Here is a 239,742-nt window from a genome sequence, read left to right on the forward strand (position 1 = left end):
CTCTCTCTCTCTCTCTCTCTCTCTCTCTCTCTCTCTCTCTCTCCATTTTAGTCATTTGCACTAGCCATCATTTTGGGATTCTTCCATCTCACATTCACTGGTCAGTTTTACTAATCCAACACTTCTCATTTTCATGTCGGTGCCACTTAACTGCTCTCAGAACTTCTCTTCAGTCACCATGAATGGGATTTCTAAATTACTAACTTTATGAAGAATAAGTAAAGTTAGTTAAATATACACACAAAAAAACCCAAAACAGACAGTAACAGACCAGGCTGATAAGTACGGATCAGCTCAGCAATTACCCAGCTGCACTGCATATTGCCCCCCCCATATTTGGTCTTGCTGCCTCAGTTTTTTCACTGCCTTACTAGATGTGCCTACTAGATGCCTATACCAGCTAAGTATGTATTTGCATGCACACAAAAAGGATCTTATTTTCTCAGTCCTAAGTTCTCTCTCACTGGTCTGAAGAAAACGGGGAAGCAATGCTGAATAGTCCTACTAAGTCATTACCTGTGCTAATGTGAAGGTCTTCGAATTCTCTATTTTACAGGCAGTGGATAACTTTGATTAAGTCTTATACTGATTTTTAAAAGGCAAATAAGTATGTTGATTATATACTTATTTGAAGCTATGGCATTTCACTTGAGTTTTGACCTGATGTTGGAGAAAACTTAACTGTCAACACAAAACTCAACAATCCCTTACAGAAATCACATTCAAAGCACTGCAGAGTATAAAATCAGCTAACCAGTCAGTACACTAAACACCGAAACATGGAAAGCCACACCAAAATTCAGGGTATTTAGGTGTCTTTCCTGGTGTTTATGTCTTCTTTTCATACACTTACCCCAGGAAAAGCCCTGAATTCACACTATGTCTAAGAAAAGAGAGTGGAAAAAGTTAAAGGGAGGGTTGTTTCAAAATAAAAATAGAGTTTACTAAGTGTGGTGATTTGTGTAACATGCTTTCTGTTGCACTGACATGCAAGCGAGGCACATCTGATATTCAGCTGGCCTTCTTTTCACACAAGATAGTGGGATTATATCAAACACTGTGTGGCTCACCACAGCAGAAAGGGAGGTGTGCCACATGACTTTCATTTGACCAACATGAATAAACATGTCACTAAAAGCTTTCTTAGGAAACATTGTCTTCTTGAAATAAAAAACATATTTTGAAAGAGAGCCCACAACAGAAGTCATGGAATCTTTGGTCTTTGCGTAACATGGAACATTTTCTGGGATAACCATCATGGTGCAACCCAGGACTGCCCGGGTGTTGGCCTTCAAGTAACAATGCACAAGGGTTTCAGATACTCCATATTTGGCAACTGAAATAAGGTACCTTGAAATATCAAGGAAACTAAAGTCTAAATACAGTGACTGGCTATTAGGTTTTGTGCTGGCAGTGGCCCAAATTGTGTTCATTTTACTCACAGGAGCCATCCAGCTGAGATCAATGTGGTGACTCACATGACCGGAGTGCACAGGACTTGGCACAATGTGTCGCACAAGTGCAGATGTGGAAACTGCTCAACAGCCAGAGACAAATGAGATTTGCAAGGCAAGAAAGGATTTGAAGTTGTTTCTGCTGACCTGTTCATGCACTGAGACCCAACAAGACAACCACAACTCCCTGGCGGTAGAGTTTATTGCTAGTGTCTTATTTATGGTTTCAATAACCTCTATCTCAAGAACTCACCAGTTCAACAGGACTCACTGACATTTTTCTGAGCACCTACTGCAAGCTAGATCCAACTATTGGGCTTTGAATAGAGATGAAATTAAAGATTCACAGTTCCCAAGAGCACCTTAACATATTAGCATTTCCCTACACCCACAGTACAGGAAAAGTATTTTTCCCAAGACATAATAGGGAATCTCAGACGGTTTTGTTACTCAACACTAACCTTCCAATGCTATTCCAGATATATTACCCCCATACTAGAACATAGATCTTAGAGAGTTTTTTATATTTTACTTATTTATTTTAACAAGCCAAATTGTGGAAATATTGAGCAGCTGTACTAGTTTCCAGTACATTTTTTTTTTCAAATTCATGAATCTATTCACTTTGAGTAGATACTCTCAGATGGCTCGGCTTCATCTGTAGTATGAAGGACTTGGATAACTGTGTGAAAAATATCTGAACAATTGCAATCTTATGAATTTTCATTCCATTTTGAATACCTCACAGTCAACAAGTTGGAAACTCCACCAGTTTTGACTTGTGGAGTGTTTCTGTGATTTTTCTCTCTCCAAGGGCATATTTGACTCTCCCCAAAGAGACCAGGAGTTTCAACCTACAACTTCAAATGGATCACTAGATGCAAAGATCACCTGCACTGTAGCTTACTACATCTGCTACTCCCACGAGCATACACTCTGCTTAATACTCTTTCCAGGTTCTTCCTTGACTGTGTTTTTTTTTTCAGAACATCCCTTCAACGGAAACTTCCAAACCACAGAAAGGGAAAACATTACAATCTGCTGCTGACTCTGAATTGCACTATCAGCCTGGAAGAGAGAAGGAAAAAAGAGACAAAGAGGAGAAAAAGAGAATGGGAGGAAAAGAATTTGGCAGAGGCCTGTTACCAGTTTCTACACCATCCAAACTCTGGATATAAAATATAGAAGAACAGCCTGGGAGTAGACATGGGGAGATTGAATAGGGCATTTTTGGTATGAGGGGAAAGACTATTAACTGAAGAAGACCGGATTGTAAATTAGATCAACCACATCTCATTAACATATTCTGACTTAGCACAGAAGTGCTAAGTCCATTTGGATTGCCATTAAACTTTATCCATATAGACATAATAGTGTCCTTGCTTTAGCAAAGGTGTGATTGTCAGCATCAAGATAAACAAAAGAAAATATTTTGGTACATGTTTTAGAATTTCCTTACAACTAAATCAAGTCAGTGAAAGTTACAGGCTTTTCCACAGTATTTGAGTTCTAGACCATTTTGGGAAAGAGATTGGTTGCATTGCTGACTTTGCACATACATCCTTGAGTTTATTAGTTTGGCCATTAGTTCTTTGCAGCCATAGTGGCAGTATCAGCTGGCTTATACCATTGTCACTGATACTTGAATGTTTCCCTGTAAACCAGCAAACACTGGTTCATCTAAGTGGAAACATATTTTTTTCAGCAATCCAAGATATATCCAAAAGCATGTATTCACACCGTATGTATATCTCCATTCTCATTTCCTCTTGCTCCCTGATTCCCCTTTCAACTCTCTCTCAATGGCTGCTTTCTCCCAGCTTCAGCAGGAGCAAAACTAGATTCCCAGCATTCCTGCCTGGCTCTTCAAACAAGCCAGTTCTTAGTATGTTCCTATACATGGAGCAGCCACAATCGCCTTATACACAACTCTCTCATACATACACACACACACACACATTCATCTCACTGTCTTGTTCTTTTGCCTTGGAATTTAGAGGTGATACAGGAGGAGACAGTCCTCTTTGGAGACTGCTACTGGTATGCCAAATCCACCTCATCCTGCCCATGTTCTCAGTGGACTGCCTTTATACAGAAAAAAGCTGTTTGTCAGCTCAAGTGAAATGCCCCAGAGTTTCCCAGAACCAGTAATTCTTTTACATCCCATCCCATGATGGCGCTGCCTTGCTGTCTCTTGCCAACAGGGACTGCATTTGTAGATGGCATAGGCCACTTGATTGATTCAACATGAAGGGGCTACTTTGTATGTTAAACGAAGCTAAAAAGAGTCATTAAACATGACTGGAAGAATTTCTAATTCACCAGTTTAAATGTGGATCACAGGTTTCCCACCTTATCTTAGTTTGACAACAGGTTCAGGAACACAAAATCAGAGGTGGAAGATGCTTGCAGCATGTTCCTGAGAAGAGGACAATGAATAAAATATTCCCTGTCCACTGAAGTAGTATCTATACATGTACTCATATTTGAAATAGATATTAACCTAAATTAATTTTAAATTCCAGAGTACAGACTACGCCTGCCCTCTCACAGAGAAATTAGGCAACTCAACCAAGACATATCAGAAATAGCAGGAATTGCTGGAATTTGGCCACATTAGAAGTATCTGAGAAAATGCTTTGTGACTGTGCAGCGTTACCAAGACTGAGCTATCAATATTGTCCCATTAATTTACATTACTTGCTATGGAAGTTGACTACTGCAAGCTATTTGCAGAGTGCATTTGCACTACCTGGGTAACTCTGGGCAAACCTAATAAACCCACTTGCTCTTGAATTTAAGAGGACTTCTTAGATGCATGTTGAATGAGTTCTGTACATGCAGAGTTATTTAGAGCTTTACATCAGTGGGTGTAGCCTGATTACAGGGTAATAGACAATAACAATAACACTAGCATCAGGCATCTTGCTTGTTTGATGGTTCAGCTCTTTTTCTGCAGCTGTTAAACAACTAAAGCGCAACTCACTAGATTTGTTACAGGCCTCCCGCTTGCCATGTGAAGTCTGAGGAAGAGCCTTGAGCTAATCCCAAAGAACACTCTCATAACCTAGCCCTAAGCAAAATTTACACTGATCCTTCACACTGCAATCAATCCTTGTTTAGTTTTGTAGTCTAACAGCATCTGCCTTCTGTCAGCTACAGAAAGCCACATGTGACATTGGGCACTGCACTGGAAAGCAGACAAGTTTTCATAAGAAGTTACACCATGTACTTCAGGACATCACAACTAAAAAGACAGGTTTGCTTAATGTTAATCAGGGGCAGGATTGCATTCAGTTACATTAGAAGTTTAAATACTTGATTTAAGCCAGTCACTACAAGACCGTCTCCTGACAACTGACTCAACTGCTACAGGAACAGGACTTCTATTCAAGTGCTAATGACAAGAAAGCAATTTTGAAGTATACAAGAATCCACCAAGAGTGACTCATGCTTTTACTATTCCGTTTCAGGCTTTTCTGTCAACCTGAGCTTTCCTAAATCTTTGCCTCTGTGCAACTATGAAAGAAGGAGACAGCAAACACTTCTGTTACAATGGCAAAATTATCAGCCATTCAATCATATCTAAAGAGCTGGGAAATAGCTCACAAAGAAATAAAGAATTTTGGAAGGTCTGCAGGACCACAGTGCTACCAGTGACCATTTAACATTTAACAGCATGAGTGCTCTTGTGTTAGCACTTGAGTCATCCTGCTTGGCACTGTTGTTGCCTCCATTTCTTCAGGGAAGTGTGGTTGTGCTAAGACACCTGTCAGCTTTTGCAAGTTAGTTCAAAAGAAGTTTAGGGAGAGCATTTCCAGCCAAGTTGAGAAGTATGATCAGATCAACTCTGTTCCTTGACATCACCTCAGATAATTCACCTCACACAGGCAATTCTCCCACTACCATACAGCTTTAGCTCCAACATCTGGGCAACAATATATGGGCACAATACCTCTTTCATGACGCAGTCCTTCCTAGTGCAGCCATAGTTTTAATACTTTTTTTTTCTGATCCAAAATGTTACTAGGCTTGCTATTTTTTATTTGTATGTAAAAAGACATCATCATTTCTTCCAATAACTGCTCTAGCAGCTTGGGAAGGGTGGGTTTTTTTGTTTGTTTGATTGGTTTTTGTTGTTTTGGTTTCTTTTTTTTCCAAAGCATCTCCATTCTCTAGGACAATTTACAAGAATGAACCCTTCTAAATGTTACCTTTCATATTTATTGTGCTGTCCTAATTATCGCGTTCTTTGCAGTATTTCAGACACCCTGTATACCTTGCCTAGCAGCTACGTGCTGTTGCTGACATCAGCATAACTATCTTGGTGGGAAACGATGCTATTTAGAAATATAAAGCAACAATAATAAATTAAAGAAAAAAATGCAAAAATTCTCCATGACCTCCCTGACAAACTGCTGTAATGGTCTGAAAACTGCAGATGTTTTTCCACTAAGTTTTTACAATGTTTGTTTTGAAATGATTCTCTTTTAAATCATGTTGTTTTCCTGTTGTAATTTCTGCAAAGCAGATGTGACATCTTGGGCTTAAGGGCTTTAAGCTGATTTTGATGGCTCAGTCTTGCTGCTATTCATGCAGCACAGAAAGTTCTCTTGCAGTGGAACGGGATCTGCTGTGTAAAGAACAAAGAATCACCTGGGAGGAAAGGGGTTGTCCTCACTGTCAGTGATGGGACTTGGCTGTTGGATTTAGGAAACGGGTCCATCTACTGCCTAGTCCCATATGGCTAATTCTCAGAAACTGGAAGAACGCAATGGGCTGTATCAACTGGCCTCACAAATATCTATTTCGAGCAGCCTAAGATCACTAGCACGCACACACACACACATACACACAAACACACACACTAGTGTTACAGCAAAATTGGATCTGAGATTGGCAGGAACGAGGATTCCGTCCTTGAAAGCATTTACCAGATAATTCTTTCTTTTAAAAATAAAAAAATCTGCAGAACAGTTATGAACTGGACCAAAGAGATTAGCCTCTTATATAACCAAATTACAGTCAAAGCAGAGCTAAAGCTTTTCCCCATGATATGTCCTCAGAACAACAGTACAAGAAAAGCTATTTTCTGCATGTCCAGCTGGTGAGAGTGATCAACAACCATAAATGCCTTGTCTGCCTGCCAGTTAAGCTGCAAATGGTTTCAGTGAGGTGCAGAACAAACTTGTGTTGTTTTTTCCAGTCTGCAGACTCAGGTTTTACCAATGACTACAAAACAGGCAGGATTATCTCCACAAAACCAGGTGGATCTTACAAAGTACTAAAGGAATAATAAAGTAGATGATTTTTCTCCCTTCCTCATGATCTTGATACACTCTTGTTCCTCAAGGCCCTCCTACAGACTACTACCTTTCAGAATAGTTCTCCCTGGCCAGAGAATTCTACTTGTGGCTGCCATTCAAAGACTTTTGTGATGATGTGTGTCATTCCAGAGTTAGCCAGAGAGGTTGTGGCTGGTATATAAAAAGAAAATTAACAACATTTACCCACATCTTCCTGCCATCTCACTCTACTCATCCACGGCCTTTCAGATTGCACAACAGCACCATGCACACCCAACCACAATGTAACCCTTACACACATGCACAGCACTCAATAGCTTGGGTGCTGGGAAATTCCTCATTTACCTGCAATCAAGTGAAGATATCTCTGTTTTCTCAGGAACTTGGATCCCTAGACAAATTACGATCAAATATTTTTCTCCTGATTCTCAATCATGTCAGATCTTTTTGGAAAGTCACCTTCCATACTTAATGATTCCCTGCGCTCCTACACATCCACAGAAAGTTTATGTATTCAAATTACTGTGCTAGAAGATGGACAGAAAGAACAAGGTAAATACTTCACTGCTCAGGAATATGCTGTAAGATCTTTTAAGTGAAAGGCAACAGCCATTAAGTGCCAGTTAGATACTCATAAAGTGAAATACACATAAAACCACTCATTAATCATTCCCAGCATGCTGTGAATCTTGAAACAGATGTTCATTGCAGGACAGATCATGTGGTTTAGATGTCCCTCAAACAGTCAACTGCCTTGGCCTCTTAAGGGGCAACGTGTTGTTTTATAGCATTACCTCAGAGAACTTGGGAAATTGGAGTGAACATTAACACATATTAAACACAGTTCCAAAGACAGAGCAATATACCTTATATAGGCAAAACAAAAGACAAATAATGATGGATATCTTGGGCCCTCAAGCACTCATCACTATAGCATCTCATCACAACTAAGGTAACGAATAGTGCAGAAACATTAAAAATGGGGATTTCAGAGCTGCCTGGATGATTTAGATATCTATTGATTTTCAAGTACGTTTGACAGGTCAAACGCTGGCCATAAATTTCCAGTGATGGATCAAGCTGTATATAGCTAAGACTGACAACAAACTATTGTCATAAGCAGACAACAGGAACTGAAATAGTAAGTAAACTTAAGGTGGCAGGCAATAAACCCAGAATGAAAGCTTATTTGAATTTTTAGTATAAAACTAGCACAATCTTGCACTCCTTTTACACATGCTTGAAAGGAAGCTGTACAATCTGGAACAGTGAGACCATGCCTTCATCAAATCCACATTCAACAAAATACTCTCACTAGTGTTACTCTAACTCAAATCTTTGTGTCAGTATTTTATTTCTTTTGCACCTTGAATCAGAGACAAGACAGCAAGCAATGTAGTCCCATAAGGAATAAATAAGGCAGCTCTATAATCAAACTGAGTCCTTCACCTCCCCAAAGATTGTTCTTTCCAAGCTGTTCAAATATTGAATAACTCCAGAATATAATTACCCCTTGTATTCGATCATGTGCCAAAGTTAAACTAACCAAGCATTGTAACATAATACAGTTCCGTGAACCAGCTAAACTTTCACATTGTTTATCTCTCTGCCATATGTAAGAGGACCACCCAAACAGAATATCAGGTAAAGCCTGAGGTCCATGCTCGATGAAAAGGATGGTGCTAGAGAAGAGGCCATAGATGACACAGTAAGAAGGTGGTTTAGTGACACACAAAAGAGTTGGGAGATTTGTGCTTTCTTCCTGATTTTAGCCACTGACAGCTGTAGGAAAAGCAGTCACATAACTAGTTTGGCCATGACTCAGTACTTTCTTTCTAAATTGGAGGCAACCCCATTGAAATGTATCTGTAGCCTAAAGATTTTGAGCCAGAAAAGAAATGTAACACTTTATTAAAATAAAACCAGATTTTACTTTTAGAAAATGGTGAGGGGTTTTTCCTTAGTGTTGCAGATGACAAAAGTAGAACACAGTACTTTCAAACAATCACAGAAACTTAATTTGTCCACAACATAGTATCATAGTTTGGTTTAAGGTCAAAAAAGGAAAACATTCCATCCACCAAATCTGATGCTAGTAAACACCCTTCTGTTTTACATGATAAAGTTTCAAATGAAAAGATGTTATCTGAACCTGGGAATATCACCAGCTACTAAAGATTTTTTCCTTTCCAGATAACATCCAACTTTGAGACATGTAAAAGTAAGAAAACACTAAATAATCTGTTGAGACAAAAAAAAGTTACATTCATAGATACCTTTTTGGAAAGTGTTTTAAAGACCATGTGGGGAACAGCTGATGAATTTAACAGGATATTTTTTTAATGTGGGTCATATTAAGGACTAAGGATCTTAAAAAAAAATAAAATTGTCAGCGCCCACTAAGCTTAGAATATGGTATTTCCTGACTGTTTCAGTTCAGATCAGTATCAGAGCCCAATTTTCCTTCATTTTCTGCTCTGAAGTCCTTCCCCAGCCATTGTCTGGAATACAAGGTAAGACAAAGCGTGAAAAGGGGTTTCCATATGGAGTGAAAAATTCACCACCACCATTCAGCTTAAGCAAGGAGAGAGACATTATCATTTATTTTATTGTCGATAGACAAGGGTGAATCAGAATGTCCCAACTTTTGATCCTGGTGCTATATAGCAACATCTTCACAAAGTCACTCACATCGTGATGCTCAAAAGATGGCTAAGTACCAAACTTATAGTGGAGTTAAGAGTTCACATCCCAATCCAGAGAAGCACTGTATAAGTATCATGTGGTTTTCTGGACCAAGATTTTAACTTAGTGCTTTTCCTTTCTGTAAAACTTGGACAGAAAGCTGTAAGAAAAGGGCAAAAGAAATTCCTACAAGATTAGGAATAGGATTTCCTAAAATTTTCTTTAGGTGTCTAAAGTGAGGTGCCCAAATACTTTCTGTGCAACTCTAGCCTTCATTTCTTTTTAAATTCATGGAGATAGGACTTCAAATGTGGCTCTGAGGCACCATTGTCTTCTTTCCTGGCCATTTACACTATGGCACTGAAAAATACAATTATGAGGCTTTCTAGAGATACTTGAACTACTAAGAGAACAGAGAAACAAATGGTAAAACAAAATGATATGCAAACCAGCATCAAAAATCACCTCTAGAAGGGTGTGATGGAGTCTCAATTCTTGGTTCAAGAACCATAGTATACTTGGTACTTCTATGCTGTACATGTCAGCTGATCATGCATTTGGAAAGCCTGTAAACTGGTATGACAAAACTGAGGGAGAACTGAAGAGAATTCATGTAGAAGTGTGTACACTCAAATGGTTTTAACACATTGGTGCTACCAGGTAAGCCTCAGAAAGATCCTACAAATTCTTATGATTTCACCTTTCTAGAGACAAGAGTAACATGAAAAATAAGATAGGTTGGTCAGAACAAGCCTCAACCTATCTACAAGCCTGAACACATCCACAGTGGAGAAGACATATTACCACAATAAAGAGCCATACACTAGGACAGCTGATGAAGGGATATTGGACTGTGTTAAAGATGAGGAGGAATTATCCTACACTTTGCAGGCTTTTAAGTTGCTAAAAGCACTTTATAAATTCCTCTGGCACCAGGAGCTACATAAGGAAAACATAAGTTGCTCTATAGGAACATAAGGGTTTTTAAAGCTTTCACAGAAAGCTCAAACTCAGTGCTTACAATAAGCTTTCAATAAAAGGAGAGACAAAAAGAGGAAGGGAGATTTTTGTATGCAACAACCCATACAACAATCCTCGTTTCAAGCCAGCTGTGCCCTCTGAAAGGATTTGCTATACTTACACACACTGTTTTTTACATGCCATGTAACCAAGTTTCAGCTGACTGGATTGTCACTACAATTTTTTATCAATGTACTAAAGAAAATGCCCACAAACAAAAAAACTATCAGCTAAAAAAGAAAAAGGCTCACACTTATCTTTGCCCACTTAGATTGTGGTCGTCAGCTCAAGCACATGTAACAAAGAACCTCAATTTTTGAATCTACTTTCTATACAGCCCCCCCTCAGTTAACTGCACAACCTTGGATATGCCATCTGAGCTGGCATACACATTTCTGAAGAGAATGAGTTTGTCAAAAAAATATCAACTAAAAATGAACTAGGTTCATTTTTCTGCAAAACAATTCTAATCTGACATTTAGTTTGCCTGCATTTTGTCATACAAAAAGGCCTCAGCTGCTGCCACTGGCTGCACGTAACAAAGAGAGGCTGCATTTTGCTCTGTATTAAACACAGTTACACCAAACTGCTTTAAGCCACTGTAGAATGTAATGTCAATGTGCCTCTTGGAAACACATTAACACCATAATTAGGGCTGGCAAATCACTTGATACTCATTAACTAAGAGAAACAGAAGCATATTTGAATTGTATTTAAATTGACTGCTTGTTGTGTATTGAAGGTAAGCCAGCTATTCTCACCAGTGGGAGACAATCAAAGTCTACAGACATAAATAAATATGCAAAAATATGTTTATTTATGAACAATGCATGGACTTAGAAATAAACATACCTCAGACAACATTGCTGACAGGCACTACATGTCCTTCCAAGCCTGAAAGAACCAAATGCAAAATGCTGTGGCCACATGTTATTTTTAATTCTTAAAATATAACATTGGCCACAATTAATATGTGTATGTATACAAGTGATTAAGTTTAAAATTTAAGAAGAAAAGCAGAAAAAAAAATTATGAAGATAGAAGATGGGTATCCACCAGAGCAAGATCTCAAAATATTCTTAAGCAAGAACTGAAGGTGACCTGAGACAATATGGCACTTCAAAACAATGGAAAGTGTGTATAAACAGCAGTAACTAAGTAGCAGTGTTACTAACTAGCACATCAGTCACAATTGTTTTAATATAAACATATTCTTCTTGAATAGTTTTTTGATTTCTACTTGGAAAAGAGCTATTTGTGGTACACAAAGAGCTTTTAGACAATGTGTGATTAAATTAAAATCAACTTTTAAACTGGAAAATCTTCATTAAACTGGAAAAAAATTAAGATGCAAGTAGGTCACCCTTCACTCTCACAAATTTCTCAAGCTGTCATCCAAACAGCACAAAATCAGGAGTACTGCGTTTCAGAAAACTAGACTCCAAGAGGGAGGACATTCACGCATTCAGGAAACTGGCCAACACTTGCAAATATGGGATTGATTTCTTGCTCTCACAAGGATTTCCAGTGTATCTTGGCTTACACTACCAAAGGGATTCCAAAAATCTAAAGATCAAACTTGGTAACAAATTTAGCATCAAATATCCATCAAAGCGTAGTTGCTTCACTTGGAAGCATCCAAGACCATCAGCTTGCATTCTTTCTTCCCTCCAGCTAATAAAATAAGAAACTTTCTGTTTTGGAGTACAATAATAGCATCTTAGCCTTACCATAGATGAACAACTATCTTCTAGTGGCATCCGTAGGGGACACCCTCAGGGAACCTGGGCAGATTTCCATTAGCCACTCTAAATGGTGCTCTAGTTCCTGCTCTGCTTCTATACATTGGTGTTGAGACGCACACAGAAGGCACTTCCTGTAGACATCCAGTAAAAGTAAACTGATGTTTAAATCACAGTTTTCATAACAGCTTTACTGTGTCTGTCTCGAACTTTCACACTATTGTCTTTGAGGAAGCGAAGGCCCAGGTGAGATGCTTAGGCACTGCAGTAATAGGGCCTCACTAAGCAGATGGAAAATATCCCCATTTTGGACTGTATATAGTCATGAAAAGGAAAGGAGTGGTGAGTTTTGTGCAGCAAATGTTCAAAAACGTTTCTAGGTCATGGTCCAAGGGGAGAACAAGCCCTAGGGAGTGCAGCAGTTTCTAGCAGAGGAAAAATCGATCAGTTGTATAAAAATGTCCTCACAATTTGGCACACCTGTATTTAAAGACTTTAGTGAATACCACCACCACACAGTAAAATGTGTTTTCTATTGTGTTACATGAAGCCAATATTTGGATTAATTTTACTTGACATTTTCCACTTCATATCATTACTTTTTTCATCAAAATGGAAAAAAAGTAATAAGAAGGATTCCCCTGAGTAACATTTTTCCAGTGTGAAGAATTTGTATAGGGGATTCTGGCCAACATACAAATTCAATATAAAACAATCAAATAGAATTTTACCTGTAGCTTTGTATCCTCTCCACCCTCATCCTTGTGAAGGTAGTCCTGGTTTTCCATTTCCGCCTCCCCTGTCCTATTTGGGGTACTACTCTGACGCACCTCTGTGTCATGAAAACAAATGAGCTCCTTGTTTCTTGATTTTCCTTTATCTGTCCTTCAGCTCTTGTGAGGTTTTAACTGCAGCTCACATTAACAGAGAACATAAATCCCTATCGCTACCATATTCCAATTTTACAATTGAAGCACAAAATTAATAAACAAGAAAATAAAATACTGTAATAGAAAAAGATTCTTATCTTCTACTTTCATCTCTTAATTTAGGACTCCCTAATTTCATTGTAGTCTCTCCCTGCTTTATTGCCAGATGGACTGTTGGAGCCTCTGTAGGACAATCAGTAGTCAAAAGATTTTTCCTTTAATAAAATGGTCCTTTCTAATCTTCCTTTGCCTTCTGATAACCATGAAAGGAAGAATCAATTTTGCTAGGCTATTTTGAAGGTCCTAAGATACGTGTGCAATAGCAGTCAGGGACTCTAGCAGCACTTCAGTTGAAAAGTCAAAGAACTGAGCTGATACTTTTATCAGCTTTTACCTATGTTTTTTCAACTCTCTGGATGAAGAGCTGAGAAGGAACTGTAGCATCCATAGCCACTCCCAAATGTCTGGCTATGACTGCACAGTTTCTTCCTTGGTGAAATTATACTTTATAGTGCTAAAGGTACATCTAAGCTGCATGTCTTTGGAATGCCTTGAAATGCATCAGAAGGGAACAACAGAAATGCTTATTAGAAACTCATATTTATTTTCAGAATCACTAAAAGTTCAAAACAATTGGCTTTTTAGAAAATTATTATTTAGTTATTGATTACACAAATATCACGTGATGAAAAAGATACTGATTTTTTTTTCTTTTTTTCTGACTTAGGCAAAATCTTGACATACTTTGTATGTCTAGCCCACATACCTGGACTCCTTTTAATGCAAAGGAGGAAGGAAGAATGCTACCATGACCCATTTTACCCCAAATGGACTTGAAATCAGCCAACTACATACTGTGGCATGGTAGTTTGAAGGCATTCCAAAGACATGCAGCTTAGACGTACCTTTAACACTATGATTTCACCAAGGAAGAAACTGTGCAGCCATAGCCAGACATTTGGGAGTAGCTATCGATGCTACAGGTACAGGTACAGCTACAGCTACAGCTCTTCATCCAGAGTTGGAAAAACATAGGTAAAAGCTAATAAAAGTATCAGCTCAGTTCTTTGACATTTCAACTGAAGTGCTGCTAAAAATTCCACACTTACACAATCAATTCCCACTGTTTTTAACCAATGATGTTCTGTTCTTTAAGACAAGTTGGTTTAATTTTTCCTTATAAAATGGTGACACAACCTTGTGCATAATACCAGTATTACATCTTGAAATAATATGTTATATTTAGAACAGTTTTTATAAAAGGACTTACAGTTATTACAGGAAATTTAAACTATCCTACTTTAACATACACTAAAATTTCATGCATCTCCCTCTCAGTCCAGTAATAGCCACAAATGAAGACAGAATATCAGAGTAAAGAGATCAAAGGTCAATTTCTAACTCAGGTGGCCATTTCTAAGTGCTTCTGTGTGACAACTTTCAACAGTAGAAAAACACATTTGGTCATAGTTTTGTACATACACAAATCATTAAGATTTTTACTTGCACTTTATACATACTAATCAGTTACAAACGGTCCCAACAAAACCCATGATCAGGACCAGAATTCTCACACTTAAAAAAGAAGCTTCTCCTTTGAGCTATCAGCAACTCAAGGACATACCAGGAAGTGGTTATTTAAAGGGTTTTCTGATCTTCACCAAGAACTTTGCTGCTAAATGAAAAAGAATGTACAAGCACAAAAGCAGCAGTGCTTTGTGTTACTTTTACTGAGGAAGAACAGACCTTCCTATTCCTTTCTCTTCAGCGAAGCATCGTGTAGTCCAGGAACATCTCTGGCATTGACATTCTAATGGTCCTATCCCATAAATTATTCCCTTAACCAATTAACCTTATTATTGTAACAGTATTTAGGCTAGTCTAATTTCACTTCTAATTTGGGGGAAATTATCTGCCTGCCAAGACCACTCCTTACTTTGAAACACTATTTGAAACTCAGCCCCAACAATACAAAGAGAGTTCTTGAAAAAGCCCATGAGCTGTGTGAGTTAATGCCAGAATGAAATCAGATATTTGCCTGTGCTCTTCCAGCTACTCTATTTGATCTCTCCTGAGAAGAACACAAAATCTGTATTTTTGTTTACTATACTTCATATAGAGACATGGGCTTGATGTATGTACCTGTACTAATCTTGTCTCTCAGTTCATAGAGGACAAGGTTATGAGCATTCAATCATTTGAATGCTACTTTTATGAATTTCTAACCAATAAGTCAGTTCTCAGGACAGAATGCTACATAACAGGAGAAAGCAAATACACATAGCAAAAAATATGAATGAAATAAAATCCAGTGATTCAAAGCACAGTATCCACAGTTGCACAGAGAACATCTAGATAGACCAGCTCTTTTTGGCAAAGAGAAGCTGGATCAGTCTATTGTTATGGCTGTAGGTGTGTCAGCTGTTATGCCAGCAGGTAGCTAGCACAAGAGAATCCTTACAGCTGTGTGCTCCCATAGGGAACAAAACCAGGTTATTCCCTTTCAGCTGAATGATATCAGAAGGGTTTTTCTGTTTGGCTGGGTTTTTAACTATGAAGATGTTTTGAAGCAAAGGATTTGGTAAGCAATCAGAATTTATTATATATTAATTCATATTTTACTCAAGTAATCTAAAGTCTATGTTTCAAAGAAGTTTTCATGAACAAAGCTTTCGTAGGGTACATTTTCAAAGTGTTACGAGAACTTGGCAATACAGAATTATGAATAAATAAAATGTAAGCAGAGATGAAGAAAGTGTGATGTATGATCAGTAAGTATGACACTAATCACGATGTTTTAAAGAACTCATGCAACCACAAAAGCGATGCAGAAAATGTGAAATTTTTGAAAGATGCAACATCTGGTATAATTTTTTGAAGAATTTGTCAAGGCCCTCCAAACTCTAGAATAATCTGCAGAACAAATAAAGCCAAAAATATAAGAGCTGGGGCAAAGATTTGTTTAAAAGAAAAAAGTAATGCTATATGAAGACATGAGTTCGGTTATCCAAAATCTTTATTATTAGATGTTAAATTGGAACAACCTTTATTTCTTGAAGTCAAAACTTCTGGAATTCTTGCTAAATATACATTTTTTGTAGATGGCAATACTCTATCACCACATCATTACATTGCTAAATTAAAATAAGCTGTATAATGTCAAGTTTCAGTTAACTGCTTTACAAAAAGTTTACAAAGCTACATTTTTATAGTAATGAAGAATTATTTTTAGGGTTCTTCACTTGAACCCTTGCTGTCTTTTTGATTCTCTAAAAGGTTTAAGAAAGGGGGACTGGGGGTGGAAGTTGGAGGTAAAACTAATAGTGATGCAGTATTACATTTTGTCCCAGCTAGGAATGCTGCCCAGTGAATTTTTCAGCAATATAGGAATATTGGCAAAAGTCTTTACTATCCCCTGAGACAGTCATTTGGATTACATCTTCTCTTGCAGTGGGATTAAACCACTTGTAAAGAAATATATCACTTTGCATTAGTTTTTATTTATTTATTTAAAGAAAACAACTATGAAACTAACCCCATAAAAAAAAAAGAGGAATATTTGTGTGGATTTCTCAAGACCCAGTCTGAACTTTACAAGCTCTTCAGAAAGAGCTTGTTTGGTTTATATTTTCAATGTGTTGCAAGTCTCACTTATCCATGGGTCTGCTCTTGACATTCCTGTGGGTCAAAACTACTATATGGTGACAACTCTGATAATTTTGCAAGTATGGGGCTGGGAATAGGGGGTTCAACACCAACAGACAGAGATCTATAGTCTCCCCAAAAGTTCTTCAGTTGAACATGCTGAAAAAGGGTCTTAGCTGTAATCAATATTTGCCCAGTACAAGAATTTTGAAGACAGATGCTAAACAAAGTAAGTCAATCACTGCACTCCAGATTTCTTCAACACTGACCCTTTAACAGTATCAGGGGAAAGCTTTTTTCCACCTCTGCAACTCCAACTGAAAAGCAGTGACTTTGGCTACAGTTTAAGCACACCTTTGAGGAGGATTTGGGATGTCTATAACCATGGAAGACAGAAGTTTATTGCTCCTGCTCTGATCTTAATGTTGGCTTTCACAAGGGCCTGTGGGAGATCCCTGACAGTGAGCAGGTTTGAAAGCAGCTGTGATTACAGTCACTCTGAGGCTGCCAAATACTGCATGTGGGGTGAGACAATGCACCATTCAAATTTTCAGCATGTTTTCTGCCAGCAGAGATCTTACGTTTTGATAAAGAGCGAGCACAGGATTAAGACATCACACAGAAGGAGCATGGGGGGAGGGGAGAAGTCAAGAAAAAAAACAACCCAAGGTTGTTTCAGCAGCTGCAGGGTATGAACCAAACACATATATACTAAACAGCCATATGAAATGATACAAGACATTTCAAGTACACAAAATGGACCAGTTATGGTGATGGCTGGGAAGATAATAGTAATATGAGTATCCAAATTTGCAGAGTATTTTAATTCTGAGTTTTACAGCAAACTTTTCAGAGAGGTTCAAATGCCCACTCTTTCTAAACTGACTTTTCACATCACTGCTTTCTTTTGTGGATAGGTCACAACACACCCTCTCTACCAGCATGCCCTTCCCACCTACTAGCGCTTTGAAAGAAATATACATCTCACAGTAAGGTCATCTGCTCAACAATCTCTCCAGATCTCATGCACATCACTTAAAATGGAGCCCTTGGGCCACTCGGAAAGGCTGAGCCCTTTGCTCTACACAGAGACATTTGTAAACTGTATTTGGCACAGTTCTCTGAATACATAAAAGCCATCTTCCCCACTGCTCTAGACTGTATCCTGACATTTGATTAATTGATAACACAAATGCCTGTTCATTAATCTCTTCTGTTATTATTTTACAGTCATCACATATCTGCGTGTCAGATAATGCAACACTTTCCTAAGAGTTTCTCATGAACTTAATCCAAAACAATAATAATCATAAAATATTTGAAAATTATTTCCTCTCATTTGAGCACATTCTGTTTACTCATACTGAGTGGGTCAGTGAAACATTTTACATCAGTGTCAATGAGTTAACAACGGAAGGGTAGTTCAAACAGAAGGGTAGTCAGGTTTTGATTTGCTGCTCATTTATCAAGATTGCATTTTGTTTGTTAAAGGATGTTGATTTAGTTTGGAAATCCTAAAGTAGTATTGCATATGCAAAACGTTATGAGAACTACAAATTGGCCCCTATTGTTTAGTATTTTTTTAATTTACCTTAAAGTTTTAGGAAGGAATTTATGGCAATTCATGACAAAATAGTTGCAAGGATGAATACTATCAAGACAAGGAATGAATCCAGAGATTTTGTACTGAAAATTAGGTTGCTGTACCCTAAGTCCACGTCAGAGCCCTTAAATCCATTACTTTGTTCTCAGATGTTAGCTAATCATCAGTTTCTATTATCAAAGCAATTGTATTTAAGTCCTATACAGGTATGGTAAAAGCAGAAAGGAGGAAGACATGCTTCACTCAGTTCCAGCAAAGGCTGATTTGGATGACAAGCCCTCATTACATGTAACCACAAACTTTTATCATTGTAATTTTTTCATTGAACTTTTGAAATGCACAGGAAACAAATTCTGTATTCCCCATAGATGTCAAACTTTCCTGCTTGACAAAGGGAAAAGAGGAGTAGCAGCTTATAATGCCACAGAATTGCCTCATCTCATTCCTGAAAAAAATCCTCAGCACAGTTTCCTGATCATACACAACTCAACCTAATAGAGCTTGAGGACATTGTGCAGGTGAAGAATTAGCCATCTATTATGTGGTTTGAGAGCAAGTAAAATGGACCTGTGTTCTGATTTTTTGTTGGAATAGTACAGCTACTATTCACCACCAAAACAGATCTCACTTCTTGTATTTGCCACAGGGCCCAAAGCTGCATTTTCAACTGGCAAGTCAGTACTCTTAAAGTAGGGAGTTAATGCATTCATAGTGATTTTTAAATAATTAGAACACGTATGTTTCAGGGAACAAGTTGAAATTCCTCTTTGGCCAACACCTGGCCTCTACTCTGTCTGCTCATGCTCACACATATTAGGCTTCAGCCTTTGTGCAGCTGACTACGTTTTTACCTTAACACTATTTACCCTACCTTTGCCATAAATTTAGAATTACACATAAAATAGAGAAGACCATTTAACTCAGAGAGAAAGCTCTTTGCTCATTATTACATCTCTCAGTATCTCCCCCACTGTCAGTATAATACTCCAATTCATTATGATCCCATAGGGGAACTGAAGGCTAATAATATATCAAAATGTGATATATTGCCAGATGCTGTTTCTCAAACAGTGACTATAGTGTGTGACCAGCAAATTAAAAAAGCTGTATTATACATGCAAACTACTCTAAATAAAAATAAAATACCAAAGCTAAGTTTAACCATGCTAACTATGCATGTCTTTAATACAATATTCATCTGGAACAACAATGAACATGGATAGTCTTTCATTTTCTACTATTTGTTTGGCAAAATCCTTCATTCTCTTATCTTAGTCATGAATGCTTTTGACAACAGATACTTGGATGAGAAGCTGGAAATCAAACTGTAAGTACTGCTGTAAGAGGTAACAGACAGCATCTTAATCTTTTAAGAAAAGAAGATTCCAGCTTTACAGTGCAATAGCAGACCTGCCTATCAGATCTCATCTCATCCTTTGTGCTGGTCACTGTATCGTACTGTTTCAGGACCACTCATTCCTTCCTGAAGCAAAATTAGAATCTTGGAATTATTTAGATTGAAAAAAACCTCCAAGATCATCAAGTCCAACTATTAACTTAGCACTGCCAAGTCCACCAAACCATGTGCCCAAGTGCGAGATCTACACAACTTTTAAATACCTCCAGGGTTGGTGACTCCACCACTTCCCTGAGCAGTCTGTTCCACTGTCTGACCATCCTTTCAGGAAAGACATTTTTCCTAATATCCAGTCTAAACCTTCCCTGGTGCAACCTGAGGACATTTCCTCTCATTCTGTCACTTTTTACTTCCAAAAAGAGACCGATCTTCACCTGGCTACAACCTCCTTTCACATAGTTGTAGGGAGCGATAAGGTCACCCCTGAGTCTCCTTTTTCTCTGGGCCAAATAGCCCTGGCTCCCTCAGGTGCTTCTTATATGACTTACTCTCCAGACCCTTCACCAGCTCCATTGCTGCCTTCTGGACAAAGTCCAGCACCTCAATGCCTTTCTTATAGTGAGGGGCCCAAAACTGGACACAGGGTTCGAGGTGCAGAGTCAGCAGTGCCAAGCACAGGAGGATAATCACTGCCCTGGTCCTGCTGGCTACACTATTTCTGATACAGGCCAGGATGCCATTGGCCTTCTTGGCCACCTCGGCACACTGCTACAATTCTCTACAAATGAAACAGAACTATTGTCTGTGAAGTAAAATCAGCAGAGATATTGGTCCTTTGTCTTTCAGTATACTAGAAGCATCCATTTAAGTCACTGGGACACACCTTATTTTTCCTCTACCACTAAAAGGTAGCACTCTACTTGGTGGTTAGATTGCAAACACCCATTTTAGCACACACACATAAGAAGCTAGAGGAATTGCAGATCAGATTTCTGATGTTGCCAAATAAAGTTGTGTTTTCTACTTGATGTGAAAGCAAAAAGAACAAAACAGTCATCCATCTGGTATGCCAAATAATAATTCTGCTAGTCAAATTACTGTCTTTCTTCTCATTCCACTTCCAAAGTTGTTCTGTGAATGCATCTTGTTGCAGAAAAAGCAAGCGAGTAGATTTTGTAACAATTGCCACTGATAGTGAAGAAGCTGCTTCTTGCCATTTTAAGAATGTCAGTTCTCTAGTGTTTGCAAGCATTTTTTAAAATGTGGTTAAAACACCAACATTTTTGTCACTGAATCAATCAGATCTAAGTGAACACGAAAAACAAAACCTCCATGATGTGCCAGAAGAGAATTTCAGAAGCCCTAAACACTTGAAAGGTCTGTTGAATTCTGGGACAAAGTAACGCCTTTGTCTGTGCTTCCCCCTTCAGGAAAGTTGTGAATAAATCTTTCTAAGCATCTTTCGTGACTACCCCAGGTTTACCAGTGACAGAAAACAGTCTCCAATGCACAAGTGTCATCCCAAGACTAGGTGGCAATGTAATAAATTCGAAGTTCATTACTATTGCCCACTGATGGATAACTTCATTAGCAAAACACCTGTTAAGGCACCCATCACAGCAACAAGTACCTGAAAGAAGCTCTTGAAGTGGTAGTAAAGCACTTAACATTCACTTCATGTCAATCTTCACTTTGCAAGATGCATTAAAGCTGACTGCTCTTCCTCCTGTAATATCTAAGGTGCTTAACAACCTCAGCAAGTTTAACAATGCACAGCAAGTTTGTCTAGTGAGGTATCCACTTACTCTTAGATGTAATTAGAAGTTGTATATAGAGGTTCTTAAATGAAAGTAATAAATATCCAGAGTCTGACAAGAAGGTAAAATATGTTATTTCCGGATGTGCAAGAACCCCCAGGCCAGTATGCACACTATACAAAAAGCAACATAACTTTTATTTATTCTTTGCTATAATCTGAGAGTGAAAGTGCTCTAATTCTTTCTAGATCACAGGGACTTAATACCTTCTTCAGAAATTAAAAAAAAACAGGTCAATTCAAAACTATAGAGCTACAATGCCCACTTTCATAACAACTCTGCTTGAACTTTGCAGTTATACCTGACATATTTAGTTCACTTTTCACTTGATATATAATACACATTTCTGTTTCAGGCTGTCATGCTGTGTTGGCTCTCTGAGTCTCGTATATACTGTATACTACCAGCTAAGAAGTCATGCTAAGATTGCGAAATACATCAAAACAAGGACATCCAAATTTTCTTCAGGCATTCTCATCTCATTTCCTCCTTCTCTGCTTTAGCTGCAGTTTATGTTGCACTATATTTAGGCGTGAGCCTGAGATTCTGGTAATCCATCAAAAGAATAAGATGCAGACTTTAAAGACATTTTTCAGAAATACTGTTAGTGGGTGAACCTCAAAGGCATTGCTGGAAACATCCAGTATATTCACTAAACCTCAAGTCTTTGTGACAGTCTTTTTGGAATCAGCTGGCATCTCACTTTTTCTTCTCCCAAGTAATATGAAATATTTCATGCTTTTGGAAATTAAAACGCAGCTTTAGTGGTCATTTTGTGTGTTTAGTTTGGTTTTTTTAAAACTCTGATGAAACTCCAAGTGGCTGCATCTGCCTTGATGAACATTATTTGTGACATATGTTTCTTGGGAAAGTTGGATATGAGTAGATATGCCAATATAGTTTAGAGTAATTTTCAGAATTGGCAATATCTCAGCATTTAGTTTTACTACTTCAACTTTTTTCACTTATAGTTAATATGCTGCTAAAGCAGATCATTTGGTCATACCACTGAAAAGCCCAAGCAAGAGCTGTGGTTGATGCTGTCTACCCACCACGGTTAAGTTCTGTATTAATTTTAAACCTGTCTCATTATCAACATAAAGAAAAAATATTATTCCCAACAATTATGTACATTTTTTATAGTAAACATTTTACTGACGCCAAGTTACTTCAATTGTATTATAAGTCACATTGATTTTCCTTGTCTTAGTATCAAAAGAAGGTGAGAGGTCACAGACCTGATTTTTAGGATGGAATTCATCTATGTGTTCCCACTTGAGCAGTTTGCTGAAACAACACTGATCAATGTCTCTATTTTTACAGTAACTCCGACTATCTCCTTCACAGGCTATCATCCTTTTTTTCTAGAAGCTACTCAGTAGCAGCCTGGATACCTCAAAATCTGTTGCATTTTTCTTCCTGATAATGGAGTGGATCCATTCATAAACAGAAATCTGCCAAGAAAGCTCACCTGTGGCTAGGACACAGCCTATGCAAATGAACAGGGTTGATCAGCACTGAAGCTTTGACTATTCAGATTTTGATCTCACTATTGTCACAATCAAGGCTTTGTCCAACACACATGCATTAACATGAAGAGTTTGCTAGTGGCAATGACCAAGAATTTGGTGGAAGTTCAGGAATTACTCCGGTCATATAGTAACACAACTCTCTTCTGGTTTTTAGACAGATCAAGCCGTAACTCACTATTCCACTCCAGCTCATAACACTGCCATAAAAGGCAATGGAGCTGGGAGACCTCATCCATTTGTTCTTTTGAGGTTTTCAGATGAAAGAGACAATAAAATACTAAGCCATATCTGTACTTATGCTGTGTGCCGGCAAATTGATTCCTATTTCAACCTAGCTAAATGACCACAAGCTATATGGGATGCTGCTTTCTACTGCCTGTAGATTTCCTGTTCCGTTTTCTTCCCTAAATGCTGGCTCATTAGCTGATAGTGTTTTGCCAAGTCAACAAACATGAGTTAAAGCCATCTCGCTTACTTAATAGAACAAATAAAATTAAACTGAAGAGCGCTTTTGATTCTGGTAAAAATCCAATTAATCTACTCATTTTGAAGCCATCATTGTACACCAGTTACCAGAAAAAGTTTTCAGGTAAGACACTGGCAGACAGCCCATCATATCCATGCTAAGAACACACTCTTACAACACTCTTCCATCACTTAAAAATATATGTAAACTTCCTTAAGACATTTCAGGTTATCAGCTGTACTGGTAAGACAACTTTATACTGTAGCTAGCATAGTTGAGAGACTATTTTTTATTTACTGACTTAAAAGAAAGAGCACAACAATGGACAGACTTTAATTGACCAGTTGGTCCTCAAATGTAAGAATGACCAACCTTTTTTCTTGCAATTACATTAAATTTCTCAGAAACTCAGCTTTCAGGAACTGGATGCAGGTAAGTTATGGGGGTAAGATTTGGCTACTTCAATAATTCCACAAATAAAATACAAAAGGAAGAACACTGTACAGGCTTGGAGATGTTTTCTCCCTTTTAAATTATTATTAAACAAATGTAATTTGCAGTCTTTATAAAGAGATGGAGTGGATGGAACCATTACCCACACTCCCATTTGGACAGGCTAACACTTCTGCTGATGCATTTTTGTCTGCCAGGACTTTCAGTCTACCACATATTAAAAACCAAAGCGCTCTGGAGCTAGTCTAATAATAACAATGGCCCATCTTCGCGAACGAAGATTTGGGGAAAGGTCTTTTTACCTTTCCAGCCTGCGCAATGGATTTTTTAGGTGAGACACAGCCTGCGCTGAACTGAGCCCACCCTTTAATCCTAAGGTTCATCTGCCGGGGCCAAGCAAGCTTGGACAATGGCAGTGAGGTCCTCAGGACGTAGGTTTGTTTAGAGTGTCCTTCTCATAGATGGATGGCCACACAGGGCTAACGACCTCCATCAGGCCAGGAGACCGGGGAATCGAACCCGTGGTCGCAGCAGTGAAAGTCCTGCACGCTAACCACTAGGCCACCAGGGGTCTTGGAGCTAGTCTAGTCAGCAGGCAAATCACAGTCCCCTTTCTACGCCTCTTGTTCATGGCAGCATCAGCTCTATAACTCTCAGTCTGACATTGGATTCAGGAGGCCGTCACAGTCCTATTCTACTTCCCAGCTATACAGACCCCTGCTCTTCAGTGAATCCAGAATTTACAAAATTCCTCACTCTCCCTTGTTCAGCAGCTGACTGCATTGGTGCTCTGTAGCAAGATCTTTTTCTTTGCTTTCCAAGAGTAACATTGTACTTCACCCATGTTTAGGGCATTTCTCAATGTGTCCTAAAGCAATTTATCATGTTATTCACTGATTGCTTTCCTAATTGCATATAAAAAGCCAACATTCCGTTTTAATTATGCAATAAAAACAAAGGCATTGGCATTTCAGAAGGAGAAGAGCATGGGTGTGGTGATGGTTTTGTTTTTTTTACTCTCCTCTTCTCCCCTCCCACCAACTTTTTTTTAATAAGATAACTAGACAAATATCTTAAGAATTCTCCTGTGTATATTTAGAAATTTTAAAAAATCTAAGATGTAATATAATTGGTTACTCTAAAAGACAGAGGAACACAAGGAAAATAGTATTTTACAGTCTGCTGTAGTGCAGAATAGTCTTTGCAGAGCCGGGACAAATGTTTAAACTCCAGCTTTTCTGAATACTAAAGTCATGTTAACCGTTGCTATTATTTTTCCCCTCTGTAAAAACCAACCTATCTATTTGGATTGCTATACAGCAACTTGGAAACAATGTAAAATAACGTCAAATGGAGAACAAAGACAATCCAGTGAACATCAGATTTTGGCACTTTTTTCTCCCCCCCCAGCATTCTTTAAGCCAACTTAGAAAGCCACTGAAGTTCTTTGAACTATTCATGGAGTAGGGAACTGCATGAACCAAGGAAGTATTAATTAGCACTTGCACAAACCAAGCATTAACAGATAGCTCACATGAAATTCTTCCTTATTTGAACTATTCTACTATTGTATACCTAATGTAGAGACAGCAGCAATTTCCAACAACTAACCTGCCATACAAAGCACTTGGCCCCAAAAAGGTGCAAGAAGAAATACATTCCCTACCACTTTTAAAAAGCTGTAAATCACTTTAAACAGCAATTTATGAAAAATGTCAATAAACAATAACTGTCACAGTTCAGTGTGTTGTAACATGCAAATATTTACTTTGTAAGGAATAAAGACAGCCAAAGCTACACCTTCTTTGTGGAGATTCAGAAGGAATATGTTCTCTACTTATATCCTTCTGCTTGTATCCTAACCAAGAAGTATCTATATAGCTGTCTTGTTCATAAAGAATCAGGATATATTTTACTATGAAGAAGCCTTCAATACAAGCAAAATACAACCCTCTATTGACATAATAACTGTTGAGCTAAACAGTCCCTTCTTCCTGTTTGATGTGTCTCACTAAATCAAAAGCATCTAAAGCAAAATTTGGGGTTAGAGGGGAAAAGAAAAGAGGAAGAAAAGGTTTTGGAAATTAGTTCTAAATCCATATGCAAACAGGACCAGAAGGCAATTGCCTTTGGTAAATACACTTGAATGAATACTTGAGAATGAGAAAATTGCAGGGCCTATGATTTTATCATACATATGCCATCTCTGAAGCCTTGAAAGAAGGCAGTTTTGTGATTCTTTTTACTTTTTAATTGAAAAAGTCGTTGTGGGTGTCAGTTTTGCATATACATCCTGTCCATTGCCAGAGATTTTTTCAGTGGCACAAACTGAGGACTAAAGCTCATAAGCTGTCCTCAACACTACAAGAAAGGGGAAATACCACAGAAAAAAAAACGCATTTTTGAAACTCTTATTCTTGTTTCAAAGAAAATGAATGTGATCAAGCATCAGTTCACAGACAGAAGGTTCCTGTAAATGACTATGAACCCTTACCACCTCAATCTTTCTCTGCAGTCATGCACAAAAAGTCAGGAGGCCTCCTGGCTCATGAGGTTGAATTTCCTGCAACATGTACATGAATACTCAAAGAGAATTCGTGGATCAATAAGGCTAGGCTAGGAATAGAAATATATATATTTAAAAAGTTTGTTTTGATTCTGATCAATGGAATTAAAATATTTAATCACTTCATTGGTGAGGGCTGCAGGGTTTCATTTTTCACATTCTCCTAGATCAGTATTAGCTTTTTTATTACCACTGCTCATTGCTGGCTTTGAAAAACAGAGGAAAATGAAATTAACTTCTGGAAATTTGTCAGAGAAAGGTATTAAAGCCCCATATTTCATTAAATTAATAGTACTGGAGAATTAGCTTATACCTGTCCCTCAATATTAAAGGGATAATCAAGAAAAACAAACAATTTGCAGTAAAGAGATCCCTAAAAGAGACAGGAAGAGAAAACAGTGTAAATTTTGTATTAATTAAAAATAAAGTGGAAGAAAGAAAAAAACAAAACTATTTCCACAATTACAACATCACTGGATGCATGTAGCAAACAAAGAAATGAATTGGCACTTCCAATTCACTTGGTGAGGATCATGTGCTGTATCCTGTAACAACACAAAGTGTAAAGTTCATAGTATATAGTATAGTAGTCTATATGCACAGAACAGGTCATAGGATATAGCATTATATACATAAGCATATAGAATAACTAGTATTTCACTATTAAACTATGTTCTGAGCCCAGGCTTGTATTCAGATTAAGTTCTTATTTATTACTCAGTACAAGCATATCTCCTTTCATGATCAATTTTGGTGAGTCATACTGTATTCAAATGAAAACTTTACCTGTATTAATTAAGATACAGAGGATCCCGTAATGATGAGCCTAAGGAAAATTAGGGTATAATAGAAATTTAAAAAAAATGGTAGGGGGAAAAAAAGCTTCTAAATAAGTTCAAACACCTCACTGTGTGATTATTTTTGCAGGTTTACTCCTAATCAAGAGCTGTACATGGAAAATTTCCAAGAAGAAGAGTTACTACTGTTTACTAGTAACTGTTTGGTAGTAACTTTCAGTTATTACTGAAAGTACCACTGGAGACACCAATCAACTGGATCTTGCATCTACACACCATACTACAGTGTCCTTCATTTAGAAACCTTCAGCGCATACCCCAAGATTATCTGGATTTTCTTCATGTTTTCTCAGGTGTAGCCTATACAGAAATTGCTTCTGACCTAAAAAGCAAGACTTTTGGTGGTCGAACACAGCAACTTTTTAACCAGTATGCGGCAAACAGCCAATTATAATAGGAAGAACGTAGTAGATTAAGAATGCAAATCAGAGTTCAGTTGGGGGAATAAGGAACTTTGTCTTTCAAGCAACCTGGTTCTCTTCTTACAAGGAAAAAGCCATACAGGCCCTGGAGTGGGAACTGACTGTGTAGCTAGCAGCTCCACTGCAAAGACTCTGGAGTCCTGGTGGACAGGAGTTTAAACATTAGTGACTCATGACCTGGCAACAGTGGAGACTAACATCACATGCAGCTGTACCAATGAGAGCATCACCAGTTTTCCAAGGAAATTATTAAGTTTTCTTAATTAAAGAACTTGAGACTGTCTCTGAATTCATTGTTGGGCAACCTCCTAAGGCCGCTTCCAACCTGAATGATTCTTATAAGTGTCATCATATTGTCAGGATCACATTGGTAATTACAGAGATCATTTCTAGCAGTGTAGCATCTCCCAAATTAAAAAGCATCTGCTTCTGCAAACTATTGTGTCCCAGAAGGTTTCATGTCCAAGATTTAGCCTCACTTGGCCCTACCTTGCTTTGAGATCAGACAAGATCTCTATTATTATCATTAGGTATGTTTCTAAAGAATAGCACCCATCACACTAGCCAAGTCAGTCAGTCTTAACAAAATCCATGCCAGCATATTTGAAAGATTACATGTATGATTCACTCCTATAAAAGCAATTACTGTGATGTTTTTATTGGAAAACTCTTGCATTCCTCAGATTCTCAGTGCTATTCCTTGCAATGAAACCTACAAGCACGGAACGTTGTTTCTTTTGTTTCACATCACCAAAATGAGTACAATCAACTGAGTGAGTTTTCAAGACAGTTATCAAGAGTCAAGCCAGAGCTATACAATTTTCTCATAAAAGGAAACAATCACTATGTTTATCATACTTTTGATGGAAGGCAAAAAAAAAAAAAGGAAGTTACCACCCCTGTAGTAATGCTTTTTCTAAAAACTACCAGCTGAACTGAGGGGAAATTTACTCACTAAAATAGACTATTAATTTACATGATCTAAACATACACATTCAGCTAAAACATTCTGTTCAGCCACCATTCATCACCAACTCAACCATACATGATACAGCTGTATCTATGCCAGAGTTGCTGCAGAAACAGTAATATCTCTGCCCCTGATGGGGAGGAAGCAGAATGAGGAGGAAAAATGACATTCAAATATTTAATAGCAGTTAAAAAATTTGTTGAGTGTGATTAGTACATTCCAGGTAATAGATTGAAATGACTTCATACTGCAGGCATCTCAGAATGTTTAAAGGATTACAATAGGTAAGTATTACTCTAAGGAAGCACCACATGGGATCACTTATTATGAAGTCAGACTTCAAATTATTCACACGGAAAAAGAAACGTTTTGGTAATTTACTCTACGCCTACCTCTAAAACCCCGTTTCATCTTCTGCGCTGCCTGCTCGGTTCTGTGTCAAATTGTCTCCCAGTGTACTCATAAGTCCTGTCTGTCTCTTGTTACCTCACAGGCGTGTGCCAGGCAGCAAGCCAGGCAGAGGCATATGTCTCGATGGCTAACTGATACCAGCTGATCCTCTGCCTCCTATAGTTAGTGTGATCCACTGAGGCAGCTGAACCACACTTCAGGTCCATACGTTAATCATGAGCACACCTGCCTTACACCAGTTGCAGGCACTGGCCTTCAAGCTGGTGGAACTTCATCCAGAATAAAGATAATTTCAAAACTTGGACTAATTGACTCCAGCTTCAATTTTTCCATACAAACTTCTTTTTTTACTTTAAACTTTGTGAAATTTTTTCTTTGTGAGAAGGAGCAAAAGAATAAAACTACTTATGCGGTTGGCCTATTTACATAAATTCAAAATTAAGTGATGTAGGATTTAAAAAATACAGTACTTTAACCATTTCCCATTCATATGTTGCATTTTAAGATCAGCATGAACAGACAATGAGTAACTCTTTGAAAAGCACTAGCTTCCATGAACAACTGTACAAGTTCCTTTTGGTTTTGAGCTCTATCACCTCCATCACTCAAGATGTCCATGATGGAATGGGACCAATAAGGACTGCAGTGGCAGACAATAAAGACTTTCCTCTAACAACTCAACCAAAACACTGCCTTTCCCTTCGCTACACATGAGTAGATACAAAACATGCTGCAGAGCTGCATATACCTGTAAACACAAAGCCCTCTCAACTCAATAGCTCCAGGACTTCGTTCATGTCCGAGTTACTAAGACTCGAGGGGAGGCATTTAACTTTATTGGAAAGGTTACCTGACAGTCCACATACCAAAATGCAAGTATGACTTAAAGCCATGAAGCACATACAACTTACCTCAGAGTGGTGTAGAGCCTGAAAAATAAGTCACTATTCCGCATCCAAACTTAAACCTGTCTCTCTGCCAGGTTTCAGTTCAATATTATGGCACCCAGGCCTCAAATAGACTAGCCTTTCAAGAAAGCATTAAACTCACTGCTTCTTGTGCCTTTCCTCTCCTCCAGCTTTCCCTCAGAACACTGGCCACATATACACTGGGTACGTATCCAAATGACATGCATCTATCTGTAACAATTGAAAAGTGAATCATCAACTTCTTCAGCTCACAAGTTAGGACAAATCTCTAGAGACTGAGGCTGTTCGGTACCGATCAGAGAGTGGATGAATTTTTAGACATGCACAGAAACAGCTTCATTGAAATGTTCCCAAGCTAGACCAGAACAAGATTTGCTAATCAGATTTAGAGCCTCAGACTCTCCTGAAAAAGGCAGCAAGCCCTCTAAATTTCAGCTCATCCAACAGAGAAGTGAAAGAACACTGACATTAAGATACACAGGGACAAATATCTCCTCTACAGGCAACAAGTACTGTAAAATACCAAGATAGCTATGGGGATGCAGATCCTTTTATGCATTTATAAGCAGGGAAGAGGATTTTATCCACGTATCGTTCACTTAAACTATCAATCACCACCACTTGTACACTATCCCAATCTTCTCTTTTTCCCCAGCCTACATCTAGAAAACTCCTTCATTCTGCACCTGAATAATTAATTGCCACACCTCAACACCAACTTTGCTTCAGCAGCCAGCCACTCACCTCCATTATTCAATGGAGAAAACCAGAGGCTGCTGCTCATCAGAAGTCAGCTTATTCTTTAGTTTTACAGTGTAAAAGAATTAAAATAACTACCTGTAAATCAAACACTACTGTAGTTCTTTAGAGAAAAACAAACCCACTCAGAGCAGACCTATGCTCACCCGCACATATTCTTAAAGAGGGGAGCAGAGCATGCCAGCAGCAAATCCCTGTTTGGATTCCATCACCTGTGTAGCACAGGTGGTAGGGATCAAAGCCTACATCACCACTCAGCCACTTTTTTGTTGGCTCAAAAAGATAACAGCATCATATCAACAATGCTTTACAGCTGCCATAAATGCCTCTGTGCATGTCTCAAAACAAACCACATATTTTCTTTTTACTGTTTTATTTGCAAGAGTATTAACAAAACCTTTTATTTCAAAAGTGAAGAGAGGGGAACTTCCCTCACAGATCTCTAAAACTCTTCAACCTTTCCTTGAAACCACTTGGTGCGTAATCTAGAGAGAAGCGTTGCAAGAAGGCTATAGATTTCCTTTTGAGCATCAGACTCCTTTCTCTGTCAAATCTCTGCTATTATCTCTCCACTGTTCAGTCTTAAGGATTAGTGCAAGAGAGCAAAACTATTCAGCTCTCTTCTTCTTGCACTCTAATTCCTATTCAGATTAACTCAGTCTGAGATACTTTTCTTATACTCTTCCATACTTTCTGATGTGGAAAACTATGGTCAAGTAATAATCTGGCATTTCCCTAAAGTACATATTTTGTTGGCATTGATATTCTTAACAACAAGATGAAGATATCATGTTAGTTATAATATTCTTTGCTGCTCTATGATGAGTATGAAAACACTGCCAAAGCAGCAGCTTTAGTGAAGGACGTGAAGTGCTGTGGAGCAGCATGTGCCCATTTCTCTGCAGTTCCCATTAGAGAGGCTGGACACTTCTCCTTGCTTGTCTGCAGGTGTGTACACTGTGTTAAGCTTGATGGATTTTTGGCTGGAAATTTTCTTCCGAAGTGACAGAAGGGGTATCTTTAAAATGGTTGGGAACAGTCGGTGTTTTACAACTCCAAAAGAAATGAGTAGTCCATCAGGAGTCAGCAAAGATATTTCCATTGGCAATCAGGAATGCCATTAATAACATTTTTAAAAATACAAGTAGAATCCCATCTTCATTACCTCAGTAATCCTGGAAGGAAGAGAAGTCAAGAAACTTGTATGTTACGTGATTTCCTTCATGTTTCACAAGAGACAAATCTGCTTGCCTTTTTCTGCATAGTATGAGAGCCACAGTTTTCCCAAGCATTTCATTCCAACTTTGTTCTCTATTTTATACCTTCATTAGTACATATATAACCTTTGTGGTTATATATGGTTGCACACTACAGTTCATCCACTGAACTATACTTTCTCACTTTTAAGAATATCATACGAAAAAAAGGTCATGGATCAGTTTTAAAATAAATTTTACAGTCAGCTGTTCATATAGACACATGATATGCAGCTTGAATAGCAGGCATCCTATGTTTGCTTTGTCAGCAAAACTTATCTTTGGTAGCAGTTCTGCTCCTTAGAACATAAAATCTGAGTTTCTAGAGTTACCTCTTAGCATCTGCTTCTCTTTTTTTGCTATCTATACATTTATCACATTAATATATATATTATATGTGGTCGTATATATATATATATATGGATGTACAGTAAATCTGCTGTTTCTACTTTTTAAAAAAAAAAAAGTTTTTGATATGTAATATAGTAGGAAACATGGTGGAAAGTACCTGTGGTTAGACTGAAAAACAGCAGTGTTTGGACTGCTTTTATGCAGAGCATCACGGAAAGGCACTCAGGAAACTGCTTCAGGAGCTGAAGCCTCTCAAGGCCTCTGCTTTACAGACTGAGATCCTGTTACAGTGTTACTCCTTATACAAAAGAAACAGGCCTGTATCCGAAGTATAGCTATCTAGAGAGGGAACAAGGGTATTAAATAGAATACAGCAATTCCTGCTAGTTAAAAATTGTTGCAATTAACCCTTCTCTATTAGTGGTTTGTACATGTTGACGTTCAGCAAAACAATAGATTTCATGCAAACAACTTTCAGTTCTACTTGATAAATTGTTACATAGACCTTGACACTAGTATTCACAATTATTTTGTCCTTCATTTCTTTGATATTGACTCACACCTTTCTTCTTTACCTTATTTCGTTTACTCTTTTATATTATCACTCAGTCTTGCTTAACCAATGCCTAATTTGCCAACAGAGGTCAGGGTTTGTTTGCATCTCCCATGCATCCATTTGTTTCACATGTCAAGGATCCCCATAAACTACATCAGTGCCCTTTAACAAGTAACCTGTTGCTCACTATCTCACGCTTTGAAATACTGAAATTTCACCTTTTATTTCAGCTGAATTGAAATGTGAGAAATTACTCTTGTCATACCTGACCTCTTCTTTTTCACATTTGCTTCACTCTTGAGAAATCCCTTTATTCTGTGAGCAGAAACAGGAACTTGCTCAATTACAAGATATTTCTCTACAATCAAATGTGAGTTTTCTAGTACCACTGATATAAGTATTTACATTCCTTTAAAAACCACTTCATAATGAGCTATTTCCATCCATTAGTGGCTTCCAGTTGTCCCTGAATTATGGTTCAACCTAATGTATTGACTTTTTCTTTTGTTTAAAGCACTGCACAAAAACAGGATGTCTTACAAGAACTGGCAGTGAAACCTGGGATCATTAAAAATCCAGTACTACATTTTGTAACATTTTTGATGAATCACTGGATAAATATTTGGCATGAGCATGAATTCTGCAAGCTTCAATTGATTTTTCTCACTCTATTTTCTTGTCCCTTGATGCTTTGATCTTGTGTAAAAGAAGAATGGACAATAAAAACACTTACACAGATATTTTGGTTTCACAGAACATCCTTTTTTAATTTTGACAGTTTTTAATAAGGTTTCTGATTTCTTGAAGAACTGTAAAAAGAGGAACTGTGATTTTCCAGAAAAGAAAATAAAGAAGAAAAACAGAAGAAAGATATCCAAAAGAGTTATAAAAGAGATTTGAGGATATTACAGTTAAAGTACACCAAAACAAGTATCTCAAGATGTATGTTATGAAATGGATATAGGCTCTATTAAGAATAGCTATAATTCTACACTAAAACCAAAGTTTCTTTATACTGTCATGAAACTACACTCAGATAAACATATCTACAATGACGGGAGAAAGATTTGCTGAGGTTGGGGAGCAAAAATATGAAATATATTAAACAGATGTTAAAGAAGATAAACCCAGAAATTGATTTTGAAATTAGGGAAATGAAAAGACAGCTGAAACTGAGAGGGAAAGCACTGTACTTCTTAAAAATTGTAGAACTGTTGTTCTGTTTTCTCCTAATACAATTTTTATTCTTATTTTTCTCTATTGTTCATAGATTTTATTGCTGACTAAGCTATCAAAGACTATATAGCTGTACCAACAACTAAATTATCTGTTGCACACCAGGAAGAAAACAACCAAGATGAGGAAAAACATTCATGATACATATGAGAAACGTACATATACTTTTTTTTTTAAAAAAACAAACTTCTCTATAGATTTTCAAAACTTTCTGATTTCCAAGGTAATAGCTTTGGTGAGGACCAGAAAGGCAGTGAAGAAAATGTAGTTTAAAATTTCTTCAGTTAATTCTTTTCTCACTGAGGTACGTTAAAAGGCACATTTCCACCAACGTCTTATAAACCGCTCACATATTTGTACACTTTTCCATAATGTGATTTGACACAGTCAGGTGGTCATTATAGTCTCGGAAAAAGCTTATACCCAACACTTGCAGGCAGTTTTAGTTTTCAGTTTCATAGGTTACATTTGTCAAGAAGTTTTTAGTTGCTTGATGAAATAGTTTGGCCTCCAAGTTGTGTCTGTGGGTCCTGTTTTTTAATATATGTCCTTGCAAAAGAATCTTTGGAGAGAAGAATCAGACATGAACATTGATTTACGGTTTTTAAAATGGCAGCAACTTTTCCTGACACCTACATATAACTAAAACATTGTGTATCTTAAAAGCTGCATAGATACAATCACAAAATGAACATCATCGGGATAACTGTTCATGTCTAGCAACTGATGGCCGTCTGCCCTGGCAGATAACAATCCATGGATTTCATAATAAGTAAAAGGAAAAATGTTCTTTCTTTCTTTGGCTTGAAAAAGCTGTGAAATTTATCTATCTTGTCTGCTATTCTCAGCTACAGAATACCAATACTCCTCGTTCTTTTGTAGACAGAACATAAGACCTGAGAGAAATGAGTACTGAGGGGGGAAAAAAAGGCGCTTAAAGATAGTGTCTTTTTATCAGGGGCAAAATGTTTGTCTTCCCTTTCTTGAGAAGTTTAGAAGAGTGCTGCTTTTTATCCCTTCAATAAATATTTTTCTCTTTCTCAATTCAGACTATTAAAAATAATAAGAGGAATATAATACAACTTTAAATGAGAGTTTATATATCACATGCTTTATGACAGCTGCTTTTATTTCACTTTAGATTAACAAAGCCTTTATGTTGAGACTTTGGAGCTGACCTTACAAAGAAGCAATACCATTAGCCCTGAAGCACATGTTTTCCATTTAATGTTTCTGAGGTAACATTCTTTGTGAAAGTGAGAGAAATGAGAATGCAAACTTGCAGGAAAAATAAAAGTCTGACTGTCCTCCTTTTGAACAGAAATAAAGTCAGTTTGGACACCTGAAAATATGAAGTGAGAGAGGCCATGGCCTTACAAAGAGTTTCTCAATGTGATCCCAAGAGTTACAATGCTCAGCTTTCCTTTAGTACACCATAGCTCATTGTCATTTCCTCTCAAGAGGATGAAAATATTTTGCCATCTCAATTTGAAGTGAAAGGTCTCGCTTACATCAATGTTATTTCAGTTTTAACCAGCACTACTCAAATGATTTATAAGCACACCCAACCAAGAGAGTACTATAGTAGTTAAAGCAAATGAACCCAACAAAGTTATTCTGAGGTACAGCAGAAAGGAATTTGATCTGTCATATCTGAAAGAGTCATAAGTTACTGTTATGCACAGAAATCAAACTAACCTTAATGACATTTTACCATTATCATGTTCTACTGGCTCAACACATGAGCAATCTACTCGCTTTTTTACCTCAATAAACTTAACAGTGCCAACCCACAAGTCCTTCATCCTTCCTTTGTTCAATACCTTTACGCATTAAAGCCCGTTCAGTGTTCTTCAGCTACCGTCACAGTCACAATTTTATGCTTGAAACCCTTCCTACACTCTTTTCAGTTGGTGAATCTGAAAACCTGCAGGCTGGAGTCTTAAAGGTTCAAGGTGAACTCAAGAGAATCTGGCAAACACAGGAAAGAGCAGGACAAAGGCACTGTTTGGAAGCCAGTGGATGCACAAGACAAGGAGGAAAGTTGTATGATTTGGAGGAGAAGCTGACAAATTCAGCGCTAAAATTCCCATCTATGCCAGTGGAAGTTGGATCAAAGTTCCTGTAAACATATGGCCTTTCACTCAAAGCAAGTCTTGCCTTTGAAATATACTTCTGCAAAGTCTTCCAACAGGAATGCTGCAGGATTTGCTGGAGCTGCATCCAGGTTCCAAGAGACCGCCCCCACACAGTTATCTGGGACCAGTTTAGAAGTGAGACATGGGTGGGACTTTCTTGTCTTTTTCCTTTCCTTTTCTTTTCTTCTTTTTTTTTTTTTTTAAGAAGGAGACAAAAAGTTTGTTAATTCAATGTTTAAGCACTTAAATTCACAATTCTAATTGAAAACCACAACTTTTCTCTCTTCCTACTGACTCAATACCTCAAACAAGTATTCTTGGAGGCTAAGCACTTCTGGAAATTAAACACTATTTAGGGGGGCAAGACAATGAAGATGCAGACTGCTTGGAGCATCCCTCTGTGACACTCTTTTCCCAAGCCTCAGGAGTTCCAGCTGCTTTTTGCCCCAGGACCAATATTAATTTTCAGAGAGACCCACCAGCAGCTGCACAATAACTTTTCCTAATCTTGCAGACAGTCTGAATTTACATTCCTGATATCAGATGCAAACAGACACACAGGTTCTCTAAGGTTTCCAAAAAAAGTCTGGTTATTTTAACTTACACTAAGCAAAGCTGTACAATCTTACTATTTGTTTCACCCACTTCATTTTCTCATTTAGACTCAAGTTAGACTCCTGCAACCAATAAAACAACCAATGTTCATGACTTTCACATCATAGCTTCCGCCCTACTTTGTGGTGCCTTTTCCTCACCAGTGCAACACTTTGTCCTGCGCTGTGCATACATGCCATATTCCTGAACTCTTCCCTTTCGGTTTGGGTACCCTTTTTTTTTTCTTTGTTTTATGCTATGTAAACCCAGTACTGGAGAAGGAGTAACATAGGCATACTCACACGACATTTTTGCCATCAGGTATGTGGTATTCGTTGGCAACATTCCATGTAAGAAATTACCCACTGCCTGTACAATTCCCCAGTTTCCTCTGATACATTTAACTTCTCACTCTAAACTGTTGGTTTGCTGTGTTACACTGTTGACATAGCTGCAGCTAAGTGACTCCAATGTCTAGATTTGTATTTCAATAAGGTTAGATATGTTCAGATCCAAGAAATCTGAAAGGTGAAACACTATAAATAAAAGTCACTTATGTGCAAGGGCAGACTTAAGTACCCAATATGTCTTATTGAAATGAGAGTCTGAATTACCACATCCTCCTTGTATTAAGGTCCAAATAGGCTATTTTCACCACATTACAGTCCAAATTACAATTTACTTTTTGCCCATGATTAAATATAAACTGTGGGCCATCTCCCCTTTCTTTTTCCTCTCTTTGCTTTTCTTTAATAGCTGGTCTTGATATCATTAAATGGCATAAAACAGGCCAATATTTAGATTTTTGCTCAATTTTCTGTGCTTGGTCATTTTGACTTAATTTTCTTTGATGTCTAGAAAATATTTTTTCCCTCATGCTTTTGTATTCAAAGGCAAAAAAATAATCTGCAACTGTTTTGGTGTGCTATGAATAGTCACGTACATGTTGGGACAGGAAATGCATACATGCCACTACAATTAAAAAAGACTAATTTGTTAGCAATTCCATAATATTCCCCAAATACAGAAATTTGTATTCTAAACAGTGTGAAGACATCTGTGTAGCTCCTCTTTTCAGCTGCCAGGGTCCACAAGTCCACTTCCATAACTGTGAATATCATGGGGATGGCCACAGCACGCCAAATTTTGTGGACCAGTATTGAACATTGCAGCACTAGTCAGTATGATATAGTGCATATTTCATACAGTCACTGAATCTCCCATCTACTAAAGCAGACTCGTTTCTGCAAGCTCCTTCTATGTCATGATTTCTCATGCTTTCTCTGCATGCTCTAGCACGTCTGCCTTTCCTGACACATCCATTTGCAAAGCTCCATGGGCTGCCTGTGGAACTACGGTGCTAATGGTAGATAAAGAATTTCAGCTTTAAGAAGCTCTTCATAAAACTTTTGAGAAAGTGTCTACTTTATTTATTTCTACAATGAAGTTAAGTGTTCAATGAATAAATATGGCAAAAAAATCTGTCCTTGGGGGTCTTGCAGAGTGACTGAAGACATTTTTCCAGGCTCCAGTAAACTCTCACATCTTGCCAGAAGACAACCTATTTTATACTCAAAGAGCTTAAGTGATGGCATCAAAGAAGTACTAAATCGCTACACACAGACTTCTAATTAAAAGAAAGATTTCTCCTTTATCATTTGTTTAAGACTGTCCCTCTGTTGCAATCTGTTTAAGATATATTTCATAGGTCTTCACTATAGGCCTTCAGAGCCCCCTCAGGAAGGACCAAAACTCAGCTAACTGTTGAATGTTGTCACTAGTTTATCTTTTCTAAGAAAATGGATAATTTAGCCACCGAATTCTAGCTGTATACAAGTTAAAGAGAGAGTACTTTCTTGACTCAGGCTGGATTTATCCTTTTGCTAGAATAAGAATTCTCTAAACCAGTTAGAAGTCACAAATTATCCAGAAAATAACAGCCAAAAGATGATCACGGAAAGCAATTTAAGATGCAGCTCTCTGACAGATGTTAAAACCAACACATCTTCTGCACAAATGCTGTAAATTTATATATAATCATCCAGTTATTCAAATCTGAAACAAGCAAAACAAAACCATGTTTTCTCTTTACACCAAGATTATAAATTGAGACATGAAAATTAGGTCATGTGAGGTTACGGAAATGCTGACAGCCAAAAGTTTTTGTTCCCGCATTACAGTTTCCATCTTTTTTTTTTTTTCAAATGAATCCTTTCTCTCATCTGAGACAAATGCCATTTCTAAAGAAAGAATTGTGGGTGTAGACTGAAAAAATTACTACTCTTGTTTGCTCTTCATGGCCCATTGATGATTTTATGCTGACTCTAAAGAAAAGTTTTGTAAAATCTTAGCTGTTGACAATGGGCAAGCACTGTTTGAGCTACAGGGAAGATAATGTAGAAACAGAAACTCACTACATAAGTTTCGGGTTTTTTCCAATTCAAAACTAAACTTCATTTGAATCCCTGAATTATTTTTATTGGTTTACTTAACTGGGAAACAGAACTTTCTGGGACTCACAGTTTGGTCTCTGCTATACAGTTGTCCCCTGTACACCTCTGTTCTGAGAAAAGGCCTATTGAACATTGCATGAGAGTAATTTATAGCTGAATTTTCACCAGCAGTGCTGCATTTGCATTGTGCTACAGATGGAATATTCTCATCTCTGCCACAGTAGTTCTTCACAGCATGATGCCACATTTTAAACTCGTCTCATGGTTTAGTGTGCTGTATTGTAAAATACATCAGAGGCTTAACTATTTGGATGAAAACCACAGCTGACTACAGGAAGGGGAGACAATACTTTCACTTACTTTATCAGAGTCTATGAATTTGATAGTTGGTTTGTGAGGCCACGTAATCATCAGTCTTCCCTTCTGACACGTTATCCCACTCTGTACAGGGAGCCCAGATTTGCATCAGGACTGGAAGCACCATCAGGAAAACTTTTTCCAGGATGCCAGATGTCTGATAGTGGGGAAAAAAAGAAACAAAAAAAACACCCCAAAAACTTTCTTCTGAAGTGCAGAGGCTGCTCTCAACTAAGGAATTGAATGGACAGAAGTTGCACCTAACTCTTTCTGGTTGAAAAGACAGCCACATGAAGAAGGAAACAAGCAAAGTCTAGATGGGGAGGGAAGCAGGTAGAAGGAGAAGGTGTCTACATCAAGACTTTGAGGACCTGAAGAGTGCATTCATTGAATTTGTAGTGGCAAACTGGTTTCTAGACCTCAAGGGAAAAAAAATAACAAAAAATCAAAATAAAATAAACAATGTAAATTGACTTCTGAAAACTTTCTTCTAGTCCCTATTTGTTTCTTTGTGTATCATTAATACCCTTAACATTTCCAGCTTTTAAATTTTGGTGACTTAATCAAAGGTATATGACATCAGAAGGATCTGGCTTCACATTTTGTCTGTGCCATGCAGAGTGCTAGACCTCGGGCTATTTTATCTAAAGATATTCAGCAGGCGGCTTCCACTGTGTGCAGATGATGAAGTCTGCCAAGCAGTGATGTAAAACCATGGAGGAATCCAGGGAAAAGTCCAATCAACCTGCAACTTCTCAGCCCTCTGATGTATCTGAAGCTCAAGTGTGTCTTCCATTGCTCATAGTTATGTATGTAACTAGGCTTCAGCTCTGCAGCATTTGCACAGACTTTTCTTTTCTATACCTACAAACCTTTAATTTCAGGAGAGCAAGTGGTGATGCAGCTCTATATTTTGCATCAACGACAGACTTCCAGCCACTGAATAAGGTAATAGTCTATCACACTTGAAAGCCTGAAAGATCCTAGACACATTTCCACAATTTATAGAGGTAACACGTTCCTGAACATAGCGCACTACAGATGCTACAACACACAGCATTGAAGAGAGGAAACATTCTGATTTCTTAAATCCTTTCCACCGTGAAAGGCAGGTGGGGATTTTTTTTCCTTTTGTCCCCTCATACAGAAAAGAGATCAATTTAAAAAGCTCCAGCTTCACAGTATTTTGTGACAGTTAATATTAGAATGTTACAAGTATTGGAGTTAATTACTGATTCTGGGGCTCCCAGTCCCAAACCACATACCAGCTCTGTAACCATATACTTTTCTCCTTTACTTATCAGAATTTTAATAAACAATCTGCAGCAATTTCGCTTTTCTAAACAAGTGTGTTGCCAAAACAAGTCACACTGGCTTGTTAAGACAACTTTTACAGGATAAATTCTTGGCATTACATGTTCAGTGGCTTGACATCATGAAATATATTGGAAGTTGACCTCAGATTCAGCTTGTTTGGAATGTTTTAAAATATAAAAAGCATCTGTGCAGGCTATCACAAGCAATCATGATTAATAAAACCAAGAAGTGTAGTATTTCTAAGCAGTAGTCCACCTCCTTAAACTTGTATTTCTCTAAAAAATGCTCTTCAAAATTGAGCATATTGTCTCTAAAGTGTAGGTATACAAAGAGAAGACAGGAGAGATTCCTAATAGGAATTAAATATAAAAAACATCAAGTTGGTAGTTATTGGGTATTTTAAGAGAAGTCTTCAACATATGTTGTATCCATAGAAATACAAACAGCCTGGAAAACCTGGAAAATAGGAAAATGAAGGAACTGAGTAATAAATCTGTCCTGAATACACACAGATATTCATGTTATTGAGTAGAGATATATCATTTTTACACATCCTTGAGTTTAAACTTTATAAGCTCTGTATTCCTGACTTTCTATGACATCTCTCTTAAGGATTAGAATGCATAAGAGTAGCAGTATGACCAGTTCAACTCTGTGCATCAGAGCAACTTCTGTGCTTAACTAGTGTTACAATGGTTATACCCTTTCCAGGCATCATGGGAATATTTTTGGAAAGTATGTCTTAAGTCATTTGGGTCCCTACAGAGCATTGTACAATATGATAAAAATACATTTTTTTCTTTTAAATGCAAGCAATGCTGTTATTGCTGTAGAGAAATCCATTCCCTTCAGCTAAAGCACTCCCACTACACATCTTCAAAAGAATTGAATACTCCCTGTATTATTCAGATGAGGAAACTGAGAAACTGTGCAGCTTCTCAGAATTAGGGAATGAGTGTTATAGAAATAGCAGCCAAGTCTGGGTTTCCTGAGCTTCCAAATATGTTCACCATTCACAGGACTTTTGTCCCAGGGGCAAAATGTTTTTACACACATGGACAATTTTGAGGCTAAGCATAAGAAAGTGAATGAATATGACTCAGGTTGTCTCAACAGAAGATGTATGAGGCCAGTCACAGAGTTCATCTAACTATGTGTAAGGGAAAAAGGATTCTTCCTTAAGTCTGTATTTTCATCCTTTCTGATTATTGTTTCTTTCCCAAATATATGCCTTTGAAATCAACAGTTTCTGATTTTTTGTTGTTGTTTTAAAAATATTATTTACATACCTGTAATCTTACTTGCAATATCATCTTTATTTCTTTGGATATTTTGCGTATTTCACACGAAGCAGTGAACAGACACAAACATGTCAGCCTCGCGGCACAGCCCTATAGCCAGACCTGTACACTTCTGACTAACATCCAACTTTATACTAGAGAAAACATATCATGACAGCATGGGTGAAAACAAGGTAGTTTAAATATCTCTCAGTAATCTGCTCAAGAGACAACGTAGCACAATATGGTATGTTAAAAACATTCCTTGTATATTAAAAAAAAATTGATACGGTGCCATGGGGAAAATCATCAGTTAAATTGGAGAAGGGGACTAGTAGGAGATTTAAGAAACTGGCAGCCTGCAACAGAAAGTGATATGCCCTACTTTACAATGCATCCTCCAGCATTTTGGAAAGCCATGTCACACCGAACCATACTAACAGGAAACAAGAAGAGATTGTGTTCCTGTGGCTTACTACAATGCTGTTTTAAGTGCACAGAGAAGCAGAGTGCTTAGAAGAATATCACTCCTGCCAACTGAAGACACACACTACTTTCACAGCAGAGACCTACCAGATCAGAATGTCAAAGATACTGCTTTCTAACCTGAGGTTGCCTATTATTTGTAGAGGATGAAGGACAAGGATATCTTGTGGCTCTTGGTGATTCCTTTGGAGAATAGAGAGGAAAAAAAGTCTGACTGATATTGTCACTCTTCAGATTTCAGTTCTCTTTGATTTCTTCTCAAATACAAAGTGGGTCCTTGATCTGCCTTTCTGCAGCAGTATTTGCCCTGAACCCATAATCTGCTGTAAGAAGTACAGTAGGAACCTGAGGGGCTGATTCCACAGTTGTACAAACAGACATTGGCCAAAAGCTGGTGCAATGGCAGCCTTAGTCTGCAGCTACACCCCACTTCCTTTCCCCTTAGCAATGCCAATGTAGTAGCACATAACCTACACAGCCACCTATACTGCAAAAAGAAACATAATCTTGCAGACTGTTGATAATTGATTACTTATGTTCAAAATTACCACAGATACTGAGACTGCATTAAGCAAAGCTAAAAAAAATAATCTGTTTTAAGGAAATTTTAGTATACTTTACATGTGTCATCCTTTAGAATCAGCACAGAAAGCTTTGGTGTGAATGCAGTCCAAAAGGAGTAGAACATCGCTAGATCTGTCTTATTTCTCTCTCAGCAGTGACGTGCCTGCTGTTTCTTAGAAATTACACATCTAACAGAACTGAAGCCACACTGACTACATGGACTGCATACCTTCCTGCATTTCTCATGTTGTTTGGGCAAGCTAAGAGCCTGCCTCTGTGTGTGGCAATCCATAAAATGGTCTCACTGGGTTTTCTCTAAGTAAGAGAAATTCATCAAAGCACATCTTAAATTACTTATTATGGCATCATCTTGGGCTAAAATGAGAGCCCACATCAGGAAAGAAGCTGTAAGGGATGGGAAGGCGTGGGAACCAAAAGATGACACATGGTAAGAGATACCATGTGCCTAAAGAGAAACTCGGCTATTTCAGTTTTACAAGATCTAGCCTGCTTGGTGTACCCTAACAACCATCATGGAGAGCTTGTTTAGGGTGTGTGCAAACCAACTGGGTGATCACAGGGACTACAATAGAACAGCAGCTGACACAATACTGTGACTAAAGTGCATTGCAACTCTAGTTAATTCTGTAGACAGATACAAAACTAATGGTTACTTGCGAATGATTTTAGCCTTGTTTTTTTGAAGACAAATAAAGATGCTGGATACACAAAAGATGCTTATTTTCAATTAGATTAGGGACCTTACTTCCTCAGTTTCTTGACAATTCCTCTGTAGACTTGCTTGGTATTTCCATGGAAAGAGTATAAGGCTTCCTTTATCAGTTACAAGAATCCTTCCTGTCTGCCAATCCACAACAGGCTCAGTCTTGGTTTTCTCTTTGCCATTTCAAAAATAAAGTAATATAAAAACAAAGCAAACAAAAAAAATAGCTTACCCACTGGCAGCAACCAGTTCTAAAAAGCATCCAAGGGAATTTTGTTGTACTCTGTACTTGTTCTTTGCAAATTCATATTCTGACAATAAGTAGATTTTAAGATCTCTTATCTGAAGCCCCATAATAATTGTCACTGGCTCAACTTAAAAGCTAGAGAAATCAAAAGGTCTTGATTTACAAGAATCATGCAAGGAACAGTAAATAACACTTTGTTTCTTAACTGCTACGTTTCCATTACTGCTGTAATGTAATTCATTAATTAAGGTGTCCGCATTTTGTAGGTAAAATAAAAATATTTCTTTTGACAAAAGTGAGACAAATATTTTTAACATTTCTTATGTCAGGAGCTGTTTGAAGAGTCCTGTAATTATTCTGTATTTTTTAATGTCATAGCTCATTTCTGACCTGGTATTTTATTTCGGCATAGGACTGCAGAGCAAAGGGACCCCGGCTGAGTTTTACAGTACCTGTGGAGCAGGCTGATACTGCCACCTTGGGGAGGACTTTTTCCACATTTGAGGAGCCTATGCAAGTGCCATATAAACCAGTGTGATTTTTTTTTCCCCTGTCATATCCTCCCAGGAAGACAACTTTTTAAAATCCTCTGCCTGTGCTCTTGCAAGACCTTCCAGATACATTCCAACTCGGACTGTATTACATACATAATAACACTGGAAAGAAATGCTTTTTTTTTTTTGTGGTGAAGTTTGTTTAACCAAGTTTTAGGTCTCATTTAAGTAGTGCCTCATTTACACTACTCCTAATTTTACAGCCATCTAACCATCATAAAACCCCAGTTCTGCATCCAGCTGGGCAAGCTGTATTTTGCATACAACACTCCTCTGCTTCTGGGGTTCTAGCTTTCTTGGTAGTCTGAATCCTTGTCCACGCCAACTTAAATTATCTCCTTGGCAGTCTGCTAGCTCAGTTGAAATGACTGCTAGGACATACACCACTTCAAATGTCATGAGGGACATTATTGTTGTAAGGTATCCTTCCCAAGAATGCCAAGGCACTGGAAGCATTTTAAAAAGGCTTATTTCAGATGCAAGGACCACTTCTTAATGATGCTGCACACACCAGGCCCCCAGCGGAAAAAGGCAATGTCCCGCCTTCTCCAAGGCTTTTTGTATCTTCTCTCTCTCCTCCCCCATTCTCTCAGGCCTGAGGAAGCCTTGTACATGTCTGCAAACATGTTATCTCTCTGCATACCAGGGAAATAGCTTGCTCACAGCTTCTCCCTGCAACTTTCTCTAAAAGAAGGAAAAAACTCCCATCTAACCCATTTGAGAAGGCATTTTACAGTCTTCCTAAGTGAAACTGAGTTCTAACTTTCTGTTACAAATTCTTCTGAAATTGTACCTATCCCTAAAATTGTGCATAGGAACAATCCAATGAAAAGTACAGAGCTAGACTGACAATTTAACCAACGTCAAGATTTATAGGCAAATTAAAGGAAGCATTTGGATTTTATCTCACAATATTCACAGTTTTATGAGACTGATCTACCCTTTTGCTTCACTATTGAATCTTCCGTCATCCAGTCTTGAGTTTGTATTCACTAGCCATACACTTCATATATAAATGCACCTTAAGACACAAAGGCTGTGCACAGCATAGAGCTGTAAGGTTTTTCACAGTGGAAACTATCAGTAGTTGCCTCAGGTACACATACAATACAAGAAAAGATTTAATGTCTGACCTATCACCAGAACAGGCAGGTGCAAGATCAGAGAGCTGTCTGAAAGCAACTTGTCTATGTGCTCTTAAAAACATACAGCAAAAAAATTTTTACACAGCCATCTGTAGCCAAGTAAACTAATGATGAACTCATTCATGATGAATGATGTGAATTTACATGAGGAGGCTGTGATGGTACCATTAGCTCCTACCTTCTCCCAAAGCATTGCTTGTGCAACAGGCTTCTAGAGGAACTGAAGTCTCACTTCACTGCTGTAGCAGGCAGGAACAGCCCTGGTACTGTGGTAAACCAATACTCACAGGCTCCCACACAGAGCTACACTTTGGATGACAATGCCCCCAGCAGCACTGGGCTCTGGGAAGCATGATCTTCTTTTCCTCCCACCACAGACAACCTACATACCAGATTCATGTTCTCACTGTAATGACACATATCTTAATACCCTTGGAGTAAACACGTGCCTCCACCCCCCAGCACTTACAATCAGAGAGATGGCTTATCCTTGTGAACAGACAGGAAGGGCTCATCCACTCTTCCATTCTCTAACTAGAACCTGGTCATTAAAGCACAAATTTGTATTTATTTTCTAACCAGTTACTTACCCACTTGGGGGATATTGTCTAAAAAGCAAGTGATAGGTCCTTTCTGGACAATCTTTTTATCTCTGGCAAATATAGCATGGCAAATAACAATGCTTGCAAGAGAAATGTATTAGGCCATCCAGCCAACAGCTAATGCACATGACTGGCAGTTGTGCAAGCCTTCAGTTTTCTTCCTGATTCACAAATAATTTCTGTATCTTATTATTTTAATCCATCTTTGTTAGGCAAACATCTTTATGTATGCAAATTATTTACCTTGTGCTATGAAAATATTGCTATTATTAATTCATTGCAATAATAAGAGAGAGTGCATACTCTCTTCACATTCAGAACATGCAATACTAAGTAATTCCACCACCTCCATTATCACTTGCACATTTAAATGCTGGTGGAATTCAAGCAACTTTCAAAAATATCATCATACAATCACTAAAGTAACTGCAAAAATGGTATCTGAAGCTAAGTTGCAAAAATTCAACAGTGCCAATTACTGATCAAATATATCCAATTGAATGAGGATCTATTAGTAATAGATTAACCAGATTCATGTGCCCGTAACAGTCACAGCGTGGTACATTGCTGCTGTTAGTTCCAAAGTTCATATATGGACTTCTTTTTACACTGCACATGTGGTTTATGAATGAAGACTGATTGCAAGAAGAATTTAAGTGAAAATAAGGTAAGTGACATGATATGAAAATTTAAGTATTTAAGGGTAGGCTGCTTACAGGAAAAAAGAATAAATATTTGACTGTGATTTAAAAAAGGAATGCACAAATGCATGTCCACTAAGTCATATTATTATGTTACAGGAAAAGTAGACAATGCACATCTAAACTGATTAATAACTGAAGAAAACCATTTCATAAGGTGTCTTTTTTAAAAGGAAATTGATCATTGAAAAATCCACAAAAATTGCACTGTGAATTCAGTAAGGAAGATTATCATGTACAGTATTCAATGTCGCCTGTAACAAAATTAGCATATTACTAGCTCTTGCATGTTTGGCATTGTACTGAACTTATTTCAAAAGTTTGATTTAGGCATGGCTTTAATTTGAGGGAGAAAGTTTAAATTGCACAGCAAGAATCTAAATGAATTAATCACAGGAAATCCCAGTCTAAAATTATCCATGATTTCTCTATGAACGCCTAAACATAGAATCTTAATTAAAAAATTCTTTCTGAAGTTCAGATGTCACTGAAAACTTAAAATGAACTACCAAGTGCCACTATGGTTTTACCTTCTGAAACATGTCTCAATTTACTTAAATAGTCAGTATTCCTGTTAGTTGATCAATATACACCAAACCCCCTTCAGATACTGGATTACAGAAAAGTACGAAGAGAATGAGCGGCCTTATTTATGAACAATTACAGTAACTGGAAATTATACCCAGCAAACTCTTCACCACCAGTCTATGCTTTTATTTTCCACTAACTGTGTTATTAAGTCTATGTAGGATACATTTTCAAAATCTCATTTTCATATGGGATTAGAAACTGCAGCATTGGCTATTTCAGCTCTTCTCTTTTTTTAGTGACATACTTAAATTTATCTGCGTCAGAAAGCCCTTTCAGATTAGTCTATTTCAACTTCAGTGGTAGCTGATGAAAGACATATTCTGATGAAAGCTGTTCTCCGCTTTGAAGAAGTGCTCCTTTAAAATCTACTTCTCCCTGATTATCCATTTTGTTCCGCAAAACAAGTAAATATTGACATCCTGAAATGTAGTCACTTAATAACAGCAGCACCTATTTGTTACCATTCTCTTCTTCCTCCCCTAGTTTTCCTGCTTTTCCTAACGTATTACTCTCCCTGCATGGCAACACGGTTTTCCACAGTTGTTTCCCAATTCCTCTCTTCTCTGTTGCCTCTCCTTAGCTCTGTCTGCTTCGCTTGTTTCCTAAATCTCTTCTCACATCAGATTCTTTCCTAGCTCTTCACTTTCTCTCAGTGTAGGAGTGAAGTCTGTTAGGTTGCTTTTCTACCTGTGACACCTTTCACAGGGTCTTGTTATTTCTCAGCAGCAGACTGGGAAGGACAGCGAAGATCCATCCCTTGATCAGACAGAGGTGTATGTCCTGTACTAAATGTTATTCTACACCACAATCCTGAAAACATTTCAGGCAGAGAATAACACTCAAAAGGCAATGAATTTTGAAATTTTTGTGGGAGTTTTTTGGTTGGTTGTTGGGGTTAAGTTATCTGAAACACCTTATTTGTACTTCATTTAGTGACAGGTTTGTGGATAAAAGAAAGCATAGACAATGGCAGACACCAATGAGATGACAATCAACCTTGTTGTCCTTGGAAAAACTCAGACTGGCAAGAGTGCTGCTGGGAACAGCCTGCTGGGCAGCTCAGACTTTGAGAGCCGTCGCTCCCCAAGTTCTGTGACTACATGCTGTAGCCTTGGACGCAGCTGCCGCATTTTGGGGATTATGCGAAGAAATGGCTGCGAGCTGGCTCTCCGCGTTCGAGTACTTGACACTCCGAGCTACCCTCACAGTGCTCTGAGCAAGGAGCAGGTGAGAGACATGGTGGGATCAGCCCTGGCTCACCACTTCGGGGAGGAAGGCCTGCACCTGGCTCTCTTGGTCCTGCGGGCTGACTTGCCTCTGTGTCTGGATGAGAGTAATGATGCAGTTCAGTTCATCCAGGTAAAGAAAATAAATAGAAGTCTCTGCCCTAATGGCAACTCTTTTCTCTTCAGGGGACAATAGCTATGGAAGAGTTGACTGCAAAGGTAAAATAAAGAAGTGCAGATGAAAACTGGAACACTTCACAATGCAGCAGTTGAAACACACCATTCCCAACTCCGACACCGTTACCTACACTTACTGCAATAAACCTGAGAAAAGAGAGGCAAGAACTCTCTTTTGTAAGTGGGCTTGGCACAAAGGAATTTAGGAACCAAATTTACCTATCGAAGTAAGCTGTTCTCTCAGAATTACAGTTCATGCTTCATCATAACATATCTAGCTTGCTCAAGAGAAATGTTGTTTAAAGCAAGCAAAAGTCAGTTACTGCACTCTCCAAAGCACCAGAGCTAAGCACAATAGGTCCGAAATCATACAGAAAATCTGACCCGGGACAAGGATGATCATCTCAGTCCTGACTGTTACTACTGCTGTATCTATTTAAGAGAAAATAACTAGGGAGCTACCATAAATTTACTCAGGCTAAAGAAAATTAATAGCATAACTGACTTGAAATAAATTTTTTTTTTTTTTGCAAGTAGTTAAGGTATGTAGGGAGACGCATACATATCTTTGAAGAGAAAAAAAAAGGCCAGCAGATATTAATTTGCCTATCTGATCAAATGAACCAGGTTCATTTAACTTACTAAGAAAAAAAGGGTTTCAGTTATTGTCAAAGTCTGCACAATACACCTTGCATCTGTCTTATACTAATGAATTTTCTAAAAATCTATGACCAGAAGGGGCTTCTCAGTCCATCAAGTCTTTTTCATCTGCTGTAACTGATATTATCTAAATATACAATACATACGTAGATAAAACCACACCGGTAAGTAAATATATAACTGAAAATATAGCTTTCAAAATGTGTTTGATTTGCTCTCCTCTCTATGGTAGGCTACTCACTTTTTCAGTAGTTTGACAGTTGGTTCAAATTTCAACATATGTTTATTCTTCTTTCTTCTAGGCCTTCTTTAGGCACTGGAAGTAAGTGCACATTGCTGGGTCATGTCAAACTTCTCATCCACCAAAACCCTCACATCCTCCTCAGGGCTGTTCTCAATCCATTCTCCACCCAGCCTGTATTGTGCTTGGGTTTGCCCTGCCCCATGTGCAGGACCCTTGTTGAACTTTATGAGCTTTCCTTGTTGGTGAAAACAATGTCCAGCATAACTATGTCCTCATCTCATTGGCTCCTCTATCACTTAGAGAAGGAAGTTACCATTAATGCATTCCAGGAGCCTGGATTGCTTATGCTCTGCTGTGTTGTGATCAAAACAGACTGAGCTTCTACAGTGGTTGGTTGCTGCAAAACCTGCCATGATTTCATCAACCACAAAAACAAAGGGTAGGAAAGGTGGCTGGGTGCTGGGAATATGAACATTAACAATTTTATTTCAGTGTGCCATTTGATGGAGACACAAGCATGAAGACCACCTTTAGCAATCAAGAGCTTTTACCATGATTCTCTGCAACTTAGGGGTGGCATACGAATGAAGGCAGCATATCAGTAAAAGACTACTAGAATTTAAACTTGCCTGGAATTTTTTTCCCAATAACAGTCTAATGAATTGAAAGTGGTAGATACCAATTTCAGAACAAACATTATAATTGACTTTGAGTCCTCAGCAAATCAAAGCACTATCCTCTTTCTGAAACTGATAATCTAAGACTTCCTTAAGCAGCCTATGGGACAATTTTGTAGATGTGTGTAATATTTTTCATCCTCGATGTCTGAAACAGATTAATTTATCAAAACATCAGGCTTTTTTAACACCCTGCCTATCTTGGACGTAGAAAGATATCCTTTAGAGCAGTTTTACATACCTTGGTATTTAGGTTACAGTTAATTAAGATAATTGCAAAATGGACTTTATTACCAAATTAGGCTTCTCATCACACAGGAGATAACATGATCACACTGAAGTTGTAATTCCATTCACATCTGTAAATTAAAGCCCAATCTCTTACTCGTAGTAAAATTTTCTGTACTCATTGAAAGAAAAGCAGCTTGTTCTCTCCATTCGCCTCCATCAGATAAACCACCAAAGCTGAAGACAAACTCTCTTGCCCATTATTTAAGTTGATGCATTTGATTTGTGTTTTTCCTGAATTGCTGGGTCACAGCTAGAACTGCAGTTGGTGTTACACAGAAATTCATCATTTATTTTTTTCAACAAAAGGTGATTTTATAAAACATTTTTCAAAGAGCTGTAAAACTTATAGAAATATGGATATGTGGCAACTACCGATTTAAAACTAATGTGTGACATAGCTAAAAAACCATTTTTCCTTATTTACATGAACATTTTATAACTGAAGAAATTCTATTAACATCTGTACTTAGAGAAGAGAGAGCTGCTAGTACTGCATGACCACATATTTCCACAAAAAGTGAATGCCAAAGTCTTGGAATGGTGAAAAAAACCCAGATATTTCAGCAACTCAGATAGCATGAACTGGATTACTGCCAGGAAAAAAAAAAACCAAAAAACCAAAACCATGTAACAGTCTGTTAATGTACTAAGTATAAGAAATGGGAGTGGGGAAAAGGAACAAGAAGAGATAACTATTTAAGATTTGGTTTTCATTACAGGAACTTCTGGGTCCCACATGGAAGGATTTCACTGCAGTTTTACTTACTCATGCAGACAAGGCAGAAGAAGCTGGATGCAGTGAAGAAACATACTTGCACAGTGCCTCAAGTACCCTGTTGTCACTTTTGAGCTCAGTACAGCATAAATACATTTTCCTAGACAACCAGAAGAGCATAATTAAAGAGGAAAGAACCATTGTCTTAAGAAAGCTCTTAAATTTTATAAGACAAAATAATTATCAAGTGCTTTTACTTAAACACGGCAAGGAATAAAATAAGCTGTCAGGTGCTCATTTGTCTATTTTCTATGGTAGGTAACATTTAATAGAAATAAAAAAGTAGAAGCCATCAGCTGGAAAACTCCACATCCACACCAAATACCTTTGAACACACAATTAGAAATATCTCTTTAAATTACCAAACTACTTGCCTTTCATATAATACCTCACACTACTGCATCCAGAATCCTAGCTTCAACCACAAAATCAGAAAAAGTTAGTGCTCTAAAATCACACCCTTAATATGTATGTGGTCACAAATGAGATTTTGCACTACATGAGACTGTATATTCCAGTTCAAATAGAATATACATCTGGAAGATGAAAAAAACAAAACAAAACAAAACTACAAGATGAACATGAGTTCAGACTGTAAGGGAACCTCTTTTGCTCAATTCTTCAAGCTTTCAAGAGTTCCTCTGAATTCCAGAATTTCCTCTGAACTTCTATCTCTATAAAGAGCTCTCTGGTATGAAAAGCTAAGATTTATCTACCGTAAAAGTATTTCCTTACCATGATTCAAGATTAGTTATAACCGAGTTTTTGAACTTCAAGGATTTTGTTTAATAAGCCATTATTGGATATGTAGTTTACAAGGCAGATAAAATGGCTTCCATGTGCTTAATGCTATTCAGCACATTTAAAAGAACTAATTACTATTGCTTATTCCCAGATGCATGAAAAACGAACAGGCACATACAAAACTCATTTGAAAAGGAAATCTGTTCATCTTCTCTTTTACACATGTTCCTTTTAATTTTATATCACTGTTATTTTGTTTTCTCTCCATTTATTGGATGAAGTTCAAACCCTGAAAAATTTAGAGAGGTTAATATTTTTTTATTTCAGTAGTTAAAATAGCACTTACTACTTCAATGGTTAGACAGTAACTGTTTGATTAAATATTATATGCCAAAATATCTGAAGTATCTCTAAATAGCTACTTAAAAGGGTTATTGTAAATTGACCCAAAATGTTTATTTTCATATTTTTAAAAGTCAGGAATCAAAAGAAGTAATTTGAGGCTATTACCCTAGCAACATGACTATTTGTACAACATTACTACAGAATAATTCTAATTGTAAAAACTGAAGAAGCTCTTTCTGTTAAAACCAAAGCATCTTTTGTATAAAGTATCATTGCATAAAAACCGCACTAAAACAAAACAAAACAAAAAAATCAATTAATTTTATACCTGTTTGGGCACTGGAAATGGATTTTTTTTTTTTTTTAGTATTGGACTAGTTCCAGCAAACTATTTGTGATTCATTATTTCTTAATTCCACCTATCATTTGGGATTAAATACTCAGGTGGACTTGATAAAGAACTATTTTAGCAAAATGGCAGCTTTGATCTTAATGAAATTGTAACAGTTTAGTTGAGGGACATGAAAGTATGTCCACTTGCAAATTTTAGGGCATGAAGCACCATGGTTTAATCTTCCTGTTACAAGCGTCTGCAGACTATGGAGATAACACAGGCAAGAATGAAGGTGCAAAGGCTTATAATGCATATGAAAACTGCTTGGAAGAAAAGGAGAAAAACTATTACAAGGTGACTAGAAAAATAGGGACAATTGTGGTCTTCACTAACTTACTGCTAGTACTGCAATTAGCACACAAGGAACATGGCAGAAATTTTTCCTTAATGAGATGCTCTTGCTCCATAGATCCTCTGCACCCTTAAGCTGTCCAGAAAATATACTTGTCTGTCTGTAGTCCTACCACGAACAAGCCTTGGCAATTAAGTTATGAGCACTGAGTGGTTAATACCTGTTGATAACACATAACCTCAAGGACAGTAAACATGGTAAATAAGTCAATGGTCAAAATGTTGGAGGAATAACACATTCTAGATCTCTGGAAAAGGAGACAAACAAAAAGGGTCTCAGCCATGCACTTCATGTTTTTTTATTGTGCTTGCATCACTTTCCATTTCAACAACTGAAAAAGTTTCTAAAAACCATTTATTTATTTAATTCCACTGTTTGCCATGGTCTCTGCCCTGCAGACTCCTTTCCCTTTCACTTCAAATGGAACTCCTTTGTATGTAGCAACACACTGGTCATTGGTATGAAGATCGGGTTGGATTTGCTCCCAAATCTTCTTCTTGGGATTAAGCTCCTTCTCAGGATCTCCTGTTTAAAAACAAAGAATAACACAACTCAGACTAAGAGTTCTACATATGTACACATCTCTGACAGCCCACATAACATCAATGCACACACTTTTAAGGGGGCGGAATATTACTTTTGGTTCTCAAACTGAAAACTTTAATTGGAATTAGGAATTGTCTAGGAAATGCCACCAGAACTTTCTCAAAATGTTGATCTTTCAGGGGAAAAAAGTTTGTAACAGACCACAAACACTGTCAAAAGGAAGAAATTAAGCCATTGTTAGTTGTTAGTTTACCATATTTACTACAGACCAAAATAATTTCTAAGAATTAAGTAGATGAGGACCACAGAAATACTCACCAAGACACAGGTTTGTCAGCATCTTAAGTTTAGGAAATGATGACTTTTTTATAAGCAATTAGGTGAATTTAGTAGATGCCCTTCCAGTGGAGAAATACTGAACTTTAACAAGAATAGTCCTGGGGTAGAATAGTGACCTATAATTTTAGCCCCAAGTTTCAACACTGTTCTGCTATTTTTCATATTATTTAATGACAAGTTCTGGTTCCTAAAATAACCAAAGCAGTAGAAGCTAGCTAGGGTTTCAGGAATTATGCCCTCAGTTTCCTGTTCTCATGCATACATCAAGATAAGCCACCTATGCCGTAGAGGTATTGATAGTCTAACTATATCAGCAAATCTGACTATTTAAGGATCTATAATGGCCACAAAATGCAGGTTTCTTCTATTAATGTTTGGAAATACTGTCAACAAATTAGATAGCATAGTGAAATATTAAATATTTTTCCTATTTTTAAATATGCATGAAATGCAAAGTGTAGAAATGAAACTACTAAGTTAAATAAGCTTTCTTGCTGCAAAGATATTGAATAAATTGCCATCTGCTGACATAATTTAGATAAAGCAAGACAGCCAATTCGCTGTGTTGTTATATTCTGTTCAAAGGTCAAGTAAATTTAATTCTAATACAACATAGATTCCATCAAAAAAAAAGTATTAAAAAAGTTATTTAATCATTATGCTGCTGGGTGCTTTTGACTTCTTGTGTGTCACACAGGCAAGACAAATAACAAATCCCACAAGAATTGTTTAAATATAATTACAGCAATTTTAAATGCTGAAAGGGATCCCACGCTATTTCATTGTTGTTACACTATATATTTTTACTTGCTTGGATTGGCATATTGGCACCATTCTACCTAAACTATAAAAATCTAAAGTTCTGGAACAAGCAAGAATCAAAAACCAAATCCTAGTCATCATATCCTCTCTGAGATCCTCTCAGAGGAAGAGCTCTCCAAGTGAGCAGAACACCAAGTACTCTCACATTCCACTTCACAGTGTTCCCAAAGGTTCAGGAAGAAAAGTTACAAGGCTACAGGGGTTTTAACACACTTGTTCCTAGAAGTTAGTTCAAATTCATTGTTGCCTGGTGTATTCCTGACTGACTGGCCAACAAGTGGTTAAGTAAACTACTCTCACTCCAGCCTGCCTTATGCCTTATTGGCATTCTCCTTTAAATGTTTTTAATGGCTCAGTCTACTCATGCGCTTGCAAAATGCTTGCAAAACTGTGTCATTTCTTCCTGTAGATCGGTCTAACTTCTGTAGTTTCTGTATCTGTAACTTTGTAAGAGAAGCAGACCAGGCCAGATTTTTCTGTGAAGGAAGCTAGCATTACCAGAGCAGCATTCAATAATGCAGTCAAGTTATTTAATTACCAGAGGGCACTAGGTATTTCATAGAAAAATTAGTAATAACATTAACAATTATCTCTATGTAACATTTATAATTAATATTAAAACTGAAGAAATTGAAATAAATTACTTAATTAAATAATGACACTATTAAATAAAAATTATTAAATAAAAATTATTAAACACTTAGAGCTAATTGTGCATTTTCACAAAAACAAAAATCCTGCTCAATGCTCAAGTTCATGAACAAAGCAAATGCGGGCTTAGACCAAAGTGAATGCATACAAAATCATTAAACAGAATGCTAAGTGAGCCATTGTGCGTTTTCTTTCCCCTCTTCAAATATAAAAAAAAGCACATGGGTTTTTTTCATTAAGAAAAACCCCTGACTTTTATTATAAAAAACACGCTTTGGATGTTAATAAATTTCTTTGGAATCCTGCATCAAGCTCCCTTGGGATCTGTGGTGAACTCATATTAGATTAGCAAAGGCACCAATTTTAAATACTACCAGAGCTTTAGGCTGTGCATTTTCCTATGCCTTCTCCTCACTGCATTCTTTCTTCCCAGAAAATATTCTTTAGAAGGGTTTCTATAAATAAAATAAATTGAAGCTTTTAATAGCTTTATTAGCTTCCCACGTTGTTTACATAAAAAGGCCAAATAAGAGGTCTCAAATTTTATTAAACATGTCATTCAGTCTAGCAGTTTCAATATTACGAATTAAATTCTCATAATAAGCAAGAAACCTCTCCACTTTGTAACAGCCCAAAAACTACTGAAGGAATACATCTCAGCACAGGAAGGGGCAAAAGGACGCAGTGATGTGTGACTTTATGAAAAATTAATGCCACTTACTTCACTGTGGATTATAACTATGAAAGTCACAGAAAACATCCATGCACCCAAGTTTTGATTAAAGAAACCTGCTAACTACAGGCTAACCGTCGCACTCCAGTTATACCACTTTTTTCTTTTGTAAAGAGACAGTTATTAACTAAATTGCCAGTGATTCTTAGACCAGAATGATAATCATGCATCATGCATCAAAGCATCAATTATACTGCTGTCAGAAAAAATATTTCACAGGTAGCTTTGAAATATACAAGTACTATTGCTGTCTTATGGCTATTACTGAATAGGAGGTTATAGTATCTACAGACATACAATGGAATAATTTTTCTATGGTTTAAAAATCAGACCTTTTCTGCTAAAGGTGAATAAAAGTTTGAGAAAGTTCTTAATGCAAAAAAAACAACCAACAGATCTTGAAGACTCATGTACTAGAGCATGAAACAGTGTTAAAGTTCCATTGAGGGCAAAGACATCAAATAAACAACAAAAAAAGAACACTCCCCCAGGCAACAGCATTGCTTATCATATCATTCCTCCATAACATTCAAGACGGTTTTAGGAAAACTCTCCAGTTGCTGCAGAAAAGTTTAATCAGTTTGCAACAAGATACCATTTGTTTACTTTGACTAAAATGGCCAAAGAAAATTAGTCTGTATCTCATGAATATTTTGTATGGTGGAGAGAGAAGGCTTAAAAATAACTTGATTCCAAGCTGCTTGATAGACAGCTGTGTGTGTGTTTTAGAGTTGCTATAATTGTTGCTGCTGGTGCTTCTGTTAATTCATAGGCTTTCATACTTTGAAGTAAAATAAGACCCAGCTGTTCTTTCAAGTTCAAGTACTCAAACTAAATCTTTACGCTTTAAAATTACTCTTCTAAAAAAATCTGGTTGTTATGGTTAGAAAAATGGTTAGAATTAAGCAGTGAATTTAAATGACATCTGACATAGCAAGGAGTCTACCCTCCTCGTAACACTATCAGTGAAGTGCCAGATGGTCTTTAAGGTGAGAGCAGCTAAGAAGAGGGAGATTTTAGCACAGAAAAGGTGAGTAGAAGATACAGACATACAATCCCACTAAAAATGTAGAAACAGTTTTCCAGTCTCTCAATAAGTTTCTTCACCTCAGCAATAAAAAAAACCCCAAAACAAACCCCCAAACAAAACCAAACAATAAACCAAACAAAAAACCCCAAACCAAACAAACCCAACAAAAAACCCAAACAAAATACACAAAACCACACCAAAAAATTACCCACAAAACAACAACAAAAACCCCCATCCAAAACAAAAACCCCAACTCAAACAAACAAACAAACAAACAAAAAACAAACCAGAAAAAACCCCAACCAACCAAAGTGTTGTTAAACACCTGGACAAGAAGGTAAATGGCAACAATCTTAGTTTCTAGACAAAAGAAATTAAAAACTCTAAAGCAAACAAAAACTGTATCAAAGAACGGTGTTAACAACAGTAACATGCAAAAGAGAAGTAAACAACAAATAAAGTTAGAGGCAGATGTCAGTGTGATTTTCTAAGTCTCCATCCACCAGTGCTTTTTTCCCTTGCATTTTTCTACTCACTTCAAGATAATAAAATCACAAGTCTTAAAATTCTTTGAAGTAAGTTTTATGTAAGTAGGAGACAGATCACTCTACTTTGTACTATTAAGCATTAGGTATATTTTCAAAGTCAATTATTAGCTTTAATCTCACACCTATAACTGTTTCTGAGCAGCTCTTTACAAAATATTAGGAAACAGCTGCCATATTTCAGACTACAATCTATAGCCCTGGATATATACACTTCGCAAAGGGGTTGTAAAAGGCTACATTTGGCCCTTATCAGAACTCCATGTCTTTGGCTCTCTGTGAGAAGGGAACTGATATAAAGCATACAAAACCTTGGTATCACTGGCTGCAGGTCATAACTTCAGAATTAGTACAACTTATATACAACCTTTAGCTTATTCTATGCCTTTTAAAGATCAAAATGTCAACACAACGTCTGTATACCTGTATAACACATGGGAATAATTTAGGAGAAATTTTCTCTAACTGATTTGCTCTAGGAAAAGCTTTTTGCCACTGTAAAAAAAAAACAACCAACCAACCAACCAAAAACAAGTGGAGTCAAACAGGTCAACTACTTTGATAAAACTTACCTCATTACTCATGTGCAAGAACAGATATGCTGGTGAACTCGCATACTAGCACACAGTGCAAAATAGCACTACTACCTGCTCTCACATTACTTTCAAATGCCAACTATACAAAGCTACTTGAGATATAAGTTTGGAGTAAGGCAAAAGCAAACAAAAGACCCTCCGCCCCTCAAAAATGCCACATGCCCAGGTTAATTTGTATATCATTTTGCAGGGCTTATGCTCTACAAATGTTTACTCTACAATTTGATGCTGTCTCTTGCACATCCATTTCCACAGCAGCAGAAAGCACCATGAGTGTATCCTTGCATGTAAAAAAGGTCACACATTCAACATTTAATCTATCTTTACTAAAGATATATGATAACTACTAGAAGTTATGAGTATTCCTACAATTTAGTCAATGCAACTGCTGAAGGCTTTAAGATCTCAGTATAGCTTAGCCATTCTGCATCTCAGCTAGCAAGCTTGGTATATTTTTAATACAGGAAACTAAAACTGAAAAAAAAAAAAGCTGCCAGATTGAATTCCTTCTTAAATACAGTATTATTTAAAGTATTTTCAATTGGAGCATAACATCATGAAGCTGAGGTACGCTTCTGTTTCATAGACACCCTAGATAGAGCATTGCTTCCTTTATCATACTCCAACCAAAATAAATTTTTTAGAGTATCACAGTTTCACTCACAAGAAGTTTAAAAATATTTATATACACATATATATTTATGAAAGGTATTTCATGCAAAATTTCACAGATTTCATAGAACATTTGGAGTTGGAAGGGACCCACAAGGATCATCGAGTCCAACTCAAGTGAATGGCCGGTATGGGGATCAAACCCATAACCTTGGCGTTATTAGCACCATGCTCTGAATAACTGAGCTATTCTCAGGGACATAGAGTTTGCCAAGAGGTTCATAAATAAAAACACTGTTGTACAGTTAGAAATTGTCAGAGGTGCAATAGCTTTAAAAGGTTAATATGGTTCTATATAGAAAATAGAAAGCTGCAGCATTTCTCACATGTGAAAGTCAACTTTTGAGCAACAAATTCATTCTGAGGATGAATACTTTGTTGATAAATGCACACAGAGACAACTCTACCCAGCATGGTAAATACTGGGAGTTAGACCAATTTCTTTTTTAAGTTAAAGTTATGCAGTTATCCTGACCAGAAGAGCACTCTTCATCACGACTTCTGTGATCGTAACAGTCGACCTGAGTAGGTCTGGGCTTGGACTGTGCTGCACAAATTCCTAGGGTGCAGGATAAATCTAAGCAGCTGATTGTAACAGAGGGGCCTGCAGGCAGCTCCCACATGGTACTAGCAACTGAGCCACTTGTGTATCCTCACCTTTAGGGAACAGGGAAGCATCAAATTCTCACATGAACTTCCTTTCTGTTTGACAGTTGCAATATGTAAGAAAATACAACAATAGTTCGAAATACCAAAAGGGGAGAAATTCTTCTCATGGACAAAGAGTGCACAGCTTGCTGTATGTGCATTCATAGAATCATAGAATCAACTGGGTTGGAAAAGACATCCGAGATCATCAAGTCCAACCCTTGATCCAATACCGCCGTGGTTCCTAGACCATGGCACTAAGTGCCACATCCAGTCTCATCTTAAAAACCCGCAGGAACGGTGAATCCATCACTTCCCTGGGCAGCCCATTCCAATGTCTGATTACTCCCTCTGTAAAAAATTTCTTCCTAATATCCAACATTAACTTCCCCTGGCACAGCTTAAGATCGTACCCTCTTGTCCTAATAATGAACTGGCATTTATTGTCTAGGTGGAAGCATTCACCAATATGCTACACCTATGATGCCTGAGTTTCCAAAATGCAGTCAGAAACTAATCATTTCCTAGTCAGGAGGGAGGTGGAAGAAGTGGGAAAAAGGATGAAAATCATCTTTTGAGAAAGTTTAAATTTGATTAAGTTCTTATTTATAGTCTGAAAAGAAAATGGATTTATTGATTTAATTAAGTGGGAAGAAGCCCAATGTATGTCTTTTGGGACCTAAAAAGACACTTCCTCCCAGACAAACTAACACACCCCAGTGTTTTGAATCTTACAGGCTCCTCTCATAAACAGATTTCCACTCCCCCACACCTATCCTCTCTTATCCCTTCTTCCTCAAGAAAAAAAAAAGGCTACAGAAAGTTCTGACAATTTCCTTAATAGAGAGAAGCTGGAATGAAGAACTTATGACTTCAACACTTGCCCTGAGACACAGGGAAAGATGCTTTACATTTGCTTATTATGACTTGCAAAGTGCAAATACATTTAGCCACACATTTCAAAAGCTGAAATACTTACTGCGACTTAAGGGAACTGGGTATTTTACATTTAAGTTTTATACAATTTTTCAAGTTACAATTTTTGGACAGATGGCTAAGTATTTTCAATCCTTTATTTACACAATATTATCACACTAAGAATAAAAAGATATTAATATAACTAAGCTGTTTTATGTGCGTCAACAATGAAGTCACCTTGGTATACGCGGTTTCACCATTTTCCTGAATACCTACTTACCAGGAAAACCTTCAAAAGTGATTCTATCCCCAGGTACTGCTCCCAGTGGGGGTGCTAGAATTTCCACCTTTTCTGGGGAGCTGGCACACATCACCATTGCTTGAGATACTACTCCTCTCATTTTTGCAGGCTTCAAGTTACAGAGTAGTATTGCCATCCGATTCTGCATCTTGGGGGAGGAAAACAGAAGGATATGAGTACCTAAGATGCCACACGTTTTTGGGGACTCCCATTATTTTATTTTAACAAAAGAATTACAATGAAGAGATTTTAAAATGACATGAGAAGCATGAGAGAAGCATGTGCAACAGTTTCACAATTTTAATGCCTTGACACCAGTAACAAATAACATTTAAACCACCTAAGAGCTTGCCAATGAATAATGGAGTAAATGCTGAAATGTGACATACTTATCATGTAAATATAAAATATGGAATTCAGAAATTCAAAAACCAGGTGAAGCATTTCACCTGCATTCCATCTTTACTCATTCTAGACCTCCATTTCAGTCCACTTTCAATATAGCAATATTAATCAAACAATTTCTATTTAATAAGAACAAAACCACTCTACGAATTAGGCTAGCTCACAGGTAAAAATTTCAATTTGTTTATTGGCAGCGTATAGCTGTTTTACGTAATGAGCTCACTTACATCTCAAATTTAATTTAAACTCTTATTCAACCCAAAAGCTTTGAATTTTTTTTAACCACTGAAAATGGCTGTATATGCTGTACATTGCAATTTGTTAGAGCAAGCCTGTAAAAATAGGTTTCTCCCTTCGCTGTTTTAATTTATTAAAAATTATAATAGTAAATGAGACAATATACTTTGTTACAGAAAACTGCCACGCTTTAGACTACATAACAAACTACTCTTTCAAACTTATTAAAAATGAAATCCTGAACATTCTTAAGAGATAAAGCAAGGATGTATTAATTCCCATGCTACTAGTGCACATTATTTTTACTATTTCATATTTCTAGATTTTGGTCTTTGTGCATTACAATGCAAAATTCAAACAAAACCTGCAAGATTAATAATTAATAAAACTCATACAATATTTAAAATATTTGATCACATATTCTCCAAGTAGAACACTTTAAAAAGCAAAAATACGGGTAACCAAAACAAAGTAGTTATAAGGAAAAGTTGATCTTACATAAGTTCCAAGGCAGCCCATTGACTGAAAATATTTTAGAGTTATTGCTACAGATATAAATAGCCCAAAACACAAGAAACAGTTGTAACATGTCAGTTACTTAAATGCAAATTGTAGCATTATTTAGCCCTGAATAACAATTAGCGAATGGATATATATAATAAAAAAGGCAAGATTTCTGCATTTGGTATTCAATTTTAGTTTTGATTAACTGGAAAAAATTCTGGACTTCAGAACATTGCTTTTTTATTACAAATTATACAACTGACAAACCAGACTGCATTAATGCAGAAATGGACAACATCATCTTTATCAAATTAACAGAAAACAAAACTAGTATCCCATCATTCCTTTGTCTCCTATCATAATGGTCCAAATGCTTATATATACTGCATGAAATTTCTGTATGAAAAGATTCCTATTCTTAAATAAACAAGTATTTATGAACATTTCAAACACTGAGTATTCCATCACTTTTACCTGGAAGTATCTTCAAATGCTTTCGAAAAACTGCTCTAATACTAAGATATATGCACTGATTTCACAAATAAATGGTAAGAAAATCCACAAGGTAAAATAACTATTTTTATATAAAAAAAAGAAAAATCCACCCCAAGATGTTCATCCAAAACTAGAACACTAATTTTGAGCTTGGTTTTTTTCCCTTTTTACTAAAAATGGCTCAATTTTTAAAATATCTTCAGATATAGGACTATACCCTAAGTAGAGAAGCAAAAAAACAACTAGACATAAATAAATGCTTCCTAACAATGCAAAGTTTTTAGTTTGGGGTTTTGGTTTTTGGTTTTTTTTTTAACTGGTTGTGCTAGTTTTATAGAAGGAACTTACTTGTAATGTTTCTAGAAAATAGGGCATCAGTTACAAAAGGAGACTTTTTGTATTTGTGCATAATAAGCTAAAAAAATTTCCAGCAAGGAAACTAATGTTCAGGCATCATTCTACCTGTGTTGCTCTTATGAGATTTTTTTTTTTAAAGTAAATGGTAAATAAAACCCTGAAATGCGTCAGCTACTAAGAGTCAGATCCAGTTATTCTACTGAATTCTACTGGTCACTCTCTTTAACCCTGTAGAGGAACAAAACAAAATCTAGTTTTTCAAAAGTAACTGCAAAAATAAATTGGGTAGTTTCCTGACAGATAAGACTGAGAAGAAAGAAAAGAAAGTTAAAAGGAAAAAAAAAAGGAAAAAATCTGATTCCCTTTCCCAGTACATGAGAAATTCTATCAGAAATACAGGGTGTTACTGAAAAGCAGTTGATAAACAGTAAGTGTATGTTTTGTTCTGCATATGTTGAATGAAGCAAATTCTGGTTAAGAACACTAGGACAAATCTCTACACTCAAAAAGGTCACAAGCAGAGGCAAGTCTACGTCCACAAGGAACTGGTAAGGCCCTATCATCTCCAGAGATCTTTGGTACATAAATGAGCTGAGTATAGGCAAAAGAAATGCAAATATAATATCTTTGAAACAGTTAAAACCTCTGCTGGCCTTTCCAAGAGTCAATCATTTTGTTTCAGAATTCCAGGAACTTCAAAACTGACAACTCAACTAGTAAGAAACTGATTTAGTTTCAGCAAAAATGTGAGGTGGTGCAGTTGTTGGACACATAGCTACTTCATATTCAGAATGAAACAATGTATTTTCCCAACACGTTGGTAGAATCAAGCAGGATGAAGGAGGAGAATAAGGCAAAGAACCTAAATTGAGGAAAAGTAAACTCCAAAGTTTACCACACAGAAAAGCCAAGGCCTTATAGTTGAAGCACAAGTGTTAAATTGTTCATTTTCTTAGATAATCCTTGAAGTTACCTGTAAAACTGACTATCAGTCAAATATATTTCAATATAAGATCCCATGACAGACTGCAATGGCTAGTGAATACAAGTTAAAACCAACATGTTGATTCTTTTAAAACCAGAGCAAGTTGAAATGCCAACAGCAACAAAAAGCCATCCTCAATTTATTGCATGTTTCTCTGGATCTTAAATTCTCCAGCAAACACAAGTCACAAGTTTGGTAACAGATATTTCCATTTGCTTCATGTCTGAAAAGAAACAGTACAATTTAATATAGCCTTGAAGCATAATGCTACAAAAGCAGAGGAAAAAAGTGGTTTTCTTTAAGAAAGGTGTCTTACATCACGCAGAACGTGTCAATAAGTTCACAGTCATGATTTAGGCATTGTTCTTTAGGATTCTTAGAAACAGGTTTTCTCTGCAGACTAGACCAAGAAAATTAGAAGATCAGGAGTATGTGTAAAGAATACTATCACCTTTCTATCTAAGAAAAAGAAACAGATTCCAGTACTTGCTAATTCCTGCATGGACAACACAAACAATGATCTAGAAAGTAAAAAAATTCAAGCCATCTAAGTGGAAAAAAGGAGTTACCGCTATAAAAATCAGACAATATAGTTCATAACAGATATAATTGTAATGCACCCTCTTGCAATGAATGGCTGTAGAATAGTGTTTCTGGAGGCCAATAGTGGCCTTTCTTCTTCTTGCTAAGTTTAAGATACATGTCCTGCATTTTTGTCCATCACTTCTGATCACTGAGATGAGATTCTCTTAGATTAAAGGGCATTTTAGGAGGTTTCAAAAAGTGACACTTGAGAATTGTCTGCATTTCAAGAATGATTGCCTGATACAGGTATTGACATCAGGAATACACAGAGATCCACTTCAAAAAGCCAAATGCAGTGGCAGAAAAGCTGTCAATTCCTATTGATATTTCAGAATGTTCTCCAATTGTCCCCAGCTGCTGCTCTTTCAAGCTCAGCATTGGCATGGTCCATCTCATGCCAATATCGTTCCATAGCCCTGTTACTGATGACACATCTGTACACGATAGTTAAGGGTGCAACTGCTGACGTGGCTTCAGCACCATGTGAACAAAACTACAGCATATCACATATAAAGTGGGCATGCAAGAAGTTTTAACACCCATAAATAACTTGCACTGCATACTGAAATGTTAGTGAAGATACATACTGCGCTTCCTAACCAAAAGCAACATCAGATGATACAAATACTACAGCCTCAAACACTGCTAAATTACCACATCAAACAATGAAATCATGAACAGATGAATTTTTTGTGAATTATAGCTACAGTGCTTGATCTAATGGATACATTTTTATTTAAATATATGGCAGTAGACACATGCCAGGCCTTCACATTTCTGAACACTTCAAAACAACACAAAAAGATGGAATCTTGCCCCTAAGAATTTACTGTCTTAATAGAGACTTGCCAAAACTAAAAACAGACACACAAATCAAGTGTTCTCAAAGAACATGCGAGGATGATCCCTAATTCTCTGTTATTGAGTACTTCAGATTATTTTTCCAAACTGAAAGAAGGTTAAAGAGAAAAGACACTTAACTGCCATTTCATTGTAGACACTTCATGTTTTTAAGTCTATTTAGAAAAGCTTTTAAGATTTTTTTTTTCTACACACTTTCTGGAAAGCAGACTGCTAAAAATGAGCAATTTCAAATTTTGCCCACTGCGTATCAGTAACTGGATGCTATCAGGTGATCAGCGCAGAGTAGTTACAGTATTATTTTACTGTTATATTTTTTTAGGTTCAATAACTTTCTGTAGCATAAAAACAACCATCACAATTTTAATTGCCTCCTACATTTGCAGTTTTACCATGGGGACAGAGAGTGAATAGGGATTGAAAAGACATTTGAGAAAGTGTAGCTTTTCCACACTAAGATCAATTCCTTCATGATCCATTTTGCAGTTGCTCTACACAACACCGTTTTAAATGCCAAGCTTGCATTTGAATTTAGAAGCAGCCCTCAGTCAATTCCTCCCACCCTCTAAAAGAGGTGTGAAAGGAAGATTTAATCTTGAAGACTTAGGTCGTTCACAAGGCATCTATAAACCATGCCTGTCAAACACAAAAGAGTATCAACTAAAAAGAGCATAGTGGCAGATTCTGTTCTGCACAAGGAAGTAAAAATATGCATTTTGTATTCCACTGTTGTTTAAGCTACTCATTGCCAGCTAAGTTAAATTTACATGCTCTTTGCTTTACTTCATGCCAAATATTTCAACAGGCTGTAAAAGAAAATTGGAAGGCAAAGGTTTCAAAAGTTTGGATCATAGCAAAAAAAGTTATTATGATTTCTCTACTAGATAGTAGGAAACCTAAAGGGAAAGTCACATCTGTTTGGTTTAGGAGCCCACTGTGTACCAATAGTGGAGGAATCAGAATAAGATCCCAGGAAAGAAACACTGCAAGCAGAAAGGAACTAATTTGGGGTAAGGGTACTTCTCTGTTTTCTGGCAAATGTTGTTAAGCATTACTTCCATCTGCATTTTATTTTTGTTTTCATGACCGTATTAATCTTTTAGCAGAATGAAAACCTATCCTAAAAACAGCTGAAGGTCTTAAGATACTTTAGGAAAGGAAAAGCTCTCAGTGAATAATTTTATCAATACCTTTTCCAGAGGAACATGCTTCACTAAACCACTGACAACAGTCCTTGGGCTTCCTTCACCAACATCCACTTGTTCAACATAAAGAGTGTCTGCATCCGGATGCTTTTCAGCAGTGATAATGCAGCCAACACGAAGATCCAGACGAGAAACATCTACAGGTTTCGCATCACTACTTCCAGCAGCTGGCTGCTGTTTCTTCTCCTTCTTTTCACCTATTAAAGAAAGTTTTGTTCATGAAATAAACATTAAAAAAGTACAACTAATGTACATGATTATTGCAAGGGAAAAGTGAGCTACAGTCTCAGAAATAAGCATAAATTCAGTGTAAAACTGAAAAGAAGAGTAAAGAGACAGCACCTCTATTACCAGTTTCCAGTGGTGAATCATCATATACACTTCAATTTAGATTGATACCCCAAGCAATTACCACCTTAGGACAAAGGTATTTTCCTGTTTGTAAAGTGAAGTCATCCTGAACTTAAGTGTAGTTAACTTGTATGTAAGTGACATATACACTCTGCCAAAGGCCATATCAAAAGCCTGATAGTCTTGTTTTAATAATCAGCAATTACCAATAAGCACTTCCATGGTGTTTCACCAGCAAAGGGAAATCAGACAATCACAATTCATCAGGTTACTAATGCTTAACAGCATTTGTTCACACTCAGGAGCTGTGAAGTCACTGCAACTGCATTGTGACAACCGCAATGCAACTCTTCAAGATAACCTTAGCTAACATTCTTCACTTCCCAAATATACTAGTATGTGAAAATTCTCATGGTTTATAAGGTTGCCCTGATGTGGAGTCTTTACCCATGATCATCACCCACACAGGCTGTATAGTATAAAATAACAGTAAAGCAGCACTACCCATACTCAACTGCCTATTTAGATATTCCTTTCAAGGTGAGCAAGTGACATCCGGTTTGTTTGTATGTATGTACATAACGAAGTATGTAAACTTCCTGTTTAGAGGATATTCAAGATTTGTTTAACAACTATAATCTCCGGGAGATTAAGAAATGTCTAAGATGTGCTTTAAAATGTATGTTCTGCTATTCTTTCATCCAAGATACGTTACATATATTAATATATAAACTTCCTACTTTAGGGAGCAAAAAAGGAAAAGTGGAAACAGCACACAATTTGATTCATTCATCATTGTTCTAGTACAGGCTTGAAATTAAATAACGCATTCAATAATAAAAAGGCAGTATTTTTTTAATATAAGCAATAGCTCTTCAAAAATATTTTAGTTCATATATGATGAATGAAAAGCTCTAGTGTTCATAACTGGGTATTTTTAATGTAATTGATTTTATTGATATAGTTGTCAATCATATACACAATAATTAAAGAGAAACTGGGGGGGAAAAATCAAAATAGTTAATATATACTATCTAAGATAATTTGAAAGACCTGCTAACTTTAACATTGGTATCATTCCTCACTGTTCTCTGTGACATTTTTCTACAAGAGAAATGAAGTTTGTCATCAAATAAGGAAAAGAGAACATAGCAAATGTGTACATGGCTGTACGGGTTTCTGTGGCCAGGTTTTGGTAGTGGGGGGGCTACAGGGGTGCCTTCAGTTAGAAGCTGCTAGAAACTTCCCCTGTCTGGTGGAGCCAATGCCGGCTCCAGGACAGGATTCCTGCTGCAGGCCAAGGCCGATCCAATTAGGCATGATAGTAACATCTCTGTGATAACATTGTGCAGAAAGAATTCCGGCCAGGGAACAGCAGAGTGAGAACATGTGAACAACAATGTAGATAGACATCAAAGTCAGTGCAGAAGGAAGGGGAGGAGTGCTCCAGGTGCCAGAGCTGCAGCCCATGGTGCAGACCATGGTGAAGCAGCTGTCCCCCTGCAGCCCATGGAGGACCATCGGGGTGCACAGACCCATCTGCAGCCCACAGAAAAGCCCATGCTGGAGCAGGTGGATATCTGAAGAAGGCTGTGACCCCGTGGGAGGCCCAGGATGGAGCAGGGTCCTGCTGGGGACCTGCAGTCCATGGAGAAAGGAGCCCACGCTGGAGCAGGTTTTTCCCGGGTAGGACTCATGGGGGACTCACGTTGGTACAGCTCATTTGTGAAGGACTGCACCCCATGGAGGAGTGACCCACAGGACAGCAGTCTCGTGAAGAAGCGAGGGATGGACTCATGTTGGAGACGTCCATCAAGGACTGTCTCCTGTGGGAGGGACCCCATGGGAGCAGCAGAAGGACTCTTCTCCCTGAGCAGCGGCAGAAACAACAACTGACCGCAAACCCCATTCCCCTTTCCCCTGCACTGCTGGGGGGGAGGAGGGAGAACATGGAAGGAAGCATGGGTGGGGGGAAGGTGTTTTTAAAATTATTTTACTTCTCACTCTTTTGCTCTGACATAGTTAGTAATAAATTCAATTAATATCCCCACTTTGAGTCTGTTTTGCCCATAATGGTGATCAGCAAGTGACCTCTCTCAGCTCTTATCTCAACTCATTAATCCTTAGCTGGTTTTTCTTCTCTCCTTTGTCAAGTTCCAGAGGGGAGGGAGAGAGAGGCTTTAGTGGGTACCTGGCATCCAGCCACAGTCAACCCACTACAATAGCATATATATACAGATACATAGAAAACATCAATTCCAAAGCCACAGGCTAAGGAGAAAAATGCACTCCTCTGGCCAGTGTTGGAGTCAGTCTAGAATCAATACCCAGAGAAGTTGTACAGATGAGGTTTGCAAGAAGTGGAACAAGGAATATAAGAATAACCAGAGAAGAAACAGATGAGATAGGTGACAGAAAGCAAAGGGATTTGAGATATTATGTCACTTCATCAATTTCAAGACTAAAAAATGAATTTTACATATTGGTTACTTCCATTGTTAAATACTATACCTACAACAGATGCTGAACTCTACAGAAATAGCCTGTTCAGGGGTACTATTTAATGTTCATGCTGTATTTCACCTTTTTCAAAATACAGTCACTGGAAGGAAAATGTCAGATTGCTTTCCATATTTAAGTCACTGGATTTCTCATCATATATAAGGAAGTTTTATTTTTCATTACCAATTGAATACTTGTAGCCACTGAATACTTGAGGAAAACAGTTAATTGTTTGATACGACGTGGCCTCTGCTTTTATATTTACAGCTCTGTGGAATATTGTGTATGTGGAATATTATGTGTCAAAGGCTGCAGTACATCAAAAAATATAAAACAGCTTATAACAGCCTATGAACAGCTCACCAGAAAAACAAGAAGTTCAACTCACTATCAGTGTAATATCCAAATTCTGAAAAGCTGTACAAATCTATTCATAGCAAATCAATAATAACTTGCATAGAGAATGATTGTAAAACATGAGTTTAAGATACAAGATGCACTTGCACAAAAGTACTGTCCCACAGACATGCCTTGTTTTTTGTTGTTGTTGATTTTTTTAAAATAAGGAACTTCAGTCACATTAAACAACATTTGGCATGTATCCCATTTAAGGAAGAATCTGTAGCTTATGTGGCAGCCCTCGTTAGCTTCAAGTACTTCCAAGATTTAAGAGCTAGCACATGACTTTTCTTACTGTAGCTGTATGAAAGGCTTTTTTTCTGTGCCCAAAATGATGCAAAAGCAAATATAAATTAAATACCTTAACTGTCTATCACAGATAAGAAAAGTGAAGTACCTTTTTTTTCTACTTTTTCTTTCTTTTTCTTTTCTTCATCTTCACCTTTAATTTGATCTTTGGAACCAGGAGATGATACAACTGCTGTAGGCTGTGGAACATCATTTGAAAATGAAGCTGTAGAAATGGCTGTACCAGGAGGAACTGCAATCTGCTTTACTAAAATTAAAAAACCACAGAAGTTAGGAGGAGCACCAGAACTTTGAACACCAACATCTTTAAGTTTCCAACATAAATAAAAAAGCAGAGAGAACTGAAAATTTTACTTAAAATATCTAAACCACAACTGCTGAGTAGTGAAGCACATTACAAAACATGTTTCAGAACTCAATCTATATACGATTATTATGATCAGTTAAGAACAAAGCGTTTGACTAGACATTTTTTAAACAGGAAAAAGTGCTAAACATAAGAAAACATGTAAGCAAAGACCACTTCTTTTTGTAGTTTATTTCAACATCTAGTTATCTTTGCTACCAATTCCCTATTTCCCATTTGTGTTTGTCTAGTTTCAGTTTATAGCTACTAGCTCTTGTCATACTGGAGACTATTCCATAAATGAGTTATGCATAAAATCACTTTTATATTGTATTCAGATCATTCCTCAACTCTTTTTTCTGATTAGCTTCAGAAACTGAGCCTGAATAATCACATTCTAAGAAACTATCTGCAGCCCTAACATGATTTGTCGATTTCACTTCCCTTTCCTAAATTCTCCATATGACCTTCATAGTTCTTTTCAAACTGCTGATATAGAATTCTGGACATCACCTCGCTATCAGTCTTACCAGATGAAAGTGTAAGAATCACCTCTCTTCTACAGTCTGGTCTTCAAGAATCTCGCTAAGCCTTTTTACCTAATGATTGTGTTGGTAAGCATCGCTCGTGCACTAGACAGTATCATCAAGGCTCCCTTTCCCAAGAACGCATAGATTACATGATCTTTTGAAGTTCCTTTCAACTCAGGCTGTTTTATGATTAATGACTGTTTGACAAATCCTTCTAGTGTCAATATTATACAGTTCTCCATTCTGCACACGTGATTCTTTTTGCATTTCAGACATTAACTTTCCTGAAGAACTGCACTTTGTTTGTTGATGCTTCCTCTCTTCAACACTAAATTGCACAAATTATATTCTTATAAACAACTTTCTAAAATCATTTGAGTATGAGATTTGTTGTACCAACAACCACTTGCTTGCTAGTTATGGAAAGTCACTGTTTCTCAGATTTTTGGAAAAATATCTCATGATATTTTTGATATACTGTGACCATTTAATTTCTGTGCTCAACTACTTAGTACTTCCAAGGTAACATATCTATTTACCTCAAAAGAAAATATTTGAATTTAGGCCTACTACCACTTAAATAAATTGGCTAAATAAAAGAAGATGAATATCAAGCTAAGTATTAATTTCCTTTCCCATCTTGGATCAATACACCTTAACACCTCTCTGAAGCACAACAGATTCTGTGAAATATCCTATACCTGTCAAGAACTGCTGCAGACTAACAGACAACAGAGAAATATAAACTAATGGTTTGGTTTAGTATATGAAAGGGCTTTATTGGTCCCCAACAGAATTCTCTGTATTTACAACATGTTAATCTTTTTGAAGACTTGAATGTGTTGTTTTTACCAGTAAAACATTCAGTACAGTTGAATGCTAGCATCCAGCTACATTGGATACTATCTCAAACCATTTACAATACTGACAGCCTGGGTAAAAATAGCAATAGCTGTTGAGGGCAAAAGAGACTTTTTTGGAAATAATTTTAAAGACAACACAGTGGATCTGAAACATTTCAGTTTTGGCTATTTTTTTCTCTTTTCTTTTTTAATATGAAGTATATACAATGGTGCAAGCTGAACAGAACTACACAGAGAAGTGTAAAGAAAGAAAAAGCCCACTGGAAGGCTGGTCTTACTAAAGCATGGAATCATAAATTCAAAACACATTGTTTCTAATTTTACATTACCACAGTTTTTCTAGTAAGTCGCTGGCTATCTGCACTTTGCATTGTGGCTTGATTTTCCATAGTGATTTTGCAGTCATGCTAGATTAAATACTCATAGTATCAAGAAGTGTTAGGTATTCAGCAATTTCTAAAGTATCAAAAGGAGTCACTGTCATCAGTCAGATTCAGGGCTTATTATGAAAGGGACTGAACAAAAAAATACAAAAAACTAGTTCCATGTCTGATTCAATTTGGTGTATGTACCTGTTAGACTTGTAGCTTATTGAAATGTTGGAATTAAGTAACTTGTCATAGGCATGGAACATAGGAAAATCCAGAATTTGTGACTAATGCCATAGAGTCACAGAGAAAGGTAAAAATCAAGTAGAATTAAGACAGTTTTGATCACATTTTCTGCTAACTACACCTATGTTGTATGAGAATAGGACATTTTTCCCCACCTCCATTTCGGATTTCTGCCTGAATCAGCTCCTGTTTCAGCCCTTCAATTTCTTTCTTCAGTTTAGCATTTTCTACACGGAGCTTTTTCTCTTCACGGAGAGATGCCTGCAAGACTAGAGTTGGCACATTAAAAATGACCATTTAAAGAAAAGTGAAACATGGTGAGCCAAATAGCAGAAACACTTTGGAATCCTCTTTGTTATTGAAATAGCCACTTTTACAATACTTATGTAATCAAATTGCCTCTCAATAGACTATTTTCTCGGTACCCCAAATAGAATCACAAGAAAAAATTCCAAGAAACCTATTAGAAAAACCTTGAAGATGTTTGTAATACAGCACACCTTAATTCATTGATACAGTTAAATACAAAATATCATAGTTGAAGGTATGATACTCTTGAGAGAATCCTACAGTTGTGAAAAAGCAGTAACACATTCAGGATACTGCATAGTCTCATAGTCTTCCAACTCCCTTTCCCCCCTCAAGTGGAGTCATGTCCTACCAAATTTCCATCATCTGTTTGTGCCATTAATCCTTCCTTATCCATACCTTTTATATTTCAGAATAAGCAGCTTCAAAAAAACCCCCACAAATCACAAGACAGTGAAGTGGAGCTTCTATTACAAGGTTTATTTTGGAGAACTTGAAACACACTTAAAAGGTTGACAGCATCAATGTTCTCATTTTCTCCTATGAACCACCTGGTTAACAGGTTTATCATAAGAAAGGTAATTCCTTACTAGCTTTTTCTTTGAGCAAAGCAACTTGTTGCTTGAGGTACTCAATGACTTGATCAGCCTCTGCACCCTTCTGCTCCAGTCTGTTCAGCACTGCATTGTTGGCTGCCATCTTTACCAAAAAACGGGCTAAAAACCTAGACAAACAAGAGACAGCCTAAAATTAATGACTTCTCAATGCAATAACACTACCATCTCTTACCACGTGAAGCAGTTCTCAAATCAGTGGCTGAACAAGAAAATTCACTAAGTGAACAAGCTGGGCTCCCACTCCTAATGCAAAGCCCAAAGAAAAGCAATGTTAATAGAATCAGATGTTTGACAGTTCCTTTCAAGTATTTTGGAAGAAAAACTATTTTTCTTCCCAGGTGCAGAAAACATGTTCTTCCTTCACGAAACAGAAAAAAAAAAAAAAAATCAACCTTCTCAGAAAAAAGGGTCTGAATATATTTGGGGGGAGGGAAAGAAATAAAAGGGAAGAGATTGGACAGGAGAACACTGTATTCTGGTTTTAGCTGAAAAAAATATAGTAATAACATATTTATTCCACATATACTGAATATTTTATGCATTGTGGTTGTGCATATATTAACAATTTATTGTTGATTTACTTTTAAGCAGAATTCATGAGTGTTTTTACATATCTCAGATTAAGACAACTTTTATTGCAGGTTTACACCTTCAGAGTTATTTTAGCAGCAATTTTGTTTGCCTGATTTTGTATCCACTGAAATGGAAGGACCAGCACACAAGTAAAAAAGAAGCAGGGAAGCACAAATAAATGCTGCCTAACCTTCTTTTAGGATATTCACCTTTTACTGGGTTTCTCTAATGTTTCAGAAACTAGCTATGCCTTGTGTACTGCCTTTATTTCTTGAGAGCTACCAAATCCGGCCTATTTTCCTTCTGGGCAACATTTGCGTTTAAACAAAAACTCAAATAGTAGCAACAGAATGATGAAATACAGTTACAACCACAGTGCTTTTACCCTCCCACTCAGTATCTACATGAAGAAAGAATTTGTACTAACAGCTGCCTCACCTGTAAATCAAGAAAACTGATTACAGGTGGGAAGAAAAGATCTGCATGAGCAATGGTGATTTAATTCTTGTGAGGTAATTTAATTCCTGTGAATTTGCCCACCAACTGCAACAAAGGGAAGAACTGGTAAGAAAATGGCAATCCAGATGCATCCATTGGCTCCTCAACTTTATCAAAGTCCAAAAATGCCTTTTCTTATATCAAATTGGCAGAAAACTTCCCATTTTATTCCAAGATTATTCTAACACTATGATCTAAATCTGGATTTAACGCATAAATATTCTCTGTTGGGATTTGCAAAAAACCTCATGCTGAAGACAAAATAGACTCAGAAACACCAGAGGTGAACAGATACAATCACACTCATGCCAGTGTCAACATATTGCCTTTGGTGCGTTCTAAGTATAAAATGTATGTTGATATCTGATCTTATATCATAAATAACTCAACTCTCCACAGCTACATATCTTAAAAAAAAAAAACAAACAAAAACCAACCCAACCCAACAGAAAACAAACTACAGTTATTCTATTCGGGAAGAGTGTAATTAAAATTTCCCAAAGTAAAACTGACAAAGCCAGAGAGAGGCACAATAATCAGATGATGCATGGGGCATCTCACTCTTGTAAATGTGCCATCTTACTCTTGCAAACATGATGCATGAACCAACATCCTGCCTTCTTTTCAATGTAATACAATCAAAGCCTGTTTTACACACACTGTCTCACTTAAAGATGTAAGAGTATTACTGCCATCACACCTTCCAGTCATCAATAATAGATTTTTCTTTTAAAAGAAAGAAACTCTCATGGAGTAAAGAGCAGGAAAATCATCTCTCCAGGATTTTTATATTCAAATTAATCTCTGCTAACAAGAAAATAATTTTGTTTTCATGGGCAGACTGAAAATAGAGTTTTAAAAAGGAAAACAGTGATTCCAATAAGTTACTAATTTAGATGTCAAATGGAAACAGACACAAAACTATTATGGCACAACACAGCACAGTACAAAGCCTGGGATATTACTGTCTGCATACCAGTAAGATTTCTTGCAAGCTACAAATTCTCTCCCGGGAACACAACACTAACAGTGGAAACTTTGCCAATGACAACAAAAATGCTACTAAAACTTCAAAGTGAATAGAACTGGTACATTTTATAGATTTTAGCCAAGTTGGCTAATGAACTGAAGATCTGGAAATTAAGTTACATGATTACAATGGGTAGACATTTTCCCACTTGTCAAATAAATTTCTGTAAAGCCAGTATTGTAAAAATAACACAAAGAAATAGGTATTTCCGATGATAATATAAAAAGGCAACAGGCTGAAGTGAACTGTTGTACAAGCACAGGAACCCATACAGCAAAGTCATAAAACTGTACTTAGAAAGGACACATTAAAACAAACAAACAAACAAACAAACAAACAAAAAAGAAAAATACTTACCCTTTATTATAGAATACAAAACACATTAAAAATATTAGAACTGCAATAATCAAAGGCTGCAGTTAATTTTTTAATTTTTTTTTTAAATATTTTCCCTATTTCCTTTGCCCTGTATTACCCTGATACCCTCCCACTTCACACACAAAAAAAATCCTCAAACAACCAACTCTTACTGGTTGATACACAAACTGAAAATTGGAAAGAAAATCAGAAATAATATAGCTCAAAAACCAGCCTCATATCTCATTACAGATCATTCTGACCTGTTTTGGTGAAAATGTCCGAAAGGCCAACTAAAAGTAAAGTCACTTCATGCAATTGTGCCTAACTAGCTGCTTTCCCTTCAACAAAAAATAGCCTTGAAAAACAAGTACAGAGTAGCTACATTCGGATCTTCTTCAAAGGATAACCTCCTGAAGTTACCTGGTTGCTTAGCTAAGGGAACCTTTTATCTCAGACCTCTGAGGACCACTGTGTCACTTGCAAGACACTCAGGACTGCTCCAAAAACCACTTGCTCCACTCAATGGAACTCAATCTTCGAATGAAAGACGCAAGTCCTGCAGTTATTCATTAGGTTACATATCAACACATAAAGGCTGTTTATTTTCTCATCATTCTACTTGCTGATTAAGAGAGTTGCCTATCTTTTTTAAACAGAAAGCACTGCCTCCTATGATCTTCTAAGTAGCTGCAGTACCCTCACAGGAGAAAACAGGCATTATTCTACTTTGCTGCTCTAAAACAAGTAGTGTGGAAGTGCCCCCCAAGTGGCAAACTCTCTATAACAAATCAAGACTTCTCATATAGTACAAATTACTCTAAAATTTTAACATGTTTTACAGATATTGGTTCATCAACATTGGCCTCAACCTTAGAATACATCCAGATCAAAAAGTGAACACACAAAGGATGCTAAAAACATAAACCTTGTTGTAGCTTACTCATCGATATTAATATTCTGTTTTTAAAAGCAAGAAAAAGCCTAACCTCCCATAAAACTATGGCAAAATTTAAAACTTAAAACTCTAAAAATTAGTTTGGGAATCTATTCATAGTCTGAATATGGAACTAATTACTTTTCACTATTAGAAAAGTAATCATTAAAAGAAAAAAAAAAAACACAAAAAAACGCCCCAAATCCAGAAACTGGAAGCCAATTGATTCCCAAAATCTAAAATAATTAGCTCTGAGCATTCTTTTTTCCAGCTGGAGGTTTTAAAAAGCTCAGTACTTCCAAGTTCTCAGCTTTTTCTTGCAATGCTTAGCTAATGTCAACACAAAAAGTAAGATCACTAACTGCACTAGATCTAACCTGCAGGCTGGTTAGTACAATCTACTTGTAGAACTTACAGATCAACACGTTCTCCATGTGCGCATCAAGTGCTTCTGTGACAGAGACGCAGCTACATTTCAGCACTGTCAATTTGGTAAGGTTTTATGCTGTTCTCTTAGGTGACAGGAATCTTAAGTTTTTGTTCTTTCTCACAGGCCTTAACGCAACATAACCAAATACCACCCATGTTTCAGTTGGTCACCCGAGCATGTGTTGAGACAAAAAGTTGCCAAGCTTTGTCTCAAATGACGTAAAATGAAAGAAAACCACCATGCCTTCTTCTTCTGTCTTCCTCTCCCACATACACATAAAATCCTCCTCAGTGAGAGGGTAAACTTTGACAGCTCGCCATCCATAGGCAGCATTCTCCATTGCACAGTGCTTTGCTCTGACCCATCATTGCTCTTCCCTCTGTGCTAGCTACGGAGGAATCAAGCATTCCTATGGCAAAGCCAATCCTACTCATCTTTAACAAAGAGCAGATAATAGTCACAAAATGGCCCAGGTGGCATTCTCCTGTGAGGTGTATGTTTCTGCCACGTTTATGAATGGCTGCCAACCAAGACCTAAGATTTATTTTCTCACCACAGGAGAAAACAAAAGTCTGCAAAAAGACATGTTTGCTTTTCAATTGAGATGATCTGTTCAAATTAAGTTTGTCATTATGAAGCAAAACCAGTGGCTTATTCTAAAAGTTATTGATAACACAAAGGTAATTTCTCCGATGCTAACTAAAGTCCAGTAATCTAAGGCAGAGAAAAACATTTAATGGTAATTCCTCTTCCTAAGCTTTTGGTCTTAAGTCTCAAGTGGATCTGAAATTAAACTCTTTTTCTTCCTCCATGTGGCAAACTTGTATAGCAAAGTATTGTACTTTCTGTAAAAGACACAAAGTACCAACAATCACTTTGTTTCTTCAAGAACTGTGTTCAAACACTTCTATCTGAGCATCTTTTTCGAGTATGGTCATTTCTGGCAGACAATCTTACAAAAACTCATAAATATAACAGAATGTGTCAGCTGTTTGCCAGATTCTGCTTTCTCTGCTTTGCACTTCTGTGAACTGTCAGGATACAGTGAATTAGATTTGAGAATCTCGCATCACACCTTTTTATTCTGCAAAGTAAGGAACAGTAGTTAGCAGATCAAAACAGAAGAAAACAGATTGGAACTATGTTTTCTTTGGCTAAGCCAAAGAATTAGTGCAACTAGGCTATTGTTTTAACTTGTCCCATCTTCTCCTGCCTCAGAGAACTGAGATTCATGCTTTAAAAATCAATTCTCTCTTAAAGGTTTCTCCTAACTTCTGATAAAGTATTCTAGACCTGATGCTGTCAATATCTTTGGATAAGATTTAGAATATCCAATTTGATGATTTCACATTTCTGGTAGAAAAACTTAAGGTCTAGTTTTCAAAACTATGAAACTTTAAACTGTATTTGAAAAAAAAAACAACAAACCAAAACAAAATATAAGAGAGTTACAACTGATTAGTTTCGAGATCAACTCTTAGTTTTGACTTGATCATCTCCCTGCTTCACTCTAACTAAAGCAAGGAAGATCAGCAGCAGTTCTCAATTCATCATTAGGGAGGCAGTGGCCTAAAACAGTTACAAATTTGCAATAATACAGTTCTATTGTTAGGACACTCTGGAAATCAGGTATATTCAGTAAGTTTCATGCACTCACACCTATCACTACTACAAAAGGTTGGGTATTTCACTGGTTTTATACCTGTTATACATTGTAAAATGCAATCATGGCTTTTACACCCAAGTGTTCCTTTTCAGGAAACGTGATCCTAAAAGATTAAGTGTTTCCAGGCTTCAACAGACAGAGAAGAATCAGATTTACTTATTAGAAATGCAGATTTACCACAGTTTTATCTGTGGAAAAATATAATTCACAAAATAAATAAAGTAAAACATGAAGGTATTCACAAACAGGTTTAAAAAATTGTGCCTTTTAAACCTGTATATTTAAGGCTAAGATATTAATAACAAGCAATATGATGCTGAGAAAGAAAACAGAGGTATCTTAGGCATTAGATACTTTTGCATTATTTGAGATTACTCAGTCACAATCAAAACCATAGTTTCCTTGTTATAATACAGCAAAAAAAAGACATACTGCACCCCATTACACTTAAATATCATTTCAAGCACATTGAAGAGATATGCACATATCAGTTAAGATTTAACTACCAGTTCATCTGTCTTTCAGAATTAAGTACATTGTTAGCTCTGTAAGGGAAGAATGTAGGTTTCCTGAATCTCCCATTGTCAAAGTTTACACACTTGAAAATATAATTTAAGGCCTTAAGCAAATATGTGTAAGTGTTCAAAATGTAGATGCTCACCTAGGTCCTTCTCCAAGTACAGCAAAGGATTATATCAAAACATTAGCAAAATGTTTTTGGCAGAACAATGGCAAACATTTGAAAAGCAACAGCATGAAAAAAAAGCCAAAACCATACAATAAACAAACAAACAAAAAAATTCCCCCCTCCACCGAAACAAAAACAACCCCTCCAAAAATAAAAAACCCCAAACCAACAAATATAACAAAAACCACAACTGGTTTGTTGTTGTTTTTTTTTCAAAATTTGAGCAATATTGATGGATTGCAGTATAAAAAGTCAAATTCTAGAAATCATTTTCAAATGAATCATCATGGATCCTGATTTTGAACTCTCGATACTAGACCAGTGATCCCCTACCAGGTACTAGAAATTTGGGCACTATAAAAGATCAAACAAAATTTTAACTAATACCGTTGTATTTTTCTAAAGAAAGAATGCCCTTTATAATATGAGCAAAATGAAATTACAGCCTAAAATGTAAGGGGGTGTTGTAAAGTGTGGCAATACAGCTTAGAGACTCACAACTGCAGAGGGACATCAGGACTCTTATCTTCCTTTCTCTCCAAATGTGATTGCAATAACTGGGACTTTAAACAGTTGAACAGCTTGACTCTTTTTTTCTTTTAGCTCTTAAAAATAATTTATCAAGTATTCATAATCTATAAGCTTCTGTATAGAAGGTATTGAAAGTAATTTGCCAAGCAACAAATTAGTAGGCAAACTTGTACATTTCTGCCATATGTTGTTTCAACTCACATCTTTGGCAATGAGAGAGTCAGAATAATCGCTTCGTGGACTTTCAAACAACCAAAGTGTCTAACACAGTTCATCCAAGTAGCAATGTCAGCTCTATGGAATGATTTGCTAGCTCTGGAGACTACAGTCCAAACCTTCTGGCTGCCAGATAAATCAGGCTCAATCCCAGCTGCAGACAGGTCTTTTAGTAGTCCTAAGAGCCTACCCCTCCCTATTTTAAAGGGCTGTAAATAGTAAAAACACACAAAACTGAACTATTTCATATTGAAAAACACTTCAGCATGAAAGAGATTTTTAAACATGTGATGGAACATCATACAACAAAAGGCCCCTCTACTGGTACCAATTTTGAGACCACAGAAGTTACTCAGTAATGACTATTTTTAAACACGAAGACAAGTCTGCCTTGAAAGTGAACGATGTACCAAAGTTACAAGCAAGTCACAGCATCAATGAGACAGACAAAAATCAAATCTATGAGTAGCAATACATGAGGAAGTAAGCCAAGCACACATTCGAGTAAATAAGGTAGAAGCATGAAACTTTTACTTTAAAAATGACTTGCATTAAAAGGAATGTCTTTGATTTGTATGGTAGAGATCGTCAAAAACACAAGTCAGAATTAAAAAATTATTTTAGTATTTTGTTCTGTTTGCATTTTTAAGACGTTAGTAGATGCCACAGCATATTAATTTACTGCATCGTATCTTAACACATTACAACTGCAATATTCAAAAGTACTTGCAGATTCATTCACATCCCTGATGTAAACTTGTGCTAAATGTCTCTTCAGGGAGAAGTTTCTACTAATGCTTTTCTCAGTCCAATTCCGAATCAACTTTGTACTCTTTCCCACCTCTAAGCAGACACTCCAAGGACTAAACAAAGCAGAGACATGACTACCCTTAAGGAGTTCTGTCCAGGTTAAGGTAGCAGTCAAGCATTTGGATGTGGTCTGTAACAAAATTTACGCCTTAATTTATTAATCTGAGAAGTCTGCCCAGTAATTCAATAGACATGGATGGCTTACAACATGGCTCAAGGAAAGCAACTTCTATGTGCTGCTCGACTCAAGTCTCAACAGGTTACACACCGAGTACATCTGCCAGGTCCCCTGGAAGTTCCATAGAGATTCATCTGGTTGTGCTTTGTAGTACAGTCTGCAATTTAAGTAGTAGCTCATACGCCAAAAGAGTTGGACAGCCTGATATATTTTTCAGTAGTGTGTATCTTTTGAATCCCACTCCATTAATATTTTAATAATACTATCAAAATCTTATGGTAGATGATCACCACGTGCACAAGGAATTCTCACATAAATCCCATGATGAAAAAGATGCAACACCCACAATGTGCTGCCTCATTTCTTTGACGTTAATTACTGATTTCCAAACCTAAAATACATCACAGTTCTTTGGAACAGAAAGCTTACACCAAAAACTAACAGGGTTTTTTGTGGTGTTTTTTGTCGTTGTTTTTCTTTTGTTTTGTTGGGGTCTTTTATAAATTTAAAAGTTTAAATTTCCAAACCACAGTGTATCCAGTTGTTACCACTGTACATATATATATGTGTATATACAAATATAAACATATAAATAAATATTAAAAAGTATGTGCTACTCATGTCTCAAAGTATCCTCATAAAACTTCCTTGAAAGGTGATGGACTTTACAATTACAGACACACACATATGCCTATAAATTCAGAAATTTAAGAGGACTCAGCTGCATCTGGACAAGCCTGCAAGGTCAGCACATGCCACAGGAACTCAAAGAATCTGTGCTGTGGTTCATCCTCTAGGGTTTTACTGGGGAGTGGAAGCTTTAGATTACTATTGTAACTACAGAGTAAACTACTCATAAATCAGACAGAAGAATCAGAACTGCACTGAAATCTACCTGCTGCTGCCAAGTAGAACAGTTTCTTAGGCACTTAATTGATTTTTGCAACTTTATCCTAAGTAAAGTGAACATTAACACTACCTCGTTAATTTAGAACAAGTACAGCAGTTATAAAATGTAAAGAAAGTAAGAAATGTTTACACCCTCCCCCTTAAGACAGCTCTCAGTCAGGAACAAAAATATATTTTAAAAGTATCTCTCAAAATCTGGTATTTTTCTTTTCGGTCTGTCAGAGCAGTAAGGATAATAACCCTTGTCAAAAACCTAGTTGCTAAAAAGACACTTTAAAAATATCTTCTCCTCAGAAATTTGAAGAGTTTGGGAATAAGAATACTATTAAGCAATGTATTTATTGTCAGTCATAGTCTGTAAAACAATGGTGTTAGTTAGGTAATTCACAGGAACGTTGATCCCCCCGTTCAATTTCAATTCATAATACTCTTAACGTCTGAAACCTGTCTAGTGGTTATCTAACATAGTCCAACTGTGTTAAAAAAGAATCTTGAAATGTACTACTTTTCCATTAATATCAGTTTTTTTACATATAGAAGTTGTATCTTGTAGAAAAGCTAGAGGAAAACGGGATTTAGACACTCGGCTAAAGCAAGTGCTAAGGTTAAAAATAACCATTATTTATTCACAAAAGCATTCAGCAGACATCATGCAGATGTACTGTGAAACAATCAGTGTTCTCTAACTTCAGACACATTAACAACTGCTGGTATTTACTGCAGCAGAAACTTTAGGTATTCTTTATAAGGGCCAAATAAAATCTGAAGAAAAAACTGAAGACGTGCATGTTTGTGTGCCCATGTGTCTGTGAGTAATCAATGCAAGAACAATGGCAAACACCTCTTAATTGGGAGCAACAAAGTGGTCAAAGCCTTAAGGGGAAAAGCAGTCCTTGCCCAACTTTGGGCCTGCAGTTGCAATCTTCTATAAAGACACTAACCAACCCTGAGCAGAGAAAATTATTTATTCAGCTGTGGAGTGAAAAGTCTAAATGTAGTTTTATATATTCATATATATATAAAAATAGTGGGTAGACAACAACAAACCACATGCCAGCAGTATCTTCCACTGCATATTCCTGACATCAGCCTCAAAACACAGGTCCTTCCTTTCATCACATACAGAGTGAAGAGACTTAAAATTCCTAGCAGGCATCTCATCAACTTAGAAAAAATCTCCAGATATAGCTATAGTTAACTATCTACCTTTTGGACTAATATTTTAATTTCTGTGGTAGAAATATAATAGTATTTCTCCCTTTTGGAGACAAAACAAAGGAACTCTGAAGAAAAGTTTTCAGTAGATTTACATTTCTGCAGAAGAAGACTTCGTTATTCCCAGCAGGAAAACAAGCAACTTCTGAAGCAAAAAATCTACAGCAACTACCTGTCAATCATTTCTATATAAAGAGTACAAAGTAACAATTCGACAGATACTTGAAAGCAAAATGCCCCCTTTCCTTCCCCTCAGTCCAAAGGGTTATACTACAACAGAGTTATTTCAGATCTTCTACTGATTTGAAACACAACAAATTTTGAAAGACATCTTTTGCATGAAAAAAACCACCCCTTTTTCCTGTACAGTAAATGCTGCTTATATTTAACACATATTTTTCTTTTAGAAATGAGAAAGACTTAATTAACAGAGAACGACTGATCAGATTTTATATGCTTATTTTACCCCATGCAAACAAAAGGCTTTTGACTATTGTAGTTATTCCAGCTGACACATGGAAATGACCTTCCCAAACAAAAAAGAGTGATCTTGAAAAGTCTTTTTTCTCAAGTTGTTTTCTATATTCTAAACTAAAAGGGAAAATCAAGAGGATTTTTTGATTACTTTATAGCATCTCTTGCAAAACTGTAGCTGTTACAGGACAGTGCCCTCGCTTTCTTCTTCCCTCTGTTAATTTAACATTACATAGTCATCAATAACTTCTCACAAAAATTTTCACACACTGGTACTGAAAAGAACACCACTGTAACTAAATATCTGCCTTTATGAGCACTTGATAACCCAATTTCAAAGTAAGTATACTCAGTAGCCCATTGGGCAGTCCAGCACAGCACTGTTAGAGTTAATAGTATGTCAGTCTGGGTAAACTTCTGGACCATGTCTGCTATAAATATTTAAGCACTGCTTGAGAGAAAGCACAGCAATATTGTATCTTTTAACAGTACCAAAAAAACCCAAGCAGTTATGTAATTGCATTTCAGAGCCTTCTTTGTAGTTCTATGTAGTGAGAAGTTTTTGAGGTTCACAGCTTTTAAAACTTCTAGGATGAAAATGATTTCCCCACTTTTAATAGATCTGTGTAAAGGGGAAAAAAAATTACAGAAACAAACTCCCTGTGCACTCATCTTGGATGTTGAGAGGGCTGATGTCAGCTATTAAGACTGATAGTCTCTGACAGAAGTATCCTCCAAGCAGCTTTTGGGGAATAGTCATTTTTCATCTATGGATTCAAACTATGGAAACAAAAGAAGCTTTAAGACAAGTTGAGCTAAACTATAATTTTGCTGTGTTACAAATTATTTTATTAAAAATCTAATCATTTTCAAACAATTATGTTCAATTAGAATATCTTGGTTTAACATCTTCAAAAAGTGCTAACTTGAAGGTAAGTTTTCAGTAAAATGCAAAGGGGGGAAAAAAAAAAGATCTGTGCCCAGTTCTTATCATGAGCATTATTTTATAGATGGTCATTTGGATGTGAAATTACTTACCCACTGCAAAGCAGTAGGTAACCTCTAAGAAAATATTAATTTCCCTGGTGTACAATTTAGTCTCACATCCTAGTTGGCAACAGTGACTTCCTTAGTGTGTCACTGTTACCAATTACTAGAGCCCTTCACACAGAAGGTTTCAAACCTTACAGTAGGACCAGGATAGATGTGAACTCAGGCCCTTCACTCCAGAGCAGCTGCGACTAAGCCAAATGCAGCACCTCCCATATGCCATGAGCACTCCTAGTGGAATAGCAGTCCCCAGCTGCCCCAGACAAATGAGCTGCTGAAATGATCTGTTCACTTATCTTCAGAGTCTGAAACAAGATGCCACTACAAAGCTGTATATTAAACTGTAATTGAGAAACACTCTGGGATAGAAACCAGATCCAATGCCCATGGATCGTTTCCGAGAGAGGGTCCTGAAGTCAGAGACTAATCTTTAAACTATTAATTCGTATTCAGAAGTTATGTTGGGAAAGCTCCTGATGAGAAGAAAATGGAAATAAAAGTGTTCCATAATAGGTAGTTTTATGCCAAAAGATTGAGCCAAATGACCTCAAGAAAAGATTTGCTTACTTGAGGCAATTTCTGATGATGTTTCAGGAGTTGAATTTTCTTCTAATCCAGCATAGAATCTGTCAGTTTTTCAGAATTCTGAGGAAAGAATGAATTCTACATGAATTGTGTTTAACAGATGATGATTATATATAGTATATATTGCTTTCTAATATGAATGGTAGTTTAATCTTTCCTCTCTACAGTTTTAGAAGTCAAGGAATAGTTTCTAGGCTGTTAATTAATATAAAGTGGAATAAGACTTTAAGGATTAAGGGTGGTGAGATACCAGAACAGGTTGCCCAGGGAAGCTGTGGATGCCTCATCCCTGGAAGTGTTCAAGGCCAAATCAGATGGGGCTTTGAGCAACCTGGTCAAGTGGAAAGTGTCTCGCCTGCGGGGTGGTTGGAACCAGATGGTCTTTAAGGTCCCTTCCAACCCATTCTGCAATTCCATAATTGTACACAAAATTATGGAGTGTAACAAAAATTGCAAAAGTGAGGTAAGCAGAGGGTCTCTCTTTTCTGGAATTTCTCTCTGCAAACATATACAGCAAATAAGAATTTATCCAATTCTCACTTCAGTAAGGTATCAAAGTAATTTTCTTTAGAAACAGGAAGTGTCAACAAGTGATTACAATTGCTCTTATACATGCTCCTTGATGCATTTAATCATCAAAATGGATCAATTTCAGATTACCAAAACTCCAAGTTACTGTAACCTTAGAGAAATCTTGTCTTTCATCTTGGTTGGTAGAGATGATTTCCTCACTTATGCCTTTAAAAGTAATTCATACCTGTATTAATGTTCAAACTCTGTATGGACAAATGTTCCCTCCTCAGATTCTGTAGACAGAATAGGTGACCTACCCTTACCAGAAGGCCACTAACCAACCAACAATATTCTGACAAAACACATTTAAACAAATCACAAACATGCAAGTGAACAACTGAAAGATGCTTTGCTCCAAGATTTAAAAAAAATTACAATCTCAAAACATTTGGAGCAGTCATGCTACCCAAGCAAACTAGCACATTTTTATTATGCTCAAAAACCACTTTCCCTTGTTCCATTTATCAGATCTATTCAACTGACTGGAATGACAGGGGCTATATTTTCAGGAGGAAAATACCTGCTTGCAAAATATTTCATGCTTGTTATGGACTTCACCATTAGAAAATTTGCCCAAGGGCAACTAATGACTTAATCAATTAACACCACACCAAGAAAACTATAGAAAACAACTTCTGACCTGGGAACTTATTACCCTGCCATGCCTCCCCACTCCAGTTTAAAAAACAAAAGTCAGCTCAAACTTGCAATTTCTCTAGAAAACAAGTGTGAGGGAAACAGGAGTAAATAAAGGAGAAGCAAGTCAGGAAATCTTGACCAGACACATTTTATTATAGGCACACTGTCTCAGCTGCTCAAGCAATACTAACATTGCACTCATACATACTCAAGACCCCCTACAACTGCCACAGAGATCTGCCTTTGTTCAGATTCCCCTTTCCTGTCTCTCAGCTTCTTAAAGACACTTCAAAGAAGATCAAAAAGCTTGAAAGAAGTATAGCTGTTTAGTCTGCAGAAGAGAAGATAGATGGGAGATTTGGTCTCATTCTTCAAACAGAAAGCAAGCTGGTATGAGAATGGGACTAAACTGTTCACCAGGTCTGATGCAGACATCAAAAAGAATGCAAGACTTAAGTTTTGGAAAACTTTCAAGTAACAGTAATAGACTGAACAGGCTGCCTTTGCAGGTTGTGGAATATCCATCACTGGAAGGTTTTAAAAACAGGTTAGGCAAACATCTGTCAGAAGTGATTAAGATATAATAGATGAGAACGAATGAGATCTTTTGCTCCTCTTCTGTCAAGGTCTTTTTGTTACACCTGGTGTTACAAACCAAATAATATTTCCCTTTTTTATACCCATGTGTTTAAAAAACATTTAGTAAAAGCTACCATTCTGTGATATTTCCACATATTCAAGTGTGTTTATTTGGGAAAACAAAATACACATAAAAGATTTGCTAACTCTGAAAGCAGGAGAAAGAAACCACCTGTGAAGTAAAATAATGTATTAAATTTACACTGACTCTGAATAAATTGACCTCTAACATGATAATGCAGACAGCACTCTATTTCCTCATTCTCCAAGAAAAAAATTGTGAAAACTTTAGCTGATGACTTACTGATCTGCAGTCACTAAGATTTTCCTTAAAGGAATTTTTTTTAAAAGAAAGCACTTTTTCCCAGCACCAAAAAAAAAATTATATATTAAAAATAATTTAAAATAATAAAGCAGAAGGCTGCTTTGAGAAATATCCAAACCTTTTTTAAATTATATTAAATTATGAGTAAGGATGGCTTCCATCACAACGGGGGCGGGGGGGAAAGCCAGAGACCTTTTCCCCACCCCTTTACTGTTTAATACTATGGTAACCATGGAAATTAAAAATAAACATTGATTTCCACCTCACGCCCAGTATGACAGGAAAACTATCAGGGGAAATGTTTCCTGGTAAAGGTAAGAACCATACATGTATCTGTTTAGAACAATAAATGGATTTCTGGCGGTCTTGCTCGACTGACATCATGTAACTTATACAAGAAATAAGAGGTGCTGTTTGCTTTGCCCACATCTGATGTTCCTAGTAGCTGCTCTCTATGCTGACTCCTCAGTTTTATCTATGTTGCCTAGCATTTGACCTTCTTTAGGTTTTAGGAAACTCTCCCTTAGAAGAGACAAACATGAATGAATACATTCACACGACAGCAGTGACACACAGCAATCAAACCATAATTAGAAAAGTTAAAAAATACTATGGTTGATAACAGATTTGTCTTCCTGCACATTTGATCAATCCTTCTAATGACAACTGCTTATGTTATTTTTATTATATGGTATTTCCTAAGTATGTTTACAGGGACTTGTAAAGCAGGTGGGGTTTGTAGGCACTCGAGAACTCAATTTTTCTTTTCATTCTTGGTCTGTGCAGGTCCTGGATAACACTTGTGGGGGGAGATGGCAGGCCCATAGAACCCCTGAGACCCCTGGAAGATGAAGAGTTTGAAGTGTTACAGGGTGTGAGACCTTTCCCTTGAGAAAAGTGAGGATAATTGGATGTTCCCATAGATACAGCCCTGAGTTTTAGGCAGTACAAGGTCAAAGCTGTTTGGAGGTGTGCAGGTGCTGCATTCCTGGGTGTTTTTGCAGGAATATGTTTATGTTGTGTGTGTGAGAAAGTTGAAGCTAGCAAGCTCAATAAAGGCTGCTGCTTCTTGGAAGCAGCACACTTTTCCCTTGTCTCTTCACCCTGAGTGTGCTGTGTGTGCGTTCTTTTCATCGCAGACTGAGACCTATCGACAGATACCCCACAACAAACACTTATGTCTTATGTTGGATCTCGATATGTGTTTTCTTGCCAATTCAGGATCCCCCCTTCAGTCTGATGTCAAGCTCTCTTTGCTGCTTCTTAAGGCTTTTTAAGAAATGGACAGAGTAACATGACATCCATAAGATTATTTATTCTACTTCAAGGAGGAAGGCACAGGGAAGCTGAGAAAGTGATAGTTTTCTAATTTGATTCTATTGACAATCAGTGAATTTATATAAAGCAGCAATCTTAGAAGTGGTTTATTGATTCAGAAAGAAAACACAAATTACTACAGCTGATTATTACCTTATGTTATCTCTTACTATCTCATAATTCAAATTAGCATGGTTCTACAGTATAAAACATGCTGTGTAATAAAAGTATAGCAGTATTTTGAGGCATTCATACAATATTTCCAGAAGCTGCTTTTAAAGTTTCATGCCAACTGAAATGAGCATACTGTATCTCAAAATATTACGGACTAATATAAAATGAAAGTTTTAAACTTTCTACTTGAGTCCTAATTTAAGAAACACACAACCCCCCCCAACCCCCAGTTACAAACAACCACATCTCTGTGGAGTTCAAGGAACAAAAACAAATAAAAGATTAAGATTTGGAAATACCAATCAAATAATCAAATTGTTGTGATGACATGTCACTTAAATAAAGGATTCAGTGTGTCAAGCATATAACATGAAATTTCAGTGATAAACACTACAGTTAAGTATATATATTCCAACACTCTCTAAACTGGGACCCTGTCCTTCAAGAATGCAATTTTACCAAGGATATTAAGCACACAACTTTAGAAGGAACTAAGAAGAAGAAAAGGGAGGAATGCCACCAATACACCTTGCATGACAGAACATTACTCACACAATGTTTTATAGTTCTCTTTTCAGGAAAACAATACCGTGAAACTTCCAGGTCAATAGAAAGTCAAAGACTCAAGTAGACTAGAATCTTATAAATTTTGGGTTTTCAAAATTAATTTTAAGAAAATGGTATTATTTGATTTAAAAGACTTTGCAAAGCATAATAAGTCGTAGGGGGCTGTTTGCTCCCCCTCCCCGCCCTCATGGCACACAATTAACTTCATTCCTAGTCTTCTTGGATAACATATCTAACTGAAATGACAATAATGTATTAAACAGACTTCAGTCAAATATTTTAGAAGAAAAGCCATTACAGACAATATCTCCTAAATCAAAAGGATGAAGAAATATCCATGGACTGTTTAGCCCTCCTTCGATAAAGAGGCCCTAGGTTAACTTACCACTGTTAAATTCATGCTTACTGAGAGTTATAATGATGTCAAAGCACACCTCGCTGCATTAAATTTATTTTTCAGACTGTTTTCCCATTCAAATATGCTTCATTCAGAGGCATCAAAGTCCTCCAGGCCCTAGGCAACTCAAAAGCCCAATTATTTCCAATCTGATGGACTGTTTTAAGCAAATACGCTTTTTTATTTGATACCATTTTCTTCACACAGTCCACTGCTTTCAGTCTGGAGAATAAGAATTGTTTCCTTCTCTATTTACATTTAAAGGTGTAAAAGAAATTAATACACCTATAGCAATATAGAGAAAATATGCACAAGCTTCATATTAACAACTGGAAAAAGACATTCCTGAGCAGAAGCTTGCTGAAGACGGTTTTAACAATCATTTTGACTTAAATCACTCTGCCCTCAACATCTTGCACGTTCAGGATCCGGTAGAGCTAAAACATGAAAGCAACTCACAGATATATTGCTTAAAATACTTTTAAGTCAAAATTGCTGTAACAAGAATATATTGTTAACTTGTGACAGAGCGGAGAAAATATAGTGTGACACTGATAAGCAATGACCCTTGAGGCTAGCTAAGAAAACAAAACACAAAACAAACAGCACAACAACAACAAAAACAACAAACAAACCCAAAACCCCAACAAACAAACAAAAACTCCACCACTTTACCAACCCATTTCTAAGGCCTTAAAACTTGTAACAATATCCAGTATTAAAAATTCAGGTTTGGGACTTTGGTTTTGCTTGATTTTACAGATTTTGGACTTATCTTCCAACAGGTTTGCCAAACAGTGTAATAAAATTTAAACGTAACTGGAGAATAATACAGCAAGTGAATCATAAGGACATACAAAACCGGGATGCTGTATTGAATCTCTGCTGCCTCACCTCACTACAGATTTCATGGAAGTATCCTGAATCACAAAACTATTTGTGAAAAGCAATGATATTAAAAAAAAAATAAATTTCTGAGTTAAAGAAACAGACAGAGCAAGAAACGCAAATATTACTTAGTTTGCAGTAGTATTTTGTTCATTTTGCCAGCTGCTAGACCCAGCTCAAAGAAACTTACAGGTCAGCCTAAGGTTATACAGCGCTTCAGCAGTGTTGCCATGTGCTGGTTGGCTGTGCACTCGTAATGTGACCTAACAAGCTCACCCCTGTTATCCACTGCATCCATTCCCAAACACAGTACGTGCTGTATGTTAAAACTTTGAAGTATCTCTACTGAGGACGGTCCAAATACTGAACTTTTCGCTCACTGAAGTTTATTGAAAGGCATGACGAATGTTCTACAATCCAAACTAAGGCAGCATTTACTTTCCCACTAGTAACAGCCGTTCCTGTGCAAAGCTCAGTAGATTCTCCGTGCCCTTACTTCCTAGGCTATTACAGCGTTTCCTCCAACAGCCCACCATCACGCCACTTCCAAGCCCTCATTCCAGGGGAAAGGCTGCATGCAGGAACACAACTGATTTTGGATGGACTCCTTCGGGTGCAGGCGCGTCCTCCGCTCAAAGCGCGGTGTCTGCGTTTGCAAAGCCGCCCTACAGTCACAGAGCACGTCGAGCCCTGCGAGCAAATCCCACGCGCGAACTGAACCGCGAGTTTAGCGCCGCTTCCCGCAGCTCGCGGCTCCCATCCTGCCCCTCCGCAAGGAATCCCTGCTAGAGCCCACCTGCGTTAGCGCTGGTGGCTCGGAGACGATCAGTAGCAGCAAATTAGCGGGGCCCTGCCGGGCTCCCCCCCGCCCGCCCCAGTGGGCTCGGCCCGGTCCCCGGGGGAGCCCCAGGGCGTGAGGCCGCCACGGCCCAGTGGCCTGGCGGCTGGCGAGGGACTGCCGGGGTGAGGCACCCGTGGGGACGCTGGGAGCGGGCGAGGGGAAAGGGCAGAGCCTGGGGCAAGGGCAGAGTCCGGGGCAGAGCCAAGGGCAGAGCCCGGGGCAGGGGCAGAGCCTGGGGCAGAGCCTGGGGCAGGGGCAGAGCCTGGGGCAGAGACAAGGGCAGGGGCAGAGCCTGGGGCAGAGACAAGGGCAGGGGCAGACCAGGGGTAGAGGCAGAGCCGCCGCGGCCCCCGCGGGACACTCACATGAACCGAGAGCCGCCACCGCCGCCCGAGCGGAGAAGAAGGACCCGCTGCCTAGGGCTGCTCTAGCGAGCGCCTGAGGTTTATAAGCGGGCGCCCGCGAAAGGCTTCGCTGCGCTCAGCAAGCTAAAGAGCACCCAATGCCTTGTTTCCAGGGCACTGGCGGAGCACGCGCGTACATGGCGGGGAGGGGGTCGGAAAGGGTGTTAAACTCTTTCTTTGTAGTTGTTGGTTTGTTGGTTTGGGTTTTTTTAAGACACGAACGAAATAGAGCTCAGGCATCGTGCAGGCCGCCCCTGCGGTCCTACAGCGGGCGGCTGGCGCAGCGGAGTGACGACGGGGCGGGGAGGCGGCCCTCGTGCAGGTACCGCCGGGAGCCTTCCCCATCCCAATCCCCATCCAACACCCCTTCCCCTGAGGACTCCTGGCTGGCGAGCTCTTAGCGGTACAGGGCTGATCGGGGCCGCTAGCATTTCTATAGCAGTCGTTTAGCGAGCCGGGTAAAGCTGATTTCTCTCCTACAAGGTTCAGTCCCTGTACAGCCGCTTCTGTCGGAGACATCAAATGGTGACAAACCCCGTCTTTGTATCTTTATAGGGACTCTGGTGTAGCAGAGCGGGCAGGCAAGCTGTAGGCAAAAGGCACTGATAAGCAGGTAAAAGGAAGAACAGGTAAAAGAAATAACAGGTTTATAAAGGAGAGAAATGGGGGTGAAAGTCTATTCTGATCTATCAAAATAAATACCAAAAACTGTCATTTTTTTTTTCTTCGTGCTGTCCAAGTGTTGTTATTTTCTTCCACTGGCTGAATGTTCAGCTGCAGATGTGAAACTCGAGGAATCCGTGTAAATTTCACCAGTTCTTATGCCTGGTTTTCAGAGCAGCAACTTTTTGATCTGTGTGGTGACCTTATAAATGCTCCAAACAGCACCAGTAACTCCTGTGCAAATGCAATGTAGGTATAGAACATAGGATATTTGTGTATATATGGAAAAATTCCAAATATTGCTGAGATACAAGCCATCAGCAAAGGTTAAAAAATGTTCTATTTCACTTGAGTGAAGTGATGCTTTAAAATACCCCCGCAGAGGAATTACTGTTTAGCATTTTCATGAAATAACTCTTTAAATATGTGTTTGTTACCTATGCCAAAAGCACCATGATACCTGTCTGGGTTCCCTCCCTTCCCCCAAAATTCAGTGTTCATTGAAGGCAAAATAATGGCACCAGAGCTTTGTCAAAATCTGGTTTCCGTATTCTGTTTATCTTGAATAACAGTATTATAATTAAAATTTCGGTAGACTTTTATATTCATCTATTGCTGAACTGGTGTAGCTGAAATCCAAAGCAAAGTGTTTTCTTCACTGAATTTGCTAGTTTGGACAGAATAATGACAATGTTGGTTTTTTTCTCTTAAGTGTGCCTTACTGTCTGTAATTATCTGCCCATGACTTCGTAGTTATTTGTAGTCAGAATGCTTCTTACTTTAGTGAATGTTAGAGAAGTTAGAAAATCTTGTAAAAGAAGATATTTTAATGTTACGCCACAGGGGAAAATACTTGATTAAACACAATTCTGCTTACATGTAGATTTTTTTAGCAATCTTATGGCATTTGTGGTAGATGTTTAGTTTATACTGCAAATTTAAAAAAAAAAAAGTGAGGTGAACTAAATTTAATCCACAGTTTCTCCCATCCCCTGCAAAAAACTAAGTTGATAACTTAATAGGTTTTATTATTATTGTGAAATGAATGTGTCCCATCTCATTATTGTGATTGTCCTAACAAACTCTTACTTTTTCTGTGGTCCCTTCCATAGGAATCTGAATTCAACTTTTCTTCAATACCCATTATGCATTTTAAGAAACTTTGTGTATAGCTGATTGACAATGGTGGACAGTGGGAGACAAATCACAGTTTGGGGGGGGTTGCGAAGTAGCAGCACTAGGTAAAATTGCATCTTCTATTTCAGTTATTTTATCAAATTAATAATTAATGTGGTTGCACAAGGAATATTGTAAGACTTAAGAACAAAGAAATTCTGTGAAAGAATTTCTTCTTATGAAAATTTATGTTTAAAATACTGTGATTGAATGAAAAGCAGTGTAAGTACAGGGTGGTCAGGCTACCTGCTCTCCTGGAATTGTTCTCAATTGCTTTAAAAGTAATTCAGTAGCAGTTCTGATTATAATTATGTTTTAATGCGGAAAAGCTGCCTTCATTAGGTGAGGAATTTTTGCTCCTGGATAGTGAAGAGGTGTTTAAATAACCAGCCATTTCAAATTACTAACAGGTATTAGCACATGGCTACTTGTCATTTTTTCTGCACATGGACAGTTTAGGAGAGCCACAGCTGTGTTTCACTGGATGGTTTTATTCAGGTTGGTCTGTTTGTGTGGGCAATATTTGCTTCTGAGACATTTATACATTTTCTTAAGGGGAAAGTTCTAAGTGTCCATTGACTCAATCACCTTAGCACTGCTACAGTGAAGAATCTTTAAATGATGGATAGAAAAGACTAAATTCTGAAGAAAAAAATATTTGTTCTCCGAGAGCAGTAGGTATTCAGAGGAGCAAATAAGTTGCTCAGTAGATGAGGAGCTCCATTCTGTATTTTATTTCTGAATCTTAGTCATGGACAAGCTATCTAGTGCAAGATTTTCAAAATGGTGCTTAATCTGAATATTAAATAGGAATTTGTAAAGGTCTTTTTTTTTGTGGCTGATTTTGCTGAGAATTTTGGTTAGTGTTTTTGTGTACTGTAAAGGTTTCTAAGGGAGATTTGGATGGAGGCAAGGGAGCTTAGGAAGGTCATTCAGAGGTGGGATGCAACAAATCCACTTCTGGATTTCTAATCTTTATGCCAGACCTATTTCACAGATGTAATAGACTGTCTCTCATATATGGAATAAATGGTGCTTTGGAAACAGTGACTCAGTAGTTTTAGATGACACTAATAAGACAAGTCTTCTTTTCCTCTTCCATCTTTGCTGTTTTGGATTATCAGAATTGAATTTCCAGAATTCAATCCCAAAGCTGAATTTGCCTTAACTGTTTGTGGTGTCAGTTTAAAATAACAAACCTTTATTTTTCTCTTCCTATTTTTATTTCAAAGTAATAGGGAGGTTCTGCAGGATATAGTTCATTCCTTCAAGTCATAAAATTAATGCAATATGTGTCTCTTCTACATAGTACAAGTGAGTTTGAGGTGTAAAACTGCATTTGTTGACCCTAAGGACGATGTGTAGCACACTCATGGGTTTACAGTTCTGCCAGACTTCGATGTGGAGTTAAAGAAAAACAGATAAAACCCCACGAAACAAACAAAACTCCACTTAAAATGCTTTCATGGTTTCCCACAGAATTAATTCTATAATGAGAGAACCTGTTTTAATGCATACCTTTTAAAATTCCTTATTGATTCCTTTAGGTGGGTGTCAGGAAAGATTGCTTATATAATGTCTTCCTTTCTCCTGGCTGCTTTCTAACCTAAGGAAGCAAGTGATAAGCTGAACACATTGCAGGTGGTATAAATCATCCTTGTAAGCTAAGTGATCTAGAGTGCAAGGAAAGTTTAATCTCTTAAAATGGTTTATTGAATTCATGAAATTTAACAGTTGTTTTTATGAAAATTCCTTTCTAAATGTCAGCTGAATGCAGGTACAATGTATTAGGGAATTATTATCTAACACTGTTTTTCTACAGTAAAAATGAAAACATCTTATCTGAGTAAATATATTGTATACTACATATGTACATTTTTAGAGACATAATGCACCTTGCTGCTTAGATGTAATTTTACTCTCCTTCCCCTCAACTCTGATCCTTAATAACTTGGTTTTCTTTTATTTTAGAGCAAATATTAGAGGACCATTGTGCCAAGCAAGATTATAATTCAATCTCTAAGTCAAGCTATATTTTCTAGATGTTTAATATATATTTTCTTTCTGAAGCTGAGTAGTTCATTTGGCAGACACGATGTTTTTACAGGAATATGGGTCTTGTTATAAGTACACAGCTAAAGGTTTCCAGTTGGAAATTGCTGCATGCCAATAAATCTTTTTGCTGGCACTCTGTCCAACTGATGTCTTTCCAATGGAAAATTCTAACTGTAATTTGCATTGTTTGCATCCCAAAATAAATAATTTACCCCCAAAAAATGAAATATTCATGAGATATGAAAGTGTTCTGTATTTACAAATAAGACTTTTAATACAAATACTATTATAAAAACTACAATGCTCAATGCTGTTCCAGAATTTTCTTCCTTTTTCAAGTTTGATTCCTTAATTCTATGCATTCACACTTAATATGATGATGTTTATTAGAATGCAAAAGTACATATCTCATGTCCTTATTTCTTCAGAGGGAAAAAAGAATCACAAATGCGAGCAGTCGTTTAAATGTGCTTTGTATCTTAGATTGGACTGTATTAGTTCAAATGCAAGGTATATTCCATAATTTCCATTTGTCTAGACTTGATAAATATGTTTGGTATATAAGGATCTTTGTGCAGCCTGTATGGAGTCACACTCAGTTGGGATTCATGAAATAAATTTAGTAGTTTTTAACTGGGAATGTTATGCTTGAGACAAGATTGTTCCCGTAGAGAAAGAATAATTTTGAGACACTAAATTGTTAAGTGTTCTGTTTCTCCTGTGTGACTTCCTCAGGAGAGAATCCCTTTTCCTGAAAGCAGCAGGTTAATTTTGGCTTAAAGAAGAACAAAAAAGTAGTGAATAGCTTCATTAGTGCTCTGCATAATATTCTTTTTCTTGGGTTTTGTTTCGTGAAGCACCTAAAATGTTAAAAAATTATCACATCTGATTTGAAAGAATTATGTTGCATTTATACTTTAAGATTTTAGTATTATTTCTTTTATGGGATTCAAATCTTGAGTGTTCTTCTTCCTCGTTTCCCAGAGAACTTGCATATTTGCCTCTGCTCTTCAGAGCTTATAATTACTGTTCTGTGGCTGATAAGAGAGTTACTTTCCATGTCAGTGGACTATTTTTGTTGATGGTATACACAGATGCCTCCAGACTCTGTGCTGTGATGTTGAAGTGAGATGGATAGTGCTCTCCTGCGCAGGTTTGTTAATGAAGTGGGAGTTTTTTCATTCTATGGCCTCTTGTACGACAATACATGAAAGTGCCATCTGCTTCACCATCACAGCTTCCACACCAGGGCTCATTTAAGAGGGTATAAGCTTGGTGTTTTTATCTCTGTTTGTATATGTATCCTTGTACACAAGTACAAATGTGCTGTGGGAGTTGATGTGTTTCAATTGTAGTCCTAATGATAGGTTGTACTGTCTCGAGTCACCTGCCGGACAATCCAGAAATGAGCTGAGCAGAGACTTGATGTGGTTTTTGGAACTTGTTGCCTCAGATGAAATTTGTAGTTTGATAGTAAGAAGAGGTCAGGCAGTTTTACCTGAGGCCTGTCTGACTGTGGAAGTGCCTGTTAGTTGTGCATGGGTTAGATTTTCATGTTCTTGAATGGTGTAATGGTTGGTTGTGGAAAAATGCAGAGAAAATGTTCAGCTCACACTGAATAGAAATGCCTAGTTCAGAGGAGAGAGCTTGTTCCTGCTGGAGAGAAAAGTGGTCATGAAATTAAGTGCTCCTGGACCTAATTTCAGAATAATTTATTTTGCTTGACTGTCTCACAGAAACATTTAACATAGATTACTTCCTTAATTTATTATTGACCCAGTGTGTGAGCTAGCAGTTTACCCATGGATAGGGAAAGGAATGGTGGTAGGAAAGAGGACTGTTACATCATACCTTTAAATATTAGGATTCCTGTAGTATATAGATGCTGGATCATCACTAAAGCTGTGATAATCTGGACTTGTGGCCTGCTGATACAAGGTGGTATTCTAGAAGAGTGTTGTCTGTTTGGTGCCTTTACTGTTTTTTGAATAAATAACCTACTGTATTGAAGTAATTATCTGAAGATTGCTTGTATTAAAGCATTTATCTGCTCCTAAAAATAGTTGTATTTGATTCTTAAATCTGTGTTTAAAACTATGGTTATATTTTCATCTTTAAATGTGGTGTTTATGATGCAGCAGCACTGTATTATTATTATTGTGGTTATTGTGCAAAAATGTCCCTTTCTCCTATAACAGAGAAAAAAACATTTTAATTGCATTAATTAGTAAACGACTAGGAACCCGTATACTTTGCAGATAAATTTTTACTTTGTATTCTCTGTTTAGGGAACACAAATTGCTCTGAAGAGTGTAAGATTGTGTGAAAAAGATGTTTCCTTTAAAAGACTCTGTGATGGGTGCCTCCACCTTCTTTGCCTCAGCTCTACCACATGATGTTTGTGGAAGTAATGGTCTTCCTCTAACACCTAACTCCATAAAAATTTTGGGGAGATTTCAAATCCTTAAAACAATCACTCATCCCAGGCTTTGCCAGTACATTGACATTACCAGAGGTAAACATGGTGAGTATCTGTTTAATAAGCAAATTTTATGTACGGTTACCGAGTTATATTTTTGTGACAATACATTTTAAGGTGACTGAGCAGAATACTGCCTTCATAGCACCACAGAGTGGCAGGGTTTCAGTCTTAAAATTACTGTACACCTTTGCTGTGACTGGCAGCATTGGTGCTTCTGTTTCTTCTCTGTAGAGTCAAGGCAGAGGATTGTTGTTTGTCCTGTTTTATTGTGTGTTACACTAACTGATAATAGGTAAGTACTTTCTTCTTTTTATACCTCTCTAAAATTCTTATACTCAATTGCTGTTCCATGTCTTTGTGTGGGACATGGATATACGTGTATTTTTGATGCTGCACTCCTACACCCATGCTGTAATCTTATGAACATTTTCATGGGATGGTTGGGTTTTTTGTACTTGATTTTTGTCTGTTCTTGTTGTCTTGGTCATCTTGTGTTTTGGCTGCAAGCTTCCAGTATTCTTTTTTTTCTGTCTCTTTAAGATTTCTCCCACTAATGGTTACTTTATTTTGGTACAGCTATTTTTTGTCAGTAACTGTTATCACACTTATTGTTAGCTCAAATAAAGCTTCAGTTGTTTCTTTCTGCTCTAGATGATCTTATTCTGTTGCAAGCTCAGCAGGACTACAGCACTTAATTTCCACAAAAAGGCTGCAACACCTGTGAAAATTTAAGTGATTACCACCTTTAACTTTTAAATCAACAATGTTCCCATATAAAAGCACAGTGTATGTATTTGATTAGCTACAGGGTCTCATAAAGTAGAACAAGTAATTTTTGTCCCCTTTAGAATGCAGTATGATAGAATGTTTAACATTTTTAGAAGATTAGGATATTGCCAGCTCCAAACACTGAAATATTCTGTGGGGCAGGGAGTTCTTTATGCATTTTTCTTTGCTCTCAAACACGTGAATTTTTCATTTATGCAGTCAAGAGATCTATAAAGTTTAATCACTTTCATTTGCTTTTGCTAGTACCTCTTGAAAGAGAAATTGGGATTTTCTTACAGTACTGTTTAGGGTGAAAGGTTAGGAAGCATTAACTAACATAACATTTAATAAATCAAAAACAACTAGAAAACCGTGACCTTTTTGACAATGAAGAGTAAAATGAAGATTTTGTGTGTATAAATATGAAGGAAAAAATACTCTCTGATAATTGAAGAAATTTGATGGATAGCAAATAAAATGTCTAATCTTGAAATCAGGAGACTGTTCCTAATGTTTAGAATAGCAGCTAATAGATTTCAAATAATATGGCAAATTTGGTGGCAAATTTTATCAAACTTTCAATTTGGCAGTTCTCTGCATAATGATTTAATGTTTGTGGGAGTTTTTTTTTGCAAATGTCAATTTCTATTCTTACAGGGGAACATGAGAGCAGACTAGGAAAACAGTGCAAAAAAAAAAATTAGATGTATGCATCCCCCTCAGAAGACCCTCAAAGGGGAAATATAAAAAGAAAAAACCACATTCAAATGGATTTTTTTTTGTAAAATTGAACGACTTTTAAATCTTTCCTAGCATTGTAGGAGGTAGTCTCAGAATTTTTTCCTCCAAAGAAAGCATAAATGGTCCTTTGATTTTAAAAAGGAAGAAACAGTTGAGTTACAAGCATTCCCGCTTTAATGTGATGACAGGTGTTCCTCAGTTTTCTATTTTCATCTGACTCTAACAGTCATCTTACAGAAATGTGTCTGAGATAGTTTAGTTGATTTGATTTTGAATCTGTACATTGATTACTGGCTCGTCTGTGAGTAGCGGAAGCAGCAAAGCCTAGCTGCTTTAGGAGTCTTCTCACACCCCCATTTGTCTTTTCCTGCTGTATGATTATTGTCTTCATTGCAACAATAGCTTTGGGTTTTCCTCTGTATTCAGAGCCAGACCATCAGTCTTCAGAACATGTGGGACCCCTGCAAGGGCTATAGATATTTGTTGGGCAAGAGGTGCTGGAGCTTGTTGGTTCATCAGGACTGAAACTCCTGTGCTCAGCCTGAGTCTCTTTTCTCAAAGCTGGTGTTACTTTGAGTCTCTTTTGTCAACCCAGCTACATATTTCTGCAAGTTTATAGATGCTTATTTTGAGACCTGTATTCTTCAGTCAAATCTGACTGACACTGGCTGAGGACTTCAACATTTGTTAGGAGATTGCTGGACGGATGGATTGACAGTGCTTCACATGAGGAAATTAGAAAGATAATCTGCTGTATCTCATAAACAAAAAATGGTGGTGTTATCCAGAAATTGTACTTCTTTAACATTTAATTATGTGTAATTTTCCATAAAGTGTATGTCAAAATTCTTTAACATCTGCCAAATAGGTATAGTGTGAAGTCTATACACCCAGGATCTCGTCTGGATTCCAGTCCTGCTATACATCTTTTTTTTTTCTTTTCTCCTATTAGAGAGACTGGTTGTGGCAGCTGAACACTGTGAAAAGAGTCTGGAAGATTTGCTACGTGAAAGAAAGCCTGTCAGGTAAGGTGTCAAGCTAATTCAAATCCACTCATCATCATTTCACATATCATCTGTGGGAAAGCCCTGGACAAATTTTTTAACTTTTACTGGTTTATATAAATTTTGCTCTGTTAAAGTTTAACCTAAAGACATTGTTTATCAGATAAAATATGTGCCTAAAGAGGGAGTACTCATTTCCATGCAATTCTAAAAGCTGGAAGAGTTACAGGGAACTTGCTTACAAATTAAATACTTTGTAATTCATAAAATCCTGTCTGTCGTGTGATAGTAGCTTTGGGTTTTCTTTTTAAAAATAAAACCGGGCCTATGACAGGATAAGGAACTTTCTAAGAATTAATTTGAAGATTAATTCTGCCAGATCATGAAATACAACTTTCACTAGAATGGATAGAATTTGGTGTGTGTTTTTTATATGCAGAAATCCATTAATTTATCAGCTAGAAAGTGAACAAGATGTCAGATATATATGCCAGGGTGCTAATAAGTGATTTGAATTTGGGTTTATGTAGTCACTTCAGCAACACTTTGGTCAAAACCAAGTCCAAAGGCTGGATGTCAGGACTATTTGCTTAAATACTAGGATATATGGAGTAGTTGAGCTGTATCTTTAACGAAACAAACAAAAATCCCAAAATCCCTGTCAGGCTTGTTGCACAAAGTGTTAACTGTCATTTTGAAATCTATCGCTTCTATCGCTACTACCTTTGAAGTAAAGAAGTGGTATATATGTAACACAGAAAATGTGAAGAGTGGAAGGAGAATAACATTATTTTCTTTCGGGAAAGCTAGACATTGTGTGCTAACTGGTTATTTGAGAACACAGAAAATATATAAATATAAAACACATTTAGAAAAATCCAGAGTCTCCTCATTCTACCTTTTGAAGTTTATAGCTTAAGTTAGATTTCATCTCTCTTCATATTTATGCAAATGTAGAGATGATAATTAATCAGTAAAATAATTGACAATTTTTTCCCGGTTAACATGAGGCATTTCAGGTGGGCTGTGTTTGATGAGGTACTATGCTTCTGTGACTTCCTGTGACTCATCCCAAATTAGGTTTGTATAAAGGGAGTAATACTGGATCTGTAGCTTTTTGAGTCTTGCAGCCCCTAAATAGGGTGCTAACAATGTCTGGCAGAGACCCATCTAAATGAAAAATGCCCTGTGTTTGCGTTAGCAGTTTGTAAGCTTAAGCTTGTATAGCAGTGTGTGTTGCAGAGGACTATAACTTGAGGAATGTTAAGGAACTATGGTTTCCATTTTTTCTTAAGATAGAGAGGTAGTTAGGTGTAAAGGGTTTTTAATGTATGACATGTGTGTATATATATATATCTTATAGTTCTTCACACAGTTTTGCATCAGGTTCCTATTGTGCAAAGTTCCAGAAATAATTAAAGCATCAGAAACTTTTTTCGTTCCTTTTTCATTCAGTTCTCACACTATTGTTTGAACATGCGTGTTGGTGTTAGATGAGGAGCAGCCCAGACTGCCTGCTGTCTCATGACTGTTTTTGAAAAAGCATGCATGTAGCTCTTTCAATTTGGTTCAAATTCCTTGATAGAGTATACTTAAGTAGGTTCTCTGACAAAACTTCCTCAAATAACAGTGGTCTGTATGTACCTCCATTATGCCCCTCTATACTTCCATGTGTTTTGTGGCATCCAGAAAGGTTTTTGAGATTTTTTTTTTGATAGTTTGGTAAGGTATGTGACTTTGGGTTTTGGCATGCTGAAAGTAGTTAGTTTGTGACAGTTAGCTCTTTGAGCTGTGGCTCTGTTGAGAGTAGTTGCACAAAGCTTGGCTTTATTTCTTCCCTTTTGTCATGAGGAAGTTTTTACTTAAGTAAGTTATTCTATTATCTGATCTTTCTTCTAATGAGCCAATTGGGATTTCTTCTGGAAGTTATAACACTTGAGGTATGGGGCTAAAATATAGCCTGTATGTATATCCATAGCTTTAAGAGACATTAGTGACTCATCTGCTGAAAATTGCAGCTTTTGCAGTAGTAGCTAAAAAGATAAATTATGTTCACTTCAAATGAAGTTTCTTGCAAGACTGATGTTTTCCTTTTACTTCTTTTTTTTTTTTAATGAAAACAGAATTTTTTGATTCTTGTATGAGACCCAGAAATTTCCAGAAATAACTTGGATGGACCATTTCCCAGTTATTGGTTATGTGATCTGTCTATATCAATTACCTTTGGAGGGAAGTCTTTAGGGTTTTTTATGTGTTCTGATTGTATTGGTCACTGGTAGCATAGCTGGTTACACATCTGGAGTTGATGCGTATGCTATTGCAATTAATTTTATAAACTGTTTATGGAATGTGAGAAACTGCTTTTCTGGTTTCTAGATTAATTTTCCTTACACTTGCCAGTAACCTAAGTCCTTTGCACCTGTACCACAAGCTGATGTAAAATCAGCAGGAAATCTTCTATTATGTTAGTGCTGAAATTCAAGACATTACATTATGGACTGTCTGTGTTTCTATACATATTGGAAAACAGGCCATTCAGCAGTTAATCTTTGCTGAAGTCATGCATCAAGTAGGCATACATTCCCTAATATATGAATTATACTTTAAAAAAAAAAGTAGGGAAGTTCTTTCTTCAGTTAACCTCAGACTTTCCCCAGGTCTTCTAATTCTAATGAATCAGTTGCACATAGGAGCCAAATACTGGAAATTAGACCTCTAGCTGTTTACTTTACCTGCTCTGTCACAGTGCAGAAAGTCATTTTACTGAGGTTATCACCAAAAATTTTCTAGGAACTAGACTTGTGTTATATTCAGGAATTCATTCATTCATTACTTAACAATAATGTGTCAGCAGTCCCCAGGCATTGCAGAGATGGTTTGTCATTGTCCTCAAAGTTAACATGCTTAACTTCACTTTCAAAGATTAGTGCACGTAAGTGTTTAGTAATTTACAGCCATATTATTTTCTGGTTTGAGTTTTACATATTTGGGATCCTGGATTAAGCCTCTGCTGCTGTTAGAACTCTTATCAGATAAATTTCAAGAACTCTCAAAGGGATGAAATGAATGTCAGCTCTTGCAATTCTTACCATACATAACCAGATACAGGAAAGGAATTTAATACAGCTCTTCTTTCTGTGTTTCAGGGGATAGCCATGTGGACATTGTAACTACAATTAATGCTTCTGAAAGTGACATTAATCCCAATTTGCTTTACTGTGCTTCCATAGGGCATCACAATAACAGCAGGAGAGCTCTTTTGGAGTTGTGTGCCACAGGAAACTCAGGCTGCAAACATGGATAAGTGTTTTAGGGTAGGATAAAAATTTTAGGCATTGATAACCCATTTTTCACCAGACTACTGTCCATTGTTCTCTGTGTGAGAGGTTGTAGTCTGGGTCGTTGTTTCCTGTTTGTTCAATCTCAGTTTAGTGTCCTGTTTGTTGTTGCACTCGGTCAGAGAAAGTATGCACTTAATTTTAGTTTATAACAGTCGTGTTAGTGCAAAATCAGCTCTCTGAAGTATGTTCAGGAGTGAGTTAAATATTTAAAGAGCCACGAATTTATGTATATAGTCACACAAAAATAGTAAATACTTGATTTAAGATAGTAATAGCTTACTGCTGTTCAGAGATTTGAAAATGAGCCTCAGTCTGGCTGGCTTCCTCTGTGTCTTCTTGCACAAGCAAGGATTTTTGTCTTGTGAATTAATTGAAAATAAGTCACAAAAAATTATGGTGGGTAGACATTTTGTACTTTAACAGTCTCTCTAAGGGTAGTGGTAGTCAAAATTTTATTAGCTCTTCAAAGTTGCTAGTTATTGGAGCATTGTTGATACCAAAGACCAGAATGTAGGATGTACATTTATCTTTAAGGTTCTCCATCTTTTAAACATGTTTCTAACTACTCCTTTGAGATACTTTTTCCAGACAGTGTTAAAGGAGTTATTTTCTCTGCTCCTGTGCTGTTATAATAGAAGTTGTGAGCATTTCCTTTTCTGTCATGTTTGAAGTGTATTTCTTCTTTGAAGAAGTTGGTCTGCACTTGTATTCATAATAATAAAAATGCCAGCAAAAACTGACATTCAGCAGACTTTTGGCACCTATAGTAGAGTTTCTGGATTGGTCTTTAATTTGTGGCTTGGACAGTCTAAATCTATTCCTTTCTTCAATAAAATATAGTTGTCATATGTTTTGAAAGTCATGGTATTGAAAAATTACTAGTGAACCATCAGAGATACAAGGTATAGTTTGTTATACATGGAACATTTGATGGGAAGCAGACTGTGTCTGCAGCTGTTTACTGGTTTGGAGAAAACATGATCTGACTGATTCGGATGAGTACATTTTATTTGCTATATTAAACAGTTGTCTGTTCATTGATTGGACTAGATTTCTTTATTCCATCGTTGCTGTTAGTGTCCTTTTGGCAAACTTGAAGTGAAACTGAAGAAATTAGATGAGGGGGGAAAGCAATTTCTGAGTAGCCAGGCGTTCTTCAAAAATATTGTAAAACAGGTGCAAGTCATCAAAAGGCTGAAGGTTTTACGTGATTTGCCTTGAAGAGCTGCATATGAGCAGAGTTTCATAGGCTGAGTATATTCTGCTTTGAATCGTCTGTTGGAATTTCACATGAGAAGTCCATATGTCACAATGAGGCTGCATTTGGCAAGGATAAATTATGTAATAGTAAGATGAAGTAGCATTAATAAACAAACTTAAAATTATTTTTTTTCCTAAGCATGTGTGAGATTCTATAGTTAGGGCATTTAGTGTCTGTAGACTTTTCCTTTAGTTTCTTGATAATGCTTTAGTTCCAAATCTATGATGAGACATTGTACATTAGTCCAGACTTGTTTATATGTTGTCCAGTTATGCTTTTCTTCATATAGAAGTATAGTTTTATTTTTGTAAGTAATTTTTAGTCTGACTGCAAATCTTTCTGTAGCGTCCCTTTTAGCATAGCTTGTCTCCTGGGACTGCCTTTCCTCTCACAACAAGAAAACAATTGGCAGTTTTCTTGAGGTATTCAAGGTGGACATTGTTACTCTTGATGTTTGAGTGACCTTTCTGGGTATGGAATCAGATTCTTTGCTTGTATAGTTGGCTGCAATGTTTGATAGCAGCACAAAGACTTTTCAGTACCTATGTCCATGTCTTCGTTACATGTGAAGTGTAACAGTGAGTGCATCCTTGTTTCTTATCTTTCTCTATTCCAGGAAAAAGCAAAAAGAGAAGAATCCTACTTTTTGAGATTGATAGTCTCTGCTTCTTGCTATTAAAATGTAGATACAATAGCTGTATACAATATAAAGTCTGGAGATGTGGAAGAGGTGTGTGATTAGATTTCAACCTTTTGCTCAACTTTGCTTCCTCTGTAGTTGCTTGTAGATACTTCATACAGATGTCCATGCTAAAAGCAGTATTAAAGATCTTGAGCTGAAGATGAGTTATGCTGAGTTAATTGAATACAAAAGTAGTGGAAAGTTTGGAGTCTACAGTTTTTGGTCAAAGAGGATGTTGGGTTTCTCTCAAACAGACCAAACACCATCCTCAAGAGGAGAGTGGCTTCATCCTGAAGAGATACTTGTGCAAGGAACTGTGTAAGGAACATGTTAAAATTCCATTCTACATGAATGAGCAAATTACTACTAATGAGCTAATGGCTGAAAACCCAAATGTCAAATTTGTGTTGTGCAAATCTTAATGGAGTTAAGGCACATTATTTATCCTAATGTTGATTTATGATAGTTGTGTTTAGAATAAAAATTGCCTGTAGACTGTGAGAACAAGATATGGTTAGTATATGCTTATTCTAACTCAATACAGTATTTGACACTTTATCCTGATTTTAGGAAGCAAAAAAAAGGAAGAGCTAACACTCATTAGACTTGCTATACAGTGCATTGTTCTACAATGGGATTTTTTTTTTAAGTGCAAGTCTTGCCTTTGGAACAACTGAACAATGTCTTCAGGAGAACATTTGTCACTGATTAGGGACAACTGGTTTATTTAGATTGATTGATTACATTGTAAGCATTGATATGCTTACAAACATCTCTGTCGTGGTTTGAGATTTTCTTCTCTGCATGTGGATGTTCTCTCCTTGGGTTTATAACTAGATAGATACCAGGGAATTGGAGATTGCTGTGATAGAAGTGTTTAGAAGGCTGGAAGTTCAGGCTAGTTTTAAGGTTTAAAATGTTGATTTCATTCATTAGGAGCACACATTTTGCTAAAGGTTAGCTCATGCCTGTAATTAATTATCACTGTGTTCACAAAACACAAAGTTTATAACACTTACTGCAAATTAGCTATGAGTATACAATACCGTGGAGCTGATGCTGTACAGTCAACAGTGGCATCTATGGGCCATGGTGGTTCTTAGCCCCTTGAAGCTTCAAGGTGGAAAGGCTTGAGAGCTCTTTGAGTGAAGCGTGGACTGGTCTTTCTTCTACTGTTATCTATGCTTGATGCTTCTATGTGACCACTCACCAGCCCTTGCAAAGTGTGCTCTCTTGTATTCCCAGCATTGCTTGTTTTTTGTTTTGCCAGTCATACTTCCTATGTATTTGGGAGTATGTCCTGCATATTTACAGTGCATTGTGTTTCTCATGCCCTTTCCTCAGGCAACTTTTGTTGTGTGGATTTCTCCTACATGCAACTATAGTCATCTCTATTTCCCCCTTTGGTGGTGACATTTCTCGTATCACATTTAATGTTAATTGTATACTGATGGATAAATTTCTACTTTATAGTCAGGCATCCGCTTTGGCTACACGTAAGTTTATGGTTACCTCTCCAGATAGGTGTTTCCTCCCTGTTGTGATGATGTGTACTAGTTTATAGATCAAAGTGATGCACTCCCTAATGGCTTTTAGAATGTTAGTTGTTAGCTAACACCACCATTGCTTATTGGCCTAGTCGCAAAGTCTCTTTGATCACTTGCATTTGCAGACTGTTCTTCTCTCAGAACTTTCCATTCTGTTTCACTTTTAAGTAGTGTCTGTACCATTGATACAGGAATACAGATTTTTTGAGCTAAACACTAAAATGTATCTAAGTATGCTTTTAACCTTATATAATTAGATTTTTTTTAATTATGTAATAACCAGGTTGTTTGTTAAAATAATACTGTTGCAAAGTCTACTGATCTACAGAAAATTCCTGGCTTTAGATAAGATCTGTGCAGTGTTGCAAGGTTTGTTCATAGCTTAAAAAATTCTGTTGCAAATTTTTGAAATGGGGGGAAGGGGTTTAATTAGGAATGTGGCTTGTTACTAATGCCTTATCTTCCTATAGAAGTGCTTCAAACATATACTGCAAGGTGGCCCACTGTTTTTTCATGTGTATATGGCTGTGCATTGCAAAAATGTTTTCCTTCTGGCCTTGGTGTGTAGAAGAAAGCTGCACTAAGTTAACTGTAGCGTAGTTAGGCAGTTTTGTTAATATTCTCCCAGCCCACTTCCTTTTTTTTCCTGGCAAAGACCATGCTAGAAAACTCTGTGCAACTCTTTCTTAATGGGAAGGGGCAGAAAAGCAGTGATGAAATTAATAAACAGTATCCTGTTAAGAAACCTTTGAAAAACAGTAATTTGGAGTGGCTAATGCAAAGACTACTGACTTGCTGACTTGACAGAATTGCTGCTGAACAAGCATATGGCAATGTCTGTTTTAAGGGTAGTATTTAAAGCTTTGAGTAACTTTTGGATGTTTATTGGGTGCATTAATGACACAGGATGGACAGTTTTGGTTAATTACTGTAATTTTTGATAACTCTGTCGGTTCCATTGGAAATTAATACCTGGACATAGAACACAGTTTCTCAGTGTGAATTCATTAAAGATATCATCTGATTATAAACAAGGAGATTGGAAATCATATTTTTAAATTCTCTCTAGTGAATGATAGTGATGACTATAAAAGATTATTTTATTATGTTCTTCCCTTTGAAAGAGCACTTTTGACGTGCTCAAGGTCAACGTAGTGTTTTATAAGTGACATTAGGTCAACACTTAGACTTAAAAATTGTACTTTAAAAAAAAATCTTACATTACACTAAGCAATTGATAATACATATTATAACATAAGCTTTTTTAAAGTGTAATTTTTTCCTTCATTCATTTATATATTTTTGACGGAAAAATATGGAAGAATGGTGTTCTGTAAGCTTGGTCTAATTGAAGTCGTAATTTTATGTTACTTAAAGACTCAAAAATCTGTAGTGGAAGAGGAGAATAATGGGCCAAATTATGTTCTGTTAGGTAAGTGCTGGGTAGATATCTCCAGCTCAGAATAGAATTTTTATGTAGAGAGTGCATTGACTGATACCTGGATTTGATAGTCTTAACATGCCAACTTCAGCCATTGGAAATGGTGTCTTCAGAGTGTGCAAACATACAGACAAAGCAGAGCTTCCCCTTTTGATAGTTTGTTGAAGCAATGTTGCAAGGATTTTTTCCAGTAAAATAACTGTGCTTGTGCTGGTTTAAAAGTTAACCAGCAAGGCAAAATGAACTCAATTCAAAAGAGAGATTTATAAGTCAGAATAACAATTTATTAAAATAATGCAATAAGTACAATTATACAGACAGACAATTGGTTTTAATCCACAAAACCCAAATGTACAAACCCAGCACCCTGGGGTATGAACAAAAGTGGTGTACCTTGGCCCACCCCCCGAGTCCAAAGCAAAGGGAGAGGGAATAAACCTGCTGGTGGGAGAGCTGCTGCAGTCTGGTCAGAAGTGGTGATTGCAGTCCAGTCGAGGGTGGTGGTCTCAGCCTGGTTGGGAGCAGCGGTGGTCTGCTGTCTTCCTCTGGGTCCCACGAGAGAGAGCCCCAAGGCTCTGAAACTCCCAGTTATATACTCTCCAGTTCAGGTGGGAGTGCTCAGTCCCTCCCTCAGAGTAGGGAATTCCATAAAAGGGCATGTGGATGCTCAGTCCCTCTTATCAGAGCGGGGAATTCCATATAAGGATATCAGAGCGGGGAATTCCATAAAAGGGTACAGGAACATCTTCCCACCTTGCAGGCCTCTACTGACAGCAGTTTTTGGGAAATGGCATGGAGGCTATAGAATACACAGTTTTGGGTTACACCCATCCAGGGATGAATTGGTCCCAGCCGTTCTAACCAGGACAGTGCTCTCAGATAGGAAGGTATTCCAGATCTCCACAGCCTTCCAGCCGTATGGAAGTAGCTAAACGTGTTAACCGAATCTTTACTTTGCTGGTGTAAAAGTAATGCCAAAAGAAGAAGAATAATTCTTGGTCTCCGTCTTTGCTATTTACATTCCTCAGAGGTTTTCTTGAAGGAGAGGGAAATAGATTTCCTCAACTTCAGCTTTCCTACATTACAAAAATCCTGAATCTGTCAGGTTGTGCATCAGCAAAATTTCTCATCCGTGTGGTGCTACAATGAGCTGAGTGAAGAGTAGCTGACTGAGAAATAATGAAAATGTTTTGTGGAGCACCTTGCTTTGTTGCTTGATACACACTTTCACAAGTCTCTATAACCACCTTTTATACTGCCCTATACCCTGAAAGGATGTGCTATCCCTAGTGAATTACAGGGATCACATGGACTTTGAAATGTATGGTATTCTGCCTCTGAACTTTATTTTTCTGCAAAGTCAGTGTTGCCAACTCTTGCCAATGTATTGTAACTATCATTTTCTGTTTTTTAAAATAACAGGTTAGTACAGTTTGTTCACTTAGATGTGATTACTTCAGAATATTTTCTTCATTTCGGAAAGAAAAATCTTATCAATGTAGCTGTAATCATGAGCTTTTGTAATCCTTCGCATGTCTTCCTCGTAGTAGTAGGACTATTCTTTTTGAAGTAAGCCTCATGAATGTGTGGACCTGCTCGCTTCTCTCTATTATTTATTTATTAGTCATTCTGAATCAAGCATCTACCTTTTCTAATGGTTCCCACTGTATGAAGTTGTTTGGTTTATTTTCATAACAAAGGTTATGATGAAAAATCCAAACCTCTGATTTTTTTTTACCCTCAACTCTCCAAACTGAGATGTGATCTTTGCTTAATCTATTACTTTTTTGGTCGTATATTTTCTGTTTAAACATGTAATATTAGATGTTTAAGTCTGACAAGATTGTATGTAAGGATTGTGACAGGGCAGGATTTGGGAAGCAAGCAAGGTTTGCTTGCTACAAAAGTCACTTGCGGAATTGTTATAAACTTAGGTGTCTTTAAAAGCATAGAGTCTGAGCCAGATGCTGATCTATAGTTGCCAGCTGACATTTTGGGATACAAACAGCAATTGTTTTTCAGATACATCTTTAATGTGGAGGAACATAAGGAAATTGGCACTGCTTTGTGTGTGACCATTCATCGCGTCCTTAGGAGTCACTTTTCCTTCAATGATTGAGTGGTTTAAGACTCTAGAAATACTACTACTTGTACCGTTTACTGCATAGTAAATGTTTCATGTCAAGGGCTCTATGCTTTAGAGATACCCTATGCCTAGAAGTTTAGATGCTGGTGCGTTCACATACAAAGGAATGATAGTCCTTGCCTAGAACATGGAATTTGATGTCTGGTTTGGAACTGACTTAACAAAACACCGCCAAGCAGCTGAAGATCTGATTTAGTGCCTTTTATGGTAAAAGAAGAGTATCCTAGCTGCAGTTAATTCCCTTATCTCCTTTTTATATGTTATCTGATTGTTTTCCTGGGTCTGTCAGACTGAGATAGACTTTGTATGCGTTTGTTCAGATTGGGTCCAAAAGAGAACAAAATCAAGATTTTTTGGAGATCTGACTTCAATTGATCTTAATTCTACTCCTACATTTTATAAGTTGACTCCTTTTGGAGAAGGAGAGAAGAATGTGAGATGTGTTATTTGCTTCAATGAAATGTTGGCGATGTGAAGTGTGGAAAAACATGTATATAATGCTATGGAAGTTAGGTTCTTTATTGTATATTTTGAGGTCATTGTCTTGTTTTTTCTTTCATTAGGTCTTGTTCTCCTGTTGTCACGTGTGCCTCTATTTCTATTGTGTTACTTATATAGAATGTATAGTCGGTGAGAAGAATGCAGAGTCTCTGATCTGATTTTAAATGAGGGCTACTTTGCCTAATCTTTAGTGATTGAAATTTTGTTGATTTCATTGCACTTTTTGGTCCAATAAAGTATTCCTATTATCTTTTACATATGAGCCAGCTGAGCCTAAAATGCAAAAAAAGACTTTTTTTTTAGAAGTTAATCAGGGGCAAGATTGAAAAGTGGGAATATGGATGTGTCTTTCCTGTTCTGTGCATGAAACCAGATGGCACTAGAGGTTTCATTAAAATGGTGCTTTATAAGGTGTGCTTGCTTTTCAAAAGGACTTTGTTCATTTGCTCCCCCATCTTTTTGCATGAATGCTGGATGTCCTAAAGGAATTCAAGGTGCAATGTATGAATTCTTTTGTTTTATGAGGAGCAGATACACTTAAATCATTCAGAGTGATAATGATCTGAAAAGTCACCTGTCTTTGTGTTCAATCTGCTCCATATATGAAGTTGTTCTTTATCTGTGCCTTTATGCATTGTTTTATGGACTTTTTTATCGTACATTACAAGTTGAGACCTTCATAAAAACATAACATCATCTGTGTTGCTTTTAAAGTCATGCTTGCAGCTTAGAATTTTAAAAAAGGAATGAAAGGACTTTGAGTTTCCTCAGATGAGCAATATGAACTTGTTGAAGATATCCTGTGTGAAATAACTCTGTGCATGAGTTAGAGACTTCCTGAGGACTCTGTCTATAAAATTCATTTTTTTTTTGATTTGTTCTCTGCTTGTTGCATTCCCTTCCAGTTCCTTTCATCCTGATAATGTGAATGCATTTCCAAATAAATTGGCAGTGTTTACAATCTCAGTCCCTAGTGCCATTTTTTAATCAAACACATAATAAAGCGCTAAATAAACCATTCCCACCTGCATCAAACTCTTTATATTCTATATAGGGTATTTTGTAATTTATTTACCCAGGAAGACCCAATTTATCTGCACATCTGGTTTTCAACCCAGTTCTGCTTTTTATCCAGTTTTCCAGCTGGTTGATTGAGGCATAAGGAGGTCAGATGGCTTTCTTGAGGTCAGGGTAGTGATTGTCTCAGCTGGGATTGTACCCAAACTTTATCCATTGCTGTAACCACTTGGCCACACCACTCCTAACCAGTCTATCCACATTGTTGGCGGTAATGGAACTAACTGCAAATGTCATTTGCTTTGTTTTATAGTTTTGCTTGTATTGAAATATTGTCACTTTTATTAGTTCAGAAACATTACATCTGTTAACAACCTGGTTCCCTTCTACTTTGAACAGACAATTTTTCGTGATGAATCTCCTTCCTGAATTCCAAATGGGTGTTTGTTTCATGAGTTCTGGGGTAGTGATTGATGATGTTGCTGGTTTGTGTAGCTCTGGTGTGCTTCCTCAGGGCAGACCCTGTCTGACACTCCTCTTTGGAAGAGGAACCCATGTTTTTGCTCCTGTGTATCAATGCCATAAGCTTCATAAGACTCCTGGTTGCTGAGATTCAATTCAATTGTTTATAGCAATATTACAATGTTAGAACAAGATGCACAGAGTTGATAAAGGACTTATTTGAGCATGCACTTCTCTGTATGTACCCATGGATTGTGAGTCTGAGGAAAGAGGAACTCAGAAATGTGGTGTCATCAGCATAATCTTATCCCATGTAGTCTTGCTCTGTCTTCCTGAGAGAGGTCAAAATAGTTGTGGTTCCAGTTTTTATTATCAATTTCATCTTTCCTTGAGAGGCCACTGCATTGAAGAAGCATGACTTAGTACTAATCCACATACGCATCTCTAGTACATACAAAAATTACAGGACACTGTACAGTTCAGTAGATAATGAGTCTGGCTTTCTGATACCAGTCCTGTGTTGTTTTTGAATTCCAGTGGGGCCTCTGTTCACTTCACTAGATGAAACACTGTTATTGAAAATAGTCCATTAAGTGCTGATTGCGCTGTCAGTACTTTCCAGGCAGAGCTTTCTTCCTTCTACGAGATGGATTAGGCACTCCATGTTGACTGATACAACATGATAGCATAAAAGGAAATGAAATTTACAACTGCCCCTAACCACTTAAAAATACCACAGATGTATTTGTAACAGCCAGAAATATTTCTCCTTTCCCCATGATTTTGCTTCTGCCTCGACTTTGCTTCCAAGCCCCAGTGATTTTTGCTCCTGTTCTGTTGTCCAGGTACATCAATGTGTTCTGATTTCACTGGTGCTTGTAACACCACGATCGTGGGTTTGATCTCTGTATGGGCCATTCACTTAAGAGTTGGACTTGATGATCCTTGTGGATTCCTTCCAACTCAGAATGTGATTCTGATTTCAAGCTACATCTGCCTTGGTCACAGTCATCAAGAGGATAGATGGCGTAGTCTAGGAGAAGGTAGGACTGGAGACAGTAAGCAAGCAGAAAGATCTTTTGAGATACCCAGTTACTCTCATATTAAACTCTTTTATTGCAGCACTGAGAAAGGATGGAGAAGATGTATTTCCAGTTAATGCTGTGAATGCACTTCTCTTTAGACAATGAATAGAGTGAATTTGTGTGCCAGTTGGCATTGATTTTCTTTTAAACTGGAGGAAAAGAAACTTGTGTGAACTTGTAACTTCCACGATACTGATATGAATGCTGCAAATTTATCTCTTCTTTCCATTGTTTCTTTTCTCACATTGGAATTTTTTTAATCAAACAGTTTAATAGGCCAAGCCTCCTGACCCAACCCATCTCCAATTTCCATCTGTATGATCTACAGTCCTCTTGTTCTTAAGTATTCAAGATGTCATGCATCAAGTAGTTTTCCCTTCAGCATTCTGTGGTGTATGTAGGGACTACTCTGCTGCTGGCTGTCAAATGCATTTTTCCAAAATTGCTTTTCCTGCTCTGGAGTTAAGCAATGATAAAATAGCAAGGAGATTTTACCAACTGAATACTTGATGGCTGTGGATTTCCACTGCAACTAGTAGGTGATATTATCAGACATAATGCTTAGGAGGCAAACTTTTTTCATCCAGAAGCGAGTTTGAATTAAAGAGTTTGGAAGCCAGAAAATATCAAGGAACGTTTCATATATGCTTTCTTCTGTATTCCCTGTCTCCTAGATGTCCACCTACTTTTTTTTTTTTTAAAAAGGATAGTGGTCTCATATAATTTTTTGTCTGAGCTAGTATGACCATTTCTAGAATTTGGAAGTTTTTTTATTTGTGAATGTTTCCAACCTTTTTTGTTTGATGTGGTGTTTATATTGACCTATGGTATGGGCAATTCTCTCTCTTATTTCTGAGGTACTGCTCAGTCACTACTGGGTGAATATGATCACTCTTAGCTCTCCAATCCCCTGATTAATTTCAGGGCTTATTGTCTTCACTTGATTCCTGATAAATCCCTCTTTCCTAATTTCTCTGTTTGTTAGTATCTGATCCTTTTGAGAAAGGTAAGACTCTTGGTATGCCAACTTCTTCTAGTACTTTTCCCTTCTAGTACTCCTCCCTTTCACTCTGGCCCAGAAGCTGTTCTCAGTCAGATGAAAGAATGTACTGGGTGCACTGAGAAGAATCTTTCCTTCCCCCCTCATCCTGCCCTGTCTGAATCCAAGAAGTGACAACAGTGTTGTAAGCAATCAGATTATTTCATATGTGGGTTTGCAGAACCACAAGAGATTGAAACTCTGCTAAAACATCTGTTTCCTGACAGGTTAAGTTTATTATTCCTGAAGTAAACTTCCAGAAAATGACTTTGTGTCCTTAACAGTAAGAATTCAACAGACTGGATATCAGGCTAATTGCTAAGTGGAAAAGTTGATGGTTTTTGTGAAGGCACAGTACAGCCACCTGTGTACTATTACATTGTGGAAATTAGTCATTTGTCTGGTATCACTTTTGGTATGACAAATTCTGGAGGTAATAAAACAATCCTCATTTTTGTGGGTTTTTAAGTTGACTTCCCTTCTCTCTCCACCCACGAATGCCATGCATATGCCACTCTTAACCATGCTGGGTTTTGTACTGTTGGCTGAACTTGCTCATATCAACTTGTAGAGATTTTTTTCCCCCCCCTCATAGTTACAGGACGAATTTCTGAGGGAGGAATTCAGTTATCCTTTGTGCTTCCTTTTCTATGGTTTTATACATTCAAGTTATAGCCCCAAACCTGGTATTGGTTTTAATCCTTATATTGTTTTAAGTCTTGATTTCTAGTACGAAGGATCACAAAATGGCCCCTCTTCATGGCAATGTTTCTTCTTCTCCAAACCAGGAAAAAAGCAGGCAATGATTAAATCCAAGCAGTTTAATTTAATATCAGTGTACAGTCTTTTCATTTGAAGATAACCCCTTTTCAAAAGCCTAGCCGAGTAGGCTACAGCTGAGTAGATTTTTTGGTATCCAGACTGAGGAGTAAGATGAAGCTGGTTCCTTGAACATTTGCTGGTAGTTGTAGCAAGATCATGCCTTGTCTTGTCTGTGAAGTGTTCCTTTTGCAGAGAAGCTGCTGTTTCTTCTCTTGCTCCTCTTGGTGGAGAAGAAAATAACCTTAAACCAAGTTTGTTATGAGAGCTAGGAAACTGCAGTGCATCTCACAGTTACATGCTTTTACTTACTGCCTCCTGCTATATTGCTTTGAGCAGTAGAATGATTTCCTTCACCATAATATAAAGTCACAACCGTGATCATCAGCTGCTGAGATGAAGAGGATATTTCATGTCACACAACTGTTGTCACGGCTCCCATTAGGTCAGTGGTGTCGCATGGTTGGTGTCAAATCTGCCACGCTTGCATGTGGCTGCCTCTTCTCCTGTGTTGTTTCTAGTGCTTTGGCTGTAGGTTTTCCCCCTACCTCCTATTAAAGGAGGGTAGTGAAACCTCTGCAGTTCCAGAGGCCCAAAGAGCTAAACCACTGCCCTAGATCTATCATAGTTCAACGCTAGCTAGTCAATTGAAAAACAGGCTTCCAGATAATCGGGGAAAAAGTTTCTGAATCTGCTCAAATCTCACCACCAGTATTGGATTTTATGCGTCCTCCTCTTTTAGGACTGTGTTTTCTTTTTCTGTTTACATTTTGGGGTTTTTTAAACGTCAATTCAAGCTGAAACCTGAAAGCAGCTTCATGAGTGCACCTTCTCCACTTGCAGAACGCCGTTGCAAGGCTTGTGGTGTTGACAGTGGCTGTACCTGAGACTCACTGAAGAAAGGAGAGAGCCTTGGTACTCACCTGCAGCAAGGCTGGGAACATTTGCTGAACTTGGCCTTGGGGAGTTTAAAGGAGAGAGATCTCTTGTTCTTGTTAACAACAAGTTGTTAGGCCCTTTGCAATTAAGTGAAAATCTCATGTGTAATAACCACGCAGTGTGTTTTCCTCAGTAAATAAGAACTACATATGTGCAGCACTATGAAGAGCTTGTTATACAGAGTTCCTTGTCTCCTGGGGAGGTGGTGTGCGTGCTGGAGGACGAGGGTTAGGTACTTGGCTGAATACTTCTGCCCAGCAGGGTGGCATCAAGAGTTTAAGAGCACTGAGAATTATATGCAGTGAAAAATAATAATAATTTATGTGTTCCTGATCGCTGTAATGGCGTTGAAGGGTTTATCTTAAAGAGCAAAGAATCCCAAAGCAGTATTTTCACGTATTTGTCCGTGTTCTGGTTTTGTATGAATTGCAGAGGATGAAGAATAAATGGGTGGCTGAGGCCCCCTGGCGCCAGCAGAACACACTGCACTCCTCAGGCAAACGGCCCCAAATTGCACTTTGTATTTACTTTTATTTTTTTAATGCGTTATATTTACTTTTATTTTTTAACACAAAGAAACACTTTCTAGGCTAAAATATCTCATGCTGTAATAATTTTTATATGCAATTGTTTCCTTACTGGAAACATGTATACTCTTTTCATTTATTTTTCATGTCTTGTTTTGCAAAGCTGTGCAGAAAATGAGAGAGGGGACTCTATTTGCAACAGTTATCATTAATATTTGCAATACAAGCAAAAAAAATGTACAAGGAAACTGAAAACTTGTAAGGTACTTTTTTTTTTACCACAGTTATATCTCTGCCCAAGAATGACTGGGAGAAAAAACTGCACAGATAATGGTGTCTGATGCTGTGGGATAGTATTTAACTTGAGGGTGGGAGGAATGGGGAAAAAGAAGTGCTAGTGAAGAAGGAGCAAGATGGTTGTGGGGTGTTGTTTTGTTTTTGTGGTTATTAGCCATGAGGTTTTGGTCAAATCACTAAGACCTCGAGAATCATTTTCAAATGCTATGATCTAAGATACAGTAGTGTGGACAGATGTTAGAATAGATTCCCTTTGTGCTTAAAATATAGCTTGAAAGTGTATATTCACAACGAGTGTAAATTAGTACAGAGCTCTTCTAGGAAAAAGATTATCATCTAGAGAATAGCTCCATGTAGGGTAACTTAGTTGTGTCTCTTTTCAATATTTCTGTGTTGCACTAGTCTCAGAATTTCTTGGAAGTGTGGCTTTTGTCAAAATCTATGTATTTTCTCTTGGAACAAAGTTTTGTCATTCCATCAGGTATGAATAGCAGCTAATGAAGGTGTATAAAGAAATTAATTTGGGTGTTTAGTCAGCTAGTTGGTTTGTCACTCTGAGTAGTCTGCAATACTCCTCCTAATCTTGCTGTTGCACAAATTTTTAATAAGCAAGAGAAGGTGATGACATCCTCCAGAATGCTATTATATGTTACTCCTTAACAATGAAATAAAAAAAATGGAATGTAAAGCTAGGACTTTATAAGTGGATATGCTTTGCTTTTTGGACATTTTATAAACCAGTGCCTTCAGAGAAAAAGTTGCCAAACAGACCTGAAATGTCTGAGGGGGAGTGGGCAGAATGAGGAGAATGAAAAATTAAATGGAATCTCTCTGGATGACATGAGATCTGGGGCTTTTGTTCTTATTTTGGGTACATTTGGGAAGCCTGTTACTCATGGTCTCTGTACAAATTTCTAATCACTTGTTCACAGAAACTCCTCTTTAAGGCTGTCAGTTCTTACAGTAGATAATAACTTTTGTTAAAATACACAGTTATGTCAAAATGTTCTGGGTGATAAACCTCATTGTTTCTTTCCAAAGATGATGAGGTTGATAATTCCAATGTTGTAAAACAATATGTGCTGAAAATGAGGTTTTCTTATCTTTCTTTTGTTTCTTATTTCACATTTTGAGATGACTGAAGGCTGTAGGTATGATCTAGGCAGGTCTCTATTTTCTAAATAAGTTCCAGTTAACATCTGAGTTTCAAAACCTCATTAGGTTGAATTATAGTTTCTATCACAGAGTATTTTCTACTTTGGCATCATTTTCTGCTGTTCTTAAGGACCAGTTCAGGATGAATCAAAACCCTAGATTTTGGGGAGTTGTGTATAGCACTGAACATATCCTACTATATTCAATAGTGATTCCTTAAACTGTTCTGGAATTGTAAATGTCTCACTTGTGTTTGGAATAGTTGTGGAAAATATATTTTCACAGATGAAACGTTCACTTTAACATGTTGTTGGTTTTGTGCCTTTTTTCAGTTCTTCAAGGGTCTTATGCATAGCATATGAGGTTTTGCAAGGTTTGCAATATATGAATAAACATGGAATGGTCCACCGTGCACTCTCACCTTGCAACATTCTTTTGGATCGAAAGGTACAGCTACAGGAATAAATCGATGGCTTTGTTTGCTAATAATGAGTACATTCTATGTTGTATATGGAGACTGGGCAGTCACATATCTACTGATGGGGGGAACAAAACCTCGGTATCTGAAAAGGTGTTTGTTTTGTTTATTTGTTTTTAAACTACAATTTTCCTCTATTTCTGAAATTTCAAATGTATTTCAGAACTTACTTTTCTATTTTCACATTTTCCTTTATCCCAAACCACATTTTTTTTCTCCCATTTTGTCTGAAAGTGGTAACTTAAGTCTACTTGTCATCACTGTAATTAGTTACAAGACCTTCCTGGCTGTTTGAGTAGAAAAATACTTCCTATGGCTATTTCGATGTTAATAATGTTTCATGGTGATCTGATACCTGACTTTTAAGATGTTAAAATATTTCTTTGTTCATGTTAAATTATTCAAACTTAAATATCTCTCAATTCTGTTAGACTATTGAGTTGTCAGTGTGGAATACCAGTTCTGCTCGTAAGAGTTCAGAGAAATTAATAGCTACTGTTGTACTCAGAACAGCTGCTTCATTTGAACAGACAGCTAAAGAGCTTAACCTTTCTGCACAACCCCTCTCTCCTTCCCCTTCTTGCTCAGTTTAGATAGAATAACTAGATCCTTCCCTTGAAGGCAGAAAGAGAAGAGAGGACAAAGGAAATAAGAAACGTGTATTTTTTTATATGCTTGTAAACAAATGAAAATCATAATAGTGCTCTAACATGCAAAAGTACTCTAGGATTTTAAGATATTCCTAAAATCAATAAAAGAACAAAAGAGGGCCATGAGACCATAAACTTCTAAGCTCTCCCCTGCCCTTTGAGTAGCCTTCTCTGTTGCACCATCTGGAGGCTGGCTGAGTGTAATTCAAAATCCAGCAATAAATAAGACCTCAGTTTAACTTCTATGCCAATTTTTTGTTGTTTTGATGTTTACTTTCTGCCTCCACGAATAAAAGCAAGCACCTGAAAAAGACTTTTTTTTAAATAGGAGTTGATAGAGGTAGGGAGAGCAAGATAGTAATGAATTGATGGAAGGACTGGACAAGCACAAGCAAGATTGGGTAAATGGAAGAGGTGAGGGAATAGTGGTCATGTTTAGGAAGTTCTAGGAGTCAAACAGGATTTTAAACAGTTTACAAACAGGAAAAGTGTTCAGTAGAATATTTAAGCCCTTTTGATTTACTGAAGATATACTGTAACTTAGAAAGGTCTGATGTTCTTGCGTGTTCCAAACAAAGTGATTACTTAATGCTCTTGGGAAGTAAAAAGCCTTAGAAATAAGGACCTTTGTAACTTGCAGTGAACTTTTGCATAATAGATGATGCAGAAATATAAGACAGTGACTTTTTCTAGAAATCTGTCCTCTGACAGCTAATGCAAATTGAAATAATTTTTGATCTTTTTTTCTTTTAACAAAAATGCAGATTCTTGCAATGTCAGATTCTGCTGCTCTTGATAATTTATTTTTTCCTTTTCAGGGACATGTGAAATTGGCTAAATTTGGACTCTACCATATGACAGCTCAAGGTGTTGATGTTGATTTTCCTATAGGGTAAGGATGTAGCTACACAATGAAAATATACCAGAGTTGTATTTTTTCAGGAAATATATTTATGTTTTGAGCAATCATCTTTAAAAATGTGCTGTATGCGCAGGTTATAGTTTGTTATTTTAATGTATATCTGTTGCATACACCCCTTACACAAAAGCTTCTGATAATGTCATTTAAGAGGTGAAATGGATGAAAGACAGATAATGGGTATTATGCAAGCATCTTGCTGTAACTATTTGTTGTCAGTCCCTGCTGCCTGGATTTTTCTTCAAATGCTAGTAGTTCCCTGTGACCTGGATTCCTAATTTCAAATTTAGGTAAATGCACAATCATTATTGCACACCACTGTAGGTTTTTTTGTCTCATTTATCATTTAGTGATTTATTTTCAAGTGATCCCACCATCTGGCCAAAATGGCATGCTTTATTGCAGTGGGTTTTTTGCCACTTTTTGGTTTTTTGAGGTGTCATGTTGTTTGCAATTGAAATACTGAGCTGATTCTTAAAGACGTGGCCAAAAGAAGCAGTGATGTTTCCTTTCAAAACATGATTTCAAATTTTTTTTAAGTATTGTAATGAATTGTTGACAGAAAAAAAAGTGATAGTATTATTTTAAAATTATCTAGAAGGTATCTAGCAGGTGAAATATGCCCTCAACACCTTTTGTTACTTTTTTTGCAAGTTCAGATGTTATTTAGTGGGAACGCTATTGATGGAGAATACTGCCACCACCCCCAAATACGAGTCTAAGATAGACTAACTTAAAACACTAATGCTGAAACTCAATGTGCATTTTCTCTGAGATATGTAGACATACTATTTTGAAATCTGCCATTTCCTCTCACAAAAAGACTGAGCTGGTGATTGAGATTTGACCTTTTATGTAGTAAACACTATATATTTTGCAATTGGAGTGAGACTTTGCTGTAATGTGTAGATTTTGACTGAATAAAATAGAACGGTCTGCTTTGTATTCTAGTTTCTCAAAATGCAAAATTGTCCTGATTATATAATGGAAAGGCACACTTTTTGGACAGACAGGATGTTACTTAATGTTGCTGCATCTTTCTAGGTACCCGTCATATCTGGCACCTGAAGTAATTGCACAGGGAATAGTCAAACCAAGTGATCATACTCAGTGTGAGAAGCCTCTGCCTTCTGGCCCTAAATCAGATCTGTGGTCTCTTGGTATAATATTATTTGAGCTTTGCATGGTATGTAAGAGGATAATTCTCTTGATTTTAACTCTTTGGGAATAGTTTCATTAACTTGATTGCTATTGAATATGGGATTAATGACACTTCACCCATCGCCCAAGCACAAATATCAGAATATGTTAGCGTTCCTGCCTGGACAGTATTGGTGGTTGTTCTAGTAGTAGGATGCATATTGGTGTGTAGGAGGCTTGGTATGAGTGTATGTGTTAACAATGAAGGATGGCTGCCTGTGGAGCCACAAGATCACAACTACCAGGCTGTTGCAATTGTGAGATATTATCAGTGTTATATTTTTTCTTTCTGGTGGCATGAAACTATTTCTGCTATAGTGGGGTAAATAACATTTTCTGTTCTTACAGATACTTTTGATACATCTAAAATTCACATGTAGAAGCTTATCTATTTCACTGTCATTGTATATAGATGGGATATAATATTATCTAAATATTTTCATGTAGTAGTATTCTACTGTTGATTTGACTTTGTTATTTTTTTAGGGGAGAAAATTATTTCAGAGTTTGGAGATAGCAGAAAGATTGAAATTTATACTTATGTTAGGTAAGCAGCACAAAATGAATTTTTCAAATTTCCAAGCAGTTCTACAATTAGAGTTTTACAGACTAATCAGCTTGTGATGCTCAGACCTAAAGCAATTTACCGTTGTCATCTTTCATCTCCAGAATTAAATAGGCATTTGAAGCATGGTTGGTTTTCTAGGGAAAGTACAGAGATGGGTGCCAGGAAAAATAACCTTGGAAAAGCTGTGAGTATGTTAATGTAAGGGCAACCTATTAAAAAAAAACCCCATGCTCAAGAATGGTGGTCATTTTCATCGTTATTTGTTGGTTTATGTTTCAGGAGGTTTCTGAAATAGGTTAGGAATTGTATGATGCTGAAGAAAACTGTCCCTGCACTAGCAGTGCTTGTGTAGTAACTGCCAGGTAGGGAGAAGCAGGACTCAAACAGGAAAACAGAAAAAAAGAAAGAGCTGAGAAGTGTTTTACTGGATCTGGGCTTGTTTCTGGCTTCACCTGCAAACTGTAAAACCTTACTGTAGATGGGGAATTCTTGCTTAATGTAAATAGGTATGGAACTGGGACTGTTTTTGTGTGTTTTAAAACTTGATTTCTGGTGGGGTTTATGTATAAACCGTGGGGAATGGAAGGGCACGAATTTGCAATTTGAAGCTTTAACAGTAAGTTATTATTATCCAGAGCAAATAGTAATATTGTCAAAGTTAATTACTATCAGGAGAAATATCTTTTTCCTTCAGCAGTTAGCGCTTAGGTGCTGAAATTCTGCCTGTTTTGGGGCTTTGTTAACAAAGCTTCCTGAAGCATTTCCGTTCCCTTCAATTTGAATTCAAGTTGTGAGTAACCTTTATCTACTGCAAAATATTCATGTCCTGACTTGGGAATTATTTACTCAATAATATGATGAAAACAAGTTCTAAAATACTGCTAGTGTTATCTGTAAGTAGCAACAAAATGAAAAATTACTTCAAGATTCTATATGCAGGTACCTTTAAGGGATTTTTTTTTTTCATTTATAAGTGAAAAGACTATTTTAATTTATTTGGCAGAGACTGACAATCTGGAGCTACTAAGCCTGCAAGAACATTTTCACTGTTACCTTAGAAGTGCTACTCAACTTTCCTTAGGCTTCAATTTTCTGTCTGCATAGATGATAATAACTTTCCTTTCTGATTTTGATAGTTCACTTTCAAGTGGTGTGGCAATGTTAATAAAAAGCCAATATCAAGCGGTTTTTATTGGATTGGAGGTTTATCTGATATCCTGTTTAATTGGTATCACTTTTTTCATAACCTTTAACTTTTTATTGTTCTGTTTGTTTTTCAAAGGCTGTGTAGATGACATTGTAACTGTATTGGCTGAAGAACATGGTTGTCTTGATATTATTAAGGTCTGTGAACCTAGTTTACTCTTTCATGCTGTCTTATCTAGAATACTTTACCATTGTAACATAATATTTCACATGTTTATTTTTTTAACTTGTTTGGTCACTTATTGTATTGCAATATGATGAAAAATTTTGAAGTCTAAGCTATTATCTAAGATCCTTTCAATAGCTAGTACTGGTAATATTCTTTCCTAAAGTTGCTGTCAGTCTCAGTAAATGTTCTCACCCACGAAAATAAGCACTAAATTTTAGTGTCTGCATATTTTCAGACATTATGTGAAAGGATTCTGACTATTAGCAGAAGAATTTTCCCAGGTATTGCATTGTTTCAAGCTGGCTATAGAATATCTAAATTTAAAAATAAAAGTAAAACACTGCATACACTGCAAATTTCTCAGACTTTTTTCCCCCAATCAAATGTAGGATTGGGAGGTGAGAATAATTGCTTCCCCAGCATTTCAGTCTTACACAGCTAACCTCATATGTGTAGGTGTGAGATTTTATTGCTCTTGTTGGAATAGCCTGTATGTTAAAAGTTAAGCATGAGCCAAGTGGCTTGCTGAATTAAGACAGTAATGAACAGACCTCTTCCACATTTTTCTTACATTTCAGGACCATTCTGAAAATGTCATAGCTCTGCTGAAGACATGCCTTACGTTCCAGCCTTCTAAGAGGCAGGTATTCAGTCCAAGGGCGTAGTACAACATGTGGGTTACTATGAAATTAGAAGAAATGTTGCTGAATCTTTTTTTTTTTAAATATTGATGTTTGGGCTACATATAAGAAATGCTCGGTTTTGTTGCTTTTCAGTGTTTAAAGGGAAGGAAATTAGGGGGGGGACACAGAAATCAAAGGTGCAAAACCTTGAGATTGAATATGAGAATTTTGGGGGAAAAATATTCAGGCATTTGTAGTTGTAAGTTCACAGCTTTTACTGATTCTCTGTCTGGAAGTTGTTGGTGGTTGCCATAGCTGTGTTATAACCAGAATAAGGGCTACTTCAAATCTCTCCTTTCAAAGAAGTTTTTCATTATGTCAGTCCACTACAACTTCCTTCTGAAAATGGAAGTATGCTTTTGTTCTTTAATCAAGGCTTTGCATTTGTATTTTTCACATCCCTGCTTTGAGCAACTGAAGGGGAATTAATAAAATAGTTCATATTCACATTAAGTGAAGGTGGGATCTAAATTTGGGCCGTAAACAGACTGCATGGTTTGTTTTGCTTCATGAATTGAAAAACATGAGTAGACAGTTCTGCTGTTAAGATTTCTGAAATTCAATATAATTTAAAATAACTTATTAGTATTTTTTACTGAGGATATTTCTCACTGAAATATTACATTTTTGGAAGCACTTTGCTGTAAGTATTTTATTCTCTTTTCTTAATTCAAGGCCAACTCCCGAGGAATTGCTGCATGACAGTTTGTTCAGGGAGGTATCCTCTCTATATCCTCCCTTCCACAAACCTGCTGGTCTGTTCTCATCTTCTCCAAGGTGTGCTAATTTGACGCTTCCTGAAGACATAAGTCAGTTATGTAAAGGTAAAAGCAGGTGGTGGGATAAATGTCATAGGAGGGGGAAGGAAAATAAAATGTTATTGCATTTTTTCTCCAAAAGTTTATTTGAAGAAACTATTAAATATTCAACACTACATTAATGAAATAAGTTGTTTAATGGACAGAGGTATAGGCAGACATGTTTTGAGGGATGTATGCAAGTCAAAGGAGGACATCTTAATTTTGTGTTTCGACTTCAGGGAATAAATATTTAACATTAGTATTCAAGTCTAGGTTGCAATAGCAGTGTCATCTTTTGCCTTTAGAGTTTGGACATGTGGATATACAAGGTAATTCTCTTCCACTAAATTCTGTTGTGGATTGATAATTGGATTCTGCTGGATCATAGCATCAGATGATTTTTTGAAGTATTGGAAAACAAAATCCTTGTGAAAGAGGTCACTTTCTAAGCTATAAGATTATACTTCCAAGTTGAACTACAGTATGTTCAAAGTGTAACCGCTCTCAAGTCCTCATTAACTTTTTCTTATGAACATGGAGATGTTTAGAGAATCTCATTATACATTTTTTGGAGACAAATATTTTATAACCTATTACAGTAAGTATGGTAGGTGAAGGGAAGAGAGATTATAACTATTCAGTATGAATCACTTGTTTCTTGTTTTAAGTCTTACTGCTGTGTTATATACAAAACAGTGGTTTGTTTTGTTTAAAAACACACAGAAAGCAAAAGTCCACACTTCAATGTATTTGTCTGAGTGTTTCAAGGCAAACTGTAGAAATATTTGCTGTTTTTTTGACTTCTTTCCTTTATTTCCTAAAGGGCACTTGCAAAGAGAAGATCACTTTTCCTCAAATTTCACATTAAGATTAAGACCTTTCAAGCATATTTTTTTTTCAACAGTATGTGTTTAGAGATGTAAGAAGAAAAACAAACTACCTAAAAAACTGTAATTTATTTTTATGTCATATCTCACAATAGATGAAGATAATGATTACTTAGCAGAAAGATCAATTGAAGAGGTTTATTATCTCTGGTGTTTGGCTGGAGGAGACTTGGAGAAAGAACTTGTCAACAAGGAAATAATTCGATCAAAGCCACCTGTCTGCACACTTCCCAAGTAAGGATGGACAAGCACTTTAGGGAAAAGGAGGATGGGTGGATGGAGAAGGCTAGTAATTTTGAGAGAACATATTTAGTTTTATCACCTGTATGTGTGCAAAATATTGAAAATGGCATTCTTGAACAGCAGGAAATTGTCACTTCCCCTCTTACCCAACTTAAGGCATTATCTGAATGCCTTGTATCTGTCACCTACCTGATCTTCCTGTTGTTTTCTGAAATTTGAGAAGATGCAGGAAAAGTGCAGAATACTGAATTGGAAGTCCCTAAATTTTGTACACTTTCAAATCACATTATGTTTTTGTAATAATGTCTCACTGTGCTTCAACGGCATATTTGCAATTGTAATTTAATTTAATATGTTGTACAGCAAATTCTCACATTCTGAATTCCCTCTCGTAGAGCAGCATTGCCAAATGGTCAACCCAGTTATTCAGCAGATTAGCTGATCAATTTTTTTAAAAATGATTAGTTTTATGACTTATAAGTCTGTAAAAGCGTTTTAGTCATTAGTAGTTTTATCTTACTGCTACACGTGTAGCAATTTTATGTAGTAATTAATACTTTAATCTTATTGTCTGATCTTAATAAACATAATTATGTGCTGATATATATCAATTTACTATTTTGCAGTTTAAACATGAAGTATGTATACAGCCAAAATACAATATCTTTAAAAGAAAAAAAAGATTTTAAGTGATATTTTAGTGTCAAAATTAGTGCGAGATTTTGAGGAATTGCATATTTCTTTGCCCATAGGTAAACACAGGTGCTTTTGAATTATTAGGGACAAACATTATTAATCATTAAGGTGAAAGACTTGCAGATCAGGTGTTAATTTCAAAAAATGCAATCTAACTCCATCTTCTAAGTGATACTGATAATGATAGCTTAATTTCTGAAAATCAGCATGTAGTCTGCTTTAAAAATATCATAAAATAGAAAATTTGTGTATACTCTGTCTTGGATTCACTTGTATCCTTAGGTGGACTTCAACAGAAAAGGTCTGGGTCAGACTTTTGCTTAGTTTCTTTTCGTGATGGAAAATGGCTTTCATATGATATTTTGTTTTTGCTTTTCACATTAAATAGCAGCTTTGATCAGTGACACATCAAGGAATAAAAGGGAGTATTAATCCCATATCTCATTACTCTTCCTTTGCGTGCAAACCAAAGTTATAGAAAACCTGAAATGTGTTTTACAACAAAAGCTGTCTGAATAATTTAAGGTGATTGTACATTCCCTTGATAGCAGATTTCATGCTATGCAGAGTCAATACACTATACTCTAAGAGCTAATACTTTGTTTTAAAGAGGAAACTGCTTGATGTAAGAAATTTTTTTTCCTAGCTCAAGTCCTGTGTTATAAAATGACCTAATTTTTTTTTCTTCTTTTTGAAGCTTTTTATTAGAAGATGGTGAGAGCTTTGGGCAAGGACGAGATAGAAGTTCCCTCCTAGATGACACAACTGTGACTTTGTCCCTGTGCCAGCTCCAAAACGTAAGAGTAATATTGTGCACTTTTTCTTACAACCTCACTGCAGAAACATTTGTTTAAAGGGAATATGTAACAGGAGCTCCTGCTGCTGTTTCTACAAACAGAAATGTTACTAATTCCAAGAGAACACTTCTTAGCGTCTGTGTCAGATTGTGATTTATGCTATTAAATTGCTTTGTCTGCAAAAACTTACTAGATTTGATTTATCTTCTGTCCCTCCATCCCTTTCCTGTATCTCTCCCTTTCTTTTTTTTGTTACATTCTTTGTCCTGGTGTAGTGCAAATAGTTCTGTAGTACCTGATATTCTCCATGATTGCTAAAGTGACTGGATGGTGAGTGTCTTTTTGTGTGCTTTAATTGCTGTCTGTAGATGGCTCACGTTATCCAAAAGAAAGATCAACTCCCTTCAGTTTCAGCTCCTTAAAAGCTTTGTACTTTAAGTTGGATACCAAGTTTCCAGTAGTTAATTACTAATCTTTGGAATATATAGCTATGAAACAGCTAGTTCAAAAGATCTCTTCAAAGCATGTTGCAGAAGTGCTGTCAAGCAGTTTTCTTCCATCTTGAGTGGAAAACATCAACATATGATAATTCATGGCTTTTCTTGATGTAATGATGAGTTACAAGATTTACTCCATATATCACTGAAATGTTTTAATTGTTCATATGTCTTTGCACATGTTTATTGCTCTAGAATTAGGAATTTATGCTGCAATAGCAAATGCAATTCTGTCACAGTTAAAAAAAACCCTTTCTGTATAATTACAGGGCTTAATACAGAAAGAAATGCAACCCCTGAAGTCTTGTTCTCTGCCACCTTAATTTTGGGGGCAGTGTGTCAAATACTGTGTAAATGTACTTCTTCAGTAAAACTTTATACACAAATGCATGAAGATAGACCAAAGAATTGGGATACTTTCTTCGGTTGGTTGATGGGGTTTGCATGGCAGGAGGGACGTTAACAGTATGCAATAATTACTGTAAAGTTGATGCACACTGCAGTTCCTACTGTTGTTCTTAGGAAAGGTCAGCTTTTAAGGCTTTTTTTTAAACTTTTTAATCTGAAATTTTGGATATTGCTGCCTACTTCTATAAATACAGCAGAAAATTAGTATATACTGAAATTTCATTCTGGGGACAATGCAAGCCTGAACCTTGCACTATTAGTTGAAATAAATTTTTGAACTTATACAGTTCTTCAAACACCTTTTATAGAGCAGAGCATGATGCTTATAATCAAAAGAGGAGCAGTACTGAATGAACTGAGAATGAACTGTTCTGTCAGTCCCAGGAGGAAAAGGCTGTGCAATATGCCTTCAAGTTAAGGATGGAACTGCAAAACAGAGCACTGCAGGGAGCATGGTATTAAACATTAATCTTGACGCACCACTAGATGTCTGAAAACTCCAGTGAAAAATCTGGGCACGTTTGTTCATCACCTTTCCTGAGAGTGTCTGTATTTCCTAAAAGGAACTCAAGTTTGCATAACTCTTGAACTGATTAGAAACATAAAACCAAGTTGTGCAGTTGCTTTGCAACTATTTGGATAGGAAGTCTATGAAGAAAGATTAGGAAAAGAAAAAGAACTATGTAATACTATTAATCTCTTAATCCATGATCATTAGAAGCCATTTTTTGTGTGGGAATAGGTTTATGGATGAGTTTTCTTCAAGCAGGAGAAATTCCATCAACTCAAAAGACCTCTGTTAGTAAAAGTTTTTAGTGTTAAAGGCTGTCTGTATGCCTCTTTGCTGACAGAGTACTAAACTAATGCTTAGGTCTCAAGGCAAACTACTAAATTTGGCAAATGAATTACTAATAAATAGTTTTTGTATTCCACTAAGATTTCCACTTGAATTCTGAGCAGCATTCTAATAATGAATTATTTTTCTTCTTCACTTCAGAGGCTGAAAGATGTTGGTGGAGAAGCATTTTATCCATTGCTTGAAGACGAGTAAGTGTGTGTTCAAATTTGTACATCTATAAGGAACTGAATTTTGAGTTATTAGTTTTATTTGAGTTGCACACTGCACAGCTAGACATAACTGTCTCCCAAAAGCAAAATTAACATGTCTTGTTTGGCTCTAAAAGTTCAGGACTGGTAAACACTCTGCACTTAGGGCCCTGATACCAAACTGAGGACCTTAGCCTGTTTCTCTGTTCTGGAAATCAACTGTTTATGCTGAATATTCAAAATTATCCATTTATACTTGTTTCTGACTCAGAAATGCATCATAGGATATTAAATTTTTTTTCAGTGATTTGTATTTCATGCTCTTCACTACTACTATCCTAGCTCTTTCTTTCCAGCCAGTCAACTTTACCTCATTCAAACAGTAGCAATGAGCTCTCTGCAGCTGCCAGTCTTCCTCTGATCATCCGGGAGAGGGACACAGAGTACCAGCTAAATAGAATTGTCCTGTTTGACAGGCTGTTGAAGGTATGGAATCTTTCTGATGCTGGATAATTGGATTTGACCTGTTAATTGGAAGATTTTTAAAGGACTAAGTAATTGAAAAAGGAAACAGTGATACAAGGGACCACACTGGGAAAGGGGAAGAAAACCCTACAAAAGTATAAGAAGACTGAAGATAAAAATATAAGAAATAGGTCTTTTCAGTAGCGATGAAAACAGAGCTACTGCTAATAGTGGTTACTGATGAAAATAATTTTACATCCTTTTATTTCATAACAGACTAAGTTATTATAGATATAAATATGCCTGTTAACACTTCCACATTTCCAAGCAGTAAGGTACTTGAAAACATGCCATAGCAGTGCCACGTCACAAATATGAGGTTTATATTGGGGGAAGAAATAGCAGTTCCTAATTTACATTAGGAGAGATGGATTCTTGTTTAAGAATGAGAGATCTGATGCACATTATCAAATATAACCTAGAAATGTTTAATAAAACCAAGATGGGTGCATAGCATGAAAATAAAAAACTTCTAATAAAAATTTGGATTAGGAGATATATCCAGTATATACCAAAGCATATTAATGCATTTATGAGAAAGAGTGGATAGTTTAACATCAAACAGTAGTCCTTCATCCAGGCCTTCCAGTTAGGAATTAAATTTACTTTTTGTAAAACTTGTATTCTCTGTTCAGGCTTGACAGTATTTGTCCTTATGGGGAAAGACTGTCCCAGGATTGGGATTGGAATTTTTTCAGTTACATGGTAACATTTTTTGCAGTTAATCTCTTCTCTTTGTAGGCCTACCCATATAAGAAAAACCAAATTTGGAAAGAAGCTAGGGTTGACATCCCTCCTCTTCTGAGAGGCATAACCTGGGCTGCCCTGTTGGGGGTTGAGGTAAGGGTAACGGGAGGGCATTTGCAGAAGTTCAAATACTAACTGGGGGTGGAGTGGGATAGGAATGGGATTGACAGGGAAGTTGAAATGGATTTACAGATTTGGCAGGTCAAGTTACTGGAATTTTAAACAAAAAAAGTCATGAAATTGTGTGAATAAAGAAAATGTTCAGACCAGCTTGCTTCTTGCTTCTAATGTTATTTGATATATAGGGAATGTATGTAAACTTGACTGCCTTTAATTTTGATCGTTAGATGGAAAAATAATACCCTTACAACCAAATTCTGTTAGATTGTTTAAATACTTTTAGTAGTTAACAGGGGGTTTGGTTTTATTTTTAATATTTTTGACAAATGCAGTTATAATCCTTCTGCTTCAGTCAACAATAGTTGGACAAAACAGGATGAAACATATCAAATGTATTTTTCTCATCTACCAATCAATGAATTTCTGAGAAAGACTGGAGAATAAATAAATCAAATATAACCCTTTCGGACAAAGGACTAGTAAGGAATATCCTAGAAGTGAGGGCTCCTCACAGAGTTCCTCAACTACATAGCTTTTGCATCTACCTTGCTTGCAATCTGCAGCATGTAGCAAGGAGATTCTTGCAGATAATCCCAGGTTATTCAGGATATTTAGCTCAGGATATGACCTTCTGAGTGCTATATAATATAAACAAAAAAAAAGCAAAACTGCTGGTCAGGGTTGTAACCTGAGTCTTGGGAGATGAGTCAGTTCTCATGCTTCAGCAGCTTGCCATCTGTACAATATGGGTAGTGTTTCCCTATCCCATAACATTAAAATGGGCTTGTTAGCATGCCTGTCTTGGGATTTAAGTGAGGACAAGCTACTAGAGTAGTGTATACTGTCAATATCAATTAACAAGCAGCTGGATTCAGTGCCTTTCCAGAGATGATGCTGAAAGTCACTTGCCAGTGGCTGACGTAAGCACTGAATTTAAATTGAGTGCATCTCTTAACTTGAAAATGGTAAACTGTATCAAGTACATAGCTTTCTGCATAAACAACTGATAATCACTGAAGATTGTACTGGTGAGGTCACAGAAAAATCTATATGTCATGAATTAGAATGGAATGAAGATGGTTTTGTTAAAGTTTAGTGTCAGACTTTTTTTGTACTTCAGGAAAGTTTTTCAGGAAAAAAGAGTTGCTAACTAAAGTACATAACAAAAACAGTCAACTTCTGCATATCAGCATGTACATTGTCATATAACTTTTGTTAGTAGGTGATTTCTAAATTCAAATCTTCTTCTTCCACATTTAGGGTGCCATACAAGCAAAATATGATGCCATTGATAAAGACACACCGATTCCTACAGACAGACAAGTAAGACTTCTGGCATTACCAAATATTGTCACTTGAAGATCATTTCTACCATCGGAGTAATTTACCTATTACAGAAAATGTGATTCATAATACTAAACTGGTTCCCCTTGCCCTCTAGCCTTATTTGTGCTGTAGCAAGAATCTTGGAAAACAGACACGGACAAGTAGTTTAACTCAGCTTATGTTAGAACATGTGGAAAGTGAAATTGTCTTTCACTTCATAATCACTGTTTCTGTAGCAGCAACCAAGTGCAGTGAACAATACTAATGATATATTGTTAAAATTCCTGGTTTTATTGAATGCTTGGTGTGCCTATTGGACCTTGTACAAGTGTACAGGTAGGGTACTGAGTAGCCTGAGATCCTATAAGGTGAGTTGTGCTTCACAGAAATGGGGTTTTAAGCAATTTGGTTCTCCAAGAAGAGAATGTTCTTAAATGTTCCCTTACCAGACAGAAAAAAAACCCATCAGGAGCAACAGCTGTTTCTTTCAGCTGGGTGAAGGACTATTTTCCATCGCATTGGTTACAACATTGAGAACTCTCATTTGATTACCTTTTAGAGCAAAGTGATATTACCACCTGAAATGAGTCCAGAAGTAAAAAACTGTAATTGTTATCTGCTTTCTGCCTTTTTCAAGGGTTAGCACTCTTTTAAAAATATGAATGCAGCAAAAGAAAAAAAATCTCTGTTTTTAAACTTCGACGGGGCTGTTAGGTCCCCTGTCAGTTTTGGTTTTGAGAGTGATAGAGGAAGCAGATTGTGTTTATGATGGTGGTCTGACCTACATTCTTTGGCTGACTTCCACCTCTAGTATTGGAAGATTGCTGTAGTACTACCCCACTTATCCCAATTTCTCTTTATGTTATATGTTGGCTGTGGTGCAGATTGAAGTTGATATTCCTCGTTGCCATCAGTATGATGAATTGCTGTCATCACCAGAAGGTCATGCAAAGTTTAGACGTGTATTGAAGGCCTGGGTTGTTTCTCATCCTGATTTGGTGTACTGGCAAGGTGAGTTTGACTAGTTAGCAAGGTCAGAGAATTATATGGAAAGCTCTGACTGAGTTAAAAATACCTCCCCTCTTCTACCCCACAGTAGAAGCTCTTTTGAGTGCTTTTCTTTCTGTTTCCTTTGAAGAATGAATCTGTGGGTTATTGTAAATTTAATTCCTAATAATCTATGTTTAATTTGTAGTGAGAAATTACCTCACTCTTTGTTATATATTTACTCTTCTTAAGTTTCAGTCACTTTGTTTAAAAACAAAGAGTCTGTTGCTTACTGTTCAGTTCCAAGGTAAAGTTACAAAAGTTACTGAGTGAGTTCTTGGGATGATAATTGGCCTTTCTTGGAAGCTTTGGCAGAATATCTGTTCAGCATTGTAGTTTAACAATTTGATATCCTCTCTGTTTTCATGCATTGATTTCACAGTTGTTCTCAGCATTACATGTGAAGCCCTGGTAGAACTATAACCAGTATCAAGTATGCAAATTTTCATGATAAACTAATGAATTTATCTTGTGCATAAAAATAAATGAGCTCTTTGTGCCGTTTCTTCATGGCTCTTCTCTCTTAGGTCTTGACTCTCTTTGTGCACCATTTCTGTACTTGAATTTTAACAATGAAGGTGAGTACCTTTTTCTATTGGGAGTGAAGGGGAAGCACAGTCTGTCATCTGTATCTGGTTGCAGACAGATGTGCGCACTCGCTTATAGATGGAAAGTTTCTGTACCTAAAAAAGGAATTTTAATGCTCTTGTTGCCTCAAGTCAAAAGAAACGGTTGGGTTTTGAAAACTCTATGTGGTGTACTGCTCTTCAAGCAGAGGTTCAACTCCTGTGTTTATTGCAAGTACAATATAATCAAAAGCACAAGTAACCTTGTATGTAAAAGCAAGAAATGCTGCTCTAGTACATATCTATTTCAGTGAAGCTGTAGTTCAGCCTTCTTTAAGGTGAATGTATTATTAACTTAAGTGTTAACCTGTCAGACTAGCTTTATTCAGAAAAGCTGATGATAGTTTTAAATGCTTTAGAGGTTATCAGATCAGCTTTGTATATGTGGCCTTCATCTTCTTAAAATGTGATTTGTTCAGAACAGGTCTGGTCCAGTCTTTTATTCTCTTATACCTGGCTTTCTTTGTGTAAGGTCTGCTTATGGGAAAACTAGTTTCTTAGGACAATGACTCCTGTTATGCCTACTGTGCATACAATCATTTTTGTGTATAGATTGATTTAAGTATTTATGCTTATTATCTGCTTAATAATGAACCTTTTTAGGTGTAGTTTTGTTTCTACCTCTGTCATTGCATCCATTTTTTTTTAATACTTTCAGCTCTGGCATATGCTTGCATGTCTGCTTTTATACCGAAGTATTTGTATAACTTCTTTCTGAAGGATAATTCTCATGTTATTCAAGGTAAGTCAGTCCCTTTATTTTTTTGTAGTTCTAAGAGAAGTAGAATAATTTCTGGATATATAAATACACATTTTCAAGGGGTTTCAAATTTTGAATGCAATTACAATGACATAGCTGTGCAAGAAAATTAGGAACAAAATAAGTGGGTAAAGATTCAGGAAGGAGAGAAAACCCAAATGTGCATGTAAAATCCTAGGTAAGAGTCAGTCCATCCTTGCAGTACAAACAAGGGGTTCCTCAGAAAATGGAAGTTATGGTATTCAAGGAGATAATGTCATTCAATACAGGACAGGAGTTGGAGAACCCTGAGGAATAATGTTCCATAGTTCAGTCTTCAACAACTTTATAGGTAACTCAGAGAAATTAAAACAATAGCTAGGAATGTCTGTTCTACCTGAAAATTAATTTTCAATTTCATGAAAACTTGAAAAAGGAATTGTCTAGAACTAGAAAGCCACCTTGGCACACTGTGTTGGGAAGATAATTTGTCTTTCAGGCAGTTTTTAAAAACCAGAAGAAGCTGTTTGAAAAGCCATCAGTAGTTTAAAAAAAACAGGTGGTAATGAATGTTATTAATTGCAAGCAGTTATGAGTGTTTATTGAATACTGAGTTTCAGCATGGCTTGCTGCTTTTATATTTCTTTTAAAGAAATTCTTTTGTATATTTCTTGTGAAACTCATCAACTTCAATCAATGTCTGTCATTTTTTTGTCTTCAAAAAAGGAAATTAAGAACTGATCAACAAAACTAATTAGACATAAAAGCATTTACATAGTAGATGATCAGGAGAGAGCTAATGTAAGGAGAGATTGCAGTAGTTAGGAGGGTTTATGTATGAAAGACAATGGGTAAGAGGTATTACGAACTGAATAAAATAATAGGAAAAATTATTCTGGAGAACTTGTTCGCATCCTTTTGTCTGTAAAGAAAGATTGCTTGCAGTAAAGGTCTAAAGATGAAAAGAACAAGTATGCTCCTCTGGAGACAAGTGCTTTAGACTTCAAGATTAATAGCTTGGTAAAGACTTTTCTCAAGGGGGTATACTCTTCCATAAAATAATACTTTTGCTCTCCAGGGTTTCTTGATATTATTCCTAAGGAGCTTTACAAAAATATGTATCAGCTGAAGTTAGAAATCTAGGTCAGTAGGATTATGTGAACCAAAGCAGTGTAGGCGTTCCTGAGTTCTTGTTCAACATCTGGTATCATCAAGGACTCAGGGAGACCAGACCCCTTAGGATTCTTTCAGTATTCTAATTAATCTTTTCTAGGGTTGTATGTCAAAAGCCAATATTTAAATACAGGTTTAAAGAAAAATTCTGTGTCATTTCCCTGCTTTATTGAGTTGGAAGAAAATGTTAAGAATGTGTTATTTAACTGTCCACTGCAATTTTACCTTCTTTGTGTCTTCTGTGTAGGGGTGGATGGAAGGAATCTTTCAAACTGCAGAGTTCAGAAAACTCATCTCTGAACTTGTCACATTCAGCAAAGACAGCTGTTTTTTCTAAGCTTATCAGGGGTATTTCCTTACATGAAATAGGAAACAAGAGCAGTTAAAGGGATTTTGGTATGCAATGCCCAATTATGTAAAACAGAAATTCATATTCCAACCAACTGCAATTGACTGTTTTTGTGAAGATGTCTGTATTTTTCATTAGTTCCTTAATTACCCATGTAATCCTACACCGTAACTATATTTCATGACACTGGCTGTTCAAATAAAGATGGAATCTATCAACCTGTGGTATATCCATAGAGAACCATAATGGGCACAAATCTTCATTTTAAAAACAAATGTATTTCAGGGAAGCTAATTGGGAAATCATCTTCACCAGCGTGTGGCTGAATGTGGAGGATTACTGGTTTGTTATACCTGACTTGAGATTGCTGACTGTTTCACGAAATAAAACTGATGCAAGATGCACTTTTTTTAAATTATTATCATGTAGTGTGGTATGAATTTAAGGCATGGACTCAGTTATCTCCCTAACTTGTATGCATGTGAATAAGAATAACTTTGGCTGGAAACTGAGAAAGCATGAAACATACGAGCAGCTCCAAAGCAGTCTGGCTGTGGTGACACAAACTCCTCATGCGTTTGTTTACCTACTTACCTTCCCAGCTGAGTGCTGAGAGCTGAGGCAGCTGTGGCACAGCAGAGATGCAGTATCAGAGCAGAGAGGCTGGCACTCCTAAGATTCCAGAAATCTCCTAAGAGGTTTAGTGTGCTGTGGCTTTGTCATTGCAGCTTGAAGCAAAAAAAGTTGTGAAATTCTGAAGTAGGGTCAAGAGATCTTAATTTCTTATTGTAACTTACCTTGGAGAATTAGGCATCCTTTTAAGTATAATTTGCAGTGATTACAGGGATTGTGGCTTGTTCCCCTAGTATTCTTACAGTGAGAGCATTGTTTTTCAGTCCTCCTGGGGCAGAATGAGCTTTTAAAATTTCTAGTCCAAAGAGAATTTTACTGAGTGATTGTCCTTAACTTGCTGGCTTAACCTAAGAGGAGTTAACTTGAGTGCAGATAATCAAGATTTAAGTAATATAGAAGTCTATAAACAACAGAATGTTTAAACTCGCTTATATTCTTAAAGGAGTCTGTGTGTGGAAGAGTTTAATTTTACCACTTCAGGGATGAAGACAAACAGCAATAAAGAATTATTTGCTCTCTCCAAGTGAGACAGCAGTAGGCATCTAGACCTGCAATAGACTTTGAAGGAAGCAGTGGCAACTCTGAATAGCTAATTTGTGGAGCTATGTGGACTTTGTGTATGAAGGTTTATATTTGGGGACAGTAGTCTGTGGAGCCTTGAGATGTCAGCATGTTCTGGAAGCAGGATTCACGTTCTCTGTCTTCCTCCCCAGCTGTCTGGGCCCTAATTACCTTGTTCTTGGGAGCATAGAGGAAAAGGAATTGCCATCTGTTAGAAAACAGCTATGTTATTGCCTCTTCATCTTCCTTCTAACAAAGCATATGACAGTGTGGGCAAAAGTGGGAGAGGGGCAGAACAGAGAGAGAAATCTGTCAGTGTCTGTTCTGCTGTCTGCTTCTCTTCCAATTAAAAACAAATGTTATTTAGATAACTTAATGAAACTGTACCCATCGATCAAATGTGCCAGGCTGAAGATGCAATAAATTTTATCTCTTACAGTAAGTATTTCTCCTTGTTGCTTCTAAAAAAAAAGGCAAACAAATTAAGGTGTTACTGATCATGAAAATGGTAACCTTATAGCCCCGTTACCTTAAAACCTCAACTTTCAGATTGCAAAATTTAACTTTGTAGAAAAGAAACCACACAGAATATTGTTTAAATAATATAAACATTTTGTATCACTAAAACAGTTGAAGTGTTAAAAATCCTTGGAACAGTCTTGTTTTAATTTGCTTCCATTGGTATTTTGTGGCTCATACTTATACTGAAAAGTCTTTAACTTTGCATGTCAAACACGCATCACAACCTAAGAATGAACCAAGTAAATCATTGTTAAAAGTCCAAGTTGAGAAGTACTAAGGAAGAGAAATGAAACGTTTCTTCCTCTGTATTGACTATAATGATGACAAGAAAGACAGTGGTGTTATTCACTTGTTGTTTTATTGTAGGTTTGAAATCAGTGGTTTTCCTTTCCTACAGCTCTACTGTAAGCTAGCAACATATGATGGTTTGTGATTTTGACAACTATCTTGGATTTGTCATTTCAGAATACCTGACGGTGTTTTCCCAGATGATTGCATTCCATGATCCAGAGCTGAGTAACCACCTTAATGAAATTGGTTTTATTCCAGATGTAAGTGCTAAGGGTCCTTATAAGTATTGTTCAAAGGAATTAAAAAATGGAAAATGAGGGCAACTGGGATGAAATGCCTTTGAGATTGTTTCAGTAGCACTTCGACAAAAGTGAAACTTCCATATTAATGGACCTTTCTGAATATGCTGATAAAATGATAAAGTTTGACTCTTATTTTACATGCTTCAGTCCTTCCTGTTCTGTTGGGATGATAAATACAAAAAAAATACTATTAGCCAGTTACTATAACTTACAAATTCATCTTAAAAGGTCTATATATTTATTTTTGAAATTTAGATTAATATACAAAAATTAATGTGACCATAAATTACTAACAGCAAAATTACTGCAAGCTAATTAAGTGCTGTTGATTAACACAATAGACATATCATTTTACAAGTAATTGAAAAGATATGTGCAAGTGTGGTTAATCTTGTAGATATGTCAGACCTTGGAAAATGCTTAGCAGTCATTTGCTGGAATCTATCATAAACATGGGACAAGTGTATAACTTAGACACAAGTTTTATGCTTTCCTTGGAAAGAAGTCTGTAAGATGAAGGAAAATGAAAATTGAGAACACAGCCAAAACGTAGAAGAGAGGGTAGACTATGCTGGAAAAAGCAAAACAGGACCTTCTTTAAAGGCTCACTTCTAGCTATCAGTATAAATAGTAAAGCTTTCCTCCTCCTTTTTAGAGAAGTGCATGTAGTCCAAAAAGCCAAGATAAAAATAAAAATGTTTGTCTGCCTACTGTAGCATTATTGAAGTTTATGACTAATGTTTCTGAAATGTACATTTAGACAAGGCCATAGAGATAACATTGTTATTTTTTGTGGTCTATATCATTCTATATTTGGCATTTAGAAATTTTGTAATTACAAGTTAGTCATAAGAACATGATGACAGAGGAGGGAAGAGGGAAACTGAAGTCAGGAGATGTTCATGTAGAAAAAAAATTTCTTAAATAAGAAATTTATATGCATTGTTTCTATATGCAATATAAAGATTACATTATCGGAAAAGTCTTATGCTTATTAGGAAATATTTTAAGTTGGACTACCAAGGCCAAGCCTCTGAAAGTCCCTTGTTGTGCACAGTTCCTGAGTGAATTTGTGGGTCTTTGGGACTGGCAGATATTCATTATCTCTGTTTACGAAGATTGTAATGGAAAAGCAAGTATATATTTTCATTTGTGGAGGTGTTTTAATGTAATAATGTTTTTTGATTTATACAAATGTAAAAGATATTGCAGTGTTAAAATGAGCAGAAGAGAAAGCCAGTGTATTGCATTATAAAGAGAGAAGTTTGACAAGGCCACGTGTATTGCAGATGACCCATGTCTGAAGAGGGCAGGTGGGAGGAAGATGAAAAGAAGGTGAGGAGAAGGGAGAACATTGATCTGTAGAAAGCTTAGATATTTGAGTAGACGAAGGGCAGCAACATTTAAGTTCCTGAGGGAGAATCAATTTTGCAGCATCACTATGTTAAGTGCACTCGATGCTTATTTGTTAAAGGCCACAGATGACCAAAGCAATAACTCTGTGTATTTTGTCCAGGAAACTAGTTCCCACTGAAGTGGTAAAGATGTAATTTCCTTGACCTCCTTACGGATTCTCATTTGGGCTACTAATCTTTATGTGAGAGCTCAAATTATATTTCAGTGTTCTCCACTGAAAACTTCCAAACTACAAGTCAGGTGGAATAGTTTAAAATCACGTTTTGTTTTATTTTAGTTTGCATTTTGTTAATCATTGGACAGCACATAGTCACACATGAGCCTTGTCTCTAAGAATTACAGTCTAGAAATTGTTAGGTAATATAGTAAATAATTGCAAAACAGAGGTATATTTTTGGAAAAAACCTCTTGCATTGACAAATGCTTGTTCTAAAATTAACACTAACCTCTGAAGAGAAGTTGTCCTTTCTAAATTGTCTGTCTCATTTTTGGGGGTTTTTTATAGGTAAAAGTTGTTCTGACTTTCAGATTAGTGAGCTAGTGATTTTTTTTGTACCTGTAACAAGGCGGCACAGGATCCATCAAGGTGAAGTATGTGCACTGTAGTAATGAGATCTGAACTAGAGTTTCGTGCTTGAGTACTAATCCTATCAAAGTAAATCCTGATTAATCTTTCATCATTGAAACGCAGGCTCCGCTGCAGGAAAGATTGTGTTTCCTGGCACCCTTCTCATTTGCTTCAGGTCACGTAGCTCTCAGAATATTGAATACTGCTGAAGCTTGAATCGTTCTGAATATTATTAGCTGATGCGGTGCCTGGATTAGGTACATTGCTGTGGCTATGTGATTTACATGTAAATACAGAGGTGATATATACAGTGAACCTTACAGTTCTTCTTTGCTCACTCTCCCAAAGTTTATAATCTTCCCCGCCCTATATAATGCTTTATAATATTTTCCTTAATTTGCTGAATAATTCTGACCCTAAACAGCACACCATTTTGAACTGAAGAAAAACAAGGAAGTGTGTACTATGTTACTAAGTGTAACTATAGCCATAAATTATTCTAAAGCACTTTCAGCTGCAAATTTTGGAAGCTAGAAACAGTTGTCATATAGTCCTTAACAGATGTCAAAGTCTGGCTGCAGTTACTTTTATCATTGTGCTGGAGCTGCTGGCACAGGTGGATAGATACCTTTGCTTGGTTTGGGTGATATGCAGGAGCTGTCAGTAATAGGGGCCTCATCTAAATCAAAATAAAAATCCTGCCCTTGAAGTACTTTATCTCTGTTCTGCTGCACAATTACCTGGTAATGAATCTGAAGGAGAAGTTTCTTGCTGGTATTTTTTATCCTGTGAAGAAAGCAATAATTCCTTAAATTTTGTTTGTGTAGGTACATATGGATGGGTAGAATTTAATATTAAAAATTTTACTAGATTTGTATTATCTTTTGCACCTTTCTGTAGCCTGTAAATATATGATTAATTTTCTAGGCACCATATAGGATTGAACCTAAGTATGTGTATTTAAAAGATGGAACGTGAAGGTGAAAGATCCTGAGTTTATAGAATAAGCTATTTCATTTGGAAGGGGCCTACAACAGTCACCTAGTCCGACTGCCTGACCACTTCAGGGCTGACTTAAAGCGTGCTGTTAAGGGCGTTGTCCAAATGCCTCCTAAACGCTGACAGCCTTGGGGCATCAAGCACCTTCCAGGAAGCTTTTTCAGGTGTTTGATCACCCTCTCAATCTTCTGTAGGCACAAGTGTGTAGAGCTCTCATCTTCTGGAGGATCAGTCAAATAATGAAACAATCCCGACAGTTACAACAGTTAATTAAAAAATCCTTATGGAAAAGGCTTTCATTAAGATTTGAGCCAATATCTCCGAGAACTTTGAATGTCTAATGGAAGATTCACTTTTCTCAAAATATAGCCACCTAGCTATGGACAGGTAAACATCTTCACTCTGCTGAAAAACAACACAAACTGCATCTCCAAGCTCAGGTACTGAGCAGAATTTGTCATAGCAGAGCACCATTGGAAAGGAAGCTTTAGATAGGAATAATGGAAAGATGGAGAATGAAACCTAGTTTGAGGTCAACAGATTTCAATTGTAACAAAAAAAAAACCAACTGTGGATTTATTGTTTGAATGGGAATTGATTTTAAGGGGTTGCTGTGTGCTTCATATATAAGAAATGTCCAGGTCCTTACTTCAAAGCACAGAAGATCGTGTATTTTACTAGCAAAGTAAAATGATAATTATGGAACTGCTGATCTAAAAGTAACTAAAGAAAATGAAGGTTGGGTTTACAGTCTCTTAATGTGACTTATTCTTAGGCCGTTCCAGTGGTTCGGATGCTACTTTGATTGCACATTAGGTATACTTCCCGGCTACGGAGAGTTAAATGTCGTTAGAAACCACAACCCCGTAATGTTTCAAGGTTCAGCAGTAAAGGGTTGAAACCCTCTTTTCCCGGAGCGGGTTATTCCGGGGGCGAGGCACGGCGCTGTTGCGGCGGGCGGTCACTAGAGGGCAGCGTTTACCAACGCTGCGGTCAGTCCGGTACCCGGGAGCGGCCGGGAGGTGACCGCGGGGCACGGGAGCTGCGGCTCGGTGCAGCTCCCTCAGTCCGCCTGCTGCTCTTTGATTTGCCGAGAGGATAATGCCACCAGTGTTGTGGCTTTCCTGTGGTTGCTTGTTAAGAGTAATCATAACATTTTCAGGTTTACCAAGGCCTCCTTGTCTTAAAACATCTATTGAAAACAGAGGGGAAACTCCCTTCAATACAAGCTCGCCTGATAACCTTCTGCTGAACGTGTTAGAGCTACTTTTCATGTCATTGTTAATAGTTTTGGTGAGGGTGGTTTAGAGTAAAGCAGTGCTTTTTCTTGTGGTTACCTTTTAATAATCTTTAAAGTTTCTCACTTTGTGTATATTCTTGTATATTTTTTTGTAAGTGCATATACAATAGAGGTGTTTGTGAAATTAGGAGAAAGTTCGGCTCTGCTTTGGTAAAACATTTTAGTCAAATATATGAAAAGGAGGAAATAATTTCTTTTAAATACCAAGGAATTAATGTAGTTCAAAATTACGTCCACGTAATATGTACCTCCAAGCAAAGAGGAGCCTCGGGCTACTAAGATTGTTTTCCTACTGCATTGGAAGCAAGATATTGCATACAAACAAGCAGGTAAACAGGTATTAGCTGATAACAACCACAGTAGGGGATATTTCAGGGAACAGGGCATGTTATTATTCACTAGAATGCCATCTATTTAAGGCATGACATAGATATACTTGGGGAAATAGTATGAATGTGTTATAAGATTAAAATGGTGATAGAAATTGATTGTGGTTTGGATTTTGAACCCTTAAACTCAATTGGCAGTTCGGAGGCCAAGCTTCATAAAAGTCTCCTGAATATTAAAAGTGGTGAACAGTCTGGTCATTGCAGCTTTTTTAGTTTATGGACAGTATGGTTCCAATATTATCAGGTGCTCAGATGAAGCCATAAGAATGAAATTTAGAGAGAGATGTACTAAGAAGATTTTCAGCAAATGTGTGCATCATTTAGTCAAAGCCATAACACAGTTAAGAGTTTATGGAATAAGTAGTAATTTATTAACATAATATCAATTATGCTTTCCACTCCTCATTTGTTTACTTCCAGGAGAAGCTTAATAGGAGGACTAATTTACACTTTTTATGAGCTAAAAAGTAATGTATTAAGCTTTATGTCTAACTGTAAATCTTCAGAAGTATAAAACAGCACGAGCTATGCAGCTGAATAAAATTTGAAAATGATCGTCTCACTCTTGCGTTCCTAATTTATGAGGACTTTCTGTGCAGCTTGTTTCAAGAAAATGGATTCTGTTGCCTGCAACATGCTAAATACTTCATTGAAAAATAAGTAACTGTCAGTGTATCATAAATGCTTAGCTTTTCACGCTCTATATGATGTCATGAGGACGAAAGTTTGCAGAATTCTGTAGCTGTTGCAGCAGCACAAGTTCTTAGACAGTCTTGTAGTGATGTAAGTGCTGAATCAGGACATCATCAGATGGCACCTGCCTTTAAAGGACACAGTAGAACGACATAAATGCTTAACTGATACTTCTTTTGAGAATAAAATTGTTCTTAGTTCCTTCACTGAGAAGTATACATTTTAATAAATACCAACAGAGGAGAAAAAGGCAGATGTAGTTATTTTTTACCTTGGCAATTGCAATTTGCACTTTTAGTTCTTTATATAAAACCATTTTTTTCCATAGTCAAAAGGATATATTGAATCAAGTTGGTTTATCCTTTTTCAGGCATCCTTGGCTAATTTTTGCTTAGTTTAGTGAGAATTGTGACAGTTTAATGGAGCAGATTTTTCAGTTATTTAAGACTTTGGGTGTTATTTTTGGCAAACGAGCCTAGTGAGGGTGGTGGTTGGTTTTGTTACTGTTTTTGATACAGTATTACACACTAGTAATTTGAAAGGCATGAGAACTGGGGATGGGGGATGGAAAAAGCTCGGGGGGCCAAGAGTTGTATGATAGTGGATCTACCACTGCATTTATTTTCCATTTTAAATACATTCATATGAAATAGCCAATTTCTAATGTAGTTGACAGACAACATTAGTTCTCAAAGCATTTTTTTTTGTTTTCTTCCCTTCATCACCACCTTTTGCAGCTTTATGCAATTCCTTGGTTTCTTACAATGTTTACACGTGAGTATGCTTTTCCTTATTCTCTGATTAAATGTTCTTTTATTTCTTAAGTATATTTTTTCTCACTTTTTCAGCTAAAGCTTTCCTAATTGGTATGATATGTAATTCAGTAGGATGCTTGTAATTTGCAAGGATGTGTTCTGGTTTGAAACTCAACACTGCCTGTCACTTACTATCTGTCCTGGTTTGGCACTAGTTAGCATTTCTATTTTTTTTAATTATTATGTTGAATTTGAACTGGATTATTTTACACATGAAGTATTTAGGATGTGTGCAAAGGAAGCTGTTATCTACTGGAAAAAGATGTAATAATAGTTAAAAAACCAAACCAAACCTCACCACCATCCCCTGCCCTTACCCAAATAATGGAAAAAACTGTAACTTTGTTTTTGAAGATCATCAAAAAAAGCTTTTTTTTTTATTGCACTTATACACACTTACTCTAGTAGCACTATGTTTCTTGTGCATATATGTTAGGAACAAAGAGAACTTAATAATTTGGTGAGCTTTTAATTAAAGAGGACAGAGTTAATAAAACAAGTCTAGAAAGCAATTTAAAAACTTCTTTCCTCAAAGATCTCTGTGATTTTTTTTCATGTCATGTCAACATTGGCAGACTTTGAATTCAAACGTTTTAAAAAGTGGCAGAATTAAAAGAGTTGATGGATTATTTCTCTGATGAAATATCAAAGAATTTAATGTGAGATTCTTGATTGCAATTTCTAAAGATCTTGACTGTTAAGAACTGGTTCCTGCAGATGCCTGTTTTTCTATAACTTTTATGAGAATCACCACATTTGGAAAACCAAGATGATTTCCTTGGCAATCAATTGCAATAAAATCTTAGAACTATTTAGTTGGAGGATAGGTTATTTTAGGAGAGCCACCTTCAGCTTTATATGCTATTTTTACTAGACCTTTCTTCTTGTCTTTCCTTTATTCTACCAGTATTTTCTTTATTCTGCTCATTCTTTTGTCTAATTGTAAGTAATTGATCTTATTGATTAACTCATTAATGTCTTCATACTATGAAAAACTGATATGGGTGTCCTAGTGCATAATTACACTGTACCAAAAGAAAAAAAAATTGCCTAGTTTTGCATAAGTTTGAAATGTGAAAACCCACACACTTCCAAGTATTCATTCATGAAAGAGGACAGTAATGATTTCCAGAATAATCAAACTGCATATGAAGACAAATATGATCCTAAAGAGGTTGAGTCCTCTTTGCTCCCAAATAAAAGAGAAAGAACTATAAAAGGGGAGCTGAAAAAAGTGCATAGGCAACTCATTAACACTCTGAGCGTGTGTATATGCTTATGGGTTTTTTTATTGTGTTTATTTATCATACAGATGTCTTTCCTTTGCACAAAATTTTTCACTTGTGGGATACATTACTGCTTGGAAATTCCTCCTTCCCATTCTGTATTGGAGTTGCCATACTTCAACAGCTGAGGGATCGTCTTCTGGCTAATGGATTCAATGAGTGCATTCTTCTTTTTTCAGATTTGCCAGGTACAGAAAAAAGTATTTCTTCCCTCTTTCTCTGTCTTCCCCATTGTGATGCTGAATAAAGTATGTGCCTGCATGTAAATATATGTTTTGAAATCATGGTAGATTTAGGCAAACTCACTGCCAGAGTGTGTGTGGATCTTAACTACAGTTTGTTGTAGTTGGTTGAAGTCTTTTTACTGTCATCAGAAAGAATTCAGCAAGCCTGTTGTTATTTCCAGGTGAGAGTTGGAGTATTTTGTTGTAAAATTTAGAACAATTTAAAATAATTCATAAGCGACTATTTTTAGACATACCACATATAGAAACAATCCAGTTGATAAGAATTTTTTTAGAAATAAGTTTAGTACTGTTCTGAACAGTACTTTTCCACTTTGATGCTGGTGCTAGCCTGTTTTCCTCTCAAACATAATTAAACTTTTACTGTGGAGGCAATCAATGTAAAAGGATTAGGGAAAGCAGTATTAGAAGCCATTGAAATTGCTCTATGTTAAATCAGTTTTCATTTGAAATATAAAGCTTTCAGAAGAACTTTGAAAATCGTACTGGAGCCTCACGACCATTGTGCAGAAGCTCTGTCTCCTTGTTCAGTGGGAGGTGGTTAACCTGTCTGTACAAACAAGTGTTACATCTTATAAAAAACATTGCCATTAACCATGAAGCTTAGATCTTCTTTCAGAGCAAGTATATAGTGAGACAGTAGAATGCATTTGAACTGAGTAAGCCATGTCAACTGGAAGATGTGTTTTTAATTTGTAATAACACATGACTTGGAAGGCTACCACGCTCAGAACATACTTATCTTCTTGTATTAATTCCCTCTCTCCAACCCAGGATCTTACCAACATAATAGACATGTTAGTTAAGAGGTGGCACTGTTTTAATTGTGTGGCTTTTCTTTAGATAACTAACTTCTGGGTAGTTCCTGGGCTATTTATAGATTTATTGGGCTCTGTTTGAACACCATGTGTGCAATTCAGTAATTCATAATTTGTTTAAACAGAAGTTGTTCTTATTCAGAAGAGCTGAAGGAGAGGATGAAGTTTGGAGGAACTCTGAGGCTTAAAAAGTCTTAAGTGTTGTAGTCTTCACTACTGAATAGTTTACAGAGGTCTGGAATATGGCAGCAAGCAGGCTGAGGCTGAGTTCATGATTGCATAAATCAGTCTCTCAGAAGTTCAATGAATTGTCATAAATGAAGCTCTGTGATTTCTTTTAATACTGTTGTTACAAATTCTGTTTCTCACTGTATACCCTTCCACATGGGCTCAGATTTCAAAATTTTACTTGTCTCCTACTTATTAGTTTAGTACTATGCATTTGCTACTGTATTTTTCAATGTATTTAATTAGGCCGTTCCTTATGATGTGGATTTTTCATATTCAGTCTATATGCTTAGTCACTTCAAATGCTCATATTAAATTTAACTGGATATCTTCAGATGACTGAAATGTGAGTGCTAAACTAAAAGGTAGTCTCTCTCTCTGCCTCCTCACCTCCCTCATTTATTAGCTGTATGTCTTAGTTAAATATAGATTCATTCATATTTAACTTATTTTCTCACCTAAGGTCATTTTTCCATACTTTTTTTCCTTGAAGGGTGCTAAATTACAGATTCTAATTTATCTTGAACCAGCTGAATTACTGGCAGTTGAAGTATTTTATGCTGAGATCATGTGTAAGAACACATAAGCATATCTGTTTATATAATAAAATTAATTCACTAAAATTTGTAGTGTTGTAATGTACCATGTGTTCTACTGGTTATAGTTGATGACAACTTTGCTGATACTCTGGTAGGAAGTTTCCAAAAAGATGTGCATTTTTTTAACACTGGTGATGTCTGTGACATTTTGGATGTCAGCAGCGGCACATTGAATATTGTAAGGTTACTCTAAAGCATATCATAAAATAATACTAGTAAGACTACTAATGGAAAAAGTGTGAGGGTGGAAGATAATCCTAGTGTGACTTAAATGTTATTGGTCTAGCTTAATCAGTAACTTTTTGAACATATAATTATCATAGCCTTGTGCCTTCTCTTTCTGACCTGAGTCTTTTTCTCATTAAGAAGTATTGACTGATTATGCTTCTTGTCAGCTGTGGCTTTCAAACAAAACTTCTATTATTTTGATTACAATAAATTGGGTGCCGAGGCTGAGAACTTCCTGGAAGTAATTTACAAGCAACCTTCACCTGAAACTGGGTCATCCCCAGGAAGAGATTATTTTGTTCAAAACATCTGCAATAATTTTAATCTAAAATCAATTGTTGCTCAACAGTCTGAAACTCCTGTAATTTTCAAGCTTTTTGTGCACTGGAATTTCAGGCTGCTAATGAAAGCAACTTGCTTTCCAGACTGATAAAGGTATTCTACTGCAATCTTGAAACTTTGTGGAGCACTTTTTAAAGGTTTTTTGTTTTTACGAAACAAACAAAATCCTCACTACTTTATTTCCAGTTCACTGTATATAACACAGTTTCAATTTCTGATTAAAAAAGTTAATGATGTGAGTAAAAAGAAGCAGCATCATGCCATTATTGATTACTTGATGCTGAAAACCCTTTCCAGTGCTTGTCTCAAAGCTTTGGCCATATTTTGTCTACGAAGTCAATACAATTGGGCATTACTCGCTATTTTTGGAAGCTCTATTTGAAATTTTAATTTATTTTCATATAGTTTAAACAATGTCCTAGCATATTAGGAAATTTATTTGAAGAATTTGGCAAAATAATTGGTTAATTAAGAATACTGGAAAGTTCCTTTGCTGTAGCCACAAATGTCGTAGTTCATTCCTTGTGGAGGCTGTATGAAGGGGATGTATATCAACTGCTAAAACTTAAATAGAATTAGATTGTTTAGGAAATAACTACCCAAGGTGTTTGTTTTTCTTTAAATTCTCTTTCATTTGTTCTTTCATATTTTTTCCTTGTGTTTAAGGAGCTCTGTTAAGTATGAACTTTATTGAAACAATATAAATACCAGAGAAGATTTAGGAGTTACTATTTATGACACACAAACAAAACTAACCCTGGAGTCACTGCTAATTTTTATGTGTAGTTAAGAGATATGGTAAATTTTGTCCTATTCGGGTGATGCAGAGAGAGCAAAGACAGTATGCATAACCTCTGTTTTTCCTAAAAGTCTGATGTAGCAGAATGTGGTAGGAACATACAGTGCCACCCCTCCACCTCTTCTGCCCTGCCTGTTTCTCCTGAAAAGCCTGTAACCATCCAACAGGGCACTCCAGTCACAGGTCTCATCCCACCAGGTTTCACTTGCACCAGTGATGTCAAATCTCTGGGACTGGGCCAAAGCTTTGAGCTCTCATTATTTTTCCTCATGCCGAGTTCATTAGTGGAGAAACATTTCAGGTGTGGTACATTGTAGCCAACACGTCCTGAGACAGATTGAGGGATCCCATGTGTGCTGGTTTTCTCAAGTTTTGGTGCACCATCCCATTGCTCATCACTGGCAAGCCTGGTTTTGTCCCTTTCCACCATCCAAGTTAGTTTAAAGCTCCTGCACTAAAACTCTTTTTTCCCTTCTGAGATAGGTGCATCCTGTCAGGTTTCAGTAGACTAGGTATTGAGTAGATCGTCCCATGGTCAAAAAACCCCAAATTTTTCCGATTACACCGACCTCGGAGCCACTCGACCTGGTGGATTTGCCTGTTCCTATCAATATTATTCATTGTTACTGGAAGAAGCAAGGAAACCACTACTGGTACTCCTGATCCCTCTACCAATCGTCCCAGTGCCCTGAAGTCTCTTTTGATTAGCCTTGGACTTCTCTTTGTTATTTCATTGCTGCCAGTTTGAACAATCAATAGCAGATAGTAATCGGAGAGTCTTTTAGACTGGAAAGTTTTCTGGTAATAAAAAAATTATTAGTAAAAATTATTAGTAAAAATTATTAGTAAAACTAGTAGTAGTAAAAAAAAGTTCTGAGCATGTTCCTCATCTTTGCTGTGTTAAATTGGCTTTTTGTGGATGCGTGTGTATTTCATAATGCAGTTCCTCAAGATTATTGACTTTGGTACAAAAGCAGAGAGATTCATTAGGGCACACCTGCTCACCAAGGCTGTTTAATAGGGTCAGACTCTGTAAGATTGATGTTGTTTTACCTGAAGCTGTGAGTTCTTTAATTATTCACCTTTTCCACTTGTAGTGACACAAACAAGATGCAGTTCTAGATTATAGATTCTACCTTCTTGAGACTAAAGACAAATGCTGGAGTGAGTGACACACTAAGGAAAAAAATAACAAAATTCTTTTTTTTAGTCTGTAGTTGTCACTGGCAGAAGAAAATCAAATTATATCCTTTAGCAAAGGACTGTCTATCACAAGAGGCGATGTTTCATAAAAAGGGTGAAAAGTGAGTTCATCAGTAGGACTTTCCTAGTGCATGTCTTAAAAACACCCAATCTGACACATGGCTTATGCCTTCTGTTTCTTGACAGAAGCTTGATAGTACTCTTCATAGTGAAAGGGCACTTCAGAAAATAGATAATCCACCTGTTAGTCATGTAGGATTTTGTACACCTCTACATTGGAATAAAATCAAAACACAAGAAGGGAGATTGTCAAATATACTAGCATTTCTAGGCATGCAAAGACAAAATTCAGGCCACTCTTATCTGAGCTTTGCTTCTAGATATGGTGATTTTTTTCTTCTCTATACAAAGGTGTCTTGGGAAAATATTTCCCTCTTTTTTGTTTGTTTTGTTTTATTAAAATTACGAGCACAAAATTGGTTCAGTATTAGACTAATGCTTAGAAAGCAAGAGTGTACGCTAGACTTTTTTCTTTTTACAGTTACAGAGAACGTTGCTGACGGAGCAAGGTGCCTGATAGGGTATCTGTCTATAGTTTGGTTATGCTGAGTGTGTTTGCCTGTACAAGTGTAAATGTTCAATAATCTTTAGTTCTCTAACTGTTAATTGAGAAGTTTTAAATGAACTGCACAAATAATGCAGCATTAAAATTTCTTGATTAAAATGTACATTAGCAGCACATCTCTATATATTGTAGATATATTTGGGGACTGTATATCTAGCATTGTTATAGAAATAGCCATCACTGCTTAAATACAGAATTGGAATGGCAGTGTAGGCTGAGAGCTAGAAAAGTCTCTCTGTCAAAATAAGGACTGAGAAATGGGGTCTGTTTTAAGTGAATTCTCAGTGTTCTCATACTGTGAGATAGCTGTCAGTTCCCTTTGGTTTACTTTCACATAATATTCACTGAAACTCTTGCCTTTATAAATCTGCAGGAGGCATTTGATTCTATCTGTCCAAACTCTTTGTTCTTAATATACTAAAAGCTGGAGTTTAGTAGAAATCAACAGAAAGACCAAAACTAAACATGGAGAAGTAGAGCAGGATTTGTACCTAAAGCTAAGACTTTGTTGATATTGCAAGCTTGGAATAAATTTCAGGCCTGCATTGTTACTATTGAAGGGCAAAACTTGGAGATAGGAGAAGGATAGATATCCCAACTGGGATGAGCTGAACATTGCCTGTATTCTGAAAATAATGATAAATGGTCTAAGTACCCATCAGGGGTATGTCAGTTGAAGCCTCTGTCACTGCAAAAATTTAAGAAGTCTAGACATGCATCTGTAGGGGATAGGCTGGTCATGTTGCATTTGGTCTCACAGCAAGGCAAAGAGCTAGGCAGTCTCTTGCTGGTCCTTTAGTCTTTATGCTAAAAAAAACCATAGCACAACTCTAAGGAAAAAAATTCAGCTATCATGTAAACTGATAGAGTATAAACCACAAACTTGTCTACTGGGAAGGTAACCCTGAAATGACAAACTTAAAAATGTCTTGAATGTGCTTAAATACTTTCATGTGTTAATTCAAATGAGGGGAGGGGTGTTAGCTTTTTCACAGAATAGGGCAACTTTTTTCCTTGGCTGACAAGTAGGTTAATTATGCAGCAAGCTTTGAATAACTTAGAAATGTATACTGACTGACAAGGTTGGCCTGATGTTAGTTACTTAAAGCTCTTAGTTTTGCAATGTGAAACACTAACATAGACTTCACTAACAGTAAACACTGAAAGTTTTGGATCTCAGTAAGTTATCTACTGTAGTAACAAATAGCAAGAACATTTCTTTAGAAATGAAAGCAGTTTTAAGCATGAGTACATAAGCAAGATGATTGTTATCCTTCCTGTTTACAGTTGCTTTATTTGTGAGAAATAACATTTCAATCTTGAATAAGATGTTGCTTGCTCTGGCAGTTTGAGAGCATTACATGGTTCAGGATACTCATTTGGCAGATCTAGATATTTTGTTTGTATTTATCTTTACCGAGAGTTTTTTCATCATTGATCTAGGAATGAACGAGTCAAATTAGAGGCTTTCATCCTTTTCTCATGGCAATAGTAACTCCTTTTCAAGGTTGTTTCAATTTTTGTCTTATTTTAACAAATGGAAAATCAGAGTTACTTCATGTTATTTTCTTAAGAATATCCTGAAGGCTAACAGGAGGAGAGCTACATTAATACAAAAGACTTCTACTTACGGCTCTTTAGAGAGTAATCAGTTTTATAAGCATGTGGCCTGGTCAGAGTTTCTGACTGCAGAGTTTTTTACAAGTTTATGCCTATTATGCCTGGGAAATAACAGAAGTCATAGTTACCACCCAGAGGGAAACCTATAAAAGCATGATCTCTATTTATGCATGCTGAGTTTCAGTATTTGCATATTATTTCTGTGAAACACAGATTTAGGATAGAGAAGGTGAGTTTCATTGGTATTTCAACTGACTTAATAGACATGTAGCAAATATTATAACAAACCATACAACATATAAAAGCCAAAAAAAGTTTTTCCTTCAAAAATGGTATGTTGTTGGATGTTGTGTTGGTGGCACCACAAGTTCCTCATTTCCAACACCTTGTTTGTGTTTCAAACAATTTTTCCTCAGAGCCAATTCCTTCAATTTTGTAAACCTGTCCTTTTATGCATCTTCTGTAGGTGGTTATTATCTACTTATGAAATAATGTTCATTCTTCTGCTGAGATGCTTTATTTCCCCTTGTGTACCTCTCAGGTTTTGCGTAGTAGCCTCCATCTGACTATTTCCATTATACAGTGTGAATTCCTGTGCTTCTGGTGTTGGCCAGTATCTTACCCTGTGTTAGGCTTGGTTCAGATGTCTTAAACATTTTGTTAGTTTGTAGAAATGTTTGTTGTTAAACAGCCCTGGCACACCTCATAACAATGTTTAAAACATGCTTTCCTGTTGAAGCTTAGCCAACATTAGTCTAAATGTAATCTATTTCTGTCTTATTTCTCAATAAGACATAGCATGCAGCATTTCCTGATTCACTTACAGTGAAGCTTTACTGTTTGTACAGTCATTCTGCATTCTGTCTTCCCTGCTCACCTTTCATCAGTGCAGGACAGCATCACATTTCCATCCTGGAAGGCACTCTTTATTAAACCTTTTCACTGAAATGCTGAGTCAGCGCAATTTTTACAATCACAAGTAAGAAAAGGATGCACGTTTGCCCTTTATGCAGTTTAATGTCTCAGGGAATAATTCATAGTGTTTACTGCTGCTTCTCTCTATTGCTGGCCACAAAACAATGAAGTCACGAAACTATCCTGTAATGTATGAAATAAATTATATAAAAAGAATAATTTTGCATTGACCTTTTTGTTTATAATAACCTTCTAGCACTAATAGATACAGAGATGTTGGATAGAAATGTCACTTTTCTTCCTAGATTTGTCCTTTTAAATATGCTGACTCGGTATATCTATTTGTATGTCACCAGAAAAAAAAAGTTTATGGCCTTTCGCCCCTTTCTTCTAAGAACAGGAACCAGGAGATCGAACTGACTGACCTATTCAGCTTCACAACTTTTCTTTTCACAGAGATTTTCTGGCCTATTTATGTGGCCGTGTGGTGAAAGCTGATGTTGCCTGGCAGGGTAGCAATAAAGTATTTGTGATGGAGAGGTCAAACCAAGCTCATAATTGTGGGCTGTTCCCAAAATGCAGAAGCAGTTTATTTTGGCTGAATTTTTTAACTAGTATCCTGTTACCCAAGGAAAGGGCTCTGGAATTGATTAACTGCACACAAAGACTTGGTCTGTGCACATTTTCATTGAGAAAGAACCATTCATGTTCTGGTTTTTGCCATGACTTGCCTTCACTTGCTGTGAACGACATATGCATATCCGATTTTGCTGTAAAAGTAAAAAATTCTATGTGCTTTTGTCACAGGTGTATTGCATTTAAACTGATGCTCTTTCAGCATCTGTTTCAAGTGCAATCTACTTTTCTCCTGTACCTATAATAATAAACCTTAAATATATGAAGCTTAAAAAGAAGCTATGTCAGGCTGAGCCATCCTTTTCAGTTGAGGCTGTTGACAGAGGGAGGCAGCAGCTTGGTAAGAAGTTATAGTTTAGCATGAACAAAGCAAAATGAAAAACATTTTAGGATAAACAGGAAGCTTAGTTTAGGAAAAGAGCAAAACATTTAAATAGGCTTAATGTTAGGAAGGAGCCATAGCAAAACTAGAATATTACTGTTAGATCACTTTTCTTTAACTTCCCTAGCCTTTTTTTCAAATCCTGTATTATTTGCATATTTAGAAATCTCAGTGAAAGCTTTTTGATGCTGCATGATTAGCTGGTGCCATAGAATTGTTTCCTGTAAGGCTTCATTGTTGTTTGACTGTGAAATACTTGAGCTTATTTGAGCCAGAACTCCTAAACGCAATGTTTGATTTTCAAACTTGTGATTTAGTTCCTAGGTACTTGGGTGGCAGCTTTGACTTTTTGAAATACAGATGGTCTGCACTTTTTCAAAAACAGACAGCTTGAAGATATACTAAATTTTGAAATAATACAAATACTATAAAAATAAATTATCATGTTTAAAGTCAGGCTTAAATTTTTTCAGCGCACACTTCACAGTTATTGATACCATGTTATGTCAGCATATTTTCATTACAGATTTTCCAGTGAAGTAATTTGTAGTAATAAAAACAGAAGGCACATCCTTTTTAAACTACAAAACACCTCAGTGTTGGCACCTTGGAGAGCAGAAATGTTATATGTGCATCTCCATGAGTGAGCAAGCCCTCCTCATCCTGTCTAAATGTTTCTGTTCACTTCTTGCTGATGCCTGGAGATTTATGTAGATCTTCTCTCAGAAGGATGTTCTTCTAAGTTGCTTGCACTTGTCAAGTACTCTGGTGTCCTGATGAGGTAGTCTCTGCTCATATGGTCATAGTCCTGTCCAGGAATCTAGACACTGACTGGATACATTTACACTTCTGACATACCAACAGTATGTTTTAAATAATGTGTAAGCTCCAATGTTTTCTGGCTTGTAACACAGTTACTTGGAAGCAGGAAGAGTACAAGCGGGATTCATACTGTATGAAAGCAAAGTCTTGGTACGATAAGAAAAGATGGACATTTCACCAGACTGACTCATTTGTCATATATTTGAAAGGGCATGGGAAGAAATCGGGACTGAAGGTTAGCACAGCAGACCCTTACTTATTAGCCAAAAGGAGGAGAAAAGATCTTATCCAGCAAGGCTGCAAGAGATTGCATTGCATTTTAGTTAGTGACGGGAAGTGATTTCTCTTAAACTGAAATTTCAAATAAATGATGAAGACAGGCTTGAAGGTACTCAAGTGTGAAGCCTATTCATACAGTGTGACTAATAAATATTCTGTAAATATTTCTACCAGTTTAATGTAGTCTTAAACTCCAGTATCCTGAAAGTAACTGATTTTAGAAAAGGAATGTAAGTTCTTAGAGTAAATTCTTTCACTACCAATAGTCTTGTCTCCCTTGTGAGTGCAAAATGTTGACTGTTCCCATATATATGCATGCATGTGCCTATGGTTTGCACATGTTTGGGGAGGGTTATTACTATTATTAGTGGGAACCACAATTGCCTTGTTATATTTTTATTTTGCATTATTTAGAAGTAGATCAGTTAATCAGTAGACTGTAACTTGGTGTTAGGCTTTTGACAGCCTCCCTCACAAAGCATTTAAAGTTCTCTCTTGTTCTGTGGAATTTCATTTTCAGCCATGGTCACTGACCTTCTGAAATGCTGCTTAGAAGAAATGAGAAACCAAACAGTCAGAAATCACAGAACAACAGACAAACTCCTACCTTTTTTCCTTACACCCTGATGTATGAGAACTGGTTATTGTTTTTAGGGAAACCTGTTGCTACATTTTCTGCTTCTCTAGATGAATACCTTTCGGAATTACAGAGCTTGTTTTAGGCAAAATATTTTGACGTGTCTCAGTGTTTAACACTGTCAGTCTCAGTTTCTGCTTTCAGCTTTTTCATAGCACTAATGCACATAGAGTTCCTATTCCATCCCCCAGTCCTCTGTTTTCAGTTTCAGATATATGTAGGGAACCTTATGTTGTCGAGGAAAATTGTGATTTACTTTCACATCCACAAAAAGGTTTTTAGAGCTAGAATCAAAATTAAGTAAACTGCAGCTTTATTCTCAGATTTTTCAGAATTTCAGAAGCAAGATGGCACAAAAGCGCAGGGTCATCAGTGAAATTAAAGCATATGCTGCAGATTGCATGCTACCTGAATATGCACAGCTTTTGAACGTGAGAGTAATAGATCACATAATTCAGTCAGATTTTAAACAAACTCAGTAGTCTCATCCAACTGGAATATTGTGTCCCAGGCTTCAATTTCAGCTTCTTTTGCTCACCACCCTGCTAATGACTGAGGTTTCTGGAGTCACTCCCAGTTGATGGCAATGAATGATTGATGGCAGTGCATCAAATCTGTTTGAGATATACAGATAAAGCTTGGCTACAGTGCCTCTGTTTTCTTCATAGAAGCTGATGCTTTAATCTTCTAAATTGTGAGTGTGGTAATGAATCATCCAAGATGCTTGGGACAGACACCAGATGTTCTGATATACCCGCTGTCTGTCTGTCGCAATACACTACTTTTGTCATAAAATGCAAGTTAGGATAATTTTTCTTCTCATCAGACCACATACAGGAGATGCAAAACTAACTAGTCCTTTTAGAGTGACAGAAAATTGATTTTTTTTATGTTACATCTTGTTAGAAGATTGATGTATGCAGGATGCTTAGCATTGCAAAAATTATATTTCTAATAGGTTTTACTTTTTTTTTTCTTTTACGTATGTGCTTTCCTAGTTTTTATTTGACCACAGCTTATTTTAGGATGTTTACCATTAGGGAGGTGTCAGCTTTTCTCCAAGTTGAGTAATATTTTGTCACACTTTCAGCCAGAATGTTTCACTGTGAATGTCTGGTTGGATTTTGGACTGTATTGTTGTTTGTTTGTTTGTTTAAAAAGTCACTAAAACAAATTCATTCTGTTTGCCACTGAGCAAAATTAATGTTGAGAACTCCTGTTTTCCAGCAAATAGATAACACGTAGCTTTGTCAAAATGGCAGGCCATGCAAAGTTTGATAATTGAAAGCTTTCAGTCTGGCTCTTAGCAGTATTTAACTGACAAACAAGACAGTGGATGCAAAATCCTGATGTCCATATGCTGCATGAAATCTACTTTTCGTGTACTGCATGAACTTACATTGAAGAGTCAATAGTCTGACTTGTGAGAACTTTTAGTGAAGATGCCTTACACTGAGTAGGATTCAATTATTGTCCTGTCTTTGCATTGTTTAAAGTTCTGATACACTTCTCTTTCTTTAACAGATTTACTTACATAACTAGGGATAAAATTAATCCTTAAAACGTCTTTGCTAGTTTTTAATAAAAAAACAGTGCTTTTTTTTTTTTTGAATGGGAAAATGTTTTTGAAAACTACAGACCCTTTGAATGAGAGAGAGAGAGAGACAAAGGTATAGATGGATATATGTATAGCTAGGTCAGTTGGCTTTACTGATTTTTTGCACTTGCATTTCTTGTTTTTTCTTTAAATCCCTTTCAGAGATTGATATTGAGCGTTGTGTTCGTGAGTCGATCAACCTGTTTCGCTGGACTCCGAAGAGTGCTACATACAGGCAGTACGCGCAGCCTCCGCGACCAGCCAGCGACAGCAACGGCACAAGGACTTCCATGTCCTGCTTTTCAGCAGACTATCAGGAAGCACCTCGAAGTGACCTAGTAAGTAACCTGGGAATTGGAGAGGAGAGATTTGTTCAGATTGTATGATGTTCAGATTCTCCTGCCTCAGGTAAGGCTTTTTTTCCTGTTTAAAATTTAAACAGACAGAAAATACCCACCAAACCTTAGTTACTGGCATTTATGCTGTCACTCCAAGCACAGGGATTTGATACATTCATCCCATGTTCTGATTTGCTTGTCAGCTAGTGCACAGTGTTAGATCCTATGCTATATTATTAATTTTGATGACAAATCCAATGCAGTCTGTGAGAATTAACAAGTTTTTCGGTTTGGGAGGGTTTTTTTGTAATTTTGCTGCTTCGAACTTTGGCTTCTTTGATACATAGGCCGATAAAATTATTTCTTCTTGTGACATATTCTTGCCTCTCCCAACTCCTGCTCCTTTGACTCTGTGGTATTTGTTACCACAACAGACCAATGTCCACAGCTTGCTTGCAGAACTACAAACAGGGTTTATCATATGAGAAAACCAGTAAGAAGAGCAGTTTGGCAGTGAGAAATAGGGAGCTGGAAAGTAATGCTGGCAGCTCTGGCTGCTTTTACCATCTTGGCATGTCAGGTGAAAGGTATGCTGCAAGTTATTCTGAGAAGTAGTGTGTGAGTTATGCCTGTGTTTACCTAGGCAAAGAATAACTAGTGACTAAGAGAATATCTGCATTAAATAGATAACTCAGTTTAGGAAAAGGTTTTTCTCTTCCCTCTCCAGTAAAATCTGATGGTTGTTTCTCTTGTCCAATGCACCATCTAAAGAATGCTGTTTTGAAATTATTCCTTTCCTTCCTCTTAGCAGTATAAGTCTAGTTAGTCTCTTAAAAATCAAAGTTTTATTTTGTTGGGTTTTTCCTTCCACCTTCTCCTACAGAGTTCATTCATGAGTATGTTGCAATAATAGGGGAAGTATATATAGACCTGCTGTATCTATTTGGTGATCTGCATTAGGTTTTAGTTTTTCCATTTGTTTTTCCTAACTACTAAGAAACTAAGAAGTGTTGTTGTCGCTCAAATGAATCTTTACTTTTTAGTCCTTAAACCTAAAATTGATATTCTCTCATTTTCTTGTTTTTTACTTCAGTTTTTATTTTATTTCTATTGTTGTAGTTTCTGGAAGCCTTAGCTACAAGTCCAGTACTCCAAGTGTAGACATGCAAATGCAGAACAAAGGGAAACTTCTAAGAGCTTACAGGATTTAAGAAACAATAGGTGGATGTAGAAAGGCAATGGAGAAGAAAAGTGAAATTACAGGAGAATACTGGTTGTTGTCATACAGGAATTGTAGCCAACACAACTGCTGCTGTGCTGCTCTAGGGATATATAGAGAGGCTTTCTGAAGGAGCTAAGGGTGCACATTTGTAGAATAATTCATATAGGACCTTAAAAAATCATTTGGTACAAATTCATGCAGAAAACAGGTCCAGCACTGAATTCAGATGGGGTTGCCTAGGAATTTGATCTATTGGGTCAAGAAAACTTCCAAGGAATGTATGCAGTCTCTCTTGGCAGTCCAGTTGGATGCCTGACAGATGCTAACAGTGAAAATGATTTTGTGTATATACTAGCTTTTCTGAATGTTATGACAAAGGAGTAAAAAGACAAGTCTTCTGATTGCTAAGCATTTGCTTGTGCCTTTGTGTGTCCAAGCAAGAGTGAAAGCACTTGGAAATAACAAAGAGGGAGACGGGAGAGAGCAGCAATGGTCTACTGAGATAGTAAATAGAAAAAAGATTTGTATTTGTAGCAGAGATAAACATCCTTTGTTTGGACCTAGAAAAGTTCTTTCAGTATTCTTCCATTTCCTGAGAAATTTTTGGAGTGTTTTTTACTGATAGTAATTTTAATTTCATACCAGAAGTTGTGTTTGTTTATAATGCCAGTAACTAGGTTCTTCCAGCCCACAATTTCCAAGAAATTAGGCACATGGTTTTGGTATGTTAAGGAGGAGAGAAATAAATACTAGAACTTCTATTGCCTTCTCTTTCATTTTTACTTCTTTCTACTTAACAGCAAAGAACTTTTCATTTACTGGAGCATAACTGATTGTTTAACATCTTTTGAAGTTCAAGTATATTGGATCTTTTGGTTACTGCTATAGCTTTTTTTAGCTCATCGTATGGAGCAGAGCTGTGTGATTTATACAGAAATATGTGAGCATACTCAGTTTTTTCTGTAGCAAAGAGGAAACTAATCTCACGGGCACCTGAATGACAAGGAAGATGATTCATATCTTAAATTATGGTCTGCAAATCTCTTTGCTCTCACATGCTGTATTTCTGTGTGTCAGATTTTGAGACAGATAGATACCAGTCAAATTTGTTATGATTCAGTCAGGAGCTGTAGTTCAGACTTGGAAAATCCCATGTAAAATGAGTCAATAATGAACTGCCTCTCACTTGTGAACAGTTTTGCACTTCCGGATGTTTGTCATTATAAGATGACACTTCTCAGGGATTAGAGCAATATTGCTAAAAAAATTAAAATTTAAATTATTGGTGAACTATACTATTTACAGTTGTTTGGGTTTTTTTTAACCTTAATCCTGGAATTATTTATGTCTTTCTTCAAATATGTCCTCTACTGGTGTTTGCTGCCATGGGGAAACTTTTTATCCACTTGAAAGCAGTGGAATTTGAGTTCAATCTTTAGTATGCACAGTATCCTTTAATGGATTTTCTAAAACACCATTGTGGTTTTGCTGTTCAATCTAGCTCTTAAAAAATTGTTTTGCTTTTCCCTACCTATTTAGTTTGTTATTATTTGGACAAATACTTTGCACTATATTTCTATGTCCAGTTTTATATTTGTGGGTCACCTCTGTATTTGAAAGTGGGCTGGGTACAAAACAATTACTTTGTGAACAAAATTATGGGTTTGCTTCTGGAGGTAAGTTACGACTTCTTGAATCAGTAAGTGTTTCGTGTTTTTAATTGTAAACACCAGCTGTTTCATACCCCTGTATTTGTATTTTCCTTCTAAGCTGCTTCAGTTTGTTTAAGTGCTTTTTATTGGCTATTCAAATGTCTGTGTGTATCTGCATGTTATTGTGCTTTGGTTAATAATAACATGAGAAGTATTTACCCTCTGGGTGTGCATTTTTCTCCCTAAATCAGCAGTCAGTAAAACAAAACTGTTTTGACTCTTTTTATTACTAGCATTGCTTAGTATTCATTTTAGTGACATCTATTTGCAACTTCATAAATAGGCTTGGGTGCTCTCTTTCCTCCTGGACTTGTGTGTTGCTTAATCTTTTACTTTTTCAACCAGTAAGCATATTTCTGCTAAGATAAAATCTCAAGGAGGAAATAGTTTTAGAGAGGATGAATGTACATCTTAAGTGGTTTTGCATGTTTATTTTGAGAAAGATAAAATGTCAAAAATAACAACGGAAAAAACCTTTATATTCACTACTGAATTTACACTACAGTTGACTCAATTTTGTCTGTAACTTTTCTTTACCAGTACATGGATGATGTTTTTCTTCTTACTCTTCCTGAAACTTACCTTCATGCCCTGGAAACTTGAATGTCCAGGAGTCACACAGATAAATAATACTGTCATATAACAATTGTCTTCTATATCTGCGTCTCCAGTATTACGGTAGGCATACGCTCTCTCCAGCTACTTGTGAAATTCTAAATAAAAGAGCGAGAATGTTGCAGGTTCTTTATCAATATCTGCTCAAGTGTGACAGGTGAACTCACAGAAATCCACAGGCTGATACAATTATGCCATTGCCTTGTTCTTGTACTGCCAATCTGCTTTTCGAAGGTGGAAGTTTCCTGATGGATGTTGAGGAATGAAAGCATTCAACTGGAAAAAGTCTACCAGATGATTATTGATCCTTGCACTGATTTAAATGCTACCAGTCCAGTTCAGCTTTTCATTTTTAATGAAGTAGTAGAAATACCTGAGCAGCAAGATGACTTAATGGCTTGATCAAACAGCACAAACATGAAAAACATTTGCTTTTATTAAAAATAGTATGAGCAAAGTTTCCTGATAACTTTCCTTTACAGATAATCAAGGATAGCTTGTGTGATAGACTTCTTACAGATGGGAATTCAGGCCTATGTGCAAAAAATACACCAGCACTCAATTGCTTTTGAGTTCCTGTGTGTATTTAGGATATATTTGTCCATCTAAAATGTATTGACTACGTTTATATTAAACCATTAAATAAGTGGTGTGTAAATTCCATTTATTCTTCTAAAAGAAGCATGGTAGGTAGTGTATACCAATATTTCTGTTTCAGTGTACACGCTAAGAAATGTCCAAGTGCAGTGGTGCAATGCTCACTGTTCATGATGGCTGTTATATATATTCTCCTTCAAGGGTCTTCTGACTGCCTTGACCCATTTGTTTTGTCTTCTGTTTTTGTGGGGAACTTGGTTTTGTTTTCTTCTTTCATTCAGCAGAAAGCTGTTACTCAAATTTGTATTTAGTTCATATTGTACAAAGCGTTAACTGACTAGGATCTGCATTAATGCTTCTAACTTATTTTACATTTGCCTTTGATGCTTCTGTTTTTCTGGTTGTAGCTGCCAACAGCTTGAATGACAAGTTGGGTTTATTTGTCATTTTTTAGATGAGTTGGTTAAAATGCACTTTTTATGTCACTCTCCTGTGAGTGAATAAACAAATCACTGTTTAATTAAGCATGTCATAAACTCATAATATTCTGGAAAATATTTTTAGGAGTTGTTGCAAACTTCAAAACTTTCTCTGTGTATTGGTTAGCTTTTCAAAGTTCATTTGATGCTCATAAGCCAAGCAGCCAGCAACCAGAAAGCAGGGAGTGTAAGGAAACCTCTGCTTGCAGTGCTTTGGTTCTGCAGATTAAATTAGATAAAGGAAGCCTTTTTTAGCACTTTCTTTACTCTGATAGGTTTTAAAAATATGAATGTATTTTCTTACATTTTAGGACTCTTTATGGTAGAAGATAAAAAATTGAATCAATTAACCAGAGCGGATAAAACATAAAATATAAGGCTTAGGAAATAACTGATGTTAAATATTGGTTTAAAAGTCTCTGATAAATGTTGTGGTTGTTTTTTTAAGCTGTAATATAAATAGCCATTATTTTAATTGAATGTAAATTCATTGAAACAAATATTCTGCTTAGCTGAGGCAGAATTAAAGGAGTATATTTATAATAATCTAAATACTATTTATATGAAACTTTTAACAGTTTGTGAGATACTCGCTCTAGATCGTATTTAAGGATTGTGAGCATGTTTTGCACAGACTTGGTTTTCAGGTCTCCCCGGGGTGTGCTTATCTGCTGTGAATGTAAATGGGGTGTAGCTGGAGCAGCCAGAGTACTCTCTGCTGCAGCCTTAGGCTCAGCTTCTGGATTCACTGATTGTCCATTGAGTCCTTCCTCACAAGCCTATGCGATTACACCCACTTTGAAGTTGAAAGCTGGGTGTATTTGACCTTTTTAACCTCCCTCAATTGGGATTTCATGACTGATTAACAAATGTGCTGAGGGGAAAAGGGTAATTGTAGTAAAATTAATTATTAAAAAAATAGATCTAGCCAGTTCGTTCCATCTGCATCTTGTGGGAATGTTCTTTTTAATCTTTTTTTTTTTTTAATTTGGAAATTGTTTTAAAACCAGATTCTGGGTTTGATAGCCTTTGATTGCCTGTGATCAATTAAATATGAGAAGCTTCTTTTTTTTTTTCCCTTCTTTTTTTTTTTTGTCAGTTTTGCCATACTACTGGGGAAAAGATATTTACTTAAAAATCATAAGCAGTAGCCACTATATGGAAGTACAAAGAATGTGGCAGCTATCTTCACCACTCTTTGGAACTTACTGACAAATGAGCTGGTTACAAGACAAAGAAAGAATAGGGTCTATAATAAAGTAGTAAACACAACAGAATAGTGCATTCAAGTTTGCTAAAGCTATTAAATAGCTTGAATTTGATGCAACTCTGTTTTTCCTTTATTTGCCCAGTCTTAGCCCCTGTGGAGTGTATCCCATGAGAATACATTGTCTATGGTAGCACTGGTAACATAGTCTGAGGTCAGTCCTTGCCAAAGTAAATTATTGGAATATTGAAATGAAAAATTGAGTCAAACAAGAAATTTCTGAAGTCTGTCTGGCCAGTGTTACATCTGCCAAACTGTACTCAATACTCAGCTGTATCTGGCAATCCAAATCTGAACTCCGCAAAGTGGCACTGTAGTTTTTACCTGTGCTTTTTCCACCTGCATTGTTTGATGCTGTTTTCTTCACTGATTATTGGTGGGTGATCTCAGAAGTACGGTTGCATTCTTGGAAGTTTAGTGTTGCACAAATGTTTCTTTCCACTGGAGCAAAGCCTTATGTTCAAACTTTTTTTTAAATGCACATCCAATGCATGGAGAATGTTAAGAAATAATTACATACCTCCATGTTTTAGTAATTTTTCAGGCTGTAGTGGTGGTCCTGAATTGCAATCTGGCTGGCTGGCTGAAGACACAGTTGTTATTTTGTTTGCTTTCATGCGTTTTGTCACTGACTCGGTTTGTCTTCGAGAGGGAGGACTATAGTGGAATTAAGTTTTTTTGGCAACCAAAACTAAACTGTTGTCTCCTTGGTGACAGCCTTTTTTCATAATTTGCTAAATAATCCATATTTTATTTAAAAAAATAGCAACCTACATCTAAAAAAAAGAAAGGAAAATGAAAGAGCAGTTCAGCGTTTATGTGAATTTACTTTAGGTGAGAAATAACACTGAGAATAATCCACTGAGTGTGCTGAAGATATGCCTTAGGACCAGCACAGATCTAAAAACCTTAATGTTTTATTGAGCTTCTGATAAGCACAATTAGATACTGCAGAGAGGAGCTGTCCACCTGGTATTACATTTTTTATGTGTGTGCTTGTAACATTAGAAGGCAATGGAGTTTGGGAGAAATTTTCAAAGTCAGGTTTTGGAGGAGAAATAAACTCCAAGACCTTGGTTTATCTCTGACACAAACATAGTCAGATGCACAGTTATAGCTGCCTTGTGCTGCTCACAGTCACTCTAATTCTGGCTTGCACTAACTCCTGTGCGTGCCATATCCTGCTGCTGTGAAAGTTATGTCTTAAAGTACAGTGCTATGTAACAGTGTTATTAAGAAGATGTATTAAAAGTGAATTTTCATTACATGGGGAAGGGGTGTATTATGTCAACCTAAGGTACTTTTTCCCTCTACTCCTCAGTCCTCTGTCCTACCCTATTCTTTTCTCTACATGCATCTCTATAGGAGCCTGTCTTAGACTAGTCTTGAATTTAGGATTCTGTCACATTCCTTTCTCAGGCCAGACTAAGTACTGTGTGTTTTCTCAATTGAGACAGGATGTGGTGTCATTATGATCTAACTTTATTAGGAAGTGCAGTTAAGAGGATAGAAAAGACTTTCCTGAATGCAGCTCTCTTGACTGGTGCCGGTGCTGTCTCCTTGCAGTTGATAGCCTAGTACAAATTGGCCGGTGGCCTGCGTCATTGTGTCAACATCATTTTAATCTACCAGTAAAATTGTTACAACTATGTATATATTTTTTTCTCATCTACCATTATTAACAGTGGAAAGTCTGATTTTCAACTGTGTGTGGCAGCATAACTGAAAGAGTCCATACTGATTGCAGCCTTGAACCTGCAGCAAAACTTAGTCATGAAGACCATCCTGCAAATGTGAATGAACACATTGTAGGCTGATAGGCATAAATGTTACTGTTGATGCTAAAATGATGATTTTCATATATCTCAGCAAAGCTTGGGCCCACGCTAATGAGCAGAGTGATACAGAAGTCCAAGGAGGTTTATGTAAAAAGCACATACAGCTTACGGGGTAACTGTTTGGATAACCATATTTTCAAACTTTTTGACAATTGAATTCAGTGCTCATCTTAATAGTCAGCAGTTAAGATAGAGCCTTAACATCATGTTTTGACAGGCTTCACAGTGGTAAATAACTGAACATGTCTCAGAGCTGTGCTGCCATTGTTAATGCCAGTTCAGAGAACAGGAATTTTGAATAAATAGCAACTACAGATGGGTCTTGAAAAAAGGTGGATTCTCTAAATCCAGGATCTCTGACACAAAGTGAGATGTGTGATCACATTATGAAGAAATTCCTCTTACAGTTGCAGGTTGCATTGAGATGTGATATTAAATTCCTGTGGGTTTTTTTTTTAAGAGGGCAAGGGAATCTCTGACTGTTTTCTGAAGATGCTTCAAGAATTTTTCTCAAATCAAAGGAATACAATTTCTTGTCAAGGAGAGAGTAGCTATGAAGAGCAGAAAAAAGAGGCACTGATGGAAAGCAGGGAAGGCTGATAAGATCATTCTTACTGCTGCTTTTACTTCAAGTTTTATCTCATGTTAAAGCATCTTGTATTTTCAGGCATTACTGGATTATGGCTCAGCTTTGTATTTTAAAATGGTTCCCTGCAGTGGTGAGAAGCTTTTACCTTTTTTTATCATATCAGAGGCAATAACTGAGACTTTGCAGCATGTCTGCCTAGCTGCATGCAGGGAATAACTTGTCTTTCAGCTCTGCTGACTCAGCTTATTCACTCAATTATGTTATTCCAGGGAGAATGAAAGAGGTTTCCTTAATAATGAGCTGCTTTGGCAAGAGAGCTCACTTATGTTTTTGTAGACTGCCTACAATGTTGTGTGAAGACATTTGGAGGATGTTTATGATTGACAGTTGTCTGGAAGATGCTGTTTGCACACTTCTTAAGGTGTGAGTTCTGGAGCAGGGAGCTTTGTGGGGGAGTCCAGTTGGTGGAAGGGGTGGAAGAGTACAGCTTGCAAAATGTACTTGCAAAATGAAATGGAGCAAACTTAAATAGGAGGTAGAGGGAGATTATGGGGCATAGGGAAGGTAGGCACTAGTGTCTTGACTTGGAAACATGAGAAGCAGAATATGATGGCCAGGGAGGACTGCATCTGAAGTGTAAGAATGAATTTGCTAAAGAGGTTGTGTAGAGAACAGTGGCTCTCAAGTATTGAAAAATTTTAGAAAAGAGTTCCTAAAATCGGGAAGTTTGGCTGCTCCTCCTCTCTATAAACAGTCACCATTGAACATCAGAAACATTGAAACCTTTTTTGTATGACCCTTTGCTAATAATAGTCATTAAAATGGTGGGGAGGTGGGTTGGGAGGCTTAGACCATTATCTTATAAGCTTGTTTTAAAATGTTTTTGTAGTCTTATTTCTAGATATATGTGCATACACTGATTTCAGAAGCAAAACATGTTCTAAAAATATGGAATGACATCTTCAGTGAACCATGTTTCCTTATGAAGGACTTTGATATTTTGGATAGAATATTTTACTTGAACCCCAGATTTTAATTATACCGACTTTCAGACTTAAGTTCCTTTTATATTAAATTATCTGCAGTAAGTTTTGCCAACTTCAAAGACAAAGAGGAGAAACCCTGCATTTACTCAGATAAAGCTATACTTTCCATGGATAAAAAGTTGCTTTATAGCTCCTGTATTTATCAGATGAAACTGTTAAGTTCAGGTTCAGCAGAATTAAAGATAGTTGGTTATTTTCTCTAAAAAAGTGTATATCTTCATTTAATAGCCACGATGAAATGCCTGTAAGAGATTACAGGCTAATAGGAAAAGAGATAGGAGCTATGATTGTATCACCCTCATGTTCTGGAATGCTTTAATCTCTCTGAACCTTGACTTCTAAATTGAGAATGGTTAAGCAGCTTTAATTCATAATATTAAAAAAAATTAAATTCTTAATGCCTATTTCTTAAAGAGCAGTAAATACATATGGCTTAGCAATTCCCAGGCCTATTTGAAAATTAATGGGGTGAGAAGAGTAAGTACTTTGAAAGTAAAGATTTTAGGGTATTGTCAGAGAAACTTCTGTGAGACAAGGAGACCCCAGACTTCAGCTTAAGTACTCTTTTTCCTATTATCATCTTGCTGATTAAGGAGTCTTCCCCAATGAACAGTTTCTTATATCTGAATAGTCTAAAGCATGATTCATGCTTTAAGTTAGAATATACTAAAATAAGTTTCTCTTTTTTGCAGGAAAACAGACAAAGCAACTTATGTACTAAGCTCAGTATCTTAGCACATCTAGACGTGTGTGGTTATGGGTGTGAAAATGTGCATAATTCTGATAATTCTTACATTTTCGAAGTAATGACAGAAAGTTCATCTCTGTATCACAGAATCACAGAATATTCTGAGTTGGAAGGGACCCCCAAGGATCATCAAGTCTAACTCTTAAGTGAATGGCCCATACAGGGGATTGAACTCATGACCTTGGTGTTATTAGCACCAAGTTTTAAGCAACTATGAGCAGTTCTCAATTTCAGAGTTGTTGTCAGTATGCAATTTCTTACATGATCTCTAAACCCATGAGTATATTGACAAGACTGTAGGAGCATGCTACACAAGTGTGTGAGGGGACTTTTAACTGCTCTCTGGCACCGTCCTTAAAGGAGAGCATTTGCCTCTTTTAAGAAAAAGAGGGGGTTTTTTTAGAAATTATGTACTATGTCTGCCTTGGAAAAGAGTAAATAGATCACATCAGGAAGATAATTGAAAGGAAGAAAGAAGCATCATATATATGTGACGAGCTTTTTAGCTTTTTTTTTTTTAAAGCTTTTCCCAGTGGTTATCCAAGCATTTTTTTTTACTTTTTTTTATTTGCCCTGTTTGTACTCCCCATAGGTTTGGGTTATGGGTTAATCCTTACTCTCCTTTCATGACTTAAAACAAAAAATTGCAGATGATAAATTCAGTGAGATGTTGTAAGCAGCTGTCCTGAGATATGACTACCTGCAACTTAATTTAGCTGGAATCAAAATCTCAATTGGATACTGTTCACAATTTGTTGGATATTTGTAAACAATTACTAAGAGTCTATCAGTACCACTAACTTTCTCTGAGTGCAGCTAACCTAACTCAAAGGATTTGGTTTAAAGTGGGCCCTCTCACTTCCTTCACCTACTTTTCCTTCTGGTTCTTCACAGCTGGAAAGCAGTGCCTGCAATGGCATAATAAAACCTAACAGGAATTGAAGCCAACAGTTAGGACAAATGTGAAGCCTGCTCTCTAAAATGTCAGCCTGTGTCTTGTGCATCTCCTCTTACTTGGCCAGGCCTAGGCAAAGAGAGTAGTCACCAGGTTGGTAGACAATAGCTGGAACACTGTTGTGGAAAGCAGTGAGAAAGGTGTTAAAGGTTCAGAAGAATCCACAAGATTTGGGTGCTCAGCAGCTGTGATGGCCTCAAGAGGTGTCTGAACTCAAGTCCAGTGCAAAACTGTAGCAGGATGGTTGTATTAAGAGAAGGTGTGAGGACTGGGTAGAAGGATTGACAACTTCATGTTAGCTACATTTAGCATGTCTTGACAGTTCATTAGAAAATTCCTGTGAGAAAATGTCTGACATGAAATATAGTTGTTACCAGATAGAGTAGATAAAGTCAATGTTTTAAATGTAATTAGGAAAGATTATCTTATAAGTGTGTGCACGTATTTTACTTTGCAATTTGAAGGAAATAAATTAGTCAGATAAAACAGTTGTTAGAGAAAGAATTGAGTCAGCAATTCTATTTCCAGAAAGTCTGTTGAGGAGCTTCAGCTTTGTTCAAAGCCTAATAGAGATGTGGTGTCACTAAATATGCCATTTATGCAAATCTAGGTCAAAGCAAAGAGGGTTGTAAAAATTTATAGTTGAATGTGTTTCTCCTTATTTTCAACCCAGTTAAAGGAAAAAAATGTTTGTCCTGGTTATTAAAATCTATTAGCAGGACAGATAGTGTGTACCTGTAGAGCACTTTTCATGGCTTTATACTGTTAGATAAGGAGAAAATGTTTTTATATTGGCTTAGGTGAATTTTGGCTGGTTTGCTTTTTGCTGTAGACTTCATGCTTTCACCTTTAAGTTTCATTCATTCCTGAGGCATTCATCCCATCTACTCCATTAGAGAAGAATTGTGTAAATAAAAGTAGGAAGTGGTTGTGTAATTAGAGACTGTCATAATGTAAATGTTTCTCCTGAAGACTTAATTCAGGTCATCTCAGCCAGCTTCACTGGCATAGACCACATTTATAATGCCTGACTTTGCTACCTGAGTGTTTGTTTTTACCTGTAATCATGTGACCCTGCTTTAAGGATTGAACTCTTTGCAGCAGCCTTGCTTCCCTTCTGTCCTTGGTGTTGCTCCACAATCACTCTCCTGAGGGAGAAGCTGTTGCCTGAGGAGGATGTAGTGATGTCTGCCAGTTTTAGTCATCGGGCACATGAAGCTGTCTCAGCCAAGTGCGTATTTACGTAATTGGTACTCTTTCTACATTGCTACCTTTCCTGGATCTTGCAAACGTGTCTGTGTGAATCCCCTAGATATGGACTGCTGGATTTGTTTGGCAAGTCTGAAGTTTGTGAGAAGAGTTTGAACTTTTTTTCTTCCTTCTCTCCTTTGGTTCATTTCCTTGGACGACTCTTGGGAAAATGCAGCTATTCGGCTGGGAGGTGGCTCTAGACAGCAACTGGGAGTTGGGCGTGCCATCTGTTACACTGTTATTTTTATGGAAACGGGTCTCCCTTAAGTATTGACTATTCTGTTGAAACGAATAATACATTATCCAGAAACCATGTGTTTTTCTCATTATAAAGCATCTTGACCTCTTTTATTCTGAACTTGTGAGGAAATTATGTGTTAACACTAGCAATTTGTAAGTTCTTTTGTTTTGACTACTATCATGTATAATGGAAAAGGCAGTTTGGTGACCTAATATATTCCCTGAAGTATAATTACTGGGTTTTGGGGTTTTTTTGTAATTTTGAGTGCTTTTTGATAACCTGCTTTACAGGAGAAGTATTTCTTAACTGCTGGACTGTCTAGGAAGTCTTTTCTGAGACATAACTCAGAAAAATGTGTATGGTCTCTCTGTTCTGTCTAGCATATTCTCTAAATTTGGAATAGTCCTCAGGTTCAATGAGAAACTAGTATGTTTAGAAACCAAAACAAAAACTAGAGCTAACAGCAGTCAATTTGACTAATACTAATTAGTAGTGCCTCCATTTTCTTCAGTGTTACTCCTGTTCTCTTGAATTTTTTTCATAGGCTATAAGCAAACAGTGTCTTGTATTGGTATGATCACTGCAATCTGAAACAACATAACAGAAATGGAATATTTTTTAGAAGCAGAAAATTGTGATACTCTTTAAGAATATAGAGTGTAGAAATACTAGCACTTAGGAATATCTCTGAGTTAATTCACAGTGGAGATTCTCTTATGAAAAATAATTTCAAGTATTATCATGCTAGTTGCTTGAGCACTACAACGTGTGTGTGTTGTGTCATCTGTCCCATCCCCCAAAATATATTTTTTATATAAATAAAAATTTATATATATAAATTTCCCTGTCCCACAAAACTAAGGACAAATTTTCTGGATTATAAAACAGGACTACTTCTTATATTTCTGGTGTCCTGATTTGTGCCTAGTCTTTGAGCTGCAGAAATAACTGGTGTTTAGATAGCTCTGCGTCTTACAGAGACATCTCTGCTTCTATGCCAAGTTGCCAATTGCCACCCATCTTTTCTGCTCCAAGCATGAGACCTTTCAGCTTCTCTTTTCAGAGAGAGTTTTCTAGCCAATTTACTTACTTTCTGATGCTGAGAAATGTTCTTATGGGTGTTGTGACAGTGAATAATTCATTAATAAATCTCAAACTGAAATAACTTGCGCAAATTGTCGAACTGTTTTCTTTTTAACAACGTCAACAGAAAACAGTGCTATAGTTGTCAGATAGGCGTTTGGCACTGCTCTGGACCTTTTCTATATGGATAGTTTGACTAGTTCAGAGTTATAAGGAAAATATGTGTTTCTGTTTAACTAAGTTATTACACTTTGAGGTTATCAAAGAAGTTTCAAATAACACCATGTCTCCAATTCTTTGACCTCTAATATATTTTTTTTCTTCTAAAGTCTAGGGATTCCATCAAGTTGGATGACTTGAAGGCAGAGGTGTCACCACGAATTTCAGCAGAAGATCTGATTGATTTGTGTGAGTTGACAGGACCTAGTCATTCCAAAACACCTATAAAGAAAACAAAGCCTAGCAAGCCAAAGCTGCTGGTGGTGGACATTCGTAACAGCGAAGAGTATCCTTCAGATCTGAGTGCCAGTCTTGACAAATCATGCTTGTATCAATTACTTCTTCATTGTCTGCAGACAGCGAGATGTTAGAATGGTAAATAACGGAAAGGGATGTGGTGTAGGTAGAGTGGAAGAACTGAAGGCAGGGGGATTTGGAGGGAGGCCTGGTTTGCAGAGAAGAGGACAAATGTACTTTTGCCTTCCCATTTTAAGCTGTGAGTTTAGTGAAATCACTTTGTACCAATAGCATGAGTGCTTTAATGCTACATTTTTCTTCATAACAGGTATTGTCAACAGATCTTCCCCATTTAATATGAACAATATTTTGGAAGGGCATGAGGCTTTCCAGTTAAGTGGAAGGGAGATAAAGAAGATTTGATAGATCATGTGCTTTGTCAATTCCTCAGTGGAAAATTGATTCCTATTGAGTGTCTTCATGCTACTGTTAGGTAATGCAGCCATACAGCTGCCCTAACTTACTTCTCCAGTAGCTGATAATCAGAAAAGTCTTAAAGGTATCTTGGAGCTATATTTTTATCAGGGTCACTACCCTGTCTACACCTTACTCATTTGTTCCTTTTCAAATACATAGTTCTTTGCATGTGGAGTGTTTTGGGGTTTTGGGGTGTTTTTTTTGAAGTACTGTAGTTACAGGGCTGGGTTTGTTTGCGTTTGGGAAGGGGCAGTTCTTAAAGGTGTGCTTTTCCAGATGCATACATTTTGGTCAACATCCATCTAAAAGTGGGAACAATGACAAGACATTATTAGAGGTAACTTTTAACATTATAGAGAGTATTTGGGGATATACTTGTTATCAGTTTGTGTAATTTTTTTAAAGCATTGTTAATTTCATAATAGCAAAAGTGATGCAGATGGGGTTTTTTTTTGCAATCTGCTCTTAGCTTGCTGTGTTGCAAGATATAATTCTTAATGAGCAAACAATACCCAACAGAAAAATAACAAAAGATTCAGAGTTGTTTAGCCTGGAGAAAAGGAGGCTCAAGTGGGGACCTTATTGCTCTCTGGAACTATCTGAGAGGAAGTTGTAGAGAGCTGGGGGTTGGTCTCTTCTCCCAGGTAACAAATGACAGGACAAGAGGAAATGGCCTCAAATTGCACCAGAAAGGTTTAGATTGGACATTAGGAAAAATTTCTTCACAGAAAGGGTGGTTAAACATTGGAACGGGCTGCCCAGGGAATTACCATCTCTGAAACTGTTCAAAAAAGTGTGGATGTGGCACTTGGAGACATGGTTTAATGGTGAACATGATGGTGCTGGGTTAACAGTTGGACTTGGTGATCTTAGAGGTTTTTTCTAACCTCAACTGTTCTATGATTCTATGAGTTTTAGTCCCCCTTTCGCTTTGAGAAAAGATCATTCCTTTTGCCAGTGTCTGGCTTATTCTTGAAGGTCTCCAGTGATAGACATTCAACAGGTTCCCAACATCTTTACCAAGAGAGAAGATCTGCCGGTGTCTAACAAATGCTACTAACATATCGTATGTGTATTAGAAGAGTGTAATTTCTAGACAATGAAGTGAATGATAGATCAATGACAGTATTTGGGCTAAAATATGTAGTAAAAAATTTAAATAATGTTTAAACCTAATTTTTTCATCTAGTTTGTTAAAATACCACTTTAAAAATAATTGTATATGCAGAAAAGCACTGCCACTAACATTTTTTTCTATTAAATATTTACCAATATTTATGACAAGGTATGGTGAAGATAAAAAAGTAAACATACTTTTTACTGTGTAGAGTTAAGTTTATTATTTACATAGTAAATGGAATTTTGTAACATTCTAAATTAAAATTGTTACTTTCAAGAGATTATACTTTCATTGTATGCCAGACTTGCACCTGTAATGTGATCTGCTGTGCAGACAGAACAGAAAGTAGACATTCATATGTCTGAGTAGTTTGACTCTTTATTTTCTGGACTCCGGTGTTTTCTTTACTCCTGGATCAAGATTGTTGAAAATGTGGTCCTCTTTTTTCAGAGAACAGTAAAAACATAGGCTGTTTTCTGAGAGGTATTCTCTCTTGATGAAGAAATTACTTTTTAGACTCCAGTTTAAAAGAGAAGTCTCTGGAAGTAAAAACTATGAAAGGTTATTGTTATGACTTAGAAAGTTTTGATACTACAGAGTTAAATTCTGTTTCTATTTCTACATTCAGCATTGTGTTATTAATTATTTAAGCTACTCCCTAGAAATGACCAAGGAGAAAGCAGAGGGAAAGCAAGTAATATTAAATGCCTATACTACAATCATTGCACCGAAAGGTTATTATCTGTATACAGTAATGGATTTATTTATAAATCCAGTAATTATTGTGCAATCAGGATGAAAGGCAAGGTGTTTGCTTAAATGTTTCTCTAGCTTTTCTAATAGCTTGATAATAGGCTCTACTGTTGTACTAATCCTATTCTACTCTAGCAGAGTAGATTCAAAATTTCAATTATTTCAAAATCGTTTGAGTTCTATGAATTAAGTGTTTTTATAAGGCTGTCTTTCATGTTATGAAATCTTAATCAGATTTTCTATTTCTGTTTCTTGAGGAGCCACCCTGTAGAGTGGAAGTCTCCTTTGGCTTGAATAGTGCACTGTAATGACTGCTGCTGCTGTTTCAGTCTGGTTGAGGTTTATGGTAGACTAAAATGTCCTGTCCTTTAAATAATGGGTGGACTGAAATCCTAATACCCATCTGGTATTAGGAGGTAGGAAATGTCATTATTAAAAAGGCAGCCTGGTAGGTAGTAGAATTACCCTTGAGTTAATTGGTGTGTATGTCCGCTGCAGAAGAAAATATATGATATGTAGAAAGCTATTAAACTGTCAGCAGTTATGAATATGTGTGGGAAACCATAGGAATACTGTGTTCAGTGTCCTGTTCATTCTCACAGTAAGGAAACAGTCTTTGTGTTTGTCACAAAATTTCAACAAACTGTACAATAGGATCAGGCAGTCTGTATGTTACTGTGGCATGTGTTTTAAAATGTAATAGACCACTGTGAGATGATTCAAAAATATGATCATTTCTTATGTTTGTTTTTAGGTTTTTTCATCATCTATGCCTGTCATGCTAAACCTCACTCTCACTTTGTTCTCTGAGTGATTTGAAAAAAGGATAAGAGGACTTCCAACAAGTATCAAACATGCTTCATATTTCATAATAGGATGCTTTTGAAAGCTAAGGAATTTTTTTGTAATGAATTGCATGTTGCAAGGCCATGAGCTACTAGCCCTGTTTCCCAATAAACAGCTTTGTAACAGAAGACTTTCTAATGACAAGGTTTATACACAAAGCACTGTTTCAGTGGGCTAGCAATTCATCTAAGGCTTATTTCATTTAGCATGTTAGCAGATGTATTGGCAGCCTTCCATTCATGTTTTGAAAGTTATACCTGCATACTTATGGTCTCTCAGTCTGTAGCACAAAATCTTGGCCTTTTTATTAACTGTCTTAGTAATTAGGACTTCTTAAAAATATTAGGTCAAGGTTCTCTGAGCAGTTAAGTACACTCAGTGGTGTAAGTGTAACCAATTAAATTTGACCAAAGCCATTTTCTGTCTAAATGATGATCATTTCAGAACCTGGTCAGTAGCAGTGAGAGTTATGTGGTTATAAATGGGGTTGGCACAGGTGAGTGAAGGAGGGATATAATTTTCCCATTCAAAATAGAAATAAACTGACAACATTAATGAATGATATGTGATCATCTTTTGTTCTTTCAAATGTTTTTAAATAGCCATATAACAATGATGATCATAAAACTGAAACTGTTACATAAATCACAAGAAATTAATGCTAATATTAAGCTAAATCAATTAAATCTTGCCTCCATTTAAGGCAGCTTCTTTATTTAATAGATTCTGAGATTTAATTATAAATTTAACTAGCTTTCTGCAAGTACAGTAATAGTGACTAATCTAGAGATTTGACATTGTGTATATTTTTGGAGAACTTTGTTGTTTTTCATCTTTTCAAAGCTGTTCTTGCTTATAGATAGGAAAGGGAAGTGTTCCAGGCATGTGTGTACAGTCTAGGAAAGTAATTCAGAGTTTTTTCAAGGTCATGGTACATTCTCAAATTCATAAAAAGCTAGGTAGTAGCGATCCAACTTAATTTTTATATAAGAGATTTTCACATTCAATATTTGCTTATAAAATTTCATTGAATGTTCATCCTCTGAAAGTGAAGGACAGCTAACTATGTCTCAGAGTTGTTTGCTTTTCAATATTGCTGTTAGTGGGACTGCAGATAATATACATGGTGCTCATTGTCTAGGAATCTGAGGGCATGTACATTGGAATTTCAATTTGGATCAAAATTGTAGAGGCCTTGGGAGGGTTGACAGGAGTTTTGAGGACGTTTCTCAATAATTCCTGTTTAGCTTTAGTTCTTATTGTAAGTACTTCATTCCATTTGCATAAAATTCCTCTAGAAGAGGTGCTCCAGCTGCTTATTGGTATTTGGCTCTTATTATCAGACTAGAGCTGATTAGAAGTAAAATCCACAAAATTACATATACTGTGGATATTGGTTCTTTAGCACCAAGTGTTTCATTTAGCAGATCATTTTCTGTAGTGCTGTGTCATGTGGTGTCAGAAGTTTTTTCCTCCATATGAGTAAATAGCAAATATGGTTTGTCAAAATATATTATCACAAAAGACCAACATTGTTGTATCGTGACAGCCAGGATGAAGAGCAGGTTCATCCTACAGCTGTGCACATACCACAGATTTCTCTGCCTTTCAGATCTCCTTAACTGATCCTTCTTAGCTTTAACCGTGGCCATATTTCCGGAAGCATCAATGTCCCATTTGCATCAGCATTCACTGCAGAAGGGGATCTTGTCCAGTGCCCAGCAACTGCAACGCTCCAGAGCTTTAAAGGAAGAGTCGTGGTGATTGTAGGAAATGCAGTGAAGAACGCAGCTGCTGTAAGTATTTTGCAATAACATGTATTTTTGTACTTAGAGATACATTAGTGGCATGGGTACAGACAGTAGTAAATAAATGCTAGAATCTGGAAAATTTAGATTAGTAATTCTGGGCATGATGATAGGATTTGGGGTAATGTTTTTCTGGTTCATTTCTGCTTCTAGACAGACATTTCAAGTGGTCAACATCTGAGAAGGTTCATGTTTTGAAATTAAATTATTTAATATTACCCTCTTCAGCTTTAAAATCTCTATTTTTGGCATGTTAGAGAAGTGACATCAGCACTTCTAATGTGCATCAGTAAGACCTGGTTTTCAAAAGTGACTTGCATTTACTTTCTGTGGTGTTAGGAAGCACATACAAGGTAAGTTGGATGGGGACAGATACCTTATGAAGTGCAAAGGAAATAAGATATAATTCATATTGCTACTAGTAAGAAACAATGTATTGCTAAGTTTTTTAGAATCATTTGTTCATGCAGTTATGCTCAGTGAAGAGGAGAATGGTTCTTACTGGTAACTTCTCTATGATATTTCTATTGTCAGTGCCTTTAGAATATTCAGACTTGCCTATTCTTTTCTATAATTAAATATTTGATGGTGTTGAGAACCACCAGAATAAGAAGTATGTAAGTATTTCTCTTTTTTAAGACACTGTCTTAAGTAGGGTACACCTTTAGATCACCAGTTTCTTAAGCCTATTTGCTCAAAGGACATGACCTGTAACCGATATGGCAAGAAGAGCTGTGGATCATTAAAAGATCTTCATATCAGGAACAGCAGAAGCATCGGCGTGACACATAGTGGTGTTTTTTATTCATATAGGAAGTTGTAATGTGAGAAATTCTTTTCATTAACCTGGATTTTATCATTTAGAAAATTAACTTGTGATATGTATCAGGTTTTTTAAATAGTAGCAGAGATGGCATAAAAGAGACTGTGCGGCATATCTGAAATAGTTTCAGTTAGTGAGTATCTGGGTTTGTGTGTGAGATCTGCGTAAGTTCATGATAAATATTTCAACGTGAAATGAGTTAACTTGAATAATAACAATTCCTCACGAAATGCTGAATGCATAAATCCCTCCCTCAAAGGGACAAATGCAAAATGCATAAAATGCTAAGAGCAAAATGGAGATTATTTAAATGATGCTTTACATGTTTGATGGTGGATTATGCAACTGCTTTGAACAATTACATTTTAAATCACCAAAGATCTTAGTTAATCTCAGCAAGAACCTATCCATTCACTAACCTCCTGAGGAATAGGAACAGGAAAAAGGAAGTGCTTTGGCGTTCACTAAGGAGTGCCTTTATGGGATGTATTCCACATACTACCAACTCATTTTCTGCAAGTTCTGGAGGAACTAAAACAGATTGAAGAAACTACCTGTAACAAATTTCCGAGTACGGAAAGGACAGAGGCCTTACAGTGCAGGCTGTCAGTTCCACCATAGCCACGAAGATACCATTTTCTTCTATGAGTGACACTTCTGATGCAAACTTAGGTATTTTGTTAAATGTTTCATTAAATGAAAATCAAATGTTTCCTTTGCTGTGCAGCTAAACAAAACTTGCTTAATAAGTGCAAATACTTCAGTCATGTGAGAGGTACTGTCTTATCCTCTAAACCCAGATTTTCTGTAACTGAGACAATATTGACCCAGAATTGTCAACATTATAGCTTTTCATAAAGGAGAAGTGCTGCTTTGTCTCTTGATTTGCTTTTAGAGTTCTTGAAAGCCTAACTAAAGAGCGTAGAGCTTTAAATAGCAACAAAATACTGGATTGACCGGTTTGCCCGCAAACTAATTAAATACTTAAGCCTAAATACTGGTGGGGACTCACCACTTCTGTCACACTCCCAAAGTACATGTAAAACTAGCCTCAATTTGACTGTGTTGATGAAACTTCTTTTTTTCATGGATAATTTTTAAGGCCAGTTTCAGTTTTACTCTGCATGGTTGCATAGAACTGTCTACCACTATTCATGCCAAAACTATGTAGCTTGAGGCTTGACAAGACATTAGTTATTACTTTTTAACTTTTACTAAGTCAAACAATCACAGGAAAAATTTTAAAAGTGAATGCATGGAAACAAAAACAACTTTTGTCCATGTTATAAGACGCTCAACTTAAAATGTACTTTTTCTAAACAGAGTCAGGTATTTCCAGATGAAATGCATTGAGCCACAAATAAAACCCTGCATCATAAAGGGGATTTTTTCAGAAGTGTTCACTGAAAGATACACCACTAAAAATATGGAGATTGTCACTTATACATTTGGTTTAAATTTATGTAGGCCTGAGAGGTAGGGGTAAGAGTGAAAAAACACTGATTGATTTATTTATTTCTTTAAGGGGCTGTTTGTAATTAGAAAGTTGAATCTTTCAATTGCGCTTCATATTAGTAGCTTACTTGGCATCACTTAAAAATAATTTAAAAAGCAAACTTGAGTATACTGAGCAGACCGGTAAAAAAAACCTTTTTGCACTTCATTTCTGTTTCTGTCTTTTGTATTTGATTTGGAGCCAGATGATAAAACATTTAAATTGGAAAGCAAATGCTGTCTAGAATCTGAGGTGAGAGGGAAAACTGAAAACTTCACCACAGCACTGTTCCAGCAGGAGGCAAAGGAAGCCAGCACTGTCACATACTGGCTCTGGCTCTGACAGCTCTAGTTCTAGTTGAACACTTCCTTAGGAGGGAATTAAAACAGGGTAATCCTGCATGTAAAGCCATTTCATTTACTAACACTAGAAGTTAAATTAATAGATTGGCTGATGTATAAGAGCCTTACTGAATGTGCCATTAGCAGCATAAAGGTACTGTAAAAGAGATATAGTTTGGTGGTGCTTAGTTTGCACTTCTCTGGAGAATATTCCGTCCTTTAGGCTGGTTCTCACTTTGTGCCAGTCTTTCTTCTCCTAGGAGTTTCTGGGCACTTGTTAATAGAGCAGATATTTTTTGTCTCTGAAAACAGCAGGAAACCTCCACATAAAAGGCATTATGCTGGAGTTCATCAACCAGATTCTATTTTGAAATTTAACTTTTAAATGTGTTAAGTGGCAGAATCTCTTACGTGAATTAAATTGCCATTTCTCACATCCATAGATAGATAAGTACGTTGTCAATTCCATTATGGGCAAGGGATCATTACAGTTGGGAATGTAATAGTTAAATAGGCAATGAGTGCTCAACTGTAGCTTCTGTTTTCAGTGTATGACAAATAACATCTGATTTTTTTCACTTTCAAAGTCAGAGATACAGCAAGTAAAAAGGTGGATTATAGTTATGCATATGTAGGACAGAGATAGGTTTGGGTCTTTTTTTGGAAGGGTGACATTACTTCATCTTCTCTCCTTCCGGCAACTTTGAGGTGCTAAGCCATTATCTGTTTCCATTTCAAACTTCTGTCTGTATAACTGCAATTTTGACTGAATTTAGAATAGGAGGAATACCTTATTGATACTAAATCATTCTCCAGCAGCTCAATTTTGACAGTGACACACTTCTACTTGTGTAATGTGGTTGTTTCATGTGTTTCCCTGGTGGTTTAATGTATGTGTATTATTGTCTGTTAAATGCTATAACAGAATAAAATATATAGGACACTTTAATCTGCCTAATAATCTGCCTAAAATCTCATTTATTTTTTTTGCCTTGGAAAAAGATAGTTAGATAAGCTGTGAGTCAAAGCTTAAAAAATGTGTCTTTATAGCTGGGAAATAAATTTTCAATTGTAACTTCTAATTGCTACACTGATTATTTTTTATCTAGATAAGTTATGCTGCTATAAGTATATTGTCTAGACAATTGCTACAAATTACTGAAACAAAGTAGTCATTCTCATTGCACAAATTATCTCCAAAGCAAAGGCAAGAAATCCTGAGTTTTCATGAGATCTTTCTGACCCTTTTCAAGGCAAGAAGGAGAGGGTCAAGTTTAAGATTCTTCTTGTATAACATATTCCTGGCATGAAAAAAAAATATTTTTTTCTATATGAAAGTCACATTTTCTCTCAGCACACTATCAAAAATGCATTTCTTATATGAAGACTGAGACACATATGTTAAAGTGTCAGGTTACCACTAAATTTGTGTGATTTTGTTGTCATCTTCCTCAGAGCTTTTAAAAAGCCCTTGCCAGAGAAGCAAGTCCTTGCATGCTGAAGCTGTTTCCTGTTATAAGCCTATCTTAAAACTACAAATGGATGCCTATGAAACTTCATAGGGTGATCTGAAGATTAGGTGTTGCATAGAATACTAAAGGATGGGTGCATTTTTGCCTTCTAAAGACAGACGTATTTAGTTGAAAGGGCCTAATGAAACTTCTAAAGTGAAAGTAAATAGAAATTAGACAATAAACTTCTTGACGTGTTTCCACTATGCATATTTTAGATTCTATGTTTTCTTGCAAATAGTCTCTGAAGAAAAGTGATTGAACAATTGGAATGAAAACTGAAGATACTTTCTCTTCGCAGGGATGGAGGGGCTCCTTATGATTACCAGAATGGCTCTTTTTCGTGTTTGTTTTGTTAAGGCCCCATCCTCCCATCTGCATTCAGACTCACAGCTTTCTGGAATCATCAGGTACCTCTTTGTTGCCTTTAAAGAGGAAGGGATAAAGCTTGTATTTTGAAAAGTTTGAATAGATTTGCTAGTCAGCAACTATCCTGCTGGTTGTAACCCTACCCAATACATGGTTAAGTCTTCATTATTTTATTCTGTAAATTTAGCCCTTTTTATTATTGTAACATGCATAATGTATGCATGTTTCCCTTCTTTGACAGAAAGCAGGCCAGCTGCTGTTGCCAGTACATGCTCTTCACACAGCCCAAGAAAGACACTTGGGCTGCCAGCCAGGAGTTGTGTTATGCTGTTGTAATTGTGCCCCTCACTGTGGCTTTGGTTAGTTTGCATTGGATGCCTCAGATATACCAGCAATGACCTAAATATTCCCCTTTTCCAGATAGGTATGGGAGAGAAAAGGGGAAAAATGAAAGAATGAGGTTCAGGAATAGAACTTGAGTGTTCCTTTTTCTCCTCCAAAGTAGGTGACAAGGAAAGCAGGCTAATTCTAAAACTCAAAATAGGTTCTCTTTTTTATTGTTTACTGAGACCAGTGGTAACAGTCATTGGAAATTTTAGTTCTTCATTTAGTTCTTCATTTGATGTAGGTGCTTTTTGGCCTGTGTGCCTTACTGCATAGAGGTTTGCGAGGAATCATGGAGTCCTCTATTTTACTTATCAAAATATGTCTGAGAGATGCTGGCAGGCAGGATCTCAGCTCTTCTCAATCATCTGGGAAATCTCTAAGGACGGGAAAGATGGGAGAGTGGTGAACCTGAATCTTGGAGTGGTGCCATCAGGCTCCAGAGTTCCTCCAAACATCTGTCTTGGCTGTGGTCATGCTGTCTTTGTGGACTGCACCTCTGGAAGAGTGCTCTTGTCCTTGCTTGAGCTTGGATGAATTAGGTTGTATACATATCACTCAGGACTACTACATAATAACCTCGAATTATCACTTTCTGGGGCTGTTTGCCAGCTCTTAAAACAGTGGTTTATATTTCCTGGTATTCTAATTCAAGGAGTCTCAAATGGTGATAACTGAAAGAGAGATGGCAATGCCATACAAACGTGTGTTATAGGTCTAGGAAACTTGCATAAGGATATGCCAGCTAGAATGCTCTTGGTGAATTTGGCAATTCCAGTATCCATACTGCTTGTCTGGAGCAATGTTGTTCTACTTTTCTCTAAACTGTATCTGAATCAGCTTTTCAAAAGGACAGACAGACTGACTGATTGCTTCGGGAGGGATTGCATCCATTTCATGGGAGGCCCAAAGACTTTTGTGCTAGAGTTTAAGAAGAAACTGACAAAACTTGCAGTTTGGGTAGTGTTAGAAAAAAGTATTGCAGATCACAAAGAAATGCCTTTCAGGTATTTCTTTGAACAATTTTCAAGTTCTATGGCAATCTTTAGACTTGGGGGGAGGAGGCTGAATCTTTCAGAAAGACTCATACTTTTTTTCTTTTATATTCAAACCAGCTGTTACGCATCTTTTTGAAATTACATTTTTCTGTTCACTAACTTTTTTATTTTCTGTCAAGTCAAAAATAAAATAGTTTACTTTCTGCATTTTTATTGTACAATCCATTCAACTGTGTTGTGTGCACTGCATATATGTTGGTCAGTATAAATTAGCTGCGTTACAAAATCTCTACAAAATCTCTGCAATTGAGTTTTAATTTTCAAGTGCTTACTTCCACCTGGGTATTTTTTAATGTTTTCTGTAATTTCTAGGTGAAAAATTTAAAGTGCAGGTGTTTAAAATTTATTACTTGAAGAAATTTGAGTGTTTACTCTCACTTTCATTCTCAGTAAAACTTAATCTGAAACCGGCTATTAAATATCAGTTTGTGTAGGCTTATTTTCAAATCTTTGCCTGTAAGTCCTCTGAGTTACTGCTGTGTTTTTGTACTGGTGGAATGGGAAGCGTTCTCCTTTGGCCAGTCTACATTAAAGAATTTTCCCTTGATCTTGTTAGAGCAGGAGGTTCTATGCTCCTTTCCCCCCACCCCCACTATAGTATGTGTTTGCATCAAGTTGTCCTTTCTGTGGGTTTTTTACTTCGAGTTTATGGTAATACTATAACCAATAACTAGGCATTGTTTTGTTGATATGGGAGGCTTTAGGTTCCTATCTTTGCCATAGTATTAAAGTGTCACTTCATTTATCTGGAACCTTTTAATATCAGAAGTAGCTGATTAAAAATAATCTTGTGTGCTGGGTCTGCTTTGTGGCATATGGAGAGTGCTGTTTAAAAAGCTCTAGACTGATCACTTTGATGGGGCTGTTCTTTCAGAGAAGTGAAGGTGAACTCTTGACTGAAATCACAAAGCAAATAGACTGCAATCCCAGAGGGGTTTGTGTAGCATGAGTTTCCAAGTGAAAAACTGTAAATAACCTTGTGGCAATGGATGAATACTACAGAATTTGGTTGATATTTCTCCTCTAACTTCTCAAGTATCTCTTCTTCTTCTGACTCTTTCAGAGGATGCCCTTGTAACATTAGTCACAGCAGTCCTTTTTGGTATTCTGGTGCAGTATGTTACTCCTCCTTCCCTCCCAGCGTGCCCTTTAATTACAGCCTGTCACAAGAATGTCTGTGAAAGTGAATAATGTGTACATAGCAACCCTCATGGCTAGCCTGAAGGGTGCTGGGAACGGGGCTGCTCAAGCTGTTGTGTTATTAGACTCTCTGCTGTAGACAGTGTAAAAATGTGACATGCCTGGCATAATGCATTCAGCACACTTGAAAGCTGTTATTTTACTGCTTGGAACAGGGTAGAAGAAACATTTTGATAAATGTGCCAGTGTGCAGATTATTAAGGTTCTTGATGGTACTTAAAGGAGCAGTCCTGTTATGCTGTTTGTATTGAGAGCATCACCAATGCAGGGTAAAATGTTTAATATTTGCCCAAATTTTGATATAATTTGCTGTGATCTTTTGTGTCTTTGAAAGCCTGACTTCTTGTATCTGCATGAAGAGTCTTAACCGACTGCTTTCAAATGCAAATTACAATTTTCTGGCTCAGTTATGCTCACCAAGAAGGGTGTTTTATGTGGAATTGATTGATGCATTACTTTATACAGGAGTAGTGTTTCCTTAGTCTTCACCAAAGACATCACATAGTAGTCATTAAACAAGTTACTCACATATTCATCCTTTAATATATAGTATTTGCTGTGAAAGTAGCAAGAGAAAATTCAATTTAAACTCTAGATGCCGCCAGTGAAAACATGGTAACTGAGTTTGGGAAGTTCATTTTGAGGAAAGGCCACCTCAGGCAGAAAGAAAAAAGTTTAAAGTCTTGTGGCATCCCTTTAATCCTCTACCTTAGATAGGCAAAACTCCATTTCCCCATGTAGTATTGTTGTCTAAATGAAAACAGAAGTATTAGAGAGGAATGTGATCCATTGGTGGTATGGGGAAGCTGATATATCCCAAAAGTTACGTCAACACAAACATTTGATAAATTTAAGAAAGCGTAATTGTCTTATAAATGACAGCTTATTTCTATTTATAGAAATATGTTTCTGTATAATGGAAATTTAATTGTGAATTTAATTGTGCACTACTTTTATGTTTCAGTAAATCTCTCTTTAAAATGTAGGTGGTTTACAGGTCACTAAGGATGATGTAACCCATTTGCTTATCTCTTCACCATGTTATCTTCTGTCTTAACAGCAACTCTGTAAATTAGGTTATTTAGCAGACTACAAATTACATATCTGGGTGCCTGTTAGTAAACTTCTAGTTGACACTTTATGACAGCGTTCGTAAAGAGATAGAGCCCACACATGCAGTCCAAGATAGTAGTTTCTGCTGTAGAAAATCTGTGGCATTCATTCAGAAGAGGACTTTGGGCTTTTTTTGACGCATGAAATTTTGCTCTTTTGGATCACTGATTTATTTTTTTTCCAAATTTTTAGGAAACAATTTTTTTTTATTTTTCTTCATTCCTTGGATTCAAACTGCTGATATTTGACATAAATTAAGGTCAAATTAGGGAAGCAATGTATGCAGCTATTTCAAATAGTCCTTCCTCTCATGTCCCTCCATCAGTGCACACGCCAGAAATAACATTTCCATGTGTTTTGAAAATACTAGCTTCATAGAGTATATTTTGGCATGGAAGGATACCAGGTGGTGTTGGAACATTTCAGAAACATGGGGAACAAGTTCCTGTGCTGGTCTGTGGCAGACGGGCTCCTCTGTCTGGGAGAGGAAGGCACAAACATGTACTGAGGAACAAACTATAAAAAGTCAAAGCTTTAATAAGGAAGACTACAATGGTAGTAAGAGTCTACTTCCAAATTTACTCATTGCCAAAAGTTACTACTTCTACTTTCAGTGACACAATGTGGGAGGGCAGAAGGTAAAACTAGGAATGTCTTTAATTGGATCAAATCCTATTACTGTGTGAGTTAAACCCAGACTCTTCTTTGCAGTGCATGGACAAATGTATGTGCAAAGCTCTTGGAGGCTGATATTTGGAGTGTGATGGCAATTCTCAACTTATGTCAATGTGTATGCCTCCAGGCGCCCAACTTGCAGCTAATTCCCACAGCAGTGAGATGCTAATAGCAGTACATTTCCTGCTCAGTGGATTTTCCCTGACTAGATGTTCAGATGCAATATTCCTAACTATATTTGCAGCCTTTCTCACTGAAACCAGGTAGACAACAGCAAACAGTTCTATAACAACTTAAAAAAAAAATAAAAAGGCAGTTCGTCTTGTGGTATATCAACCCCAGATTTTGCAGTGCTTGCTTCTCAGAGGCCCTGAAAGAAGCAAGAAATTCCACACCATAAGGTTTAAAAGTAACCTCTTGTCATATGCAGTGAAGAAAATTTATTTCCATACCTTGTTACTAAAGCAGTTCTAAAATACAGTGGGACACAGGCCTTAATGCTCAAACCCTAAGTACAAAGCACTTGTTTGCATATTTTCTTCTAAGACTCCATTGAATGGTAGTTATGTTATGAATAGGGCATCCCAACATTTGGAGCAGAGTTTACAGTTTATTATCAGCAGTTTACAATTATCAGTAGTCAGAGTGGAACCTCTCTGTTGACATGTGGAACATTGTACTCAGGAAATAACATGCTGCTTCCTTTCAGCTGGAATGCTTGTTGCCATTTTTCATTTCTGCCAGCTCTTGGTGTCCAAGACAGAGCACTATCCATTAGTCACAGGTGGAGAGCGCTGTGAGGTGATAGATATGTACACATGAAGTAAAGATGTCTGATAGTATTTCACTGGGAATATAAACTATTTTTGTAGTTCATGGTATGCACAGCTGAGTGCTATTTTTGACAAAGAGAATTATCTTTGTCTCTGTTTTACTGTACACCACATCTTTGGACTGTGATTATAGCAAGAAGTATTTGCACTCTCCAAGTGATATCTCTGTGTATATTACACCACCTGTGCAGCCAAGAACCTCTCTAAAAGTATGGCATTTACTTTGCCCATGAAAATTGGCATCCATGCATGGTTTAACTTTACTACTACTTAGCTTTGATTGTTTGATTGTGGGGATTTTTTTCATTTGTTTCTTTGAATTCAATACTGAGTGATCCAAACTAATGGAGAAGAGATGACAGATTGATCCTTTTGGTCTTCCTTAGGCAAGTACCTGAAACAAACAGCCAAAATGTCTACTGTGACCTATTACTCTGCCCCAATAAGTCCTCAGTGGTTACACTTGCTCTCTCCCTGGTTAAATGCATCCTAAACACAGAGAAAGGAATGCAGTAGCTACGATAGACATATAAGTGGACAGAAATAACTTCCTTGCATATATAAAATATTTTCAATGTGAAGCAAAAGTTTTGGCTAGGAAAGGTTAAAACTTTGTTATTATGAACTCTTACTTGTTAAAGAGATTATTTCAGGACTTGTACTGGATTAGGTAGTCATGTAGTACATCTTGTTCTGCCTCAATATATGTTACACTGTAACAGGTAATTAGGAGGAATGTAAACAAAAAAAGAAATTCCATATACTAAATTTAATTGGGGTGCCTACAGCTGTTCTTGAGTTGGTAATTTAGTTGTTCATGCAAAGTTAGTTATTTGGACATCCCACTTGCAAATAGGTTCTCAAATAGCATCACAAATGATTTTAAAGAGTCAAAAATGGAATTACAAATGTTTACATAGCCCATTTGGAAGCACTCAGTGATTTTACAGATGATACTAGTTTGCCAACCAAGTAAAAAGGAGCAATCTCAAAGACTGGAAGGGCAGGGCTGTCTCTCACAGCTTTTGCAAATAAAGTAAAACTAATAATTTCTCACTGATTAATCTATTTTGGTGACTTTTTAATGCATTATAGTCAGTATCTAGAAGGCAAGTTTGACGTGTAATAAAATACTGTTCCTTTGGGGTTTGATATTTTGATATTTCTTATCATAATTGTTTTTATATACAAAATACTGTTTCTTCATCACTGTAGTAATGTTTCACGAAGTTACTACGTGGAAACTGGCAAATGCTGTGTTTGGTTTATGGAATGAACTAGCTGGGGAGAGAGGCTTCCAAGGGTGGGGGGATATGTGCTTGTACTATTCAACCTGCCTGTGGGCAGATTGGTGGGGACAGGGGAGAGTACAGCTGCTAGACCCCAAATTCATATCTGACATCCGTTGATATCAAATTACGTCAGCCAAGCTTGACAGGTAAGAAAATGACAATACCATCAAACTCTGATGCTTGTACACTTGGGAACCTACAGAAAACAGCTGAGTTAGATTAATGCAGGGAAAAATATCTGTTAGTTCATGCTTTGAGAGAGGTTCAGTGATTGCTCTGAGATTAAACAGTCCTGTTAGAATAAAGTAAAATCTTACCTAAGCAGAGATAAATGAAGTTCAGTGTTATTAGTGTGACACTTTATGACGACCAAATTCATCCCAGCTGTTTCAACAGACAGGCCTGGGCTCCTGTGTTGATTAGTTGTTGCAAAGAAAGGACTTCTAGGGGCTAATAATTTTTTAAAATTTTTTTTAACTTGCCTTACTTAACGCAAAGTTATTTCAGTTAAGGACTATAATGTGCAGTGTGCTAATGACATATGTGTTTCAGTTTGCAGCTCATCTAGTGAAAAACAAATACCCAAGGGTCTGCATCCTAGATGGAGGAATCAATAAGATCAAGCCAACTGGTCTCCTCACTGTTCCTTCTCCACAAATTTAAGTGACTGTAAACATTCAGGACAATCTGTCTGAATGGCAAAGTCTTACCATACAGCATGGATATCCAGAACCTAAAGGGCATTATGGCATCTTCAGTATACAAGCTATCCTGATGATCAGTGTCTTATCCTGGAGATCCAGAGCACAGGAGCTTTGCATTTATTCTTTAAAACAGAGCTTCAGTTGGAACAGAGGAAAGCTGAACTGAAGCTTCAGGCTTCCCAAGAAACCTCTCTCAACACTGATGTAGTGCACAAGTGGTTGAGCAAGTCTGAACACAGAAGGAGTAACTCATCTGACACTTGGAATCCTGTATTTCTGCAGAACAATATAAACCGGCATTTGATGGCTCTAAGCTGCGCTTAGGTTGTTTGAAAAAGTATTTTACTGTGAGTATTGAAAGTAACAAGCTGAAACTGTACCCTGTGTGTATCCTGTGAAAAAGTGTGTTCTGTAATATTTTAAAGGAGTAATTTCTGTATCTTGTGACCTGCTTTATTTTTGAGAAAGCATTTTTTCATCTTGATTGGAAATAAAGATGTGTCCCAGATTGAAAGTCACTGTGTAAGAGCTGCTGCTGCATCAATCCAAAATGTATCAGGAGGTGGAAAAGTTCTACTCCTCTGTGGAGAATTTAACAATGTCTTTCCATAAACACATCACATGCAACAATTTCTGAAACAATTATGCTTACCAGAAAGGTGGGTTTTCAACAATACTGTGTCTTAGGACTATAAATCACTTATTCTGCAAATAATAAATACTGTGTTTCCATTTTAGAAGCGCAAGCCTTAAAAATTACATTGCAATTTTAATTTTCTTATGAAAACATTCTGGACTAAATGTTCTTGTATGAATTGGAAGTGCAAAATTCTCTTTGATATCCTCTACTCTTTCAGCTAGTGGTGTTGATTTTGTTATTTTTTTTAAGTCCTTAAACATGAGCTTTAAAACTGACAGATTGAGACAACAAACCTATTTCTAAACTAAACTGGGTGCAAGTTCTGTAGATGAGTGAAAGCAGGCTTCCACAAAGGGCATAAGATGACTGTGTAATAAAGACGTGGGAATTACTTTGCAGTGAAAAGCCAAAAGTATTTAAAGCACTGACAGAAACAGGAATTGGCATCTCTCTGTTGCTGAGAAGCTAAAAATAAATCTGATTCATACAAGTACCACCTTTCAGGAGGTATGAAAAAAAGCCAAAACACCACCCTAATTTCTACCCCTCAAAATCCCAGGTTAGGTTTGCTAGCTTGTCAGTTCCATTATTACAAATAATGGGGGAGATGGAAGAAAGGCTAGAAAAAGAAAATAATCTGTCTTCAAGAATGGTACTTGAAAATAATACCTTTAATCCAGGAAAACCAGTTATGATAATGTAAGAGTTACAGTATGGCACTGAACTTAAATGGGAATTTGGAAGAATTTGTTTTAGAAGACAAGTCTTTTTATATTTTTAAAGCTTAGAAAACACTGGTGCGACATGAGGCTTAATTATCACTGAAGTGAATGTATTTTGTAAAATCAAAATAACACCAAAGATCTGTTCACCTGGTTACAGTCACATATTAGTTTGCATTGTGAATTTGACACCATGCTCTTTTATTAGAGCATCATCTGAGACATGACAGTTTCCACGATACAAGCTCACTGCAGGGTAACAAGGATTTGCTCTAGGAGATATGGTTATCGTATGCCTTCTTTGAGGACTTTATATCCTGAATAGTTTTTTTAATTTGCCAAACATAACACTGCAACAGCTAACTTTATTTCCCTTTTCTTCTATCACAAGAGGTTTCCAACCCTGAGAGTTCTGAGAGAGAGGTGGTCAGTGAGAAGGCTGTGAACAGTCTCTATAGATCACAGGCAACATGATTGCTTATTCTGTGGAGTTTTTTTAGTGGTGGTGGTTGTGGGTTTGGGGTTTTGTTGCTTTGGGAGGGGTTTTTTAACTGAAACCTTGGAAGATGAGATTTTGTGGAAGGTGCTGAAAGAGGAAGTCTTCATTCTTGCCTGTGCGATGACCAGAAGATTTTATCCTGAATCCTCAGAAGCTGGTTGGTAGCACTATATGCTGTCTACAGGGAGGTTTCCTCTTGCCACACTTATGATTTTGAAAACCCTATTGGAAAAGTATGATGGGTGGAAAGAATATGGGGGGAGAAGGGCACCTTTTAGCTTGCTTTAACTGAGCTGGGGTTTCAAAAACACCCTTGTGTCTAAAAAAAAACCTGTGGAACTACAACATGTTGAGATATATATAGAGAGAGATGTATTTGGGCCTTCTTTTGTCCCAAGGTCAGCATAATATAGTGACGTCTTGAAGAAGTTTTTTACTTTGCCTATGTATTCCATTTGCTTAAGGATATGTTTTTGACAGAGGACTTAAAAGCTGCCATTAAGTAAAGGTTTACATTATAAAATAATGTTTGCCTGTATTTTCCAGGAGACATTGTGAAAGAGGATGTGTGTAAAGGCAGAAAACATCAAGAACTGCTGAACAGTATTGAACTTTTTTTCCCATGTGAATAGAGCTACCTGGAAAGTTCTGTAGCTAACAGCCGGTTATGACTTCCAGTTGCTGATGTACCTGCACTTAGGACTTTAGTCAACGTTCTTTATACTGTGCTAATAAATAGGCCTATTATGACTATTTGTTTTAATTCAGTTAGTTAGGACAAGTGCTTGGTCAAAAAATCAACTTCTGATCTCCTTTTCCATAGACGAGGAAAATTCTTGCATTTTGTGGTAATTTCTCATTTAATAATTTTATATAGGTTTTGTGGCATTTGCCAATTTTAAGAGCATAAAATGTATTTGTTCTGTTACCCCACCAATTTTGGCACAGTTCTGGTGGGGCAAGCAGTTGGCAGGTTTTGTAAAGCTCTTGAAAGATTTCTCAAAGCCACATTTTCCAAACATGTACGTTTCTAGCAGCACAGTTTGTCCAGATGTACCAGTGTCATTCTCTGTTTTAGGCTGCATTTGTATGCCATAAAGATCTAATAGGAGAACAAAAACGATATTAATGTTCCATGTGGATGTCTTCTGTTGTTAGCAGAAAAATATCCTAACTAAATATTTCCCACTGTTGGGCCTGGAAAATGGAGCCTCTCCTAGTCTGTTTTTTCCTACCATTTTAAAAACTTCCTGAATCTGCCCCAGCCTATAGCTTCCTGCCAGGACAGCAATATTCCCAGAGAGTACCCAGATAGGCTTCTAGGGAGAACAGACCAAATATCTGAACAAACCTTCTTTTGGCAGTCTCAGACCCACAGATCGTTGAAGACTATGAAACAATTGCTGCTGACACTAGTGTCCTTCTTTAGATAAAATACAGTCCTTTGAGGTTTTTATTGCAGTTTGAGTTTAAGTTTCTTGGGTTCATTTTTGTTTTTACAAGTGGATATTTGTCCTATTTATTCCACTTTTTTTTTGAGCAAAGACTAAGACTATTTGTTCTTATCCTAGGAACCTCCCTTCTTGGACCCATCTTTCACAGTGTTCAGATTGAGTTACTGGGAGGTCTGGGAATTGTGTGGAACTGAGTACAGCCTTTTAATCTCCCATTTCTAGTTATCTTTTCTTTGCTAATGAGTCAGACTGGCCTCTACCATTGTTATGTTAGAAACTTAACTACTGCCGTCAGTCTTATCTTGCTATTTTTAGTTCCTTCTTTTGGGCCCAACTTGTGAAGATTGACTGAAAGAGTTATTATTCTTCCCAAAAGAGTGTTTCTTTCCAGGACAAGTAATGTAACTTGATCTGTACTGACTGAGCTAACATCAGATTTGTATATTTGACTAACAAAATTGCAGATTTTCCTTTTTCATTGAATCTCAAGCTGTAATGCTAGTATTGTCAATCTTTTACATTTCCAGCCTTAGTAAAAAGCTGATGCCAGAAACTGCGGACTGTTTTGGAAATAGTGTTTCATTTGCCTTTCAAGTAACCGTGAGACTTTTAAGTTTGCTGTTGGTATTGCCTTTTAAACAGTAGCACCAGAAAACCTTTTGGACAGCAGTCTGGGTTTCTATGACAACAGTGTCTGTACTCCATTAACTTAGGTTGAAAAATCCTTTTTGTACTACCATAAGCATGAACACAATTCAATATTGTAGTATGGCTCTTTTATTATATCAACATTTAGTTAACCAATGCTATATAGAGTTTAAAGTCACTTTAAAAACATAGAATCAGTAGAGTGTTATTACCACTGAAGCAATATGTAAGTTTGGGTTTTTTTGAAAAGCCTTTTCCCAAAATGTGTTTAACCATAATGTAAATTCATGTTCAGATGAATTTCTGATGGTGGTCTCGCACATCAAGATAAAGAGACCCCAGTGCATACTCTTGTAATTCACGTTTTACTTCCCTGGTGATAGGTCCTTATGTGCTTTAGGAGCACAGACACTAAGTTTCCAGAGAGTAGTTTGTGTAAAAGAGCAGACACAGTACAGCAGTGCAGTAACTCATATAGTCAATGGGAACAACCTAGGGAAACGTTGTAGATCACTGGTTTGTTTAATTTCCTAACTAAAGCAGTATTAATTTGTCTACTCTTTGTCTATCTAGAATTATCTGGCACTACCTCATTTTAAAGAAAAATAGCATCTGGTGGTATTAGCTCTTGCCAGCTGAGCTGGACAAAGGAATAAAAATGAGACTACAGAGCAGGTACATGGGATAATTATGGGGTTTTAAGAAATCCAGTGATTATGGCAGTAGCTTGAGTTATCAGGCCATTATTCCCTTCCTTGCTATAAACTTTTGATATGTACTGTATAATCTGGGTGACTCAGTTCCCCTCACTAAGACAAGGCTAATAACACTTCCTAATTTTACTCAGTGTAGAAAAAAGAAATACAGTGAATACTGTGACCACAGTACTTTGTGTGAATAGGGAGAAAATGCACACATCGAAGACCAAGTATGTTTTTCCTAGAAATAAGCTGTTTCCTTGGGAAGCCAAAGATAGATTACATGAGTTCTCCAGCACTAATTTTGTAAACAGTCCTTTCAGTAATAAGTACTATTAATGAACAAATTTCAGCATTGCCACAAACAGTTCACAACACCTATCAAGAATATAGTGATACTGATGAGGAATCCCTCATATTACAAAGCTTGTTATAAATTTTAGTTAGCTACATTCAGCAATCATGTTAATAGTGTATAATAAACACTTTGGTGCAGTTAGGCTATAATAAAATATGACGTATTATCAATGACTACAATACTTCGAGTTTTCTTTATTAATGAAGATTGGTGCTTTCTGTAAAATTAACCAAATACCAACCTTTAAAACCATAGAAGACCAGTAATAAAATCATAACCTCCCTTATAAAGCAGAGGTCAGATCATAATAGCAAAGTGGTTTTATTTTTGATTATCAGTTCTTTTTTGTCTTTTACCAATTCAAGTGAGTTTGTGTTGTGTGCACAGAGTAAGTGTAGATCTGTTTGCATAGTGCTTTTCTGTCCTGCTGTGGCTTGTTAAGGCATAAAAACTCTGCCTAAGCAGTCGTAAAATGCCAAATTCTTTTTGCTAACAGTTTTCTCACAGCTTCTCAAAGGGGAAATACAGGCACCAAGGCCTGCAGGAAGGTATAGCAGGGGAATCTAATCTCACTGATGTGTTTATATGCTACATTAAAATACCAAAAGCTAGAAAGTGTCAAGCTTTTTGGATGGATCCCTCTCTTCCTGTCCCGCGCACCTTTTCTCCACTTCAGATTGCCATTAAAAAGGACTTGATAAGGAACAATAATTTTCATTAACTGGGATAAATATAGACTAGAATTTTGAAATTAAATGTTATGTGTGATATTTAGCCTTTACTAGTAGTCATCATTTTAAATTAGCAAGTGATACCTGCTATTACTCAGTTTTTCATAGTTTTAGACTGTCAGTGTTCTTATATAAATTGAATAGATTCATTTTCTAGGTATTCCTGACGTGTTCTAACAGCTGTTGAAAGACAGGTTTTTAGCCTTAAACTTTTCTCATGTGGCATTCTCACAGGAAGCTGACACAAAACAAGTCAGAGTTTTACTTTGCTTTTTTAAAAAACAAAGAGTAGAACAGTCTATCTTCTGCTGTGTAATTATAATTATTACTTTAGAAGTACTAAACAAACCTGGAGTTTCAGAAACATACTTTTAGTGAGCACACAATATTCAGCTTCCACCAAAGGGTTGACTTTCATGCCATTACATCAATTAATTTGATTTGACTCTGTTCAGTTCCTACCCTAAATGCATTTTTTCTCAAACCTTCAAAATTTGAAAGAGCTAGTATCCTTGATTTTAAGTCTTTATTTTAAGTAAAGCTATTATTTCAAGCACTGTTGTTTCTCCAGCTATGTCCTGAAGAGAGGAACTTGGTGGCTCTCATGTTCCTCAGTGTAGAACCAGTTTGATCGTGCTCTAAAGGGAGCTCTTCAGCAACTAGAACACTCCTACTCCAGGTCTGGAAGGATGCCACATGTTCAATATGTACCTGAAAGAAGGAACATGGAGAATTTACTTTAGAATAAAACTACATGGAGACATATATATAGGTATAATATGTGTACAACTATAATAGCAGAGTTTGCAAATGGCTCTCTTTAAATTGATGTCTGTTAAAAACTGCCAGCTCTTTGTAGGATCCTCTGAACTCAACTAGGATAGCTCAATGAAGTTGTAATAATTTCTCCTTTGCAGTATTTGTGCAGGTGTGCAGCATGTGCACGTACACATGAATCCAAGGGCTTCACTAAAATAGGTAGGTCCTCTTACAACTTCATGCAGAGAAAAATTTTGCAATTACTTTTCAAGGAGAAACCAGCAAAAGGCACAGTTAAAACCTAGCGTTGTTACAATATATCTGAGCTCAGTTGTTCCAAATATGCTTATTACTTTTGAAATGCTTTCTGCCTCTTGGTCCTATTCGTGCAAATATATATCTGCCCTACATTTCTTCTCAAAAGTCCTGTAGGTAAACCAGTACTTGCCCTTGGCTCTCTGTCATCCTGCCTGATAGTGCTTTTACTGTGTACTTTACAGGCCCTCTCTCTCCCTCCAGGGTTTCATTCAGCTTTTTCACAGGCCCTTACCTTTTGCTCACCTCCCCTATTGGAAACATGTGATGGGTTTTCTTTCTGAGAAGAGTTTTTTTCATGCACTTATTGTGTCTCCTGTTCCTGGAAACTACTTGTTCCTTATTAGCAAATGCCCGAAGCCACTGACATTAGAATCCTGGGCTTGTAATGAAATGAGATTGCTGCTGTGCACAGGGGCAGGAAGGGAGAGAGAAGTGGAAAATTCCTCTCAGTGCCTCCCTTGGAAAGGCAGCCCTTTCATAATGAATCCCTGAGAGAAGTCTTCATGATGATGGATGAGAACCAGTGGGGGTTGCGGGAGAGAGTTGAATGCATTAGGGAGTTATTCTCTAATTACTCTTTTCTGGTGAGGTAGAATAATTGACATCTAGTGCTGGTGCTTCAGACTAGTGTCTCTTCCTCACTGCTCATTACAGGAGCACCAACGTCCCTCGTGGGCTGGGGCTGCTCTTGGGTTAGCACATCTGAGACAGCATCATGAACTGTCACCTCCTGTTGTGGCAAAGACAAGGTGGCTGCCTTTTCTTTCTTTTTTTTTTTTAAAGTAGTGGGAAAGGGCAGTGGAAAAATGCAAGCAGCTCTACTATGTGTGCTGCACTTAGAAGTTGTGCAATAAGCGGTCACAGTAGCAAGTAATCTAAACAAGTGGGTATTAGGAATTCATTATACTGAACTTGAAGATAGCCTGTGTTTTCTGGGGGTCATCTGGTGGATTCCAAAAGAAAAAAAGAAATCTCAGCCTTCCTTTGCTCTCTGCTTTATTCAAGCTTCTTCTCATCTTGTCTCATCTCTTGTCTGTGATACCCCACCCATGTGAATCCAGGACTGGATGAATCCTGTTAAGTTTGCAGTAGGACAGACCTCATGTGCTCAGCAAAATTGATGGGAATTTGACGTACTTAAGGCTGAATAAATACCATGCCCTGGCTGCAATAGACTGGTTACTGTGATGCCATGTTACAAAATGGTACGTCAGTGGCAAATGGAAATTTTGTTGATTACAGAGCCCTAAAAGTTTTTTGCCTTTGGGTCTTGTGCAAATATAAATAGATATGTAAACCGAGTACTCCTCATTTTCATACCTTGCCTGCATATGTGTGTATGTGTTCCAGAAGGGAGAGGGCATTCTGAAGTGCAGAAGTCACTGGCCAGGAAAAATCACCACATACCCTCTGCTACTCTTGGAAACCCAGGACTGTCCTTACTCTCAGGTTTTCCTTGAAGCATCATGGGCTATCTCTGGTCCCCTGAGGAAGTAGGGATGAAAGGCCTGGCTCTCCTGGAGCATTTCTGAAGCCAGCTTTCCATTGCAGCTGCAGCCCTTCTCCAGTTTCCATGGCAGGTGGCCCCCAACCAGGCTTTTTATCCTCCTAAGTGATAGGATTAAATGACTGAGAGCATTGAGAAACCCTTAGCTGGTACAAGTAATGCAGCATATGTATCTATTTCTCTATAAATACAGAAATTCAAATATATGCATCTATAGTCAAGAGGAAGTCTCTAAAAATGAGGTGAAGTCTGTCTAAAAAAAAATGGGAAGAGGTGTTAGTCCTCTAGATTGCAGCCCTTTATGCTGTTTGTTTGTTTGTTTTAAATGTTTATAAGGAACTGTGACTGAATCCAGAATAGAAGTAGGAACTGCTCCTTAAATCCATTGTTAAACATTCTGTAAAAGGTAAGAGTTTCTGAACTTTTTCAGAACTGTTGTTAGCTTCAGTCAGGAACTCAAGAAAGATCACTGCAGAACCACGATTGGGGGAGTGATAAACTGCTAAAAAGCTCTTGTCTGCAAGCAGTGATGTTAGCATGTACCCTCCCTAACCTTTTGTCACTAGCTCATAGGACCCTAATTTCTTTCTATGACCTTCAACTACTGCTGTAGTTGAAGCAATAAAAGCATTCAGTAGTTCTGAGTTACAAAGTACGAGAGAATATGCCCAGCAATTTTTCTCAGAGTTTGGCTTGATGTTTTCAGGACTTTATTTTTTTAGTACAGATAAACATGTATTATGAGAACAAAAATTATGCTGGAGAAGCCCATAAGCATTATATCCTTAATGCATAAGCATTTATGGGGTGATTGGTCATCCATAGCAAGCAATTTATATGAAAAGCGCAGCAGTGGATGAGTCACCAATTTGGATGGGAAACTGGGCAGAAGGGACTGGTAATTTTGACTCAGTATGAGGAAGTTCAAGGTATGCTGTTTTATCTGTGTAAATTTTTATCTAAAACTTGAGCCAAGCAGATTGTCCCAGGGATCACGAAGTAATGATTCCTGTGCTCTTAAACTGAGCTAGGCTTAAGCCTATATTTGCTTGAGGTACAGGGAGAAATTCACCTTATTATAATTTTTTGTCTAGCTGGCTGTCATTACTGATGTAGGAACAAGACAAAAAGGACTGAATGCTTGCTGCAGCCAGCTGATGGGCATAATTGCATATTGACTCTATTGTCCTGCTACATTAAGGGTTAGGGTAATCTCCATTGTATACCTGTTCACTTGCAGCCTTACCTGTTCATGATGTGCAGGATCTTAATAATTTACTACAGCATTGGACTTCTGCAGTTTTGTGCAGAAACATATCAGACTTGTGTCTGTGCCACAAGGTATGAACCAGGTAAAGTAAAGGTTATTTCATGCAATAGAAACTGCTTCTTGTAACACATGGCCAGTTTTCAGAAATCTTCAGTTACACAAAGGTATTGCAAAAATCTGAACCCTTTGTTAAATGTCTAAGTGGGACCCAAGTTCCTGAAAATCAGACCTCCACGCTCGCTACTAAACATTTAAAAATTTGGATTTGAGCTTGGAAAATTTGTCTTCATAAAGATCAGTATTTACATAGAGTCTGTAAGTGGTTCCAGTGGGAAATGCTGGCAGAGCCATCCCTCTAGTGTTAACCAGTTTTGCAGACCACCCATTCTGCTTGTGCAATAGAACAAGCCCAACTGAGGCATTTGTTAACAAAATTTGTCCTTACTGATTTCATTTACTTGATTAAAAGAAAAAAAAGAAATGTCTCCTGTACCTGTTTTCCTTGTGAAATCTTAGACTGACTACAAAATCCTCTTAAAGTCTCTGCTGACCCTGCTTCAGACTTCATTTTCAGGGGAGTGCTTTTTAATAAGAAACTTTAAGAAGTTCACATATTAGCAGGCATGAAGGTTGTTTTCCTGCACTGTTTTACTGATTCAGCAAGATACTTACAAAGGTGATCGCAGGCACCATCAGGTTGAAGATAATGTCATGACTCCCAGTTTTAAGTTAGAAGTAGGCTTAAATTCCTTCAATACTTTATTCTGATCTGGCAACAGAAAAAATTAGCAGGGACAATCAAAATGTCGAGCTCTGCCTGAATCCCCTTAAAGACCTGAGCGTCTTTTGCTGTGTTGCTTTTTTTCATTAAACCAAAATTGAAAATACCTCCTATAGCCAGAGTCTTAATCACACTAAGGAATAGCTGTTAGAATAATAGCAAGGATGGTACTTTGAGGGAAAGAGGAGTGGGTAGAAACAATCAAAAACAAAATGGAGAAAGGCCACCCACCAAAGACATTTTGAAGGGATGTAAACAACCTTGAGAGTACACACCAATCCTGGAACTTCTCACGTTCAAATAGCACACCCCACGTGTGAGCAGTTATTGTCAGAGGTAGGAGGAGCCTTTCTCAGCTGTAGTTGTTGCTGTTGCAGCCTACAATTAGGTAATGTTTTGTTTAAGGGAGAGCGGCTCTATGGGAGGTACTGCTTGTGTGAAGGCTGCCTTTACTCATAGATTTAGAAATGGCATAGCTTCCAAGGAAAAAAATTATCTCATTAGCTCTTGGCAAGCAGAGGCTTGCAGCCAGAACGCTCAACATGTGCACAGCATGGTCTTTGTCACATAATAAAATTTGTAATTGCTGATTACTTTTTGACTGATGTTGAAAGCCTGCGTGTCAATCCCCACTTAGAGAGCAAAACAGTAAGTAATCATCCTCCCCCACCTCCAGCCTAGTTCAGCGTGAGCTTTACTGAAGTCTTGGTGCAAGAAAGGCTCATGACCTTTGGTCATATACAGCTCTCCAAAACTATGAATTAAATTCCAGAAGAATCGTACTGTCAGTAGGTTTTGTGTGTGAGTGCACATGTACCTAATACATTTCAGAAGTGGGTTTTTTCTCTCCCTCTTTTTTTTTTTTTTTTTACAGCATATTTGAGTGGCTGGTCTTTGTGAGGATTTTTTTGGGTGTTTTTTTAAATGTTCATTGTGGAGCTTGGGATACCATGGGATTTCTCATGCATCCATTATAGGATTGTTCTTGCTTGCAGTCAAGCAGTAACAATAATCCAAGCATATTTTGGAATATTTAGAAGACAAACAGTATTTGGACCAGAAGACATTATTTATTGTAGCTTTTAAAATTGAAATACTAAGGAAATTGCAATTACATTATGGTCATCGAGGTGATTAAAAGTTTTGAAATCTCATGTCAGTGAGAACAAATGAGTGTGCAGAAGACAGAGATACTGAGTAGAATGGATGTTCTACCCACATTTGTCCATCAGTCAATCAAAATCATTCAGCAAGTGCTCAGTCTCTAAGCCTGATTCCTTCTTAGGGCTGTCTTGCATGCTCCCAGTTTTCTCCTTGTATATGAGCACAGGCTGTCTTCGCCTGCCTCCTTCCCCTGCCTAACTTCCCAGATGCATCTATGCTCCTGAAAGCAGAGATGATCTTTTTAGAGTGTGAATAGTGCATTGTGTTATCTGTTATTCCAAGTGCATAGCTCAGGTTTGTTTTAAAGTGAATGCTTCCAAACCTAATGACATAGCAAGTAATTATATAATGGCAATTTCTCTGAAATCAGAGAACAGTTTGAAAGAGGGAGAAGAAAAATATGAACTTCATATTCCCTGCATTTCTTCAGGATTGTCCCCTCCATGCCGGAACTCCATTTTCTGGAGAAATCTTCCCATCTCTGATATAGTGGTGTCATTGCCAAACCAAGTAGTGGTGTGTAAAACTATTCCTAATACAACTTTTCTAATGCAGCTGCCCCTGTGTTACAGCAGCACGGCTATGGATGGCAGGTTGTTGCCCTTCTCTGAAAGCAACAAGCCTTACACACGCAGTCCTGTCAAAAGATGCTGCTCTCACCTGTACAAATGGTGGCCAAATTGACAGCAATTTGTACAATTTTTTTTTGAGCCCAAATTGCTGCACAGAAAAGTTATTTCATTATGCCCCTGTGCCCTATAAAATAGACTAGACTGATTTTGTGGAAAGATGGTATAGGGTTATTCAGAACTCGTGACTGATTAGTCAGGAGGTGAAAACAAAGAAGTATTTTAGCACAGACCAAAGTTCATTAAAAAACAAAAAACATACTTATGGATTTCCAGTTGACACTTCATACAGAGTTGCTACTTGGGAAACATTGCTTGTGACACTGGGCAAACTTGTGACTGTCTTGTGTGCGTGTGCCCAGCTTTGACTACAGGGTAGAGATGACTTAAAAATGCACCAGTGTGTGGTGCCCATAGGTTTAAGGCCTGAAACGTCTTTTTCATTTCAATTTTAAATGTTTCCTCCTGAATCCTCCCTTTCCGGTGCAATTATTCTCAACACAACAGCAGGACTGGGAGGGCAGGTGAGAGCTGCTGATGCTGCATGAAATGAATCCCCAAGTTGCTACCACAGTGAATCACTTATTCCCTTCTCCAAGGCAGATTAACAAAGCTGGTGCTCAAAGGGACATCCCTGCGCACATCTCTAGGTACACCAAGCAAAATCCTGCACAGCTTTAATGAAAGTGGAAGACAGCCTTCATTTTAAAAGATAAGAACTTGACTTTAGGGAACAGCTTTCCAAAGAGGGACAAGTCTGGGAAAAAATACTGCCTCGTCCCTAGGTTGTTGTTGAGCTGGCTCATACTGATGATTCCTGGGTTGTTGACATATGTGAAACACCAGAGCTGTGAAGGGAGAGAGTCTTGGTGGTGCTGACAGATTGGCCCTACAGAGCATCTTGTGGCAGGATTTGTTTTGCTGAAGGCTGGAATTTGTGTGTATGCTGTACACGACATATATATTCTGTTTTGACAGAATGAGTGTGTGGGAAGTTCTTTGTACTTGCAGGCTGCATTATTAAGGTACTATGATTTATGACAATAGATGTAGGGATCATTTGAACTATGAAGTTTTTCTCTGAGGAAATTTGAGATAGCAAGGTAAATTAATGCTTTCTGTGCAGATTAATTAACCAAATTATGCTAATTAAAAGGAATATTTTACTGTGGCTTAATCAAAAAATCCAGAGTCTTCAGTTTCCAAGTGGGCCTCTTCAGATATCAGTAGGGCTGGAGAATATTGGCAGTGCAGGTGGGAGTTACAGTCAGGTATTTACTGGAAGAGTTTGAACTTCAGACCCATTCAGAGGGGAAAGAAGGGCTATGGGAAACCTGGCAGACGTATAAAGTCAAATAAAATGTTTGTGTAGGCATTCAGAATGTACTGTCAGCCTGGAGGGGTTTTTACCATTAAAAATAGTGTAGAAATTGTACTCTTTCTTCAGTACTCAGAGTACTTCCAGGTAACAGACAGCTCCCCGTCTGTTAACCGCAGAAAACATATGGGAGCAAGTTAATATGTACGGAGAACAAAGGGATTAATGTCAAGTGTTGCTGAAGTAATTTGTTATCCAGAAACTCTAAACTAGTGCACGTCTGGAATGCATCCGTTCTCCCAGTATTGTGCTTGTGTAATTATTTGTTTAAGAGGTATTCACATGTTTACTGCCTTTACTGAAGCTGGTGTTTGCCTTGCAGAGACCCACAGGTAGGTCTGGCCTCTTTGTGAAATCTAAGGCAGAGTTGTGTAAATGAGGTACTTTTTTCATGGAAGACATTCAAAACATGATGTGCAGAACATTCTATGCAAAAGAAAAAATTATCAGGTGTAGACTTCTGTCTTGTGGACATTTCACATGACAAGTGTATGATAGTACACTCATGACATATGGGTATCCTGAGAAATAAAGAGTATATTTTATGTAAGGTAGAAGATTCTCTCTTCGAGTTTCTTTGCCCCCGTTTTGCAACTGTCAGGTATTTCAATTACTGTTTACCAGATATATCACTCACTGATGGCAGCATTGTGTTGTTTTTTCAAGCCTAGGGTTTTTGGTTTTAGCCAGCTTTCATGTCCTGCTCTTTCCCTTAATGTCTTTGGGATTTGTATACAGCTGCTGAACAGGACTTCAGTGTCTTCAAGTGGCAGTCATTCAGCTTGGAGTGGAAAGGCAGGATGCTAACTAGAATCCTGAGGGATGCAAGTGTCCAGTTTTCCCCTGTGACACAGATTCTGTTTCATGTCAGCCAGTTATTGTCTCTCTTCTCTTTCTTTTTACCATCTCTGGGGGTATAAATGTTATTCTCACTCAGCCTGTGATCAGGCCTCATGATTTCTTTACAGTTAAAATTGAACACAGGAAATCTTCTGACTTTAATGCAGCAAGCTTGATAGTGAATAGCTGCAAAAAAACCCTCAAAACATTTACAACAGTAACTCAGACGACTGCTCAAACAGTGTAGCAAATGCAATACTCCTACTCAGCAAAGATCATAATGCATTTTTTAGCTGAGAATCAAGCTGGGCACTGTCTCCTGTTGTTAAATGCATCTGTCAAGAGCAGCAATGTAGACACAGAAGAAGAAAAGTAAAATGAAGCAATCCAGACTGGGTGTTTTCTGGATGTATCTGATACCCTGTGTCTTTGATTAGGATTTGTGGTGAGTAAAAAATTGTCAGTTAGAAAGAAAACCAGTTGAATCTGATCTGCCCCCGAATGAACACTGAGGTGACATACTGAAGCCGGTAGTAAATAACATTGTTTTGGCTAGAAACTTCCTTACTGAACTGTAGGATAAAACTTGACTATGCTCCAGTATTTGATTTGTCTGTCTTTCCAGCTCTTTAATACAATGATAGCAGTCACGTTTGTTCCGCATGACTTCTGTACATTGTTAGGGCTTGATTTTCTGTTATTGCTGCTGTTCCTGCAATGAATTCACTTATTGTATCTCCTCTTTTTGTTTTCTGGGGTTATTATTTTTGCCACTTCTAAGTGTGTGCTTTTGTGGCATTTCTTGAATGCATTTCAGGGAGTGTATTCCAGTGCAGATCACTGGGATGATACAATAATTTGTCACTTGATAGCATGATTTTGGCAGAACTATCTGAACATTAAACTTTACCAAACTGGGCATTAAAGGTCAATGTTGACATTTCCTCATGTGCTATGAGCTGATGTTAGTGTGAGCTGTGAGAATCATATTTCTCAAGCTGAGCTGAGCTGGGGATAGTTGGCTTCACTGCTGTTTCTTTTAACCATCAGTGAGACACCAGGAACATATGGATACAAAACTGGTTTGGGGAGACTGAAAGTTTATTCCTGCCTCTACCACTGAGTTGATGTTGCTCAGTTAACTTCATTAGAACTTTTTTTAGCTTAATTAGAACTTTTACTTTTTCCACTGTGTGCCACATTTGACTGACTCTTTAGATCATTTGTCATTTGGGAGAGAAATGTATTTTCCTATATGCTTATGTGAGATCCAACTGTGCTTGGTTTTCTGGATGCCATTGTTGTTCAAATGATGAATATATTGCAGTTACTAGGTATTTAATACCAATATTTGAAAAGCCTTCATTAAATTATTTTTTCTGAGATAAACCTGTTCCTAATATGTCCAACAAATGGAGCCTATGGGGACTGTACCTCAGTACTGCATCAGTATTGTGGTTTGTATACAGAGAAATAGGGTATTGTTCATTAAATCATCCTGTTGTTTGTATGGGGATCCAGAACTAAATGATCCCACTTAATGCTACAGGCTTGTGGAAAAGTGGCTGGAAAGGACCTGGAGGCATTGGTTGACACCAGGCTGAATGTAAGCCAGCAGCGTGCCTAGGTGGCCAAGAAGGCCAATGGCATCCTGGCCTGTATCAGAAATAGTGTGGCCAGCAGGACTCAGGAAGTGATTGTCCCTCTGTACTCGGCACTGGTGAGGCTTTTAAAAGTAGTTTGGGGACAAGAAGATGCTGCCACTGAGCTGAGTAAATGTATGAGGTGCAGAGGTAGTTCATTGTGTGCTACAGGTGTTGTGCCGTCAAGAGGACTGATAGTTTGCATGTTATATCAGTGGCAGGTTTGTGATGAGCTCATCCATTCAAAGAACAGAAGCTGGGAAACTGTATACAATGACTGACAGGCTTTTTAGTTGCCTTCTGCCTGTTTAAAAATATTCTTAATTAAATTAACATCTTCTTAATGAGAGACTGCAGTGCCGTGCTGACAGAGCAGTCGTGCTTCCCGCTGGCAAGTGGCATCAGTGTCAAATGATGTTCGGATGGGAGAGAGCTGGTGCTGACCACCTGATTTACCAAATGTGAAAATGACTACTTTGTTCAGCTTTTGCTTTAATTGGGCGTTAGGGTGGAAGCATGATAATAAGTACGTTTCCTTTGCCATTTTGCCAGTACTTTCCTGTGGAAAAATACACCCGCTCTGCTTGTAGCAAGGAGGCATCGTAGAGCAGAATTATGGTTAAAACAAAACTGAGTTTGAGTGAGAGACAGGATGTAGTGTTTTAATTAAATGGTGAGCTTTTCTGTGAGAGTTTGAGTTACTCCACACTAGAAAATATCTTGATTTGCTTTATTTTTTAATTTTTTCCATGGATGGTCAAGAAATGGAGTTCTAACCAGCTATACCACTGCTGTGTCAGATCCATGGATTTAGTTTCCTTTAAGAATTGCCCCCTTAAAACCTACTTGTTTTCTGTTTTGTTGTTTTCTCTTGAAAAGGGAATTATCAAAGGTGACAACTTTTCATCATTTATGAAATGTTTTCTCTGCAGGGTTTGAATTCCCTGTGAAATGTTTTTTGAAAAAAAGTCTTCATCAACTACAGCAGAACAAGAAAAACTCTCTCTTTAAACTGAAAGAGGCAAAGTGGACACCTAAGTCCATGAACTGAGGGAAGAGAGCTCTCAAAACTGAAAAAATATATCTGGTTTATATTTTGCCAGAAATCTGGTCGGGAAACTGCCAATTGCACCCACTGAAGAGGGTGGAAATGCTGTAACCTCCTCCGTGATGCTGGGTTAGCAACCTGATGCCCTGCCGTTGTACTGCCCTTGTCTGCTGGAGGTGTAAAATAACTGTCTGAGCAGAAGAATGGAAATTAATAGGTGATAAATTTATTTTGACACAGATGAGCTGTGTGATTCAGAGGAGGAAAATTGCAGGCATAATGGATTCAGGAAATACAGCTAAGCAGTCAAAACTCAGAAGTTTGTGAAGCATATTTAGATGTCAGCATCTCTGACAAGTCTCAATAGCTCATACTGTTGCTGAAAATTAAAAAGGGCAAGTTTTTCCTTAACTGGAGGTTTGTTGGACACATTGGGGTCAGGATTTGGAGTTAACTACATTTAATTAGTCTGTTCTAGCTTGGTAGCACAGACAGCAGTAGCTGTACTGACAGTGAAACTCTGCAGATTGACACAAACTATACAGATAGAGTCCAACCAAGATAAACTCACATATAATCTTTTCATGCATGTGTTACTGTGTGTCCTCAGTCATAAATTTTCTGCTCTGGGCTTAGCAGATGATTCCTATGAAGGGCTTCTCTTTCATTATGAACTTAATTGAATAACCAAGACATTTTGAGGAATATGTAGATTTCAGGATTATAAAAAATTTCCAGAAGGAAATTCCATCTTTTTGCCAAATGAAGTGTACAGTAGTTACATTTCAGAGAGATGTGCTTTACCAGGGCATAAATTCATTCCAGGCCAAACACTATGAAAACTATGAAAACTTAAGGGTTCATTTAGAGAAAAGATTGTTCAAAGTGGCCCAGACTTTCACTGGCAAAACAACAACAAAAATAAATACTGATAATGTTATATCAAGATATATCAATTTTTAAGGGGGGAAAAGTGATTCTTAGGGAAGGTATTCTGAGAGATAATTGTTAAAATGGATCTCTTCCTGTTTTGGGAGTGAGTGATGGTATTTCTCTCACAGCCACCCTCTCCAATCTCCCTTTTCCTCAGTTCTAGGCACTTAACTTTCATGGAGGAGGTTGGTGTGACAGCTCTTGCTCAGATAAAGTTTTGCTCACAGTGATTCCGATAAGAAATTATTTTCTTTCTGATTATTTTCTATTGTCACGAGTCAAAGTATCTCAGATTTACGGAGGATCCCTTCTTTTCTCTATCAGAGAGGGTAAGAACAGAGTAGCTGAAGTAAAATCCTGCTTGCATTCTGAATTCTGACATAATTTAGCATGTGAAATGCTGTCAGATTTCCCTAGGTATTGCATAGCAAACCTTGAGGTGCTTAAGAGACCTCCCACTAGGCCATGACTGGGAGAGTATTTATCTTGCATATTGACCTTGGCAGGGTCTAAAGTGAAACTCTTACACTCAGGAGACAAACAATTATAGAGTGCTGAATTGCAGAGCTTTAAGTGCTGTTAGCAGGCCATGCTGAATTCATCTGAGTGAGGTTTCTTTTGGATGATGGCACTGTACCAGTCAGGAGGGTGTTGCAAGGCTCAGATCATTTTTTTGTTGAAAAGGATCTGTTCAGATAAAAAATATCCTGAAGAAGAGATGAAAAGACCATTTGGGGGTTTTGTCTGTCAAAGCAAATGACACAATAGGTGGGATTCCTCTGAATGGAAACCTCCCTGTTCATAGAGCATCTAGTGTAAGATCTCTCATGGATCACAATGGCACAGTATAAAAGTATTGATTATTATAAAATCACCTATTTGGGCACTGTTGACTTTCCAAAAGCAATCTGTCCTTTACAGTGGCACAGGATTTTCTCCATTAGTTCTTTAGATGTTTTCTAGTCATAGAGCCAAATGCCTTCTTTCATGCTGCTTTGTGGCATCACTTTTGCACCAGCACAAAGGTGGTGTGAAATACACCCTGACCCAAAACTTGGCATGCTGATGCTCACAGTAGAACAGTGATGAATTGCGTGGTAGGAAGAGCAGCCAAGAGGCATCTCTAAGAGAGAGTAATCCAGAGCTGCTGTCAGGCTTTGGCACAGTATCAAAATATCCCAGAAATGTCATGTAAGAAGCCTCATCGCCTGACTACTCATTGCACAGTCTGTAGCCTTCTGTTATTTTATACAGTAGGATTGATGATATAGTTTACATTATTTTTTAATATAAAATGACACTGTGTAATTGTTCAGTGTTAGTGGAAATCTGGGACATGTAGAGTTTTCCCAGCAATAAGACAGAATATTGGTAATGGTGGTTTACCTGCATTACCTGGATGTTGTTACTTATAGTTTATTTCTTGATCATTTTTTATCTCTGTAGCAGTCCCTGCATCTGATTCCTGCTGTGGGAAATAGATTGATCTCAGCCTGAAAGAGGAGAAAGGGCTGTAACTGAGTGCTTGGCAGTGGGCATTGGGTGCACTTAAGTCCTCTGACATTTCAAGTTGCAATAGAAGCAGTTGCAGGAAGATGTTGCCTGTGCCATGAACAAAGCAGGTAGAAAACTGTCGATTGATGTTTGGGAATGGATTTGGTAATAAAACTGTGCATCCATGCTGCAAGATGTTGCAGACAGACTTTATCTTGTTCCAGTTTCAAAGCCAGTCTAGCAATAGCAACAGGGAGCTTGGCAGCAGTGCTCTGCAGTGCTCTGCTGGTGAGCCCTGTCTGAGTGTTGAGCTGGTCTTACTGGTGTCAGCTTTGGGAACACGCTACTGTCTGCAATTACCATGCTGCCTGAATCTCTGCAGCAGTCTGAAGTAGGAGATCACTGTAGGTTAGAGGAACACTGGGAGCAGCATCAACAGCGGCAAAGTGACCGAGCAGCTTGAGTAACCAAGAAAGATCAAAAGCGCTGCAGGACTCAAGTTTGGCCAGGTGATTAAGTCACAACCTGAACTGTACAAAGACATTTTGGGTGGTCTCCCAAGAGGAGGAGCTTTAAATTAGCTAAAACAAACCTTCTGGCTGAAGGTCAGGAAAAGTGAGCTCTCCAGTGTCTGTTTACATCAGGTAGCACCTGGAAGTGCCAGGCACAGTTTGGGCGTACACAGAGGTACAGTCTGTTTGCCTGCTCTGAAGAGGGAGTCACTTGGGGCTTTCAAAGCACATCAGGCAAGGCAACACAGCAGATACTGTTTCAGAGGAGTTCTGTAGGATGAACTGTTAGGCTAAACAAACTTTGCTTTCTGTGATTTTGGCTTAGAGCACGGTGGGCGTGTATACGCACTCCACATGGTATTTTTAACTAGCTCATGCTATGTTTCTTTGAACCCTTTTAAAACGTCAGGAGACTGAGGGCTTTTGTTATAGCAAACAGAGCCTGACAAACTGCTGAGGATTTGCACCTGTGAAATGGGAAAAACCTGGCACTAGGGGAGGTTTTTCCTTCTTAGGTAGTGCTTGCTGCCACAGGAAGCCCCCGGGAGGGGTTTGGGAGGTCCTGCTTTCCCAACACTGGCCAGCTTTGGCAGCGTTTCTCATGCAATCTTGTTACATGTTTTACCTAAATGCATAAATAAGTATGTATTTTTATGTATATATGTGAGATAGATATATATATAAAGTACATATTCTGTTTCTTCTATATCAATAAATATGTGTACTGGAATTGGCTGCCTGTTCAACTTATCCGTTGTACTTCATTGTAGATTATTCAGAAGAGGTTGGAAGTTGATTTTATTTTTCATTTCCAATGTCTGTGAGAACAAATAAAGAGTCTAGAAATGTAGATAAACCACTGGAATTATTGCAAGCAATATAGACTAGAGGAAAAAATGCTTACTTTTTTTCCTCATGGAATTTTTCTCTTTTTCGTTGAAGTCTGTTTGCATTCTGAAACAGGTATAAGTTGTTAATAACATTCTTCTGTTGTTTTCCATCCAGCAATTGTTAATATTTGGCTTTAAAGAGCTCTGCAACCCATCACCTTTTTTTCCATTAAGTTTGATGTGGAAGAAGCAAAGTAAATTTTGTGATTCTGACATACATGAGAATTGAATATTATTTCTCAGTAAATGAATGATGCCAGAATTCATGGGACAGAAAATTAGCTGATGAAAAACAGCATAGTTCTGTTTGAACTAAAACCTTTATTGTAACGTTGCTGTCAGCTGCATTTGTGTGAGTGTCCTTTCCTAGCATAGCAGTAACATCAGGCATAGTCATGCTGTCTCTGAAGTCAGTAGCTGAGCTCCAGGAGGAAGGTGGCACAGATGGGTGAAGCTCTGACCTGCACATATCTCACAGTATCTTATGTTCATCACCTCTCTAGGACAGAGTAGTTTGAAGATGGACTCATTGAGTAGAGGGAAAAGAGCATATTAACATGCAGGGGGAAAATCCTAAATTTCAAAATCTGTCATTGCCAGTTGCTGGACTCATTGTGTGTCAGTAAGTTAGCTTTTGACTTGAAAGAGGCTTTTATCTAAGGGTGCATTTGCAGTAGCAGGAGTGTGACAAGATGCAAACCAGGGCCATGAGGGGTTCCTCTGGAGCTTGGCACGTCTTGCAGCCTCACAAACATTGCTGAGGGCAGCAGCAACAGAGCAGGTTAGGGCAAGGAAGACAGATGGCTGCAGACTTGCTCTGGCAGGTAGAGAACATGGCACGAGGCAATCCCTTCATAAGAGCACATTGCCACTGGCTCTTCTCTTGGCTCAGGCAGCAAAAAGCTGATTTCACCAATAGGAGATGGCCAAAAGGCTAGAACGTGTCAAAGGATGGGACAAAAGAAATGGGGTCAGGAGCTGGGAGTGAAAGGTTGATTTCTTGGAAGTGTTCTCCCCTAGCACAGACCATGGGCAAGCAGAAATAAATTGTATGTGTGAATAGAAAATAGATGCTTCTTGCTTACTGAGCAAGTGAAGTGAGGGTTCAGACGATGAAATCAGGGGAAGGAGGTATTTGTCCTAATTTTAATCTTTGTTTATATTTACTTATTCTTAGAAAAAATGTTCTGTATTTTATACCACAGAGCAAGTACAGAGGAGAGAGAACAGCTAAGTGCTCTGTGTCTCTGCCTGCTATTTTAACAAGAGGTCTTTAACAAGAGGTCCCCCAGCTGATAAGGGTTGTATCATCATTTACTATGGACTTTGTGCTTCTTTTAAAATTACTAGTTAAGTCGCAAACTCATTTTACCTGTCATCTGCTGAGATGAAGGGAACGGTATGATTGTCGAAATGGCTGATGTTGGTGCCCCTTTGTAAATTTAAGCTACTAATCTTATTTTTTGGGGTATTGAGAGTGTTGTTATTACATGGATAGGTAACAGTACTTCACTTGGGTTTCGGTTCACTATTTTTGCTTTTTGAAACACTGGCAAAAGGTAAAAGTTTTTCTTTTCTTTTTTTAGAATGCAGAAGGTCCAAGTTGCAACCTTCAGGGCATGTGATGGAGTCTTAGGGCAGGAACTAAGATGGTTTCCTGCCTGAGCTGCTGCCCAGGAAAAAGAAGTGATAGAGGAAAGGGTACAAATAGAATAATTAATTTTTTTTTCTTTTGACAGATGGCTAATCTATCTGAATTTGGAAGGTCATAGTCAGTCAGGAGGCATAGACGGAGTAATAATAGCAAAGTGTATTTAAGAGAATGCCCTACTGCTTTATGGCTATTAGGAAAATACCACAGGAATGAATTTTTTAAAAATAGCTTAGTGTTGCAGGCACAAGGGGTGTGACTGTGGCTGCAGGAAAAAGTTGTAGCAGCTTAGTTCCTAAAGTTAAAAAAATCCTGTTTGCTTAATATTTATCTCGAGGAGTAAATTGGCCTCTTGTGCCAGAGAAAACAGTGTTTGGGTTCAGCAGGTCCTGAGGCAAAGAAACTTTATTATTGTTTGGGCAGGAGCTGGCAAACACTGCCAGGTGCAGTGCTTTATACCTAAATTGAATACTCCTGGTAGACAGGGGGCCTAAACTTAAAAGTATGCAGCTGAGGACAAAGGCTTTGAGAGCCTGTTTGTCATCAAAAGCTCAAGACCACAGCAGCAATACAGTGCTGAAAGATAGAGAGAAAAAAGTTGGGGGTCTTGGAACAAACTGGAGGGGGGGAAAAATGCAGCTGAAGAAACTTCAAGAGGTGTGTGAGGAGGAAGAAGAGGAAAAGGAAGGCGTCTGGGAGGCAGCAACCTGTACAGAGAGTGGAAGCTGTATCCCCACATGGTGTGCTGTGGTGAGCACATGCAACTCCAAAGCACACACACACACTTACCATGGGCAAGTTAAAGAAACACTCTGAAGTTCTGAATTCACAGCCTTAGCTGCTTGCAGCTTAATCAAAGGTTTGGTTATGCTTAGAAGCAACACCAGTGCTCTTGTGTTGGTGGAGTGTACCTGTCAGGATCTCAGCTGTTAGGGCTGCCTTGGCACTGTGGGGTGCGTAGTACAGGCTTGATAGGCTGTATAAATTCAGGTGATTGTTCTTTGTGGACTGCCCAAGTGTGAAGGCTCAGGGGCAAATGGGGCTTATTCCAGTTTAATTTGTAGCTACTTGGTTTGAATCTGTTCACACTTGGGGCTCCAGCCCTCACTGAAGCCAGGACAGTGGCAGCTGCAGTGGGTCCCACCAGGAATTAAAAACAATACAGCGGCAGGGTGTGCTGGTGTGAGATGCCCATGGCTGCTTGCCATCATGCTGTGCATCTGAGACACCCGAGAGAGCCAGCATGTGTGCATGAGGCAGCACAGCTGGGTTAATGCAGGCTGTGCTCATCCTGGTTTATCCCCCTAGAGACCTCAGCTCCCAGTGGGAGAAAATGGCATGTCTAGGGCCCATCCAGAGTGATGCTGGCTTGGCACTAGGTCTGCTGGTGCAGGAGCACCATTAGCTGTGGGGGCTGCAGGAATAGCCTTTGCACTTTGCCCGGGAGTTAAAGCCCTCAGCTGGAACTGGTAGCGAGCAGTACAACCTGCCCAACAGACTAAAGGGTTGGAATGACTGAAACCAGGAGGCAGCCAACCCTCAAAGGGTTTGCATTTTACAGGTGAGAGTGCCAGTATTTCAAGTATAATATAATAATGGCCAGTCTTCGCGAACGAAGATTTTGGGAAAGGTCTTTTACCTTTCCAGCCTGCGCAATGGATTTTTTAGGTGAGACACAGCTTGCGCTGAACTGAGCCCACCCTTTAATCCTAAGGTTCATCTGCTGGGGCCAAGCAAGCTTGGACAATGGCAGTGAGGTCCTCAGGACGTAGGTTTGTTTAGAGTGACCATCTCATAGATGGATGGCCTCACAGGGCTGACGAGCTCCATCTGCCCGGGGGGACTGGGAATCGAACCTGGGTCGCAGCAGTGAGAGTCCTGCATGCTAACCACTAGGCCACCAGGGGTCCCGATTTCAAGTATAGTGCTTATACAATTGCTGGTAGGTCTGTTGAAGAGCTTTTGACAGGTTGGTGTCGCTGTGGGCTAGACTGGAAGCTCTGCAGCAAAACAGGAGTGTGCTTAAATGTGAGGCTGCAAGAGCTCTCCCTTTGTCTTGTCCTGATGCTGCCCTGGTTTAGTGTCAGTGCAACTGCACTATATAAAGGACCTTGAATGTTGGTAGCCCTTGTTTAACTAAAGAATCTACTTTGTAGCCTTGCAGAGCACTCTGCATAGGAGACAGGAATGACATATTGTACCTAGATAGGAAGAAAAACAGCTGTAGCACAAAGTAGAATGTGGTGGAGAAAGGAGGAATGTGCATTTCAGTTCTTTGAAGTAGGCAAAAGAGTTTGTTGATTTTCAGATGCAGGAGAAATAGGATTTAAAACGATAGTTCTTACTTTGAGTAAAAACTCCATCTACTACATCCACCTCAAACGACTGCTTGGATTTTTGTTGCTGGAGCACATGCAGTGAGTTTGCCAACTGCTTGGCAAGGGACAGGGGAAATGCCTATTAAAAATTAACTAGAAACTGAGATAAATCACATACAAATAGCTCAGAGAGCATGGTGAATTCATCGGTGTCTAATATACTTGTTTGTCTCATGAGTGCCCAAGTTCCTTTGTAATGTGTTTTGATTTTCTTAGCTTTCTAGATGCCCTGTTCCATGGTTCCTTCAGGAGAGAATGTCAGATGCATTTGTGTGAGCAGCTAAGAGGATTCATTTCAATCAGAAGCACGGTGTTTTATATGGTATTAATGAAGGGCCTGATCCTTTGCCACAGAAGCCAAGAACAGAGAGGTCTGAAGTGTCTTGCCTGACTGGTGGTGGCAAAAGGGCCAAGTCAGAGGTTCAAGCTTCTGGAAGTTAAAGACAAATTAAATTTTCTTGTAAGTTTCTCCCCTTCAATAATGCTGCATAATGGAAGCTTTTAATTGTATTGCTGCTTTTAACTAGCTGCTATTGCAGGTTAAGGTCATTGACCCGAGTCTGCTGTGGGTGTGTATCAAGAGGACAGTGTGTAGCAGTGGGATTTGTGAGTAAGTTCAAGTAAATGGTGTTTGCCTATGGCTGGGTGCATGGTATAAGCATTTGCTCACTTCTCTTACCTATCACATGGATGAGTTTACTCACCTTACTTACCACAGTATTAATAGTGGTGTGGAGAGGTGCACAGAGAATTCCTACTCATCCCTTGAATGTATTCAGGGAGCTCACAGGCAGTCTCACTCCTTGACTGAAAGGCCAGTGGGCAAAGCCTGATACCACTGCAGCAGCCTGTGCCTGTTCTGCTGCAGCTCTGTTCAGTTCCCTTATGAGTACAAGATGTTTCTCTTCCCCAAAGGAGTCATTGCCACTGAAATGGGAAGCATGGGTTGCCTGTATTGAGTGTCAGGACAGAGTCATCATTCCAAGGATGTTTTTAATAGTGAGGTTTGAAAATCCCCCACATGTATTATTTTGCATGCTGCAGGATTACCTTGTAGTTGCTGTTGGCAGCCTCATGTGGTTTAGAGATGCTGTGTTCCCAGGCTGTTCCAGGCAGACTGGCTGTTGGAAAACTCACCAGTTTTTGTCAGTGCATTTCAGGGCCAGAAATGGAGTCCAATTGTTTTGCAATTGCGTTCTGATGAGTTGCGAGATTGCTTGCATTCCCCATTTGTGCTCCTGTAGTTTTACCTATAGTTGCCTCTTCAAGGGTCATAGTTTGGATCTGTTTGCCACATGCTGAGGATATTGCCCTATTTGTTTTTTTTTTTGTGCAGTTTGCCACCTCTGCATTAGGACCTACTTGCAGTACACAGGGGATTTGGGTTGGAGCAGTTAGTGCAGTTAGTTCTGAATGGGTTTCCTCTGTTGAGGGTCTCTCATTAGGAAAGAAGCAGACTTCCATGCCAGTGAAGGAAAAGCTCCTTACTTTCATCAGAGGACATGAAAGTTTGAGTTTGCCCAATGTCTTTAGTAGCACAGGTGATACCTCTGACAAAACTTAAGACAAAAATGAAGAGAATTGCACTCATTAGGGACCACCTGGTCCCATCCAGCCACAGAGAGGGGTAGTCATCATGGCAAACACTCTCCTTGGACTAACCTGGGAGAGGCTGAACGAAAGATGAAGAAGTGTTATTAAAAGCTTGAGTGAGAGGCCTGTGGGCTGAAGCTCTGTGGCCAAGCCGTATTTGAACCCTTACAATTTTTGTCTAGCTCTCTAACTGCTGATCAAAGGCTGTCTGATGATGAAGGCATCCCTTGGTGTACAATGTACTTTCTCTGCGTATTTTCTATATTAATGTAATATTTTTCCATGCCCCAGTCACATATCTTTATTTGACAAACAAATTAATAAAAAGCTGGCAGAGCAGTTCACAGTGAGTTTCCTTGTGACTGTGAGTGTGCCAGAGCTGTTGGCTAATACACAGATGAGCTGCCAGAATAACAAGGTCTTCTAACACCCCACAAAACTGCCAGATGTACCTTGTGAGTAATTAAGCATCACTCAGATCTAAGAGTAACTGAGTTCAGTCAACTACAGTATCTAAAGCAATATAGAACCAGCGGCATTTGACAGGAAAGTGACTGAGTTGCTCACAGTTTAATGACACCTCTATGTCCACACTGAAGGTTCCTAGTTTCTATGTAAATTGTCATGACAGAGTTGTGGAGTTTAATATCAGTGAGCAGTTTCAGTGTATTTGAACCCTGTGTATACACTTTAAGGCACAAATGGCTAAAGAATATTAGCAAGAATCATGCATATTTGATGTTTGAGAGAGAAGGCTAAACATTGGGAAATGGAAACTTTGCAGAGCCCCATGAAATCACAACTTCTATCCTCCAACTGATCCAGGAAACTGTGGTAAGATGACAACCTTCTCTGAGCTAACTCAGAACTTCAGAGGATTAGAAGTCCAAGTGTCTCTCTAGGACATCCCTCTGAATTCTGCTAATCAAATTTCTTGCCTTAGACAGTCTTATCATTATTTTCCTAATTTAAAAGCATAACTGGCGCTGTGCAGTGCTAATTTGGGTTTAGTTCTCTACTTACACTGTGCTGGATGTCAGGATGGTCTTTGCTGAGAATTCTAGTGGGGTCATCACCAGCTGAGGTGGCACACGTTGTGCGAGCTGCCAGATGAGAAGCTCTTGCTTTTGTGCTAGACCTGAATCCAGGGGTGTAAGAATGCATTTCACTGTGCCACTCTCGGTATTTTATCTAGATGGAAAGGTCTGGGAAAGGGGGAGGAAGTTTAATTGCACTTGGCATTCCAAAATGGTATTAAAATCCAATGAGTAAGTTCCAACATTTGCTGGTATGAAATAATAGGCAAGAACCTTATTCTTTTAAGACAGCCAGCTATTTTTCCTTGATTTAAAATTTGGATGTTGCCTTTGATATGTTACCTATGGTTATATATGTTATATATATGTTACCAGGGTAGACTTTTGGCTGCTTATCTTTTTTTCTCTCAGCACTTCTGCTATTATTGTGCTCATCTGTGAATAAAATAATATAAAAACACACTTTAACTTGCAGTCATTTCTTTTTTGGCAGACCTGCTGTGGAGCAGCTGTGTGACAACCTGAGACATAGGATCTGAGGAATACGTGCTTTAGGAGTGAACTGTGCAGCGTTTCGAGTAGGAGTGTCTGCATGGATACAGGTATTATGTGCTATCTAACCTCAGGGACCAGAGGACAGTCTCAGGAATGTTTAACTGCTAAAATGGTGGCCTCCATGGAGTTCATGGAGAATTAATTTCTGTTAAAGGTGATGTTATTACAAACTGAACCATTTTGAAAGGAGAATCTTTCATAAATCAAGTGGAATATTACATGACTATACCACCAAACCCAAGTGGTTTTGCACTGTCCATGGAAACTTAACATTACCAGCTTCCTTGGAGAGGGGAAAGATGGGCACTCACTAAGATATACACCCAGTCCTTTTGTTGTTTCAAAGTCAATTTTCATTGAAAGGCTTTTTTTTCCTGTTCTTTGCGGTTCAAAGATGCTGGTATGGAACTGGAGCGCGTGCATGCCACAGTAATCCTGCTTCATACGTAGGGGAATTCTGTCTTGAACCATCCTAACAGGGGAAAAACTCTGCTGAGTCCATGTCTTCAAGTTTTTGACCTAAAGCAGAGGCAGGGGCAAAAGGCAAGGGTGATGTGGTCCCCCCCCTTCTGCTGGGGCACCAGCGATATCAGAGCAATGATGGTGTCTTCCCAAAATTCTCGTGAGTGCTTGTGTTGCATACAAAGCAGTAAAATCATTCTCTGTGTACATGCTGTACTTTGTCTTTCCAGGTGTTTGCCCCACCCAAAATAAACATAAAAACTATTCAGGATGAGAGTCTGAAATGAGAACATGGGCTGTTGAAATGCATGGCAAGGAAAAACCTGGGAGAAAGATGTGACAGAGGACTTTACCGCCTGAACAGGAGGCTAAAAGTCATAAATTAGGTGGTTAACAAAAGGTACTGGAAGTGTGCTGCAGTAACTTGTGCTCAGAGGAAGGCAGGATTTGGCTGTATCATAGAGAGAAGCGTCCTTATCCTGTGTGCCAGATACATCTTGGCTTCCTTGCTCAAACACTTAATACAGGCCTCAGCCTATTGGGGATGATGTGCATATACAGACAGAGTATATGCCATCATACGTGAGTTCTCCACTTAGAATACGTAGAATATGAGATGCTGTGGAGATGGCCCCTTTGGATGTGGAGTCGTTTCATGGCAGTGGAGGCTTGTTCCTGAGTCTTGGGGAGATCTTTAACACCTGGATTGCAGGAAAACAGTGAAGTGGCAAAAATTCAACCGTATGTACAGAATGAGCTTAAATATTTCTTAAAGAAAAGATTGGTTGATTCTGAACATCTCTTGGGAAGCAAACTGAGGAAAAACAATGATGGAGTGCCTGATCTGTAGACCTGGGAATTATTTCTCTTTATCCAGAAAATTCAGGTCCAATTTGCTCTGTTATTTGACATGTTATTAAGAAATTGAGGGATAAATCTATGCTTTTGACATATATCAAACATATATAAGCATGATATCCCATCTGGCTCTCTGCTGTTAAATTAGAGAATTTCTTAGAAGAAAAAAGTCAACCTAACATGAACCCATAGTCCAACAAGCACTCACATCCAAGTAATTGGATCAACTATCCTGTAATCCAGTAATGTTATCCAGGCTGTTTTTCAATTTACAGAAGAGAGATAAATAAAATATAACCCACTTCCCCCCCTCCCCAAAATAGGCCATGTCAGAACACTGCCTAGAGGACAATTTGTTTCAAAGCAAAGGAACAGGTTTTGGAAGACATCACACAAGTGCACATGATGAATTGGTAAGAGCAGACCAGCTACAATGTGATTTGATTCATTTTGGTTGTATAGTCCTGAAAACCCACACCAAGATGATTTTTGAACTCTAGAGGTGCTTCAGTCTGTACTGTTATAGTTGTTTTTGTGGTCCCTGATGGTCTTTAGTCTGTTGGCTTCTTCCTCTCAAACAAATGGAGCATTACAGATATTCCAAATGCATTTCTTCATGTATTGCTAGGTCAGTTTGATGCAGTGGATGAGGTCTGAGCATGCATTAACTTTCAGATCTTGAGGAGATTTCTGTGATCTTTCAAACTGCTACTGAAACTTACCACTAAAATGTCTCATATTTATTTGTGAAGTTGCAGGTTTACACCAATACATCACTCAACTTCTTTTTTTGTTTTTGATCGATGTGGAAAAATCTAAAATGTCATAAAACATTGTGTGACTATAGGACATCAGGATAAAACAGCAGGTAAGAAAGTATTTTAACCATCAGGAAAACTCTGATATGTTTTTTGTTTGAGATATAGACCTATATAAATAAAAATTGCATAAGATTTAACTGGACCTCGCTAATTAATAACTCTATATGTCTTACATTCACAATTCAAATTTTAAAGGCTGACAGCTGTAGTTTATCTTGTTGCATATCTTTAAATGCAGAGTTGAACAGATTTCAAGGTGACTGTCACAAAGCATAGCTTGATCCAAAGTCTCTAATTTTAGCAATGTTTCTGACAATTACAGTGCCTCATCTGCAGCAAGAACTAACCTCTAATGGGGTATGCGTATAGAGAGAGAGCTGGCCCATGGGTTGGAGGCAGGTGCTACTGTGGCACCTTTTCTCCATGAGAACAGAGCAGGATGATGGAAGGCTGCTGTCAACAACATTCTTCTGCTAAGGTTTGTCTTCTCATGATTATCTGACTCTTATTAGGGTAGTTATTGTAATCTTCAACTACAGTAAAACCAAAGTTTTGACCTCCAAGTCTCAGATACCTTATTTCTGCCTACCTTCTGAATTAATTCAGATTCTGGGTTCTAGGTACCATTTGTAAAAGGGGCAAAAAACTCTGACAGTGTGGCATAGATAGGAGATAGGTTTCTATTTTAACCAGGGAATCTTAATCTCAGAAAGGTGTAGTAATATGTGAAGATGTGGTAAAGACCATCTTCATCCACTGTACATCAACCAGACTAAAATGTGTTAATCTTCTTATATTCCTTGGAATCTAACAGTTTATACAAGTTCAGTAGTGTGAGAACTATGGGAGCTGCTTCTTGTAAAATGAAGCAGAACCTCTTAAATTACCTGTGAAACTTCTCTTTAAAAAAGTTAGGTTGAAAATTGTCATTCTTCCTTTTGAATAATACATATAATTCTCTCATCATTTGATAGTGAAATGTATTTTGATTTTTAAATCTGTTAATACAACCAAAGTGAAATAGGTCTTGTTATCATCTTTTGGTTGCAATGAAAATGAGAATTTCAATCTAAAAATGAAAACAAGATTTCCAATTAGTAGCAAGTAACAGTCTCCTTTACTGATTACTTTAAAATAAAGACAAGGTATTTCAACTATTCACAAATATTTCTGACATATCACAAAGTAATGTAAGAGAAAAAAGATCATGATCATATTTGAAGCAAAATAGTTTAAAACTTAATGTTCACAAATGCCTTGGGTTTTTTCCTTTTCAAAATGTTTGCTGGTACAGTTTTGCAGGAGACTCTCTGTTGGGTCATGTACATTTCTGCTATACACACTGTGCTTTGTCCTAGGGGAGAAATGGGAAAAGTATTTTCAAAGTGGTACTTCATCAGAAACATCTAATATGACATCTAATGGTTTTGCAATTTTATCTCTGTGGACTTTGTGTAAGACTTTACATGTATTTTTTAATGATGGTTTTATAACATGATATGCAGCTGACATTTATTTTACACTGTATTTAAATATTCAAAAGATCTGAGACCTATTTTTCTATATATACATTTTGAAGCTTTAAGGCTGCACCACTAACAACATTTTACCACTCTTATAATTTTCTTAAATGTTACAATTTCTTCGTCAAATTTAGAATTGTTAGCAGTGATTATGATTATGCCAATTTAAAAAATCTCAAACCAAACAGAAGAATTCCCTGGGAAACTGCACACCATATGCATGATACATAACTAAAAAATTAATCCAAAGTTTTGATAAATACTTATTTCCAACTAGAGCTAATAGTTGTTCTAGTTCTAAAGGATAAAATGTTTATTATATACAGAAGATTGGATGGAATATGGACATTTGGCAAAGATCACTCAAGGCATTTCACGGTCTGAATTGTTGGTACAGTGCTAATGCAGCTGCCCTTTTTGCTTATGTGTGGGCTTGTGCCACCTGTGGGAAAGGAACATTCCTGGTGGCGTCAACAGGCTCCACCTTACAAGATCCAAGTTCATCTTCTCCTGGCTGCTCAGTCTTCAACTGAACCAGGAGATTCTTGCAGGACTGAGAGCCTTGCATCTGAGCTAGATGCAACTTGTACACCATTATCAGATGCCAGTTTATATCAGGTGAGTGTTTGGTCTTTCGCCTTCAGGACATTACAAGATGAAAAACTGCACGAGTGTTTTTCAATGAGCACCATTAACTGACTTTGGTAACTTGGCATGACCAGCGGTATTGAAGAATATGCTGAACTCCTGTCTTGTACAATAAGAAACTAAGCTGCCAAATACCTTGGAACTAGAGTCTGTAAATATTAAAACATAAATATGTTAACCATACACATATACACAAAACACAGCAGTAGCAATATTACAGGATGCAATGCCTACTCTATATAACTGGTTTTTGTTAATACAGATGCAACAGCAAAATAAATGCTATCTGATATAAAGCAAACCCTTCTTCAAAGGTCAGTGGCAGTAAGCCAAAGTTCAGGTCCAGGCTTTCACTGATCCAGTGTGACTCAAGCTACATCAATCCCACTGTCTGTTAAATCTAATCAATGGAAGAGCAGCACTATGGGAAGACAATGACTGTCAGTTAACACTTAAACTTTGAGCTGGAGCTTTCTTTTGCCACCATTTGTAATTAATTCTCCCTTTTTCATGAGTGCTTGTTCTGTGAACACTCACCAGACTTAATAGGGGATAAAGTTATTACATAGAAACTATGATTTAAGGGTAAGGATTAATAGAAAGAACCAGCCTGAGACTGGATATCCTGAATCCTGGGAGGTGCTCTCCACGTATTTAAGTGAAGTTTCCATGAGATTGCACTTGGAAGACCACTAAGAAGTTGTTGCTCTCCCACTTTGTTGTGGGAAGAAGTTGTTGTTCTTCATGCAGTTCTGTTTCAAAGCTTGGTAGGAATTCCATAAGAAGGGCTAGAGGAGATGACCGTGCTGGTCCATTATCTTTGCTAATGCTCTTCAGAGCAGCGTCCTCTCCTCAAGATCACATCATCTAGCCCAATATCCCCAGTTCTTCCTTTCCCTTTTTCTCCTTTGAAAATAACCTAGGAAGAGAAATAGAACACTTTGAGGGGGGCGGGGGGAAGTAAATTGAAAGAAGCATTGGTTTAGAGAGCCTCAACAATAAGGAAGCAAAAGCCTAAGAAAGCTCAGGCAATCATAACTGACTCACAAAAGCCTATTTATTCTGCTTAGAATTATGGCTGCATTTTCCTACTTTTGATCCACTTCCTTCTTCTCTTTGGCAGGATCTTTGTGAAGAACCTGCAGTTCAGGACAGAGTTGCTCCATTTGGACCATCTGCTGAGGTGAGATGAACTTCCACAGAAGAGAATCCTGAGGGCTTTCCACATATCATCTCAGCACTGTTTTCACTGTCCCTCATGGAAACATGTAAAATCCTCTGTGTTCTCAAAAATGCTGCCTAAAAGAGGAGCTTTCCATTGCTAAAGCACATTGCATCTACCTTAGCTGTGGGAACTAGAAACACCCATCTTTTATTTAACCAATTCTGGGTCCTGCAGTCTCATGATGATCTACAGAAGCACTGGTTCCTTGTGAAATAGTGGCAGAACTTTGGGCATGGATTTACACAGATCATCAGCAGTCCAGATTTAGCCTGAGCAGAAGAAATTCAACACATAGAAAGCCTAACTAAAACTACTGGAGCATAGATTAAATATTCAGAATGGCCATCTGACTTTAAGAAACACTTCCCATAAATCAGTACTGTTCACCTGTGCTCCTTCTGTATATTCTGAAGCCTGAATTGTTTAATATAGTCAGTGTGTCTGACCAGGGCTTGGAAATTACTTGATGCTTACAACAAAAGGTCATAACAGTCTCCTGTTATCACTGAGCTGGAAAGAGTTAATACTGCCAGAAATGTGAAACTTAGCAAGAAAAAAAGGTAAGAATATGGCAAATATATTGTTCAGCTGTTACAAATGTCCACACTCTCAGTCTGACACTCATTTACAGCTAACAAACTCAGGTGTCTTTGTTACTGTTGCTGAGGTAAAGTTTTCAGAAAATTATCTGTAGTAATTACAGCCTTAATATTAATTTTAGGACTATATACTGTGTGTGTCTTGTAGTCTGCTCCTACCATGAACATTATGATGTGTGAACTTTTCACACCACCCAATATCTAAGTCAGAATAAAACAGGCCCTGAAGCACCCAAGCCAGTTCTTCAGATCTGAAATAGAAACTACCTTCAAAGGTAAGCAGAGGTTGAAGAATAACACTGAGCTTTTGATATCAGTTTATCCCCAAATGTTTCTAAGATTTCCAGGTATTAAAAGATTCTCCACGGCACTTCAGACATCTTCTTTTCATTGCACATTTTGTGTTATGGGCACAGTTAGGTCATCATTTACCTCCTTGGCCAGATCAGCTGCAGGTATGCTGAAGAGCATAAAACCACATGTGACTGCACATGTAATCTCCCTGCATTACCAAAACCAACTTATTTTGAATATCTTTCCCCTGGTTTAGCCAGTTACCACTAATCCACAGAGGATGATGCTTCCTTTTTCATGGCACTGCATTAATCAAAGCATTTTTCACGAGGAATCTTGATACAGGCTTTTTTAAAGTCTGTGTACAGTACGGCTCTGTCCATTAGGATGCTCTTTCCCATATGGTGATCTCCTTAAAATGGGCTGTACAAGGTAGCTCAGGAAAACACAAAATAGCCTGTACTATGAGCCTATTGCTGTAGGTGGGATTTCTTTTTTTTTTTTGCATAAAACTAATTGAAAAATATGCACACTGACTCTCATATCCTTAATGTGATTCCATTGGCAGGGATCAAAGTAGTAAAACACAGACTGAAATTGGACACAGAAGACAAACAAACCAGTGCTACACCATTTAAGTGTCTTCGACTTCTCATGCAAAAAACCAAAAGGCAGCACAAGCATCAGTACTTACACTCTTGATGCCTAGTCCTCGTAAAGTTATGTGTGTCTGTCTCCAGCCATGGCCACCATTTCTTCCCCAAACAGCTGGTCCATGAGCACCATTTTTCCTTACAAAGACTTGGAGGGCACCAGAATGCAGTCCAGGTACCTTATGCCTGAACGACAGGCACAAGTCTCTGGCCTGAGCCATGTGATCCAAGGGGAGGATAAGATGTGCTGCTCTTCCTTCTTTGCCTTTGTGATCAGAGATGGTAAGATACTGTCCCCCTGCAGTGGAAAAAAGAGTTAGTCGGTTTTTTGGGGATTTTGTGTGGGGTTTTCTTTTAATGCTACTAGCTTGCAGAACCGAATGTACAGGAATTATTAAAACATTAAAAAAAAAAAATAAAAAAGGGCTCCACAAGGTCCAGTGAGTGTTAAATAAGGCATATAGAACCAAGATTGCTGCATCTGCCTCCTGCAGGGTAAGATTTACAGTGCTGCTCTTCTCTTTACATTAGTACCTGGCTAGGTGTTGCCCACCTAATTTCCTTTTGACAAGGCAAATAATACCTCTCTTGAAAACTAAAATTTCATGTATTCCTTAATTTCTGACAACCCCTTGGTGACTGCATGATTTTAAACCCACAGTGACATTAAAGCCACCGTATGAATTTATGAACCTTTCAAGCTGCAGTGTTTTGCTCTCGAATAGATGAAGGAAAAGGCCAGAATAAATGCTATCATATAACTGAGCTATGATTCTGTCCCTTTCCTTTTGTTTGGGAGCTGTGTTAACAGGTTAAGTCTCAAAGCATATCCATTTGCAACCATGGATAGCGTTTTTTATTTAACCATAATATAAATTCTTGATCTGGATTAGATACAGAAAACTAGAAGAAGTAATGATTTCAACATGGCTGTTAACCCTGAATTCTACTCTAACAGTAGGAAGTTGTCAGTGAACAAACATCATAATTCAAAACCCTATCATTATCTCTGATCATGTATGAAGTAAAGGTGCCTTCCAGAAAACACTTGGAACATGAGAAGCTGAGGATCTCAGATATGGCAACATCCATTAAATATAAAAAAAAGGCACCCTTCACAGCGGCACTCAGAACTGCACTAAATGAGACTTCACATCTTGGAGGAAACCCAGACCAGCATTTGTTCTTTGCACTTTTCATTAAAACTTTTGCAAGGTGGATGAAAACTTCAAAATCTGAAATTACTAAATGGAGGAAGGTTCACTTTTAAAAAATAACAATAAAAAAAAATTCTTATCTTACAGTGAACCTAAGAATCCTTTTTTTTATGACATCAGATTTTAGATTTTTTTTTAATCAAAAATCCAAGTTTAATGAACTTAATCAAAAAATCCAAGTGTTTTAATGAACTTAGAGTAAAGGTGGCATTTAGGTTCCTTAGTCAAAACTGTTGATGTAAAAATATTGGGAGTTTGTAATATTGTTGACATACACAGTCTTCACTCAATTATAGGATAAAAAATATTTTCTATTTAAATTGTCTCCCTGCTACTATTCAACCTGAGCGGTGCTTTTTAAAAGCTTCTCTTTGAAAGTCGCAATGATTTCCCTCAAAAGCTGTGAGGTTTAATGACAATTAAACCAGGGCTTGTCACACACTTAAAAAGGAAAGCCAACCTTGTCTCCAATTCACTACTTCTACATAGGTTTTCAAGTACTTTGGTCTCAATGAGATTTAACAAAGCAAAGTACTATGCTGCTGTCTGGGCCCCTAGATCAGTATCTGTTAAAGCCTTTCCGTGGGTATTCTTTCAGATTTTCTTTTTAGTATTGTTTTTGCATCAAGGTCACTAACTGCTAAAATAAGCATAATAGAGTTTAAGTAACTGTACCTGTTTGTTGAAGATACAATTTTATGACTATAAAAGCACTGACTTGACTCATTAACTGCATTGGTTTCAGATAGTTACTGTGACTGAATCCAATCAATAGGAAACAGATTTAGGTAAGCACAAAGCCAACGTAGCTGTAGGCAAGCCCCTGCAGGAAAAGGTCCACTCAAATCAGCATTTTCTGCATGCAAGATAAGCTTATAAGGCTTCAGCACAGCACCTTTCAAAATGCAGATTCTGATAAACCAATAAATAGCAGACTTTGAAAGGTGAAAGCAAACACTCAGGAACAAGCTGTGAAAATAAATCCTTGCAACAAGGTATTCCAGACAGGAGGGAGTGGGTGGGTGACTTCAAGGGACTAGTTTTAACAGGTTATGTCAACAGCAGCAGAACATACACAGGAAACAAAAAGCTGAGCTTGTCCCTGACTGCTGGAGAGCAACACAAGAGAAAAGTCTGACAAAAAAAGCCAGTTAAAAATCATAGTTTTGGAACTTAATATGTATTAACAGCAATTTTTGAGTACAGATAATGACTATGCTTTGAATGACTGATTTAGAAAGAAAGCACTTTCAAAGCCATTGTTTTTAAAAAAAGGTATGAATTATGAGTGATCATTTTTTAAATGCCAGTCTGCAAGCAGGAGACAGCTACGTGTTTTCTTGTCTACAGGAGGAAGGCGCTCTGCTCTCCGAGTCACTCACAAGACATTATAAGTGTCGAAAGGAGCACCCAAAATACTAGAGCATGCCTGTGTGTGGGGAGGGGGCCTGCCCAGCAAGTGAAGACAACACTTCCACTTAGCGAGCTAAACAGCCTGGAAAAGGTGCCAGGTCACCTGCTGCAGTGACAAATGACTGTCTCATCAATGGCAGCATAAGGACAGACATCTGTGACAAGGTGGTGCATAAGGAAAATGGCTCTCAGTGCCCTCACCCTCCCTCATCTTAACCTATAACATTTTACCATCTGAGAGCGTGGTTCCTTCCTCAGTCTGCCATCCCCTCACATAATGTGAGCATTGTACACTTCAAAGGCTGCTCTTCTGGGTATGAAGTAATCCCATCATTACGGGGAGCCAGGGATGTGTGTCTAATCCCCGGCACCGAGGGGCAAGCACTGCTGGGGGAAGGGTACGCAGGCAAGGACAGCCAACCTCTCAGTGCCATACAGTAAAGCCAAACAGGGGACAGAATACACGCAGCTTCCAGCAGTGTAGATGTGCACTTCTCCTGGGACAGCAGAGGTGTGTGAGGGGAAGGTTGTTGCTTCAGCTGACCAGCAGTGCTGATGCCAGTTCTCCTACTCTGCAAACCGCTAGTACACACTCCTCTGTAATGTTCTTTGTAAGGTCACTTTTTACCATCTCAAACAATCCCATCTTTGGAAGCCTCTGCATATGAGCATTTAACTTCTCTGCATTCCAGTTACTTTTTTCTACATATAGATTGCTGCAGCTTGGAGTAAAATTCAATAAAATCAAACTAAGAGGTTAATCTAGAACATTATATTTGGCAACAGAACAAAGACTATTTCTAGCACTTTCTATAATTTTGCTAGTGATAGAGAAATAATTATGTTAACATGGTAGTTTGAAAAATAAGCTTTGTTTCACCACAAATAAAAGTTGTTCTCTAGTTCATGTTTTTGTTCTTTCATATTCTTTTAAGAAAGATAGACTTTTGCTGAATACCTTTACTACTCCTTCAGAGACATTCCTATTTTAAAGATAACAGCTATGATAAAAGCGCAAGTTTTAAATTGCTGTTTCATGCTGGGAATCCTCAATTTTGATTTTTATACACAGAAGGGGTGTGAAATATATCCTGGAACTAAAGGGAACAGAAGTTGTGTAATTTGTTCTAATGCAGGAACCGTCATCAACCTCAAGCCTGGGTGGTTCTGCAACTGCAGGATCATACACAGTGATCATACACAGAAAACTTACCTGACCCATCTCTCACTGGTTCCCAGTGCAAGTCATCATCTTTGTCCTTGATCCATCCACACAGTCCACTATCAAAATTACAGCTGTGTACCAGCACACCTGGCAGAACAGAGCAGGAGGTCACAAAAAAAAAAGTGTTTGGATTGTTTTGGTTTTTAATTTCCCATATGGCTGACACTAGCAAGTAAATATGAAAATTAAATGTAGAAGAAGGAGCCCCAGAAAAAGAATCTGAAAAAATACCAAAACAACAAAAAGGACACTTTTATTATTAACACTTCATACTACTTTTGTGCTAAATCTGTTAGGAAATAAAACTTATAAAGCTTCACATAGGCAGTGGTTTGGGGTTTTTTTCTTTTTACAACACATAGCTAAAACAAGCAGCTTAAGATGTAGGAGTCATGTAAAAATGTATCAACCCCCAAGAAATCAGAAAATCCTAAACCCTAGGCCCTGAATAGGAGACATGGTCTTTACCTGGGTCATCATTTGCTTCAAATTCATCGGCAGTAATCCCTCTTTCAATTTCAAGTATTTCTAACAGATTATTGCTCACTCCAGGCTGGCGTGGAACTGTGAGAAAAATGAACAAGATAAGGAAGTAGGTCACTAACTTTAACAAAAACCAGCAGAGCAGCTCTGGGCATTGTGCTTTTCTTCAAGATTTCAATATACTTAATTATATTAGACATGAAGACTCATAAGCTTTATGCCTATGTGATTTATGGTTTATGTCATAACATTTATCTGAGCACTGTAAGAGGTGATTCCACGTCTCCTAAAGGCTCTTTGAATGAAAGCTCCTTTTTAACCAGGGGGAAAGCTTTAACCTTGAAGCACACTATTGCTCGCCAAATGTATTTTTAGAGATAGTGGTTTCTCAATAAAATAAAGCCACATTAAAGCTCTTGCTCAACTCTTCCACAGACAATTATAGGAGAACCTCAACAGGAGGCAGCAGTACTTGGAAAAGGCACTTAACCTTTGAAATACAGCTGAAGGTACATCCATCTATTCGCAAAGAAGTAGATCTCCCTAAACAATTATCAGGATTGTACTGAAAGTTGAGAAGGAGGATCTCTAGTGGAAGCTGGAATTCAACTGTAATTATACTTTTTGCTTTCCAGCACAGTCTGTCCTTCAGCTGTTGTTTCCAGCTGCAAAGAGAAGGAACAGCTCTTGGTGATTAACAGCCCGGAGGTTATTAGACATTCAGCATCCAGGACAACCTGAAATTTAAGAGGTTTTTGTGGGAATGATGGCTGCCAAAGTCAGGTGGCTGCAAAGACTCCCACATAGTTCTGAAGATGCTGTGCCAGTCTGTGTAAGTCTCCACAAATAACACACAGTTGTCTTGCCTGATGGACAGTTGTCAGCTAAACAGACTGCACTGAATAGAGCTGTCTTGGAAAATTCCTCTTTTAGAGGCAGGTCTAGTGCATAATTCATAACAGTAGTAATGTGTTTCAGACATGTCCTTAGATGTTATAGGCACCTCTGACACCTAAGGTATTTGTAAGGGCCTTATCTATTCAAAACTTGACACATTTTCCATTTGCAGTGCTAAAATAGCTATCTTAATGTCCCAATAGACTTCTGAGGCAAGGGAGAACAAGAAAAATTGAGACAACTGAAATAAAGTACTGTTGTTTTCAGAAAATCAAATCAAAAGGTAAGAAGGAACTTCTTTTGCACTAGGACAACATGTGCTAGTACTGCTGCACAAGTTCCTCTAAATTCAGAAGACAGAAAAGCAAAAGATTTTTGAAATCAGGACAAAATAAGCAAACACTAATGTATTTTAAAAGTACTATTCTAGGCTAAAGATCTTGAATTGAAACTTTTTAAGGTTGACTTGGGTAGTAGAGGACTGTTAATTTTTAAAAGATATCTTGTTTTTAATAGTATTTTTGCTGCTTTTATTCATCTGGGATTTTTTGCTTATGTTATTAAAAATTTTGAGATTTAACATGAAAGAAACCTTACAAATGTGCACAGTCCACACCACCTAGGCCAATAATTGCCCTGCAGTACATTGACACACAAATACTGTATTCAATTATATAAAGAAAAAAAATATCCATTACCTCAGGCAGCAAAGAATCAAACAGGAATGCTCCAAACCCATCGTTCACCCTTAATCTCTCCCAGCAGTACACTGCTGTCTTTCCTTGGAGCTCTGTCTAATATGAAGGTGGGACAGTTGAACAAGCACATCCTACAGTGGCAGTCACACCTGCACCAAGGTGCTGATGGTGACACAGGCTGTCCTGACACATTTCAGCAAGCACACTCTTACATTGTTACAGTCGTGGACAGCCATGAGCAGTAGTTTCTGGAGTAGACACCTGTATGAACTGTCTGTGAGTACCCAGACCACCGCCACTGTGGCACACACATCAGCTGTCAGCACCATTTAAATCCAGCTGCAGTGGGTTTTCTCAGGAATGTTAAAAACTGGTAATTGCATTTTTTGGACTTAATGCAGCCAGCCAGCTGGGACAGCAAATTTTGTGGGAGTGTGCAGTTACAAAGTCTGCTAAACTAACAGCACCCTGTCAGTCACTTACTGTCATTTCTGGCAGGGCAGAACTGTGACTGAAACTTTACCTTAGACAAGCCCTCACAGGGGAGTTTCACCTCGCATTACAACCACACTGCAGGCTGCTGCTCCCTATGAAATGCAGCAGTCCCCACACATGGGACACATCTATGCTGCACCCAGGGACTACCACCTTGTCTTCCTCATCTCAGGCTGCACTGAGGGCAAAAGATACTATTTATTTTCTATACTGTGAAGAACAAGTTGGCAATTCGTTTCAAAGCTGCGGAGCACAGCATCAGTAGATACAGTAGCTGCTAGGCTGGAACAGACACATTGAAGTGTCTTTACATCTGCTGCATCCACATGACACGGGGATGGAAAGAGGCCAGCCCACGCGAGCAGACAGAAAAGCAAGCTGTCCTCTCCCTGGGCTGCAGGATGACTATAGACTTCAAAGAACCTCACAGACATGACTCACAATCCCCCATGCACTCACCAGCAATGGGATGCTCTTCTTATCTAGGGAAACACAGAACAACACGCTGAACCTCCATATCTTCCTGTTCTTCCCCTGCACCTTATGGTTTTTCTGAGGGATCAAAGGCTCAGGTCACAGGCTCACAGACAGGTAGTTATAGGGTTCTAAACGAGCACTGTGGCAAAGAGTATCGAGGAAACCCACTGCCATGCTTTAAGATTTGTAGGATACTCAGGGGGTCACAGTTTCAGGGTATGTGCTTGCCCTGTGCACTCTCTTCCCAGTCTATGGGAAGTCTATTTCCATAAACCAAGTCTATAGTCTTGGTTTATGGAAAATACTGCAAGAAATATTATGAATTTATTTTGCAAACTACTACAGTTTACGATTTCTAATGCACTGCTATTTTATACAAACCTGAGTTACATCTGTGCACACATACAAGCATTCTCCTAATAAAAGTTGATATATTTGCCTATGATTAAAGCTCTAAAAAAATATTCCTTCAAAAATTTCCCTTAAGTCGTTTCCAAACACTGTTTTTATGAACTTCTAGAAGAATGTGTTGCAGTGCATTAAACCAGTCACTTCAGTCATCAGACCTAATTAGAGGAATGTGCACTCAATTTGAAACAAGAGTTACCATAAGAGATCCAGGACGCTAAATATGATCCAGGTGTAGACTTCTTTTTGCTACAACAACTAATATGTTGAGTGGCGATCGTGGGAGAAAGTATTTGGCACAATTATTTTCTGCAAGCTTTCCAAGCCCTTTCTGTGTACTTTTATAGAGCGTATCAGTGTGCTTTTCACTTAACTTCAATGGTTTGATAAAGCTTGTTAAATATAAACTTGGCTTCTTTTTCTCTTGGAGAATTTTATAAGCTGAGCAAGCCAATACATCAACACTACCATATTCTCAAAGTTCATGAGCTAAGTTCTTCACAGATGCATGAATCTGGGGGAAAATATTAAATAACTGCATAAGAATTATTTCTTTCCAGCTTTTCAAACCTTTGGGAAAACAGTAGGGCTTTTTTTTTCTATGTACTTGCTAATTGCTGAGTTTGGGAGTATAAAAAATTGCATGTACATATATCAGCTTGTTCATAATAAACAGAATAATTGCTGTTTTGGTGTTACAAAACAAAAAACAGAATGCAACTTCATGTTATTAGTAATTGTTATTACTATTAATTATGCAGTTCTCTGGCTTACAACAAACACTGGTTTTGCACTGGAAGTACACAGTAATCATGATCAAGCTTCCCAGATAAAAACAAAAAAGGACAAGGAATTTTTTGACTGAATTGTTACGACTGAAAGTGTTAAATCCCGCTTCCAAAAAATCCCCACAAGTAATGAGGTCTCGCACAGAACCAGTAGAAAACAGCTAAAAGTAAGGGTAGTCCAGAGGTCAGTTAGACTGAGAAAACAAGAATAAATCCAGTTTTCCTCCAGGGAAGATTTTGATATATGCTGAGCTAAAAGGAAGAGGCAACAGAGAGGTAGACTTCACCCTTTTGTCTGGACACCCACAGTGTCCAAGATATGTTTCCTACAACTCTGTTAAATCAAATTCTGCAGTAAGATTTATCTCAGGAAGGGCTTTCATGGACTGTCCCACCCTCTGCAGCACCATTTGCATACAAGGGGAGAGACGCTACCACTCTAAAGTCCAATCTTGCATTTCTCAGGCAATTAAGAGGCTCATTAACTTTGACCACAGTCAAGCATCTTACTATGTATCTTTCCAGATTTTCTGCAAAGTAACCTGCCTGTTTTTCTATGAACATCCGTTCAGGAGGTGCAGAATGCCAACTGAGTTTCAGGGAAACACAGCTAAAACAAGTAGTCTACAGAAGCTTGTATATCAGATCCAGGGATAAAAGTAGCTGGAAGACTGATTGAGGGTGTGATTTCTAAGACTCCTAGATTTTATGACTGAACTCCAGGGTATGAACAGGAACAAAGTGCCTATCTTAAATGCTTAAATATTAAAACATTTTAAAAGGTGCCAGAACAGTGAAGACAAATGAAATGCTACTCTAATGATATAAAGGAATAACAAACCCCCCATTCTTTTCTTTTAGCATTTCCCTTTTATCAACAGCTTCAAGGATCAAACAACTGCATTTACTGCACTAAGGACTTTTCAGTCACTGAAAGGAGGAACAGAAAGAATCAAGTTTTAATCTTTAAATTTTTTAATAGCTGTTATGAGAAAAGTTTCCTAATTCCAATCTTTCCAGCTCCACTAAGGGCTAAGAAGGAAAATTGCTGAACTGTCTCTTAATACAGATAAGGGGTTTTGTTCTTGTTCTGCTGATATCTAGGATTATGCTTTAAGTTTATGCTTTCAATGGTTATCACTCAGATCCCACTGGTAGCAGAAATTCATAGTCCTATTGAGAAGTTTGTCCTATTTGTTAGAGACTTATCCATCTGAGTAACTAGAAAAGATTCCTCTGTACTTCACTGTAGTTTGTATCAGTCCCGAAATAGTTAAATATTAAGCCATCACTGCATTCCTCCCTCATTGCCATTCCTCCCATATCCATATCAGGAGAAGATTATCCTTGGTGCCAGATTCCACTGTCTGCATCAGACTAAGTGGTTCAAAGGCCAAGTGTAGGAATTCTGTTTTAAAAAATACTAATTTTTTGTTCTCTAAAAAAGCAGGTCCCCAAAGTCACTGCAGGCATTCTTAGAAAAGGGGTAAAGCATCTAAAGAAAGGCAACAACCCAATACCTTTCACAAATTGCAAAGGCATTTAAATAACATTATCAGGATTTTTATAATTTATGCTCTTTGTCACCACCGAACAGACCAATTTCACTGGTCCTCAGCTGATTTCAAGCTGAGCAATGCATTCAAGAGAGCTCTGAAGTGAAAGCCTAGGACAAATTTACTCACTGTGTGGGACAGCAGGTCAAATAACAACACAGGGAGGAAACAGGCAGCAACGAGTCACCAAGGGTCAGCCCAGGAAAAGATTAACTAATGAAAAATTGGAATTTGAGAGATACAGAAAAAAAAGTACCCTTGCCCTGGCATGCTTCCTCTCCTCATGTGGACCAATCCTAGACCACCACGATTTGCAGGATTTAGTCTGGTACACTGGGACATCTATCACTGTACAGCAGCCAATGACCCCTTTGCCACAGATTGCCTAACAGAAGTACCACCTATTTACTGTCATGCTGCTTTATCAAAGTCTGGCTAATGCTTCAGAGGCCTGGGGGAAAAACAGAAGGAAAATGTCCATGCATCACAAGATAACCTAGTTGAAAACACAACTTTAAATACTGAGGTCTTCAGCAGATGCTACTGGCTGGAAGACCAGAACTGCCAGTGGTTGCTGGGTACAGCGCTCTCTGTGCTGGGCTCTGCCCACCCCTGTGTGATAAAACACCACCTTTTGTGACTGTTTGGGATACCACAGCCCTTGGTGCCACAGCAGGAAGCAGCCATCTAAGATGAAATGGTAATTCTTCTGAAGACTTTCCAAAACTGAATAGTAAAATCCTACTTTGTTATCTGAGTGGATCTAATATCAATTTTCTCCTCTGTTTTCCAAGACAGTAAGAGTTACAAGACTACTGAGATGTTGCTTGCATTCTCCAGTGGGAAACAAGTAAAGGTAGTAAGAGCAAGGCTTTTTCTTCTCTTTTCAGGGAGGCATATGGGAACCACAATGTGAATTCATTTTTGAGAACTAGCTTCTTTGCTGCCATGACTGGAGAAGCAGATGATGTGTGGAAATGAACTCAAAGAAGCTCAGCATAAGCCAAACGAAATTAGCTCATATCCACAACCCAGGAACGCTGCAAAGATGTCTGATGTAGGTGAGACTAAAACAGAAACAGCTTTAAAGAAGCTGAAGGAAGTAGCTCAAAACTCCCCTTCCTTGAGGAAATACAGAGGCAAGTGAAAAATCCACAAATGTTTTTGGAGGTGGGGAGGATTTGGCACATCCATATAGCAGATAAGAAGCAAGTCAAAGGTTAGCTAAATGTTACTAGTTATTCCAGTTAGAAACCATAATGTTGAGACAATACAGAATTTCAAACACCCTGTTTGGCTGCAAGGAACACTTTTTGAGAGGCACTGGCTTACACTGGGTGGGAGCTCTGCCATCCTGAGCTTGCAGTGCCTCACACTGAGCAGCTGCCTCACACTGAGCAGTAGGTTTCAAATCCTTAACAAATGCTTTCGTGCACTCCCTACATAAATGCCTCTGGGTAGAGAGAAGGCAGGAGGGGACACCAGTGACCACTACCTAGATGATACTTTCGAGGTGTCCAGAAGATAAAAGAGAGAAAAAAGAGCAAAAAGGAGAGTGGAAAGGAGAGAAAAAGATCAAAGAGAGAGGATAAAAAAAGACATCAGCTTTGTTAATGATTACACTACTAGCATCATCTAGAGCACAAGTGGAGTATGTTTGCAGTCACACAGTTATGTCACACACATATGTATATCAAGTATATCTCTGGCAAAGGATAGAAAAAAAAGATATGGGATTAAAGACAGACATCTGTTGACTTATCTGAGGAGCTATCTGTCCCTGTATTATATACTGGGGCCAGTAAGAGCTGCTGGTGCTTGACCCATTGCAATCCTAGTGTTGTGCACTTAAGCCTTTGAAGCTATGTATGTATATCACAAACCTCAAAGGGTGGCAGCTGACCTAAACAAATAGTTGATAAACTCTGCAAAGATCCTGTGTTTGTTATATGTACCACAATGTAAGCTTGCAGTCAGATCAAACCCAACGTAAAATGCTTTTACTTTCCTGCTTTCCAAATCCCTGCATCTGAAGCATATCTCTTGAAAGCATTAGCTTCAAAATCTAGCCTCTAGGGACAATATGAAAAAACTAATTGTAAATAATAAGCTTTAAACAGAGGATTGTTATGACTTCATGAAAACAGCTGACAACTATCCCTCTGCTTTAGAATTCCAGAGAACACTTGCAACACAAGACACCTGAGAAGACAATGCTAGAATCTAGAGTCATTTCCACAAAACTCTTTAACTATTGGTTCACATTACACAAAGTTTTGGGAGTCTTTACTATATTTCCTTTTAGAATGTCACATAAGCATGTTTTAATATTTTTAACTGAATATAGATTGTTTAAAAATAATCTTGAAAAAGTCAAAAACAGACTCTACTAAGTAGTACCAGGATTTGTCTTCTAAATTTTAAGCCAGCTTCTGTCTCCATTTTAAATTTATCTAACTGTCCGTAACAGATAAAATGTCACAGGGAAAACTTTTTTACAAGGAACAAAATATTTCACTATGTAATGACCTACAGCAGCAAAGCCCAAGGAGATACCACACAGATGCCAAAGTAACTGGAAAAAAACTCCCAAATTGCTTGTGCACCTGCTCCGAGACAGCGAACTTCTCCTCCTACAACATTGCTTCAGCAGCTTTATTGTACAACAAGCTGAAGGAGAAGGTCTGATCCAACACACCCTCCCCATCTCTAAAATTAGCAGCAGAACTAGAGATGAAATCAGGTGTTGAGTATTTCTTGGCACATATGCATAGCTCTGTAAGTGCCAGTAATGTCTGCTGTGGTATGCACTAAAGCTGGCATGTTAGTGCTGTACATTTGAGAGAAGCTCTTAAAATGACATGTTCATGCTATGAGAATCTTTACTATCTTCAGCTTTTCATGTATCCCTTCTCATACACGCAGTCCACAAAACCACCCTGTTATTTTTATGTAATCTTCCCACTGCTTAGTCATGAACATCTGAGACTATTTGAATTCATACAATATAGGTCACATAAAAGTCTTTAGGCAATCAGACATGGTCCCATTTCTTACCATTCTTAAAGCTATGGAAATATGCTGAGTGACCCTCAACTCCCTGAATTTGAATCCATTGACTATTTATGAGTTATGTTGCATTTCAATACTTTTCAATGTCTTTCATTTCCCTAAAACTTTCACCTGAAAGCGTAATTTAGTACTTATATAGGACAATATACTCAATGATTTCAGAAAGAAAAAAAAAGAAATTTTTAGATTAATTGATTCAGAACTTACTTCCCACATTTTTTGTTAGGTAATAAAATCAACTCTTTGTGCAGCTTTACTACATGACCATTTCATGTCTTTGTTCTCATTAGTATAGTGTTCCAAACAAACCAAACAGTATAGTGCATGCTTTCACTTCACTGCATCTACAGGTCTGATAAATGAAAGGATATGTAAAATCACTTACTGAACACATCTCCTCGGGGTTTCTGAGGATCCGGTTGGATCCTGTTGTCATCTATAATTCCTTGTGAAGGTGTAGTTTCAATGGGAACTTGTGAAGGTTCTTCAGTTATTATAAGAGGAGGTCTTTGTGGTGGTAGTGTAGGTTGAGGTGGTGGTGGAGGCCTCGTTACTGGTGTCGTTACTGGCCTTGTTGTCACTGGTACATATCTAGTGGTTGGTCTTGTTGTCACTGG

At 37.4% G+C, this 239,742-nt stretch overlaps 4 protein-coding genes across 17 annotated transcripts in view; 2 read left to right on the forward strand and 2 right to left on the reverse strand.

Moving 5' to 3' along the window:
- Window positions 1–47,006: 47,006 nt before the first annotated feature.
- Window positions 47,007–52,678, forward strand: GIMD1 (GIMAP family P-loop NTPase domain containing 1). Of its 2 annotated transcripts, none has more exons than XM_027677082.1 (3): window positions 47,007–47,450; window positions 49,009–49,302; window positions 52,070–52,678. In XM_027677082.1, the coding sequence occupies exons 2-3, from the start codon at window positions 49,042–49,044 to the stop codon at window positions 52,340–52,342; spliced, it is 534 nt and encodes a 177-aa protein (XP_027532883.1). In that variant the 5' UTR covers window positions 47,007–47,450; window positions 49,009–49,041; the 3' UTR covers window positions 52,343–52,678. The 2 variants fall into 2 exon arrangements, with proteins under 2 accessions (XP_027532883.1, XP_027532882.1); XM_027677081.1 differs by having other exon boundaries at window positions 47,012–47,450; window positions 49,009–49,434.
- Window positions 52,679–54,237: 1,559 nt separating this feature from the next.
- AIMP1 (aminoacyl tRNA synthetase complex interacting multifunctional protein 1) lies at window positions 54,238–93,195 on the reverse strand. Of its 3 annotated transcripts, none has more exons than XM_027677078.1 (7): window positions 93,108–93,195; window positions 74,209–74,342; window positions 73,465–73,578; window positions 71,045–71,203; window positions 67,381–67,592; window positions 61,741–61,909; window positions 54,238–54,485 (listed from the first exon to the last, which is right to left on the reverse strand). In XM_027677078.1, coding segments are annotated over exons 1-7 (957 nt in total). In that variant the 5' UTR covers window positions 93,110–93,195; the 3' UTR covers window positions 54,238–54,318. The 3 variants fall into 3 exon arrangements, with proteins under 3 accessions (XP_027532879.1, XP_027532880.1, XP_027532881.1); XM_027677079.1 differs by lacking the exon at window positions 93,108–93,195 and adding an exon at window positions 92,698–92,792; XM_027677080.1 differs by lacking the exon at window positions 54,238–54,485 and adding an exon at window positions 56,046–56,104.
- Window positions 93,196–93,407: 212 nt separating this feature from the next.
- Window positions 93,408–191,697, forward strand: TBCK (TBC1 domain containing kinase). 6 transcript variants are annotated; one of them, XM_027677086.1, is made up of 27 exons: window positions 93,408–93,468; window positions 93,702–93,759; window positions 99,329–99,564; window positions 101,984–102,056; window positions 120,627–120,741; window positions 122,241–122,314; window positions 123,386–123,527; window positions 124,028–124,088; window positions 125,392–125,453; window positions 126,063–126,124; window positions 126,843–126,991; window positions 127,950–128,088; window positions 129,491–129,590; window positions 131,493–131,542; window positions 131,899–132,028; window positions 132,809–132,907; window positions 134,195–134,257; window positions 135,145–135,271; window positions 135,835–135,885; window positions 136,592–136,675; window positions 140,376–140,461; window positions 146,606–146,642; window positions 147,996–148,157; window positions 160,107–160,282; window positions 174,255–174,430; window positions 179,214–179,373; window positions 191,032–191,697. In XM_027677086.1, exons 3-27 carry the CDS (start codon window positions 99,372–99,374, stop codon window positions 191,140–191,142), a joined length of 2,682 nt encoding a protein of 893 aa, XP_027532887.1. In that variant the 5' UTR covers window positions 93,408–93,468; window positions 93,702–93,759; window positions 99,329–99,371; the 3' UTR covers window positions 191,143–191,697. The 6 variants fall into 6 exon arrangements, with proteins under 6 accessions (XP_027532887.1, XP_027532885.1, XP_027532886.1 ...); XM_027677084.1 differs by having other exon boundaries at window positions 93,429–93,759; XM_027677085.1 differs by lacking the exon at window positions 93,702–93,759 and having other exon boundaries at window positions 93,429–93,671.
- Window positions 191,698–220,982: 29,285 nt separating this feature from the next.
- NPNT (nephronectin) overlaps window positions 220,983–239,742 on the reverse strand; it is a 51,485-nt gene continuing 32,725 nt past the window's right edge. For 4 of the 6 annotated variants that reach the window (XM_027677091.1, XM_027677094.1, XM_027677095.1 and 1 more), the window contains 5 exons: window positions 239,511–239,742; window positions 230,720–230,815; window positions 230,240–230,338; window positions 226,438–226,694; window positions 222,549–224,544 (listed from right to left, as the gene is read on the reverse strand). The exon at window positions 239,511–239,742 is cut by the window's right edge and continues 221 nt beyond it. In XM_027677091.1, coding sequence (XP_027532892.1) covers window positions 224,449–224,544; window positions 226,438–226,694; window positions 230,240–230,338; window positions 230,720–230,815; window positions 239,511–239,742 — 780 coding nt within the window. In that variant the 3' untranslated portion in view covers window positions 222,549–224,448. Of the gene's footprint in view, window positions 222,524–222,548; window positions 224,545–226,437; window positions 226,695–230,239; window positions 230,339–230,719; window positions 230,816–239,510 lie in introns of those variants that run through there. The other 2 variants (XM_027677093.1, XM_027677092.1) reach the window with 2 other exon arrangements.

Source organism: Neopelma chrysocephalum, unplaced genomic scaffold (genome assembly GCF_003984885.1).
Source record: "Neopelma chrysocephalum unplaced genomic scaffold, ASM398488v2 Primary Assembly neopelma1_42b, whole genome shotgun sequence".
Lineage (NCBI taxonomy): Eukaryota > Metazoa > Chordata > Aves > Passeriformes > Pipridae > Neopelma > Neopelma chrysocephalum.

Coding starts and splice junctions, on each gene's coding strand:
- AIMP1 (XM_027677078.1), bottom strand. Junction 71,204..73,464: donor GGCAGAAATCCGAAATGGAG/GTGGGGAAAAAT, acceptor TTTTAATTTTAG/TAAAGCAGATTGCAGTTCCT. Junction 61,910..67,380: donor AGCATGTTCCTCTGGAAAAG/GTATTGATAAAA, acceptor TCCTCCCCCAAG/ATGCAGAATCGGATGGCAAT.
- TBCK (XM_027677086.1), top strand. CDS start 99,372: ATGTTTCCTTTAAAAGACTCTGTGATGGGTGCCTCCACCTTCTTTGCC. Junction 102,057..120,626: donor CGTGAAAGAAAGCCTGTCAG/GTAAGGTGTCAA, acceptor GCCTTTTTTCAG/TTCTTCAAGGGTCTTATGCA. Junction 140,462..146,605: donor AAATTGGTTTTATTCCAGAT/GTAAGTGCTAAG, acceptor CACCTTTTGCAG/CTTTATGCAATTCCTTGGTT.
- GIMD1 (XM_027677081.1), top strand. CDS start 49,042: ATGGCAGACACCAATGAGATGACAATCAACCTTGTTGTCCTTGGAAAA. Junction 49,435..52,069: donor ATGCAGTTCAGTTCATCCAG/GTAAAGAAAATA, acceptor TTTTCATTACAG/GAACTTCTGGGTCCCACATG.